General features: G+C 38.0%; 16 protein-coding genes across 38 annotated transcripts; 13 read left to right on the top strand and 3 right to left on the bottom strand.

Moving 5' to 3' along the window:
• Window positions 1-8,714: 8,714 nt before the first annotated feature.
• LOC129438832 (odorant receptor 131-2-like) lies at window positions 8,715-10,026 on the top strand. Its single transcript, XM_055197739.2, has one exon. It carries the CDS (start codon window positions 8,715-8,717, stop codon window positions 9,690-9,692), a length of 978 nt encoding a protein of 325 aa, XP_055053714.2. The 3' UTR covers window positions 9,693-10,026.
• A 14,681-nt stretch (window positions 10,027-24,707) lies between these two features.
• On the top strand, window positions 24,708-26,316 carry LOC129437339 (odorant receptor 131-2-like). Its single transcript, XM_073863345.1, has one exon. It carries the CDS (start codon window positions 25,336-25,338, stop codon window positions 26,314-26,316), a length of 981 nt encoding a protein of 326 aa, XP_073719446.1. The 5' UTR covers window positions 24,708-25,335.
• A 12,605-nt stretch (window positions 26,317-38,921) lies between these two features.
• Window positions 38,922-40,957, top strand: LOC129437337 (odorant receptor 131-2-like). Its single transcript, XM_055195477.2, has one exon. The coding sequence runs from the start codon at window positions 39,745-39,747 to the stop codon at window positions 40,723-40,725; it is 981 nt and encodes a 326-aa protein (XP_055051452.2). The 5' UTR covers window positions 38,922-39,744; the 3' UTR covers window positions 40,726-40,957.
• Window positions 40,958-52,367: 11,410 nt separating this feature from the next.
• LOC129437336 (odorant receptor 131-2-like) lies at window positions 52,368-54,138 on the top strand. The gene has a single exon (XM_055195476.2). The coding sequence runs from the start codon at window positions 52,855-52,857 to the stop codon at window positions 53,830-53,832; it is 978 nt and encodes a 325-aa protein (XP_055051451.2). The 5' UTR covers window positions 52,368-52,854; the 3' UTR covers window positions 53,833-54,138.
• A 2,776-nt stretch (window positions 54,139-56,914) lies between these two features.
• On the top strand, window positions 56,915-64,202 carry LOC129438830 (transmembrane protease serine 5). The gene is given in 12 exon segments (XM_073863344.1): window positions 56,915-57,106; window positions 57,656-57,794; window positions 57,942-58,040; window positions 58,148-58,261; window positions 61,804-61,939; window positions 62,391-62,504; window positions 62,591-62,628; window positions 62,719-62,881; window positions 63,180-63,364; window positions 63,487-63,585; window positions 63,705-63,847; window positions 63,956-64,202. Coding segments are annotated over 12 exon segments (1,572 nt in total). The 5' UTR covers window positions 56,915-56,929; the 3' UTR covers window positions 64,121-64,202.
• A 2,204-nt stretch (window positions 64,203-66,406) lies between these two features.
• Window positions 66,407-69,138, top strand: LOC129438827 (E3 ubiquitin-protein ligase TRIM39-like; the record flags this gene model as incomplete). Its single annotated transcript, XM_073862771.1, has 6 exons — window positions 66,407-66,952; window positions 67,056-67,151; window positions 67,441-67,674; window positions 67,752-67,893; window positions 68,198-68,224; window positions 68,372-69,138. Coding segments are annotated over 6 exons (1,593 nt in total), but the record flags the coding sequence as incomplete, so codon positions are not given.
• Window positions 69,139-69,905: 767 nt separating this feature from the next.
• Window positions 69,906-72,878, top strand: LOC141361453 (zinc finger BED domain-containing protein 4-like). Its single transcript, XM_073862770.1, has 2 exons — window positions 69,906-71,372; window positions 71,779-72,878. Exons 1-2 carry the CDS (start codon window positions 70,078-70,080, stop codon window positions 72,317-72,319), a joined length of 1,836 nt encoding a protein of 611 aa, XP_073718871.1. The 5' UTR covers window positions 69,906-70,077; the 3' UTR covers window positions 72,320-72,878.
• A 9,456-nt stretch (window positions 72,879-82,334) lies between these two features.
• Window positions 82,335-86,690, top strand: pih1d2 (PIH1 domain containing 2). The gene is made up of 5 exons (XM_055196263.2): window positions 82,335-82,720; window positions 83,098-83,221; window positions 83,374-83,616; window positions 84,205-84,470; window positions 86,469-86,690. Exons 1-5 carry the CDS (start codon window positions 82,544-82,546, stop codon window positions 86,601-86,603), a joined length of 945 nt encoding a protein of 314 aa, XP_055052238.2. The 5' UTR covers window positions 82,335-82,543; the 3' UTR covers window positions 86,604-86,690.
• A 370-nt stretch (window positions 86,691-87,060) lies between these two features.
• Window positions 87,061-95,759, bottom strand: dixdc1a (DIX domain containing 1a). 3 transcript variants are annotated; one of them, XM_073862725.1, is made up of 15 exons: window positions 95,045-95,758; window positions 93,302-93,420; window positions 93,077-93,231; window positions 91,482-91,571; window positions 90,661-90,714; window positions 90,492-90,542; window positions 90,261-90,365; window positions 90,129-90,182; window positions 89,909-90,001; window positions 89,336-89,407; window positions 89,095-89,184; window positions 88,945-89,011; window positions 88,748-88,856; window positions 88,557-88,665; window positions 87,061-87,699 (listed from the first exon to the last, which is right to left on the bottom strand). In XM_073862725.1, exons 1-15 carry the CDS (start codon window positions 95,065-95,067, stop codon window positions 87,616-87,618), a joined length of 1,275 nt encoding a protein of 424 aa, XP_073718826.1. In that variant the 5' UTR covers window positions 95,068-95,758; the 3' UTR covers window positions 87,061-87,615. The 3 variants fall into 3 exon arrangements, with proteins under 3 accessions (XP_073718826.1, XP_073718825.1, XP_073718827.1); XM_073862724.1 differs by having other exon boundaries at window positions 89,095-89,256; window positions 95,045-95,757; XM_073862726.1 differs by lacking the exon at window positions 89,336-89,407 and having other exon boundaries at window positions 95,045-95,759.
• Window positions 95,760-98,906: 3,147 nt separating this feature from the next.
• Window positions 98,907-100,843, top strand: cryaba (crystallin, alpha B, a). Its single transcript, XM_055195475.2, has 3 exons — window positions 98,907-99,473; window positions 99,579-99,701; window positions 99,933-100,843. Exons 1-3 carry the CDS (start codon window positions 99,282-99,284, stop codon window positions 100,116-100,118), a joined length of 501 nt encoding a protein of 166 aa, XP_055051450.2. The 5' UTR covers window positions 98,907-99,281; the 3' UTR covers window positions 100,119-100,843.
• Window positions 100,844-101,894: 1,051 nt separating this feature from the next.
• On the top strand, window positions 101,895-112,932 carry arcn1b (archain 1b). The gene is made up of 10 exons (XM_055196262.2): window positions 101,895-102,087; window positions 102,795-103,058; window positions 103,153-103,332; window positions 105,662-105,864; window positions 105,954-106,118; window positions 108,709-108,874; window positions 109,203-109,350; window positions 111,946-112,054; window positions 112,126-112,330; window positions 112,459-112,932. The coding sequence occupies exons 1-10, from the start codon at window positions 102,085-102,087 to the stop codon at window positions 112,546-112,548; spliced, it is 1,533 nt and encodes a 510-aa protein (XP_055052237.1). The 5' UTR covers window positions 101,895-102,084; the 3' UTR covers window positions 112,549-112,932.
• Window positions 112,933-120,613: 7,681 nt separating this feature from the next.
• phldb1b (pleckstrin homology-like domain, family B, member 1b) lies at window positions 120,614-197,684 on the top strand. 16 transcript variants are annotated; one of them, XM_055196241.2, is made up of 26 exons: window positions 120,614-120,741; window positions 131,941-132,042; window positions 133,016-133,139; window positions 134,061-134,231; window positions 145,718-145,843; window positions 150,362-151,827; window positions 172,682-172,945; window positions 173,030-173,173; window positions 173,488-173,625; window positions 175,084-175,143; window positions 179,024-179,152; window positions 180,854-181,009; window positions 181,089-181,199; window positions 181,275-181,364; window positions 183,130-183,255; window positions 183,828-183,986; window positions 184,974-185,120; window positions 185,583-185,699; window positions 185,892-185,994; window positions 188,512-188,797; window positions 190,944-191,034; window positions 191,137-191,283; window positions 193,437-193,656; window positions 194,153-194,238; window positions 194,443-194,472; window positions 196,384-197,684. In XM_055196241.2, exons 1-26 carry the CDS (start codon window positions 120,664-120,666, stop codon window positions 196,522-196,524), a joined length of 4,812 nt encoding a protein of 1,603 aa, XP_055052216.2. In that variant the 5' UTR covers window positions 120,614-120,663; the 3' UTR covers window positions 196,525-197,684. The 16 variants fall into 16 exon arrangements, with proteins under 16 accessions (XP_055052216.2, XP_055052217.2, XP_073719367.1 ...); XM_055196242.2 differs by lacking the exons at window positions 120,614-120,741; window positions 131,941-132,042; window positions 133,016-133,139 and having other exon boundaries at window positions 134,057-134,231; window positions 150,368-151,827; XM_055196253.2 differs by lacking the exons at window positions 120,614-120,741; window positions 131,941-132,042; window positions 133,016-133,139; window positions 134,061-134,231 and adding an exon at window positions 137,204-137,698.
• Window positions 197,685-200,848: 3,164 nt separating this feature from the next.
• On the bottom strand, window positions 200,849-229,727 carry LOC129437880 (alpha-2-macroglobulin-like protein 1). The gene is made up of 36 exons (XM_073863532.1): window positions 229,569-229,727; window positions 228,947-229,130; window positions 228,457-228,613; window positions 228,275-228,327; window positions 227,451-227,471; window positions 227,171-227,339; window positions 226,998-227,082; window positions 226,790-226,913; window positions 225,123-225,228; window positions 224,932-225,041; window positions 224,438-224,605; window positions 221,908-222,132; window positions 221,670-221,733; window positions 221,433-221,578; window positions 221,204-221,353; window positions 220,889-221,098; window positions 220,713-220,800; window positions 220,499-220,637; window positions 220,193-220,414; window positions 219,895-220,025; window positions 218,995-219,116; window positions 218,807-218,858; window positions 216,911-216,994; window positions 216,588-216,764; window positions 215,867-215,948; window positions 215,582-215,738; window positions 215,235-215,309; window positions 213,718-213,880; window positions 211,419-211,615; window positions 210,860-211,075; window positions 210,654-210,775; window positions 209,445-209,535; window positions 209,284-209,352; window positions 209,053-209,158; window positions 201,276-201,319; window positions 200,849-201,134 (listed from the first exon to the last, which is right to left on the bottom strand). Exons 1-35 carry the CDS (start codon window positions 229,637-229,639, stop codon window positions 201,279-201,281), a joined length of 4,377 nt encoding a protein of 1,458 aa, XP_073719633.1. The 5' UTR covers window positions 229,640-229,727; the 3' UTR covers window positions 200,849-201,134; window positions 201,276-201,278.
• An 8,338-nt stretch (window positions 229,728-238,065) lies between these two features.
• atf5b (activating transcription factor 5b) lies at window positions 238,066-242,848 on the top strand. 2 transcript variants are annotated; one of them, XM_055196238.2, is made up of 4 exons: window positions 238,066-238,532; window positions 239,453-239,757; window positions 239,958-241,083; window positions 241,508-242,848. In XM_055196238.2, exons 2-4 carry the CDS (start codon window positions 239,748-239,750, stop codon window positions 241,692-241,694), a joined length of 1,323 nt encoding a protein of 440 aa, XP_055052213.1. In that variant the 5' UTR covers window positions 238,066-238,532; window positions 239,453-239,747; the 3' UTR covers window positions 241,695-242,848. The 2 variants fall into 2 exon arrangements, with proteins under 2 accessions (XP_055052213.1, XP_055052214.1); XM_055196239.2 differs by having other exon boundaries at window positions 238,067-238,532; window positions 239,453-239,681.
• Window positions 242,849-245,917: 3,069 nt separating this feature from the next.
• Window positions 245,918-256,089, bottom strand: LOC129437877 (uncharacterized). 2 transcript variants are annotated; one of them, XM_055196233.2, is made up of 11 exons: window positions 255,492-256,089; window positions 255,012-255,127; window positions 254,910-254,934; window positions 254,779-254,825; window positions 254,061-254,677; window positions 252,974-253,079; window positions 252,743-252,889; window positions 252,397-252,457; window positions 251,589-251,752; window positions 248,913-249,003; window positions 245,918-248,786 (listed from the first exon to the last, which is right to left on the bottom strand). In XM_055196233.2, exons 1-10 carry the CDS (start codon window positions 255,700-255,702, stop codon window positions 248,914-248,916), a joined length of 1,584 nt encoding a protein of 527 aa, XP_055052208.2. In that variant the 5' UTR covers window positions 255,703-256,089; the 3' UTR covers window positions 245,918-248,786; window position 248,913. The 2 variants fall into 2 exon arrangements, with proteins under 2 accessions (XP_055052208.2, XP_055052207.2); XM_055196232.2 differs by having other exon boundaries at window positions 248,920-249,003; window positions 255,492-256,088.
• A 392-nt stretch (window positions 256,090-256,481) lies between these two features.
• Window positions 256,482-284,670, top strand: LOC129437878 (POU domain class 2-associating factor 1). 4 transcript variants are annotated; one of them, XM_055196235.2, is made up of 6 exons: window positions 256,482-256,606; window positions 257,457-257,546; window positions 276,194-276,312; window positions 282,713-282,755; window positions 283,823-284,097; window positions 284,183-284,669. In XM_055196235.2, the coding sequence occupies exons 3-6, from the start codon at window positions 276,292-276,294 to the stop codon at window positions 284,495-284,497; spliced, it is 654 nt and encodes a 217-aa protein (XP_055052210.2). In that variant the 5' UTR covers window positions 256,482-256,606; window positions 257,457-257,546; window positions 276,194-276,291; the 3' UTR covers window positions 284,498-284,669. The 4 variants fall into 4 exon arrangements, with proteins under 4 accessions (XP_055052210.2, XP_055052211.2, XP_055052209.2 ...); XM_055196236.2 differs by lacking the exons at window positions 256,482-256,606; window positions 257,457-257,546 and adding an exon at window positions 271,012-271,119; XM_055196234.2 differs by lacking the exons at window positions 256,482-256,606; window positions 257,457-257,546 and adding an exon at window positions 272,692-272,960.
• Window positions 284,671-288,358: the final 3,688 nt, after the last annotated feature.

Genomic DNA, 288,358 nt, shown 5'->3' with positions numbered 1-288,358 from the left:
AATGAAGATTTCAACATTAAATATATCACATGTTGAGGGTCGGGACAAAAGACGTACAGTCCCAGTAATGTGATCTACGGTGACCTTTATAAAGTGATGCCATGTGTTTCTGTATGATACAAACCATGCATTTTTTCATGTAGGTGAAACCCATGTTTAGAAGCATATGCTAAGGTCATGGTCACGGATTGCGTGCAAAGAAAGACTTAAATAACTGCCGTATAGGAAGGACTTGAGTTAGTCTTCAAGTTTGGTCCTTGGTTGGTGATGAAAGGACTGACTCTGCTTTTATTTGTCTGGTTTATAAGTCTATCTTTTGAAAATGAAAACTACTGCTTTAGTATTTTATTCTTAAAGGAGACATTTCACAAGACATTTTAAATATAGTTAAATAAATATTTGGTGTCCCCAGAGTACATATGTGAAGTTTTAGCTCAAAATACCATATAGGTAATTTATTGTGGCATGTTAAAATAGGCACTTTATGGGTCTGAGCAAAAATGCACCGTTTTTGTGTGTATCCCTTTAAATCCAAATGAGCTGCTCAGGTGGGCGGAGTCTCAAGCACTCACGCTGTAGACAAGACAGAGCATCAACAGGGAGATTCTCTCACGAAAGAAGTTAGTAAGCGATGTTCAGCATTATATATTTGAACAAGTTTAGAAAGTCAATCATCTGTTTTATGCATACTAAATACATGTTTTTAAGCAGATGGGGAACATTGTGAAATAAAAATAAAGACTTTTAGGTCTCATGCTACCAGTGTTTTAAACAGGCACAATGATTTTTAGCATGTTACAATAAAATACACTTCCATAAAAACAAACCAAAGCACACAAACACATTTAAATGATCTGTAATAAAACAACACGTTTAATGCTTAAACTTTAGAGAAACAGATCAAATGACATTGAACACATTCTTGGGACTCCTCGTATTCATTTGAAACTTCAGAGAAACATTAAACAACATATTTATGCTTATTGAGTATTAAAGTGAATATGCGTTGTTCCCTCACTCGTGCAGTGCATTAATCATTGTATTCATTCATATTCAGAGAAACATATTAAACAACATACTTGTATTGATGAAAGTGAACTCGCTCTGGCCCTGTCCCATATGGCGCACTTCATGTGGACTTTCGGTCTCGTGGCCTTAAATTGCGCGTTCTCGCTTAGTCTACGAGTCCGTAGGGTGTCCCATCTGTCATTTTTACGCTTTGAAGTGTGCTCATCAGCGCCTCCTTTGCCCCGTTGATGCGGTCTTCAGCGAAGCCCGCACTGCAGCAGGCTTCGCGCACTTTGCCAACCCAGAAGTCCTTGCGAAAGGGCAATCAGACCAATCAGACGACGGAAGCGAGGAGTTCACACTGACGGGCAACTTCTCTACCTATTTCCGGTGTGATGCTCGAGTCTGTCCCAAAATACGACTCTGGTGCACCCACGTGGACTCGCATCAAGGGTCCCTAAAGTCTGGACTACGTGATATCATCAAAGTGTGGACTCTGAGGAGGACCACAAGTCCGGAGTGTGCCATTTGGGACAGGGCGTCTCTCTCTCTCTCACTCACTCGCTCTCTCTCACTCACTCGCACTCTTTCACTAACTCTCTCTCTCTCTCTCTCGTACTAAGGTAACGTTAATCCTCATCTTCAACCTTTGGAAAACCATTTAAACTACAAGTTTTTCCATTGTGTAAAGATTGACTAAAAGAGCTCATATACTTGTGTGGAAGCTTTTGTTTCATATTTTAAATGTTTTGCCGCTTTTAGTGTATTTTGCTAACAATTGTATCATTTTGACCATGAGTGCCATTGTTTAGGCATGTGTGTTAACTGTTTTGAAAATGTGGAAACTGAGGTTGTGGAGACCATACTTTACTCCTGACAAACCCAGTCAACTGCCCTGTTTATGTGGTGCTGAGGTTTCTTTAGGAGCAATTCTCTGCTGGCTTAACTCTTTCCACTCTTAAGGTTTAGGTTGCAGCAGTCTCTGCCTACCATACTCCTTTGAAAGGATGTCATGTTCCCAACTAAGTTTGTGGAGACCATATGATTACTCCAGAGTTCCCTCAAGAAGCTTGGGCCCTAAGTAGAAAAACTTCACCTCATGGTGTTCAGCTCACCTGACAGACCCAGTCAACTGCCCTGTTTATGTGGTGCTGTGGTTTCTGGAGGAGCATTTCTCTGCTGGGTTAACTCTTTCCACTCTTAAGGTTTAGGTGGCAGCAGTCTCTGCCTACCATTCTCCTTGGAAGGATGTCATGCTACCAACTGAGGTTGTGGAGACCATATGATTACTCCACCTTTAAGGTATAGGTGGCAGCAGTTTCTGGACTTGCTGAGGGCAGGCTACATACCAGGCCACTTGAATGTGGCAGTAGAGACTTCATCTAGATGTGGTGAACCACATCTGGAACAGATTTGGATGTGCAGAGGTAGATATGTTTGCATCCCAGGACACCACACATTGCACACAGTGGTTTTCCATGGTGCAGACGTTGATCCCTCCACAGGGAAACTTTATTCCCTTTATAACACTCTGGGGTCGACTGCGGCGCGGGCGCCGCAAGCTCTTTATTTTTCAAACTACCTAACTACCTTAGCGCTGCCATCTTAGAGTCATCCGCATTCAGGATGAGCGCTTACGCAGCATACAGTGGTTTCTCTGCTGCTGCTCTGTCCCCCGCCCTCCGAATTTGTCATACGTCACTAAGAAAAGTGCGTACACTACGCTAATACTCTCTCCTGAGTCTAAGATGGCTGCGCTACCGGAAGCTAGTTCATTACGTTAATATTGATATTTCTACAACAACACCGCACGGATTACCCTCAGAAGACCTTTGTTTATCATCCTGGAGCCGTTTGGATTTAATTTGTGAAGGATGGACGCACTTTTTTTGGACTTGAAGGTCGTGGACTATTGCTGGTCCCCGTAACATTACATTTAATCAACAGAAAGATCTAAAATATTTTCTAAAATATCCGAAAATGTGTTTGTCTGAAAAACGATGGACATATGCAACTTGGACAGCTTGGGGGTGAGTAAATAATGGGTTTAATATCGTTTTTGGCCGAACTATCCCTTTAACCATGGTTTTGCAACAGTTAAAACAAAAAAACATGGTTACTGAAGTAAAACCATGGTAACCACAAAATAACCATGGTTTTGACAACCATGGTTTTCAAAAACCATAGTTAAACCATGGTTAGTGTAGTAAAACCATGGTTTTGCTGATAGTAATCAATACACCAAAAAAACCATGGTTACTACACTTTTACCACAATAAAACCACGGTTAATTTTCGTAAGGGTATGATTACTATGGTTTTTAAAGGTATACTTGTGAAATTAATAGAAAATATTTCTATATATATACACACATTATATACATAATTTTTTGTTATAAATTCCCAAGTAAACCTTATCATGGTTTTACTACAGAGAAAGTTACATTTCTGTTGAACACAAGGCTCATTATGTGGCTCATTATGCAACTCTTTTGTTCCTCAACTGTCAATCACTGATTATTCAGGAGCTATCCCACCTCCACGCATACAGCCTTTCCCAGGATAAAGTGTCTTAGAAATTGTAAATCAATATATTGCTTTATGTGAATGTGTAGGCCGAAAGATTTTCACATCATTTTGAAGAAAAATCTCTAGACTACTAGATCCTGTTTTGAAAAGTCTTGGAAAAACATGTTTAGAATGAGTTTTGTGGACTTATATCAGTTACTTAAAAATGTAGCTTTTTCAAAAACCACGCATAAACATTTTTCTCTCAAAAATACAAACATGTACATACATGTTGATCATATAATATTGTAGCCCAGTTTGTGCTGAACGCAGTGTTATGAGAATTTTGCCATTTATATGTTTTTAAGCAACTGAAAAAGCACAAATGTCATTGAATGTCAAAACTTCCCCAGGGCCCTAAAAACCCCTTAGACCCTAGAGGGTTAAGTGGAAAATGTTCACCTCTTGGTGCTCAGCTCATCTGACAGACCCAGTTAACTGCCCTGTTGATGTAGTGCTGAGGTTTCTGCAGAAGCGTTTCTCTGATGGGTTTACTCCTTCCACCATTAAGGTTTATATGGCAGCAGTTTCTGCCTACCGTACTCCTGTGGAAGGCTCATCAGTTGGTAGACATCCATAAGTGGAATACAATGCAGTTCAGGACCACGAACAGTTCACAATGCTGTCTGATTTTAGCCACATAATGTGAACAGTCAAACAAAAAAATCAGATCGAGCAACAAAAAAAATTAAGCATTGCAGGGCTATGTATGGCATGCCCCCCTGGGGAGTGTGGGATTTCTTCACCGTTTACGAGTTCCCCCACCTCTCAGTGCCCTCCAGTGTTAACTGTGAATACTCTGTCTCTCGTAGTATGGAGCACAGTGAATCAACCTTGATAGGTTGGTTACATTGGTAAAATGTTTGACACCATTGGTGAACATTCCAAACATATTTCAATGGGTGTTATGCACAATAAAGTTCAGCTACAGGAAGTGAACTTGCTTTTGCTCAAAGGCTACAAAATATGTAAATGCTGTCCTGGCGTCATTGCATCTTCAGGGCACTTGCATACTAATTTATATTGACAATTGGCTAATATTAGGGGTGTCTCCTGCTCGTGTCATGTCAGTTTTCACAGAAGTAAACAAGATGAAGCTATGTCAATCACACAACAAGTGGGTTACGTGTAGATGTCTTCGTTCCATAAGAATATGGAAAGATGTCAGGTTTCTGTCTAAATGCCTGAAGTTTGGTGCGGTCTGTCGCTGCATGACACTAATGACAGATGCATCTCTTTCAGGCTGGGGATTGGTTATGGAAGGCCAAAGGGGCAAAATGTCCCATCAGCTAAACGCCAGTGAAAGTGTGCTTCTCTAGCACAGAGGACCTCTTATGTCAGTATGGATTTCAATGACAATGCAGGCTTCTATCTGAAAGATAACTTCAGTCTTGTGACTGAGTTCAGGCAGGAAAAGTGGCCTTGTGGCTGTGCTCAGGGAGATGAGCGGATTCAGGTGCGGACTCTGTGACTAACTCCGGAGCGGACTTTGTGATGAACTCTGGAGCGGACTCGTGATGAACTCTTTATTGGACTCATTGATAAACTTGTGTGGAAAGGATTATAGCTGGAATAAGGAGTTGTTCTGTGGTTGGGATGACTTCGGTGCTGATGACTGCTGGTGACAGGAGGACTGGAGTGGACTGGAATTTGTGTTGTGATAGGCTTTGGACACTGTGAAGGGCAAGGCACACAGCCACAACACAGTGTCCATTTATTGCCCGAGGCAATAAAATACCTTAAACCCCATTCACACAACACTTTGGTCCCAGAAAATTTCATTAAATTTTATGGACAGGTGTTCTCTTTCTATCTCTTCTTATTGGGCCGACCCACAGAGCTTGTGGCCAGTTAAGAAAATACAGTGGTGGCTTTATCAGGGTCAGCAAGGGCTACTACTGGCATGGCTGGCTCCGCGGAGGTGTCCGACCCTGTATCCCACAACGTCCTTCTTCCATACTTCCCACTGAGGCTAACTGGTGGGACAGGACCTTGAGGAGTGGGGGTGTGCGGAGCAGCATCCTCCTTGGTCACAATGACCAGGATGCGATCTTCCAGGAACATTTGGGCTGGGAATCTGGCCTTGCTGAGGCCTAAACCAGTTCATAACATACCGGACCATGTCCATAAAGCCCAAGGGCCTCAGCAGCTCCACTTCCCTAGCCTTGAGGGGCTCATTGAGGCAGCCATTGAAGATAACTTTCAACTCTGCCTCATTAAACCCTGCTTGATGCGCTGCCCCTAGAAACTCTAATGCGAATGACTACATGTCTGCATCTTCTGCCAGAGGCCAAAAGGAAGGTGGGCAGCAGTAGGCAGTCCAGGACATGTCTATTACTGCCTGCTGGGTTCTTGCTGGCTGGTTAGTTCTGTCAGGATTGGTAGGACAGAACCAAGGCACAGACAACAGATGAACGCAAAGTACTTTTATTAAATGAAGCCAGGAAAACCAAAACCGGGGCAAACAACAAATATTTTCAAACAAACAGAAGACAGACTAGACTAAACTAAAACTAAAATTGACTTTAAACTTTGAAGACTTTATAATTCACTTGATTTAACAAAACTTGACATTAAACTGGGACAAAAAATAGGTACCTATTAATTTATCCTACAAGCCTATTTTTTGTTCTTTAGTACATTTATATGAAAAATGCTAAAATGTAATTGTGTTTTGGTAACACTTGTAATACATTTGAACCCATCTTTGTATGAAAGATGAGTACAAGTTTACTTCAAGTGGTATAAATTTTTGTTATACGAGATGTTAAATGTATTTCAGTTCATATTCATGACATCTCAAAATAACACCAGTAAGGACACCTATGTTTTAAGATGATATGTTTTAAGATGCATATATATTTATTGAATACTGGGATTATATGAGACTGACTGACTATAGACAAACAAACATTTAACATTTAAGGGTGAGAGAGAGAGAGAGAGAGAGAGAGAGAGAGAGTCTGCATAAAACCAACATTTCACCTCATTAAAAAGGCTCATCTTAAATGCAGCTATATTCTATGATATAGAACCGTTTTGGATATGTGTGTGGTCTGATGCAAAGCAAATCTGAATGCGTGTGAAAGTCTTGGGGTTTTGATGGAAAACAGAGTCCAGTTTGCAGCATTTTCATGCTGGCAAGTATAGAGGTAAGTATAGCGTGAGTTATGCACGGCGAATATCACAGACAATCACAGGTTCCTGATTCAGCGGGGTTCTTCTAGGTGAGTATAGCGTTTAGCTAGAGGGCGGCAAGTATCACTGATAATCCCAGGTTTTCAGGTTCAGCATGAGGGTTTCTTCTAGGTGAGTGTAGCGTTTAGCTAGAGAGCGGTAAGGATCGCTGATAATCACAGGTTTCGGGTTCAGCGTGAGGGTTTCTTCTAGGTGAGTATAGCGTTTAGCTAGAGGGTGGTAAGTATCACTGATAATCATGGGTTTCTGGTTTAGCATGAGGGTTTCTTCTAGGTGAATATAGCGCTTAGCTAGAGGACAGTACGTATCACTGACAATAGTAAAGACTTTGAGTCATACGTCACCTCCAACTCAACGTTTCAGGTAGTCGAGGGGACTCGGGGCCAGCATCCAATGGCAGGTGGGGGGAAACAGATGGAACTAGTGGTTTCCTCGATGGCTAGACTCTGAGATGAGGTGTCCAACCTGCGTTCGTCTTCGTGGCGTACACGTCCTCTCCCCTTCCTCGTAAAGGCTGGTGGAGACTCAAACCGTGGGAGGTGGGCCACCCCGTTCACACAGCCACCATATGTAAATATGTAAACATGGGTCGCACTTTTGACGTAGGTGCAAGCTCTGGCGCATACACTGTGACGTTGCCTGCTTAAACATCCGTTTGTCTCACTTTACATGCAACCGTGCAACCGAAGATTTTCAAGATCTCCACTCTGGCTGGAGTTTTTAGAAACAATCGGTTTCAGAGGCGAGTTCTCAGTTTTTAAAAATAACCATGTACGTGTAAACAGAGCCTAATAAACTTTGGTCTATGTTTGAACAGCATTTGGTGTCAGCGTCTTTCATGGCCCCTGATATATATCAGAACTCTCTGCTGCTCAGCTCAGACCTCCAGACTATGAAACATATTCCTAGACCTGATTAGACATTACATTCTAACACCAAGGTTAGACCATCTCATTTCAGTTCTTTTCGCGGACTTCTGAGGCTGCTACCTTGAAAGACAAGAGTGCTTGCCTTTTAAGGTGCATGCTTAGAGGATGCTCTGCGGCTCTTGAATTAGGACATTTTGACTCTTAGGGGATTACTTTAATGTTCCACTTTTTCTTGTTTATTGTTTTCAACATGATTTAATTGTTTTATAGTAAAGACTATTTTGCAAAAATCTGCAGTTCTAATCAGGAAACAGGGGGGGGGAGGGCTAAGAATGATGGCGTTGAGGTTGTGCGTCAGTTTGAGCTGTAGTTCAGTAATGGCAGCGGAGAAAGATGTGAGAAAAGCTATTCGGTCCGTTGTTTCAAAACTGCCAAATAAACAGAAGTTAAACCCGGGGCAAGTACAATGTTTGCTAAGTTTTGATCATTCGGACTTGTTGTTTCCGGCCGGTTTCGGCGCATGATATATGTCATGAACACACGTTAGTGATTGCCTATGGCAGATCCTGAGTGACTCTGGGCAGATCCAATAGTTTTAAACTTCAACAGAGGACCCTCCTTAACCAAAGTAACGCTTTGCAATGAAGCGTGGCCAGACTCTCTGTACAAATGAAATGAATGAACGAGAGTCTGGTTGGACCAGGCTAGGTCAAAACTGCTCAAAGATGCAAAATCAGCCAAGAGCCCAGGGGGTTAATTCTAAATACAACACTACTTACGTAACCATTTTGCCAATGAATGCCTAACTAATATTGTGGTTGAACTCCACTGTCAGAATCACCATCACCACAATCAGTCATCTTTTCTAACACCTGTCATGTGAATCCATAATGATGATGTCAGCTTTGTGATCCAACTACATGATCCAAATGTGTATAGAGCCTCTGTTAATGTAATAAGGTCCACCCCATCAGAAGCTCTATAAAAACTGCACAAACCGCTGAGACCTGACAGTTTGTGAACATCAAACCAATCCAGCCAGGCAGTTTTTTTGTGGGATCATTTGACTGTCATGGTGAACTTAACAGAGAGCAACAATCTGAGCAACACTTCTTTGTTGTCTAATTTAAAACCATTTAATGAAAAGGCGTTGGTGGTGCAGGTTCTGGTGGGAATACTTCTCTATGTAAATGGACTGATGATCTTCACTTTCCTGAAGAAAAACATCTTCTTTGAAGAAACACGTTACATTTTGTTTGCTCAGACGCTTTTTGTTGATTCTTCTAATATGCTGTTAACTTGTTTAACTATGACAGGAATTATTAATCAATATGCAGTCCACATTATTCCATGTTGTATTTTCTGTACAGTTATGTCTGTGCTCAATATTTGTACTCCTGTGACTCTTGTAGCGATGTGTTTGGAGCGCTATGTGGCTATATGTATGCCTTTAAGACACTCCAGCATTTCAACACCCAAAAACACTTTTATTGGGCTTCTTGTGATATGGGCTGTCAGTTTTATTTTACCACTGTTTGTACTTATAGTGTTTCTTGTTTATGCCTCACCTGTTGGCCTGCGCTCATATGTTATCTGTAGCCTGGAGGTCATGTTAATAGTAAAGTGGCTGGCAGACACGAGGGCTGCAAGTCTACAGATATTATTTATCATAATGTTTTGTATTGTCATCTCCACCTACATTAAAATTGTGGCTGCAGCCCGATCAGCCACATCTGAAAACAAAAAGTCATCTAAGGGTCTCAGAACTGTAATTCTCCATGGTATTCAGCTGTTTCTATGTATGCTGCAGTTTATAGTGCCTTATATAGAAATGCCTTTATGGAAAGTAAATTTAGTGGTGTTTGTTAATGTAAAATACTCAAATTACATTCTGTTTATTATCTCACCTCGTTGTCTGAGTCCATTAATTTATGGATTAAGAGACAAAAAGTTTTGTAATGCTCTGAAACATTACGCCTTTTGTGGCTTTGCCGTGGTTAATCGGCACAAAATACCGCATGTTAAAACAATCCCATTAGAGGTGTATTAACAAATGGTCAATACAGTATGTCATGTACTGCTTATAAAATATCATGAATGCTTAACAGTGATGTCAAATAAAACATTGTACTTTATTTCAAGTACTTGCAGTGCATACACACTTTGCTTTGTAGCAAAAATATTTATTGTTAATCCATGATCTTCTTTTTTTTAAAAAAACAATTTAACTTCACTTTTTTAGTGATATAGTTATATAAGTTTTTTTATGAGTGGAAATAATTCATCTTTCCAGTACAGTAACATTAAATCAAATGTCATTAAGTGTCAAGTCTTATTACTTTGTAAATGTACTATGACTTTGTTTATTAAACAATAACTTTACTCTGTGGTGTAATTTACATAGTTTTAAAACCCGAAAACTTTAGTGTTTGGGGGGCTTTCAGAAATAAACACATTTATTTTGTAAATGCATTAATATGATGTCAATAAGAGATACATTTATTGTTTCGTATGTGTGTGTGTGTGTGTGTGTGTGTGTGTGTGTGTGTGTGTGTGTGTGTGTGTGTGTGTGTGTGTGTGTGTGTGTGTGTGTGTGTGTGTGTGTATGAACAAACAGAACTTTATCCTAATCTCATCTTACATAATTTTCCTTAAAAATGAAGGATGAACTACAAACACTAAATGTTTTGTTATTCTTTTCTCATTCATTTACAAAAAAATACATCATAAATTATTTTGTAGACCAGATTATTCTCATATCTACATTTTTTTTACAGCACTGAAATGGTACAGTGCCACAAAAAACATGTGAACTTTAGCCAGCAAAAGCTAACCTGGAATAAAAAAAAACATTTCTTAGGCCTTGTCCACCCCGACACAGGTATTTCTATAAAAGTTACTTTTTTATGCGGTTCAGCCTTTCGTCCACACGGAAACATAGTATAACGTCACTCAAAAAAGTCACTTTTGGAAAACCCCTGCCAGGTTGAGTATTTTAAGAAACTCTGGTTGCGGTGTTGTTGTGTAGACAGTAAAAACAGGGTTCCCTTTCAATACGGTTCACTTCGCATTGCGTCAGTTGCTGACGCTATGGGGGAAACTCCTGTTTACTCTGTGATTGAAGCCTATTGGTTTACGTCTGTAAAATGGCGCTTGAGCCCAGGTTAGAGTGCCATGAGCTCACTTTCCTTCTCCTTCAGTGCGAACCTCTCGCAGCACCACAGCGGATTCAACGACCGGCATATTCCCCTGTCGCTATCCCGGTGAGATTCCCACAAGCTTTTTCTATGTAAAAGAGCAGAAGCGTTGAGATAATGTCGCTTCGGCACTGTCTCTAGACTCTAGACTACTAGATTCTGTTTAGAAAAGTCTTGTTAAAACATGTTTAGTGTGGGTTTTGTGGACTTATATCAGTGACTTAAAAATTTACCTTTTTTAAAAACCATGCATAAACATTTTTCTCTCAAAAATACAAGCATGTACATACATGTAGCTCATATAATATTTTAGCCCAGTTTGTGCTGAACGCAGTGTTATGAGACACTTGCGATTAATATGTTTAAAGCAACTGAAAAATTACCAAATGTAAGAGCATGTCAGAACCTCTGACAGAGTCCCAAAAAGGTCGGACCCCAGAGGGTTAAACACACATCAAATAATACTTTCATAAATGTCATTTATGAGAAATTCTAAGATAAACAAAGCATCCCTATAGTGTTTATAGCCAGGTTTAATAATGAGAAATCTTATTTAGCTGTATAATCCAGTCACGAAAAGGTTAACTTTCATTTTGTATCTTTGATGGACTTGTGAGTGAGCCAATGGGTGAATTATATGAGGCACTGAGCTGACCAATCAGTTGCCAGCTAGGCTCCGTTACGGTTACGCCTCTAGTTTTGCGTCACTATACGTTTTTTTTTGGCGCTTGCACTTGAGCATATGAGGTTGCGTTATCTGCTTGAGTGTAAATGAAAGCTGTGCCTGAATCCACTGTTGTCACAGAGCAAAAGGCAGTGAATTCTGTTAAAATGGTCAGGTTTTGGTAAAGAGTTGGAAACATCGTGCGGAGATCCTTTGCATGGGGTAATACAGATCCAGACGTTCCTCCAGAGATTCATTGATTCCCAGTCCGTGTGGCTGGGTGGCGAGCCAACCGTGTTTGAGAACGAATCAAGTTGCTTTGGACAAACTGCCCGGATCATCCTCTTCATCTTCGTTGTGGTAGGACAAACACTAACTCAAACTGAAAAAAAGGGCCCCAACGGTGAAACTGAATTCTTGTCAACCAAGGCAAGTCGAACTGAGGACAAACTGAGCTCAAAGAAACTGAAAAGAGAGGGTTTTGTTTGTTTATGTTTGCACTTTATTATTTTAGTTTGTTATTTTTCATAAATGTGTTTTTTTATTGTATGTATGTTCCACCTGTGAATTTAAAACAGGTTGTCTAAACTGTCATTCTGGTGTGGTATTTTTTTCATAATTGACATTCAATTATCAGGCTCTTAACAATTTAGCATCTTCTGATTCTGGTGCAACTACGACTACTTTAGACTATTAGACCTATGTACATTATTTCTACTACCTCGTAAGAAAGGGTTACATTCTTGGTGAGCCAGCCAGGAGCCAGAGACATTGCATATCAATATTGAAAGAATACACTAAATGGATTTCATACAGAAGTCAGGTGATCATTAGTGGGGTAACCCAGGTAACAGATCAGGATGATCAAGTCGTTGACTTCCTTAAGGAGTATGGTTCCATCGAAGGAGTTCTTCTCGTTGATGATTGTAAATCAGATTTTTACCAAAACCTGATCGTTGAGTTTTCAAGCGGATCATCTTTAGTGGACTTAGAGCCACTTTTTCCATACACACACACAGTGCAGGGGGATCCATGTGCTAAATATGTTGTAAAGGCATTAAGCAGTTTGTACACTACACAGATTGGCAGTAATGCCATAAAAACTTAAGGGGCTTAGCCCGGCTAAGTGGCAAAGACTATGGGGAGGTGTGGAAAGAGATGATGTCTCAGATTGGTGAAGATATTGAAGCTATGAAACCCATAGATTTAGAAGTCTCCCCTTCACATGTTGAGACCCCAGTTGTGACCCTTTAACCCCCTACCCCTAAAGATCAACAGCCCCTAGTCTCACTTTTGAATCCGCCACGGGCAGGAAATTGCTTAGATGCCACTGATTCAGTCCTGTTCACTAATGGAGGGAAAGCTCTGTCCCTTTCAGTGAGTGACATAAACCCAGCAGAGATACAGAAGGTGGTGGTTGAGCATATTGTAAGGAGTGAAGGTGTTAGCCCACACTTACAATCTCCAGTCAGGCTTTGTTTCTTTTCTGGAAAGATTCCTAGACCCAGTAACGAAGTTGATTACGACACTTGGCGCTCACATATTGAACTTCTGTTAAGTGATCCTAGCATGTCCCATCTTCAGATCTCAAGAATAATTCTCGAATGTCTACTTTCGCCTGCAACAGATGTGGTTAAAGGGCTGTGGCCTGGGTCTCCCCCCATCGCTTACCTGCAGCTCTTGGACTCAGCCTTTGGTACTGTTGAGGATGGGGAAGAACTCTTTGCCCAGTTTATGAACACCCTTCAAGACCCGGGTGAGAAACCCTCCACTTATCTTCTTCGATTGCAATTAGCATTGAACCTAGCTGTCAGAAGGGGTGTGGCTGCACCAGCCGATGTAGATAAACTCCTACTCAAACAGTTCTGTAGAGGATGCTGGGACAATTCTTTACTTTCTTGCCTGCAACTTGAGCAGAAGAAAAGCAACCCCCCTTCATTTGCTGACCTCTTGCTGTTACTAAGGAAAGAAGAAGATACACAGTTAGCAAAAGCTAGTCGTATGAAAAAACACATAGGCACCACCAGGCAACGTGGCCAGCTTCAGTTCCAAAGTGTGTGGGCCTGCGCAGAGTCAAAAGAGAAGTCAGAGGTCAGTCTCAGTGTTATTGAGGACCTTGGGAAGCAAGTAGCCAGTTTACAAAGCCAAAAGCCAATTAACCTATTTGATGGCACAGAAAAAGACAAAGGGGTCTGATAACATGGGTGCAGCAGGGAAAAGTCCAGGCAAAGTACAAAAACCAGACCGTGCTAACACAGACATGATAAAACAGGCCAAGAAAAAGCAGACTAACAGACCCAGGCCTTGGTACTGCTTTAACTGTGGGGAGGATGGGCACATTGCCCCAGTTGGCACAGACAGGGCAAATTCTGCTTTAGTAGCTAAAAAGAAAAAACAGTTAGAGGAGAAGCAGCACAAGTGGGATGCACAAAACAGTCTCAGCTTGCCTTTAAACAACTAGCAGTTCCTGTTGGGGGACAAACAGGGACTGAAGAGAGTCAACAACGTCCCTCAGATGTATACGGTAAAGACAAGGCTAAATTATGTACTAATCTAAAGGGTAAGAACCACCCTTTAAACTCCCTAAGGGGTTGGTTGGTGCCAAGAGTACCGCTAAAGTTAACATAAAAGGTAAAGAAGTCAGCTGCCTACTTGATACCGGTTCACAAGTAACAACAGTTCCCCGGTCATTTTATGAACAGCACTTTCCAGAGCAGGAGATTAAACCACTACATGATCTATTGGAGGTGGAAGGAGCGAATGGACAGTCCGTACCCTACTTGGGTTACATAGAAATGACAGTAACTTTTCCAAAAGAGTTTATTGGAGCGTCAATGGATATAAATACACTTGTTTTGGTTGTTCCTGACCTTCAAGCCACTTCACAGTCTCTTGTGCGTATAGGCACCAATATGCTGGATGTACTGTATGACATGTATTTTGAAGCTGGACTGACATGTCATCAACCAATCTCACGTGGCTATAGAGCAGTTCTTAAATGTCTTGAGCTTAGACAAAAACAGACAAACAACAGTCAACCCAGTGTAGTAACACTGCAAGGCAGAAATTCTAAAATCATTCCAGCTGGTGAAACTGTAGTAGTTGAGGGAGTTGCTGTAGCTTATTGCTTGCCGAATGAGAAGTTTGTAGTCATTGAGCAGCCATCATTACCCTACTTACCGGGTGGCTTGCTGGTAACAGCTAGCTTAGTCGACATTCCCCAGCAGCGGCCCTATAAGCTACCAGTGGTCATCAGTAATGAGACTAACCATGATATAGTCATTCCTGCTAAATGTGTGATTGCAGAGATAAGTACTTACCAGAGCATCTTGTTACGGGAGCACAGTGTAGTTAAACAATCGGAACCCCTCTCACAGTCACCAGAGGCACAGACGAAAAACAAGCACGACTTAAACTTCAATTTCGGTGAGTCCCCAATTCCATCTGAATGGAGAGAACGCATCACCCAGCAACTCAACAACATGCCCGAGGTGTTTGCACAACATGACTTTGATTTTGGCAGAAAAGATTAGGTGGCACACAACATAAAACTCTCAGATGAAACTCCTTTTAAACAGCGTGCAAGACCAATACACCCACAAGATATCGAAGCTGTTCGCAAACACATTCGGGAGCTTCTTAATGCAGGGGTCATCCGAGAGTCAGAGTCACCGTTTTCCTCACCAATAGTAGTGGTTAGGAAGAAGAATGGCCAATTCCGGTTGTGCATAGACTACAGGCGTCTGAATCTCCAGATAATAAAAGATGCATACTCTCTCCCAAAGCTGGAAGACACATTCTCAGTGCTCAGTTGTTCCCAGTGGTTCTCCGTCCTTGATTTAAAGTCTGGTTATTACCAGATTGAAGTTGAGGAAGCTGACAAACCCAAGACAGCATTCGTGTGTCCGCTTGGCTTCTGGGAATTTAACCGAATGCCTCAGGGGGTGACTAATGCACCAAGCACTTTCCAAAGATTAATGGAAAAGTGCAAGGGGGACATGCATTTAAAAGATATTCTAGTCTTTATTGATGACTTGATTGTGTTTTCAAAAACTCTAGAAGAGCATGAAGCAAGGCTGATGAAGGTGCTCACATGCCTTAGAGAGTTTGGGTTGAAATTATCACCTGAAAAGTGTGTCTTCTTCCAGACGTCAGTCCGTTATCTTGGGCATGTAGTTTCCAGGAATGGAGTCGAGACTGGTCCGGAGAAGATTGCTGCTCTTAAGACTTGGCCAGTCCCGAAAAACCTGCAACAGCTGAGATCTTTTCTTGGGTTTTCTGGGTACTACAGGAGGTTTGTTAAGGGCTACTCTAACATCGTTAAGCCCCTCCACATTCTAACCTCTGGTTTCCCACCTTCTCATAGGAAATTAAAGTCAGATGAGAGAGCGGGTCAGTCCCGCAACCCAAAAGAGGTCTTTGGAAGTCGCTGGACACGTGCATGCCAGCAGGCATTTGACCTGGTGATTGAGAGCCTTACCTCCGCCCCTGTGTTAGGTTTTGCTGATCCCCAGAAGCCTTATGTACTCCACACCGATGCAAGCACCACTGGACTCGGTGCTGTTTTGTATCAGGAACAGAAGGGTCAATGTCGAGTCAAAGGCTATGCGAGCAGAGGGTGGTCAAGGAGTGAGAGTTGCTATCCAGCACACAAGTTGGAATTTTTAGCACTCAAGTGGTTGGTGACAGAAAAGTTCAGTGATTATCTTTACGGCAACCACTTTACTGTTGTTACTGACAGCAATCCGTTTACATACTTATTGACCTCAGCAAAACTTGAACTTGGAAACCCCTTTGTCACTGTTGTTAAATCATTCTTTCAGGGGTTAACCACAGCTGTGGCTGACATTTTAAGTGAGGGGGAAAATTCGTATCCTTCTGTCCTGTACTCTGAGATACAAACAGTTTAACCATTGCCATGTCCAGGGACGTACATGAGTTCAAAGGGGGAGAGTGTAGCCAGGTTTAATAATGAGAAATCTTATTTAGCTGTATAATCCAGTCACGAAAGGGTTAACTTTCATTTTTTTATCTTTGATGGACTTGTGAGTGAGCCAATGGGTGAATTATATGAGGCACTGAGCTGACCAATCAGTTGCCAGCTAGGCTCTATTACAGTTACACCTCTAGTTTTGCGTCACTAATTTTAGAAGTTTTTTTGGCGCTTGCACTTGAGCATATGAAGTTGCGTTATCTGCTTGAGTGTAAACAAAAGCTGTGCCTGAATCCACTGTTGTCACGGAGCTAAAGGCAGTGAATTCCGTTAAAATGGTCAGGTTTTGGTAAAGAGTTGGAAACATCGTGCAGAGATCCTTTGCATGGGGTAATACAGATCCAGACGTCCATCCAGAGATTCATTGATTCCCAGTCCGCGTGGCGAGCCAACCGTGTTTGAGAACAAATCAAGTTGCTTTGAACAAACTGCCCAGATCATCCTCTTTATCTTCGTTGTTGTAGGACAAACACTAACTCAAACTGAAAAAGGGGCCCCAACGGTGAAACTGAATTCTTGTTAACCAAGGCAAGTCGAACCGAGGACAAACTAAGCTCAAAGAAACTGAAAAGAGAGGGTTTTGTTTGTTTATGTTTGCACTTTATTATTTTAGTTTGTTATTTTTCATAAATTTGTTTTTTTATTGTATGTATGTTCCACCTGTGAATTTAATACAGGATGTCTTAACTGTCATTCTGGTGTGGTATTTTTTTCATAATTGACATTCAATTCTCAGGCTCTTAACAATTTAGCATCTTCTGATTCTGGTCCAACTACGACTACTTTAGATTATTAAACCTATGTACATTATTTCTACTAAGAAAGGGTAAGATTCCTCATAAGAAAGGGTTACAGTTACAAGAAAGTGGTACATTACAGATACAAACATGCAATACGAGTATATAAATTTACAATTTGAACCGCTTATTGTGGTCTTTAGCTGTAATCTTAGACACAGACACATTTCTGTGTCAGCCTACTTCATCTCTGGTTATTTGTTACTTGAGGTCTCAAGTTTCTCTGATGGAATGCTTGAAGCTTGTTTTATGTTTAGTTTTGTCGTCAACAAAAACAGCCAGAGAGGAGTCGCAAGTAGATAAGGTCTTCTGATGAAGCATTATGAGCCCCCCTGTGGGTGGCCTGGTGTTAAACTCAATCTAAGGTCACAATGAGAAACCGTTAACAAACCAGACGAAACGACCTCCATCTGAGGTCCGGCCAGACAGGGTCGGACTGGGAACAAAATTCGGCCCTGGCAATTTTCTCCTGGACCGGCCCAGCACTGAACTGACAACCCCCCCCCCCCCCCACACACACACACACATATACAGTGCCCTCCATAAGTATGAGGATACAGTAAAGACAAAATTTCTCTGTTTGCTATGGAGACCAGAAATTGGTAAGATGAATATCAAAAGTACAGAATGTCACATTTTATTAACTTGTGTGCGTTGTCCCCAAACGCAAGAAATGGATCAAAATACTACACATTCTCTACTTCTCTGTGTGAAGAATTAATGCATAAGGACACAGTTCATCACCTAACACTTCTGAGCCAATGGTCTCAATATGCCCACATTAAATAGAAGTATTAAAATACAAATGTGTTGTTTCATTGAGTTGGTATTTGTGTATGTTAATACAGGTAAAAAAATAAATGTGACATTCTGTACTTTTGTCTCATATTCATCTTTTAATGTTTACACATTTCTTGACTCCACAGCAAACAGAGAAATTTTGCCTGTATTGTCCCAATACTTATGAAAGGCACGTATACAATATTATACAGTAGTATATATGTGTAAAACTGCAACATACACAAACAATACAGTATAGATTAAATAATACTTTAGACAAACACAGAATTGACAAGCATTTCTATGAAATTAACTCTAGTCTCAATGTTGATGTATATACAGCTTATTATGTGAAATATCAGACAAGTTAAACTGAGTTTTGCATTCACTATGCATATTAAACTTAACTTAATTTAAGATGGTCGTCTAAGCCGGGACATTGACAGTGAACAGTTGTGAAATACAAACTAATTTGACAAAACTCATGTTTTCTCATGCATCTATCTATCTGTGGTGTGTGTGTTGCGACTCTTGCGAGAAGCACTTACATTATGCAGCCAATTAGATGTCAATCATCGATGGATTGTCTCAATTCTGTGCTTGTTGTGTATACAGTATTATTTCTGGTGTTTGCGTGCGTTTAACCGTGTAGTGTAACGGAAAATATAACTCGAGTAAGTAAAAGTACCCGCTTTAATGTACTCTTAAGAGTAAATGTTACGAAGCAAAACGTGTTCCAACCTCCTTACCATCTCTGGGCGCTGGGGTGACATCTCCAGCAACGTTTTCAGAGGTGTCGCTAGTTCTACTTCCACTAGCAGCAGCAAACATATTGTCAATTTTAAAATATTTTGCAGCATTGGCCTGTAGGGCTTTTTGCTTTTTCTCACGGATCTTCTCCGCTCCTCCTTTCCTCTTTTTGATGCCTCTGTTGTCCATAATGATTTAAGTGCAACGTGCAAGCCAAGGCTAAATGATGCGATTTCACTCATCACTCACTGTTATTTTTTTCGCCATAAACAGCGGCTGCTTGGACAAATCCACTTGAGGGGTTGGGCAGGGGGGGTGATCGTAACACACTGAACCTGTCATGAGGAGGCCAAAAAATATTGACCTTGTCACCCCTCTCCCCAAGTCAAATGGATGCAACTGCATTATACATGATGCCGGGGCGCAAATAAATAACTTAAATATTTTGGCATAAAAAAATTCTCGAAGGGCGGAGGCTACCGCACCGGCCCACCGGGCTTTTGCCCGGTAATACAGATTGCCAGTCCGAGCCTGCGGCCAGATGTTACCTCTAAGAGATGTGGCTCTGCAGCACTCTGTTCCGCATACTCTAAAACAAGGGGCGGGAGTTTAAAGTGCCTTAAACTCTTATGACTGCTTTTCCACAAGTTAAATAGGTGTATGAATTCCATAAAGCATGTTTGAAAAGTTGCTTGCTCGAAATAGCTTGTAGGAAAAGATGTTACCCATCTCTAGTAGCCTCTGTTTCAGTGCAATTCAGATTGTTCCATTTTGAGGTGGTTATTACATATTTATGAACAGCTGCTCCTTTGGCCACGCCCCACTACTAACATCATGTGCGCATGCTCAGTGATATTGTGAGCCGTACAGACCATACTGTTTTATTATCTTTATATATTATTATTAACAGTTTATGTTGCCAACAGACAAATCAAGCAGAAAAGTATCACTAATAAGTACATTCCAAGAGAAGAAACTCATGACACACAATTATTTCAGAGTAAATTGTGATGTAGCAGTTTCAACAATACAAATGTTATAAAACATTTTTAAACGCATTATTCTCGCAAATTACTTTATTAAAATAACTTTCGAAACCACGCTGCAAACTATCTAGCCCGCAAAAAGTGTCTATATAGCCTAATGTTACTGTCTACAAACAATATTATTAACATCACTATACATTTAAAAGGTATAATTTATGGGATTAGAATCAATGTATGATCTCTGTTTTGAGGTTCAGATGCTCTAGCATCATAAATGTAGTATTTTGTGACAGAAGATGACAACATGCAAAATATAACATGACTTCTTACCTTTTGTGTTGATATAACGATCGCAAATCGAATCCAGTCTGTTTCAGATGTGTGAATGATCCATGAAAGTCTAATAAAATACATCCAATGACCATTTTTGTCCACAAATGCGTATAATCTGTGAAATAGAGATATATAGATATATAACATTTTACGTTTAAATAAACAGGCGTTAAAACATTGTTTTGAAAAGTAGGCGGGAGTATAATCCATAATATCCAAACAGCGCTGTTATTTCGCGCGAGCCATGATAACAGTATAGGGGATATCAGCAAAGTGACTACTCTGTGCTCTTCAAACGGAATGTGACGAAAAGGCTAGTTACAATCTGAGACTCAAGGCAGAGGACATTCAGAAACCTGTATCTCACTCAAAACAGCATGGATGGATTTTTTTCCAAGTTTGTATGTGTGTGGAAGCATCAGAGACAGAAAATAACACCTCAAAACCCAGAAAAAGTGAGTTTTTCATAATATGGGCACTTTAATGCAGTGGAATGCAATGGAAGAGACTTGCTGTGCTATTAAGCTGGATCTTAGTGACTCAGCTTTGTCAGCAGATCCAAATATTGCATGCCAATAATTTGACTCTTTTCAACAATCTCTCAAGCATAGGACAGACTGATGGCTGTCTTGGTCGTTAAACTGGAAAGACACATGACCCCCGTGGCCATGAGGGGATGCCCCCCTCTAAAGCAAGCGTGTGGCTCATGAAGATTAGGAGAGCGAACGTGCCACTCATGGAGATCAACAGAGAGAGTGTGCCCCTTGCAGAGATCAGGAGAATGAGAGTGCACCTCATAGAGATCAGTAGAACGAGCATGGAGCCCCATCACAGAGTTCAGGCAGGCCAGTGGGTCCGATGTGGAGTTGGGGAGAGAGAGATGGCTTTAGGCTGAATTCGGGGAGATGAGCGGATTCAGGAGCAGACTCTGTGACTAACTCTAGAGTTGACTCTGTTTATCAACCTCATTTATCAGAGGTGCATAGAACAGGTTCTATATTTTACCCTATAAATGAAATTTAGTTTGTGTGTTAGTCCAAACAAATGAGTATTTATCAAACATACACACGTTCTTCTTACACACATCAGTAAGTAATCCTTGATGATAAATCCCACGTGTTCTTAAGCACCATGCTTGTGCGCGTTCATGATCATTTGCATTCCGAAACGGCTCCAATGAACCTTATATGGTGACACCTCCCTTTATAAGTCATGTGGTTGTGATTTTCCCTCACCACAATAATGGTAAAGAGAGTGAAAGAAAGAGTGAAAATAAGGAACTTTACAGACAAAGAAATCGAGGTACTAGTGGATGAGGTTGAATCAAAATAACACATACTGTTTGGTTCAATTAGTGCACGAGGAATGACTAACAAAAGAAAACAAATCTGCATGGGAACATGTTAGTGCAGTTAATTCTGTTAGGTATGAGAAGACACTTCCAGAAATTAAAAAGTGGTTTGACATTAAATCACAGCATACCGATGTGAAATCAGTGCAACTGGAGGAGGACAGACAATGACAGAACATTCCCCCTTGGACAGCATATAACCAACATTATTGACGCACTCTTTGAAAAAGCGATTCCGGCGGAATGTATGATTTGCCAAGTCTTCCAGTAACACAAGATAAGTCACTGCACTGTCAAGCATTTGTCTTTGTGTTATTTCTTGGACTACTGCATCTTTGAACCTGCATTCAGTATGAATAAAATACTCAAGTACTGTTAGAATGTGATACTTTAGGACTTTAGGAAATGGAATTATTGACTTTTATCTTGTAATGGATTCATTTTTGCAGTAAGGTATCTGTGCGTTTACCTAAGTAGGAATTCTCAATTTACTCAACAAGAAATTCTGTGGACCCAGCCGACCGCTTGATCGCTTGACAGGTAGATGTGTGAAGTTGAATCAAGCAGTCATCCAGTCTCACGCGGCTGCGTACCAGGCCTGTGGGGAGGCAGCCTCAGCCCTGCATGTCATGGCCCTGCTGCAGGTTCACCAAGCGAGGCTTTAAGGGATCTGCACAAGCGAGGTCACAACTTGCCTGCCTTCTCAGACTGGCCACTGACTTGGTGCTGATGGCGACCAAAGTTACCACCCAGGCAGTCGGTCGTGCGATGTCCTCCATGGTGGTCCAAGAGCGCCATCTCTGGCTGTGTCTGGACAACATGACAGAAGCCGACAAGAATAAATTCCTGAACGCTCCCTTATCCCAGACCGGCCTCTTCACCAAGTCCATGAAGAGCTTCACCCAACAGTTCTCCAGGGCCCAGAAGCAGACTGAGGCGACTGCTTAGATCCTGCTGCGGAGGAAGAGAGCTGCCCCTGGTCCATCAACGCCGGCTCCTCAGTCTGCCCCTCACCAAGGGCGTTCTGCTGTGGCCGCCTCAGTCCCCCATCCTCTGACCTCATCTCTGCAGTGCAGGGGAACCAGACGACATCAACCCACCCCACCTGCTCAGCCCGCCGCTTGTGAAGGTAAACGGAAGTCCAAGCGGCCCTGAGACAAGCAACCTGGAGATGGAGGGGATCACTCTTCTGGAGGTGGTGACAGCACCACTCCCTCAACCAGAGGTGGGCCGGGTGGAGAATCTTTCATTTTGTTTCTGTCCCGGCAGCTTTTCAGCCGACACCCACAAACATACAAAAAAGTGCATTCCCCTTTCTTCTCCAGCTCTCCAATTTAACGTAAGAGCCATGACCAGAGTCCGCTGAATGGAGGCATGGTCAAACAAGGTCAGAGCAAGCGCCCTCTTTTTAAAGTTTCTGCTTATATGACCGCTCACACTTCAACATTTGATTGACAAGACAGCTGACTCGGTGGTTGCCTAGCAATATAAGAAGCCGCGTTGCAATGCTCTTTTCTTAAAAAAGGCAGTGCGCCGTGCCTTGCGTTTCCAACGTTTAAAGCGCTTTTGGTGTAATTAGCCCCTTAGTTCGCACTCCGTCTATTCCTCTTTGGGACCTGTTCATGGTGCTGAAAGCCCTGCAGGTTGCCCCTTTCGAGCCTCTGCAGTCTGTGAGTCTGAAGTTTCTCACAATGAAAAGTCTGACCCTGCTTGCTTTGGCTTTGGTTAAGAGGGTAGGGGACCTTCATGCATTTTCGGTCGACGAGTTGTGCCTTCAGTTTGGACCTGCTGTCTCAAGTGTAACATTGAGACCCAGGCCAGGCTATGTGCCCAAAGTTCCCACCACTCCTTTCAGAGATCAGGTGGTGAGCTTGCAAGCGTTGCCCCCAGAGGAGGCAGACCCAACCATGACTTTGTTATGTCCCTTACAGGTACTGTGGTTGTATGTCGACAGAACTCATGACCTCAGACCAGCTCTTTGTCTGTTAAGGTGGTCAGCAGAGAGGGAAAGCTGTCACCAAGCAGAGGATGTCTAATTTGATTGTAGACACTATTGCACTTGCTTATAAACTGCAGGGCACCCCTTGCCCCTTTAATTTGGGATTGCACTTTAACAGAAGTATTGCCTCATCTTGGGCTCTTGCTCGTGGTTCCTCGCTGACAAACATCTGCAAAGCTGCTGGTTGGGCGACACCTAACACGTTCACTAGGTTCTATAGTGTTTGTGTTCTTGCAGCTCCGTACTGGGGTTACACCGTAGTACTAGTATGGAAGGCCATACGGTCAAAAAGTCAAATGTTTTTTTGACCGTCCTCTACTGCCCTGGCAGCAGATGTTGCGGTGCATCAGCTGTCAGCCTCTCACTAGCTGCATCCCTGTGATCCTATGTGTTAGGCTCAGGCCTCCGCATTGCGTCCCCTACGCAGGGTTCTCTTGTGAGTTTATCCATGGGGTTAATCCTACCAACCCACATTTCCCTACAGCAAAGCCCACTCAATGTCTTATTACTGTCTATTTTTGTAAACCATTGGTTGTTCATATCATATACCACCCATACCCCACAGGGGGATGGCTTCTGCAGCGTTCCTTCCCCGCTCTGTCAGGACGCTTTCCAGTTGCTGGTTGACTATCATGGGTTCAGGAACAAGTAGTGACCAGCCTTCTGCGTTAGAACCTTAGTGGATTCGGAGGGTTTTACTCAGACACTGGAAGGATCAGCTTCAGTGGAGCTTTGGTAGGGATCCCAATTCGTCGGTCACAATGTGACATCGTAGTGACCGACTGAAAGGGAACGTCTCGCTTACATATGTAACCATCGTTCCCTGAAGGATTTGGTATTCCTCATCTGCTGCTTATATACGCACCTGGCTGGGCGGCGCCAGCATTATGCAAAAACCTGCATGCCAAGTTCATTGGCGTTTTAGTAGTTCTCGAAGTACATTGGTATACTCTCTAGCGAGTTCCTAATTCGTCAGTCACAACGTGACGTCTCTGTTTCCTTCCTTCATGAAACTAGGGTTACATACCTAACCGAGAGATTTTTCTGACACCTATTTTATTTTTATTGTATTCATAATTTTCTATTTTCTTGATGTTCTACATCTTTTAAAGAATATAATTGGCAGTATACATTTTTTTCTAAGTACTATTGTTACATATTAAGGGCTTTTCAGAAAACATGTTTCAGTGTTATAATTTGGATACACAACCACAATATAAATGTTGACAACCCAGTGTTTAAAAACTGCAGTGTTTACCTCAAAGTTTTTCGATTCAACTTCGTAAATTTGCATACCTTCACACACCCTGCTCATGCAGACGTTCTCTCTATGTCCCTTTACGCCATGCAAACCAAGCAAGAATGAAACACAAACAGCAAATATTTTACGCCCATCCTGAACTTAACATGGCAAAAGAGCTAAAAAACAAAGACAGAAAAGAAATAGCCAAAAGCAGAGTGTATGTGTTTTGGATAGTGCTATGAAGGGAGTGTGGGATGTTATGCTTTCAAAGCTAGATTACTATTGCTAGCCTCTCAAAAATTACCTTTAACAACATTCTTGCCGTTTTCAGATCTAAATAAATAAACACACTTTTTAAATTTTAAACATTAAAACTGTTGAATCTCTTCACTTATGGCTGTCCATTAGCATCCATAGTGATAAACCTAAAAAAACTTCCTGTACTGAATTCAAACGTGTAGAGCAACTGGGAAAAACAAGGCTCCACCTATCACAATGTCTATATAAAAAACAGCACAGACAACAGAGGGCTTTTAATTTTTGCACATCAAACTTTCCAGTTAATAAGTTTAGCATTTCATATTGTTTTCACCTAATTTAATGACCATGCTGAACTTAACTGAAAGCAACAATCTGACCAACACTTTGTTGTATCATTTAAAACCATTAAATGAAAAGCCTTTGCTGGTGCAAGTTTTGGTTGGATTACTTCTCTATGTAAATGGACTGATGATCTTCACATTCCTGAAGAAAGAAGCCTTCTTGGAAGAAACACGCTACATTTTATTTGCTCAGACGCTTTTTGTTGACTCTTTTACTATGTTGTTAACTTATTTAACCTTGATGGGATATTTTTATCAATATCCAGTTCACATTATTCCATGTTGTATCATCTGTACAGTTATATCTGTGTTTAATTTTTGTACTCCTGTGACTCTTGTAACGATGTGTTTGGAGCGCTATGTGGCTATATGTATGCCTTTAAGACACTCCAGCATTTCAACACCCAAAAACACTTTAATTGTGCTTCTTGTGATATGGGCTGTCAGTTTTGTTTTACCGCTGTTTGTACTTATAGTGTTTCTGGTCTATGATTCATCTGTTGGCCTGCAATCATATGTTGTCTGTAGCCTGGAGGTCATGTTACAGTTAAATTGGCTGGCAGACACGATGGCTGCAGGTCAACAGATATTATTTATTATAATGTTTTGTACTGTTGTCTCAGCTTACATTAAAATTCTGACTGCTGCCCGATCAGCCACATCTGAAAACAAAAAGTCATCTAAGGGTCTCAGAACTGTAATTCTCCATGGTATTCAGCTGTTTCTATGTATGCTGCAGTTTATAACTCCTTATATAGAAATGCCTTTATGGAAACTAGATGTTATGGTGTTTTGGAATGTAAGATACGCAGATTATATTCTGTTTGTGATCTCACCTTGTTGTCTGAGTCCATTAATTTATGGATTAAGAGACAAAAAGTTTTGTAATGCTCTGAAACATTATGCCTTTTGTGGCTTTGCTGTGGTTAATCGGCACAAAATACGGAATGTTAAAACAATCCCATTAGAGGTGAATTAATAAAGGATGGATTTATAATGTACTGCTTACGTAAAATAACATGAATGCTTAAAACTGATGTTAAATAAAACCAATGTACTTTATTTTAAGTACTTTAAGGACTTGGATTTAACTTGCAGCGCATAAACACTTGCTTTGTATAGCAAAAATATTTAATGTTTATCCATGATCTTGTATTTCTTTAAAAAAATGTAACTTTGCTTTTTTAGTGAAATAGTTATGCAAGTTTTGTTTATGGGGAAAAAAATAATTATCTAACAAGTACAGTAACATAAAATCAAATGTACTCAAGAGTCAAGTGTAATGTCATCAAGCGAACACAAACAGGTCTGATTGTATACTGATACAAAAACATTAATGTGCAACTGTAATGCTATGACATTACTTTCTTAGACAGCACAACAACAGTGTAAGTCTTACTGCTTTGTAAATGTACTATGACTTTCATTTCATCAAAAAATAACTTTTATAGACAGCCCATGTGTCCTTTAAGCTCACTTTCAACTTTGACGTCAAATTATGAAAACATATTTTATTTTGCTCTTTATTTTAAGCAATCCAGTGATTAAGCGTCCCTGACATTTATGTTGTATGCCAATCACATTTGTTAATGTTGGGTTAGACCCATTCATGTGCATGTGGTCTCAGTAGATCTCACACAAATGGCACTTTTTCGTTGCATAGTATCCCACGGTTTGGGTCGGTTGGTTCAGCTTACTTTCCACTGGGTACAGTATGTATTACCTGATATATTTTTAGTACCACCTTGGTTGGGGTTCTGTGCGAGCTGAGCTGATACTAAAACACAGGGGCGTAGCACAAAGTCTCAGGCCCTATTCATAGGCAGTTCTGATGGGCCCCCCATTTTTCTATTTTAGTTTCCTAATCACTACATAAACAAATTGTATGATAACCAAACAATACTTGATTCAGTCATATTTTATTTTGCTATATTTTTACATTACTTAGAACATTTATTTTTATTATGCTTTATTACTTAGATAAATTAAATTTTAAATATGCCATTTTAGTTTTGTACATTAACAAAAAGCTCCATTCATAATAAACGCCAAACAAAACTTTACTGTCACTAGTCATTTTTATCTACAGAAAAAAGGCAAAATGAAACAAATGCTATTGCTTACATTATATAGCTTCCTCAAATGTAAAGCTTATACTGAAGTTTATTCCCCAGTAAATGCCCATTGGCGTTTATAATATAATGTTGACATGATATGTAGGCTACCAAGCTACCTATGACACTGATTAGCCTATTATTGCTAATTTTAGATATTATATAGCCTATTCATTTAAAAATAAACATGTTTCAAATTAGGCTTTAATATTTGAGTTTTGTATGCAAACAGCATTAGTACACTGTTTATTTTAGCCTTTCACCTCAAATTGCATGAAGTCTATAACCAAATTATCATCTGAAAGTGTATGTTCTGCTTTTTCAATGGGTTGTCTCAGATTATTTTAGCAATAACAATCACGTAGGGGTGTGCCATATCATACTGTTCACAATAATACCGGTATAATTTTTTACATGATAAAAAACGTCATATCATGATATCCATGATATAGTGACGTGATGACGTATGGTGCATTTACGTTCCCTAACGCGCACAGCAACAACACCTGAGAGCAAGAGCAGCATGTCAACAACGCGAGGACAACCAAGCTGTAAAGGTACACGAGGAGGAGATACTAGCAGGCAGCAGCGAGTGATGTATGTCAGGAACTTGCCCACCCCGTGAAAAGCTCTTTTCCCTCTCTGGGCCTGAGAGATTAGCTATGGACAAGTATCTGGAGGAAGCTCTAGATCAGGGATGTCAAACATACGGCCCGCGGGCTGCATACGGCCCACAAAGGTGTCCAATCCGGCCCGCATGATGATTTATACAGTTGTATTAAATATGAAATACATATTTTAAAAACCCTTTCAGGCGGGCGTCTAGTTCGTTTTTAATATGAGAGACTTGCGGAAAGCAGCAAAACGCGGAACATAGACTAACCACGGTGCCCAAAAATCTTGCTGTTTTATTGTTACTGCTCCGCTAAAGATCCACTGATTCCAGTAATCCACTTTGTGCTTTCCCGCCCGCTCCGCAGCATCTCTGACTGTGTCCACTCTCTGCCTGAAGAGCAAAGACGACAGTTTCCGAAGTTCGTTGCATTAACAGGTAGATTCATTACATTAAATCAGTTGTTAAAGGGGGGGGTTAATGGTATTTCAAGCATTCTGACTTATTAACACAGTTATAGAGTTGTTTCCTCATGCTAAGTGTAGGCAAAGTGTCAAAAATGCAGTTGGGCGTGTTTCAGAGTATTTCTGTGCCGAATGCACTTCGCCAGGGTTCGTACAAGTTTCGGCTAATTTTTTTCGATTACGGTTCTAACTGACGTTTCAGGGGTTTTCGATACGTATCACTTCTTTATATGGGCTTCCGCCGGAAAACTTCCCCCGGAAAACCCCGCCCAGCCGTCAGTCAGCGGGAGACGCTAGAGCTTGCTAACAGCTTATCACGCCACTCAGCCTTGTTTAATTTCAAAAGTCAACAATGAAGTGTGTTTTTGGATGTAAGGAGAAGACATCCAGCCTTATGGAAACAATGGATATAGTTTATTATCCGGATTAGCAGCGGAGTTTTGCGTGTGTGTTTGATGCGGTGGATTTTCAGAACCGGGTCATGACGAGTTACACGTGGTAAGTAAGACTTCTGTCTTATGTTGGAAATAGGCGCGTGTATATTATATAAATGACACGAACATGTAGTGAATCATAAGTTAAAACAGTGTTGTATAGTGTTGTATGACTCGTACTCGCTCCTCCCGTGTTATAACTCCTCCTTCTTCATTTTTTCGTACGTTATCAGAAAGATTCGTTAAAGCTAATCTTTCTTTTATAAATCTGATTAAACTAAAGACTCTTCAGAGATATAAAGGATGTCATACTACTCCATAGGTACTCCAGATTAATATCAGAAATGCAGAAACAGCGTGTGTTACGTGAGCTTTAAACAACAGAATTAGTAATTTGGAAGTTTGTTTATGTATTTCTTCCGGTAATGATTTGCTGTCGGTGTTCTAAAAGTGCTAACAACTTAGCAAGCAAACAATAACAAATTAGCCTCATTCTTAGTATCAATGTTACAATACTTGTCTAATCGATTTAATCTTCCCGATCAGATCTAAGTTAATATAAACACAAAATTTGCTGTTGTTGGCACACTTTGTAGACAAAAACACCAATGCCTTGACGAAATAAAGACAGAAAACGGAAAGGGAGGCTGCTAAAGGCAGTTCAACATTGCAAACATGGATTCAAAGCTCCATCAAGCCAGCAGGTAAATCATATTGAATATTTAGCAGATTGTCACACTTTAATTCTTGTTATTATATTTCCCATTATAATCACATTCTAGTAATATAATATTATATTATTTATACATATAATATTATATTATTTATACATCATATTTATAATACTTTATTAAAACCATAATAATAGTACCATCCCCCTTAGTGGCCTTTTTGGTTTGGGCCACTGCCCCATCTAGCATTTTAATTTTCTAAATGACTGTTCTCATTACAAATATTTTCCAAAGAAAAGTGAATGGTTTATAAATAATTTTGGCATTAATGAATAATGCAAAAGAAGTTAAATTAAGGCTTTTCAACCTAAAGCCAGTGGGTTTTGTACAGATGTAAATTTGTGTGTATAGTATGTACAGTATGAGTGTGACCTTATGAAATGTAGTTTTTACAGAGCTGTGTTTCTCTAGTTTTCTTGCTGAACAAACTAATTAAGTGGATTGTTTAGTTAATATTAACACAATTATCAGCAGGGGCGTCATGCACCATTTTTTTTAAGGGGGCACAGTGTGCAAAGCTCACAGAAATTTGTGCATACACATACATCAAACGAATTATATTATAGAGCTTTCAGTCTTTTCCATGGCACTTACATTTCTAACATTCTAAACGCCCCTGCCATAGTGCAAAAACCTCCAAAATAAAAGTGTTGACTAACTTTCATATCAAATACTATTCAATCGGATTAATGACATATTGGCATCATATTTACATCTGAAACGGCATGTGTCCTATTTACGTTTTGTTTAATGACTTTAATTCTGTCATTAATGCATTTTTCACAACAACTGGCAAAAATTCTTCGTACAAGAAGGCCATTCTCAAATAACGAATGTATAACCACATATGTGTACAAACTCCACCAACCTGTACAAAATCATACTACGATTGCACGGATGTAACTTACACTTACTGACAACAATACGGAAGCAATGCAAATGAAAAACAACAACAATAGAAATCATGGTTATTTAAAATGCTTTTCAAATAATTCTTAACTAAGTACAACTCCAGCAACACATAAACTAAAACAAGATAATATCAAAACAAAACATACTATGACATCCCTTAACACAATAAAGACTTTTAATGATGTGATAGAGCACACATATCCAACTAAAACACTAAATCAAACTCTTAGTATAACATAGCTAAATGCAAAAACAAGTCTTACCTTTTGCGTCGTGCAGTTTTTATTCCACAAGTGGACATTCAAAAATGCGCGCAACAATTCTCAGTGGAAGAGAACATGTTTATTTATCCACAGAGCAAATCATATTACTTCTGGAATATGCAATATGCAAAGCGCGAGTGTGGGGGAGAACCATGAGTTTGTTTAAATGTTAAAACAAAAAAAGGAATTACTTGCGAAAATACAGATTATAAAAGCAGCGGTCATCATGAGACCTCCTGCAGCGCGAAACCCACTATAGATTGTGTTCGACAGGCTGATGACGTCAAAGTACCGCGAGGGTGAGTCGAGGAATCATCTGAAGAGTTTGATTTCAAACCGCTTTTGCGGCACGTTGATGTCATCCGCTTGTCGGTTCCAGTGTTATAGCATGAAGTCGAACACACGTGTAAATGATCCTTATTAGTGATGTACCAATGTTTAGATATGTTCTACTCAAAATATTTAAAATTATCTTGAATGAGCATCATTATAGCCTGTTGATTTCTGGAGTTTTGTCTAAATGCTAGGGTATGGCAACTGCCATACTCTGCCATACGCAAACGCCGCCCCTGCTACTAATATAAGGTCGAGACGGTCACATTTTAAACCATACAATTTCTACACAGAGGAGGTTAACAACACATTACCGTACTGGGGATTTGGAAATGTTGTGAGCGTGCCTTACACGTTTTAATTCCCAAATGCAGCCAGCAGCAACAGCTAAGCTCGTGGGCGCGCGCAGACGCTGACGTCTGCGGCTGCGCCGACTGCAGCACCTGCCGCCAGAATAAAGTAATGTACACGATCAAAACACTATCAAAACTCTGAAAAGTGACACGGATGCAGCACAAAATTGACAATTTGGGCATTTTAAACAGATTAAAAGATTAATGGACGCTTTTTTATTTTTGAGGTTGCTTGCAAAATCCATTTGGCTCAAAAATCCAAGGGGGCAGCTGCCCCCTCAGTTTCAATGGGCATGACGCCTCTGATTATCAGCATACTAAGGTTTAAAAAAATTATCCGGCCCTCACATCATGGCGTTATTTACCATCCGGCCCTCAGCCCAAAATGAGTTTGACACCCCTGCTCTAGATAATGGATTCATCCATCCTTCCATGTCTCTGGCAAGAGCTGGTTTCTTCTTTGTTAAAAAGCAGGATGGTAGTCTCAGGCCTTGTATTTACATGCACAGTAGGGTCTTGAGGGATCTAGCTGTGTGCATTGTGAACGGCTTCCCATGCATGTGTTGCGTTCTCGTCTCCCACTCTTTGAGAAGGGTGCTCATGCTCGCGCCCCTCACAGCTCTGGTCCCGCCTCTGCTGAGGCAGAGCTGCGACTGCACTCGTGGGGGTCACAAATGGAACTCAGTGAGGAGATGGAGACTGTTTCTCTCCCTTTCTCTGTGGCTTTAATTCCCCCCTCTGGTGTGGTAGGAGCAACCCCCCCCCCCGAAGGTAGCTTGACGCTTTCTCTGTCATCTGAAGAGGTAGATGTCCTAAGCGTTGATGTGGGAGACATCGGAGATTTGGATGACGCACCTACGGTCTCCCCCGTGTACGATGAGCTGGTTGAGGCGGTGACGCTTGCGGTGGCTCAGCTTGGCACATCTACTCAATCATCTCGGGGGCGAAGGATCACGGGTATGGTTCGATTCCACAAGTAGAACAGACCCTGGCCAGTTACCTGTCCCCACCCTCCGCTTCCTCTCTGAAGGAACCCTCACTGCCAAATAATCCATCCCGCATCACGTCCGTGCTGGTTGGTAAAGCCTTTACCTCGGCAAGTCAGGCAGGTGCTTGTCTGAATCATTGCAGGCATCCCAGTCTGAATCATTGAATCAGCTGACAAAAGATGAGGATCGGAACACAGACGCGGTCAGTTTGCTGCAACGGCAAAGGAGGTTTCTCTGTATGGGTGACTTGCGAGGCGGCGAAGTCGGTCGATCGTGTGATGGCTGCATTGATGGCAGTTGAGAGGCATCTCTGGCTAAATTTATTAGATATTAAGTCAGCCGACAAGGTGTTCCTCATGGAGGCCCCGGTCGCTCCCTCGGGTCTCTTCGGCAACGCTGTAAATTCCGTGGTCAAGAGATTCCAGGAAACACAGAGACAGGCTGCGGTTTTCAGACAATATCTCCCTTGTCGAGATTGCCATCTTGCAGCTACTCATACAGAGACCGGCAGAGACAGAGTGTAGCATCTCGTGCTCCCCCTCAGAGCACACGAGGGACCGGACAATGCTCTCAATCACGGAGAGCTGAACTGAGGTCTGATTTGCGAAACGCCATACTGGCAAGGAAGGCTTTGGCGAAGAAGCGGTCCTATATTAGATGTAGTGGGGGCTCCCCCTGCCGGGGTGGAGTGGTATGCACCTCAGTCTACGGTGCCCGTTGTGATGGCGTCAGCTTTACTGCACGTAGCGTGGCAGGGCGGTCTTCATTTACAAAGTACATAAAGCACACCAGAGACCAGTCTCTAGCGCAGGGGTGGGCAACTCCTGGTCCTGAGGGCCAGTGTCCCTGCAGAGTTTAGCTACAACCCCAAAAAAACAAAACTGAAAAATCTAATTTAATTATTCATGACAGTTTTGAAATGACATTCAGGTGTGTTAGATTAAGGTTAAGGCTAAACTCTGCAGGACTGTGGCCCTCGATGCGCACCCCTGCTCTAGCGGCTGGTTCCTTTGGTAAATTACATTGCGGTGTGGAGAAAGCTGCTAAATGTATCAAAATGGGTCATACACACAATCGAACACGGTTATGCCATTCAGTTTCAATGTCACCCACCTCGATTTTCCAGCATGCGGCCCACAGCGGTGGAACCCGACCAGGCTCTATTTTTAGAACAAAAAGTAAACTCACTCTTGTGCAAGGGGGCTGCAGAGGTTATTCCTCCACACAAGAAAGACACTGGATTTTACAGCCACTATTTTATTGTCCCAAAGAAGGATGGCAGGTTACGTCCCATTCTGGATCTCAGAGAATTCAATTAAAAATGTTGACACTAAAACACATCGCCACACAAATAAGGTCGGGTGACTGGTTTTTCACCATAGACCTCAAAGATGCATATTTCCACATCTCCATCCTTCCTTAACACAGGAAAATTCTGAGGTTTGCGCATCAGGGCACAGCATACCAGTATCAGGTTCTTCCATTTGGCCTGGCGTTTTCACCCCGCACATTCACGAAATGTGTGGATGCGGCTTTGATTCCCCTACGCATAAAAGGTATTCGCATATTAAATTACATAGACGACTGGCTCGTTCTAGCGGACTCAGAACAGAGGGCAGTTCAGCATCGGGATTTTGTTTTCGCTCATATGAGAGCCCACACAGCAGGAGACTCCTATGCGGATCCGCGTTCAAGTCGCCCAACCCGTGTGACTGTCACATTCGTTTTAGAGCCGCACAGAGGATCAGCTCCGCCTCCGGCAGCGGCTTAAATTCTACTGTCAAACAGCGGATCCTGAACGGACCCATGTCGGATCTTCGGGCGCGCCTTTACTTAACGGATAAACGATGCACACCTGTCAATCAAGACTTTCTTTGCTGGGACACAGTTCAGCTGAACCCTCTTTTGAGTAAGTATTGATTTATTGATATAATTGTGGCAGTAAACATTGTTTTTTAATCATCCTGTATAATAATGATTGGAATGACTTTGATACTGTATTAGGAAAACTTTAGCATGTTCACTCATGGATAATGGTTTAGCATTAGCTGTGCATTATTAAGTTTACATGTTGGCAATTTTGGTGTAGTGTATCTGCCATCTTCTTTATAATGAAAATTAATCTTTGGCAATTTAATCATTGTTTGACTCTGTTCAGACTCACGGTCACACTGCAAGATGCCATGTGACCTAATCAGTGACTAAATGAATGCAGGTGTCTGTCAGAGCGACTGTGTGGTTAGGTAAATTAGGTTTTGACCACAAAAATATTTTTTTGAACCAAAAACAGAATACGCTATAACCTATAACTGTCCATAAATGTAAATGGCAATTTTATATTTCCATTGAGTAGTAATTACTTTTGTACATTAAATTGATATCTTTTAGTGATACTTTTCTGTTAGGCCTATTTACAATATTGTTATGTTAAAAATACAAGGCAATACAGATTTAAGGTTTATATTGCTGCAGTAGCCAGGCCTAGTGATAATTTTGGTTTTATCCTTTAGTTAAGTTTATCCTATTTTATCATACAGTAAGAACAGAAGGGATTTTGAATTTGAAAGTGAGATAAACGGGTCCAAAACGGACCCGGTCCTGATAGCAATAAGCTCCGGGGCGGATCCGTAACGGAGTCAGAGTCTTGAGTCAGACTTTTAATGAGTCAATTGCGGGTCCGCGGCGGATATATGAATCAATTTGCGATACGGATGCGGAGCAGATGCAACGCGAGGCCACGGCGGGTCCGCGATCCGCCTTCATTGCGGATCCGTCACTGCGCACAAGTGGACGCCGACACAGGTCCATTTCGCGGGTCTGTTCCGAAAGCCGCGATACCTCCGCGGCTGATCCGCCACGGAGTCCTTTTGCTGTGTGGGAGATCTGGGCTTGTGTCTGAATACCAAAAAGAGTGTGCTTTCTCCTGCACAGAGAACCACTTATTTGGGTGTGATCTGAAATGGCATGACGATGCGAGCGCAGCTTTCACCTGCATGCATCAATGCCATCATACCTGACGCGAAAGGGCTCAAGCTGGGCAAGCTGCGTATGGTGAAGCAGTTCCAGAGACTGCTAGGTCTTATGGCAGCCGCATCCAGTGTTATCCCTGCTGGCCTGTTGAATATGAAATCTCTACAGTGGTGGCTAAAGACCAAGGGTTGTCATGCAAAGCTGTTTTTTGGCCCAAGGTCCTGTGCATCTCTCACAAATTGGGGTGCGATTATGGAAGGCCGTCAGAGTAAAAATTGCTGGAAACCGCATCATCAGCTATGGCATATAAATTGCCTGGAAATTATGGCAGTATGGTTTGGACTCAGGCATTTCCTTTCAGACCTGAGGGGCCATCATGTTCTTGTCCGGACAGTCAACACATCTGTGGTCTCTTACATAAATCACCAAGGAGGTCTACGGTCGCTGAATCTTTACAAATTGGCGTGACAAATTCTCCTTTGGTCGCAGGACAAACTGTGCTCGCTAAGGGAGGTCTATATACAAGGCCACCTGAATGTGGCAAATGCCCTATCGAGACAACAGACACCCCTGGCGGAGTGGAAGTCTGTACGCTCTGTACATGGACCAAATGTGAAGCTTCAGGACCTCAGACTAGCTCTTTGTCTGTTACGGAGTATACCAGAGGGTAAAGTTGTCTCCAAGCAGAGGATGTAACACTGGATAGTGAACATCATTGCTTTAGCTTATCAGTAGCAGGGCATGCCATGTCTGCTCAAGCTAAGTGTGCACTCTACTAGAAGTATAGCGTCCTCTTGGGCATTGGTTGGCGGCACCTTGCTGACAGACATTTGTAGAGCTGCAGGCTGGACGACACCTAACAGGTTTAGTAGATTCTATTTAGTTCATGTCGAGCTGTTTTTTTCAGGTGTTCTCACCTTAAATCTGACAGCTATTTTGTTTGTATTTTTGTTTCATAGTTTTCTATTTCCTTGATGTTCTACATCTTTTAAAGAATATAATTGGCAGTATACCTTGTTTTCTAAGTAGGCCTACTAATATAACATATTATACAACAGTTCTTTCTGGTTCTCGAATCTGATTGGCTAAGAGCTATGCGATATTGTGCTGATATCGGCACTGTAACCGCTTCACCTTTCGTATCATTCCGCCACCTAGTGAATGGAGGTCCTAAGCAGGCTCATCTCTGAATGGAAAAACACAGACGCGCTGTTTTGAATCACTCTCCGGTTGTCTCATTAGTTGGCTCATAAATCAGTCTGTGAATCCCCAATCGGAAGTTATTATTCCGTCAAAGATCAGCGCTCTTGGATTTTATGTTATAGTTAATGGGAGAAATGTCTTGTCACATCTTGTGGACGATTAACACTTGGAAAGAGGAATATAAACACTCGTTTTTTTTCTGGAGCTATATTTCTTATCAGAACGCGAAAACACCGTGGAACTGCAGGTAAGCACCACACCTTTTAAATGTGGACATTGATCATTTACTTTATCGTGACGTGAATATTAAAACATGTTATGAGATATCGCCACTGGTATAACGTTATTTATAAGCAGCATGCAAAATCATCTCTCTGACACTTATAAAAAAACGTTTTATATAGTACAGACAAGAACCAAGTTTAATAATAATAATCGAGTGCTCGTATCACGCTAAGAATAAATGAGAAAGCAATAGTAACGTTATACAAGTATAGTTTTATTAACTTTTACCTCGCGCCAAAACAATAACAACACAAAAGACACTAAATATGAATAAAAAAACAAGTAATAGTTTGATCATGACACCAAATACTGCTGATTTGATCTCATTTTGACAATCATAAACAAATAAGGCCAACATGAGAGCCAGGGTATCTCTGTCAGAGATGTAGCCCAGAGAGGGCGGTGGTCAGCGGGGCGAGTGAACACTGACGTCCGCTCATGCTTTGGTTCTCATTCGTACCGAATCTCACCAAGCAAACGTTCAAACAGGTGCTATCTTTACTAATCGACTGTAGATTTAAATATAATACATATACATTCTCGACTGAACTAATCTTTAAACTACACTTTGTGACCAAGAAACGGTAATATAAAGTAACGGCTTTTCCGTCCATTGAGTTGTTATGAGCTTCAAAGCAGCCGAAAGTTTTACCTGTCATTCTGGCCGCCCTCAAATCCGTGGCGGAAGAAGTAGTTCTCAAACAAAGAGGCTTTTAAAATAACTCTGTTGTTGTTTTCTAGTTTTCGTTTTTCAAACGTGTGATGTCGAACTGTTGTATAAAAGCAATATCGCTCTCGGAGTCGTGTGATATACTGTAGCTCTATATCATCACGGCTGTGATTGACTCCGGCACTCGGCCTACGGCCTCGTGCCTCTGGCCTAATCACAGCCGTGATGATATAGAGCTATATCACACTCCTACTCGAGCGATATTGCTTAATTAAGGCCTTTGCAGAAAACATGTTTCAGTGTTATAATTTGGATACACAACCACAATATAAATGTTGGCAACCCAGTAATTATTTAAAAAAGGACAGTGTTTACTTCAATTTTTGGAGTTACAAGTTTTCGATTCAACTGCGTAGATTTGCATACCTCCACACACCCTGCTCGTGCAGACATTCCATTACGTCATGCAGACCAAGCGAGAATGAAACGCAAACAGCAAATATTTTACATCCATCATGAACTTAACATGGCAAAAGAGCTAAAAAAGAAAGAGAGTCTTAAAAACAGAAAAGCGTCTGGTTTAAGAAATAGCCAAAAGCAGAGTTTATGTGTTTTGGATAGCGCTATGAACAGGGACGGATTATGGCGATGATGTGCCCTGGGCACAGATGTCTCAAAGGCCCCCTTTACCAATTTTTTGGGCAACAGCGTTGCACATCTATGCACAGGGTTTAAGTGTTGGTTCGCCTCTGCCTGTATGCCCCATCATACAGGATTAACAATGGCACTAATACGCGGGGAAAGAATATTCTGTACTTTCACACCACAAATTGGTTTATTTATATCTCACCCAGTATCTGTCAACATACTGTACAACATACTCCAAAAAGACGAGCGGAGCTTTTCACTCAAAGTTGAATATTTTTGAACTCTCGACGTTCAGCGCTGAGCGCGAATAAAACCCTGAGCGCCGGTTTTCAGCGGGGAAAAAACACGCTAGCTGCTTGCTTATTTGAAAAACGCAGAGTTTCCATTGGAATCAATTGAAAACATGCGCCGGCCGCAGGCGTTAAAGCTTTGGTGTGTCCAGCCCCTAGCTTAGAACAAAAAAGTTATTTTAAAAAAAAGTTGGTTTAAATTTACCTTAGCTGAGGGGTATCTTTCTCGATTTCCTCAGAGAAAACGCTTCCACCACATCATCAAAATCCAGTTCCCTAACAAGATCACATTCAATGGCCATTAAAGACGTCCTTGACACATTTTGCTTCTTAGTTCGTTTTTTACTCTTGCCATTAGAGAAAATGAACGTTCTCCTTTACAGTTGCTGACTGGCAGGGTGAGGAAAAGCTGTCCTTTTGTGCTTTCTTTTCATTGACCCACTTGGTTGTGGTTTTAAACTCATTTTTGTTTTGGTTTTTGAGCAACCGTCTTCTACGTGTGACTTTTATATTACACAATGCTTTTCGCCTCTAGATGTCCCTTTCAACAGCGCAGCAATACATTAAAATTATTTATTTGATTTATTTACTAGTTAATACTTAAAAATTCACATTATTCCTCAATATTTAACAAAATTTTACTGAAAATAAAATTAAAATATTTACTTGAAAAGAATAGACACAGTAAATTTGACAGGGCCCCCTGCTGGCCCAGTGCCCTGGGCAAGTGCCCAGTAGGCCCGTGCGTTAATCCATGCCTGGCTATGAAGGGAGTTTGGGATGTTATGCTTTCAAAGCTAGATTACTATTGGTAACCTCTCAAAAATGACCTTTAACAACATTCTTGCTGTTTTCAGATCTAAATACATAAACACACTTTTAAAATATTAAACATTAAAACTGTTGAATCTCTTTACTTACGGCTGTCATTAGCATCCATAGTTATAAACCTAAAAAAAGTGTAGGAAGTGTACTGGATTCAAACGTGTAGAGCAACTGTGAAAAAAACAAGGCCCCACCTATCACAAGGTCTATATAAAAAAAACAGCACAGACAACTGAGGGCTTTTCATTTTTTGGACATCAAACTTTCCAGTTAATAAGTTTAGCATTTCATATTGTTTTCACCTAATTTAATGACCATGCTGAACTTAACAGAAAGCAACAATCTGAGCAACACTTTGTTGTATCATTTAAAACCATTAAATGAAAAGCCTTTGCTGGTGCAAGTTTTGGTTGGATTACTTCTCTATGTAAATGGACTGATGATCTTCACATTCCTGAAGAAAGAAGCCTTCTTGGAAGAAACACGCTACATTTTATTTGCTCAGACGCTTTTTGTTGACTCTTTTACTATGTTGTTAACTTATTTAACCTTGATGGGATATTTTTATCAATATCCAGTTCACATTATTCCATGTTGTATCATCTGTACAGTTATATCTGTGTTTAATATTTGTACTCCTGTGACTCTTGTAGCGATGTGTTTGGAGCGCTATGTTGCTATTTGTTTGCCTTTAAGACACTCCAGCATTTCAACACCCAAAAACACCTATATTGTGCTTCTTGTGATATGGGCTGTCAGTTTTGTTTTACCGCTGTTTACACTTATAGTGTTTCTTGTCTATGCTTCTCCTGTTGTCCTGCAATCATATGTTGTCTGTAGCCTGGAGGTCATGTTACAGGTAAATTGGCTGGCAGACACGACGGCTGCAAGTCTGCAGATATTATTTATCATAATGTTTTGTACTGTCATCTCCACCTACATTAAAATTATGATTGCTGCCCGATCAGCCACATCTGAAAACAAAAAGTCATCTAAGAGTCTCAGAACTGTAATTCTCCATGGTATTCAGCTGTTTCTATGTATGCTGCAGTTTATAACTCCTTATATAGAAATGCCTTTATGGAAAGTAGATTTTATGGTGTCAGTGAATGTAAGATACGCAGATTACATTCTGTTTGTTATCTCACCTTGTTGTCTGAGTCCATTAATTTATGGATTAAGGGACAAAAAGTTTTGTAATGCTCTGAAACATTATGCCTTTTGTGGCTTTGCCGTGGTTAATCGGCACAAAATACGGCACGTTAAAACAATCCCATTAGAGGTGAATTAATAAAGGATGAATTTGTAATCTACTGCGTACGTAAAATAACATGAATGCTTAAAACTGATGTTAAATAAAAACAATGTAATTTATTTCAAGTACTTTAAGGACTTGGACCTAACTTGCAGTGCATAAACACTTTGCTTTGCATAGCAAAAATATTTAATGTTTAACCATGATCTTGTATTTCTTTAAAACAATGTAACTTTGCTTTTTTAGTGAAATAGTTATATAATGGGGGGGGGGAAAATAATTATCTAACAAGTACAGTAACATTAATCAAATGTAATCAAGAGTCAAGTGTAATGTCATCAAGCGAACACAAACAGGTCTGATTGTATACTGATACATAAACATTAATGTGCAACTGTAATGCTATGACATTACCTTCTTAGACAGCACAACAACAGTGTAAGTCTTACTGCTTTGTAAATGTACTATGACTTTCATTTCATCAAAAAATAACTTTTATAGACAGTCTGTAGTGTATTTTATGCAATTTTGGCCCGACGTGCAAGCTAAGTGTACCCATTAAGCCCATCCTTTAAGCTCCCTTTCGACTTTGACGTCAAATTATGAAAACATATTTTATTTTGCTTATTATTTTAAGCAATCTTGTGATTAAACGTCCCTGACATTTATATTGTATGCCAATCACATTTATTAATGTTGGGTTAGACCCATTCATGTGTATGTAGTCTCAGTAAACCTAAAGCGGCGCTTTTTCATTGCATAGTACCCCACGGTTTGGGTCGTTTCAGCTTACTTTTGGGGGCTTTTCCACTGGGTACAGTATGCATTACCTGATATATTTTTAGTACCACCTCGGTTGGGGTTTCGAGCAAGCTGAGCTGATACCAAAACACAGAATAGCACAAGGTCTCAGGCCCTATGCATAGGCAGTTCTGATGGGCCCCCCATTTTTCCATTTTAGTTTTCTAATCACTAAATGAACAAATTGTAAGATAACCAAACAAGACTAGATTCAGTCATATTTATTTTACTGAATGAACAAGACATTACATTTTTACATTACTTAGAACATTTATTTTTATTATGCTTTTATTACTTTAAGGGATGAACTAAATTTTAAATATTATAGTATATTTTAGTTTTGTACATTAACAAAAAACTCCATTCATAAAAAAGACAAACAAAACTTCACTGTCACTAGTCATTTTTATGTATAGAAAAAAAGGCAAAATGAAACAAATTGCTATTGCTTACATGATATACCTTCCTCAAATGTATAGCTTATACTGAAGTTTATTCCCCAGTAAATGCCCACTGGCGTTTATAATATAATGTTGACATGATATGTAGGCTACTACCAAGCTACCTATGACACTGATTAGCCTATTATTGCTAATTTTAGATATTATATAGCCTATTAATTTTATAACGGAGTTTTGTATGCAAACAGCATTAGTATACAGTTTATTTTAGCCTTTCACCTCAAATTGCATGTAGTCTATAACCAAATTATCATCTGAAAGTGTATGTTTTGCTTTTTCAATGGGTTGTCTCAGTTTGTTTTAGCAATAACAATCGCGGGGATATTCAAACAGTTTAGCACTATAGATTTTGTGTTCTAGTTTGTGCTCACCAATCGTTTCCGCTCGTTTCCTTCTCCTGCCTTTCCTTTCTTTTTTGGTGGAAAGGGTGAAGGGTTTTCACAATTTTCTTACAAAATTAAATTGAATGCCTCACAATTTAATTAAACAAGATCAGATCAATAGCCTTTAAAACATGGCAGAAGGGAATAAACAAATCAGCCTTAACTTCCCTTTCCTAATTTCTCCTGTCCGTCTCTAATGCGCGTTCACACCACACAAAAAGGCCAGCTCCTGTGTTGAGTACCACAAGCATATAGACACAATTAATGCTTAGAGGGGTCATTGAGCTCTTTGCTTTGTTGCTACAATACTAAGGACTGGAGTTTGTGTTGTGATTATCAATAATCGCTGTTGTCAGCACCATGTCTATGCGTTGTGATGCCTTCATGAACGTGTGTCAGAGATGCACAGAACACAGAAGAAAAGAAAATGTGGGAAAAAAGTCGATCTTTTGTATTTTTTTTTTTTTGAGCACCAAATGAATTCTTGTCACTTCATGAAATGAAGATTGAACTGCTGTAGTCACACAGACTATTTTAACAATGTCTTTATGGCTTTTCTGAGCCTTGAACTTGGTATTTGCATTGCTGTCAATCAGGGGTCAGAAAGTTCTGATTTGATAAAAAATATCTTAGTTTGTTTTATAAATACAAACAAAGGTCTTATCAGCTCCATCTTGGCTCCTGGCTCCATCAACTACACCAAGGCCCATCTTCCTTCTAGCTCCGCCAGGCTCCCTCTCTCGAAATATCGGATCAGCCTAAAGGATGAGTGCGTGCCAGGCCGGCTGGGCACTCTTTGACCGGTTTACTTCACTCTTTCGTACTGGCCTGGGTCAAAGAATGTCAAACCTGATGCGCTGTCCCCCCAGTTCTATCCCTCGCAGAGGGAGCTTTCAGCTGATACCATCCTACCCAAAGGGGTGGTGGTTGGGGATCTTACCTAGGGGATGGAGCGGCGGGTAGTGGAGGCTGGACGAGAGGTGCAAGTGCCTGAGGAGTGTTCATATCGATTGTGCTGCACTCTAAAGTCCTTCAGTGGGGTCATTTGTCCAAGTTTAATGCCACTGTCTAGCCACCTTGCTGGAAGGATTATTATCATTATCATTGACCTCTGTGATCAATAAAGTTTTGTCTTCTTTGCATCCCCGCATCTGAGTCCGTTCATGCAGCCATGACAGGTTACACTTGTGTAGTTTCCAATTCTCATTATTAACTGGCTGGTTATTGCCATTAATATTACTAAGATATTGACTGTTTATTGGTGCTTAAAAAGCACATAGAAATGTCTGATTCTGAAAAAACGTATTCTACATCCGTAATCCTACCCAATTCCTACCAATACTTAAACTTAGTAAATTAGTTGTAAAGTGTTAATAAACAATAATTAGACTATATTCTGGCAAAAGGTTAATAGTTAATAGTTAGTTAATAAGTTAATAGTTAGTTAATGGTGAGAATTAAACATTGAAAAGTGTGACCAGAGTAATTTATGTACTTTTATATAATTTATTCAAAACTGTTTTAAGCCTATCTTTGTAGCAATTACTAAATAGCTTTCGTGCCAACTGTCTTGACCTTTTGGGAAAAGCCAAGTCTCGTCCTGGAGTAGGGGGGCCTGGGTGAGAATAGGAACCATCCCCTGTTCAGTGACCTTAGGTTTAAATATCCAGGCCACAATCACCATGGGGCAGCAACACCATCAAGTATGCGCCTTTGTAGACTCGAGGGCCACCAGGAGTTTTATGGACTTTAAGATGGCCCAAAGTCTTGCAATTCAACCTATGACTCTCCAAGAACCCCATAACATTACTGCAGTTGACAGCAGCCTGCTGGAATCGGGTCGGTCAGTCAGTGCACTCCACCCTTTTCAGTTATAACTGGGGAACCACCAAGAATTTATTCAGTTTTTCTTAATTCATACTCCTAACTCCCTATAATCCTTGGCTTCCCAGGGTTGACTGTTCAAGTCATGGATTTTCCCAGGATCAAACCAGTCATTAGCAAGTCCCCTCATGGCCCTCCGGAGCCATCCCGAGTTCCCCGGGAATACATGGACCTCCTCAAAGTCTTCAGTAAGGTCCAAGCTGCCACACTGCCCCCTCACAGATCATACAACTGTGCCAAAGCTTATGTCAGGAACTTTCCCACCCCATGGAAAGCTCTTTTCCCTCTCTGGCCCTGACAGATTAGCTATGGACAAGTATCTGAAGGAAGCTCTAGATAATGGATTCATTCATCCTTTCTCATCACTGACAGGAGCTGGTTTCTTCTTTGTTGAAAAGAAGGATGGTAGTCTCAGGCCTTGTATTGATTATCAAGGCTAAAATAACATCACAATTAGGAATCATTACCCCCTCCCACTTATGACCACAGCCTTTGAAATCCTGCAGGGGGCCCCCATCTTTACCAAACTGGACCTTCGAAATGCATACCATCTTGTCAGGATTTGGGAAGGGGACGAATGGAAGACTGCATTTAATACCCCGACAGGCCACTACGAGTACCAGATAATCCCATTCAGGCTGGTTAATGCTCCTGCTGTCTTTCAGGGCTTTATTAATGATGTTCTTGTAGATATTGTGTTTGTTTACTTGGATGATATTTTGATATTCTCCCGCAATCCTCAAGAACACATTCAGCATGTCAGACAGGTCCTGGCCCAGCTGTTGAAGAAAAAGCTCTTTGTTAAGCTGGAGAAAAGCAACTTCCATGTCCCAGCTGTCTCATTTCTCAGCTTTCATGTGTCCACGGGCAACCTCCAGATGGATCCTAGTATGTCAAGATACATCAGATATGTCAGCATTAATAAGAATAGGAATTTTCCCTCAACCCAACACAGCCTTGCTTCACCTCAGATCGGGAATGGTTTGGAAGTTGAGCGAGCGTACTGGATGGAACCTTTCATTTCATGGTGGAAGGATATGACCATCTTCAGAAGCTTAGGGGGACATCCAATCCTATGCCATAGGATGAAGAGGTCTTTCCTGCTAACCAAGTCAAAGGCCTTGGTCAGATCAATGAGGCTGATGAAGAGTAGTTGTCTCTGCTACAGACATTTCTCCCACAGCTGTCTTAGTGAGAAGATACCAATCGCTGATCTCTGGGATTTAAAACCAAACCGCACCTCTGGGTAAACACGTTCAGCCAGCAGTTGGAGTCTGCTTAAATAACACAATAGTTGCAGTCACTGCAGTCTTCTTTGTTCTTTAAAAATGTGAGAATGTTAGCATCTTGCATGTCCTACAGAACTGTTCCAGCCTAACAATGACGTAAGAGTTCAAAGAGGAGATTGAGGAAGGAACTCTTCTTTCCAGCCGTGACGACCTCTGGGGGAATTCCATCACAGCCTGGAGCTTTGCTGCATGCTAAAGTGTTAATAGTCTTGCTGAACTCGTCAACAGTGGGCAGAGACCAACCTGAGAAACCCAGCCATCAAGATCCCGGTCTCTGCCTCAGTAACGTTATCTAACAGAGTGCATAGCACTACGTTTGGCCCCAGCTTGGCTGCAACTGTCTGCCTTCGGGGTTCCACTCCTGATTTGAAGGGTTTACTCCTACACACTTGACCGTTGGATCAATTCAGAATCTCCGCCACCCCTCTGGTGGTGCAGTGTGAACACAATCCCTCATGTGGTTCAGCCCTCCAGCTGAGACGGTTTACCTGGGTGTGGCATGCAGAGCCAGCACGTGAAATATTTGGGAGATGGATGAGGACCAGTGTTGCTTAATGATCTGGCTAATGGCTAAACTAAACTCTTTTTTGATTTCCTTGAAACGAGGGGAGACAGTGATCACGGATCACTGCTATGTGAAGGGAGGTTTGGCAGCCAATGTGTAGTTAAGATTGTATACATTATATAGTACACATTTACACAGTAATGTTAGCTCAGTGTAGTTTATGATACACTTTAGCTATGATTTGAACTAAGGTAATCTACTTGTTGTTTATTTTGCTTGCTATTCGGAAATAAACGCGAAGTTACGTTCATTCCACGAAAGCCTTTTGTTTTTGTTGTTACTGCTGAAACCGTCAATACACTATTAAACAATCATATTATAATAATCAGCTACAGCTGTCACGGCCTGTCAAGAACCACAAAAGTCAAGGATCCCGATGCAGAGGGTTTTTTAATGAATATCAGTATCAGTGGGTATGTGAAGAAAATAAACAAACAACAATGTCTTCATGTAATAATGTGTGTGTGTATGTGTAAATGCAAAAGTCACAAAGTGGGAAACACTAAGGACATCCACTTGAAATCCACTTGCTGAAATCCTTGCAGGGCACAGAGAAGGAATCCTGGTGGGAGAGAGAGAGAGAGGCGGTCAGATCTTCAGCAGAGTCCGTGCTGGACAGCGCACTGCAGCGGTCCGAGAAGAGCGCAGAATTACGCGCCCGAAGCGCACTGCGGCTGGACAGCGCAAGAGTTGTAGCAGCGCTCGGAGATACCACAGACAGAGAGTCCTTAGCTGGATATAGTTGACACTCCAATAGGGAAAGACTGACGGCAGGACAGGGAAATCTAAGAGGCAAGGCAGCAGAGAGCTCGGTGAATAATACGATACGAAATAAACAGATACAGACAAGACTAGAACTAGACTGGCTAGCGGGCAGGCACATACAAAGACGAACTTGCAATGAACAAAGGAAACGAGGGGAATTTAAATCAAACCGGATTGGGCAATAATGAGAATCAGGTGCGGGTCGCAGGTGAGAGAAGTCAGAGGTAATGAGATCACCAGGTGGAAGACGCACGTGTGGAGCTGTCAAAACAAAAACACAAAACATAGTGAAACAAAGACAAAGCAGCCAATCAGACCGAAATCATAACAGGACTCCCCCCCCACGACCGCCACCGGGCGGTCCATGAGGAGGCTCACCCCGTCGCCGGCGGAGATCCTCTATCAGCCCAGGGTCCAGAATGTCCCGGGCCGGTACCCAACACCTCTCCTCCGGACCATATCCTTCCCAGTCTACGAGATATTGAAATCCCCTACCCCGGCGACGCACATCCAGTAAAGATTTAACTGAATACACAGGGGCACCATCTATAAGCTGAGGGGTGGGAGGGGTGGGGGCAGAGGGAACAGGATTAAGGTGGGAAAAATACACAGGCTTCAGTTTAGACACATGAAAAACTGGGTGAACCCGACCGAGTGCTGGGGGCAATCTGAGCCTGACCGTCACGGGATTAATAACCTTAACAATGCTGTATGGCCCAAGGAATCGTGGAGCCAGCTTGCGAGAAGGCTCACGGAGAGGTAAATCCTTGGACGAAAGCCATACTTTCTGCCCACAGATAAAGCGGGGCGCGGTTCTACGGTGACGATCGGCCGCGGCTTTGGTTCGTCTGGCAACCTGACGTAATGTAAATCTAGCTTTTCTCCAGGTGCGTTTGCAACGTCGGACAAAAGCAAGAGCAGACGGAACCACCGCATCAGGTTCTTGTGACGGGAATAAAGGGGGCTGAAACCCCATGGACGCCTCAAATGGGGACATGTTAAGGGAAGAAACAGGAAGAGAATTATGGGCGTATTCAACCCAGGGTAACTGTTGGCACCAGGAGCTCGGATATTGTGATGTCAGACAGCGGAGAGCTCTACCTAAATCTTGGTTAGCCCGTTCGCATTGCCCGTTGGTCTGAGGATGATACCCTGAAGACAAACTAGCTGTGGAACCTATTTGTCTACAAAATTCCTGCCAGAAACGAGAAATAAACTGAGGACCCCTATCAGAAACAACGTCTGTGGGCGGACCATGTGGGCGAAGGACGTGTTCGATCATTGCCTGGGCAGTTTCCTTGGCGGTGGGTAATTTGGGCAAAGGGACAAAATGAACCGCCTTGGAGAAGCGGTCCACAATGGTCAAAACAACAGTGTTTCCCTTAGAACTAGGCAAATTGGTTACAAAATCAATGGCGATATGTGACCAAGGACGAGAGGGGATGGGTAACGGTTTAAGCAGACCAATAGGGGCTTGATGAGAGGCCTTATTGCGGGCACAAACCTGACAGGCTAACACAAACTGTCTGACATCGGGACCCATAGAGGGCCACCAAAAACGCTGACGTATGGTAGCCAACGTTCTCTGAACCCCCGGATGGCAAACTAACTTGGACTCGTGACCCCACCGGATGACCTCGGAGCGAAGCGCATTCGGTACCCACAATCGACCCGCTGGGCACCCCTCTGGCACTTCCCCCTCCCGGCCGGCCCGTCTCACCCGTTGTTCTATTCCCCAGCGCAGGGCACCCACCACCCGCCCCTCAGGGAGGATGGTTTCGTCCCCATCATAACCGGGATTTTCGAACAAACGGGAGAGAGCGTCGGGCTTGGTATTCTTAGAACCGGGCCGGTACGAGAGGGTGAAGTTAAATCTGTCAAAGAAGAGTGCCCAACGAGCCTGACGAGAAGATAACCTCCTGGCTGAACGGATGTATTCGAGATTTTTATGATCCGTCCAGACCAGGAAGGGCTCCGAGGTCCCCTCCAACCAGTGACGCCACTCACCCAAAGCTAGTCTGACCGCCAGCAGCTCCCGATTACCTATGTCATAATTTCGCTCTGCTGGGTTTAACCGATGGGAGAAAAAGGCACAGGGATGCACCTTGCCATCCTTAGCAGACCGCTGAGACAAAACGGCGCCTACCCCGACATCCGAAGCATCCACCTCCACAATAAATTGAGCAGCCGGATCTGGAATAGAGAGAACAGGAGCAGAGATAAACCGGGACCTTAAATTATCAAAGGCCTCCTGAGCACTAGAATTCCAGACAAACCTCTCCTTAGTGGAAGTGAGAGCAGTAAGAGGCTGAGCAACCTGACCATAATTTCTGATAAATCGCCGGTAAAAATTGGCGAAGCCCAGAAATCTTAATAAATCCTTCCGGGACTCGGGGACTGGCCATTCGGCAACCGCTTTGATCTTGGCTGGGTCGGGACGGATCTCACCTGGGGCAACAACAAAACCCAAGAACGAAACTGACTTACGATGGAATTCGCACTTCTCCGCCTTAACAAACAACTTATTCTCTAACAACCGGCGTAAGACTCGGCGGACATGCTGAGTGTGTTCCTGCATAGAGGGGGAAAAGATGAGAATATCATCTATGTACACAAAGACAAATTTGTTAATCATGTCTCTCAGCACATCATTCACCAGAGTTTGGAAGACTGAGGGAGCGTTACAAAGCCCGAAAGGCAGAACGCAATACTCAAAGTGTCCAGTAGGGGTATTAAATGCTGTCTTCCACTCATCTCCCTCTCTTATACGCACCAGATGATAGGCATTGCGTAAATCTAGTTTAGTAAAGACCTGCGCTCCCTGCAAAAGCTCAAACGCAGTAGACATTAAAGGAAGGGGGTACCTATTCTTAACAGTAATGTCATTTAATCCCCGATAGTCAATACAAGGACGCGGGGAGCCGTCCTTCTTTTCAACAAAGAAAAACCCCGCCCCTGCGGGCGAGGTGGAGGGACGGATGAGACCGGCACGCAGAGCATCATTAATATACTGGTCCATAGCCTCTCTCTCAGGACTCGACAACGAATAAAGTCTACCTTTAGGCGGAGAAGTGCCAGGGAGGAGATCAATAGCGCAATCATATGGCCGGTGAGGAGGAAGGGAGGTGGCCCGGGCTTTACTGAACACCTGAGCGATATCCGTATACTCCGCCGGGACCCCGGTCAAATCGACTGCCGGAACCTGAGGGAGAGAAAGAACAGAACCAGAAACAGCAGAACCAAGACATGACACATGACAAGACTGAGACCAAGACAAGATAACACTATGCTGCCAATCAACGTGAGGGTTGTGTTGCACTAACCATCCATGCCCTAAAACGATAGGAGATAGAGATGCATGAAGGATATGCAACACAATCTCCTCACGATGATTACCAGACACAGAGAGACTCACAGGAGAAGTGCAGTGTGTAATCCGCGCCATCTGCTGCCCCTTTAGGGACCAGACATCCAAAGGGGATTGGAGAGGGACAACCGGGATACCCCAGGCGCGAACCAGCGCTTCATCAATGAAGTTGCCCTCCGCGGCAGAATCGAGAAGGGCAGTGGACGGATGATCACGCCCAGCGAAGGACACAATGACGGGGAGTTGGGTACTGGAAACAGGGGAGAGTTTTGAAGAAGTGCCCACCAGGACTCCCGTACTCACTGATGGGCAGCGGCTTTTAACGGGCAGACCCTAGCAAAATGCCCGGACTTCCCGCAATACAAGCACAGGGCCTTCTGTATACGCCTCTCTCTCTCTCTCTGAGACAGGCGCAAACGCCCCAGCTGCATGGGTTCTGGCTCGACTGACGGCAGAGGTGAGGAAGAGGAAGTGGTGTTCTCCTCCGTAAACACTCGCTGACGAATGGAGCGTCGCTGATCGCGAAGCAGTCTCCTGGCCTCGATCCGGAGAGCCAGATCTATGATGGCATCTAGTGACGGGGGAAGGTCTTGAAGAGCGATCTCGTCCTGAATATCATTGGACAACCCCTCTACAAACTGGGCTCGAAGGGCCGCCTCATTCCAGTGGCAGGCAGCCGCTAAGGTCTTGAACTCTATGGCATAATCTGTAACTGTGAGTCTGCCCTGAACAAGATGTGCCAAACGAGCTGCAGCGGCGTCCCCACGCACCGACCGGTCAAAGAGTTTCTCCATCTCCTCCTTAAACTCGTCAAAAGACCGACAGCAAGGGTCATTAGCATTCCACACGGCCGTAGCCCACTCGCGCGCCTTGCCAACAAGAAGGGTAATCACAAACGCAACCCGAGTGCGTTCAGAGGCATAGCGGCGGGGCTGGAGGGCAAAAACTAGCGAGCATTGTGAGAGGAAAGCCCGGCAGGAGGCGGGATCGCCATTATATGGAGGTGGGGGTGAAACGTGAGGTTCCGTCTGCGACGACTGACTAGGCTGGGTGGCATGATGACTGACCTGGTCAAGTCGAGCGGAAAGGTCATTCAGACGAGCAGATAAGCCCTCAACCTCTTGAGAAGTAGTGGTGAGACGAGTCGAGTGTTGTCCTAGCCATGAACCCTGCTGGGCGAGCGCCGTCCGAAGAGAATCAACCTCCGCGGGATCCATTGTGGCAAGTTCGTCCTGTCACGGCCTGTCAAGAACCACAAAAGTCAAGGATCCCGATGCAGAGGGTTTTTTAATGAATATCAGTATCAGTGGGTATGTGAAGAAAATAAACAAACAACAATGTCTTCATGTAATAATGTGTGTGTGTATGTGTAAATGCAAAAGTCACAAAGTGGGAAACACTAAGGACATCCACTTGAAATCCACTTGCTGAAATCCTTGCAGGGCACAGAGAAGGAATCCTGGTGGGAGAGAGAGAGAGAGGCGGTCAGATCTTCAGCAGAGTCCGTGCTGGACAGCGCACTGCAGCGGTCCGAGAAGAGCGCAGAATTACGCGCCCGAAGCGCACTGCGGCTGGACAGCGCAAGAGTTGTAGCAGCGCTCGGAGATACCACAGACAGAGAGTCCTTAGCTGGATAATAGTTGACACTCCAATAGGGAAAGACTGACGGCAGGACAGGGAAATCTAAGAGGCAAGGCAGCAGCGAGCTCGGTGAATAATACGATACGAAATAAACAGATACAGACAAGACTAGAACTAGACTGGCTAGCGGGCAGGCACATACAAAGACGAACTTGCAATGAACAAAGGAAACGAGGGGAATTTAAATCAAACCGGATTGGGCAATAATGAGAATCAGATGCGGGTCGCAGGTGAGAGAAGTCAGAGGTAATGAGATCACCAGGTGGAAGACGCGCACGTGTGGAGCTGTCAAAACAAAAACACAAAACATAGTGAAACAAAGACAAAGCAGCCAATCAGACCGAAATCATAACAACAGCATCTTTCAAACATGGTAAAGAGCGTCACATTTCCGGCTGACGAGGTATTCAGGTCAATCACAACGTACATAAATCATACGAACACATTGTATTATACCAAATACACAAAAAAACCTTATTTTTAGCAATGAAATTGGTGCCCTTTAGTTTACGTTAACTTTTTCTGCGTTATCATTTTACCGTTTCTTGTGCTCCACTTTGTGGCCGTTTAAGCACAAACTGCTCTAAAGTGTGGTCGACTGTGAGTGAGTTTTATTTATGAAAGCAAACTTTTTTTTGGCCTAGGAACATTGGGGCTGGTTTTGTTATTCAATCCTACATATTTCATTATGCCATGCAGACCAAGCGAGAATGGAAGGCAAATATTACATCCCTTCTGAATGAAACAAGGCACAAAGACAATTTTAAATATGACTATGATAGAAAAAGTCAGGTTTTAAAAAAAGCTAAAAGCAGAGTTTGTGTGTTTTGGAAGAGGCGTTGTTTTGGAGAGCACTATGAAGGTAGGGTGGGACAACCCATTCCAAGGTCTATATAAAACACAGCACAAACAACTGAGGGATTTGTAGTTTTGTGCATATCAAACCTTCTCGGTTAATACGTTTAGCATTTCATACTGTTTGTTTTTCATTTCACTGTATTTAATTGCTATGCTGAACTTAACAGAAAGCAACAATCTAAGCAACACTTCTTTGTTGTCTAATTTAAAACCTTTAAATGAAAAGCCTTTGCTGGTGCAGGTTCTGGTGGGAATACTTCTTTATGTAAATGGACTGATGATCTTCACATTCCTGAAGAAAGAGGTCTTCTTGGAAGAAACACGTTACATCTTATTTGCTCAGACACTTTTTGTTGACTCTACTAATATGCTGTTAACTTGTTTAACTTTGACCGGAAGTGTTAATCAATATCCAGTCCACATTATTCCATGTTGTATCTTCTGTACAGTTATGTCTGTGCTCACCGTTTGTACTCCTGTGACTCTTGTAGCGATGTGTTTGGAGCGCTATGTTGCTATATGTATGCCTTTAAGACACTCCAGCATTTCAACACCCAAAAACACTTTAATTGTACTTCTTGTGATATGGGCTGTCAGTTTTGTTTTACCACTGTTTGTACTTATAGTGTTTCTTGTTTTTGCCTCGCCTGTTGTCCTGCAATCATATGTTGTCTGTAGCCTGGAGGTCCTGTTACGAGTAAACTGGCTGGCAGACACGAGGGCTGCAAGTCTACAGATAATATTTATCATAATGTTTTGTACTGTCATCTCCACCTACATTAAAATTATGACTGCAGCCCGATCAGCCACATCTGAAAACAAAAAGTCATCTAAGAGTCTCAGAACTGTAATTCTTCATGGTATTCAGCTGTTTCTATGTATGCTGCAGTTTATAATGCCTTATATAGAAACGCCTTTATGGAAAGTAGATGTAGTGCTGTTTTTTAATGTAAAATACTCAAATTACATTCTGTTTATTATCTCACCTCGTTGTCTGAGTCCATTAATTTATGGATTAAGAGACAAAAAGTTTTGTAATGCTCTGAAACATTACGCCTTTTGCGGCATTGCCATGGACTGTAATCGGCATAAAAATAGGTTAGATAAGACAACCCCTTTAGGGGTTTAGTTAATATTTTTGTATACAAATAGTCATGCCATGTATTGTTTCAATAAAATACATACTATTCATGTGTAACACTGATTTCATATCAGATCATTAGCTGTAAGCACAATAAACATAATTTTGTCTTGTAGTTAATATACAGTAGGCCTACAATATGCCTTGCATTTATAAAAAAAAGGCCTGTATAAAATATTTTTAGTAAAAATGTGTCAATGTAACCTAAAAGTTATGTAATAAAAACAAGTAAATGCTTCCTAGTCCTTGTGTTTATGTAGTCTTATTTTGAAGATATTAATGGACTTTTAATTTTTATTTTTGGTTTTGTTGTTCCTGGCTTTACTGTTCCTCTTTATACTGTGTCTTTATAGCAACAGATTAGCCATCATAACTTGTTTCTGGTGTAGTTCAGTCATAAATTCCGAAAAATTAAATCCGAATGCTGCTGAGGTTGCATTCTTAGGCTGTATACATTATTATTTCAGAATATTAACAATTATAAAGTTGACTATTATTCTTAGTTAATCATTAATTGTTGTAATATTCTTATGAATTGGTAATGTAATGACTTAAATAAATCAGGCTTGATGACATCTGCAGCCTGCATACAGTATGCGACCTCCGTGGCTGCAGCTTTTGGACTGAGAAACGGATATTGTGTGGTTTTTGTGTAATGTAATGCTTGTGTAGCTGGGAAGGAGAGGGCAGCACTTAGACGTTTTAACACCATATATTGTAGAATTAAAACACTTTATACCCAAATGTCAAAAAAGTTACTCAAATCAATGAACAGCGCTAATAAAGCCCGATTCTTACAGATCATTAACAAAAAATTTTTGTTTAGGGTTTAGTTACTCTTTAAGGTACTATAATACCTTTAAAGTACTAATATGTACTTTTTTGTGCCAATATGTATTTCTTATACTAATATGAACTATTTAGGTATAAAGATGTACTTTTTGACAGCTGGGGTACATATTTTGACAATTAAAAAAAATCATAGTGCATATAAAGCTATATCATAATAGCTAACATAAACAGGCTCAAAACAACAACTGAAACTAATGACGTATAAATAAGATCATGTTTGAACATGTTACCAGTTTATAATATAATAATGTCTTCAGGTTATATGATCAGATATGCAGTGAAATGTTTACCTGCTGCAAATTGTATCTTGTGTATGTTACAATAAACAAATTTAACTCAAATTAGATATAAACGATTATGGCCTTGGTTCAGTGTCTGTCTGTGCTTTATAAATAGGACTGACAATAAAGCATGTATGTGTTTAGTGTTTTTAATAGTGCTAATTAAAGAATTAAGGAAACCAAATTAACTCCAAAGTAAGACCCTAGAGGAAAGATGTGTTAACTTAGTAGCACAGCAATTTGTAACAGCAAGAATAAATCTGTGTTATCTATTATTATGGTACTTTTGACTCATCACCAGAGGTCACTGTCTCCTATCTAATGTAAATGTCTCTATTACAAATCAAGCAGCAACTCTAACCTGTTTAAAAGAATGGGTTTGAAAAAGTTATAATTTCCAGGAAAAACAGCAGTCTGGTTATCTGAACCAAGCTTAAAGTATCTGTTCTCCTTTCAATCTTATTGCTGTCTTGTAGAAACATTTAAGAAATTAAATTGATTTTTTTTTCATTATAAAATCATCATTTATCATTGTATGTATATTTTTTAATTATTATATATCAGAATATTATTTAAAAAAAAATATGTAAAATGTTGTACTTTGTAAAGTAAATTACAGCACAAAAATCTTTTTTACCTTCTGAATCACTGAATTAGTAATATGGCCCAGTCTCACGGAGATGCGTATAAATAGCACGAAGTGTGAAAATTGTGCAATACATGCGCCAAATTGGCGTGCATATGATATGCCAGTCCTTTCCATTCACTTAAACGGCTCATCTTTTTTGTCGTTTTATTTATTGTTTTCTAAATTTTGTTGAAATTTTTTACCATTTTCGCTTGGGTTTAGGGTTAGAACAACTTTTTGTTATATAAAAATGACATCCTAACCCAAACCCTAATTCTAACCCCAACTCCAAGCGACCATGGCTAAATATAAACAAAAACATGGAGAAACCTGCACTGAAAAAAAATGATTCATTCAATTTACTCATTTTTTTAAGGTAAGTGGTTGCAATCAATTTATTTAAGCTACATTTAAACAAAAGTTTTTTGTTTTTCTTTGGCCTTTCAAATTTTTTTTGTTTGTTTGAATGTAGCTTAAATAAATTGATTGCAACATTTTTTTTAGTGTGTATATTAAATAACCTCCTTAAGCAAATCTAAATCAAGACCTTAAAACAAGCCTACAGTTTACACAAGGTGAGGTGGACAATCTGAAGGAAGAGAATGCAATGCTATCTGAATGTACTAATAGATTGCAATCTGACGTCTATAACGTTTGCGACAGTATGCTCACCATCACTGACAAAATGGAGTACCTGGAGTGTATTGTGGTTTTGTGTTGTTTTGTATTATGATTTTTGTATTATTGTAATTAATTTTTGGGGAAGGCGTTTACAAGCTTTTTGCTTCGGCCCACTCCCTTTGAGCAGAATGGCTACTGCTCAAATAAATAAATAAATAAATAAAAACCTAAACCCAAGTGAACATGTTTTTTTCACACTTCGTGCTATTTATACGCATCGTCATGAGACTGGGTGGATATGGTTTGTACTCATAAAAAAAATCATGACATTTGCAATTTGAGTGTTGTTATGACCATGATATCTTCTCTAAAGAACAGAAGTTTATTTCATAGAGACTATGTATTAGACACAGTTGGTATTGGTAGTTTTGATTGATTTTTAGGGGTTATCTGCCCCCATTCACCCTGGAAACTACATCACTGCAACAATGGCATGGCAGAAATATTCACCTATAAATTTGAATTCATAGTATGTTCATGATTCAAATGATTGTGTCCTCATACTTTTCAACATATTGTAATTACAGCCTTTTTTCTCACAAGCTGTGAATTGTCAGTTAATAAACTCAATATCGAGGAGAAGACTCAGCTGGCACAGGTTGTGCAAAGCAGCCTGTATCAGTGACAGTGAATATTTGTGGAGATGCTTGGCTTTTCAAAGAGCTCACGCTGTCAGGAACGACACCACGACCCCCTCGATTAAACAACAGGTTTATTCTTTGCTCTGCTGCTGAACTTGTTGTCTCTTTGCTGGGTTAAAATCTTGAGTTACAATCAGCTCAATGGTTTGGTGTTAAACAGCTGCTGGTCTGTAATGGAGGTGAGTGGATGAGAGAGAGTTTAAACAGATGCTCACAGGATATCACTGGATAGTGGGGTAAACATGGTGAGTCACAGTGTCGTCTTATTTAAAAGCATTAGATAATATTTTTTGACAAGTTGTTTTTATATTTTAAATGATTGAGACTTTTGAATCTCTGCTTTCAATTTTCACTTGCTATGTACATTTTCAGCTCTGTAGAGTAAAGCTAAAGGTACCAGCATAAAGACTTTTAAACAACTTACTTATGCAAGTCAATTGAACCTACAATACTTTTTAAAGTTTTGACTTGTAATAAGTTGACATAACTTAGAAAAACAAATTTGTTAACTTACTTTAAGTTGAAGTACCATAAAAATACATGTTGATATGATATAATTTTTACAGTGCAGTAATGTCGTGATTACTTTGTCAAACTTAGTTTATTGCGATAAAAAGAAAAAAAAACTTTATACACTGTAAAACAATCACTAATAATGAGAAAGTATTTTTTCATGGCTGATTGTGATTGGTTGTGATATTGGGATTTGATGGTGTCACTGTTTACAGAATCTCAGTAGAGATGTTTTATCAGTGATTGAGAATCCAGTAGTGGTCAGACAATCTCTCCATACACAACAACTACAGGTGAACGAATCAGCTCAAAATAATCTCACCTGGATCACAGAATTTCAGACTCTTCACCCAGGCAAGTCTTTGTTACTGACATACACCTAAATCTAATCTTAAATAATATAGCCAAGAGGAGATTTTTTTAAATATAACTTGACAATTAAATATGTTATTCTTAAACAATTATTCTTATTAATAATTGGATCACTTTTGTTTCATTCAGTGTCTGGTAAAGTGTTGACCCAGAAGCTGTTGCGAGTATTGGCAGCTGTGTGTGTACTCTGTCTGCTGGGTGGGGTTGTGGTTGGTGTTTGGTTTATAGGTAAAACATTAAGCATCTTAAAACTACAGTAGTTGTCTTTACACACACAGTGCAGAAATGTTGAGATGTGAAATATGTTTCAGTGAATGTTTGATGTCTTTGTCTAGTGAAAGTTCTCCTAAGACCAAACTCAGATCAGAGCCCTGCAAGTTTAGGAGACAACAAAGATACCTCCTTCTGTAACGTAACAGAAGAAATCTATGTGACAGACCCCAGGAAAGGTATCTGTCTCTTGTGTTGTATGTTACTTTTTAATCAAGATTCAGATAAAAGACCCAGCAGGTAAACATAGTGGACATTCAGCTGAACACAATGGCCAGTCAAACATGCCAACTGAGAGTTGAAACAAACAATACAATTATAATGTTGTTACCATTACAATTATATAAACATTAATTTGCTTGTCTATCCACATTAACCCGGTTTTTAGTCTCTTAATGTTGGAAATATGTCTCTTAGATAAATCAAGATTAAATGCACCATGCGGAGTGCTCTTTACATGGGAAATAAAAACAGCACGCGCTTCCCTCTTTAGCTGAACTAAAGGCGTCTTGGTTGTTTCTCTGAACTGAGACCTGTGTTATTTTCACACAAAAAAATGTAATTGCTTAGAAGCAGTGGTGTAGTCTAGATTTTTGTAGTGAGTATACTCTGATTTTTCCCCTCTCACCCTTATGCTAACTCGTCCCAGCGCAACGCACCACCACACTCACAGATGCATACAGTATGGATCTTCATGTAACAGAGCATTCTGAAAGTGTACTCATAAACACATAAACTGAATGTGTTATCAACATGTCAGTTTATTATAAGAAAAAAAAGAGTTTAACAGCCAATGGGTTTACAGCTGGGGAAACTGGACTGATTTTTAGACTGGTTTAGTGTTAATCAACATCTAACTCGGGGCCAAAACTTACTCAACTGTTAATTAAAATTAAATAAACTGTTTACAATCTTCAATCCGTGGCTAACACATGCATTGAAGAAGAAAAATATCCACTCTTTCAATAGCTATTATCTGACAACTATTGATAACATTACCATGTGTAATTTAATGGTGTAAATGTTTTTAATTAATACACATTTAAGATGACAATGAATTAACTCTAATACAGCAAATTCTAATAATTAAATTTGCATAGTCATTGATATAAAAAGCTTATTTTTTGCATATAATACAAGCATTGTCTAAAAATGAAAATAGGCTTTTACTTAATTATTATTACAAGACCATCATGTAGCCTAGACACCAAAACCAAGTGAAGAAAATTATCTCTTTAATTTGCAAGTCTGAACTGAACATCAACGCAGACATGAATTTCCTCACAGAAGTTTAAGATCATATATCATAGAAGTTTAAGATATATACGATCATATCTTGAACGTAGATATATAAATGAACACAGAGAAGGGAAGTTTAACACTGTGAAGCACAAGCAAACATGCTGAAAGAGGCTTAAAACCATCAGGACATAAACGGGCTTATTTTATTGCATTTGAAACCTTACCTCGAGATAAAGTATTAAACTGGACTGATGATTTAAATGTTGTTTACTCACATGTGTGTTGTTAACTCTCCGGATAACTCTCGTTCACTTCTCCACGGACTGTTTGTTTACAGTGTCACGTGAGCAGCTACACTGCAGGTTCGACTTCATTTGGCGCTAAGCAGACCTCTTGGTGATGTCAAAGTACTGCGAGAGCGATTCAAAGCAGATTTCTCCATGTTATAACTGTAATCGCTCTCCCACTACTTTGTTGTCACTCGCCTGTGGGTTCTTGTGGCGCCACAGCAGTCTGCTCCCCAGTCACTCAAGCGCCGCTATAGTAGTAATTTGATTTCATACGCCGATCGGATCGCGGAGTTCGTCAGGAAGTCATCAAATATATAGCTTATGTATATCCATTTAAACCCGCTAAAGTAGCAAGTGTAGCATGCTAATGGTTAGTGCTTCACATCTAAATTATGACTAAAAGTTTGAAATGTCACAAAACCATGCTGTTACGCATCCTCACGCTATTTTTAGTGGGTATACGGAAATCCTTGACAATTTCTAGTGGGTATACGGCGTAGTCCTGCGTATCACGTAGACTACACCACTGCTTAGAAGTTATGAAAACAGCATTTAAACATGACATATTAGGATATAGCCTCACAGAATCTCATCTGACAGCAATAACAGCATGTTTTTAAAGGTATTGCGGAGGATTTTCTTTTTCCGGGTGGATCATCAAGATTGGTCCTCCTAGTTGTCAATCAGGAGTGTTGCGCAATTGCATTTTTTTAAAAAGTGGAGAAGGCGGTTATTTTCTAAAATTCAAGAAAATCCTCCGCTACACCTTTAAGGTGCCAAGAAACTTACACAGACAGGAATAGCTTATTAAAAATGTTAGTTTTACCTTAGCTTGGAAAAACTCTAGATTATATGGCCATTTAAGATACTGAAGATGTCCGAGTACTCTTAGGCCTAGTCCACACGTGCACAGGTATTTTATTAACTGAAAAAAATCTCTGAGTCCACACGAAAACAAACACATGAAGCCCTGTCAAGAGCCAAACCAACAGATGGCGATATTTCCCTAACTGTAAACCCATGTTGGCCAATCAGAAGTCATTGCAGAGTTTCCCCTGACCAGGTAACAGGCAAAAAACTCCCGTTTGACCCATAGACATTAGCCTAGATACGTAGACGCCTCATGACGTGCTGGAATGTAATCCAGTGTCGCCGCCATATTGGTTGGGTCTCCTCACTCTACGCTAGCATCAGAGTCAACGGAGAGTGACCAACTATGCCTGTATTTTGTGCAGTAGGCCTATACGGTTATAATAACAGGCGCAGTACTAATACCAGATTGCAAGGAATTACCTTTCACAAGTAAGATTAAACAATAATTTTGGTTATTTTACCATTTATAATATTATGTCAAGTGGAACCAAACCATGTGAAAATCCGGTAAAAATTTGGGGAGTTATGATTATTGTAGTTGAAAATACACCTTTCTCAGTAGAAATAAATGCAGGGGGCGCATTAGGGACCCATCCAAGATTGTGGCGGCGCTGATATGTCAGCTCCAATAGGCAGCGTCAGTCTATGAGGCGTCTACATTTATAATGTCTACGGTTTCACCGGCCAGACAACAACGCTGCAACTGGAGTTTCTAAAAATCTTCATCCTGGCAGGAGTTTTTATAAAAGTTCGGCTTCAGTGACCTGATACAGCGTTTGCGTGTGGATGAATGTTCAAACCGCATTAAAAAGGTAATGATGGTAAAATGAAGCCTCAAAAGAAGCATCAACTTCTCCAGTTTCTAACTAATATTTAAAGCTTCGAGTGTTGAAAACATGTCACATCTTTAAATCGAGGCTGCATCTGGTACACCCATTTTTGCACGACACAATCCCCGAACCCTCGGTTCAAATGTAACATGACTAGAAAAAGGTGCAGCTTTGAAAATACCATTGTAGGTGTGGACAGGGCCTTAACCTTTTATCTGCATGACTGCATAGAATGTTTTTGCTGTCTCACAACAGTGATGAAATGTATTAGCATAATTTATTAGTTAAAAATGTATTTGTTATTTATTATTAAAAACACTTCATGTCACCGTATTCAGTGCCATTTTATTAAATAAAATACAAATTATATGAAAAATGTACACAGTAAATTTGCCAGGGCCCCTTGCTGGCCATATAGGCCCATGCATTAATCTGTTCCTGTGTGCAATGGGTTATGTTGAAGGATTTTGACTGAACTGGGTTCAGTGTTTTACAGGATCAGTGGTGAAAACTCTCTTCTGGAGATTCAGCTGGAGAAACTACAGACGTGGCTGCCCGTGTGTTTCGAGAGGTGGAACTCATCTCTGGGAACTCTTGTATGTCGACAGCTGGGATATCTGAGGTGAACATGATGACAACTGAATCACACACACACACTTACAGATCTCAACACCTTTTACTTCACCACCAGCTGGGACTGTTTTCTGTAGGTCAGATATTCACAGAGTGACCGCTGTGTTGAAATGTAGTAATGTGAACTTATTGAAAATATGATGACATTTTGAGAAAATAAAAGAACGGTTCAGCCGAAAATGAAAATTCTGTCATCGTTTAATCACCCTCGTGTCACTCCAAACCTGTAAATATCTGATTATTTCAGTAAACTCAACAAGAGATAATTTCCACAACATCTTACATGCGCTTTTTGATGAAAAAAAATGAAAGTGAAGTTTCTAGCATGAGCATTCTTGAAAATTATTTTATATTCTAAAAATGTATTCTAATAATAATAATAATAATAATAATTTTGTGAGCAGCAAGTTTTGTCTGAGCTTTTTAACCTCTCTTTACAGATTATCAAAGCACAAAGGTGTTAATTTGACTGATGTTGGGCCAAACTACACAGATGGATTTGTCCAAATTACCTCTGAACACCAAAACAACTTGGAGAGATTATGGCGTTTCAGGTTCTTATTTTGTTTACAAATTGAAATACGTCATTTCTAAATGAACACAAGTTTAGTTAAACTGTTTTTATTTACTATATGTGTAGCTGTAGTACAGGAAAGGTTATAGCTCTGAAATGTTTTGGTGAGTAATACAAATAAATATTACTTAACTATTATGAGTTTTAAATAAATAATCCATGCTGTTCGTCTATACTGAGGTCTGTTTTTAAAGAGTGTGGCACAAGAGCAAAATTACCAAGAATTATTGGAGGAGAGAAAGCCACTTTAGGCAGATGGCCGTGGCAGGTGAGTCTTTACTACAGTAACCGTCACACCTGTGGAGGATCCATCATCACTAACCAGTGGATAGTTACAGCTGCTCACTGTGTCCACAAGTAAGATTTTACATTTACAATAACTCAAGACTCACATATATATGTGAATCTCATCAAACCTGAATACAGGTATATCAGTGTCATATTATGTTTTTCGCAATGCAAAAAAAAAAAAGTGTTGGAATATATAGCGGTTATAAAGTTGAAGGTACAGGCCTAAACAGATTATAACGCAACCTAATACCAGTACACAATACCACAGGCAATCCATCTGCAGTTTCCAGCATGCATTGGGCTGTGTAGGAAAAAACAGATTAAAGTTGGTCCACATATCATCTAATTTGCTTTCTTATTAAAGTTACAGGCTACCTCAGGTGTCCAGTTGGGTGGTTTATGCAGGTATTGTTACCCGCAATTCAGCTAAACTGGCTCAATATCAAAGCTTTTCTGTGGAGAGGATCATCCACAACAAGAATTATAACCACAGGACTCATGACAATGATATCGCTTTGGTCAAGTTAACAACTCCTTTGAATTTCTCAGGTGACTGAAATTAGTTTTACAGTATGTGATATGGTTTATACATTGTATGTAAGAGAATAGGAAGTGTTATAGTCCTTTAAAAAAACTAAAATACATCTTTGCACCTTTCTTCAAACCACCAGACACCATTAGACCAGTGTGTTTACCACAGTATAACCAAGATCTACCTGGAGGAACCCAATGCTGGATCTCTGGTTGGGGATATACACAGCCCGATGATGGTATTGTTATACAACAAATGTAATATATCTTATTTATATTTGTAATGTGATTTAAAACGCTAAAAGATGAAAAACTAAAGTGTACATAAATGTAAATTGTTTCCATTTCTTTTATTCAGTTCACATACCAGAGGTTCTCAAAGAGGCACCTGTACCTTTAATCAGCACAAAGAAATGTAACAGCTCTTGCATGTACAACGGTGAGATCACCGCTCGAATGATCTGTGCAGGATACACAGAAGGGAAAGTGGATGCGTGTCAGGTGAGCTCATACTACTAACTCAAGTGAAATTATATCAAATAAATATATTTTATTAACAGCAAATACATTTTTAAGGTTAAAATTGAGAAGATCATTTGTTTGTTTTAGGGGGACAGTGGAGGTCCTCTGGTTTGTCAGGATGAGAACATCTGGAGGCTTGTTGGTGTTGTTAGTTGGGGAACAGGCTGTGCTGAGCCAAACCAGCCTGGTGTTTACACTAAAGTGTCGGAGTATTTAGAGTGGATTTATGAGATTATAGAGGTTGGTAGATGAAGACTTCATTAAAGAGCTTTTTAAAGTCAAACTGCTGTTACATCATTAATGTTGAAGTCTCAAGTTGTGCTTTTACATTCTGTTCCAGAGCTACTAAATCTCCAGACCTTTTTTTGCCGAATATCCTGAATATTTTTAAGATATGGTATTATATTTTATTTAGTAAAACATCACATTAAACGTAAATATTACATTTAGATTTGTATTTGTGTTTTGTATGTTTATGTTGAGAGAATGTTTTGATTTTTACCTTGGTAAAAAATAAATTTTTGACATTTGTGAAAATATTGTGTTTATTACTTAATCTAAAACAGATATTGTGGAGAAAGTTAGATTATAAAAAGAAACTTAGTATGTACACATTGGAACATGAACAAGATTGGACACCCCTGATGTAGGCCATACGGGGTTAACACTCCACAACAAGGGGTGCTGTGTTCCCCGCCAGGTGTCAATTTTGCCCACATCTAATGGCCAACACGTGCAAGTTTTTTAGAAGCATGTTAAGAGCCCCTCAAGACAAGACACATTGAGCTTTAAAATAATAATAGGCCCAAAATACTGTTGTAGATTTATTAACAGTATCAATATAGTTTTTACTATTTTACTACTAAAACTCTCTAAAAATCTCTCATATCAGATTACTTATCCATGTCTGCTCTTTTGTACCAATACACACATTAACTTTGATCAACATTACACATACATCAATTAAGAAAGACAAGAAGAAAGATCTAAACATCAGTTCACCTGCTCTCTGCAATCAAACTTATCAAGTATTACTGTATCAAAAACAAATTTTATTTTATTTAAGCTGTAATAATCATGTTTGAAGTTAAAATCATTAAAATCAATGAAACAACTTTTTATAAATATTTATAAAATATCTTAGTGGGCCCATCCATTTGCTAGATGCCTTTAATTCAGCACATATAAACTTTCCTGTGTTCTTCATGAGGATATGATGGGAGGAGCTATGACATCACTGTGAGGTGAATCCTGGAGTGAAAGTGAAACTGTGCTGATCAACAACGTTGAGTTGTTTAACTTTTTAAACAAAACTATATTCGGTTCTGATATTCAGTCTATATGAGCTGATACTGATGCTTAATTATTGGTAAGTGACTAAAATACAAAAGAGATTTTAGGTTTGTGATGTTATTAGTCTGATTTAACATAGTAGATGTATATGACTGTAACCAACTGGACAAAACCAGATTTCAGAAATGTAAAGGTTCAAATATAACTTTCTGCAATAAAATAAGGTCAGAATTGTATTATTTAGTGTTTCACTTGATTGTAACAAAAATATAACGTTTTGATGGTGCTGTTATTTCGTCACCTCACTGAAAGACTAAACAGGAAGTTTCTGCAGCTAAACTTAAAGAAACACTATGGGGCGTATCCTAGTCCCGGACTAAAATGCATGTTTAAGCTTCCTTAATTTAAAAACAATTTGCACTGACATATTGTAAAATATATCAGTGGCATTGTTTTGTCTCAAGATACACACCAGTGTTGTTTTTGAAAGGTGTGTTTGTAAAAACAACTTAAATGCTCTAAACACTGTCCAGGAAACTACCCATTAGTTACATAAAACATAAGAAATATTTCATAAAATGTAACATTGTTTTAAATATCTTGGGTAAACATTTTGTGCTGTGAAACATTCTGTAGCTTTGTTGAACAGATCCAGTACTTTAAACTTGTGTACTTTGGACTCAAACTACATGTTTGGCTGCCAACACAATGCAAATGTTTCATTTTTGAGTTTAGATGTTATATTACTGGTTATTGTTTATTGTTGTTGTTTTAATTTACTTTAAAGTACAGACAAATAAGTTTAGTTTTTAGACTGAACATAATGAGTAACTTTGTACTAAATAGATTCAAAGAGCAAGAGAGCAATGGCAGAATCTTCATCAACCTCACCGCACAGACAGACCAGAAGAAACAGTATGGATAGATCTTCAATAGGTCAGTAACTAAAATAAACAATAATAATAATAACAGTGTATGAATAACAATGTTTATGTATGTGAATGGTATAGCAAAGCCAAATACATGGGTTTAATTCCCAGTAAATATGTATTAAAATGTATATGATTTTGAAAGCACTGTTTGTTGCCTTGAACAAAAGCATTTGTGTAAATGACATTGATCAAGGTCATTTAATCTTTCTTGGATAAAAAAGTGAATTGCTGATGTGAGGCTTTTTTTTACATTGCATGTACATTTTAAATGTAGCTCATTATCTTTATTTGTTTTTCATTTTCAGGTCTGTAATCCTCCAGTGGTGCCCTGTCAGACGAGCTGCAGTGTTCAATCTGTCTGGATGTGTTTACTGATCCAGTCAGCACTCCATGTGGACACAACTTCTGTAAATCCTGTTTAAAACAGTGCTGGGACACGAGTCAAGATTATCACTGTCCCCTCTGTAAAGAAACATTCAGTAAAAGACCCGATCTCAAGATCAACACAACACTGAGAGAGATTGTGCAGCTCTTTAAAGAAAGGTCTGGTCAGAAGAAATCTGAGGTTTTGTGTGACATGTGTGATGATAAAAAGCTAAAAGCCTTGAAGTCCTGCCTTGTGTGTCAGATCTCTTACTGTGAAACTCATCTGGAGCCTCATCAGAGAATCCCTAATTTAAAGAAACACAAACTGATTGATCCTGTAGAGAATCCTGAGGACTTTATATGCCAGAAACATGAGAAACCTCTGGAGTTGTATTGTAGAGATGATCAGACATGTGTGTGTATGTTGTGTGCTGTGACAGAGCACAAGACTCACAACACTGTTGCTGTAGAGGAAGAGAGTGGAGAGAGGAAGGTAAGAGCTTCTAACAATGTAAATGATCATATTTCATTCACACAACAATATCTGTCAGAAGATCTGATCTGTGTTCAGTGATGAAGTGTTGATGTATCTTTAGCCTCAACTGATGAAGATACAGACAGACGTGAAGCAGAAGATTCAGGAAAGAATGAACAAAATTCAGGATATCAAACACTCAGCAGAACTTAGAAAAGTGAGTATTTATTCAATTATGTGAAATTAAAAAATAAAAGTGGCATGCTTTGCCCAAAAAATCTCATGTAAAAATGTGATGACAAATATTTGAATTCATATTTAAATCTTAAACATTTGCTTGCAAACTTTAATATATTTTTTATCATTGCATAATTCATGATATTTTTTCGTTTTTAATTTATAAAATAATTTTTCAGAGGTAATGAAAGATGTTAAATATTTTATGTATCATGATGTTTTGAAGCTGAAGTAAATGTAAGAACTGCATCTGTTTATTGTTTTATTAGAATTACTCAGAGAAAGAGAAATCAGAGAGTGTTGAGCTCTTCAGTGCTCTGATCAGATCTATTGAGAGATGTCAGACTGAATGGCTGGAGATGATGGAGCAGAAGCAGAAAGCAGCAGAGAAACATGATGAAGATCTCATTAAAGATCTGGAGCAGGAGATCAGTGAGCTGAAGTGGAGAGACATTGAGCTGGAGAAGCTCTTACACACTGAAGATCATCTTCATCTCCTGCAGGTCAGTGCTCCTCTCTTTGCTCCCATCACTCCTCAATACTCCTCATGCTGAGATGTTTCTCTTCTCTCCTGATGTAGATTTACCCATCAGTGTGTAGCCCTGTAAACATCAAAAACTGTCCTGAGGTCAGTAATACTGAGATACAGCTGAGTGTGGAACCTCTAGTGAAAGCTCTGACGAAACTACAGAAGACTTTAGATGAGAAACTCAGTGAAACTGGTGAGTAAATATTTAATATCATATAAATATCATATACAGATAGATTTTCATTGTTAAATATGTTATGTAAAATAATTAATGTTTTGGTAATGTACTTGTAATGAAAATACAATAATATTTATAATCAACATTATGTTGTGCATTATGTGTGACAAAATGCATTACTGTAATAAAATGTTTTAATTAAAATAATTGATTCAGTAAACAGTTACAAATACATATTCTTGTATCATCCTACAGTCTATTTTTACTATATTGCCATACACAGTTTGTCTCATTATTTAGATGTCATTTTTCTCTACAGTGTTGAAGAGAGTGCAGCAATATGCAGGTGTGATCTGTGATCTTGCAGTGTCACACAGTAATATTGTCAATTCATATAATATATAAATTCAGTGTACAACGTATTTTCTTTTTATATTAAAAACATCAAAACACTTCTGAAGTTGTGATTCATAATCAATTTTCTCTCTATAAGTGGATTTGACTCTGGATCCTGACACAGCTATTCCAACACTCACCCTGCCTGCTAATGGACAAATAGTGAGATATGGAGACATTAAACATGAACTCCCAGACAACCCAGAGAGATTTGACACTTGTGCATGTGTTCTGGCAAAAGAGGGATTCTCATCAGGAAGATTTTATTTTGAGGTGCAGGTAAAGGAAAAGACTGATTGGGATCTTGGAGTGGCCAGAGAATCTATTAACAGAAAGGGGAAAATCATAATGTGTCCTGAGGATGGATACTGGACAGTCATTCTAAGAAATGAGAATCAGTATAAGGCTGCTGAGGTTTCTCCTCTCTCTCTCTCTCTGAGAGTAAAGCCTGAGGTTGTGGGGGTGTTTGTGGATTATGAGGAGGGTTTGGTCTCCTTCTATGATGTGAAGTCCAGGTCTCATATTTACTCTTTCACTGGTCAATCTTTCACTGAGAAACTCTATCCTTACTTTAGCCCCGATAATACAAAAAAAGGTAAAAATGCAGCACCACTCATCATCTCACAAGTTAAACTGCTAAAGTGAGACACTTAATCTGAATCATCTTTATCATTATGTGTATATTTTTATTAATAAAAATCATAATATTTTAAAGGGGACATTTCAACAGGACTTTTTTTAAGATGTAAATAAATCTTTGGTGTCCCCAGAGTACATTGAATTTTAAAATGTGATGTTTTTGGGTGTGTCCTTTTAAATGCAAATAAGCTGATGAAATGAAAACATTGATTGCCATAATGGTGGTTTGCTGAAATTGAAACTCGTTTGTGCTGTCAATTATTTTCTCTCTCTCTCTGCACTAAATGTCAGTGCTGTGGTTGGATAGTGCAGATTAAGGGGCGGCATTAAAGATCCCCTTTCAAAATCACAAGGCAGCCAGATTTTAATTACTTATTTTTTCACATGCTTGCAGAGAATGGTTTACCAAAACTAAGTTACTTGGTTGATCTTTATCACATTTTCACTTATTGGTTTGCATTAGAGTTAATTACAACACCTTAATAAAAGTCTTAATTTCTGGATCACTGACATGCCCTGTAAACCTATTGCTTAAAATAAATACAAAAATGTTTGCAATCTAAGTGTTGTCATCATGACCATGACATACAATAAATGTTTTCTTTAAAGTTAATTTCATGTAATGTAACTCTAAATGTATAGATTCGGGAGGAGCTTAAACATTCAGGTCTGTCACTCATCATTATGGATGTATAAGGCAGCCTACAGGCCAGAGTCGTATAATAAGAGAGTTACGAAACGCTTTGATCTCGCCGCCGCGGGGTCACGTGATTCATGTAACGTTCTACAGTTCCAAACTGTCAATCTGTTTGCATAGGTTTTCAGCTATTTTAGGTAAATATTAGCTTGTAATGTGAATTGATTACTATACTTACTATGTTTATAACGTTTTTTTACTAGGGAGTGATGGAAATACAGTAAATCAGTTAATAAAAACAGTTAATGGTGACCCAAAGATAACTGTGGTTATCTATACCAACTACAGCAACTAGGGATGGCCCGATACCGATACTGGTATCGGGGATCGGGTCGATACTGTCCTGATATACTCGTACTCGTAGTCGTAAAAATTCGCCGATACCACGCACCGATACCACGTACATTTTGCTAAACGAAATTTGCCGCCGCGAGTGCTTTGTCAGTTAAGAGGGGAACTGAGGAATAATGTCGGCGGTTTGGGCTCATTTCAAGATAAGGGATGATGACAGCAGCAAGGCAGACTGTAAGTTATGTTCAGCTAAGGTATCGAGAGGAGGAAAAGAAAGTACATCGTTTAACACCAGCAATCTCATTAAACATCTGAAGACGCATCATAGCGCTGAATACGCACAGTTTAGTAAAGCTAAAGCAACTCAGCAGCCAACATTAACACAGGTTTTACAGAAGCGCGAGAAAATGTCCAGAGATAATCCACGGGCACTAAAAATAACAGAGGGAATTGCATACTTTATTGCACTTGATGACCAACCATTGTCGGTTGTTGAAAATACAGGATTTCGACATCTACTTGGCATACTGGAGCCGCGATACGAAATTCCCAGTCGCCATTACATTACAGACGCTATGCTACCTAAAGTGTTTAATGATGTGAAAAAGCACGTCAGTGGCCTTTTGCGGGATGTTTCCGCTTTTAGCTTTACAACAGATATTTGGTCAAGCAGTGTCTGTCCTACGTCTCTTCTCAGTTTAACTGTACAATGGCTTGATGACGACTTTACTCTTCTCCAAGCCACCTTACAAGCAAAGCCATTTCGGGGATCGCACACCAGCCAAGCCATAGCAAATGCGTTAAATGGGATGCTTCAGACCTGGTGCATTCCGAAAACCTCTGTCCACGTTGTGCTACCAGACAACGCAAAAAATATGATTAAGGGAATGAATGATGCTGGACTCCCCAGCCTACCTTGCGCCGCTCACACTCTCCAGCTGGTGGTCCACGAGGGCCTTTTGTCACAGAAAAGTGTTGCTGATGCGTTGGCTATCGGACGCAAAATCGTGGGCCATTTTAAACATTCTCCTCTAGCCTACTCCCGCCTCGAAGACATTCAATTAGAGATCGGTCAGCCTGCAAAACGACTACAGCAGGACGTACAGACCCGCTGGAATAGTACGTTTTACATGATCCAGTCTCTGATTGAGCAGAAACGGGCTCTGGGAATTTTTGTGTCCGAATATGAACTCCCTGATAATCTCACGGCTCACCAGTGGGCACTGCTGGAGAAGATGATGACTGTTCTGGGTCCGTTTGAGGAGTTAACACGAAAAGTTAGCTCTTCTGATGCTATGGCAGCAGATGTGATTCCTGCTGTCACTGTACTGCAGAGATTTCTGTCTAGAGAGACCGACGATGACCATGGCATCAAAACTATGAAAGGGACCTTAGCTGCAGCTGTCAAAAGGCGATTTTCTGATGTGGAAGAACAACCTATCTACAGCATCGCTACTCTACTCGACCCCAGGTAGGTGTGTGTGTGTGTGTGTGCGTGTGCGTGTGTGTGTGTGTGTGTGTGTGCGTGTGTGTGTGTGTGTGTGTATGCGCGTGTGTGTCTGTGTATGCGTGTGTGTCTGTGTATGCGTGTGTGTCTGTGTATGCGTGTGTGTGTCTGTGTATGCATGTGTGTGTCTGTGTATGAGTGTGTGTGTCTGTGTATGAGTGTGTGTGTGTGTCTGTGTGTTAGGCTGGTTAGCGAGTTGAAAACTAAAAGTCGCCTATGTCTTGCTGAAAAGTAAATTTTAGTACTTCATTTTCATGTAATACATTTTTTGATTAGGCTGTTATTTTTTTAATATCCAAAGTGGTATCATGTATGTAGGCAAACATACCTATTGTCAGAGAGCCTCATTTTTTTTCTCCCTCTGTTATAGGTATAAAAACCGCTTTTTCTCAAACACTGACACTGCTGCAAATGCCAAGGAGATGCTGATGCGTGAGCTGTTGAGTTCGTCTGGAGAAGAGGAGGATCATGACCTGCACGAACCTCCTGCCAGAAAACCACGCAGGGACCAGGCAAGCAGCAGCCTGGACAGTATATTTGATGAAATAGCAGATGAGCAAGCACTGGTCTTGCTAAACAGAGCTCAAGTAGGTTCTACTGCACAATTAGAGACATACCTAGGGGAGACCACAATTTCCAGAGAAGACAAACCACTACAATACTGGGCAGTTAACAAAATGCGGTTTCCTACTCTGGCCAAAATGGCATCCAGATACTTCTCAGCACCATGCAGTAGTGTTGATAGTGAAAGGCTGTTCAGCTCTGTGTCACATATTGTGAATGAAAGCAGAAACAGAATCAGCAGATCATGCAGAGATGATTTTGTTCATCAAAAAGAACCTGCCTCTCATTCTCCCAAAAAGTACTTAAAGCTAGTTCAGATCACATTGCTGACTGAAATGTTTGTTTAATTGAAACATGGGAACTGTTACTGTGCCAAAAAGTTTAATTGATGTTTAATTGAAATATGCAGTAGTTTAATTGAGACTGCAATAGCTACATTAATGTTTGTTTAATTGAAATATGTAAATGTTTAATTGAGACTACGCAACAGTTACATTGAAATTTTGTTAAATTGAAAGCTGGAGATGGTGGCAATTAGTTTCATTGCTAAATATTTGAGTTGACGTTGTTGACTGTACAATATGTTTTATTGATATTTTGTCAGTTGTGAAGACTGAAGATTTGTGAAGAGTGCCAGTGTTGAGGCATTTTGTTTACACAGAAATATAATTTATTTTTGAAATCGCCTATATTTATTATTTTACTCATTATTACTTATTTTTAGACTTGTTAAAACAAGCAGAGAAGTAAATAAAACAGCCTTCTAATCTGTGTTCTAAAATGGTGTTCTGCCTTCTTTTTTTGAGCCTAGCTACTTTTGCGGTAGATATATCGGTATCGGTACTCGGTATCGGCAAGTACACAAATGTAAATACTCGTACTCGTATCGGTTTAAAAAAAAATGGTATCGGGCCATCCCTAACAGCAACACAGTTTATCTTTTATTTTTGTAGTAAAAATATGGCTATATAAATGGCTATCAATCTGCTAAAAACATAATTCCTACACTTTTACTACATTAAAATCACAAAAAAGATCGCCAACGCGGTTATTTGTAACAGTGAAACATAACAGAAACACACTAAATTCACATTTAATTGTATTTATAGTACACATTAAATGTTAATATAATTATACATGATTTTCGAGGATACATCACTCGTATTAGCCTACTTACCAAACACAATGAAACACATAGCAGCATTGTGAAGCAGTGTGACCTTCTTATAAAGGGATAGTTTGGCCAAAAACAATATTAAACCCATGATTACTCAGCTGTCCGAGTTGCATATGTCCATCGTTTTTCAGACAAACACATTTTCGGATATTTTAGAAAATATTTTAGATCTTTCAGTTGATTAAATGTAATGTTACGGGGTCCACCAATAGTCCACGACCTTCAAGTCCAAAAAAGTGCGTCCATCCTTCACTAATTAAATCCAAACGGCTCCAGGATGATAAACAACGGTCTTCTGAGGGTAATCTGTGCGGAAAGGTGCTGTCTCTTGCTTACGGACACAGCTAGCTCAGTTTATAATATAGTCATGTTTTGACCTTACATCGCCATCTATACGGACTACCGGCACATCCGGGAACTTGACTGTAAATTTCGTCACCGCCCCTTTTCGGGGGATAAAAAAGGAGCGCTTCCATTGGCTTCCATTCAAAATAGCGGAACAAAGCAACGTTTTTACACAGCCGGCAGGCGTAAATAACTTATGAAATCACTCAGATTAAACATGTTGAGTATTTATCTGTCCATCCTGCCTGCCATAGAGCGCGAAAGGTACATTAACACATTTAATTTGGTCAATATAAAACCATGTCCCTTTCATTCTCACAGCGTCAAATTTTGTGTAACAACGCCATCCAGTGATTGCTGGAAATATCGCTAAGCCAGTTAGTTGTATGGCTGGACGGGAAAGTGCACTCATTACTCTAAATATAAAGACATAATAAATAAATACGAAGTAACTTTCAAATACGAAGTAAAATCATTCACTTGCTTCCCTGTTGACTCGATGAGGTACGAGTAAATGTCCGGGTAAGACACCTCTTGCCAATAGGGAGCGTTGTTACACAAATTTTATGCTGGGAGAATGAAAGATACATATATGGGAGGCCGTTTGAGACGAAACACAGCGAGACGCTCGCGATGCACAATGAAACACTCGCGATACACAGTGAGACGCTTGCAATACACAATGAAACACTCGCGATACACAGTGAGACGCTCGCTATGCACAGTGAGACGCTCGCGATACACAGTGAGACGCTCGCGATGCACATTGAGACGCTCGCGATGCACATTGAGACGCTCGCGATGCACAATGAAACGCTCGCGATGCACATTGAGACGCTCGCGATGCACAGTGAGACGCTCGCGATGCACATTGAGACGCTCGCGATGCACATTGAGACGCTCGCGATGCACAGTGAGACGCTCGCGATGCACAGTGAAACACTGTGAAGTAAATGAAGTTTACGCGAGCTTTCCTAGTCAAGATAATTGCGCGTGCACGCTATTCTTGAGCAGCCCTAGAGGTCGAGCGTGGATCAAGTCGATCAAAGTTAAAGAGAAAGAGCGGTTTGTGTTAAAAATGTATGAATAATTCAGTTCCGACTGAAAATGATAATAGCCTACTGCTGCAATAAACAAACCCATAAAATGGCTGGAAAGTCCTTATGGATTAAATCCTTTCATGCAGCAAAAAAATTAAAATCTATTGTCATATTTTAAAACGATCACATTAAAGCTTGAAACAACGTCAGAAATGATAACCTATTCCTGGTGGTTAGTGCTCTCAAGAGCGCATTAAGCGATCCGGGTTCAATCCCCGTCGATACTCATGTGGCTCTATTTTGCTTCTACTTTTCTGTATTCTTTATATACTGTACTATTTAAACAACACAGATTTTAACTTTTAAAAGACAATCTGAGGTTATTAGAATGCCAAATTTTAAACCTATACAACCTATAAATAGGTCTACTGTCTTTACTTATTTTTATTATTAGTAATATACTAAGTAACCTATATAATAAATATTTAGCAGATGAATGATTTTAATACATTTAACTTTAAATGTATCTTAAATTAAAAGTTTTTTATTGGGGGGTACATTTCAAAAGCAGCAACTTGAGTGGACAAAAAAGTAATAGGTGAAAATAAAACACAAATATATTGTTCATAATAAGAGTAGTTGATTTAAGCATTTAAAGGCAGGGTAGGCAGGAATTATCTAAAAAACTTTTTTACAAGTTTGTCTAAACTGTCTTTATATACAAATGCATAATTAAAATGTAAGTACTCTGAAAAAGGGGGTATAAAACTCGAGTGTCTGTAGACCTCTCACGACTGTGTTAAACACAGTTAATTATTTCCATCCGGGACGAAACATATGATTAGCTTGCTCACATATCACTCTCTCTCGCGACCATGGCTCCACCCGTTATAATCGTATGCTATAAGTGTTTCATCTCATGATGTTAGCTGCCAAAGAAGTTGACTGGCAGTGAGGAGAGCAGTGTCATCTATCAGCAGCACAGCTTTACTCCTGCAGACAGAGGCGCGGGAAGATATTTTCGGTAGGGGGTGCGGGGGGGGGGTTATAGAATATAGTTATAGAATTCTAAGTTTGTTCACAAGCTCTGTATTCTGCAGACCACTCTACCTATGTCTTCTTTTAAAAAAAATCACTCGCCCCTCCCATCCATAAAGTAGCCTACAGCTTAGCTGACGGGGCATACAAACTATATAGCCTATTGCAACATAGTAGAGAGATTCTCTGCCCAGGACGTTATTTTCCGCTACTATCCTTGGGCCGGGCCGATATAAGCATATTTTTAATCATTACTTTATTAGCCCAATTGGGGAGAAAGCTATGCCATAATCAGAAATATTATATATATATACTATATTCAGGCCAAAGTAACAAATGTCTCCAAAAAGTTACACAAATTACAAATTACAAAATGATTTGTAAAAGTTACAAAATGCAACGCGAGTCAGGTGCGGAGTCTCCTCTGGCACGCATCACGCACCGGTCATGCTGTGCGGTATGGTGGAGCTTAAGTCCAACATGGAGTTTGAAGATGTAAAGAAAAAGAAAAACAGGGGAATTAACTTTGAGCAAGTTTGGAGGAAAGTCGGAGGTATGGAACCAGTTTATGTACACATATGCATTCTCACTGGTCCCAGTAGTACGCCTTTTTTGTTGTCCTTTGGTTAAGTTTTTAATATCTCTAAACTCTAACATAATAACTTTATTGACATTACTTGAGTTAAGGCGATTAGTGGACCTTTCAATTCACGGGTTTCATTTAATTCTATTTTTACACGTAAATGTAATATTTGTGTCTTTAAGTTTTGTTTCACTTTGCCATGCGTCCTGCGGTGTAAAAATAAGACATTTTTCGACTTTAAAATTCCAAAATCATGTCCTAAATTGTCGGAATATATTCCAAATGTATTCATTTGAATTTATAGACATTTTACATTAAAATCGATGCATGGGAATAATTTATATAATTTTTTTGAAATACCTTTTAAATTTCGCATGTTCCTTATTGTACATATATAATTTAGTTCCTTTTACGTCGTTTTAATAATTTAATTCAACCGTTTATACTTTCATTCAATAAAGCACATGTTCTGTAACATTTACAAGTGCGTTAAACACCGCAAAACAATTTGGCTATAGAACTAGAAAATCGTTTACTGAACCTAGCTTAGCTTGGACGCATTTTTCCATCGGAATATGTTTAAATATCAAAATGGGCCAACATATTTTGATTAAAATATATTCTAAAACCATGCTAAATTATTTTAAGAGTAGTAGACCTTCTCATATAGGCCAACCACACTCCACAGTTCATTCTTGTTCGTTTTATATGTGTTTCATTGTTGCATGCACTTTTTACGCATGCAAACTAAAATGTTATTTATATAGTGCGACCATTGTAAATCAATGCGAATCATTGTAAAAATGTATTAGCAATACATGCCTTAATAACTAGTCCTCGGGAATTTTGCTTTGTGTGATTGAAAAAAAAATTATCTGTTGAGACATTGCGAAGCTGATAGATAAACTCATTCGGCGTTCAGTATGTGGCTGTGAGTGTGCGTGCTTGTGTGTTATGCTTATGCCTATTACAGCGTATCGGCTGAATGCAATCACGTCATCAAGACAGAATCTGATAGAATCTGGCTAATACACACTTAAATAAATTTAATCATTTTAAAATTACTAAAATTATCCCTCTCTTCATCACACACCCAAAACATGGCATACAAAATGTCAAATCAAGAGATATTTATAAGATATAATTTTACTGTCATCGCAGTTTTAAATCTCTGCCACCAGGGGGTGCTGCTGCAGCACCCCCAGCACCCCCACTTCCCGCGCCCTTGCCTGCAGATCAACTGCTGGCCTAGAAAAAAATCAAGAGGTCACTGAGAGAATGGTGGGTGGACAGCATCTGAATTCACGCCATCTACTGTAGTACAAGGAATGATTGTGTAAAATGATATATGTTACACATATTCTTGACCAATCATTACATGTTACACAAAACATTTTTGATGGCAAATTATGTGTGCGTTATAGAGCCACCAGTCATCATGTTAAACCCTTGGGGGCAGTTTCCTGGACAGGGATTAGACTAGTCCTAGACTAAAATAAATGTAAGAGCTGTCCAAACTGAAAACAACTTGCACTGACATATCTTAAAATACATCAATGCCCTTTGTTAAGCATCAAAAAGCACACAAGTGAGGTTTTTAGTAAGGCATGTTTGTTAAAACTAGTTATATTTCCTAATTAAACTAAGGTCTAGTCCTGGTTTAAGCTAATCTCTGTCCGGGAAACCACCCCTTGGAGTAAGAGATTTTAAACCATTAGTTTATTCTCACACTGGTAACTTGCTGTAGTTATGCAGCTGTTTGCCAGTAACTTACTGTAGATTTAAATGTATGTTATTTGCTGGCAACAATTTGTTCAAAGTTAAATGAACATTAAACATTAACAAGTCTTTACCTTTACTGAATAAAACTATAAAATAACAGCCTCATGTAAAGCATTCTGGGAAGCAGAAATCCTCATCAACCTTTTTCTGTTGTTTCCTTCAGATTTTGGTTCCCAGAATGCTTTGCATGAGGCTATTATTTTAGTTTTATTCTGTAAAGATAAAGACTTGTTAATGTTTAAAGTTCATTTAACTTTGAACAAACTGTTGCCAGTAAATAACATCAATTTAAATCAATTTAACAGCTGTCAGTAATATTGTAATTTATACAGATTTTTTTAACAGTGTAGTGTTAGGTGTTGATAGATAAACAGAGTTTCATGAATGGTTTCAGGGTGAGGATCAGTTGAAGAGAGGCCTGACATTTTAAGTCTGAAGCCCTACTTGTGTGGTGAACAATAATTGTCTGCAGGACTCTGACAATCTTCTCTGGGACCACAGGCAAAAACATCTAACAAAATGCCAAGAGCATACCATCAAATAATTATACTTTATGTTAGACATGCAGACACCATAAAGACTTTTAAACATTTAAAGAAAAATGTAACACCAAAGATTCAAATACTGTAGATCTTTAATATAATGTGCATTTTTATGCACACCAAGCATAAAAAAAACTGACTTGTGTGTGTTGTATATTTAAATTTAATCTCCTTTCTGTATGACAGACAATGTGTTTTTTACATACAACATCTTTGGTCACTACATTAACAATATAATTGTTCAAATTGTACTGATGTGGCTATTATCCTTATATTGGGGTATTTAAGATGATAATTTATATTTAACATTTGATAGTTATTAAACACATGTCTATATTATATTAATTATTATTGTAACAGAATTTATTAAATTTAGTATATAAGTTGATTTTCTTTAATTGTTTGACTGATAGTGGTTAATAAAGTCAAATAAAATGTCAAAGAGTCAGCTGTAATATCATGACATTCACAGTTTAGTGTTAGTGGAAATTAAGCAACAACAGCCTGCCCCGGACCAGGCTAGTTTCCAAGCAGAAGTTTCCATAGTAACCGGGGTTGAAGTAGTTTAAGTTTGTACTGTAACTGCTGTAGAATTAAATTGATATTATGCAGTGGCGAACCGTGGGTACTTCAGCTGGGCCTTCAAAATATGCAATGAAGTGCAAATGCCTCTCCATCCATAATACTAGGCTATTCGTATTTTCGTTAAATCATACAGTGAACGTGTAAAAATTCTGAGCACGCAAAGTTAAATTACAGAATGGGCATTGTTTGCCTTTAAATGCAGTTTTAAAGTTTAAAATTACTTTAATCTAACTGATAAACACAAATACAGATTCTGCTGCTCTGTAATGACAGGGGCTCTGTAAATTTGCATTTAACAAGCTTAAATTATGTTCTTTAATTTATATTTTATTTTTGGAAATATATATTTAGCTGTCGGATACCTTGTTAATCTTTTTCATAAAGGGAAATATAGCACCCTGCGTTCTCAGTGCACTTCCTTGTGGCTTATAACTGTTGTTATAAGATATCCAGGGCTCGCAAAATCGCTAGCCCGAGCCCCCAGGTCCCGGGCTATTGCGAATTCTTGTCGGGCTACCAAAATGTATCTCCGCCCTGCCCATCGGGTATAGCGAGGTAAAAAATATTTTTCGCGTTCTCTCAGATTTAGTTAGGACATTATATTGTATGTAATTCGGCGTTGTCTGTCAGTCATTACTATCCTCACGTAACAAGTGAAACTGTCAGGAAGTAAAAGTATAATTAAACCCATTATTTTTCTCGTGTTCACGTCATATGCACAGGCTCCTCTGCACGCGCTTCTCCCAGCTGTGCTCTTCACGAGTACGCGCTTAAGTAATTTCGTTTTTACCTCAGCCCTATCAAGCTAGCCACAACGTCAATCACGTTTTCCGCCATTTACCTCAACCACTCTCACCGCAGAGATTCGGGCCATTAGACTGTATTAATATTAACGGTCTATGATCTTCGTCTTTGGTGTTTTACGGCAGCTCGCATCCAGTTTGTTGCATGATTAGGACTTCATGAAGGCTTACAATGTTTTGTTTTTTGCCCGCCCACTTGAAATCAAAACGTGATTGGTCGATTTGCCTGTCACTCTCCACACCAAAACACATAGAGACAGAGCGCAGCGCGTCACAACCTGAAAACCACGCCCACCGGGGGGGAAAGCAATCCAACAGTCTCCATTGACTTTGTATTGCAAAAGGCCGCCTCCTTGTCATTTCTGGCTTATAACAAAAAACTGAATAATGCCTAAAAGCTGCTTTGGGACAATATGTACAGCTAACAAGCCAAAGAACACAGAAATAAGTTTTATAAGCTGTCGAGCCGTAAAACCCAGTCTTTAAGGAGAATAAAGTGGATCGCCGATTACGTTTCCCCCTGTTGGACGCAGTTTTGCTAGTGGGAGTGCTGTGGGGGGTTGCCTGCTTCCATTTCTGTGTCTAGACGCTCGTTTTTTGAAGTCGACAGCTTATAAAAAATTATTTATTTATTTTTTTGGGTTGTTAGATGTACACCTTGTCACACAGCAGCTTTTAGGTATTATTCTGTTTTTAAGTTTAATCTGTAAATAGGTTTTTGTAAGCTGTCGACCCCAAAGGCGAGCGTTTAAAGACACAAAAATGGATACAGGCAACTTTTCATAGTACTTCTATTAGTAGAACTGCGTCCACTAGGGGGAAACGTAGTCGGCGATCCACTTTATTCTCCTTAAAGGCTGGGTTTTACGGCTCGACAGCTTATAAAAACTTATTTCTGGGTTCTTTGGCTTGTTAGCTGTACATATTGTCACACAGCAGCTTTTAGGCATTATTCAGTTTTTTGTTATAAGCCAGAAATGACAAGGAGGCGGCTTCTCGCAATACAAACTCAATGGAGACGGTTGGATTGATTTCCCCCCCGGTGGGCGTGGTTTTCAAATTTGCATAACGGCGCTCTGTCTCTATAGCTTGGCCTTCCCTGGGATTCATGAAGTCCTAACCAATGAATGAGCCAGCTAACCGGGCCTTAATAGAGACGGACGATTCTGATTGGATTAGATGTTTTCATGACATGAACCTGACAGTAAGCTTAACGTTAGAACATAGATGAGAGAAAATATATTACATGTATTGTATTGAATTGAATTAAATAGAAATTAAAAAATGTAAAAACATATTTTTATTGAATATTATTTATTTGTATTATTATAATAAAAAATCTTTTTATACATTTTTTTAGGCCTTCTCTGAAGGCGTAGAAGGCCCTGAAGGTTCCCCACTGATATTATGATATAATGACTCCAGGACAATAATGCATTCTTCAGACCCGTGCCCTCCCGCACGAGTAACTACACTCGTAATTGAACGAACTGTCCGTGCATGGTGCTCTAGTTCAGTAAAGTAGGGGATGGCAGGGTCGGTTTGTAAACATTCTATGCACCGAAGAACACTCGAAAGAAAATTAATAATTTCGTCAGAGTTGGCAATAACACACGAGTGATCACATATGAAAAAGCCTATTGTAAAGAATAACAACAAATACCTCATTTTTAAAACAAGTTTGGAAGGAGAAATACACGCGAAGAATATTTGAGCTCTAACTTCCGGTTGCAATGAAACGACTTCCGGACACACTGAAAATGTTTATACTCTCTCACACACGAGAATGAATGTGCACAGGTACAACTACGTGGGCAATTACATAGTAGGCTATATGCAAAGAGTTTCTATTTAACCACATTTTTTTCATATGCACAGTTTCACTGTGTATCGCAAGCGTCTCAATGTGCATCGCGAGCGTCTCACTGTGTATCGCGAGCGTTTCATTGTGCATCGCGAGCGTCTCAATGTGCATCGCGAGCGTCTCAATGTGCATCGCGAGCGTCTCACTGTGTATCGCGAGCGTCTCACTGTGCATAGCGAGCGTCTCACTGTGTATCGCGAGTGTTTCATTGTGTATCGCGAGCGTCTCGCTGTGTTTCGTCTCAAACGGCCTCCCATAGATACATGTTTTTATATTGACCAAATTAAATATGTTAATTTATCTTTCGCGCTCTATGGCAGGCAGGGTGGACAGATAATTGCTCAACATGTTTAATCTGAGTGATTTCATAAGTTATTTACGCCTGCCGGCTGTGTAAAAACGTTGCTTTGTTCCGCTATTTTGAATGGAAGCCAATGGAACGTCTAGTGCGATTTCCCCCAAAAGTGGGCGTGAACCTGTTCAGAGACATTCTATGACGTTGCGCCGGTTGTGCGTATCGGAGAAAAGGGGACATTACAAATGTTGCACTAGTTTCTATGGTAACGTTTAAGTTTGCCGAGAAGCTGAGGGTTTGGATTGCTTAACTTGATGTTTCGAAATCGTCAGCTGTAGTTTACTTAAACATTAATACTTCATCAATCACATGCTAAAAATCCGTCGTACGTTTTCGTTCTGAATCTGATTAACGTTAGTTGAAACACAGCGTCTACACTTTTGCAGAAAGGATACCAACTTTTGTTAAATCGGGTTTTCGGCAGTTGCTCTAGGTTTAAACACATTTAAGCATTAAAATGGCAGGCTATGATAATGCAGCTGTACAGCAGCTGAATAAGTTTTGGTCGATGTTAGATGATATGTCTGAGAATAATCTAGAAGAGTACAAGAACTTCATTGAGCGACAGCTGCGAGAAGGAGCGGAGTTCTACTCACCACCCGAGCCTCACGCCTGCATCCGCACTGCTGTACTGGTACTGTAAACCAATTCTATTTCATAATATTATCACATATTTTTACAAATTTTCTCTCTATTTTTATTTTATTTTTTTCTATTATACTCATTACCGATACAGGTAGTTTTCCACATAAAAAATGATACGTTTATTTTGTAATTAATTGTAATTACAATGTTCTATTAAAATATACTTCATTAATGTCTCATTACGCTTGATAATATATAAATATGCTATGGTAATACGTTTTTGAATTGTCAGTAAAAGGTTTAAAATTGATGCCTTTAAACATAGAATACTAACTAGAATACTTTAGTCAGGTGTGGTAAAGCTTTTGAATACTGTATATGAAAGTATTATGATCTGAAGCATTACTATGGTGTGTTCCATCTTAGGGACCAAAGAAAGGGGTGTTATATATAAACATCTGCAGTTGGAAACGAGTGCCAGCCCCAACTTCTCACAATAATCCAGTTCCCGTGTGCGGAGGAAGATTGGAAAGCATCACTGAGCAGAAAGGTACAAGCTCTCACCTGCTAAATCTTTGCTTCCAAAGAAAGAGGAGACATAAATCTTATCTTGACTCTTAACTAACCTCCTTGATTTATATAAAAGTTTATTCTCAAACAGCATTATGATGAGTATATTTGGTCTCCTCCTGTCTGTTTCAGAGTGCAGTGTGGTGGACGTGGCCTTCAACCCAGAGGTTCTGCAGATGATAGAGAAAGACAGACAAGAGAGAGAGAATATACACCTGCTTGTTCTGAACTTCATCCAACAGCAGCACAATCTGAATCTGTCCCAGAGTTACAAACTCACCAAAGACAAAATCAAGGGCAGCATTCAGGATATGAAGAACCGTTTAATGACACCAAAGCAGGTCAAATCTACCAGTGGGCCACAATCTGAACCAGGTGAGATGCACCTTTTGTGATGTGGGAGCTTGAAGCTTGTTGTCACACTTTGTACTCTGAGAAAATAAATAAATATTTCTCAGTGTAGTTCTAGTGTCATTTTTGTGTAGGTGCATAAGTCCCATGTACAAAAAAGCATTTCCATCAATGTTAGGGTTATGACAAACATATTGAAATTTGGTGACACAATATACCCCAACAGGTGCCAGTGTTGCAACAGTATATTGGTAGTGTTTCTGTAGCTCAACTGATAAAGGAATGCTTTAGTGGCGCAAAAAGTTGGGGATTGATTACCACATGCTGATAAAATGTATAGCTTGAATGCATTGTAAGTCACTTTGGATAAAAGCGTCTGTCGAATGCATGAATGTAAATATTTTCGCTTTAGTCACACTGTAAAATTGCAATGCATGTTACATTTGAAGAAAGTTTGAGGTTTGTTTCAGACATATTATCCTTTAGTTTTCATACTGTAGATCTTGTTAAGAGTAATTTAGTCAGTTGGAACCTTATCATCTTATTTAGGTAGTTATACTGTGCAAATAATTACAGTGCATCTCTTAAGTAATTCTGCATCTCTTTTCACAGCACCATCACTCCTTCAGCAGATCTCCTCACTGCGATTGGCTGAGAACAAGGTTGACTCCTCCATCCAGCTGAGCACAGTGGAGGACAAGAAACCAGCCAAACCAGGTCTTATTGAGGTGATCTCCAGTATAGAGTCAGTTCAGCGTGAGCCCCAGCATCATCTCACAGTGTGTACTGATGACAGCGGCTCAGGGAGGAGCCTACAGCTGAACGTCAAGCTTCCTGGTGTGCGATCCGTCTCACAGTGCCAACTCAGCATCTCTCAGGTCAGTGGAGAGTAATCCATAAATGTTATATGACTTCTAGCTGCTCTATTTACTTAGTTTGGGTTGAGGTATACAACAGTTTCATCAAATAAACTCATCTGACTCACATTAAAAAATTAAACAAAAATACTAAATATTTTTTGCTGTGTAGAATTTAAAGGTCCACTGGGGAGATTTTAGCGGCATCTAGCGGTGAGATTGTCAATTACAACCAACTGCTCAGTCCACAGCTCACACCTTCCTTTTAAAACACAATCTCCAGTAGCCATTTGTACATTTAGGGCTACTGTTGAAACATATGGCAACTTCCATGTAAGGAGTCACACGGTGTATGTAGATAAAAACAGCTCATTCTACGGTAATTTAAACAATACAGTTCATTATGTAAGCTCTTTATACACCACTGATAATATAGTTATGTATATTATATTGCATATCTGTCAAAAGATCCTTTTAAAAATTACACAATGCACCTTTAACCCACAAATCATGTGATCTATTTTTATATTATACAACAGTTCTTTCTGGTTCTCGAATCTGATTGGCTAAGACCTGTGCGATATTGTGCTGATATCGGCACTGTAACCGCTTCACCTTTCGTATCATTCCACCACCTAGTGAATGGAGGTCCTAAGCAGGCTCATCTCTGAATGGAAAAACACAGACGCCCTGTTTTGAATCACTCTCCGTGTGTCTCATTAGTTTACTAGCTCATAAATCAGTCTGTGAATCCCCAATCAGAAGTTATTCCGTCAAAGATCAGCGCTCTTGGATGTTACGTTACAGTTAATGGGAGAAATGTTTTGTCACATCGTGTGGACGATTAACACTTGGAAAGAGGAATATAAACACTCGTTTTTTTTCTGGAGCTATATTTCTTATCAGAACGCGAAAACACCGTGAAACTGCAGGTAAGCACCGCAGCTTTTAAATGTGGACATTGATCATTTACTTTATCGTGACCTGACTATTAAAACATGTTATGAGATATGGCCACTGGTATATTGATAAGCAGCATGCAAAAACATCTCTCTGACACTTATAAAACACCGTTTTATATAGTACTGACCAGAACAAAGTTTAATAATAATAATCGAGTGCTCGTATCACGTTAAGAATAAATGAGAAAGCAATAGTAACGTTATACAAGTAGTTTTATTAACTTTTACCTCGCGCCAAAACAAAAACAACACAAAAGACACTAAATATGAATTAAAAAACAAGTAATAGTTTGATCATGACACCAAATACTGCTGATTTGATCTCATTTTGACGATCATAAACAAACAAGGCCAACATGAGAGCCAGGGGATCCCTTTCAGAGATGTAGCCCAGAGAGGGCGGTGGTCAGCGGGGCGAGTGAACACTGATGTCCGCTCATGCTTTGGTTCTCATTCGTACCGAATCTCACTAAGCAAACGTTCAAACAGGCGCTATCTTTACTAATCGACTGCAGATTTAAATATAATACATATACATTCTCGACTGAACTAATCTTAAAACTACACTTTGTGACCAAGAAACGGTAATATAAAGTAAAGGGTTTTCCGTCCATTGAGTTGTTATGAGCTTCAAAGCAGCCGAAAGTTTTACCTGTCATTCTGGCCGCCCTCAAATCCGTGGCGGAAGAAGTAGTTCTCAAACAAAGAGGCTTTTAAAATAACTCCGTTGTTGTTTTCTAGTTTTCGTTTTTCAAACGTGTGCCGTCGAACTGTTGTATAAAAGCAATATCGCTCTCGGAGTCGTGTGATATAGCTCTATATCATCACGGCTGTGATTGCCTCCGGCACTCGGCCTGCGGCCTCGTGCCTCTGGCCTAATCACAGCCGTGATGATATAGAGCTATATCACACTCCTACTCGAGCGATATTGCTTAAGTAGTTTTTTGGTGCCTATACAATTCTACAAAATTCATCAGTGATCTGCAGTGGAAAGTAAGATAAACAGGTTCAAAACAACTGATGTTAGATTCATGTTATGTATTTGTTTATTATTTAGGATGATATTCTCCTGGAGGTGGAGGACATTTATTATCTGCACCTTCCATTACCTGATTCAGTCAAGGAGGAGACTTGCACTGCAACATTTAATAAGAAGAAACAGACTCTAACTGTTACAGTAACTGTGTTATAAAACATATCACTCTTATATAGAAACTGAGAAACTAACTTACACCTGCCAGTAAAAGTTATGACTGTCAAAAAATTACAAATATCTGTATTGTGTATGTACACTCTAAGAAAGGATGTGTTAATTTTAACACATTGTTTTGTGTTAAACTATTTAACACATTATGTGTTATTTTAACACATTGTGTGTCATTTCGTGTAGAATGTGAGCTTAAATAAATGAAATGGACAACACAAGATGTGTTAAAACAACACAAAGTGTGTTATTCCAAAAATAACACAGAGATGTGTTAAGTTAAGGACAACACACTAGATGTGTTGTCCTTAACTAGACACAAGATGTGTTAATTTAACACATTTATTTTAAGAGTGTAGTCGCATAATAAAAGCTGTTGTATTTTACACAGACCAGGTTTCCTCATTGGGGCCAGTGTATTTAAAACAAATTGTGACCAGCAGACTTGTACACAGAATGTGTTTAATAAAAGGTGGACGGGTCAGCTGCATGTGTTTACAACACGCCAAACACTATGAACACACATGCAGACTTGATAGGAAAGTACAATCGTTCATTTTTAAAAAGGAATATTTTTAGGTTGATATTTTACAAATCTGTACAAATAAAGTGGTCCCTGCTTTTACTACTTATTATTTTCAAAAGATAATCATTACATTCTCTTAAAAGATCATTTAAACAGGACTGTACATGCACAACATGTGTGACGATATGTTTGTCATAGTTTGGCAACTAATGTGTGTATCATTTGTCATGGCACAAGATGAATATTCTTTTAAACACAAACAATACACTTAGAAATAATTTGTATCAATACTTTGCTGTACACAGTTTTTTTAATAATTTCTTTCATTCTTCAAAATGTATACACATACTCTATTATACAAACACGTGCCTGCTGTAATGATGTAGTGAACTGATACAGTGAGTTTCACAGTTAGGAAAGAGCGAAGGCTTGTTGTAGGGATGAGGTATATGTGAGGCCAAACATACATTTTGTCTATCTGCTCTCTCCATGATCCTCCTCCACCCATGCAACAATCTTCCCTTCCCAGCCTGGTACAACAGCATCATCTAGAAACACCTAGAAGAACAAAGACAAAAGAAACTGAAAATCATTGATTATTACTTATGAATCTCATGAAGCCTGACAAGAAACTTATATAAAACTGTAACAATTGTGACATTATTTTTAGGACAGGGTGTTTTACCCCCTACTGATGTTTCATTTATATGCAGAAACGATTGAATCCTAATGTACCAAAAGTCATACATTCTTTCTAAAATATATAGGCCTACTTCATTTTCTTTATGAAATGTGACCCTGCCTGTGAAAAGTCATATAAAGTCAATGGTCCCTTTCAGTTTTTCTAGATTTACTATTTATAGGTACTGTATGTGTTTAAGTAAAATAATAATTTTGTTTTATTCTGCATTATTCTACAATTATTATTACTTTATGTCACTCCTGAGGTTTGCTTTTGTTGAAATTCAACAGACACTGGACTGAATGGTCAGAATTCATCTAGAAATTAAGAGTTTCGTTGCAAAACGATATAAATCCATTTTTTAACATTTTTTTCAAAAAATGTTTATTATTATGTTATCATTTTATTATTTTTTTTTATTTTTCTAATTAGCTGGATTTTTTAAGTTATTAAGGTTTAAATCAAACAAACCAACTGCAGTTGCATTGAAATTAATTGGAATGCACAACCAAAAAACAAGATTTCTGAACAATTAAAAAAACGGTGGTTATCTCGTTTTGCAATGAAACTCTTCAAATGATGATTATAGTCAAAACTAGACTGGGCTCTTTTTTGCGGCTATATATATATATATATATATATATATATATATATATATATATATATATATATATATATATATATATATATATATATATATATATATATATATATATTCGTTTATTCTTCTCACCTCCTCTTTGACGGTTCCAAACTCTGGATCCAGAGATTTAAAGTGATATCTGAAATTGCCATGTCTGTCCACAGCCTGCTTAAAGTCCTGTAGCGTGACCTCTCCTAACCTAATAAAGAGCAGTTTATATTAAGACGATAACACATATCATATTCTGTAACTGAACTATATCACTTTATTCTTGCAGTCACCTCTTAGGGATGTTGACTAAGAAGGGTGTGAGAGACCGATCGGTGTAGTAGAGTACTTTGGTCGATGCTGCTGCACTGATAACAGGGCTACTTTGGGAATGGGACATCTCTAGAACAGATTACCACATGAACAATAACTCATTAGTATGAGTTTCAAGGTACTGTATATAGCATTAAATGTTGAAGAGGTGACCCACTAGAGCTTGACGGCCATGATTCTCGGTCTGTGTAGTTGGCCTTTCGTCCAGGTGACCTTGTTGAACACTGTGGTGAAATGACAGAGGGTTTTAATGCATAATACTCGCTACAGATGGGATTTACTGTAGTATAGTGATGCTCAGTCTTGCCTTTCTCTCCTGTCTTTTCTTGGACTCTATGGTGTGGAGACGGTCCACTAGACTGGCCACGCCCTGCTCCAATGTGTCCAGAGTGTGATGCTGTGGGTCATGACCACTAAAATTATCCCTTAGACTGCGCAGAGCATCTCTCACTAACTGCAGCTCATCCGCCTGACACATACGTGCAGTAACATTAACCCAATCTGAAGAACAAATGCGGAGCAAATGCTCGAGTAACATTAAAACTTACCATTCTGTGCTGGAAAGATGCTGAAGATGTATCCATTATATGGCTGTAGCCGTTATTCTCACAAGCTGACAACTGTTTAAGCACAAAATATTACAAACCAATAGTGAACATCTGACATTAAATAACACTGTTATTCAAACCTGTTTGACTTTTAACAATAACAAGAACATTTTTTTACAAAATTATATTTACAATACAATTTTTCTAAAAAATTATATTACAGGTAAAAGTCACATGGGTTAAAAGCGACGTGAGAGTACAGTAGGCTATATATTAGTATTGTAATTCTGGGCTAAACTACAAGGAAACTTTTTTACAGTATGCATGTATTGTGTATGTGCATTCTGTGGAAAGCTGAATGCATAAGAAGTCTAAATTGTTGTTTACATAGTAAATGAATCTAAAAAAAGCTAAATCTTGTTGTGCTCTGGCTCCCTCTAGAGGAATTAACAAGAGTATTACACCAACAAACTACAAAAATAAGCCATAAAAACATTATTTTTTAATAAACATGTTTTTTTTAACTGTGGTATATTGTCATAAAGGATTATGCAGTTTAAATTATTCAATTACCCTGTTGTAGCTGTTTTCACTGATCCTGCACAGAGCATCATCCAGCTTTATTTGCTGCTGTTGCAGAAGTCTGTCTTTCTGACTGAGTTCCTTCTATAAGGACAAATGCACGCAATATAGACAATGCAGAAACGTATATATGCCTAATGTAAACATTAAACAGGATTAATCACTAGACAGTGTTTAAGCAAAATAAAATAATTAGGATGAATTTGCTTACTTTGTATTCACTTAGCAATCTGTTTCGATCAGACAACTTCCTTTCTAAGTCCTCCTAGACACAAAATAAAATAACATCTATTAGGCCTTTGACACATAAGGAATGAGTGCAAATTCTGAAATTGACACTCACGTTCTGTCCCTCCAGTTCCTCTCTGGACATGCTGGATCTGAGCAGCTCCTGTTTCAGCTGCAGAACTGTGTCCTCCTGCGCAGACATTCTCTGCTGCATGGCATCCTGGGTAGACAGATGGACAGTCAGACAGTAGCCGTGATTAAACCAAATGGCAAAAATTCTGGTGTACGCTGCACGGTTGCCTACAAAATGCAAATGCAAATGAAATGACATTTAAGAAGGTCTCACCTTAATAGCCTGAAGATTTCGCACCTCCTGCTTGTACCTTAAAAGTTCTCTCTGAAAGAAATACCCAGTTATTTATCTTATCTTATTTATTTCCATATAATGTAAGCTATCAATCCTATACTCCATATATCTACTGCTATTTGTCAGCTATTCTTCTTCACCAAGTTACCTTCAGATCTAAAGACTCTTCCATACTCTGGTCCAGCCGACTGCGAATTAAAATCTAAAAAAGAAAATGTTACTAAAGTAACATAAAAACTGCAGCCTTTGGATGCACTGTCATGACAATGGTTTAAAAATGCATACGAAAAAATAGTATAAACCAATACTTTAAGTCATATCCTAACGCAAACAGCAAATCTAACCCCCAAACCGAAGTGACAATTGATTAAAAATAGGAAAAACAGTTGAGTAACCAATACGTAAAACTGTACAGAAAAGAAAGTCGTGGCAGGGGCACGTAAAATGATGGAAATATGTGACAATGGCACGTTCAAGTTCAAAACGGTGCACAATGTTTTGCTACGGTTTCCGGGTTGGACGACATGTTTCCTGGAAATGGTGTGCACAGATGTGCAACAGGGCTCTCTTGTTTGGTGGGTGTGTCAGAACTGCAGTCCAATCAGCAAAAAACTGGTAAATAAACAAAGCGGTACTAAAGAGACAGCTCGCATGATGGGTTCAAGTGCGAGCTGTTCTCTTTCATTCTGGACGACAAGAGCAGTGACTGTAACATCAAGCATATTTTACAGTATTAAACACACATTTATAACGATTTCATCAGGCTCCAGAAACATTTAAAAAATAACACAAACCATTGCCTCTCAGCTACCGTCGTTGCAACTCTTGCGTCATCACAACAGAGTGTTCAATGCATCACCGTTTCTGTTTAATGAACATTATGAATGTTTTGTCGGGGCTTAACGCAAGCCCAGGTTGGAGTACCGGTATACAGAAGCAAATTTTGTATTATGCAGAATAATGGATTACCAGCTGCTGCTCCGAGTTGACACCACTGTCCCCAAAACTCAAAGTAGATGTTTGTTGGTCCTCAGGTAGCGACCCATGCAGCAACAAGGCCTGAACACAGAGACAGTATGTGACAGTAAGCATTAAGTTTCAAAAGCACAGTGTGAATGAGGCAAGACTCCTCACTGTGAACATATGGTGTTGAACTAACAGTCATCCAAGCAGCTATCATGTGATCAATCCTGGAGGCTGTTTAATGGGTACAGCTCTTCTCTTCAAGCTGCATTGCCTTGTTCATTTCCTACTGTAGTCCTCTATTACTGTTAATATTATTCATCTGTGTCCCATCCGTTCTAACTTTAGAATACATATTCCTCTTATGACGATGGCAGCCGATAAATAAAATCACTGATTATCTGTGAAATGATCTCATTATATGTTTTGCTAAACTTCTGATGATTAGAAAGACTTTGCATTCTATTTTGGTATTTGTTCTGTATGTCTGGAGGTAATACTCTCACAAAAAGGTGCAAAACCTGGGGCAGTACTCTTATAAGAAGTACATTTGTCCCTAAAAAGTGCATATTAGTACCAACATATACTGTACCTCTACTTAACGGTACATATTCGAATATTTTTAACAGCTACCATCAGGGTTCCCAAGTTTTCACAGTAAATCCTGCCCAATTGCTACTCAAACCTAGCCCAAAACTACCCCAATCATGTCTCGATGGGGGTCTCTGGTAAAAAAAAACGCAATTCAGATGGAAATTGGCAGGGTACCATCTGCTAAAATTTGCATTCCCTGGGTGAAATTTCACATTATTGGGGTCACTTCAATTCACAGACATTAAAAACAACCTACAGCAACAGTGTTAAAATAGCCCAATTCTGCAGGAAAATCACTGACTTGGCAACCCTGCGCAGATCATGCAGGGGTCCATTTCTGGAGACCCGCCCCTGCCCGTACCGCAAAGTTCAGCACCAGATCCGACCCGTCACCTGTGATAATATCAAATTTAAATCCGCACCCGCCCAGACCTGTTAATATTATATAGTTTACCGATCCGTGTCCTCAATAAATCACACACGCTAAAAACATTCCAATTAAAGTGTTTAATTTTTTATCTCGCGCTTCTCTCAACATCACAATTGTATCATAAATTGGCTAATGATACAGGCTAAAGTGCGTTTTGTTTTGTGCCATTCAAGTAGCCTACCAACGGCACCTAAATAGGATATGCCCTGGGTACCATCCCAGTGACAGCTTTTGTACTTTTATTCTGAGTAATAAACAGTTTAAACCCTATGGGGCAGTTTCCCGGACAGGGATTAGACTAGTCCTAGACTAAACTAAATGTAAGAGCTGTCCAAACTGAAAACAACTTGCACTGACATATCTTAAAATACATCAGTGCTCTTTGTTTTGCCTTAAAATGCTCACAAGTAAGGTTTTTAGTAAGGCATGTTTGTTAAAACTAGTTATATTTCCTAATTAAACTAAGGCCTAGTCCTGGTTTAAACTAATCCCTGTTCGGGAAACCACCCCTATAAGACCATTCTAAAAAATTAAACATTTTAATATTATATTTTATATAATTTTATAATCAGCTCACCTGAAGCCTCGTGACCATTTTCCTGGTCTCCTGCATTTCCTTCTCCAGCTGTTCCTGCTGGGCACATAGCTGTTCCTCCCATGTGCTGCTCTCCTCCTTCACAGCATGCTCTGGGCCAGGAGTCCACTCGGTGACTGAGGATTTCACTGCATCCTCTGCAATGCAAATAGATACATGAAATACAAAAATCAAGTAGGGAAACATGTGTTTAAGCATAAGTCTTACCCAAAAAGCTTTGTGGTTGCTCTGTGTGGTTTCCCAGCAGTTCTCCTGATGCTTCAGGTTTGGCATAAACTCCGATATACTCCTTCTTGGGTGAGTGTGTCGGACTAGACGAACTGAGACTATAGAGAGGTTAAAAAATATATCAGTTAGGTTACTTTTGAAGTAGAGATTAATTTTTCCACCAATACTGATAGCTGATTATTCAGGCTGATATCTTATTATTATTATATTAACTTTAATTAAATGCTAAATATAAAATTTTCTGAATGTGACCATTAATATTGCACATTAAACTAGTGATACATTTTCTATACTCAAATTCATTGCATTTTTCCTGTTCTCTTTTGATTGACAGGATATATTTGCCATGACCGATACCAATTATTGGCCGATATATCGATGCTTCTTTACTTTAAAGTAATGGTCCTAATTTCAGGTTACAGCCTGGATGACAATAACAAGTATATCATATTTTTTATAGGTAGGGAAATTCCTCAAGCTACTAAAGACACTGGGACAATTTTCTTCGTGGTTTTCAATTTCAGACTACACTAACAAAGCATCAAAGCATTCCTAAGCCACGTGTAATTCATCTGTTTTCAGCAGAAGTGAAATGAGACTTTTTAACACCTTCTTCATCACCCCAGGGCAGGCTGTTCCTTTTTAGGTATATTGAAAGTGAGACCATTCCAGCAAAGAAGAAAATACAGAATAAAATATGTCAAACAGAATAACAGAGAGATACAACAACTGATTAGCACGTCAATCTAGTCTCATTTGCATACATTGAAAATGACATTTTGATAAGGACTATTAAACAGGATTACATCTAGTTAATTAAACTTTTGAAATGGCAACGTGAAGAGATGTTTACACAAGCATGAAATTACAGCAGAATGCTCCTCAGAGAGGGGTCGTATTACTGTATGTGCTGATTTTTAATACACAGAGGTACATGTAGATCAATAGCAAACCACGCCGGATAATATATAAACCATCGCTCTCTTCTTCCACATAATTCATTTACGACGCTGACTTTACTAACCCAATATAGGCAGGTTTGTTATTTACACAGCTATATAGCTGTAACCCATTATGTGTTAATGGACAGTGTAAAAATATTGCAGGTTTGCATTGACTGCAGAGTGAGTCTTAAGTGAATATGCAAATTAATAATACGACCTGAATTTAAAATCATGTCTGCTGTTTTGTAGCATCAAATTCTATACGGTCCAAACACAATATGTAGCATACTTTATCACAGATACCTAATGTATATATGACATGAAAACAAACATTCCCGGAGCTATTTACTGAACTCGTGTGACCTTCTTAATGATCTGTGACAAAGCTCGACACTTATGTGAACCAATACACAAATCTAAAATCATACATCTGTGATATTGCGTGCAGATGGCATTGACCACATTGAAACTCATTTGATTTCTGGTTGCCAGGCAATTTCACAATGGCAAGCAACACCCATACATCAATCTCTTATGAAGACAATTGAAACACAGATACTGAGTGGGAGACTATGATGTCTTACTTTAAATATCTCAGTATACGGCTATAATATTGATGTACAGCAACACACAATGTTAGTAGAAACTAAAAGACAATGGGTGTCACCGTGGCTTTGTCTGTTTCCTAGGAAAATCTGGAATTTGAGGAATGATGAGGACACAGGAAAAGTAAAAGAGGGGTGTGGAGAATCAGGGTATAGGGGAATTTCATTCATACCATTTCATTTGCTTGGCTCCCATGATGCTATTTGCCTTTCTAACCTCCCATGCTGATCCAGCCCAACCCGTGGGGTTTGAGGAAACAGTGTGTCATCAGCATAGCATAGCAGACAGCACAGTCCAAAGGGTGTGCACATCAGTGTCCAGCAGCAAACAAAACCCAGCATCCACGGAGCTGGCGGTGTAGTCTGTTGATGATGGAGAACAGTTCCCTGCCCATGCAGATGTCTCAGTTCATGTAAGCCCAGATTGCTTGTTTGGCAGGTCTTCAGCTTCACCGCCTGCGCCGTAAACCCAGATTAAATGCCCATTCGAGTATTTCCACAGATCTGATGTTCAAAACTGCAGACAGAATGTGTTACTAAGATAAGATGTATGAGATAATCCTGTTTTCAGTTCTGAGCGTTTCAGCCGTCTCCTGTCCCCTTGAATCTTCACGGTCTCTCTCGGTGAGCCTTCTGCAACTTGTATGATTCCTGTTTTTCATTCTCACAGTTTTTCTGAGGGTGTTTTCTATGCGTTTCTCTTCATTTCTCGTCTTCCCCTCCCTTGTTCCTTTTTCAGGAGTCAGACGTGGTTCGGCTCTGCTATGTTTACCCTCCCCTCCTCCATCTTCACCCCTCCCTCTCACACAAACCGGTGGGCTCCTGGGTGGAGGAGGGGAAGGGTGTGGGCAGGCTGAAAAAGTGGGCGTCTTTAGTAAATCATGCTGGTAGGTTGTGTCTCACTTCAAACAACAGCTCCTGTACAGCATAATTCACAAAACATTGTTTGTAAGCAGTGTGGTATGTGAATTACATTTTTATTCTGTCATATTATGTTGAAATGAAACAGTACGCAGCTGTGTGGGTGTAAAGGAGAGGGTTTATAATATAATTTTACATTAACATCTGTTTTCATATCTATAGTCTCTTTACATTTATTTTGTGTATATTATAAATGTGTCTTATGTTTTAAACACAAGATTGGGTTGCCTAAAGCCACTCGTCCCTCTGAAATGGGAAGTTAGTAGTTCTTGTTGATTTGTTTGTTTGTACCTTAGTGTCAATAGTCTTGAATGGCTAAATTCCCGTCCTGTGTAGAGTACACTGTTCATATTGGCAGTGAAATTAGGAAAATATATTACTAAAAGAGATTAGGGAAGCTATTGTTCTTGTAAACATGGTTACAAAAATATGCTACATTTGTAATGTGTGGTAAATACACTTACACAGATATAGACATATACATACTACACAGAGTCATTTTATTTATATGATACTATAATTTTTTTTTATAAAAAATTGTCTTCTACCAGGTAGTCCTGGCCAAAATGGCAGCACACAAAGTTTCACACAAAAAAATTCAAGACAAACAATACAGAAAAGTCCTGTCCAGCACTCAGAACTACAATTCTTAATAGTAAAATATATAAGTAAAACAAGAACATGATTCTTTCAAATAAGACTCTAAAAGGTTTCTAAAAATATGTAAAGATGGGAGCATGTCTAGCATCAAAATACTCTGCATTTCATTCCATAATCTAAGCGCATAAAAAGAAAAAGCAGTTTTGCCAATGATCTAGGCACAGTAAAAAGTAATTTAAAGGACGATCTACACAGTAAAAAAATTACAGTATTACTTGCAGCTGGTTGCCAGTAACTAACTGTAGATTTAAATTAATTTTATTTACAGGCAACATTTTGTTTAAAGTTAAATAAACATTTACAAGTCTTTGTCTTTACAGAGTAAAACTAAAATAACAGCATCAAGCAAAGCTTTCTGGGAAACAAAATCTGAAGCAAAAAACAGAAAAAGGTTGATGATGATTTCTGGTTCCCAGAATGCTTTGCATGAGGCTGTTATTGTATAGTTTTATTCTGTAAAGATATTAATCTTATATTAATATTTAATATTATATTATTTACATCTACAGTAAGTTACTGGCAACCAGCTGCCAGTAACATTGTAATTTCTACTTCTAATTTCTGTAGTTTTATAATTACAAGAACAGTAAGATAAGAGACTATAGATATAAAAAAGGCAGATACCTATTAGAGCTGTGGCAATAAACTGCTATGCATTTTTCATCTCTGGTACAAGGAGGGCCAGCCAACCAAATCATGCAAAGTATACGTTTAGGAGCATTTCTCACAAATCGTATTAAAATTATAATGAAAATAAATTAAAAGCAATTTTATCTAAAAACAATACGTTTTGTCAACTTACATTTTTCACTTAAAGTATTTTTCACTTAAACATACACTGTAAAAAATTAATAATTGGTTTTAAAAAGTCAGTTCAATTGGTAACGCCTAAATAATTTAAGTTTATTCAACTTACATTTGTCAAAAACAAAGTTGAAATATTTTTTTTTTGGGTGTTACTAGTTTTTTTTTAAAAGTTGATCCAACTTTTTACAGTCTATGTTTAAGTTTAACAACAGCAGAAGACCCCACCGGGTACCACTTATCTCCACTACAAATAGGAAAAAAAGGCTGCAATTTGCACGAGCTCCCAAAATTGCAGTTGAAGACTGGACAAATGTTGTCTGGTCTGTTGAGACATTCAGATGGTAGAATCAGAATTTGGCGTGAACAGAATGAGAACATGGATCCATCATGCCTTGTTACCACTGTGCAGGCTTGTGGTGGTGGTGTAATGGTGTGGGGAATATTTTCTTGGCACACTTTAAGCCCCTTAGTGCCAATTGGGCATCGTTTAAATGCCACGGCCTACCTGAGCATTGTTTTTGACCATGTCCATCCCTTTAAGACCATCCTCTGATGGCTACTTCCAGCAGGATAATGCACCATGTCACAAAGCTCGAATCATTTCAAATTGGTTTCTTGAACATGACAATGAGTTCACTGTACTAAAATGCCCCCCACAGTCACCAGATCTCAACCCAATAGAGCATATTTGGGATGTGGTGGAATGGGAGCTTTGTGCCCTGGATGTGTATCCCAAAAAATCTCCAATCAAACGTAAAATGCTATCCTATCAATATGGATCAACATTTCTAAAGAATGCATTCAGCACCTTATTGAATCAATGCCATGTAGAATTAAGGCAGTTCTGAAGGCGAAAGGTGGTCAAACACAGTATTAGTATGGTGTTCCTAATAATCCTTTAAGTGAGTGTATAATGCACATGTGTTCTTAGTGCTTTCAGTAAGGCTCTGCAGATTGGAATTTAAATATACACTCTTTAACATCATGACATCGTGTTTACAGTTATTTGACCTTTGTAGGTTGTTATTCATTGACCAAATATAGTAAAGTTTTGCTTTCATTATGTGTTCATTATATAGTGTTATGTCTGTTGCTTTGAATGAGGTGTTTGTTGTTGTTCTGTTTTGTATTATGTTATGAAATTTGTCTGTATTGGTATCTCCTAAAAGTTAAATAAAACATCTCAAGGGTTGTGTCCTATTTATTTTTTTACTATTTTAAGCAATAAAAGCAAAAATATACCTAGGCTATTTACCATAATTGAAGTAATTGCAATAAACAGCAGTACCGAACAAACCAATTGATTAAACAAATTTCCAAAAAGCTACATGAGAACTTTTTATCTTCTTGGCATCCTGGATGACCTTACTCAAATATTCCTTATGGTTGTCCAACACAGATACAGTCATTCACATTGGAAGCGCTCCTACACCATTTTTAATTATTGGTCTATAAACACACGTTAGATGAAATGTTTTATTCAGCTCAGATTTTAAGACACTGTATTAAGTTTAAGAAAAACAGGTCTTAAGATACCTGCATTTTGCTGTTCTCAATGTTTATGAATGCTTCAATTCGAAAAGCCCCTGGGACTTTTACTTTGCACTGTACTGCATACTGGATAATATTATCTGATATGGGAACAGATTGTATCTGGATGTGCCCTGTTCAGGACATAGGGGCAAAATCCCTCCTGGCACAACTTGTTGGGGATGTGGCCAGTTGACATGGAGGCTCAAAATCCATTCTAATTCAGCCAAATATTTTTCCAGGCTTGTGAGCAGAGAGGCATTAAAAACCATTCACGCCCCGGCATTTGTGACTGTACAATAAATCGTTTTTTGTTTCATTGAGCCAAAAGGGAAGAGAGCAACAAAAACTTTGACCTCATGACCAAAGAAGGATCAATGGGTGGCTGGGTTGGTAGCTGACACAAGGGTTATGGTTGAGCCATAAATACAGGGACACCAGCAGAACGTGCAGCAGATCCTCTGTGAACTTCAACCGCTACATTTCGATACAATGGATGTTACTATCCAGCATCCCTGGTACCGTCGGCCCTGGCTCCCCGGCTTTTATCCTTATAGAATGTATGACCAATTTTTTGGAGAGCACCTACACGACAATGATCTTCTAGCACCCTTGTACGCCATGTTTAACTATCGTCCTTTTTTCTGGCGTTTTCCAAGTTTTTGGGACAGTGGGATGTCAGAGGTGAGTTAAATATAACCACTACCTAAACTCCTGAGATCTATACAATATTTCGTATAGAATGCATTAAGGACTGTGGATTCAGTGTTTGTATATTTTCGTACTCAGGTGAGACTGGATAGAGATCGCTTTGTAATCAACCTGGACATGAAGCATTTCTCTCCAGAGGAGCTGACAGTGAGGGTTAATGGTGACTGTGTTGAGATTCGTGGGAAACATGATGAGCATCAGGTAACAAACTTCATCTGCTTACCTTACTCACTTTTTTAAATGGTTCTTCTGTTATATCCAGTCTATGAATACCCACCCATTTTTTCCCCTATAAAATCATCCTAAATGATGTAAAGAACGTTCTGTGTAAATATAACCACAGACCTGATAAAAAGACAGATCTTATAGGTCTTGTAATGTGTTATGATTAATCTACATCAGGTAAAGTATTTAACTTTCACTCTTTATCAGGATGACCATGGATACGTGGCACGGGAGTTTTACAGAAAGTATAAGATCCCGGCAGATATAGATCAAGGGACCTTTACCTCCTCTCTGTCCTCTGATGGCGTTCTGACCGTCTGTGCCCATCGACACCAGCTGGATATCCCTGAGGGCAACATTCCCATCGGTTGCGGAGAGAAGCCACAAGTGTAAAAGTAACTTCCTCACCACTGAAAAAATCTTCAATATAACAGGCATAAGATGATATGGTTTATTGTAACACAGATTAACACAGATATATACATGTCTGTCCATGTTAAAGTGAACAATACAATATCAAGCAAAAACAGTATGTGCTTTAAGCCTCTAAATGAACTTGGTTTGGTTTGGTTATTTATAACCTACAGTGCACAGTTATATGTAATTATGTGGTTTGACTTGCATGACTAGATGGCTGTCATATTGGCTACATTTAGAAGTTAAAACAGGATTTTGTGCAGGGCTGACCTTTGTATTTGAAGTTATTAATAAATACCCAGTACATTACTGTATATATACAGTAAAACATGGCTTAGTTTATGTTGTGCATATTAATGTAAAGTATGCGATAAAGTACACCACTTTTTTGGATACTGGGGCCAAAACCAATGAATAATAGTCGGTTGTATCTGTTTGGCTTTACTGGACATTAATAAAGAGCTTTATCAAATGTATTATTGAAAATGCCAAGCAAAGCTGTTTAGTAAACTATACATTCTGTGAGACAATAAGACAAATGTGGTCTAGTCACAAGATGCCCCGATATCATTTGGAAAAGCATCTTTTTGCAGGGCTATAAGTTTGGATTGCAGAGGGTGGGGTTTAGTGATTGACTTTCCCAATTTGCTTTATTTTATTGTTAAAATATCTAAAAATATATTGATGTTTTGCTTGTTCAATCAGTTACTTGATATGAACGCTCCTAAAATTGGTTTCCCTAGCAGACTATTTCATTTTATGCATTTGACACTTTTATACAAAGCAACTTACAGTACATTACAAAGTACACCTTTTATATATTAATATGTGTTTATTACGCGCGCACACACTCATGCACACACACACACACACACACACACACACACACACACACACACACACACACACACACACACACACACACACACACACACACACATTCTGATTTCCATGTTTTGTGGGGACATTCCATAGACGTAATGCATTTTATACTGTACAAACTGTATATTCTATTCCCCTTACCTACCCCATTCCCTAACCCCAACCATCACATAAACCCTTCTCCTACTTCACATTTGCAAAAAACATCATTTTGTTTGATTTATAAGCTTGTTTCCTCATGGGGACATAAAAATGTCCCCACAAGGTCACAAAAACACTGGTATTCCTGTCTTTGTGGGGACAATTGGTCCCCACAACGTGATAATTACCAGGTACACACACACACGCACGCACGCACGCACGCGCGCGCGCGCGCGCGCACGCACACACACACACACACACACACACTTTTAAGGCTTATTTGGTAATAACATTTCATAGACACAATGGTCCAGCAAGCTATGATAGTAATGGTAGCCTAATTACAAAACTCAATCTTTATAGCCTATAAGCCGTCCAAATAATGAGATCCTCAAGTTAGTAAATATGACCTTTTTGGGCCCTACATTGCATGTAGCTACATTAAAAAAATTTATCAGCCATTTTCTGTATCTATAACATCTGTGATTTTATAAAATTCGTATGCCATCTTATAAAACGATAAATTCGCAGAGAATATATCAATATGTGTATTCGATATCTTGCTGCGCACAAGGTTCGGGCTATGACATCAAAAAACCGCGAGAGCGACTCGAATTCTGTGATTTCTACTTGCTCTCGCGGTAGTTTGATGTCATTCCTCAATTATTTGTTCAATTCATAGTGCAGTTGCTGACTTTGACCGCTAGACGTCGCCGTCAGCATCAGCGCTCATCGTCAACTGACACACAGCAACTTTTCCGGTTGGACTCAGTGGAGACGTGGCTCTGTTTCCTTATTACGAGTCAAGCTAGCTGTTAAACAGACCATACGTCTTTACTTAGACATCTTCAGTTTAAAACAACTCGACAGTGTCCGGCACTGAGGCCGTAGAGGGATCGTCGTGTGAAAGGGAGCAGAAATGGTACGACGGTTTATTTTGTGTGTTTAGCAAGAGTCTGCTAGCAGCTAGCGCTATAGTTCATCACTCAACTGAGGTTAAACTTCCTAAAGTCTTTCCATATCCATTGTCACTTTGATTAACAGTCTTTTTTATCGTCGTTGTTTTTAATTAATTACAAAACACCGTGGCTAGATTTTAACAAATGACACTGCTATACTGCTAACTTAATGTTAGCAAGCTAATGTAAGTGTCAGTAGGATTAATTACAGTTAACGTTACAGTAATTAATAAAATTAATAATTGTCAGTTCCTGTATAACAAACTGTAATATGCCAACTATTAACCATGGCCCTTTTAGTTTAAATATGAATGGTCTATAAAAATAATAACTTGAAGCTAAGTAGTAACATTTTGTTAGACAACTGTTGACGTGTGCATACTAAGCAAATAACGAAAATAATAAAAATATGCATATGCATTGGAAATCTACTTTATCTACTTTTTACATATACTTACTTATTAATTTAATATTTTCTAATATAAATAAAAATATAAATATAATTGGAAAATATAAATAAAAAATATACAGAAAAAGTCTGTTTCTAGTCTTGGATCCTCAGATTCTTTTATTAATATCCTAATTAGTTTAATCATTATTTTTGCATTACACCAATGAAAATAAGCTTAAATTTGTGATTTCTTTATTCATATAAATCACATCTTTGCAGGTGCTCTTGGCAGCGGCGGTGTGCACTAAGGCTGGTAAAGCCGTAGTGTCACGACAGTTTGTAGAGATGACTCGAACCCGTGTTGAGGGCCTGCTGGCTGCCTTTCCCAAACTCATGAACACTGGGAAACAGCACACTTTTGTGGAAACCGAAAGTGTGCGCTACGTTTACCAGCCCTTAGAAAAACTTTATATGGTTCTCATAACTACTAAAAACAGCAACATTCTGGAGGATTTGGAGACCCTGAGACTTTTTTCCAGAGTGGTAAAGCTTTATTATTTTTTTTGTTTGTAAAGTTTATATTATTTTTTCACTTTTTTGCTGTATCTTGAATAAGTATTGGTCTGTCTGGTTTTAGATCCCTGAATATTGCCGTGTGCTGGAGGAGTCGGAGGTCTCAGAGCACTGTTTTGATCTCATATTTGCATTTGATGAAATCGTAGCCCTGGGCTACAGGGAGAATGTTAATCTGGCACAGATTCGCACTTTTACGGAGATGGACTCGCACGAGGAGCGGGTTTTCCGGGCGGTTAGAGAGGTAAGAGTTTTACAAAACATCCAATACAATATTGCTCTTATAACTGTAGATGTAAAACTGTATTTACTAGAGGTCGACCGATATGCTTTTTCTCTGGCCGATGCCGATTTTTTAGAAATCAGGGCAGCCGATGGCCAATATGTTTGGCCGATTTTCTATATGTACATAATAATCAAAATGTTCTCATCATTATTAGCAGATATTTTAAATGCAAAAATGTCACTATTTAAGTCAAAGTATTTAAAAATATATGACTGGTCTTTCTGAAGAGTTTTACAACCTCCTCTGCAGCATGCATTTATCAGACACAGATATTACACTCAGACACTCTGCTGTCATCATCTTTGATCAGTTTTTTACCATGGCTTTAATTGCTTTGTAGGATAAAATCCTTATTTGGTAGACCTGATAAATTATTTATTCATCATAAAGTTAACGTAGTAAATGTCTATGGTTTTTAGTTGAGAATTGTTATTTAGGGCAAATCTTTCTAAACACATTTACATTCTCATTTCTGAGACGCTATAAGTGACTGATTGTGCTGACAGTGACGTCTTGTGAGTTTAGTGTTGGGACAGATCTGTTGTTTCAACCGTTCATTCAAACGAATCCGTTCAAAGGAGTCAGTTTGCGAATCGGACGCGCTGTGTTGTAATCCAGGCTGAGCAGCGCAAAACTGTAAACAAAGTGTTACTGTAACAACACGAAAAACATTTCCTTTGTGGATATGATTTGGTCTTCCGACCTTTCGCCATCGAGTCAGTTTTGCTTTGAGTAATAAAAGCAGGGAGACAGAAAGTGTGCGCGTGCGGCTCTTCTCTCTGTCACGCAAACAAAACTCATCATCACTCATTAATCACATGAAATGAGCCTAATCTTTGCACGGACAGTGCACCGCGAGACATAAGCCCGTCGCGCTGTTGTATTGGCTGCTTAATTCGCACAATCCCGCCATCATTTAGTAAAGCTGTTTGTGAACAAGGCATGGCTGCACACACACGAGACGGGAGCGATCTGCTTGCAGCAAGAGGCAGCGTCACGGGTTCTACAACAGCGCTTAGGTGCCCGCAAATGCGCCTGCCTATTAATCGGCCTAATTTTGCAGCAAAATCGGCCAAAGCCGTTTTTTTTAAATATGCCAAAAATCGGCCAATTAATCGGCCGGCCGATAAATCAGTCGACCTCTAGTATTTATTTAGTTCTGTACATGGTAATGACATATCATGAGCCTCAAGCATGATTGATACACCTTGTGTATGCAAAAGACCATCGAAAACAAGCCAATCTCAACATAGTCTCAACCTCAGATGTCACGCCCACAGAATGTTGGCTAAACGTCTGATGTTTATCGTACACTTTCCTGGAAACCCGAAGTTGTCTTATGATTTGTTGAAATAAACCGGATTTCCAGGAGGCGCGGGTGTCGCAATGTTTCGGTCCCTGGAAATCAAAGCTCTGACGTTCCATTGAGGAAGAGAATTCGTGGATAATAATGACCAGTTATCATGATCAGCTAAACATTGGATTTCCAAAAATATGCAAAGTTTGCGGCATAGACCCTCTAAAAGACGTCTAAAAGAGTTTTGCTTGAGGCAGTTAGTGGAGTCAAAAGGTTTGGTTTTCCTGAATTGCTTGTAGGTGTTAAAAAGTGGAGAGATATGCTTTAAACAGATGTTTAACAGGAGCGTCTCATTGGTGTGACTGTTAATGAAGTGCACGACGTTGTTCTATGGTGAGTAATGTTGTTTATTTAGATGTGTGGAGTCTGAAACATGACGCTAGATGAAACAAACTGTGATTGGCTGTTTGACATGTCGGTCAAACAGCCTTGTGGGCGGGCTTTGTCCAGAAAAAGCAACGAAAAACACCAGACCTTCAGTTACACTTTGCAGGTCCATACTGAAAAAAACACAATCTTATCACTCAGAAATGTCCATTTAACAATCTCCAAACAATTAATTTTTCATCAAAATCTGTATCTTCATCTGATACAGGCTCAAACATAAGATCTGTTTACACACACAGAGCTACTCAGATGAGCTGCTCTGAGAAACAGCCAATCAGAGCAGAGCTCAACATTATTATTCATGACCCTTTCAAATAAGTTTTTAATAGACCATTTCATTCTGTGGACAAATCATAGGGTTGTAGTTGGACATGTAAAACCATCTCTGGATCATTTTTTGCATTTAACAAAGTCACATACCTTCTATGTAGGTATCAGAGAACAATGTAACATATCGTATCAATGCATTCTTTGGCACCTTTAAAGTTTAAATCGAAGAAACTTTGGTTCTTACGGATTTCTTTCTTTCATCTACTTCTAAAGACTAAAGAAGGAGAAGCTCGGGCTGAGATGAAACGGAGGGCCAAAGAGCTGCAGCGAGCAAGACAAGATGCTGAACGAATGGGGAAAAAATCTCCGGGCTTTGGAGGTTTTGGAAATTCAAGCATGAGCAGTGTCACGTCTTCTTCCATCATCACAGACATGATAGAACCGGAAAAACCAAAAGTGGCTCCTGCTCCAGTCAGGTAGGAGCTTAAACTTAAACCATGTAAGCCACAGCAGAACATCTGAGCTTACATGAGCTGAAGTTAAATCAGTTATGTTTTTTCTGTAGGCCGAGTGGTTCGAATAAAGCACTGAAGCTGGGTGTCAAAGGAAAAGAAGTGGATTACTTTGTAGACAAACTGAAATCAGAAGGAGAAAATATTCTTACATCCAGTGCAGGAAGGAAAGCATCAGATGCATCTAAAGTCCTTCAGCCTCCAGTGAACACAGAGAGGTATCGCTTATTGTTTTTAAATCATCTGTCATGTGATGTCTTGCTCCCTGTTACATTACTTGGTGTACTTGCATTTCTCAAATCATGCTAAAATATTCAGTTTAGGGGAACTTAAGATATTTATTGTCCCTGCTGGAAAGCTGTCAGCTTGTAATATCATAGGTGTGACATTTTTGATATTTTCACACATGTCCTGCTTTTCTTTTTCTCAATAATTTATAATTTATATAAATATTTTAAATCATGAAGGTTATGAACAATATGAGGGTAAGTAAATGATAACAGATTGTCATTTGTGGGTAAACTATCACCCACTATTTAACAGGAATATCATAACGTTGTTTGTACAGACCTGCTAAACTTTGGAGAATACAGTATTTAACATTAATAATGTTATTAATGACCATGTTTTGCAAATTTTGTTAAACATGATTTTATTCACATTTATAATTATTTTTAAAGCAGATCATCGCAGGATGTAAAAAAGTGAGTGCATGTGCAGCATGTGTTAAATTATGGCCATGTTTACATTAGAGCATTTGCGTTTTAAAACGGCATTTTAAAATGAAAACGATCCTCGTTTATACTGGCATTTTAAAAAGAATCTTCATCCACACTATTACAACACCATAAACCCATGAAACATGACCAATCACGTAACTGGGCATGCGCATAAAAGTGTAAAATAACTTATTACTCTAATAATAGCTTACCTTTGCACGTTTACGCAGCCTAGGGGTGTACGATATTGACAAAAATTCATACATGGGTCCTTTGCTGGCAACTATAACAGACACTATTTTTGAACCTATAAAAATGTGTTTGGGAAAGTCTTATACTGTTCTATTTCCCCCCTACAACATATTAATATGATTAATAGGTTAATTTTGATTAAAAGGTCTTTATTATTTAAAAAGAAAGCATTCAAGTGAACAGTACTAAACAGTAGCGAACTTGAAGCAAAAATAAATTTTAGCAAATGCAAACTTCAATCAAACAAAGTAAGAACTGAAGTATTGCTTTAGACTACCAGAAATGCTTATTGCATTAATTTTTAAAAGTGTGCGAGGTCCGTGCACGTCCTCCGCTAGCAACGCACAAATAGCTAAAAGCCAAGCGCCTAAACGAGCATTATAATAATGACGTTGAGTTTATTGTTTTTATTAATTTATATTCACAAAACTTATCAACAAAACATCGATTTAAATTAAGAGACAAATTAACTGAAACGAAATTCATTTTAAAGTAGCAAACAAAACTTACATTAAACTGGAAAATAATGTCTGACCCATTACAATTCTCCCTTCATATTGGCCTTTGCAACGCCTATATGGCATTTAAAATTACAGTCTATCTTTCGTAAGCTAACTAAATTTAAACAAAACATAAACACTTATACTGTTCTAGCTCCCCCTACAACATATTAATATGATTAATAGGTTAATTTTAATTTTATAACTAAACAGAAAGGTCTTTATGATTTAAAAAGAAAGCATTCAAGTGAACAGTAAACAGTAGCGAACTTGAAGCAAAAATAATTGTACGCAAATGCAAACTTCAATCAAACATAGTAAGAAGTGAAGTATTGCTTTAGCCTACCAGAAATGCTTATTGCATTAATTTTTAAAAGTGTGCGAGGTCCGTGCACGTCCTCCGCTAGCAACACACAAATAGCTAAAAGCCAAGCGCCTAAACAAGCATTATATTAATGACGTTGAGTTTATTGTTTTTATTAATTTATATTCACAAAACTTATCAACAAAACATCGATTAAAATTAAGAGACAAATTAACTGAAACGAAATTCATTTTAAAGAAGCAAACAAAACTTACATTAAACTGGAAAATAATGTCTGACCCATTACAATTCTCCCTTCATATTGGCCTTTGCAACGCCTATATGGCGCTTAAATTACAGTCTATCTTTCGTAAGTTAACTAAATTTAAACAAAACATAAACACATTAAACCCAACAATACTCAAACATTAATATAAAACAGACATCTAAAAGGATACATGTTAAAACAATCCGATATAGTGTTTATAATAGCTGGTTGGTAGATGTTTACTATTTTTGGCAAAACCTCCGTTGCAAACCAATATTTACATGAATAAAATAATTTTTACTTTGAAAATGATGTGCTGTCACGTTAACATCAGCTGTTCGTTTACATAAGACTCCGTCTACGTTCATTTACACTCAGAGCAACGTCTGAGTTCTCAAACTAAAACAGGGTCTTCAGCGTTTGCGAACGAATCCGTTTATGAGGGTCGAAAACGGTGATGTAGTGTAGATGAAAGGCGTAAACGTAGCAAAAGTAACGCGTTTTAAAGCATAAACGCATTAATGTAAACATAGCCTATATGTTAAAAACCTGTGTTCTGTCCATTCGGCTGATGGTACTCAAAAAAAAAAAAAAAAGGTTAGCATGGTCCATGTTTAGTTTTACTCTTTTTGAGCAATGGTTACATTTTTTAAATTTAAAATATATCTACATTTATTTCCTAAGGAAATAGAAATATGAAATATGTTTTACTTTAGCCCATGTCTAAAAATAATGATGATTTGTCTGTGTTCATTGGGATATAAGTGTACATCTCAGGGTGGAGGAAAAGATATCACTCACTTGTGGCCGGGATGGTGGACTGCAGACCATGGAAGTTCTGGGAATTATGACTCTGAAAGTCACAGATGAGAAAAACGGACGCATTTCTATACTGATCAACAACAATGATAAAAAGGGAGCCCAGCTACAGGTGTGTAAGAAATGCCCATGTATTTAAAATGAGTTTGTTTTATCCAATAGCTGCTTGGATCTGTAGTCTTTAGTTATAAGTAGCTATAAGATGTATTCTGTGCCCCACAGAGTGTAAATATTTTCATAAATAATGCCACTTTACATTTGCATTATTTATGCATTTTGCAGACACTTTTATCCAAAGCAACTTACAGTGCATTCAGGTTATGCATTTTATCAGTATGTGTGTTCCTGGGATTGAACCTATATGACTTTTCCTGTTGCTAATGCAATGTGCTACCAGTTGAGCTACAGTATCTAATATTGATTCATTTTTTGTCATGCAGACTCACCCACATGTTGATAAGAAGCTGTTCACTACAGAGTCTTTGATTGGGCTTAAAAACCAGGATAAGTCCTTTCCTCTCAACACCGATTTGGGAGTTATCAAGTGGAGGTTACAAACCACAGAGGAGTCTCTGATCCCTTTAACAAGTACGTTTTATTTAGCTTATATTCAACATATCTGTGGATTTTAACATGAGACCACAAAACTTTATCGTTGTAAGGGTACATTTTTTTTAAAGAGAGATTTATACATTATCCGAAAGCTAAATGCATAAGCTTTCCATTGATGTATGGTTTTTTAGAATAGGACAATTTGGCAGAGATTCAGCGATATGGAATTCTGGAATTAGGGTGCAAAAAAGTTTTGTAAGGTTTGTTTTACAGGGTTTCCGCGGGGTTGTAAAAGGTAGTAAAAGGTAGTAAATTAAATTATGCCAAATTAAGGCCAGTAAAAAGTAGTAAAAAGTAGTAAGCGTCATCTGACGAGGTAGTAAATTTTCGATTGGCTTTTGTAATGTTATGATGCCTGGAAATTAGTTCAAATCACCCGCATATCTGGGCAAATAATCAAAGATCTTTCGTCTCTGGGATGTGATCAAAGCCTGGAGTGGAGCCGAATCACGTTCCTCTATCCGCTGTAAGCGTTCTGTAATCACTACGGACCGGATCCACTCCGGGTTTTCTGACTGTATCACGTTAAGCTGAGGTAAAAGTTTATTTTAGCTAGCATGGTCAAACTTATAATGCAGAAAGGCTCCGATGTTTTGAAGATCGATAAAGGTGTAAAAGACGATTGACTTGGCTTAGCGAAATGATGAAGATTGGCAAGCCTTTCAGTTCGTGGGCTAAGAAAACCAAACAGGTAATTGCGTGTCTTTACACAGTATGACTAACGTAAAGGGTCCTGTGTTTTGGGGGTAAATGATTTCTCACGTTACTGATCATCCGCGGCACGCTTTTTAATGCTATGCTGATATAGCAAGTGGCTGGTACAACGGGTTTGTTTAACTCGTGGGTAAACTTCATGTGGATCCTCAAGAACCAAGAGGCAGATGACATCCAAATCCTGTGAGAGCGATTGAGGAATCATAAGAGGAGACTGCTTCCGAAATGCTCTCGCGGGACTTTGATGTCATCCACCTTTCGGTTCTTGCAGTTGCATTTGCGTGTGGTCACAAAACGTAACATTTGTACATAAGCATAGCAGTTTAAAAACAAGTGATTTTAAGCCATTCAAACACAATCAACAGTGCGTCCGCTGTTTCTGTGTCGCAGGAGGGCTCACGCTAGCCGCGCATTCGTTTCTCATTGAGCTTGTGTTGTAACGTACGTATTTTTGCCGCTTTATTGGCCGTAAATAACACATATGCCTCAAAAATCCCGTCTTTGCAAACATCCTCATATAAACACGACCATTTAGGTCTTAGGAGAAAGTAAACAGCAGAAACATTGCGCATAAACTAGCACATCAGCGCTGCCTCTATTGTAACATAATATTTTGTTGATAAATGTAACTTACAGTCATTCAATTAACAACTGTCACTATGGTTACAGACATCCTGTGTGAATTCTACACGAGTTTGACTCGAGTTACTCGTTCAGGGTTTATATTCATACATAACCTTACTGTATTAGAGCTGTGACTGTAAGCTGTTGTGTGAACAGAACAGACCCTGGATTATTTGTTTATGTGTACTGAATAATATGATATGAAAAAGTTGCATTTGCTCACATTAGTAAATGCATTATATAACATAAACAAACAATGAAAAATATAGAGTATATAATCATTAATTAATTCTTGTTTATGTCATTACAGTAATTGACGGTGGTTCATGGTGCATTCATTAATGTTAACAGTTTCAACTTTGATTAAAAAATTATTAGTAAATGCTAAAATAAATACATTTACAATTAATAAATAATTAATAAAAGATTCAGTAAAGGTGGTGATAGTCATGTTTTCTTTTTATACAGTATAGTGAGTTATTTAGCTGTTTCGCCTTAATCTGAAATGCCCTGCAAACTACAGCTACCTATATGCCACATGAGACTTCAATATGGAATTTATGGCAAAAAAATCTCTCCTTAAAATGCTATTGGTCTCTCCTACATAAAGTGTTAGGTAAAGGAATATGACTTGGCCTGAAAAATATTTAAGTCAGAAGAATTTTTTTCACTTTAATACTTTTTTGTATGTTATATATGTCAAAATCTGTGTAAATAATAGAAAGGTCGCTGATTAACACTTGCAATTCAGTGTCGTGATGGTTTTAAAAAATATTCTGAAGGTAGTAAAAAAGGTAGTAAAAAGTAGTAAATTTAACTTAAGGATTCCTGTATAAACCCTGGTTTTAGCGCTCTCTACTGGTTGACCACTGTAGTAACATTTTGTGCTGAATAGGGAAACTGTAAGATTTTTTACATTAAAAAAAAATTCAACAGGAATTCCCTAAAGAGTGGGTAGCAATGAGAAGTTTGTAGGTGAGTTTCTGGCTAATTGTGTTCGCTATTTTGCTGCATGCACTCACAAAAATAAAGTTTTGATAGATTTATAAAATAGGAAATTTACAAAATATGGAACACGATATTTACATAATATACTAATGATATTTGGCATAAAAGAAGAATAGATTATTTTGACCCATACAATGTATTTTTGTACCCGTGCGACTTATGACTTGATTTTGTGGTACAGGTTCACATGTGGTTAACAGAAAATAATGTCTGTTGCTTCCACAGTTAACTGCTGGCCTTCAGAAAACGGAAGTGCCTGTGATGTCAATATCGAGTATGAACTGCAGGACGAGGCCCTTGAACTCAACGATGTCGTCGTTGCTATTCCAGTGCCGTATGTGCAAATCATTCACACAAATAGTTGAGTTTACCTTAAACTGATTAATTGATATTGTGATTATGCAGGTCAGGAGTGGGTGCTCCTGTGGTCGGTGATCTGGATGGTCAGTATAACCATGACAGCCGGAAAAACATGCTGGAGTGGTCTCTTCCCGTTATTGATGAGAAGAACAAGACTGGAAGCCTGGAGTTCAGTATAGCAGGCAGACCCAGTGACTTCTTCCCAATCAATGTTTCATTTGTCTCCAAGCGAAACTTTTGTGACATTCAGGTAAGTTATTCCAGTCGTTTTGTGATATACTGTTGTCTACATGAAAATTTCTATGACGATGACAAACACGCTGCAGTAAATAGTCATTGTGGGATAGTTTTTAATCCATATTTCTTCTGTGTCTGCAGGTGGCCAAGGTTACACACGTAGAAGGAGGCCATCCAGTCAAGTTCTCAACTGAGACATCGTTTGTTGTGGACAAATATGAGATCCTGTAAATGTTTACAGAAGGAAGAAACTTGTTTAAACCAGCCAGCGTAATGATTCAGAGACCAAGCTGTACATTAACAGAACTCTCAAAACATCTTCTGAAATGTGATGCAGTGTTTCTTTATTAATGTTTGACTGAGAAAGGTAAATAATCTGTTTATATCAACTGGATATTCAGCTGTTCAATACTATGTGAACCTATCGGCAAAGACGAAGGAGATTAAAACACAGCCTTGCACCCGTAGACATCAAGGTAAGATCGGATTTGCATACCACAGCAGGTGTACAATGAGACGGAGGGTGTTTAAAGCCGCCTCCACCGATCAGAATAAGAGCTCAATACTTGTACACATCTTGTTGCATGATTAAACTTTATATTTATAGTTTTGTGACCCAGTTGACATGTTTATTTTCAGACTTTATGGTGGCTCACTGGTCATTTGGTTTTGGATACAAACTTTTTGCAGCACCAAATGAATGTGTAGGTGACTATTAAATCAGCCGTGTTTGTGCAATGCTTTACACAGAAACTGACATGGCATTAAACCTGCAGTGCAAATTCATAACTGAATCTTTTACGTTGCCATTTCTGCTGTTTAGCTAATTATTATTGTTATTATTGTTATTATTAATATATCATTCTATATATCAACAAGCAGAAGCAGCGCTATTTGCCTTGTAGTGTTTTGCCTTTTGTTATTTATGTATTCATTCGTTTGAAAATATAAACAAAGATCGTTTCTCTGTTTTTGTAAGTAATGTTACAAATAATGTTTAAACATTTTATTGCTGTATATTTTCTTTTCCTCACTTGCATTATTTGGATAAATAGACAAATATATTCTCTTTGGCTTCCTGGATGTTATTAGGAACAAATTTATTTTTATGTTGTATTTTCATAAAGTAAAAACATTTATATGTGCACACTCACATTATATTAAATATGATGGAATGCTAAAGGGAAGCGAACAACATTACATTTTGCTGAAAAAAAACTTAGAGACCTTTAATTAATAAAATAAATGTACATAAAAACAGTTATTTCATCAGCTGTGCTGCCCATGAATTGCAATAGGTGTGTGTAGATTTGGCCAGCTGTTTATTAGTGCTTACAGCCAAGGCAAAAAATACTGCTGTGATATTGCTTATACATGGGTTAGGGGTTTGTTTAAATACTTAAAAAGGCTGGGGGTTTTTTTGTAGGTAGTCTGGGTTTCCATCCAAACGTGATGCGAATCTTTTCAAAATTCGCAAAAAAAGAAATGCGAAGTAGGTGCGTTTCCATCAAGTTGTTTGAGCGAATGACAGTGGTATTGGTAACCTAGTAACCAACCGTAAACAAAACAATGTACGCGTGGAAATGGAGACAGAACTGCATGTAGTCACAATGGGGCAATTTATTAACGTTTTTGCCGTGCAGCTTGTAATTGCTGAACTGAATGCTATGCATAGATGAAGGAATGCAGACTTTTTATGAAGGCACTAGCAGCAAGGACATTGCGACGATGTCAAACCCCATATATGGTAAAGACAACTCCAGCGGAAACAGCTGGACGGTCAGTCCCGTATGTTTAATGGACGCAACGTAAGAATTAATTTGGCAAATATATTTGCATCTCCCATTTTTCGCATTTTTTTTTTTGCATAAATCAAAAACCACCTCAAGCGAGCCTAAAAACTTTTTTACGAATGAAGGGCTTTTTAATCGAAATTTGGTGTTTCTGTCAGTCGTTTTCGATGCGATACTTCAAAATCCGCATTAAATCATGGCAATGGAAACATCATTTTATATTTAAAGAATTTAAATGGTTTAAATAGTCAGTAATAAATTCACCATAAAATAACATTTTGCAATGTTTGTAGCCACCGTTTTTTGACTACTAGTATTTTTCTTTCCTACTATGGAAGTCAATGGTGCTTCTGCTTCCTGGTTGATCTTCCTGTGTGTTCAGCAAAACAAAGAAATTAATTCAGGTATTAAATGTGTTCTCAGGTTGTCACACCACAGAAAAATGTACTATCAACCACTCAGCCAAATTTGAATGATGAAATAAAGTAAATAAAATAAGTTATCAAAATTTTGTTAAAACAGGCAGGATTTTCTCCTCTCAAATTGGTGGGGGGGTCACCTGTCACCACTGAAACCACGCCCAATTGCGGGAAAGATGGGCAGCATCCGAAAGCAAAGGCAGCTCACTTTTTGCCTTGCTGCCTCATGAGTTTGGTGGCATAAAGCAGAAACGCATTCGGACAGACTTCATAGGCAGCTTAATGAAATTCTGTTTTGAAATATAAACAGAGAGAGCACCTTTGTAATAACTAAGCACATTTTTGAAAACTGCAATACTAATACAAATACATTTATAATGTGTTCACAAACAATTCTCTGAAATGACTTTTCACAAACTTTAAGGGTGATAAAATAATAACAGAATTTCAAAATAAAAGCCAAAGATACATAAAAAATGTACCAAAAAAAATATTAAAAGAAATGAAAGTTCTGTCGGTAAAAAGCAGCACAGAATTCAGTCTATAAATGCATATAATCTGATATATAAAAATAATCTGATCTCTTCTTGTTCCATCTACATGTTACTTAATGCTGATTCACCTTGTTTTAAATAAACAAGTAACCACATTGAACACCTTAGCAACCCAAAAGCACTCAAAACATTTGAACAACTCCATTACAGTGACATGGGCATCACCCAAAACCCAAAGTTTAAACTAAAATGCACCACTTCTATAGAAAATGTAAAAATGTGCTTCTTGTCAGTCTATTGTGTTTCTGTAGGAATGGTATTAGCCTTTAGTGCTGTAACTGATGCTTGTGTTAGTTAAACAGAGATAATTCCTGCCAAACATTAACACCCGCAGGCTCCAGCAATGACAGGCACCTTGTGAAGTCATGCAAGTATCATTCTCAACTAAATCCTTTGCTGAATATTTTATTAAACAATTCATTAAAATTCCTTTCTAGTACAGTTTGTAAAACAACAACATTTGTATCTGGCAGCTTGGTATGATGTTGTCTGTAATCCGTGAGGAGTGTTTAAACAGATTTAACTGCTGATGTGTGAACTTGATAAAGACTGAAGGGTGTAGGCTCCCCAATTGGGGACTGTATCTCCGCTCACCCTATTTCCTCTCCGATCGCTCGCATTGGAGAAATGAGGTGAAGTCTATTAGGGTGGAGTGATCCTGATGGAGGAGAAAGATAAAGAGTTTTCTTTACATATTACAAGTGTTTGATTTAAAGAGACAAGAGACCGTTGGAGTAGGTGACCATATGGCTCCCTAGAGTAAAGGGGTGGGGTGAGTTAGCCTTATTTGGGGTTAAGAAATAAGGGGAGGGGTGTTAATGACCCTCTCCCTGTCATAAAAGTGGGCGGGTTTTTCTTATGGATGAATGAACAAATAGATAAGTACTGAGCCAGGCTTTGTTAAGGGTCACATGAAAGAGTTTTTACAGGCCAGAGAGCGTAGCATGGGCTGAAAACGTGCTCACACGGGCTTTTGGTAAACGGCTAATATTCCTGAAAAAAATTACTTTATTTACGAAGGATTGAGAGTTAATGATTTGTGAGTTTGCTTGAAGTCACAATGTGTGAAGTTTGGTGAAATTTGGCCATTCGTTCAGGCTAAAGAGGAATACAACGTAGTGAACGTTCTGGATCCCATCTGAACACAAGAAGATCCACCAGCCTGCATGCCGATATGATGCTTAAGAAAGTCAGATTTCAGGCAAGTTCATTTTAACTTCTGAAACCGAGCTGTGTACACTAACTGCACACACTAGTCACATTATGATTTACTATGTGGAGGATGTGGAGTTGACATTATTTGGGATTATGCACTTGTTTTGTTTAAAAAACGGACAAACCCAAATGTTCTTAATTTTTTAGTTTCTGGGGTTATTTGTGTTAGAATTTCACTATTTGTTTTTTTTTTTTGGGGGGGGGGCAGTTTTAAAAAGCATGTTGAAGTTGGGTTTCTGGTATAGTGTCACTAAAGAAAAATAGAGAAATAAATGTTTTTTACTGTAATAAAGTCTTAACATTTGTTTTCTGGATGCTAAGCGTATACCATAAAAGCCAGAATCTCATTTATTGGTTTTAGGGCTTTGATGTGCTGACTAAATAAAGCCATTCATAAAAGCTTTCTCGTAGTAAAAGTGAGAGTTAATTTCATCCACACCTGTCGTAGCTCTTCCAGCTGACCCAATGTATCCCAGTAGTGCTGACAGGACTTTAACATCACCTGTGAGACACACAGAAGGAAATGAAATGCATTCTGTATGACCATGAGGAATTTAGAAAGACAAAACAAATACCAGTCTTTGTGTTGTAGGAACTCATTGTCTTTGTGTAAGCCTTTTCACGCTCATGTGTTATGTTAGGAAAGAGTACATTTAGGTTTTAGCTTAAAAAAAGTGTATTATTTTCATAGTCGTTTCAAGATGATCTGCGTAAGAAATAATATGTACTGTAAAAAAATCAGCATGAAATTAAAACAACTTGGTTTTGCAAGTCAATTCAACCAACTATTACGTTTTGACGTACAAAAGTTGACTTCACTTTAAAAAACTAGTTAAAATTGTTTAACTTAATTTGTTAAGTTAAAGTAACAAAAATATATGTTGATTTGACAAAAATGCTGCATTTTTTACAGTGTGGCTTTGATTATAAAAAGTAAAGTTTACCTGACCAGTTTTATGTTGTTCTAGCTCAGTGGTTTTCAAACTGGGGGCAGCGAGATGGTGCCAGGGGGGCCCCAGTTTTATGACATTTTATAAAATACATTCATTTCTCATGAATTCTGTGTAATTAAACCTAAAAAATAATAAGCCAACTAACCAACAGCACTACTAGGTATAATTTTATATGTTTTGTTTAATTAAAATATTACATTTTAAAACTGTTTTTGTCATAAATTTTCTTTAGGGGGGCACTGTACACAAGGGGGGCCGCACGCTGAAAAAGTTTGGGAACCACTGTTCTAGCTGACCAGTGATCAGCCACTAGAGGGCGTTGTTGTCGCATTAATCACAGGATTGTATTTATTTATGCTATTTGAATATCTTTTGGGGAAATCTATCTTTTGAAAAGTTACCTCACCTGAGGCAACGTTTGTTTTAGTCAGTCTTGACTAATTAATCACTACCAGTAGTATGAAATGAATTGCACTTTTTTGAAGTATGTTGTTTATGATCAACTTAAACAAAGCTCAGATCCCTCAGCTAATTCATTTTCTCGCATTGCCATGGAGTTCTTGTGAAGTTTTTTTTTTTAGTTGTTTATACCAAACATAACCAGAGGGAACTTGCTGAATTTTTGAATTGTGAAGATATCTTTGTAGTTCACTTTGTAACTTTTTTTATCTAGCTTTTATGTCTCTGGGTATTTAATATTTTCATCTCCTATTTGCATACATGGTGATTTGTATTCTTATCTCTCTATTCATATAATTGACATGGAAACAGGCCACAAAGTTGCTAATTTTTTTACAACTAACTTGCAACTCTAACTTTTATATGTTGTTCATAGCTTCCACTTAAGCTCATTGTTGGCTCTCCTGCTTGTAAGTGTCTTTGTATATTAAACTGTCTGCTGAATGAATAAATGAAAAACGTTTATGGGTGTTAGTTAAGCTCATAGAGACAATGCTGATAGATGCTGCACTTTATTTTTCTCACTTCTTCCCACTTTGGATGTGATGCTGCAGGTTACAAAGAACATAAGTCGTTTTTTTAAGAAGAGAGGACCCTCCATAAACTTCTGTATAAGAACTATTTTATAGTTTCTATTTAAATTGACAAATGAACAAAGCTAATAAAACTTCTGTTCTTAAGCATGAAACATCAATCTCATTTTGGCTGGCTTAGAGCCAGCAGACCACTCCAGAAGCACTCCACACGCCCCTCCTATCAAGAGAGGGCATGAATTATTCTGAGAGCTAAAACACAATGCTAGAAGAAAACACATTTGTAACTTTAACAGACCGGTGACAAATACTTAACATTCAGTAATCAACTGGAATTTACTTAAATAAGTGTGGATATTTCTGTCCTACTGAAGAGAAACGTCTACCTATAGTCTTTTTCTGGGATTGACACACAAACAATGACAATAGCAGGACTGACCTGAGGTCTTCAGTGCACTGGCAGCTTCCCAAGAGACCCTCAAACAGAGGAACAGCACTGAGGTGGCAAATACCTCTTGGCCAAAAGTGAGTTTTTCCACATATTCTGAAATAGGCTTACTACTGCAAGCAGGGGTCTCTGCAAGTTTACTGAACAAGTGAGAATTTCTTTGACTGGAAGAATGAGAGCCTTGTGTCAGACTAGGAGTGGTTGACAGCACGGGAAGGCAAAAATAGTGAGGGGTAAGAGGCAGTTTTGTGTCCGTTGGTTGGGTTTGAATGTTGTGCAAGGCAGAACCTCAAAATTATTGGAGTGACAGCACATATTGTAGGATATCTTCAAGTTGGAAGCCATCCAACTTCATAATGTCTTGTTTCTGAGGAGGCGTCTTATATCAGGCGAATAGAAGCATTTACAGGTAGGATCTGCTGTATTGCTTGGACAGATATTTGTGTGACTGGTTTTTAAATGTGAATTAACCTACAGTTTTATAATAGCATTTAATGTACCGCATATTTCGATGTAGTTCACGTAAAATTGGTTTGTGAAATTTGTCAATAAAATGGGTGGAGATTTTGAATGGAACATGCAACATGAAAGCTACAGTTTCAAGGTATTATAAATATTACATTTAAATAATAAAATATAAAAACTGATTAAAACTAATAAAGCAAAAATTTAATGTTAATTTTCCATATGTTACTCGAAAATTTTTACTTTTTTAGCTATAATAAAAAAAATTATCAAAAATGTACAGATCGGTTTTCTATAGGGTTTAGATTATTCCAGGACTAGGCTTTAGTTATTTTAGGACATTTAAGTTGTTTTTACAAACATATACAAAAATCAATACTGATGGGCATTTTGATACAAATAATGACACTGACATATGTTAAGATTTGTGAGTGTAAAATGTTTTTAAATTAAGACAAACCAACATGATCTATGGACAGTCGTGTTATAGTCACGAAAAATTTGATTAATTTATTTGTGTCCATTGGCACAAAATTCAGTTTTTTTCCTGCCTGGAGCACAAATGTCTTTTTCATGTCATTTTATGTTTTCTATTTTTTCCCTATTTTTAAATCATTGGTTATAGATTTGAGGTTTGGGTTAGGATGTACTTTTATGTATTGGTTTTTACATGTTTTCTTTTAAAACTATTCTCAACTGGAGTTGGGGTTTGAGTTAGGATGTCTAAAAATGTAACAGAAAGTGAATCTAACCCCAACCCCAAGCGACAATGTTAAGAAAATAGGAAAAAACTATGAGAAAACAATACATAAAATGAATGAAACGAAAAAGAAAGTCGTGCCACGGACACAAAACCATAGAAATTCTTGTGATGGTCACGATAAAACGTTTGTGCTAAAGGCACGAAAAAAAGCTGAACCCTGCGCCATGGACAAAAATAAATTAATCAAATTTTTCATGACTATAACATGACTTTCCATGAGGTTCAAAAATGCACTTTAGTTTGGAATAGGATAAACCCTGCCCGGGAAACCACCCCAAAGAAAAAAAATACTAACATATAAATACTTTAATTAATACAATTTAAATCATATAAAATTGTTTTATACTATAGTAATTAAAAAGAGAAAGAGTTTGCATACCCAGAACCAGCAATGCTCAGTTTAAAAAAAAAACTTTGCATTCTATAGCTGCTCGAAAAATGTGAGATTATCAATGATTTGCTTAGTAGATATGAGGCGAGTTCCTGAAAGTTTCTCTTATTTGCCTTCCAGATATTTTGGTTGAACGCAGACGGCTGAAATAATCTATGTCCTTGTTTCTATCAGAGCTGAAGACACAACATAAACCCAGCATTGTGAGAAACTTTTAGCTTTAGGGAAACATTACAACTAGTGAGAAAACAAGGAGGTACCCTACTGATTTACCGTTTCACAGAGAAAGAAATATAGAGAGACACCCACTCAGTGTAGGTGCCACGTTAGTAGCTTCCCCTCTCTCACTACTGATGTCCCACCCCAATACAGAGCACTCCATTGAGCACAGTGAATGGGGACTTTTCCATGATCACTTTGGAAGGTCACTGGTGAGTAAAAAATGCTCCACTGCGTTTTGGTTATGATAATCAAGCCTCTGTTTTCCAGGTCAATGTGTTCACAAAGAAATGAGAATTTCAGGCCCTGCCAATGAATGTGTTTAACATTGCTGGAATTTATTTACATTGAAGTGAAATATACAAGCACATTAAGTTAATAGCAGGCATTATTGTGGAAAATGCAATGCACAGACGCTATCACTTTTTTGGTGTGTAACCTTTACAGACATGATGAACTCTTAATACCTACATTAAAATAATACATTGAATGTTATGCCTTGTTTAAGAGAGTTGCACTGTTGTTGTATACTTTATTGTAATTGATATCAGAAGGTTGTATTCGATTCACAATTAATAAAGAAAATATGTGATTAAGATTATATCATCGCGTCAGCTTTGCAAAAGGTTGTGGGTTAAATCCCGGGGAACACATACACAATGTGTATAGCCTACCTTGTAATTTGCTTCGAATTAAAGCATCTGCAACATGCATAAACATAAATATCATAAAACTAATGTTTGGTATTGAAGCGTTTCATAGACGAGAAAGATGCGTGTGGCCTCCAAGGGAGCAGCAACATCTGCATTTTATGCAGCGTCTCCAGCTTTTCCCTGCTGATATTTCCCACCTCCCACTTTCTCTTTGTCTAAAAGATCCTCCAGACACTTTAACACGTTTTCCGTGCATCATTACTCACTATTAACACCCCTGAATGTAATTTAGATCCGAAGCTTTGTGATTTAAAAGCACGCTAATGGAGCTAAGGTCATCTTGCTGCTGGACAAATGTGTTTGTTATCAGATCTGCGTTCTGTCAGAGTCTGCATGGCTCCAGCAGTGGTCAATAGGTGGAGACAGGAGTAGTTTGGCTAATTCGGGAAAGCAATGATGTCATCCATTATTGCGTAAAAGACCAAAATAGTGACTTTCCTCATGAAGATAACGTTCTCGGACTGAAGCAGTGCGAGACAAAAGAATAGATGGTCCACCAAAAGCTACGGAGGAAGGAGATTGTTTAGGATTTTCCATTAAGCGAGGAGATTTCCAAAGCCGTTTCCTTTACTCTGTGTACACCTCCTCCTGTTTTCTAGCTCAAAGCCCTCCTTCATAATTTACTCCCTGGGAAGAACTTTACCTCACTTCTGCTCATACACACCCGCGACTGGCTCTCATAGACTTTAGGGATACATTTTTACTGATGTCTGGAGATGTGTGAAGGGCAGGGACCTTTATGGGATGGTGAGGGGTGAGTCTGGGACACTTGCGTTTGTGGCAGCGACTAATTGTATCACAACTGCTTTTAATAGCACAAGGGGGTGTTGGCATTTTTCTTTCTATTTTTTCTTTTTTGCCTTAAGGCTTTGAGTTCCTGTATGTAAGCCACTTTCCTTATGAGGGGAACATTTTTGCTTTGATCTCTTTTTTTAGTGTGGAATAGAGGAGTTTCTCCCCAAATTTGGCATCCATGAACACTTGCAGTGCCTGGCATACACCTGAGTGAGAATCTGACATCATCATAAAGTCCTGCGAATGTCTTTCTGATCTAATTTGACTGGATTTGGTGGGATCAGATTTTACAAAAAGACACTGGAGTCTTTAAGAAACTGGTTTCTATTTTGAGGATATTGGCATTGTGTGATGGATACAGCCAATAGTAGCTTGTGGCTTCACCGTTGAATCTTCATCGTCATCTTTGCAAAGGTAAAGCAATCAAATACACACTATGGTCCACCACTTTCCAATAAGCCAGCATACAAATTTAGCTCTTTAATGAATAACATGTATGCATTCATGAGATGCTTTCATCCAAAGTGACTTGTTGCAGTGCATAACACCTATTTATTTTTAATAATGCATGTGCATTCCCTGAGAATCGAACCCATGACTTTGTCGCACTAGCATGTGTCAGGGCTTTTCTAGTCACAGTCTGCTTGCGTGTCTATACATTTGTAGCGTGGGTCCTGTGGTCCTCCTCAGTAGAGGAGTCGGCCCCCTTCTGCACTCCTCTGACTGCAAGGATTAAACACGTTGAAAAGACTTCTTTGTGCCGGCTGCATTGGAATTCCCGTTAAGCTCAGTGTCTCAAGGAAACAAACGGCCAAAGTCAACGGAACGTTTGAGCAAGTGCCTGTTGGAATAATGTGTTCACCGTTAACCCCTGCCCTGCGTAGCCCCCTTAACATGCAAAGAGCAGAGAAATAATGACTCAATAGTGTCCTCTGAGCCAGGAAGGTATTAGTCAGGGTTTCTTTGCACGGATGCATTATTTAACTCAAACGGCAACATGCTTCGATTGCCTTTGCATTCGTTTAAAAGGTTGTGTGCTGGGTTATAAGGCAAACCCTTTGATAGATCAGAGAGATACATGGATGCTTTACCTCACATGAACCCAGTGGCGGCCGGTGACTCTTTTTTTTGTGGGAGCTTGATGTGAAGTTCGTCACAACATGTAGTGGTTCCTTATTTCAAAATATGTGTTTTCTGCGTGTCGAGTGATCCTATGTACATCATGCGTCTTGTCAAAATAAGTGCCTGCTGCAGACGCGTCTAAAGGGTTTATGATAAAAGAGATGCTTGCGTTTGCCAGATACTCACATAATCTCATGCATAATCAAAGTTTAGTGTTAAGGGAGTGTCTTGCGTGTATTTTGTGAACGTGAGCGTCTCTTTTATCATAAACGGTTTTGACGCGTGTGCAGCAGGCACTTATTTTGACAAAACACGTGATGCACGAGGTTCACATGATGCAACAAACACATATTTTGAAAACTCAAGCAACACACGACACTCCGAACACATATTTTGAATTTGCGCCCCTCGGATGGACAGTCACATGGACAGACAACCCTCTAAACTTGTTATGACAAAGTAAGTGACATTGTTGATGCATTTACAGGCTGGCGAAATAATATTATACAGTTCACTTGGCAAGACTTTTGAATAGTTTGTTATTTGTAAGCATGGGGACACATCTCTGTTCGTGAGTAGAAATGGAGAGTCATGTGTCATTCTCAGACTCATCTTACAGGAAACACTATCTACAGGAAGTCTGCATATAGACTCAACAATCTCCATGGTTCTCCTCTCCTGCCTCCTGTTTGTTTGTCCTGTTTCCTCTTTATTGTTTAGGGAAAGTCTTCCAGTGTGATCTTCCCATTGCACGCTCGTGCATGTAGATACTGACATCGCCGATGTTGTTATGGTTAGATGTGCATTTATGTCAGTATGTAGTGAATGTTTGGACAAAATGTGAACCCGTCTGTGAAATCCAGCCTAAAGTCTTATAAGGAGCATCAAAGTTTGATTTCACTCAATCTTTGACATGACCTTATGTCTACTCAGTCAATATTAAATATATCAAGGTTATTTTGACAGAATGTTCTGTACATAATGTAGGATGATTTGTTTGTAGAAAACAAAAAACACCATACCAGCAAGACCAGCATATGTTGTGTTTTAGTGCTGGTTTGCTAGTGAACACCAGCTAAACCAGCACCAAACCAGCATTAGCACCAGCATCCCATATGTATGCTGGTGACCATAATTCCCATGCTGGTCCATGCTGGTTTGATGCTGTTTTTCTAAGCAGGTTTTGGATAAAAGCATAATGCATAACTGTAAATCATTAGATGGTTAGAGCTAGATCATCTTGGACCAGGAATAAACCCTTATCCAGCTGGTTAGATTCAGGTTTTTACAAAACACAGCTATACCAGTTTGGATTTTTACCACGGCCGGCCACCTGTACTCCCGAGTAACCCTATCGTCTCTGGCTGGTTGTCAACAATTCAGCTCTGTTTTGCTCTTGGAAGGTTGTATGAGCATGCACACTGAAGCCTTTGATGTGTTCTGGTGACCTTTGTCCAGTGTGTCTTCACCATGCAGGTGGTCTTCCAGTTATTAGCTTGTAACCCAGCTCTTGTCTTCCTCATGAGTGATGAGGAGATCCGAAGATTCCAAAAATTCCAAAGATTCCACACAGCACTGAAAAACATCACAGAGTCTTGAAAGAAAGATACGTGTGCTAATGTTAAATAAGTTCAGATTAGATTTTTGCGGGTATGGTTTGGAGAACATGGAGAATAATTTTTTTTAGTAGGTGTGGTTTGCTCTCTTAAATGTGAACCCTGTTTGTGAAATCCAGGCTGAAGGCTCAATTTTAAAAATTTTAGATAAGGAGGAAAGTTTGATTTCAATTGTTAATTACTCTATGATTTCAATCTTTGACATAACCTTACTCAGCCAATATTAAAGATATCAAGGTTATATTTTTACAGAATGTTCTTTACATGTAGGATGATTTTATGTACAGTAAATCACAAAAAATACTTTTCACATATTCACAAATAGCAATGTTCAGTTGAAGAAATGTCTGTTTTTTAAAATTCCGAACTCAACTTTACATCATTTTCCAATTTGACATGGGATAATTGCAGCCTAAACATTTCTATTTCTGGTCATATTTATAGTCAATTTTCACATTCCTCCAGTTTTAGTTACATTTTTGTGGTTGGTGCTAAAATTAAAGCTATTAAGTCAGCCACTCACCATCACTGTGTTTGACTTTAGCCGTAATTATACACTCACAGAAATCTGCCTCTTAATTTCCTGCCTAGATACGCTGTGTGTGTGTTTGTATGAATGCGATACACGTCGCTTGCCGTGGGGAAAGATTTTGCACACGTGTGTTTTCTTTGAAGATCTCTGATATGACACAAAGGCCTTGGGGAATGTGATCCCAGATGTCGTGCAAACCGAGTTTGATGACGGCAAATACAGCGTGCCATTTCATTATTGTTCCCTAATTCACTTTATGAAACTGGTAACATATGGCTACACTATAAAAAAGCAGCATGAAGTTAAAACAACTTGGTTTTGCAAGTCAAATCAGCCTACTATTTTTAGTTTAGAAAAACAAGTTAAAATTGTTAGACATAAACATTTTTCCATGTTTTAGTGCTATTATTGGGTCCCCAGTGTTTGTACCTAGAAATTGTGAAAAAGATCAACCCAGTAACTTTTTTTGCAAGCATGTGAAAAAATAGGTCATTGAAATTTGGCTCCCCTTGTGATGTCAGAAGGGGATCTTTTTATAATAATACAACCCCTTAATCTGCTCTATCCAACCACAACACTGCGATTTAGTACAGAGAGAAATAGAATTGAGTTTCAATTTCAACAAACCACCATCATGGCGATCAGTGTCTGCATTTCATCGGCTCATTTGCATTTAAAGGTGCAGTGTGTAATTTTTAGAAGGATCCCTTGAAAGAAATGCAAAATAATATACAAAACTATATTATCAGTGGTGTATAAAGACCTTTTAAAATGAACCGTTATGTTTTTATTACCTTAGAATGAGACGTTTTTATCTACATACACAGAGGTTCCCCTTACATGGAAGTCGCCATTTTGTGCCGCCATGTTTCTACAGAAGCCCTTAACGAACAAACCTTTTTACTAAGTTGTCTCTGTCGATGACATGTTTGTCCGGTGGTGACTATTGTAGATTCTTTATGTATTTCAAAAGCAAGGGTTGGGCAGTGGACTGAGCCGTTGGTTGCAATTTGCAAACTCATCACTAGATGCCACTAAAATTTACACACTACACCTTTAAAAGGTCACACTCAAAAACCCATTTTTGCACACACATACAAAGTGGCAATTTTAACATGTTATAATAAATGATCTATATGATGTTTTGAGCTAAAACTTTACATATGTACCGAAGATTTATTTTACATCTTAAATAAGTCTTGTGAAATGTCCCCTTTAACTTTATTTGTTAAGTAAACAATATATGTTGATTTGACACAAATGTTGTGTTTCATTTTTTACAGTGTTTTAGAAACCTTTATTTTGGGTATAAATCCAACCTCTACTACTTCACTACATTTTTTAAAAATGTTTCAATGAGAAGATTAAATGATCTTTTGGGTCCAATGTATTTTACTGCAGACTCCATAGACAACTATTCATGTAGTCATGAGGACTAGTATTCCTACATCAGCATATTCCTACGACTATACGTGACTTCATTGCATTAGTGTCCATTTATTTCCTCTCTAACCAATCAATGATGGTGGTGGACAAAATTAAGATCTAGTAGAACACAGAAGTGATGTATGTGTGTTATGAAGAGAAGATATGAAGAGCGTTGTGCTCACCACCAGGTGGAAGTCTCCGAGCAAGCAGCTGGCAGAAGAAGATAAGCAGCTCGTGGAAAAGTGCTCATCATCTCCCCCTGTGTGTTTAAACCTGATTGAAAACCCACCGATGAATAATCCACAGAGCTTGAAGGCAGGAACTACAGAGCTGTTATTAGCCTTCAGCAGGAAGAGATGCTCACCACATTTCCTTTCTCTCTTATAAACCAATTATGATTTTTGTTTCCTTCAGCATTTCCCGAGCACACAGAAGATCTGTCTGAAAGAAAATCCTTTAAATGAGCTCCGGCAATGTGCATTAGAGAGTAAATCACATCAAGAAGGTTTAATGCGCGGTTAAACATCTACATTCCAACAGTACCACCACGTTTCATTCAGTGGTTTATCAGCCAGCAAATGATCCATGGCCTGCTTCCAGACAACAAGGCTCTCCAGAGATGTTCCTGGAAACACATTTTTGGACGTTATGTTAAACATAACAATACATTTTACCATTTTACTATTTAACCTGATAAGGATCACTGTGCCGTACACGGCACACCCCCTACCTTGCACGTGAGGCTGCATGAACGTCCTTGTAACTTTGAAGCATTAAATCTTCGAAACATACGGTCATGCGGCATATCGTTTGAAAGCTTAGATTCTCAGGATTCCATTAAGCGCAAACACAAAGCATAATATGATTTATAGCAGTCATAAAACTGTAATCTAGTTGTTAGTTACCTGAACCATAGATTTAGGATAAACTTACCTTCAAAATCTTCCCTTTATCCGCTTATGTGAAATTGTCCAAAACAAATTGTTCATAAATCCCCAAAAGACAAAGGAAATGTAATATCCAAGTCTTTAAATCCAAAACGATTTGTTCGCCTCACAATCTTGACGTTTCTGACCGAATTACTTATAAATACTGTAAACAATTAGTTCACTACTGGACATTCGTTCGACTCTCACTTTCATTCTCGATTTATAATGAAATATTCTGGAATTTCAGCCGTTTCATAAGAGGCTACAGGTGACAGGCAACAGGCTCTGTTGATGTGCGGGAAAAACAAACGGTACTGTTTTCTTGACGCAGTGTTTTTTGGGAAGCTGAACAAGATTAAATTTCCCTCACACTCCTTTGGTTGATTTTGCGATCTAAAAACAAAACCACAAATCTTTCTCAAGCAAGTCCCGTGTGCAGCGCTGCCAACAACGTCCATGACCCGTAAAAAGCACATCATCGGTTGCATGCCCTTGCTCTCTGGTTAATGTGTGAATAAAGGGAAGATTTTGAAGGTAAGTAAATATCCTAAATCGGTGCCGCCCGGTCCAGGTAACTAACAAGTAGATTACAGTTTTATGACTGCTATAAATCATATGAAGCTTTGTGTGTGCGCTTAATGGAATCCCGAAAGTCTAAGCTTTCAAACGATGTGCCGCATGACCGTATATTTTGAAGATTAATGCTTCAAAGTTACAATGACGTTTATGCAGCCTCACTTGCAAGGGAGGGGTGTACCGTGTACACGTATAGCACAGTGTTCCTTATCAGGTTAAAGCTTTGATTGTGTTTACAGTGCGCAATATGACATGTGTTCATGTTTCACATGTAAAAAAACGCAGTCTTTTTCACACAATTTACTTATCTGTATAGCGCTGTTTTCACTGTCCTCAAAATTGGCTGATGTCTTCCTTGTTCTATGAAGTCCCTCTTTCAGAAATACATAATGAGTTCTGATTGTGTAGTTTGTTTGGTGCGTTTTGATTCGATGGCAGCTTAGCTTGCCGTTAGCTTAGCTGGCGACTGACGTATTCCTGTGGGCGGAGTTTAGTCAAAAACTGTTTTAGTGACGTCATTAAAGCAGGAAGTAGAGGGCTGTAGTCCAAACCAGCCGTTCGCTGTAGGCGTTGAAAGACGAATTATGTTAAAGAAAATATATCGCCTGGCATGGACTTTGAGCTTTATTATTTTACAGGTATTATTGATGCTATTATAGCAACATTACACACTAACTAGGGTTTAAAAAATGGGATCAGGAAGAAAGTGACCTTTAAATTAATTTATATAAACAAAACAATCCGAAATTCTGTTTTTTTTTTGCTGCAAACACTCGAGATGTCCATGCATATGATTTGCTAGTTAACGCAGTCATATGTGGGCTAGGGTTTGGAGATGGTAAGCAGCTTTTTGTCCAGATCTACATGCCTTTAACCAACCGCATCTCTCCATCTTTTTCCACTGAGCATCTCCCACTTGCTAGGGAAAGTCCATGCGAACAACACCAGCCTTTGTGCTTCTGTCAGAAAACTATGCTGTCCTACACATTGTTGGGCCTGGGAGCAGAATCAGACTACGAATCAAACTCAAAGATACTAACAGAGAGAGATGATTCAATGCTGCTTAGCAGACTGGGCTTTGATGAGCAAAGAGGCATGTGGCAATAACAGAGTTTTGGAGTCTGATCAAACCAAAGCTCAATCTGTCTGATCTTCTGTCTGTCTGCTTTCATTCTTTGTATGTATTCCAGATGACATCCATCTAGTTCCATTATTACCCAATAGCGCTTGTGTTGTCTTTGCTTAAACTTGTTAAACTTCCTCTCTCGTCGCTGTAAATCCGTGCCTTTCTTCTTTTCTTGTCTTTTTTATGAAGCTGCATCCTTTTTGACCAACATCTGTTATCAGCGCCATAGCCAACAGGCAGGAATGTAGAGTTTAGCTCAGAGCTGCGTGTACAGACAGGTCCACGCTGCTCTGAACAGAAGCAGGTATCCTTTCTGCTCTAAATAAAGACGTGAAGGGGCTCGAGAAAAGACGGGATATAACAGAGTTACGTTTCATCAGGGACATTGATGTACTAAATCAGAGATAGCACCTTTTTCAGTGTTTTAAAAAAATGGAGGCGTTGTGTTTGTTGGACAACTGGCAAAAGGTAAAATTTTGTATATTACTTTCTAATCTAAAATATTCAGATGATTGTTTCAATCAAAAAAAATCATTCATGTTGGATGCATGCTTTCTCTGCCAGCTGGGCAGAAAATATTTTAAGACTAGGATTTGATGTACAAACAACTGCTTTGGAGGCTTTTGGCTTCATTTGGTTCTTCATTGTTTAGCTAACAGAATTTTATAAAAGCACATGTCTGGTTAGATTGATGACATTTGATACAGTGCCTGATATTTGCAAGCTATTTAGATTCTCCCTACCTCCAAAAAAGTGTCTTTGTATCTTACTACAAAAGTGCTATCATGTCTCATCGAGTAATTATGTTAGATTATGCTCTTTGAGTTTATGCTCATTTGATCACAAGCCAGTTTGTGTAAAGCCAAGTATTGATATTATAAAAATTCTGCTTAAACTACAGGTACAGTGACTAAACAGAGGAAAGATGTTTTGTGTGTGTATTGTATGCATGTGTGTGTGTTAACAGGCTGAAAATAGCTTGACTTAGGGAATCCGAGGGGTTAAATCTATGTTATCTGTTTGCAAATGCCATTTCTGTGAGTACTCTATTCATTGGGTCAGTGAGTCACCTGTGGATTCAGCCGGGGAATGCCACATGTCTCCCACTCACACTATTGTGTGTATATGCTTGGCTGGCTTAGTTGTTATCTACAGGACACCGGTCAAAGACAATATAAACACGTATGTGTGAATCAAACCATTAGCTTAATCTTAAGGCTTTCTAAATTCTAAAAATCCTCTATGCATGCATGTGGTATGTTGCAATTTCTATATGCTAAGCACACATTCTTATATAATTTCCTCTTCTTTCTAAGGGCAATTTTCATGTATGCTTGATAGGCATGTGTGGTTTTATACTTGTCAGCTATCATATCCTTATGTCCTAAATTTATACAGTCTCAAGAAAGTATAGTATATTAATATGAGGACAATAAGATGAGCAAAAAGTACCATGTATTGTATAAACATAGTACAAAACATTGTAAAAAAAAAGTGCTATATACATTTCAATTGAATTAAAGTTTGTAAAAGTCTGCAATGCACAGTAACACAAAAAACTTAAAAGTTAAGCCAAACTTAAACATGTATAGATGTCATTTATCAGATAAAATATCAAGCCAAAATAGAAAGATAGCACAAATACACATTTCAAACCAAAAAATGTTTAGAAAAGTTTGATTAGCCTACATCTTAAAGGATTAGTCCATTTTCTTAAAAAAAATCCAGATAATTTACTCACCACCATGTCCTCCAAAATGTAGATGTCTTTTTTTTTGGTTCAGTCGAGAAGAAATTATGTTTTTTGAGGAAAACATTCCAGGATTTTTCTCATTTTAATGGACTTTAATATACCCCAACACTTAACACTTAACAGTTTTTTTCAATTAAGTTTCAAAGGACTCTAAACCATCCTAAACGATGCATATGGGTCTTATCTAGCAAAACGATTGTTGATTAAGTTGTATTTGGACATTGGGCAATATTAAAGGTGCAGTGTGTAAATTTTAGCGGCATCTAGTGGTGAGGTTGCGAATTGCAACCAATGTTTCAATTGCAATTGAAACACATAGAGAGGCTACGGTAGCCGCCACCGGACAAACATGTCATCGTCGGAGACAACTTAGTAAAAAGGTTTGTCTGTTAAGGGCTGTAGAAACATGGCGGCACAAAATGGCGACTTCCATGTAAGGGGACCCTCTGTGTATGTAGATAAAAACGCCTCATTCTAAGTTAATAAACACATAACAGTTAATTATGTAAGGTCTTTATACACCCCTGATAATATAGTTTTATATATTATTTTGCATTAAAAATTACACACTGCACCTTTAAGAAGTATTTGGACACTGGACAGTCTTAAATGTGCAACATGTTTAGAGTTATAAAGGTCCACTATAAATGACTTTTAATTCTGACAAAAGGTCATTATTCAATATCTGTTTGCAGATAAATAAATTGGACATTTTTAAGGCCACTGTATATTACTGAAACCTTATACATCTTAAACATGTGAACATACTCACACTTTGTTACGTTGAATGGTTTTCTTAAATCTGTGTTTGTCTCTTACAGGACCCTCATGTCCCAGAGCGAGTAAGTGACAACACATTGGTCATGGATAATTTAAACCAAAATCTTACTGGTGGGCACATCAAGTCTCATCAGGTGCTGCAGGTGAGATTAAACAAACTTGAACATGACACAGAATATAAGAGAAAAACTTAAACCTTTAATTCATTCAACTAAGCTGTTTTTCTTATTCGTGCGATTTACAGTTTGTATGACAGTAAGAAGATAAAGGTATAAGTGAAATTTTTGTACAACAGCAGTAAATCCAGTAAAGAAGCTTTCGTCTGGCAGACGAGGTTTGAGTGATTGTGAAATGGGGTGATAGACAAACTGTGAAACATGTCTTGAGGGCATCATTACCATCATCACCTCTTGCTCCAAAATGCCTGCCACATCTATGTGGACTTCTCCCTGTTGCACATAGATGGCATGTTGAAGCTTTTAAAACACAACGATCATCTCTCCCTCAAATCCTGTAAGATTTGCCTTAACCGATTAAACCAATTGCATCCTGCTAATCTCGTTTAAGCGGTCAGTAATATCCTAAACCCGACCATATAGTCTACCACAGCCCCGAGGAGGTAATAATGCCTTTAGTATATGTTTGGAAAGGTGGCCTGCTTTGCAATTATCTAAAGGATGTATGTAAAAAATAGAATAAAATGTCTACACAAAAAAATTATATCTAGTGCACATCCATAATATTACTATGATTGTGCCTTGAGCAAAAAATGCACAATCAGAATAAGCTAATGGATTTCTGCTAGAAAAGATGATGTCATCGCATGATAGTGGAATTAGAGGGTACAGTCTCCCCCTCCCAGTCATTACACTGTTGCCATGACAACCTCCCCCTCGCTGAGCTTTTAAGATGAGAAAAGACATTACTCTCACTAGGACATAATAGATTTGTAAGATGAACACTTAACCACTTGCTCAATTGTCTGCCAAAGGAACCTGTAGCGTACTAAAATGAGATGTTAAATCGTATCAGTTTGAGTTGGTATACATTCATAATGTATTTCAACTGCAGTTTTAAGCACCAAACTTGACACTGACACTACTTTGGTTTCTTAAGAGCACACCACTGGATTTGATTGAGACTGGAAAAGGGCTTAAGGTCCAGGCAGAGCGCCCCCATTTGGTCAGTCTAGGAAGTGGCCGTCTGAGCATAGCCATCACCCTGTTGCCCTTGCCTGATGGCAAGACTATTCATAAATTATGCATGGTTTTCAAAGATTAATGGTTTTCCATGAATATATTATGCAAAAATTGTGTAAATATAGTACAAAGCTGTGAAAATATGACATGATGCTGTTTGGAAAGAAACATACATCTTTAAAATACAAATACAGTAAATGCTTATTGTTTAAACCATTGGTGTTACCTCAGTGTTGCGCTTGTAAAGCTAATTACCGACCCTTGACCTACAGCAGCAGGGGGACATTAAAAGCAAACTCTCCTAATTAATAAAGCCCCCTCCCCATAATCCATCAACGTACTTACTTTCTATTAAACGGACCACAGTGTCTCCTTTTTCAATGTCCATCAGAGACACATTTAATTTTCTTGAGAAATGTCCTTGAAGGACGGTTTGATATTTGGATAAACTTTTCTTATTCACCAGCTGAATTTGATGTCATTCTGTTTTAGGTCTTTTATGAATTATATTGGTTTTATACACTCATATATTTGCTTGCATAAGTGCTTTGAAGTCCTTTCATTGCTCTGCGTTTTATCTTGTGCCTGATAACAGATGAGTATAGACAGGGAAAGATAAGGGAGCTAAGGAATGTGCTGCTTCTCACTGACAAAAAGCAGGTTGACATTAGTGAATTAGCTTCGTATTATAGGTATGCCACTAAACCAAAACTGAAAGATAATACCTGCTAATATTTTGTAAAGTGAGATTATGAGTGTAGTGTATGGATGTAAAAACTATATGTGGAAAATATAATCTCTCCCTTTCCAAAGTGCATTGGCAATGTGCACCTAGCGTGACAACGCTGGTTTTAATGACTTATTTTACTAGAGTGATTTTACAACGTGAAACTTCAACTGGGATGTTGTGTTTAGCAAATGTACTTTTTTAACTTAACATCCTGTGGGGGTTGTTTGTCTAGGCAAGACGACTCTGGGTCACGGAGCCATGGACATCAGCATCCAGGGTCCGGGGATCGCAGCTCAACATTGCTTTATAGAGAACAAGTCAGGGGTCATAACCCTACACCCCTGTGGTAACCAGTGTAGCATAGATGGACTTCCAGTAACAAAGCCTGTTCGCCTGTCTCAAGGTACAGTACCTTATCTCACTACAACGTAATATTAACCGAGCACTGTCCTTGGTGTTGTTTCTATTGTGGTTTTTGTTGATTCAAAATAGTAAATTGTTAAAGGGCAGCTAACCTAGGTGTTTTCATCTATATAAAAATAGTCTTTGGTATCCCCAGAATGTGTTTGTAAAGTTTCAGCTCAAAATACACCAAAGATTTTTCATTATACAATGTTGAACATGGCCATTTGTGGCTGTAATGAAAAACGTGCTGTTTCTTTAAAGGGGCAATGAATCTGTCGATTTTACTGTTTTATACTGTTGTCTGATGTCTATTTTGTAACATGGTTCTGATGCTGTCTGGAGAAATAGTTTGTTTGAAGGGGCGGGCCGCATTGAAGACCTGGACGTAAACGCCCACTGCTATGATTGGACAGCTTTATTACCCATCATTACGTGTGGGGAAATGTTTTAAAAACATTAATGTGTAAAAAAAGCAGCCGAACACAAATATGTTTGAGCCACAAAAAGATTCTGGGTGCTAAAGATGATACACATAAATGGCAATACGTATAGTAAAGTAGAAACAAAACTTTAAACTCGACGTGACTAAACTACCGTACACAACACAGTAAGCGAGCATCAGAATCTAAATTGCAGCTGGTAAGTCCTTCCTTATCACTAACTTTGTATATTTCTAGGGATGCACGATATATCGGCCGACATATCGTTATCGGCCGATAACTGCTTATTTTTAATATTATCGGTTATCGGTCTGATAGCAAAATTAGGCCGATAAATGAAAGCCGATAAATTATGGATTATTTTGGTTTGTTGAACCACTTCACTTGCTCATTGCTGGCCATGTGGAGTTTTGATTGGTGCTTTCTGTGACATAGCACGAAGATGACACGTGTTGCGGGCTTAAGAAGAGTATGCTACTCTAGCGCAAAGACAAGATGTCCGTGATCTGTGAGTTTTTCATTGTGAAATTAATATGAACATTTATCGCCCTATATATATATATTGGTTATCGCCCCCCAAATCTAAAGAGTTATCAGTTATCGGTATCGGCCAAAATTTCCATATCGGTGCATCCCTATATATTTCTATCGTTATATTAAAGTTGTATTGTTAAGTGTTGTACCTTTATTAATCGTTTTATGTTTTTAGTAAATTAAAACAGTCAAATATACGTGTTTAGACACGGATGTTACAACAGGACATAGCAAGCAATCTCTTACTAAGCAATAGTAAAACGTAGTAACTTAAATAAAGTAAAATGTTTTACTTACTGTTGTGTCATTCATGCAAGATGCAATATTAGTGGTGCTTTAAATCACAGTCTCTCTGCAAATCCAGCATCGACTTGTGGCTTCTTTACAAATGAAACAAACTTTAACCACGCATTCCTAATGGTATGTTCCGAGTCTCCATTATCCAGCGTCTGTGTTCTTCCCATAGACAGTTCTTCCACAACCGAACACTCCGTTTCAATGGGTACTCATAACAGATCACCGCGTTAAAATAAAAGTCTCTGTATTTAAAAGTTATTTTGGTTACATTTGGCAATCTTTAAAGACATGTTTACTAATTGTTGAGACACTGGATGGTTTGCTTTACCCCTGGCCCACACTTGTGTCAAGCGAAGCTGTGGGCGGGGCTACAAAAGTGGTAATTGTATTTGGGTTTGGGGAGGTGTTTCAATTCTACTCTGACATCATATTTTGGCACATTCCTGAATCGACCATTTTCCTGGCTTGGTGCCAAAAACTCTTATATTTCAGGAGCACGGATGTTTTCAGTTTTGAAACTTGCAGGATGTTCATTTAAGTATGATGACCTCTTATATAACAAATTATCAAGTTAAAATTGATTGTTTGATTCACCGCTCCTTTAAATGCAAAGAAAGCTTCTATTCCCCTCCCCATATGCAAAGTTTAGGGTAGGGCGCTTACACATGTGTTTTGGACTACATTAAAACGTGTCTCTGGCAGAAGGTTGATCTGCGCGCTCATAAGGCGGAGTGTGTGAGCGGTTATGGGTGGGGCATAATCAATATGACATCACATTGATAGGGGATCCTTAACAGCCTGTTTTGTGTGACTGTTTTAGTTCAAAAAAGATTACACAAAGAAGAATAGATGGATTTGTATAATACCAGGATGTCTCTGCACACACACTGGCAACTCATTTTCTGATAGAAACACATTTAAAAGTGAATTTTTTAGGTTAAGGGGGCTTCAAGACTCTATCATTTTCATCAAATCATTTGAATCAAATACATATTTATATGGCAAGTGGGTTATTTCATATCCTGTATTATAAGCAGAATCAACCACACCAAATTTGGTTCTTACACTAAAAACGCTGGGTTATTTGAACCATGGTTGAAAGCCATGGGTTAATTTATCTTCCAGCAGTTGGGTTTGTCCCAACCACCATGGGTTGAAAATAACCCAGCATTTTTTTTAAATGCATACAGTATAACCATTTAGCTATGTCTACAAAAGTGAATCAATGTACCTAAACCAAAAAGAAAGTATGCGTCTCCTTGCTGTCTTTTGTCTGAAGGAACAATTTGACTAAACAGGTTGGGGGGAGGGGTGTATTGGGGCAATCTTCATTGTTTGAGCTTTCTAGTCATTTACATTACATTTACATTTACGCATTTGGCAGACGCTTTTATCCAAAGCTACTTACACAGTGCATTACAAGGTAGGCTATACATTTAGCCAACGTGTGTTCCTTGGGTTTAAACCCATGACCTTTTACCCTGCTTACGCAATGCTCTACCACTGAGCTATACAGGAGTCATTTGAAATGGTTAAATAATTTGCTTAAAAGTTTCCTTTTAATTATCAGAATTAACATTGTGTGATCCGTCTTTTATTATTATTATTATCATTATTTAGCATGTTTACAATCATAAAAACGCAACAACCTGTGGCAAAAAACCTCACCATGTAACAGTTGAAACAGAACCCCCTCTTGCCCCCCTTACACCGCGCCGAGATTGGAGGCTGTGACTCAGGGGTGAGCGATTACACCTCCTCCCTCCCTCACTCATCCCTTATCTGAGAGGGAAATGAGTCTTACCGCTGACTGAGAGACAGCTGTTCAACTTTACCATCACTAACGCGTACAGGGGTTCAATCTTATTACAACAGAAGAGTTTGGATACCATACAGCACCTCTGGATGATCTCATTCACAGTGGACGGGATAGCAAACATTTCTATGACTGGAGATCGCTTGCAGCTCGTTACCTACAGTGGACACCTATTGTATGTTTTAGGAAATAAGATAAAGTATGGGGAATAACTGACGGATACTTCAAGAACAAAGGATTTACCAGGACAAAGCATATCTGTCGGCGTTGGCTTCAGCCGTAATATCCCGAATATAAAACACGTGCTCGCGCATTTAAAGGGACAGATACAATGTTACCTACGGATGAGACGAGGAAGTTGACCGTTTGGATTTAGAAGTAAGTGCAAGAGGTCCGATTCAATTCAGTGTGTGTTTGTTTTTAACAATAAGATAAGAAGTTAATGTTAAAAAGTAAAAATTATTTTCTGTCACTGTATTATCTAATAGCCTATTGCATGCGTGCGCGTTCCGCGTTGTAGAAAACGTCACGCGCCTTTCAAATGTAAAATATTCAAATATAAAATTTGTGTACGCTGCAGATATTCAAAACAGACCTATAAAACCAACATGCAGACTGCTCAGACGATGTCCAGCCCTGTTATGGAAAGTTAGTTGAGTACGACTAGTACTGTGTTAATATAGTATTATATTAAATTATGTTGTTATACTTGGTATCGACGAACATGAATAAAAAAATAGCATTACACACATCTATAGATGCACAGAGAAAAGAGGGTCAGGTGCACAACTGCATATAATAAACACAAAAAAGGACACTAACATATAATATAATATAATGCTATCATAGTAACTTATGTATATACAGAAGGAGAATAACTTATAATATGGTTCACATCTTGCAGAGAGACTTTCTCTTCCATGTTGGCAGGGCTGTGGGTGTGTGTATAATGTTACACTTCTATTCCTGGTCAATGTGACCCAAGAGTGCTGCTAATCCAGTTTCTATGCAGCCCTTCCTCGTTCTCCACACACTGTTTGCTCAGTCTGGCTGTCCACACAGTGCTTTTATTTGTCCGGATTGTATACTGAGAACCTTTGTAGATGCTGAAGATATATGTCTTTTTCTACTTATTCTAGTTTAAGTACCCTGTCACCATGTTTATACTTAACCTGCACTTAACAGTTTGTGTGGGGTCACAGCTAGTGAACTGTATTTAGAAACATCAGCACAAGAGACCGGTGAACATCCCAGAGTGGAGACATGAGTTAACAGTGGATGTCGGCTACCTTGTCATCTCACTCAATTAGTCATTTTTGGTTAATCATTAAGTTAAATAAGTTGTTTGTTTGTTTTATTTATTCTTAACACCATTACAGCTTCTATGGCTGGCTATATTCATGGCGAAACTGGTTAACACAACTTGATCCACACATCTTAAAGGAAAACACCACTTTTTTCATTATTTTACTATGTTCTTACCTCAACTAAGACGAATGAATACATACCTATCTTTTTTCAATGTGTGCACTTAATCTTTGTACAGCGTGTCGTGAATGTGTTAGCATTTAGCCTAGCCCCATTCATTCCTTAGGATCCAAACAGGGATGAATTTAGAAGCCATCAAACACTTCCATGTTTTCCTTATTAAAGACTGTGAGTAGTTACACGAGTAAGTATGGTGGCACAAAATAAAACGTGGCGATTTTTAAGTTGTTAAAAAATGAGAACTATATTGTATGGTAGAAGTTTGCAGCACTTTGAGCTTGGCGCACAGTAACATCATCACTCCTGACTACTCCCCTTCTCGCTCAAACTTCCGCCAACATTACTGGGCCCGAGGTTGAATAGCTGCAAAATAAGTGTTCCTCCCCCATACAATACAGTTATCATTTTTATCCGCTTAAAAAATTGCCACGTTTTATTTTGTGCCACCATACTTACTCGTGTAACTACTCATGTAACAGTCTTTAAGTAGGGAAAACATGAAAGTGTTTGGTGGCTTCTAAATTCATCCCTGTTTGGATCCTAAGGAATGAATGGGGTTAGGCTAAATGCTAACACCTTCATGACGTGCTGTACAAAGATTAAAAGTGCACGCATTGAATAAAGATAGTTATGTATTAATTTGTCTAAGTTGAGGTGAGAACATAGTTAAATATTGAAAAATTCCTTTAATCCATTCACACATTGGGGGAGGGGCAATTTGGCATCTCCAGTTCACCTAACCTGCATGCTTTTGCCCTGTGGGAGGAAACCAGAGTACCCGGAATAAACCCACACTGACACAGGGAGTACAAGCAAACTCCATGCAGAAAGGCCACCTGACTTTCGACCAGGGACTTTCTTGTTGTGAGGCTACCCACTGTGCCGCCCCTAAAATAATTTGCAACACAGTTTATGCAATGATGTTTTGCATGTATGTCTATGAAGATTTATCATACTGGTCTTGACACAAGTGTTAGTAAATAAATGACATTTGAGTTTTTTTTTAAACTGCATCATTTATGGCTGTGAGAGGCAGGGTTGTTGGTATGTGTGGAATTGGGTTAGAATGAAAAACTGCCTTGCTTTAGTCTTTGCCCTTTCCGAGCGCAGTAAAACCTGATACCACGGCAACCTTTGCAAATTCCTTTTGGCATCTCTTTGTCTTGACATCTTCTGTCTCCTGTTCACTTCCCTGAGTTTTAGCTGGAATCCTTCTGGATCCATGACTCACCATACTCGATGTACTGCCAACTATACTGAGATCTTAACAATGTAGTCATTTACTGCAGTGGGTTTGGCACAAATACACTGCTCTTCTTTTTACTACAAGTGTATGAGGCAGATATGCACTGCACTTTATGTGTGTTTTCGATAATAATGGAGTGAATAATTTGTTGGGATGCAGAGCTATCTGTACACAGGCCTTTGGCAGTGTTGCCACGGAGTATCACTGTGGTTTGATCTTTAGAAAGATCTTTCTAAAAGGTCTTTCTGGTTTTTGGTGCATGTGTTAGAAAATTAGGAAATTCTTAATTTGAAGGAATATTAAATGCTCTCTCATTTGGAATGAAAGCATCTGCTAAATGAAAAAAAATGTAAATGTATTATTACTAGGGATGCAATTAAATCAGTTATTATAATAAAGCAATAAGCCCCTAGACGCAGTGGGTTACCAGTGCATTTTATACGCGACGCGAAGTGGAGTGCCAAAAACCCCCCTTAGCTGTTATAAACTGCACTGTAACACCACTGCTTCGCGGGGCTTATTGCTTTTATAAAACGATTCATTTCTTTAACAGTTTATAAAAAAATTCAGCTAATCACTGAGATAATTCCATTTTTGTGAAAAACTTTTCTAAGAGATCAGAGCCTTAATCAAAACTTACACAGTGTTTTGGGTATTGAGTGAATGCGTCAGTTGGGTATTTATGTTGGGTAAGATAATAGTGGAAATATGAATTTGAGGTAGAAATTTTCTCTTTATTGACGAGATGACTCAACAATATTAATTGACATTTATCTGGATATCGCCATTAATTGTGCAATTGCAGACAAATTAAAAATATGATTAAAGACTGTAGTGTTTATTTTCAGAAATTAGTATGCACCAACAGTGGTGCAGTGATACTTATGTAATGCGGTCTGAACTGTGGGGTTAGCGGGGGGTTAGAACGCGTTATAACCAATTAGAATGAAGAACCAGAACATGTAATTTTAATGTAATATCTTATTTAATTTTCTTAGCATCCTTCATTTGTTATTCTTTGCCCTTCAGATTCACCTAGTATTTGGCACTGGTACACAAGCACTTTCCTCAATGAGTTTGGCTTCTTAAAGTGCAGTTATGGCAGTTTTAGTGAAATTGTTAATCGGTGGGAGAATCAATTTCACTGATTAATGTTGGTGAGACGGTTGTGTATGTGTAACAGGCACTTTCAAGACTCACGTGCCTCTCTCCGCTATTTGTCACTTACTGATGCTGCCTGTCTTCTTGCAAATGGCCTCATGAATTTGATTACACAATGGCTGTTAGTCATGGTTTGCTGTGGATGTCATCTTTGACAAGGGGAGCTAATTTAGCGGCTTTGCCGACACCATTCTACAAATGTGTCCGACTAATTTCAGAACATAATAAGAGTCATTATTTTGTTATTTCTTTTTGGTACATTATTTGCAGGTACTCCAAAGATGTGGCTACTGCAGTGTGACATCTTCGGGGGTATAGCTTTAGACATGGCATGCGCATGTGCTTAGGGTTAAAGGACCTGAGTGAAGGCAGCATGGTCACACATTCATACCTGCTGTGAGGAGTCTGAAATATTATATTGTAACATCTTGACTGCCACCAAAAATATCCGTTTAACGTATCCATAATGTCTGGCATGGAGTGGCTGTCTATAAACAAAAGCAGGGAAAACACCATACACATTTTACTCGTCATTTTCTGAACTGCTTAGAACTTAGTAACCTTCCCTGCATATTAATAATTGTTTTTTCCTCTCCAATTATCCATACTTGGTTGAAATAATCTACGTGTCTTTACATTAGAAGATGACTGTGTTGCTTATATCAGAGATCATTCATAAAAAGCCTTGATCTGAAATGCATGATAGCAGGAGCACAGATAGATAGCTACCTTAGCAGGCGTGATTTTTGGATGATATATTTTCCCTTGTGTCTCGTAGTGTTGTCTGCGGTGCTAGATTACCTTCCACTTCGCTCCATAAATCTGCTTTCAAGCGCTTCACTTAGCATTATGGGTAAATCCATCAACCTCCGCAGCTCTGTTGTCACCAAACTGAGGAATTCGAATGGCTTTACAGTGAATTTAGGTGACATGGTGTCGATTTGTCAAATTTTCCAAACAATATTTAATATTATATTTTATATCCATGTATCGCATTAACTTAATAGTAATATCAATGTTTTTAGCAAACTATGGGATTTCTCATATCTTATTTCACAGTTTTGACATACAGTGCTAATAGGCTATCAATCATTTTCTGTAAGCAACTATTATGCACTGGCATTCCTGCCAAAAATGAACAACGATATTAAATTTGATATCATGCAGCTATACTTTTTACTGTTAAACGATCCACTGAAAGTAACCTCACAACAGAACCCATTAATTTTCTGTCCATCTAAGATTTTTATTACGTAATAGCTAGAATGCAACTGTACTGTGCAACTGATATTATCATGATATAAGGCGTATTTGGTATGTCACTTTGTATTATACCAAATACACAAAATAACATTGATTTTAGCAATGAAATAGGTGCACTTTAAACGTACATTGAATCATATTTTCTGTGGATTAGGAGCACAATGCTTGTGTGACAATGGCAAAAGACAGTTGTGCCCCTTTGTTATTTGTAATGATTTATACTCTGTAAAATCTGAAACCCTCAAGTATGATTTCAACACTGCACAAAAAGAAACATTTAGAAATTGGGAAACAACATCTGGTTGATGTGGTTTACACCACAGGACTCAATATATTGTTATTTGAACTAAAACTATTTGTTATTAAGTATGTAAACAGCTCAATGTGTGATGTGTTTTTAATCATATCTGCTAGTATGTGTATCTGTTTCTGTTTAACACATGTGCTTTGTGTATCATTTCATTGTTTTGATTTTCCCTTGTCTGTTTTCATTTGGTTGACTTTGAATGTGCCAGCGCAGCATGTTAAGACTCGATCAATCCTTTAGACTAATCTTTTGATAATAGCAACCACCAGTTAGCGATCCCTTTTCAATCCTTCTATTCACTATCAAAATTAAAGAATACATGCTTTATGTAAGTATACCAGTTAAGTTTACTTCAGCCGTCCCTCAGCTTTTTTGTGTGCGCTAATCGTACCTTGTCCTGTCACAACCTGAGGGGTAATCAAATGTTCTGCCTCCTCCTGTCTGGAACAAAAGGGCATATGGCACTCTGTATTCATCACACATCTGCTCGGCCTGGAAAAGTTTCCATGAGACCTTTACCTACCTTGAATAAATACTGTGTGATCGCTCATATTAGCTCAGGCCTCTTTATACAGTGCAAGTCCATTTAGGTATGATTTAGAGTAAAGTTGATGGGGATTTTCAATAATGCCACACTTCACTGATATGATGTATCTATATGTGACCCCTTCGAAGTTTAAAGCCAACAACCCATTTAACCTTTATATTATTTACCTTTCAGTGTTTTCAGAGTGTGGCAGGATATTTAAACTGGACTTTTAGACAAATTATAGACAAATCCATCAAAATTAAGAGGGTGTGGTGAACTCCCAGAGGATCTTTTTGTGTCAACTTAGTCTTAGATGTTAAATGTGCTTATGAGAAATAAAAATAGAATCAAGTGAGACAATTGTTAAAATGCATTAAAGGGATAGTTCACTTTAAAATAATAATTATGTCATCATTTACTCATCCTCATGTTGTTCTAAACCTGTATGAATGTCTTTTTTCTGATGAACACAAAGGAAGATATTTTGAGAAATCATGGTAAACACACAGCATATAGTGTCCATTGACTTCCATAGTAGAAAAAAATATGATGGAAGTATTGTGATAAATGATGAAGAAAATATTTTTGATAAATGACGGAAAGCACACAGTTGACGGTACCCATTGAATTCCATCATATTTTTTATTCCTACTATGGAAGTCAATGGACACTATATGCTGTGTGTGCATCATTTCTCAAAATATCTTCTTTTGTGGTCATCAAAAAAATAAATGTATACAGGTTTAAAACAACATGAGGATGAGTAAATGATGACAGAATTTTTATTTTTAAGTAAACTATCCCTTTAAACGTATAATTCACACAAAAGTGAAGTTTTTCCTAAGCTGTATGAGTTTCTTTGTTTTGATGAACATATAGGAAGATATTTTGAGAAATGTTTGTATCAAACCATTCATGAGCCCCATTCACTTCCTTAGTATTCTTGTTTCCTACTATGGAAGTGAATGGGGCTCACAATCGTTTTCGTTACAAACATTCATTAAAATATTTTACTTCTTGTTCATCAGAACAAATCAATTTAAACAGGTTTGTAACAACATGAGAATAAAAAATGTATGACAGAATTTTCATTTTTGGGTGAACTATCCCTTTAACTATCAACTTGGTCTTAGATGTTTATGAGAAATTATAATTAAATGAGTCGATTGTTAAAATGGATTCAGCATAGTTCACCCAAAAATGAAAATTCTGTCATCGCTTACTCATGTTGTTCTTACTTTGTATAAGTTTGTTTCTTCTGTTAAAAAACAAACGAAGATACAGTTGACGTACCCATTAACTTCCATAGTAGGGAAAATACCATAGTGGGTATTGTCAACTGTGTGCTTACCATTAACACAAAATCTCTTATTTTTTCATTTTGGGTGAACTATCCCTTTAAGAGTTTGAGGTTGTACAATTAATGTAGATTTTATAGGTGAAATAATCTGTATTTTGGGGAAAATTGATGAGAAATTAGTTCATATTGAAATATTCAATAATATCGACTTTTTTATTGCAGATTTTGGGAATCTAAGCTCGGTTTGTGGTGTTTAATGGAGTCATTTGTTAGATTTTGGGTTCTTTTTCTCAAAAGAAATATCTGAGCAGACTGAATATTTCCATTTAAGCTGAAAAATATAGATATTAAAGAGTTTCATCTGTGATCTTTTTTATAGGCTCAGCTAGTAAGAAAAGTCACTGAAAACAAATTATCACAAATATCTAAAAGCATAATTGCACTGTTAGAAAAAATATATACCTCAGCTGTCCTAATATGTGTGATTATGTACAGATGTAAACATTTGGTATTAATGTATAACTCTGAGGTACTAATATGAACTCTCTAGGTCCAAAGCAGTACTTTGGTCAAAATTCCCCATCTGTTACTTGGGCCCTTTAAAAAGGTCCTAATATGTAACATTAGGTACAGATATGCACCATTAATTACAGATATGCATACATTTGATGTCAATGTGTAGCCTACCTCTTAGGTAATAATTTGAACTCTTGGTCTAAACCATCCCAGTGACAGCTGATGTACATATTTTGACTTTTTTTTCTAACAGTGTAGAAAGTAAACATCAGCCCATTTTTGATTACATGTTAAATTTGACTACACAGCTGGCTGGCCTGTCAGTTTTTCCTCTCACTCAGCAAGCCTGAGTCTGAGCCGACACCACAGTGTGAGATGTTCCTGTTTGTTCATGTAAAACGGGGGCAAACATTCCTTTCCCCTTCACTGTACCTCTCACTCTGCAGTATGAACCCAAAGTCCCACGCACTATCATTTACTCTGCTCTCGACACATAATGAAATATTTGTGTTTTATGTGAATCCTTTCATATTTAATCAAATGTTCTCTGCTTCAGTAACACTGCTTTTGATTTGGTTTGCATGTAGGCTGTATGCTGTGTTTTGGCCAGTCCGCCTTCTTCCGCTTCAATCACCCCGAGGAGGCGTTTCGAATGAAAAGCATGATGCCCGAAGGAGGACAGACGGGCAGTTTAAAAAACCAGGCCCTCACAGGTAATGCAATATCCTACAGAAGAAACACACCACGACTGTGGCATGAATTATCTAACGCTTACCTCAGCACACAGAAGTGCTTACAATGACGGTGTTGTGTTTAGACAGCATTAATGTGGAAAACATGATCTTGGGAATGCTTAGTGTATTTTGGTGTTGTGATTTGAAAGCCAGAACACAAATAGAAAACTTGACATCACTTACTGGTTTCTTACCTCATTGTTTATGAATAATTTCTCTTGCTATTAAAAAATTACCTTGTACAGCCTTTTTCATGAGTACAGTACATTTTGGTTAAAGCGATACTCCAGCCGTATATTAAAATTACCTCATGATTTACTCACCCTTAAGCAACCCGAGATACACATGTCCATCATCTTTCAGACAAGCACATTTGGAGTTATTTTAGTAAATGTCCTTGCTTTTCCAAGCTTATAACAGTAGAAAACAGGGATCAGGAAACAACTTCTTACATTGATGCCCAAAAAGTGCATTCATCCTTCACAGATGTAATCCACACGGCTCTGAGGGGTTAAAGGGACACTCCACTTTTTTTGAAAAGAGGCTCATTTTTCAGCTCCCCTAGGGTTCAACATTTGATTCTTACCGTTTTGGAATCCATTCAGCTGATCTCCGTGTCTGGCACTAGCACTTTTAGCATAGCTTAGCACAATCCATTGAATCTGATTAGACCATTAGCATCGCGCTAACAAATGACCAAAAGTTATGATATTTTTCCTATTTAAAACTTGACCCTTCTGTAGTTACATCGTGTACTAAGACCGACGGAAAATTAAAAGTTGCGATTTTCTAGGCAGATATGGGTAGGACTATACTCTTAAACTGGCGTAATAATCAAGGACTGATGTAACATGGCTGCAGCAGGCGTAGTGATTTTATGCACTGACCGAAAATAGTCTCCTTGGTTACTTTTAATAGCAGGGGACTATTTTCGGTCAGTGCGTAATATCACTACGCCTGCTTAGTAAATGATGTAACTATAGAAGAGTCAAGCTTTAAATGGGAAAAATGTCGAAACTCTTTGGTTATTCTTCAGCGCGATGCCAATGGTCCAATCAGACTCAATGGATTATGCTAAGCTATGCTAAAAGTGCTAGCGCCAGACTCGGAGATCAGCTGAATGAATTCCAAAACGGTAAGAATCAAATGTTTAACCCCAGGGGACCTGGAAAATGAGCATATTTTCAAAAAAAGTGGAATGTCCCTTTAAGAAAGGACTTTTGCGGGTAATCTGTGTGATTTTGTAAGAAAGAAATCCATATTTTAAATGTTATTATGCGTGAAAGATGGTGTTTTATGGAAAGCTAGTTATTATAGTTTATAAAGTTTTAAATATTATATTTTTTTTACAAAATCACATTGATTAAAGACTTTTATTAACCCATTGGAGCCGTGTGGATTACATCTGTGAAGGTTATTATGCAATTTATCGGGGTTTAAAGTCAGAAATTGTTCCCTGATTTCTGTTTACTACCATTATAAAGCTTAAGCGAACATGGACATTTTTTAAAATAACTCCAGATGTTTTCATCTGAAATATGACTTATTAACTTTTAAGTCAACATCATAGTTTTGGCATAATCTGTTAAAATCAGATATTCAAATGGGATTACTGTTTTTATTACCTTGAACTGCACTTAGACATACATTTTGTGACCCTGTCTGTTAAATCCAGGCTGAAGTCTTATGATTTAATGATGAGATTAGGAGCATCAAAGTTTGATTTCAGTCATTGATTTCACATTGCTTTCAATTTTTGACATGAGCTTACTCAATCAATATTAAATATATATCAAAGGTTATATTTTCACAGAATGTTCTTTAAATTATGCATGTTTTGTAATCTACTTTTAAATATGATCATAACATGTTTAAAGACAACAAAGAGCTTTTTTAATAAAATGTGGTTCAAACCAATGCAAATCAACATTTTAAAGTGAATTTCGTATCTCCTTTAAAAATAAGTCATTCAGTCAGATTTGGTCCTAGTGGGTGTTGCCACATAGCTGAATGGTATGGTTTGTTTCAGTAACAGAAGAGGCTATTTTACAGGTGCAGCTGGGCTTTACTGCCTTTCCGTTTTTAAACGTTAGCAACACAAGCCTGCCTGGATCCATGCGCCATGCAAATTTTATGAGAAGTTCATTCCTCTGGGTCTCTCGACTGAGCGCTACACATCGTTCACTGTCACAGCAGCCAATGTATATTTAAAATGTATATTGGGTTGTTTTCCTGACTTTCCTGTTGTGTGGTAGAAACAGACAATTTTAGCACATAAACACAGCTGTTGCAGTGGGTTGGTAATATATTCCTACACGTTTTGGAGTTTCCTCTTGTTAAGGTTTCCAGTGCCTTTTTTTCTATTTAGAATTTAATTGTTTTATTTTCCTATGGTCTAAAATCTGTAAGTCAGCGTATTTAGAGAAAGTTTTTAAAGGATGACTTGGAAGTTGACTTTCTTTGTTGTGTAATTTATTAAAGCGCTTGGCTGTAGTTCGGCTGTCCGTGTGCTTTTGGCATCTATTATTTGTTTACAGACAGAACTTATAGAGGTAAAGAACCCTCTTCCACCCCACTCCCCTCTCCACACGTTTTCCGTGCCAAAGCTATTTCCTCGTCCATCTCATTTCCAGTCCAGACAGCTTTGTTGGCCCCGCTCTGCTTATTTAAAGTTAGGGGATATCTTTTACAATATCTATATTTATCACATTGCCACTCTGGTCTTCAATCCCCTTCCTTACCCTTTCCCTGATATTCCTTTAATATCCGGCTGACTTGTTCCCACTCAGTTGGTTCACTGGAGATTTTTTATGATATTTTAGTGTTGCCTATAACCGATATGTTTGTCTATATCTCTTTCTCTCTGTCTCTGTCTCTCTCTCTCTTTCTATCTATCTTTCTCTCTCATCTATTTGTGTTTTTGGAATAATGGTCATTTATTAAATATTCTGATACAACATATTAGAATCAGCAAAAATATTTTGCCACGTGAGGTTTAACCCCACACTGGCGTCAGTAGAATAGGAACACTGTCGCTTTAAGAAGCAGTCCCGCCCCCCGTGCAGCCAGCAGTCAGTCACATCAGCACCGTGGACAGGGGAGGGAGGGGGACTCAGCGACGGTGTAGCTGCTCCAGGCGAACCAAACCCGGTTGCTGTATCACCACGACAGCGTTTTTCACTGCTGCCGGGTACCGTGCGGCCGGTACAGCCGGCCCAGCTCCAGAACCGGAATGCAGGAACCGTATATTTAATTCAGTACTCGGCTATGGGTTAAACGTCAAGCAAAACAGCTTCGCGTTTCCTCAGGCGCGTTCTCATCTGTAAGTACTGTAATTATACAGACTCTGCATGTGTGTCAAGTCGTTATACGGACATATGTACAGTAGCATACGCCTTGTAAATAGTGTTTCTGCACGCGACAGGCATTAATGGGCACATTCGTGTAAATTATCTTTATCATCGGTCGTTTTGATGTGATACTTGAAATCGTTTCTTTTTGCCAGCGAATGAAAAATCAACAGGATTTAAATGTTAAATGCCAGAGGCATCGACAGCTGCTTTGACTTATCTCATGACTTTAAAATAAATAAAACACGCCACGAAATGGAATTATGTCGTGTATTATTTGTGGAAAGCTTTAACAGAGCGTTTTGTAATCTTGATAGTCAGATTTTGATCTGTTAAGCACAGACAAGCAAACACTGACGTCTTCAAGTTTTAAATGCTGATAAATAGGTTTTTTGACTGAGCCTCAGTCATAATAAATAAATAAACAAACAAACAAACAAACAAATGTTTAACTGTTCATTAAACATTAAAGTAATTTATATTGAATACAAAACAGTACAGTGATACAAATGTTTACCTCTACGGTTTCATTTAATTAAATGTTTGTTTTGTGCCCCGATTGATACATTTATATTTATGCATTTGCCACTTTTATCCAGAGCTACTTTAAGTACATTCAAGGTATACATGTTTTTATTCAGTAGGTGTGTTCCTTGAAAATCGAACCCATGCACTACCAACTGAGCTACAGGAACACACAAATCATAAATTATTGAGATACTGGTATTTAAGATATTGGTTTGTACCTTTGATTTTAAGATCCATCACCACCACCCCCATTTTTAAGGGGATGACCGGTCGCCTTAGAGACAGATTGTATTACCAGAGCTGTCTGTGATTTAGCTATCCAGGAACATTTTATTTGATGTTGATCCTGTCAAGCTGTTGGACTTTCTACTTGAATTTCCATTTGGTAACCACTACTAAGGTATTCATCATATATGACTTCACTTTCTGAGACTGTTGAGACTAATGGATTAAATGCATCTCTGCAGTGCCAAAAAAGCATTAAAAGCTCAGGTGTATAAATAATTGGGCTTAGGTGAAGAAGCCAAATGCATCCACTTATTCATAAGTGCTTTTCTTGTGTTATGTATTTAGGTTGACTCTTGTGCCTTGTTTTAAAACTTATTTGTTGATTTTTTAGATTCAGAGAACCTGGTCAATGGGAACCACCCGCCAGGGGGGCCTGAATCTCACCTGGTTTCCAACAAGAGAGTGCGTCCAGAGCACAGCGCCATTGTCAGTTCTATTGAAAAGGACCTTCAGGACATTATGGACTCATTAGTCATGGATGACCCTCAACCGTCTTCCTCTGATTCAAAGAAGCCTTCTGGACCGCCCATCACCCAGTCTCCACTTTCCCCCATGTTAAATGGTGGTGGACGATTCCTCCTCTCTCCTCCAACGAGCCCTGGTGCTATGTCTGTGGGCTCCAGTTATGAGAATACCTCCCCCCCTTTCTCTCCTCTCTCATCCCCATCGCCTGCCAGTAGTGGGAGCTACACAAGTCCCTCACCTAGTGGTTGTCAGGACCAGACTCACATGCTTCCTCCTGTGCCAGTTAGGTCCTCCAGTTACAATTACACCAGCCAGCCACCCATACCTCAGCCACGGACCATACTGTCCAGCTATTCCAGTGGGCCAAAAGTTCCAGAGAGTCCACGACTCCAGAGAAAGGCTCTTTTGGAAGCACCGCCAAGCCCAAAGCCAGCCCGCAGGAGCCTGAACCAAGACAACTCAGTAGCTAAGACCCCAGACAGCCCCATACAGACTCACATTCTGCCTTCAGTCTCTATCTCTACTGCACAGATTGATGCCCCATCTGTCAGTCGGTTGCCAGTTCCAGGTAGCCCCAGATTAACCCCCAAATTCTCCGTTGCAACCCCCTCATTCTCACCCTGTAGCCCCAGAACTAAAGCTGCTATTGTCCTTCAGGATCGGCCCTCAAGTCCTTTCCGAGAGCAGCCTCAACCAGACCCCTCCTCAACATCCAGCCCCTGTCACCAGCTCTCCCCACCCTCACGATCCTTCCAACCCCCTTTGGACCCCATTGTCCATATCATTCAGGGTGGACCTCCACACGCACGCTCACTGCAGCCTCCAGAAAGTCCGCGGCTGGCCCGGCGGAACCTTGAAGGGAGCAGCATGAGAGAACTCCCCCCTCTCAGCCCTTCCTTAGCTCGCAGGGGGGTTCCTGTGCTCCCAGGAGCTCTGCCAGGAACCATGCGAACTCCAGAGTGCCCATCTCCGAGAATGGTCCCGGAGAGCCCCAGACTTAGGCGGAAAGCGGGCTCTCCTACAGAGGAGCAGTTCAGCCCTCGTGTGGTGCGTGCCCGCAGCCCCTCTCCCACCTCGGGGATGATGGGGGAGGTTGGAGGGCGAAAGGCTAGTTATGGGAACTCGCTTTCCTCTGCCATCAGCCTGGGTTCTCTGCCTGGGTCATCGCCTCGATCCAGTCCCAGAAGCCAGAGAAAGATGTCAGCGGGACTGAGGGGCATGAGAGAGCGCAAAAACAGCATCTCAGAGATCAGCGACAACGAGGATGACCTTCTGGAGTATCACCGGCGCCAAAGAGAAGAGCGACTCAGAGAGCAGGAAATGGAAAGGCTGGTGAGTGAAAAACTCATACATTAGTCACAGGAAACTCTCTCTGTTTCATGTTATGGTTGACACATCAAAGTATGAAGAATTCTTCCAAGAAATCCTCCCTGTCTCTGTTTGTGCATGTCATGTAGGATCCCGTCTCTACATGTCTACTTTCTACAGTTAATAATTGTCCAAAAGAGTTTCACAGTAGATGGAAAACTGGCGAACCTATTTGTGAATTTAATCATAACACACCTTACACTTTAGCTGTCTTGATTTCCCTTTGGTGGAAATAGAGAACATTGGGAGGAAATGTGAGAACAGATGTAAGTCTAACAGACTGACTAATTCGCTGTCGTGCTGAGGCGAAGGGTTTTGATTTTACCATGGCAACCCCATTGTTTGTTGTCTCTTTTACTGAGACGTAGGAGGGAACAGTAGACATCTTGGTCCAGTTCGTGGCCCAGAATGAAGAGACAGAGACAAAGGCCCCTGTGAAGTTTTATATGTGTTTGAATTTGAAATAGCACTTCCCTTGTAATTACCTATTGTGGCTGTTTATTGGCCTCACAAAAGGGGGTGATGTAATTGAGAATACAGAGTTGTGCTCTAATGCTTCCAAAAAGAAAACACATCACAGATGAGATATCTCTTTAATATCAATATCAATCACTCAATTTTTTCCTAGACATCATTTATGTGATTGAATGGAGAGCAAATGGAAACTTTTGCTTAATGCTTTTGTCTCTCAAATGTTTCCCTAGAAAAAAGACCCAGAAATTTCACAAATGTGTCTATTATAGTTTTAGAAAAGAACTGATCAATGTCAGTTTCTATTTCTTCTAAGCAATATTTGGAGAAACATCATAGACTAAGTTATTAAACACAACTGAGAACTCCATCAAATCTTGTGAGCTATGAAATAGCAACATCTGCACAATAATTTATTTACTGTTAAACTAATACGCTAATATCCAAAATAACATGCCAGTGATCTCTTCAAATGTTCTTTCTTAAATGGGGAGTGTGTACACCAAAGCGTTAAAAGCGTCTGAAAACGCCAGGCAGACGCCAACTGTGGGCACTTGCCAGCATGATACGAGCTTGATACGTCTGTTTATTTCATCAATCGTTTTATGATGCTCCGGTTGGTTGTTGTGGTATTTGTCCCGCCCCTCCTCCACTGTAATTGGATGGCTGAGTGAAAAGTGACATTGACAAGCTGAGCATTGAACATTTTTCAACTCTGGGTGCTCGGAAAAATGCTAAGTGCCGACGCTGAGCATGGGGAAAAACTGCCAGCTTCTGGCGTTTTTGAGGTTGTGGCGCTTCGATTGGAAACAATTGGAAACAAGGTTTGGAAGGAGCACAATCAGATAATTAACCAATTCAGGCACAGATGCATCTCATTAGGTAATCAGTCTAAACACTACATATACATGCATCCTACCTCAGTCCTGAGATCGTTTTCCGACAACCCTCCAACTCCCCACTCTAATGTGTTTTTATCCTAATTATGGATGGGGGGAGTTCTCCGGACATTCGGGCAATACCCCGGATTCAGAGTTCGAGCTTCACTCCGGATCCAGAGCCCTCCTCCAGGACAGCACGCCAAAATATGCTTAATTTCGCAATCAGATAAGTTGTAAGGGCGAACTCGTAAAGCCGCCGGCCACAGGAAAAACGCCTTGGGGTACACGCCCCCTAATGCTTGTACAGAACTTATTTAGACAAACAAGAAATGGCCTTAGATTCAGACCTTGTTACGAGAGACAAAAACATTTGCAAAATGCTGAGGGTAAATAGCAAAGAGGATACCCCTGTAAGATAAGATTGCACACCCCAGAGACTGTTCAGACAGTCTGTTGAATTTGGTTAGCAACTGCATGACTGTCAGGCTTTACATCACTCGGTTTGCCTTTGCATAGTTATTTTGACTTGGTCTGTTAGGTTCCTGTGGTCCATTACCAAACAGCACTCATCTATACAGTATTTCAACAAACGCATTAGACGTTTATGCATCTGATGTACAGATCAGTCATGTTTTGCTCATTTATTTGCTCTGTGGGTCATACAGAGTGGAATCTGGAAGACGCCTAGCATGACAAGCAGAAATTTGCTCCAGGGATTGTAGTGGGTGTTCATCTTCCTTTTGGCAGATGACTGTCGTATGTAGGAGAGGTCAGGACAGCGGGTCACGTCGTCTGTGGCACGTACCATGCCGCATTACAGAACACATGACTGCTGTAGTAATGGAGAATGAGACGATTGCTGCGACGACTTCATCTCTCCACCGCTTTCCCCTCTAATGAGCCCCTGTTGAGTGAGACAGCACTGTACTTTTGCCAAGGGTTTCTGTTAAACCTTATATTAATTTTGATGGGGCCAAGTCTGAGAGGGCAGCTATAAGTTTTGAACTGAAGTTGATGTTAAGAACAAAGTGCAGAAATGTAATAAACTATAATTTATATAATGTGTGCTATAATTTATATAGTAATGGGTGTATTATGTGTACACACTGCACGTTTTAGTCCATGTGTGAATTTGTTAATGGATTCGCACTTACATGTACATACGATTTAGGAAACAATTGCAAACAAAATGCCAGTTATTGTGTTAAAACCATATCATTAGTGTCTGTAAATCTTTTTTATTTCACATACACATGTGCAGTTGACCAATTAAAAGTCAGTCCGGTCTGCATTTTATAATTTATCATCCCTAAACTGCCACAAGGCTCCAGCGGCACACATGCTTTCTTTAGATACAGCCTTGGCACACACACTTGGCATATGGCATTAGTCACTAGAAAACCGTCCGTCAGCTGGAGTGCCATATTAAATGCCAGCCTTGCTGATGATGACCTTGTTTTTTCTAACTGAGAGCTTCCATGATGACATCACATTTCCATTACTCCGTAAAACTGACATTTGCTGCGGAGTAAAGTGGAAAAGTTAGTGAGGAGGTTTTGCTGAGAAGCATATTTTAGCCAGAACCAAAAAATTGTATTTTCTTTTTAAAATAAAATAATTGAGTGACACACATTATGTCTTACAGTCTCAAAGGATGCTCTAGACTTATTGTGCCTGCAAGGACATCTCATGCTTTGACATTAGTGATATTTCTTTGGCTTCTAGCAATTTTAGTTGTAGTGAAGTAATAGAGGAAGTTGAATAGATACTGTTATTCATAAAGACATCATTTATTGTTAGCATAACTAACAATAAGAACAAGATATAGGGGAAGCTTACAATTCAGTCAAAGTGTAATATAGAGGGCAGGGCAGGGCATTTTGCCACCAAAATTTGAGTGTGCCACTGAATTTTACATCCAGTCGCACATGTGTGACCAGTAAATTTGACCAAATTTGACCTTTTTTTTGTGATGTGACACTGAATTAGAAACAGCACATTGTACTTTCTGCGTCTATCATTAAAGTATTTATTAGTAATACAGTGTAAATTAGTAGAAATGTGAATATTTGGTTAGCATGTTGATTTACGGTGTGTGCCCCTAATTTTTCTGGTTGCACCCTTAAAATTTCCAGTTGGGGGCCACTGTGCTCCTAGTGAAAAAAGTTAGTCTGGAGCCCTGGAGGGTTTCAGCAGCACCCACATAAACAAATGGCTTTTATAACAACAAAGTCTTTTTACAGTAGTTTATTTCTGATAACAAGGGAAATAAACTACAAGTAAATTACCTCTGTTCATACACTCACCTAAAGGATTATTAGGAACACCATACTAATACTGTGTTTGACCCCCTTTCGCCTTCAGAACTGCCTTAATTCTACATGGCATTGATTCAACAAGGTGCTTAAAGCATTCTTTAGAAATTTTGGTCCATATTGATAGGATAGCATGTTGCAGTTGATGAGGATTTGTGGGATGCACATCCAGGGCACGAAGCTCCCGTTCCACCACATCCCAAAGATGCTCTATTGGGTTGAGATCTGATGACTGTGGGGGCCATTTTAGTACAGTGAACGCATTGTCATGTTCAAGAAACCAATTTGAAATGATTCAAGCTTTGTGACATGGTGCATTGTCCTGCTGGAAGTAGCCATCAGAGGATGGGTACATGGTGATCATAAAGGGATGGACATGGTCAGAAACAATGCTCAGGTAGGCAGTGGCATTTAAACGATGCCTAATTGGCACCAAGTGGCCTAAAGTGTGCCAAGAAAACATCCCCCACATGATTACACCACCACCAGCCTGCACAGTGGTAACAAGGCATGATGGATCCATGTTCTCATTCTGTTTACACCAAATTCTGACTCTACCATCTGAATGTCTCAACCGAAATCGAGACTCAGGGAACATTTTTTCAATCTTCAACTGTCCAATTTTGGTGAGCTTGTGCAAATTGTAACCTCTTTTTCCTATTTGTAGTGGAGATGAGTGGTACCCGGTGGGGTCTTCTGCTGTTGTAGCCCATCTGCCTCAAGGTTGTGCGTGTTGTGGCTTCACAAATGCTTTGCTGCATACCTCGGTTGTAACGAGTGGTTATTTCAGTCAAAGTTGCTCTTTTATCAGCTTGAATCAGTCGCCCCATTCTCCTCTGACCTCTAGCATCAACAAGGCACTTTTCCCCCACAGGACTGCCACATACTGGATGTTTTTCCCCTTTCACACTATTCTTTGTAAACCCTTAAAAGGTTGTACATGAAAATCCCAGTAACTGAACAGATTGTGAAATACTCAGACAGATGTACATGTATATCGGTTATCGGCCCGCAAATATAAAGAGTTATCGGTATCGCCCAAAATTTCCATATCGGTGCATCCCTATAGCAAACCAAATCATTTTATTTTCTACAAGGTATGTTTTAGAAGTCAGCTTAGCCACAAGCCAGAGGATAAATAAATACAGACCGGAAGTTTATGTCGGTTCAGGCTCGTAACCACTAAAACCATCTATATAGTGTGGAGGCTATTTTATGAACCTGTCACATTTAATGCAGAGGATTTTAATGTAAGATGAAAGTGACTATTTGGGGGTCAAAGAGATGGTAGGTCACGTTAAACTTGGGAAAACTTCAAAGTAGGAATATGTCGATGAAGACATAAGCATCTTTACTTTGGTGGGTGGTCAAACAAAAAGAGTGGACATGTGACATGAGTGACAAATAGTGTTTCACTGTTCTCATGGATTAACGCATCAAATATAGCAATCTTCACTGGACAGTTTGCAAATATGTGTAAGGGGCAGAGACGAAGGGCAACATTAACAAAAAACACCAAGCCACAAATCGCCTTAACTCCTTCACCGTCAGCGTTGTTGTTTTTTTGTTGCCAGCCAGCGCCAGCATTTTTTATGATTTTCACCAAAGTTTAATGTTCTTCTTTAAATATATATAAACATTAGGGCTGGGCAAAAATTTATTTGATTAATCGTTTTTTAAACGTAGTCGATTCAAAATCGATTCTCAAAGAGCAGAATAGATTTTTTTCATATTTATTTCCACAAACATTGAATGTAAGATTAACGTTAATCTAATTATTAGTCTTCTTCACTAGATGTCACCCTCTTTTTTGCTTAAAATGGCGGTTTCAGGTGACTCGACAACATTGATGCCACCTTCACATAAAAAGTCAGAGGTATGGAAGCATTTTAGATTTCGCAAGCAAGATGACCACGATACTGTTGTGGCTTTTAATTTCTTTTTATTAATTACCCACTTGTAAACCTCTGTTCACTGTTCTTATTAATAAATATAGTATTTGTATTAAATCTATATTCATTTTGCTGAATCGGGAATCGAGCATAAAAACCGACCAGAGAACCGGAACCGAAAAGTGAATCGAAATCGAATCGATAGATTGTGAATCGAAATCGAATCGATCTGGAACATCTGAATCGATACTCAGCCCTAATAAACATACAATATATCAAATAAAAGAACAATCCCTCTGCTTCCAAAAACAAAAAAACTGTTTTATCCTATCTTCATCACCAAATATATAGTATGGGTAGGTTTTTTCAAATATATGGGTAGGTTTCTTCAAAAATACCAAATTTTGAGCAAAAAGCTGAGATAATTTCAGTTTTACAGTTATTGGGGGAAAATAGTTAATATCGCAGATGTTTTTTCTAACAATGAAATTGAGTAGAGATCAGATGTGCTGCTTCTTTGATTACAATCCCTATAGTAATCTCATGTTTGGGATTAGATCTGAATTACATCTCAAACTTTCCTGAGATTTGCCAAGATGATTTTATTGTGAATATTAAAATATATTAAAAAAAATGCCAAGATGATTTAATACGAATATTTACATTTTTCATCATGGCCAAAATATCACCCAAGACCAAAGTTTTATTAGTGTTATATCTCATTAAAGGGATAGTTCACCCAAAAAACCATGTACTCACCCTCATGCTGTTCTAAACCTGTATGCATAAAATAAAATAAGATATTTTAATAAATGATGGAAAGCACACAGGTTATGGTAACCATTTGCATCGATAGTAGGAAAAAAATACTGTGGAAGTCAATAGGTAGCATCAACTGTGTGCCCCTTTGTGTTTAAAAAAAATAAAGTAACTCATAAGAGGCAGTAAAAATGACAGAATTGTCTTTTTTTCTCTGTGAACTATCCATTTAATTTTAAGAGAATCATCAGTAACAAGTTGATTTTTAAATGAAGCGTAACCTTGACAGATCTTTCCTGAGCTATGACAGAGTAACCACTGAACAATAAAACTGTCCATGGGGGAAAGTCATGTATTGTTCTTACATGTTACTACTGTTTGACCCAGTAAAGAGCAATTAAAATCTTTCTGAAGATAAAAGCACTATTCCGATGATCCCTCTGGAACATTTGTTGATTTAATATGTTAACTTTATGTGTACTTGCAGTTCAGTGCAAGTCAGTTAGACGGATTAATGCCGAGGTTCTGCTCAGAGCGAGGGAGAGGAAGTATTTGGGCAAAGGAGACAGTTAAATGACTTTCTGTGGCAGTGGTTATCTGGGTCAGTGCAGACTTTACTCATTTTGACTCTGCCTCTTGTAATCAAGGCAGGGAGGAACAATATTGAGTGCTTTGTTTCCTGTTGATGCACGGCAATAACCTATTTAATTATCCGTCCATACCTCCATCCATATATTATGTTACATTACTTTATTATTGGTGACTGTAGTCATTAATTCACGAACAAAAATTTTATCAATACATTATGATACTTAAATATTGGGAGCTTAGATAGTATGCGTCCTGAGGAGTGCCCACTTGCCAATGACCAGAAATGTAATGGTGAGGCTGTCCATGTATTCTGCAGTATGGATGCATTTGTACAGGTAACAGACAGAGTGTAATATTGACCTTTATTGATCTGTTGCTGCACTGTGCTTGTGTCATGTTCGTTGGTCGGGAATCAAAAGGCACTTAGGCCATGTTTACATTAGAGCATTTGCGTTTTAAAACGGCATTTTAATATGAAAACGATCCTCGTTTATACTGGCATTTTAAAAAGAATCTTCATCCACACTATACACCACCATAAACGCATGAATCATGAACAATCATGTAACTGGGCATGCGCATAAAAGTGTAAAATAACTTATTACTCTAATAATAGCTTACCTTTGCGCGTTTACGCAGCCTAGGGGGTGTGCGATATTGACAAAAAGTCATACATGGGTCCTTTGCTGGCAACTATAACAGACATTATTTTTGAACCTATAAAAATGTGTTTGGGAAAGTCTTATATTGTTCTATCTCCCCCCTACAACATATTAATATGATTAATAGGTTAATTTTGATTTTATAACTAAACAGAAAGGTCTTTATGATTTAAAAAGAAAGCATTCAAGTGAACAGTACTAAACGGTAGCGAACTTTAATCAAACATAGTAAGAGATGAAGTATTGCTTTAGCCTATCAGAAATGCTTATTGCATTAATTTTTAAAAGTGTGCGAGGTCCGTGCACGTCCTCCGCTAGCAACACAGAATAAGGTTAGCTAAAAGTGCAAGCGCCTAAACGAGCATTATATATTAATGACGTTGGGTTTATTGTTTTTATTAATTTAAATTCACAAAACTTATCAACAAAACATCGATTAAAATTAAAAGACAAATTATCTGAAACGAAATTCATTTTAAAGTAGCAAACAAAACTTACATTAAACTGGAAAATAATGTCTGACCCATTACAATTCTCCCTTCATATTGGCCTTTGCAACGCCTATATGGCGCTTAAATTACAGTCTATCTTTCGTAAGCTAACTAAATTTGTACAAAACATAAACACTTCTACTGTTATATCTCCCCCCTACAACATATTAATATGATTAATAGGTTAATTTTGATTTTATAACCTATCAGAAAGGTCTTTATGATTTTAAAAGAAAGCATTCAAGTGAACAGTACTAAATAGTAGCAAACTTAAAGCAAAAATAAATTTCAGCAAATGCAAACTTCAATCAAACATAGTAAGAGGTGAAGTGTTGCTTAAGCCTACCCGAAATACTTATTGCATTAATTTTTAAAAGTGTGCGAGGTCTGTGCACGTCCTATACGGTAGCAACACACAAATAAAAGCGCAAGCGCCTAAACAAGCATTATATTAATGACGTTGAGTTTATTGTTTTTATTAATTTATATTCACAAAACTTATCAACAAAACATCGATTAAAATTAAGAGACAATTTATCTGAAACGAAAATCATTTTAAAGTAGCAAACAAAACTTACATTAAACTGAAAAATAATGTCTGACCCATTACAATTCTCCCTTCATATTGGCCTTTGCAACGCCCTATATTGCGTTTAAAATTACAGTCTATCTTTCGTAAGCTAACTAAATTTAAACAAAACATAAACACATTAAACCCAACAATACTTAAACATTAATATAAAACAGACATTGTCGTTATCTATAAGGATGCATGTTAAAACAATCCGATATAGCGTTTATAATAGCTGGTTGGTAGATGTAGCCTACTATTTTTGGCAAAACCTCCGTTGCAAACCTCCATTTACCTGAATAAAAATATTTTTTTCTTTGAAAATGATGCGCTGTCACGTTAACATCAGCTGTTCGTTTACATAAGACTCCGTCTACGTTCATTTACACTCAGAGCAACGTCTGAGTTCTCAAACTAAAACAGGGTCTTCAGCGTTTGCAAACGAATCCGTTTATGAGGGTCGAAAACGGTGATGTAGTGTAGATGAAAGGCGTAAACGTAGCAAAAGTAACGCGTTTAAAGGATAAACGCATTAATGTAAACATAGCCTTAGAGAGAGAGGGTCTGTTTTTTGTCTGCTCTAAGAGGATAATGCATCCCTGATATGAATGGTTTGCTTTTATTCCGTGCAATACTCGGTTGTAATATGCAGATTCATTCTTTGCTACAAAGCAGAATAAAAAGCAGACCTGTCTGTGTGCTGTGAGATTTGAATTGGTTTATCAGATAAATTGGTTTAAGTAGCATAGAGGGTTTGTCTGGAGTGTAATGAAATCATTATCAAAACAGGCCTATATTATTATTGAATTAATAAATTGCAGCTAACAGATCCAGGTGCATATAGTCTCTGCTCAAGATGTGATGTGAAGGCTTGATTGATATTTAAAGTGCCCATATTATGCTATTAGAAAGGTTAATATGTACTTATGAGAGTCCCCAACAACAGGTTTACATGCATGCAAGGACAAAAACACTTAAAATACACAGCATTTAATTTTTCCTTATTTCCCAACGACTCCCAATGATTCACCTTTCCAAACCCCTCCTTTGCGTGATGCTACTCCATTTTGATTGGTCACAGTTACACATTACTCTGTGTTTACAGTGGAAAGGGACTACAGTGCATGCTGCTTGCATCTTTTTCATTCTTTATAATAATGATACTGTTCCACTAGGATTGTGCCGATAGATAATAGTATCGTGAATTTACGATCATCAGACATATGGCCGATAGTGGGCTTTCATGGCGATAGTTGGCAATAGTTATTTTTTTCATTATAGTTTTACAGTAACATGCGCATTGCATGCTTTTTCTCGCATGAAAGTGGGCCTTCACTTTGCGCGAGAGAGCTAGTAACGTGCACGGATTCTTTCTCGCATGCACCTCGACTTGTAATGCGCACGTCTTGGACTCTTGTTGAGACTTGAACGCACGTGGCATGGACTGCTTCTCGCACGTGAACTTGTAATGACATTACTGAGACTCTTCCTTGCACATTTTTATAGTTTCGTCCCTGTTGTTGTGTGTTTTATTATTTTAGAGTTGAAGTTTTATTGTCTCTAAAAATTTCTTTTTTTTCACCCTGCAAGAATGTTTTATTGTACATTTAAGTTTTATTGTTATATTTTGTAAAGCACTTTGTGATTTCATCTGTGAAAGGTGCTATATAAATAAACTTTACTCATTTACTTGCTTACATGAGTTTGTAATACACGCGGCTCCAGCAGATGTTGTTAGAAACGCAGGGGTTGAAAACCAGGAGGTATGTTGTTCCCGCTCCCTGGCATGCAGCAAATTTTACGCAGGATTAATGGCATCAGTTTTAAGAAGGTTGCAGTCGTGATAGTGTTGCCCTTAGAGTAAATCAGCTTCTTTTTGTCCACCAATCAAGTAGCATTGTTTCCTGCAGAAAATTTGTAGTTAAGGTGGTAGGGTTGGCAACACATACTAGATTATTAATGAATTAAATGTTTTAACCGATACCTCCTACGAAAATAGCTGCATGATGAAGTGAAACTAAAGGGTTAATAAACACAAACTGAAGCAGATGTTGTAGAACGTATTGCGAATGATGATAGATAGCGTGAAGATTTTAAAAACTGATTATTTCCCACTATTAATAACATTATCTTAAAGAAAAGTAACTACTGTAGCATGTAAATAATGCACATAAAAAACGTGATCAAGAGCGCTCAACAATTATATCGAATCAACAGGCACGTGAAACCTAGCTAGCAGGTTGCTCAAACTACAAAATCACCAGCTAACTTACTTTAAATTTGCAAGAACTATAGACTAATACAATAACAGGCTTAAATAAACCCAAAACATAAGTCCACTTACAGTTCTCACGGATACGCTTTTTTATCAACTGGCTATCCTCCAGACAGTTGACGGACGGACCATTTCGGCGTGAAGCGCGTCCGCACTACTTTTTTTTGGGTTTCCCAGCTTAGGCGGGCCACCCGAACTGCAAAGTGCTTCGGGAAACCCTGAAGTGGCTTGTCATAAATTAGTAAAAAATACAAATAGGGCATATCGCCCAACACTATTCCACACTGCTATATAAATAAAGCCTCGAAGGAAAAAGTTGCTTACCATTTACATTAGCAAACCGGGTCCAACACCGCTTGGTAGTAAATACCCAAACAATAACATTATATGCGTTAGCCGAACAGACAGAGAACTGTAAAGCACAAAAGTTTCAAACCAACGTATTGCTCTATCTTTCATCGTGACTCCAATAAGAGCGCCAGGCGTTATGTATTATTAATCAACACATTTGTAGACAATATTAGGCCGATAGCAGATTAGCAAAACTATAACAATAGTTTGCCAGTTATCTTGAGTGCACAGAACACAACATACAAAACTACATATTCAACACGCTCAACTAGGGATGGGCGATATGACCTAAAATCCATATTGCGTTATACATTGCAGCCTCTTGCGATAGCGATATGTATTGCGATATAATAATTTCAATAGACTCATTTCAGAACCGGTTACATAGACCCTTAGAAAAGCCAAACTGCTAAAAAAGTAAGTAAAAGTAAACCGTTATGGCCAGATTAGTCTTGTTACCTCTCTTAGCTGGAACTTTTGCCTGACACACTCTACAGCAGGGGTGTCCAGACTTTTTTTTGTGGTGATCTACTCTTAAAATGATAAAGCCGACAAGATCTATATGCTAAAAAACACAGTTAATTATTTTTATAACACTAAACACTGACGCTTTCATCCATGTTTATTCGGCTGCAGCTCGTGGCTCTAAAGTTCGCGGGTAGATTGTGTCATCAACACGCATTATCGCGATAGTGCAATAGATTTAAAATCTCTATCGTATGCCAATTTTGTATCGTTTATATTGCATATCGTTTATATTGCCCATCCCTACGCTCAACAGAACCTAAAAGCAACAATTATTTATCGTACTTATGGCGCTTTTCCATTGCATAGTACCCCACGGTTTAGTTTAGTTTGGGTCGGGTCAGCTCACCTCACTTTGGCGTGGTTAGCTTTTCCATTGAGTTTAGTATCACTTCGCAGTGGGAGGGATTATAGGCGTGTCGTTATATTTGCGCTGTATACGGCTGTGACATCATACAAGTGAGAGCGTCGTTGTACTTTCCCATACATTTATTTATTTATTTATCAGTCCGCCACATAATTAAAATTGGGCACCACAAATAGATGTTTGCACATCGCGTTTATAACTACCTCTGTCTCACATGACAGTTTCTGTTCAAACACCCGTGGCGTCAGTCGACGGTGCTCCGCTGAGCCTCAATGAAGTTGCATTAAAACATAAATAATACTGACGTGCACGTCGCGAATGTGCCGCCACAAACTGCAAGTCTGGAAAAAACTTTTATGTGTTCTTGATTCACAACCTGTGGATGTTTTTCATCGCTAAAAGGGTGTTTGGAAACTTATAGCAGAGCACAGATGACAACATGTTTGCTCGAGACAGCGCAAGCTAGCAGTAAGCTAAAGCTAATATTTTACATAATAGGATGACGCCGATGACGATACTCTCAGACCAATCAGTGATCTACAGTGTTTACGCGTCACGTTTGGTATCAGCTCGGGTCGCTTGGAACCCCAACCGAGGTGGTACGAAAAAAAGTATCGGGTACTACGAAGTGATCCCAATGGAAAAGCTCCCAAAAGTAAGCTGACCCGACCCAAACTAAACCAAACCGTGGGGTACTATGCAATGGAAAAGCGCCATTAGAGGTTGTGATTCGGAGGAGCAATCTGGTCCAAATAAACTAGTCACTGACACATCCTTCATGGTTAACCTGGCTTACAGATTAGAGAAGCAGTCATCGGTAACTGTTATGGTAGATTCATTTTAAAGAGTAGCAATGATCCGATTCACTATTTTTTTCATGTCCTTTGGTGTATAAGTGTGTATTAGTACATGTTAACGATATGCAAAAGATACATACCCCAAAGTAAACGATTATGCAAGTTATCTCCAACATAAATCTCTTTTCTTGGACTACAACAAACACACCAACACACCAAATTTTGCAGAGAGAGAAGACGTGAAAAACGATCATGTTAAGCTTTGTTTTTGTTGAAGAAAATGTTAATGTAAATACTAAAACTGCTGATATGAAGCAGTCACCTCATCCATCTTTTATTGAGTTAGACACAACAACAGTGGAAATCATGGAGTAATTTTTTCGTTCATCTGGGGCCCGAGGGAGGAACAGATCTCAGAGTATATGCTTTATTAACAGCTTCTTGTGTCAGAACTGAGATCCAAGTCTACAGTTGTGTTTGCGATTTTTTTTTGGGACTATTTGACATTTCCTCACAGTTATGTTTAGAATAGCAAATACTATTTGATGGTTTTATGGAGGTATTCAGGACTACTATGCAATTTCCATTTAAACTCTGGGTGGCTTATTTTGACAGAAGCAGGGTTCCTATGTTTCACATTTATCTTGACATTTTTTTGGATTCCAGAAGTGTAAACTGTTTCTTCTCAAACTCCTATGCTAGGTTTGAGGTTATCATGCTGGTGTGCAACTTGAACAGATGCTCCCGTCGGTTTGGTTTATGGTGGTGTGCCGTTTTTCAAATATATTCAGTAAAGAACGCAGTCATTTATGCAGTTTTAAATACCCCATAATTCAACAACTGAAGTGTCAGGATGTTTACTGCAGAGCTGAATGTTACTGTGCTTGGTGTAGTCTGTAGTCTGAGCTTGTTGGGATGTTTTGCTGTTTTTAAACCTGTGGGAATTCTTCATGCACGTTTTGTAAATGAGAAAACAGAAAGTGTAGTGTCTCATTTTTTATGGCCTATTTCTGCTTAATGATAATATACAGGACCAGCTGTATTGTAAGTATGTGAGTGGGTAATTTAGATGATGATTACCCCAAATGTGATAACGCTATTTAAACACTGGCAGTACTTTGGGAACATAATATCACACTTTAAAATCACTTAAATATTTATTGAGATCCACAATGGTGCTGATTTAGGATGGCAGCCTGGTTTAAAGTATTCAAACAATTTGTCACAGCCAGCAGTAAGAGTGGCACCGTGACCAGGCCACACAATAATAAGGTCAAGAATAGCAGGAGTGTGGCTCCGTAATAGCAGGGGGTCGAGATCCTCCGGAAGAAGGGCTGAAAGCGTGTCACTTCAAACTGTGGCATGCATGAGCTGGGGTCAGAAGGCGTGGCCTGCGCATCCTGTGCTCTGATTGGTTGATGAGAGTTTAAGCTCTTAGTTTATTCTTCCAGTGTTGCTGTTAACCCCCTTGGTTCAATCTTACACATACATGAGACATTTACATTTTGGCTGCAATCACACCATAGTTGGTTGTTGCCCAGATTAGATTTTATTTTTCACCTGTGTGTGACATAAATTTTCTCCTTGATTATGTTTTTAATCTGATATTTTGCAGTGTGACCAATTTTTAAACCGTAAACTTGATTTTACACATATTAAAGGTGCATTGTTCAAATTTTAGCGCCATCCAGAGGTGAGGTTGCGAATTGCAACCAACGGCTCAGTCCACTGCTCACCCCTCGCTTTTGAAACGCATAGAGAAGCTATGGTAGCCGCCACCGGGAAAACATGTAATTGACGGAGACAACTTAGTAAAAAAGTTTGTCCGTTAAGGGCTTTTGTAGAAACATGGCGGCACAAAATGGCGACTTCCACGTAAGGGGACCCTCGGTGTATGTAGATAAAAACGTCTCATTCTAAGGTAATAAAAACATAGCGGTTCATTATAAAAAGGTCTTTATACTCCCTGATAATATAGTTTTGTATATTATTTTGCATTTCTGTCAAGGGGTCCTTCTAAAAATTACACACTGCACCTTTAAACTTTGCAATTTTTCAGTTATTTTGGCTGTAACAATGGAAACCCTGCTTCACAGTTACAAAAGCCAATGGCCATTTATTTTGTGTGGTTTGAACTGAAGCAACTTAATTTATCATACCACTCCTGTCAAATTGTATTCCTAATTTTAAATGTTATTGTCAGATAATCAAAGTTTTGAAGATTTCAGTCCACATTTAAGTTCTTGCAATAAGGAGCAGAACAAATATGGCCGCTGAGTAAACTGACTTGCCTTAAAGGGCGAGTGTGAATGTAAAATATGCTTGCTTTGCAAACAGAACCAACTTTGTTCATTGCGGTCATGTGGAAGGTATGAAGTGCTAAACGGTTTTACAGTCATATTGTGCCTACTGGATCAGTGGAAACCCTCTGCTTCTTTCCATCTGGGGTTCAGCATGTACTGTATGTAGGCTAGTTGCTGACTAAACTGTAATTTTTAAATTAACAATATTTCCATCTGAGCGAGGCTTTGCAGCTATGGATGTTTCGGTGGGGACACAATTGACTGAAATGTTTCATATGACCTTAAAGGGACACTCCACTTTTTTACACACTGTCCGAAAATGGTCCCCTTGGTCACTTTCAATAGCAGGGGACTATTTTTGGGCAGTGCATAATATCATTGCGCCTCCTGCAGCCATGTTACGGCAGCAAAGTCCTTGATTATTACGCCAGAATGAGATTGTAGTTCCTAGCCATATCTGCCTAGAAAATTGCAACTTTAAATTTTCCGTCTGTCTTAATACACGATGTAACTACAGAATAGTCAAGTTTTAAATAGGAAAAACATTCAAACTCTTTGGTTATTTTTTAGCGCGATGCTAATGGTCTAATCAGATTCAATGGATTGTGCTAAGCTATGCTAAAAGGGCTAGCGACAGATCCGGAGATGTGCTAAATGGATCCTAAAATGGTAAAAATCAAATGTTTAACTCTAGGGGAGCTGGAAAATTAGCATATTTTCAAAAAAGTGGAGTGTCCCTTTAAAGAAGGTAAAAGTATAAATGTTTTACATTGGTTTAAAAAAAAGACATGCTCCCTGTGGGAATGTTATTGCAAAGCTATAATTAATTCATTAATTGTATTTTTATTGTTTGTTTTTGGTGAACTGGAGCAGACAGTGATCAAACAAAATATAGTGTCCAGTACTGTTATTTAAAGTATCCCTGATGACCCCTCATGAAGATGGTTGATAAAAAAAACTGAATCAGCAAAGCTATAGTCTAGGCCAAACTTTTTATTTTTCAACACATTCAAATTTGGTATAATCTATCCCAGGATCCAATAACATATTTTTAAATGTAAATATGACGGAAAACACTTTTTTCTTTTTTATAATTGAGTAGCTATTATTTTCCTTTTCATTTAATTAATGAAATGTAAGTTTAATTGCAGTATCAAGCGACTTTGCACCACCCACATTATTCCCACTGTGCGACCCACAGTTTGAAAACCCCTTATCTATGCAAAGACTGGCTATTTTATTAAATCTAGAATATTTTTGGTCACTACATAATTTTCTGTTCTTCTGTTTGTTTTATTTGTGATGGCATAATATTATATCATCATACAAACAGTAATAAGAAAGAACGAGCAGCACTTTTGACTGGTACTTCCTACACTTTCCTACAGTTTATGTTGAGTATATAGCCACACACCCACCCGATCTGTGTTGTTTACTAGGCAGTGACCCATCTTTGAGTGGGTCAGAATGAATGTGGTTTAAGCTACTGACTGATCCTCCCTTATGTGTCAAAGCCTGATAGATAAACAAGCAACTATTCGGCCACATAAAAAAACCTGCCAAATCATGAATCATGTCTCATTTAGGAGCCCCAGCAGAGAAATGAACAGTGACACAAATGTAGTGATATTACTTGATGTACGTATGTTCACCAATGAGAGTGAGAGAGACCGTGTGTGTGTGTGTGTGTGTGTGTGTGTGTGTGTGTGTGTGTGTGTTGGAGGCGGAGGAACTTGAGAGTCTATTTGTTCATCTGTCTTGGCATATGTGTGTATGTGTGACTTTTGGAGAGCTTCTCCATGAGGATACATCTAAGAGCATCACAAGACAGTGTTAAATTAACACATCAGAATGAGGGTGAGTGATATCTGTGGATTTTAATTCTATTCTTTATCTAAATGAGTTTGTAAAGCATAACAACTATGTAATATATAAAAAAAATATGATGTATTTGATAACTATGTGCTTAAGTTTAAAGGTTTCAACATGTAAGAATGGCACTGTGTTGTCGTGTATTGAGTCTTTGTGCATGCATACGGTGTAATATTGCACTTTTTATGTAAAATTGAGTTGTATTCCTGCATGTTTTGGATTGGGCCAACTTTACAGCACAATTAAACAGTGTATTGCTTTAGAAGTGTTCAGGTAGCCCCATTTTGATTTGAAACACACAGTTATAAACTTCAACTATAAACTAGATCAGAGGCTCAGTAAGGCCTAAAGAAACCAGATCAAATGATTAACACTTCTCCATGGTTCATTACAGCCCCCATGTTCCCCAGAGCACTTTTAAAACTCTGGGTGTTCCCAATCAGTTTCCTTCGCTCACGGGACCTGTTAATGACAGCTTTAGAAGACCCTTTAAACTCATAAATAAGTTTTGAACATTGGGTCTGCTTGGTACTGGCCTAAACAATTGCTTTTGAAGTGAAAACAAGAAAACGTAATGGTGTTTAAGTGTAAAACATTGCATGGCTTTTGACCTTAAGTCCCTAAATTGGGTGATGTCGCCCTTGGCTCTTGAGTGACTATAATTAGCTGTTACAGTATACAGCAATTACTGGGAAAAATTGTAGCAGACAAGACACTTTGTGTGATATCACCCGTCAGTATTAGAAGGGTCCGAGGAATGAAAACACGGGGGCTTTTTGCAATTTAAACGTGTAATTGTCTCGATGAAAAGGAGCACTTTCAGGTAAAGACATGTTTCTGATTCATGTCAAAGTGAGTTTGGATCGTGAGTGTGGGGATGGTAATGATCCTATATTATGGTATTTTCGTGGTACTGATAGAATGGTACATAGGTAACATAGTTTTTTATGGTAACGTGTCCTTAAAATGTTTATTTTTGATACCTTTTAATAGTGACATTTACAGCAAAGTACCTTTCTGACTGAAGTAATTTGATGTTTGTTGCTAAACGTCCATGGGAACAGTTTGAGCAGATTCTCCTCTGTGTAAACGCTGTGATCTGGATTGAGAAGGCTGATGATTACAGGTTGAGCTAATTGAGGGTTTGGAGAACACTCATGCCAGTACTCCAAAAACCACACTGAAGTTCAGACTCATCGAGTCTCTAGAGAGCATCAAAGAGAGAACACTCGACCTGTTTGGATGCTGGTGTGATGGTTTTTGTTTGTATCTTTGTTTTTTGGTGTGGATTTTATCTCATGCAAGTATTTTACAACCTAGAGAAGAGTTTCCTAATCGGGGAAGATGTGGTGGAGCTACGGAGAAGGAAACGGCAAATAAAATAAAAAATTAAATGTATAAGGCAGCCAGCTGTTGAATCTACCTGTATTAAAATATATGCAAATGTATATTGCCTTTGGCAGATGCTTTTATCCAGAGCGGCTTATTGCATTACAAGGTACACATATGTTCCCTATGGATTGAACCCATGACCTTTTGGCTGCTAATGCAATGCTCTACCAATTGAGCTATAAAAGGAACACCTAAATTAATATCAGTAGTTTAGTTTAGTTTATAGTTTAGTTTAGTTTAGTTTAGTTTAGTTTAGTTTAGTTTAGTTAAGCTAAGCTAAGCTAAGCTAAGCTAAGCTAAGCTAAGTTAAGTGTTTAGTTTAGTGTTTAGTTTAGTGTTTAGTTTAGTTTTTCGTTTAGTTTTTCGTTTAGTTTTTCGTTTAGTTTTTCGTTTAGTTTAGTTTAGTTTAGTTTAGTTTAGTTATTCGTTTAGTTTAGTTTAGTTTAGATTAGATTAGATTAGATTAGATTAGATTAGATTAGATTAGATTAGATTAGATTAGATTAGATTAGATTAGATTAGATTAGATTAGTTATTCGTTTAGTTATTTGTTTAGTTTAGTTTAGTTTAGTTTAGTTTAGTTTAGTTATTAGTTCAGATTAGATTAGATTAGATTAGTTTAGATTAGATTAGATTAGATTAGATTAGATTAGATTAGATTAGGTTAGGTTAGGTTAGGTTAGGTTAGGTTAGGTTAGGTTTAGTCTAGTTTAGTCTAGTTTAGTCTAGTTTAGTTTAGTTTAGTTTAGTTTAGTTATTTGTTTAGTTTAGTTATTCGTTTAGTTAAGTTATTCGTTTAGATTAGATTAGATTAGATTAGATTAGTTTAGTTATTAGTTTAGTTATTAGTTTAGTTTAGTTTAGTTTAGTTTAGTTTAGTTTAGTTTAGTTTAGTTTAGTTTAGTTTAGTTTAGTTTAGTTTAGATTAGATTAGATTAGATTAGTTTAGTTTAGTTATTCGTTTAGTTATTCATTTGGTTATTCGTTCAAATTCAGTGTCACATCACAACAAATTTTTTAATTTAATTTACTGGTCGCACATGTGCGAATGGATGTAAAATTCAGTGGCACACTCTCAAATTTTGGTGGCAAAATCTGGAGCCCTGTAGTTATTAGTTTAGTTTAGTTATTAGTTTAGTTTAGGTATTAGTTTGGTTTTGGTTTAGTTTTATTGGTTACACTTTATAATAAGTGTCCATGAATCATAATAGGGCGGTTTCCCAGACAGAGATTAGACTAGTCTAAGTCTTAGAATAAAGTAAATGTAAAAGCTGTCCAAACTGAAAACAACTTGCACTGATATATCTTAAAATACATCAGTGCCCTTTGTTTAAAAATGCACACAAGTAATGTTTTAGGCATGTTTGTTAAAACAAGTTATATCTCCTTATTAAACTAAGGTCTAGTCTTGGCTTAAGATAATCCCTGTCCGGGAAATCAACCCAATAAACTAAAACCTAAATTAATTCTTACTTAAATGTGAATAAATAATGCGTTAAAGTATGTACTAATCATAAACTAATGAAGAGTCATCATTAAGTACAACATGACATGTTTGTTAGTTAGTAAGTGTATTAGTTAACAATAAATGTATGTGTTGAGTCATGAAATAGGTTGTACTTAATGATGACTCTTCATTAGTTTATGATTAGTACATGCTTTAACACATCATTAATTCATCTTTATTATCATTAATTCAGTCATGCATCAAACCTGACAACAATTTATACAACATATGTGAATCTTGATACCACAAAGCAACACTATCGGCACAAAACCCCCACTAAACATTACTCAAACATTATCATAATCATATATCAAAAAATAAATTTGATGTAAAAAATCACAAATTGTTTTGTTCCTTTTTCTTAGCATTGGGCGCACTTTATTACTCAACCCTAAAAGATCCAGCGATTCAACAAGAGTCGGTGCCTCGGTCTGGGTTGAATGGCATGTGTGGTCAAAGGTCACACAGAGAATGTGTGAGTCCAGTGCTTAAGGGGACAGCTGTTACCACATTCAGACCCCCCAGGCAACACGAGTTGTGTTGTCACACGCTTGTTTCAGCGATCTGTGTAGCCGGCACTTCTGACGCCCGATCTGACAAGCGATGTGTGTGTGCTGAAAGCCGGGTCCTCTCAGTTAAGGACAGGGTTGTGATAAGAGTCGCCCCAGGCAGTGGCGCTTCTGTTTATTTCCTGTCCTCTCTCATCAGATTGGCATCAGCGGGACGCTTTGGCACAGAGGAAACTAAATAACAAGAGGGACCACTCATCTAATGGCTCATCTTTGTTGCCTTTTAGGAACGTCAGCGATTGGAGACCATCTTAAACCTCTGCGCAGAGTATAACAAGGGCGACGGGCCGACGGGCGATCTGAGCAGGATGGGCGTCTCTGGGCTCGGCTCGAGGGAGGGACTTGATGTCAGGCGTCCCTCTACGGACAGTGTGAGCAGCGCTTCCTTAAAGTTGCCACAGAGACAGCGCGAGAACCAAAAAGAGAACCTAAAGGAGAACGGCAGCAGCACTGAGAACCCGGCAGCTCTGCTTAACGGACAGAATGGACAGGTTAGACTAATTGTCCTTTTTTTTAAGTAGAGATGTGCAAAACAAATAGCTGGTAATAAGGAAACTGTGCATGATGTGTGTTAGGCAGAAGACCCGGGATCAGGGAGTATCAGCCGTCTGGAATTGGGGTACCTGGAGGAAGAGCGGGTTCGAGCGCTGGCAAAGGTAGATGAACTAAAAGCTCGAATCACAGAACTGGAGCAGCAACTTCAGGAGTCCAAACAGGAGGTGAGCAACTCAATTTGCATAGAAGTCTGTGAAAAAACAGTTATTTATTGTAAATACACACCTTCCTGTGCTATTTCGGTGCATTTAGCTCATAGCTAACATAATTCGCACACCAACACTTTTATTCACACTGTGCTGAAGCAGAAATGTTATTTCTGAAGGGCTAAATACACTAAAGGATATACAGGAAGTGCTTCTCTAATTACAGTTGATATGAGCTGGAAGGATCAGGAAGTGATGCGTAAATGAACAGAAAATGTATGTTTGCCTGGCCTGTGTGAGAATTGCTCTATCTGACATGTTGATCTGGACAGGCGGAGATGGAGAGAGCTCTTCTGCAAGGAGAGAGACAGGCTGAGCTGGAGCAGATCGAGGCCGAGAACGAGATTGTCAACCAGCTGCAATGCAAACTTACTGAACTGGAGACCACCATCCAGAGAGAGAAAGACAAGGTATATACACACAAATGTTTATATTCATTCAAGAATATAATATATACTGTTCATTAAATGGACTATTATGCCTAAAACCTCATCTTATATTATGTGTGTTAAAGTAAATTTGATTTACAAGTCATATTCTGAATCATAAATAGTGGTTGACCGATACCAATTCTTCTTTAACCGATACTTATACAAGCGTTGCATTTTGATCATTTATTGGTATTTTTCCTCTGCCAGAAATGCACTGAGGTCAAGTGTTAGCTTTCCGACCAGCTTGCATGTCGTGCAGCTGCGTATTTTCAAAAAAGGAGAAAACTTTTTTATTTTCAATACACTGTTTTAATAAATAATGATTGAATGCAATTTAAAGTCTTATGGGAGATGTCAATCATTTATTCCACTTTGTAGAAAATACAGAGATATTCATTGTGTATATAGCCATTCATCCCCAAATTACCCAAATTATCGCCAAGCCATAGTTGCCAGTATGATACAGATATACAGTATAGTCACAAATATACATTTATATTATGTAATAAAATTTTATGTTAGCTGATAAACGTTGAAATGCTTCATCTCAAAATGACCAAATATCTGCCAACCTGCTATTAAAGGTGGGGTGCCTGATTTAAAAAAAATGAACTTTGAGAAAAGAGTGGCACCGACTACCAAAACACATTGTAGCCAATCAGCAATAAGGGGCGTGTCTACTAGGCATGGGCCTTTAGCAAAAATACCATGGTTTCACGGTGTTGCGGTATTGCCATTGCAACACTAAATTGTGTTATTTTTAAATGCCAGGTAAAAATAAATCCTTTAAATTATAATATGCTTTCAAAAAATATAATATTTTCGGTATGTATATTAAATGTAAACATCAAATCAATCGCATGACTTAATGATATAATTAATTTTGTATAAACACAGCTCATACCTTGGAGACGGTATCACAGAACATTTTAGTGGTTTTGAAACCTTGACTGTTTAAAACCTCGGTATACCTTGAAACCGGTAACCGGCCCATGCCTAGTGTCTACTAACTGACAATGTTGCCTAGGTTGCATATGTGTGGGGCGGGTCTATCAAAAGAAGGTCCAGATTCTATAGGGATAGGGGGGCGTGTTTGTTTAGGTGATTCAAATGTTAACATTGGCTTTCAGAGATCATGCACCCTGTCTTTAATATATTATTGTCATTAATCTTTGAAAAATCCTACATCGGTCAATCACTACTTATCAATATATAAGATCTATTACTAGACATAGACTATTGAAATGACAAGGACAGATCATTGAGCACACAGAATGTAACTGGCCCATATTCACTTTCATTTTGTATTGAGTTGTACACATTGAGATGTGTTTCCATAAATACCAAATGGATTGTCCAATCCCTACCCGGACTGTTGTATACTGTTTTATACTGTTGGACTGAACAGCATTTTCTGGTCTCTGACATTCCTTAAAGGCAAGCCATTCTGCAGGATGGCCATTCAAGGCCCATTCTGGTGTCTGTTGGCATCCCAAGGTAAACATAAGATAGCCAAAACCAAACTAGCTACCAAAACGCTTTCCATCACATCCGGTCATTCTACAATAGAGGATCTGAAGATGATAGTTAAATTTAAACTAATTAAGTTTTGGCAGATAATCAAAAGAGGATCTGTTATTCAAGCATTTATTCATGAGGTGTTTTCCTTTGTCCTTTACTTTGGTGGTTCTCATCAGGTCCTCTACAGAGCTTGGCAACACTAACAAGTCTTCATTAACCTCTAATCTTCTCACAGCTTCTCTCTGTACTCACAAACTCTGTGTTTTTCTGGCCTTCTCCCTCGGGTTCAAAACTGTTTAGCTTAGCACAAACTCAGGCTTCGGGATTAGTGCACCGGCTTTCAGGGAACAATGGCTCCGGTGGTGCGAGACTCACTTTGCCATTGGGTCGCTTTTAGGAAGCTTTTTCCTGCACGCTGTTTTGGAATTCCAGTTAATTTCTATCATCAAGTTCTGGGTTTCTGTGTTTATTTTACTTTCATTTTTTGTCTTAATCTTTAAGAATTTGAGTAAATGCTTAAAAGGGAGCAGTTCACCCAAAAATGAAAGTTTATTATCAGATGCCATTATGCCTCTTTGTATCTTCGTGTGTATAGCCAATCTATATATTTTAACTGTTTTCTTACACGCAGTACCGAAAATACACAGAAAAACGTACCACACATGCATTTATTTTCTGATATGCACACATTTCTCCCAATGAATGTTGATCTGTATTTAAAACCCCAGTGTCAAAGAGCTGAAAGTTAACTTGTTGCGAAGTCACCCGCATCCTCACTAGGACACGCCCCTTAAGGCATTGTTTCTGCAATTTGTTCACAACATTTTATGGGACGACTTTACAGAGGAAAACAATATTGGATAAAAAATGATTGAATAGGGGAAGCACTGGCTCATGTGGATGTGTCCTAAAGCCCTAAAACAGCTTTGTGTGAGCAACCAAGGCTCGACAGTAAAAAGTGTTGATGCATGAACGATGCTCGGGCCAGTTGACAAAACTGTCACTTTCCCGGACAAGCCAGTGCTGCATCGTCACAAAAGTGAATCATTTGCATGTGTTTTAGGTCATGTCAATTTAAATATTTTAGCACAAGATGCAAAACCGATTTCAATGTAGTAATCTGATCGGACCAGTAGAAAAAAAATCGTTGAACCCTGGCAACAGAGAGAAAGAGAGGACAATCATCAGGAAATATTGCAACACTGTAGGGGATACTTTGCTGCCTTAACATTTTTTGTTGAGTCAACTCAGATTTGCAAGTAGTTTCAACTGACTATTATTTATCTTGACTAGAGATGAGTTGTTATAACTACAGGTGAGTTGTTACAGCTTATAAAATTGAGTTGACTTTTCTCAACTGTATTTTGTAGGCTGTGACAACTCATCTCTGTTGACATGGCTTGTGGGTCTAAGTTGATTTAACAGGTAAATTTAGGGCAGCAAAGTCTTTTTTTTACAGTGTGACTTTTCAATATTGAATATTAATCTTGTTTGGTTTCTCACACAAAACTAATGTATGATTTTAGAAGACTAGGAATATAGTATAGTACATGAATCTTGTGAACCACACATTTTTGATTCTTGTGCATCCTGCTTCAGTATAATTAAATTAAGGAAGCAATTTTAATTTTGGGTGAACTTCATAGTCCTAAACTTTGTTAATAGCATAAAAAAATACAGTTCCAAAACATGTCTAATATGATTTGATCTTCATTAATGGATAACTAAAAATGCTTTGTCAGACTAAATTTTTTTTACATTACACAGGCATGATGTATTTTTTTGTAGGCCAACCCAAAAGTTAGCACGACTCTTGGATTATCGCCCGCATATGTGTAAATAAACAGCATATACCGAGGGCTTTTGGCTAAAAAGCAAACTACACCACAGTCTCTCGACCCCATCACCAAAAAAGCTTCGCACAGGGTTTTACAAACTTTATTAAAAAGATTTAAAAACATAATTTCTGATAAAGAAATACTCTGAGGATGAATGTTTTTTGGGATTTGTTTTTGAGATCTTAACGTGTTATGTCGTTTAAAGTCTGTAGTCCCATGTATCAACTTGTAAGCAACCACCCTTTTAAAGACACGTTAAAGCTTTAAAAAAAAATCACCAGTGCGGTGTAGGAGTGGGCGATAAACCAGTAGACATGATTAACTGGTAGAAATTTGTCAACCGGTAGAGATTTTGGACTATCGTCTCTATCGAGGTTACGCGCCCACGTCACGCTCCTGTGCACGTGGTCGCGAAAACATATGTACATGTACTATTTAAGCACCTCAGTTTTAAAACAAGTTATTTTAAGCCATTGAAACACAAACAACAGATCTATATGCGTGTGCTCTTTCTGTGTGTAAGGAGCGCGCAAGTCGTGCAACCGCTGCTCTTTCTCTCTGTGAGGAGCGCGCAAGTCGCGCAACCGCTGCTCATTACACTCGTGAGCATTTTTCCCGCGTATTGGCCTTAAATACACATATGAGTCAGAATTCCCGTCTTTGCAAGTATCCTCATAAACACGACCAGTTAGGTCTTAAGAGAAAGTAAACAACTAAAAGAGAAAGCGCATGTGTAACAGTGTATTGGATCCGGACCTTGGTCTTAAAGGGGAAGTTACCTATTTTGCTCCTGTCTGTCACTCGTGTTAATCAAACAGCATTGAGAGAAAATCTCTCACTGTTCTTGATTAAACCACTTTTCTACCAAATAAAACATTTAAATACATACATAAAGAAATGATAATAAATAATTATTATTGACTGTTTATCTTCAGAGGGCTTGAGTTTTGTTTTTTTATCATCTTTTTATGCTTAAATGAGGTTTTTGTGAGAATTATGAACGTTTCTATGGTATTAAAGATTTTAACCTTATAAAAACAAAAAACTGTACCGTGATGCATATCGTTATCATGATATAAAATGAATCCTATCGTGATAGAAGATTTTGGTCATATCGCCCACCCCTAGTGGGGTGATTACAGTCTTTATGTCGTAGAATAAGACATGAAAATATCATAGGCATTTAACTAAAACCCCATATAAAAAACCCATTCGGGATGATGGAACCAGAGCTAAAATGCTAACCCGCTTCCAGGTTTTGCCTACAATACAATACATCATCCCTGCAACACCCTATAAACAAAATTGATTCATACACAGTCAAGTTTTGGGCTTTTTTAACAGAATCCAGTTCTCACTATTGTGCTTTTAAACATTTTTTGTTAAAAAAGCACACATTTTACAAGATAATAAATGTGCTTGTTTTAGCAAATTACAGAACTTAATACAAAAATGCAATGTATTCTTACATGCATCAAAATGTTCAAACATTGTCTCTGAAAAATCTGCAAACTTTTTTTATGATATATTTGGTGCATTTAGTGATGCCACTGCAAATCTTTGTTTTTTATGTTTAAAGAAAGAATTCCAGCTTCAAACCAGCCACACCAAAACATTCCCTACTCTTTGATGTGAAAATAAAGCACATACCAGCCAAAAATCATATAGCTGAAGCCTTTGCCCAAGAAATGCCCGAGAACAGAAGTCTGTTCGGCCAGATAAACAGTCCAGTTTAATATATTTTAGTCTTTTTAAGCAGGGTTCCCACTGAAATATCAGCAAATTGCAGTTTCATTTTATATCATTTGTAGAATTCGTATTCACAATCTGGACTGGAAAATCATGGAAAAGTTATAGAAATCCAATTGGTTAAAAGGTATGGGAACCCTGTGCAAGGCCTAATGATCATCCTTTCTGTCTCCACCCACTCTAACATCAGACGCTTCTGCATGGCGTGGTTTTGAGCTGTGTGTTTTCTTTCTCTCCTCTCCCCCCCGGATGGTGTGTTTTGTTTTTAGGAAAAGGCTAATGTTGACGCGGAGCGGGAAGCCCTGGAGAGGCTTCAGGATGGGTACAATGAGTTGACCAGCCAGCTGCATAACTGCCCTGAATCTCTGAGAGAACAGTTACAGGACCAACTCAAGAGGGTCAGTCACCACCAGGAACATCAGCACACGACCTGTACCCACCCACAGCCCTGATCTACTGCAGATACACTTTCCCCACTACGATATTAAAGTCCCACTAGTCGATATGGCGATCCCAGCAGAAACTTTAGTGAGAGTAGCTTTGTTTCAAAACTTAGTAAATTGTCTATTGTCTATATCATAACCATAATGGAAACTCATAGTGTAAGTGACCAATGACCAAAGCTCTACATAGTCAGCAACTCGTACACACTTTCATTTGAGACGAAATAAACATATAAAAGGATGCTCTTAATAAGTATGATAAACATATTTAGAATTTAGGTTTAGTTGGCTTCATTGCAACTCACTAGGTTTTGAAACAAAGTTTTCATTATATTGTTTTTACACGTGCATATCTGATGATATAACTCACAAGTGTGTATTTCTGCTGGGATCCATGTCTATTCATTTTTTTGCATGTGTTTTTTATATAGTTTTGGATTTATTATTGCAGTCTGTTTTGCTGTTTGTTTCTTGAAGTGACAATAACATTTAACACAAACTAATCTATTAATGCAAACACTAACATAGCGCCACTCAATCTTGTGTTGTTTCCACATCCCTCACTTCTCTCTGTATATATGCGGATGTCTTCTTGAAGCAGATCATATATTATGTGGTTCATTGCGGTAAAAGATGCAATACTATTGCAATATGGATTTATTGCAACTATATTGCATCTTTTTCACAATACCAAGAAGTTTCGTTTTACAGTTTGAAAAGAAATAGATTTATTTCTTTGTTTACTTTGATACGCGTAGATAAAGCGATGTAAACAGGCACAGCTCGGGATGATTTGCCCTCTTTACAGTCAGAAACATCCTGAGGGAAGTGAATATTGTGTGTGCTCTGAACCTTCAAGCTCCTTAGTGTCACAAACGCTTTGAGCTGACGAAAGGTTAAGTCGGTATCCTTGAGATCTAGACAAAAACAACGACGAGACTTCCCTGCATCCTAAACAGAGTCGGCAAGGGCATGTCTCATTCCAAAACAAAATATATACAGTACTGTGCAAACGTCTTAGGCCACCATCACCAGCTTTGTTGTTTTAGCAAAGTTCTAATGTCAATCCATATTTATTTGTCTTTTTTTAAGATATACAAACAAAAAATACAGGAAATATGTAAACAAAATTAAAAACAAAATCATTTTCAGAACTAAATGGTCTTCTTCAGGCATCCGTCAGTGTTTAGTGTGACCCTTTTTTTTAGGAGACTGAAGTCCTGAAGTCATTCGATTAGAATTAGAAATTAGGATTTTATTTTATTTAGGTTTAAGTGTATTGCTCAAGTAGAAGGGGAGTTGATACTTGACACTTCAGCTTATACTTTTATACTGTTTTTAATACTACATACACATTTCTTGTATTTTCTGGTTGTATTCTAATAAAGAGACAGACTGATAAATAATTATATATGATCACTATACAATTACAAAAACAATACATCTAATGAAAGCATGGTGGCATAAGACTTTTGCACAGTACTGTAAATAGTAATAAACTAGTTAGTTATAAACTCTTGAGGGATGTATTGAAGAGTGTATAATCTTATGGGGCCGTTTTTAAGTTTTTTTAAGCTCGGATGCTACTGAGCATGCTCATTGCAGTCACTGATTGGATGCGCTGGCTCTTTTTTGACCTTGTGTGCATGTTTTTAGGAAGCAGAGACTCTTGAAGTTGCGACCAAGCAGTTTGAGGATCTGGAGTTCCAGCAGTTAGAGAAGGAGAGCAGTCTGGAGGAGGAACGTGAGACCATCAGTCAGCAGCTGCTGCAGGACAGAGCTCAGTACCACAGCAGCGTCACCAAACGAAAGGTATAGAAACACATTCACAGCAACTCGCATATAACTTAAATTGTATTTGTAATGCGAATGTCCAAACTGTTGTTTCCAGGAAAAGGTCGCTGCTCTTGAAAGCCAAGCCAGTCAGCTGGGTATGCAGGCCGCCCAGGAGTGCGAGAGACTGGTTAAAGACAGAAGCCTCACCATTCAGCTGCTTCAGAAGGTACATCTTTGTAGGTTTCTGTCAGGATAAAACTATCCAGAAGCTTTTCTCCACCTGACTTGATTTGTGTTTTAGGAAAAGGAGAGACTTGCCAATCTGGAGAGAAGATACCAGAGTTTAACAGGAGGGAAGACTTTCCCAAAGAGCTCCAGCACTATAAAAGAGGTGAGCAGAATTATTATGCTTGCCATATTAGATGTTGTTGACAGCATATGTTTTGGATGCTGGATCGATGTTGTTAGCCAGATGTTTCTAGTAGCTTATCCTGTGACATAGAGGGTATGCATTGACGTCACTTTTCCACGTGAACACGCCGGAGCACGCCCTGTTGAGTGGCAAACATTTAACAAAATGGCTGGTTTTCATAGCAGCTGCGGCGAAAAACGCCAGTAAAACTGACTATTATCAGCTTAAATTGAATTTAGTTGGACTTGATAGCAGAGGTGGACAATACTTAGTTACATTAATTACATTTTCCAAGCATTTGTGCTTTATTAGGATGTTTGTCTTGGGTAAAAATGTACTTCACTACATTCTTAAGCATATAATCATACTGTGTATTGTTTAATATTGCATATTAAAAATTATTTAATACCCAATTACATTAAAATTGTGTATTTTTACTTGAGTAAAAGTATGTTAATGTACTTAAATATTAAATGTAAAACAAAAACTTGTATTTATTTAATGTAATAGAGTAAAGATTATGATAATATGCTTTGGGATGTATGTTCTCCAAAGAAAAACACGGATAAAATACAAATACTTGAAAAATACTTTTAAGTAGAAAGTAAAACGTCTGCTTGATAGTGACCCTAGCAGCTTATCAACCCACCTGTGGTCTGTGGACGTTGGCATGAACGATCCATTTATTTCTCCTTTAGGTTTTTTTTTGTCAGTCTGTAAAACGATAGCTCCGAATTCTTGTTAAATCTGTTATTACAGTCTATCGCACAACAGCTTTTTCCCAATTAGACGTGTTTTAGCTTATTTCACACTGTACACAAATTCTGCTGCTCTGTCTTTTGCCACTCAGTGGGCGTAACCGCAGTCACTTTCGTCGAAGGTGACGTCCTGTGCATACCCTCTATTGGGTTCACCAAACAGGAAATGAAATCTTTTAGACTCAGGATATTGTTTGACTTATAAACTCCAGGATGTGCTTCACATAAGTGAGACTGATCTATTAGATGATGACCACACCCGTTCCTTTCCTTATCACCCTTCCCAGTTTTACTCATATATCCCATTATGCCGTTAATGCATGCAGCCTCTTAGCATCTAGCATCACGAACACTCAAATAAAGGTGTCTAAACGCTCTACAGACTCTAAAAAGTTAAGAAATAAGTGATTTGTTAAGAACATGTGACTAAAATGGTTCTTCTATGGTTTCTTTGCAAAGAAGTCATCACAGAGCCTCAATCAATCCGGGTGCAAAAAAATAATTTGGGTTAAAATATTATTTTAATATTGAAGGCTTCCAAACGGCAAACAACCCATGTTCAGATATTTCGAAAGAGGTTTATCATCTGTGTGCTTGAATAAGTCACAAAGCAGCAATCATTTTTGTGGTATGAACCAAATATTTGTTTCTAGTTTCTGCATTAAAGTGGCGGTTTCCCAGACAGGGTTTAGATTAGGACTAGGCCTTAGTTATATTAGGATATTTATATTAGTGTGCATATTGAGGCAAAACAATGGCACTGATATATTTTAAGCTATTTTCAGTTAGGAAAGCTCAAACGTGCATGTTAGTCTTGACTTTCAGCCCTGTCCGGGAAACTGCCCAAAAAGAGTTAGATTGATGCATAAGACTGTAGGTTGCACAAGGCATCTCCTTCCCTGTAGGTGTATACGTAAACTTTTATCAGTTTTGCATGCGCGTTAACTGACAGCTGAACTTTTGTCTGCGTGAATGGGTCGACTCAGGAATACTTGAAGCTGTCGGATGTTTATAAGATGTATGGGGGTGATTTCCAAGACAGCCAGCTCGCCAGCACTTCATCGCACGGCCTCTCGCTTACCCTTGACCCGGCTGTATCTGCCCCTCGTGAGGTATCACAGCTGCTCTCCTTTCTGTTCTCATTTCAAGCCTTACATCATTCCTGCCTGCTTTTGTGTTGTAGATGCATGTTACAAGTATTACAGACATCTGTTATTATTATAGTCATACTATATTGGAATCTAAATGGTAAATGTTTATGTAAAGACTGGGAAGTAGGAACATGTTGGCTCATGAATATTAATTAGTTGATGTATTCTGATTTGCTAAAAAGCAGGGCAGTAAATTATTTAATTTTATTGCTAAATAATTTAGTGTTCATTCCAATTAACAAGACTTTGCTTGGTTGGTTTACAAGGCCGGCTGCAGTTTTTCTTTGCAATGCAGCAAAGCAAAGCTTTTAAATACCACACATTTTCTTTAAAGGTTGCTACACCCCTGCGTATAGATACAATTGCAAAACAATAGTTTACTAAATGCTGTTACTACTAACTTGAAAATTAGTCAAAATGCAAAGCTAACCTGCTTTAAAGATGCTAAACTCTCAGTTTGTCTCCTCTTTACTGCTCTGCTGCTTCCTGTATTTCCCTTCTGCGTGTGTCTGCCTGTCACTTCCGGCTGTAAGGAATATGTGACTGTGGGTCAATTAAACCAGATGTATGGGATGCCGAAGGTGGAGTCTTCCCCTACCTCTCCTGCCCAAATACTACAGTCTTCTCTCACAGACTCCGCCTTCTCCTGCCTCCCCTCCCCTCATGGCTCCTCCCTCTGTCTCTCGTTCGAGGTGTGTCTCTTTAAATTCTCCACATTTTCTTTCTTAAAATGGCCCATTCAAGATTTTCATTTAGATTAACACATCACAGTACATATTCTGCAATTTAATAGATTTCTGTTGAGACCTTCAGATGATAGAGTAAGAATTTGGCGTAAACAGAATGAGAACATGGATCCATCATGCCTTGTTACCACTGTGCAGGCTGGTGGTGGTGGTGTAATGGTGTGGGGGATGTTTTCTTGGCACACTTTAGGCCCCTTAGTGCCAACTGGGCATTGTTTAAATGCCATGTCTTACCTTGGCATTGTTTCTGACCATGTCCATCCCTTTATGACCACCATGTACCCATCCTGTGATGGCTACTTCCAGCAGGATAATGCACCATGTCACAAAGCTTGAATCATTTCAAATTGGTTTCTTGAACATGACAATGAGTTCACTGTACTAAAATGGCCCCCACAGTCACTAGATCTCAACCCAATAGAGCATCTTTGGGTTTTGGTAGAACGGGAGCTTCGTGTCCTGGATGTGCATCCCACAAATCTCCATAAACTGCAAGATGCTACCCTATCAATATGGGCCAACATTTCTAAAAAATGCTTTCAGCACCTTGTTGAATCAATGCCATGTAGAATTAAGGCAGTTCTGAAGGCGAAAGGGGGTCAAACACAGTATTAGTATGGTGTTCCTAATAATCCTTTAGGTGAGTGTAGGTATAGGTGTATCTGCCTATAAAAGATGCATAATCAAATCATTTTTAGCAAAACATTTTAAACATCATGGGTAGAAGAAAAGCCTGTATACAATAAATTAAGGTGGGTTTCAATGTCAGCCACTCCCCCTTTTTTGGTGTTAGACGCAAAGCTGCCATTCTGTCATTAAGCAAATCTATCAGCTGCTCATTAACACTCTTTTCTTTTCTCTCGAATACTCTTTCTTTCTCTCATTCCACCTCTCTCTTCTCTCTGTGCTTGCGGATGTGCTTCGTGTGTTAAGCGTCAGTCGTGTGAGTGGGGCAGACCTCACGTGCCCGCTCTCGATTTAGAGCTCTGGTACCAGGAGGTCATGGCGGCTGGACATGCAAACCAGCTCTGCCCTCCTCCCCTCCCGGCTAAAGCTTTCTCAGCACGCAAGCCCTTGCAGGTAACAGCCAGAACCACAGCTTTCCTTCAACCTCTTCTGCTCTTTCATAGTTTCATACACCATCTTTATAGACCTCTTTTATCTCGAAGCATCCAAGATTGTTGTGTGGGTTTCGTCTGAGCATGAGGTTTATTTTGTATGTTTTGACGACTGTGCAAAACAAGGTTACTGCAGTGCTACTACTGTTTTTCCATCTGAATTTTTATTAAATAGTTAACCCAAAATAGAGTTTGTGCCGTTTCAAACTTGAATGACTTTATTTCTTGTGTGAAAAAAGGGAAAGTTTAGCAAAAAATCCAAGGTATTAATTTCTTTGGTGGTGTACCATTCACTAACTTCCATAGTGTTATTTTGTCCCACAATGGAAGTGAATGGTGCCCCATTTGCTTTTCATTTTTTAGTTTCTAAACTATTTTGAGGTTGTTATGATCATAATGTTAATGGTTTGTTGATGTCCTACAGGTGTACCGCTCACGATTAGATAGCGACTCCAGCCAATCATCATTGAGGCCTAAAGTCAGCGCCGGTCTGTCCCCCACATACACTACAGCGACGCTCGGACGCAACACTCCTGCCAGGGTAAATATAGCATTCGCTCTCTGTTCACCTCCTGCCAGGGAAAACAAAATACTGCGTTACACCCCTGCCGGGGTAAATAGTGCATTCAGTCCACAGTTATCAGAATCTCCTGCATCATTTAATGTTGTAATTTATTCCCCTCCTTGTTGTTTAATGTGCTGGTGGAAATAATTGCCTGCGTTGTTTACCCAGAGCGCTCTGATGGTAGCCAACAGCACCGGGAGTCTCCCACGCAACCTGGCAGCCACCCTTCAGGACATCGAGACCAAGAGGCAGCTGGCCCTTCAGCAGAAAGGTAACACGAAACAGCAGCTTGACAGATCACAACCTGAGCCAGCTATAGTTTCAACGTATACGGCTGATGTGACCACGCCAGCAAACTTTAATGGAAGGTTTATCCAAAAAGCTTGTTTCTGTTACCCTCATGGCTTTCCAAACCTGCATGCTGATAATTTTCTGTGTAACACAAAAGAAATGAGTCTTCGCGTGGACCATCAGCAAACAGTTTTGTGTTTAAAAGACGTTTAATGGCTGCCCAGATGTCTAGGCTAAAACAAGGCTAAATTTAAAGGCTAAATTTAAAGGAGTAGTTAACCCAAAAATTACTTGACCATAGTAATTTTTATTCCTACTATTAAAAGTCAATGGGCCATATTTTTTGGGTGAACTACGCCTTTTATCAATCCGTCCAGAAAAACACGATTATGCGATCGCATGATTCAGTGCATAATCAGCCGAAGTCCGCATATTTATGCGGGAGTCACATTTTTAAAGACGCCACACTTTCGCCGCATAAATTGCAGATTTCTGCTCGCAAAATATCCAGGGCTTGCATGATTTCATAATCCTTGCGTTTTTGTAGCAAAAAAATATATATATTAGCGGAAAGTTGAAAAATCTTGCATTTACTTCACATGTCCCCTGGTGTCATGGGAAGGTTAGGAAGTGACGTAATTACTAGTGATGTAGTACTCGAGTCCAAGACCGACTCGGACCACAGTGGTAAGGAGTCCTCGAGACCAACGCATTTTTTATGTTCATATAAAAAAACCACACAACACAGAACAACAATAATAATAAAATGCAATGTTGACGGGCATTATTTGAAAATGGCATCCCAGTCTTGACTCGGACTCGACTGTATTTGAAAACCAAAGGACTCGGTCTCGACCCTTCAAAGACTCGTTCTTGACTCGTACTCGACTGTATTTGAAAACCAAAGGACTCGGTCTCGACCCTTCAAAGACTCGGTCTTGACTCGGACTCGACTGTATTTGAAAACCAAAGGACTCGGTCTCGACCCTTCAAAGACTCGTTCTTGACTCGTACTCGACTGTATTTGAAAACCAAAGGACTCAATCTCGACCCTTCAAAGACTCGTTCTTGACTCGGACTCGACTGTATTTGAAAACCAAAGGACTCGGTCTCGACCCTTCAAAGACTCGTTCTTGACTCGTACTCGACTGTATTTGAAAACCAAAGGACTCGGTCTCGACCCTTCAAAGACTCGTTCTTGACTCGTACTCGACTGTATTTGAAAACCAAAGGACTCGGTCTCGACCCCTCAAAGACTCGTTCTTGACTCGGACTCAACTGTGTTTGAAAACCAATGGACTCCGTCTCGACCCTTCAAAGACTCAGTCTTGACTCGGACTCGACTGTATTTGAAAACCAATGGACTCAGTCTCGACCCTTCAAAGACTCAGTCTTGACTCGGACTCGACTGTATTTGAAAACCAATGGACTCGGTCTCGACCCTTCAAAGACTCGGTCTTGACTCGGACTCGACTGTATTTGAAAACCAATGGACTCAGTCTCGACCCTTCAAAGACTCGGTCTTGACTCGGACTCGACTGTATTTAAAAACCAATGGACTCGGTTTCGACCCTTCAAGACTTGGTCTTGACTCGGACTCGACTGTATTTAAAAAACCAATGGACTCTGTCTCGACCCTTCAAAGATTCGGTCTTGACTCGGACTCGACTGTATTTGAAAACCAATGGACTCGGTCTCAACCCTTCAAAGACTTGGTCTTGACTCAGACTTGACTCTATTTGAAAACCAATGGACTCTGTCTCGACCCTTTAAAGACTCGTTCTTGACTTGGACTCGACATAGCCAGTCTCGTCCTCATCACTAGTAATTACGCGATGTGAACATCAATGAAAAGCTGCAAGAGCTGCAGAGTTTTTGCAAGTTTTCACAATTTTAGCAAGTTCTTGCAATTTCATTGCATAAAATTGCATAAATATCCTGCATATTCCATCACATTTTTTTAAGAAAATGTGCCGCAAAATCAAGAATTTTTTCCCGCAACAATCACAAAAAATGAAAATAAATAAATAACACACACAAAAAAAACTTGAAATCATTGTTGACTTTGCTTACGTGATGGAATATTATGCATCTTCACAAGTTATTGTGGCAAAAACTACATGTATTGAAATTCATGTTTATTTTGGCTAGAAGTGGGTTCCTCATAGCTGGATGAAATCAGGTCTATAGTTAACCTAGACAGTGATGCAACTATGAACAATACAGAGATTTTTGTTTATATTATACAAAAATCCTTAGGAAGATTCTTGGACATTTGCATATGTTTGTATGTTTATGTGTATGTGCGAGGCATGGTAGACACATTCAGCCATCCTCACCGGATGTGCCATCAACCTCATTAGGGTTTAAGGCACTGTGTAGTCAGCATAGTGAAAAATAAATATAAAGAGTTATTTTAAATGTATTGACTTTGGCCTGTGTTGGGGCAGTTACATGTCTTGGTTAAGTGCTAATCCCCATGTTGTCTTTTTATCAGGCCATCAAGTTATCGAGGAGCAGAGGAGGCGTTTGGCCGAGCTGAAGCAGAAGGCTGCAGTGGAGGCACAGTGCCAGTGGGAGGCGCTCCATGGCTCTCAAACGCAGCTTAACCACCCCTATTCCTCCAGCCCCTCTCCTGTCGTGCACCACTCCATACTGCACCACACGTCGCCCTCTGCTGGGGAACAACCCTACGACACCCTCAGCCTGGAGAGCTCGGACAGCATGGACACCAGCATCTCCACGGGAAACAACTCTGCCTGCTCCCCCGACAACATGTCCAGGTTCGGCATTCCTGAATGCTTTTCGGAACGCTTAGGCAATGGCTCTGTGACAGGAATTCTGTGGCTTTTCTCTACATGCTTGTTTCAAGCTAAATTATCAACCATCTGCTTATTCACACTCACTGTGGGCTTTTAACCCCCCCCCCCACACACACACACACACACACTTGCTTCCTTTGAAAACAAATGAACGACACGCAGGCCTGCGGCATTAGCTTAAGTCGATACTGGGATTTAAATGCACAAATAAGGAAAACGATGGCTTCCAAAGATGTGAAAGGCATCTTTCATAAACACATGCCTGAGGTTTAACTTTGCATATCCGCCCTTCCTTTTAAAATCTGACTCCCACTTTATTTAAATTTGTGCACATCACGTTCACACCACAAAAGTCATTGGTTAATCGCAGTGGTCAATTATTTTTGAATAATGATGACTTTTATTCTTAGCAATGCTGTATAATTTACCACTAAATTTTTCCTACATAACCACAGTTCTCATTTTTTCGTGGTCTCAAGAAGTCGGCTAATAAAATAATTTAAACTCAAATCAATATTTCATGTCAGTTTATTTATTTAGTAAATGGATTATTTATGTATTAGGCAGAAAAATGTACGGTGTGCCGGTCATGATCACAAAATCAACCCCCCCAGGGCGACAAGGACCCCGGCGCGAAGTTTACGTAATCCACATCCACGATTTCATCAGAATCAAGCTTTAGCTCAGCCTCCTTATAGAAATGAAAAATCTGTCATTACTCACACTCATGTCTTTCCCATTCCTTCTGCTGTTAGTTCGTATTCAGTTTTTCCATAAAATGACTAGATAATGAAAAATCATCCGTGTGTCATTGATCAAGCTCACAAGTTATAAATCTGACCAAATCATGAATGAATCACTCAGTCACTTAAATTTCGATTTGTTCTTTACACAATATTTGGTATATGGCATGTAAATTATATGAAGCTGTTTCTATATAAAAGTAAAGAATATTCTGTTTAAATATAATGTTGATATCTTTCATATTAACCGAGATAGGCCATGTCAAAGATTGAAATCGATGTGAAACTATAAATGAAACTTTTACATTGAGACAAATTAGCACTTTTGTATTTTAAAAAAATGCATTTTTTATTTTCCTGTTGTGCTCCATGAAAAAACAACACCGCATGGATATACGGATTTGGAACGGAGTGAGGTTGAGTAATTGGAAATTTTTTGGTTTAACCGTTGCTTCAGGTTACAATCTTCTCATGGAAGCAGTGTGAAAATGCATGTAACGTACAATGAAGTACATTGTTTTGGTAAAGTAGCGTAGCTTGACCTGGGCATAGCAGCATTGTAAACAGCCTTCAGCTGTTTCTCTCTCTGGAGAGAGTTTGTTTACTTGAAATGTTCTCGTACAGTTTGTTTTCTCTCCTGTTACAGTTCAAACTACAGCTAATCCGTGATTCGTCTCTAGATCCATCCATAATGCATTTTCCTTTTCATATGTTTATAGTTCACATGTGCCTCATTTGCATGTGTTATTGCAAAATTTCATGCTTGTATTTGGAACCCAGCTGTATTTTAACATGACGAAATATTTCGTAATCCAGCAGTCTCTGATCTCCGGTACGTCATTCATCCCTCGACTGAGTCACTAACCACCCGCAATCCACTTAAACCGAGCGCTAATCGCGCTTCGCTGTATTTAAATTAAATCTCTAGCTGTATTTTTAGCGCAAACACGACACTTTTCCATGTAAATTGGCCTCTTTATATATTGTGCCTTTATTTGCAAAACTCAGCCCCGGTCGCGTTTAACGTTGCGGTATTGCTGTCTGCGGAAAGTAAATTTTATTTAAAAGAGATGCTTGAGTACGTTGTCTATTGAACATGGCAGCAGATATTCATTTAATATTTCCAGACCCGTGGTGCAGTCAAGCACACTTAAAAAACCCAATGCACGTGTCTGGATCACAGCAGAGAAGAAATAAATTATGCCGGATTTAAATTTTCCACATCCTAGGCCTGCAAATTGAGGAATTGCGGGGTGCAAACTGTGTCCGGCTCTCTGCCCTAAAGCCAGAATGGTTACTTGATTTCTTTACCGAATAATTGTGTGTAATATATATAGTTAAAGATATTTCGATCTGTTTCACAGTGCAAGCGGTATGGACGCACTGAAGATTGAAGAGATGGAGAAAATGCTGAAGGAGGCACATCTGGAGAAAGCTCGACTCATAGAGTCCAGGGTGAGTCCGACATAATAAAATGATGATATTAAAATAAAAATGTCTCCATCTATCTTGAACCCAATCTTGTTTTAACAATCACACCTCTCTTTGGTCCCGCAGGAGCGTGAGACTCAGGCCCGTAAGCTGATGCTGGAGGAGGAGAGGAGACGGAGAGAGGAGGCGGAGAAGAGACTGGAGGATGAGACGGTACACAGGCAGCAGCTGATAGAGAAGGAGGTGAAGATGAGGGCCAAAAACTTCTCTCAGGTGAGGAGTCGGATCTCTTTACTGAAACTTCATTGTGTTACTGTTGTTGATGAGTAGTTGGTCTGTGTTTATACCGATGTGTTGGTGCGATTAAATGTTTGAGATCAGGGTATGAGCTAAAGGTCCTGTGACACATTTTGTTTAGATAATCAAGTACTAGGCTTTAGATATATTAAGAAATTTTAGTAGTTTTTACAAAAAAGTCTTACAAAAAATTAAATTGGTGTGCATCTTAAGACAAAACAATGGTACTGATATATGTTAAGATATGTCAGTACAAAGTGTTTTGAAGTAAAGCTGCTTAAATAAATTGTAGGCTACTGTTATAAGTTAAGGAGCGGTTTTCCGGACAGGGTTTAGATTAATTCAGGACTAGGCCTTAGTTATTTTAGGACATTTAAGTAGTTTTTACAAACAAACCTTGGGAAAACTATACTGGTGTGCATCTTGAGACAATACAATGGATAAATGTTCAAATATGTCAGTGCAAGGTGTTTTGAAATGAAAGCAGCTTAAACATAAATTTTAGTCTGTGACTAGGATAAACCCTGTCCTGGAAACCGCCCGTATAAGTTATAAGGTTATCCCCTGGTTTCACAGATAAGGCTTAAGGCTATTCTTCGACTAAAACACATATTTGAGCTGTCTCAACTAAATATCTGGCACATACAGATCTTAAAATATGCCAGTGCCATTGATTTGTCTTAAGATACACACCAGTAACGTATTTTTAAAAAAAAAGTTAAACATCTTCATTTAACTAAGGCTTAGTCCTGGCTTTAGCTAAGCCTTGTCTGTGAAACCGAGCCTAGAAGTTTAATATAAAGTTCTTTAAAAAAGTTTGAATTTAGCAGTTAAGTAAAAGTTAATATTGACAACAAGCCCTATTTGGATGAGATAAGTTTTACGGGGTAGATGGCGTAATGTAATTTTACCACAGGACGTCTGTAATATTAATGGTCAATTCGGACGGGATTAGAAATCTCAGTAAAACATTTAGAAGTGGGAGGGGTAACTGGATTGCGCAGCGCGTCACCTCTCGTTGTCACGTGCACGTTACCTTGCATCCTGATATCACATGTGCAAACAACATGATGACACAGTCGAGGAAAACGCAAAACACTGTGTTTAATTTCAGTTTGGGGAGAACGTCAGTTTCAGAAACAGTTCTGTGCCTCTGAGAAGTAAATTTGACTTTTTTTATTTTTTGTTATTCAGGAACTGACTTGCCACTGACTTGTTTTTCCGCTTAGATTGCAAGTAAATGCTTCTTTAAGAGCTTTTATATTTATATAAGGCTTTTATACCTTTTATATTATTTATATTATATAATTTCTCTCCAGACCTTTTTACAGAATGTAAAAGTCGCCGTAATGATTAGTGACATGGAGCATTCGGACTGCAACATGGGCAGCTAGTACAGTATTTCAATTTTTCTCGGTCAACAAAAATGGTTCCAAGGAATATTGTGGGTCATGAATGACCTATTTAGGGAATTTGTATAATTTTCCACACACAGTGTGTTGTCTGTTTATGTCAAATATTTTGAAATTGTCAGATAAAGTAAAAAGTCGCACAACATGATAGGCCTAGAGTAAAATATGAAATATATCAGATGTTAAACAACAGATAAACAGAGAAATTCACTACACACTTTATTAAAGGTTTTGTCTGTTGACCAAAAATGTGCTATGTATATTGCAACATATACATTTGCATTATGAGTTTGTTTTATTAGAAATAAAATGTAAAAAGTTAATAAAAAAATAATCTATAAATTTACCTTTTTAAAATATTTTAAATTTTTTGTTTCTATATTCACATTTAGGCATTTATCCAAAGTGAGTAAAATCTAAAGTGACAAGTAAGAAAAGCAATTGTTTTAGGAAGCTGATAATATAAGAAGTGCTATACAGAGTTACTATAGCTTGACAAAATCTCAACGGGTCTTATTTTTGTCACTTTCAGCATTTTTGTCTCTCCGAGCAGAGTGATACAAACATTTCAGCAGAATATCAGCACTTTTAAAACAACACTTATCCAATCCAAACACCGTAACTAACATGTGTACCGTATAATGAAAATACAATGTTTTTTTCCTTGCTAAATTAATCTCATGGGGCTTCATCAACAAATCTCTCTGTGTTTTCCAGGCGCGCCCCATGACACGATACCTGCCCATTCGTAAAGAAGAGTTTGATCTCCGATCCCACATCGAGTCCTCGGGTCACAGCGTGGACACGTGCTACCACGTGATCCTCACCGAGAAGATGTGCAAGGGCTATCTCATCAAGATGGGAGGAAAGATCAAATCCTGGAGGAAGCGATGGTTCGTCTTTGATCGCCTCAAAAGGACTTTCTCATACTACGCCGGTACGTGCGCCTTCCGACGTCCTCCTTACTGTGCACTATGCAAATGTAGCTCGGCGAACGCGACGTTACGCTTCTGTCCCCCTGAGGTCGGGGAAAGAAATGAGGGTAGAACAAAGAATGAATTGCGGGTAAATCCAGCAGTGGGGGGATACGGATAATTAGTAATTCTTAAGCTCGCAGCGGCTCCCGTGATTTCCGATAGCCTCGGGTGAGCCGGGGGCATACAAATAACCAGAAGCCCGTCCGCGTGCTATCTGATGGTGATGAAATCTGCCGCAATGCTGAGGAAATCGTGCTCATCACCCAGCCGCGGCGCTCGGAAAGCGTGCGCTCGCTCTCTTTACTTCTGCATGGAAAGTGAAGGGGTTGCACCACAGCAACAAGGTCACACCGGCGCTCACCGTATCATTATTCTCGAGGGGAGTCGGGGGTTTGTTTGTTTTCTCAATTGTCACTTTACTCCGCGTCACCTCTGTCACTTCTGTCATGTTCACAGATAAACATGAAAGCAAATTGAAGGGCGTCATCTACTTCCAGGCCATCGAAGAGGTTTACTATGATCATCTACGTAGTGCCACAAAGGTATGACCCCTTATTAAATCAATAAGGCCCTTGTGTGGAGGAAAGCCAGCACAATCTCATACTGTTTTTCTGTTCTGTACTCCTGCTGCAACATTTCATTTGATCTTTTCGTTGTTTGCTTATTTCTTTGTTTTCTCCGTCTCATATGCTGTAACTCTGCCGTCAATTTTCCCTCACCCCGCTGTTTTTCATTCTTTGACACAGAAAGGATTTTTCAATCTGAATTTGACAAACGTATGTATCGCTTCTGCACATCTCCCTGCATGTGCTTTACTTCCTTTGGTTTGATGCCTTGCGACAAAACAATTATTTTCTCTTAGTGCTTTTCTTTTCTTTTTAAAATAATGAAACATTCTTACAACAGTAACTTTACTTGCTAGCAACGTTGTATATAATAATAATAATAAGGCTTGTTTTCGGAGAATAAATGTGACCCTGTCTGTGAAATCCAGATTTATCATTTATTTATGAGATTAGCAGCATCAAAGTCTTTGACATGGCCTTACTCAGTCAATATTAAAGACATCAAACGTTTATTATTTTCACAGAATGTATATTATCTAGGATGAGATTATGTAGAAAAAAGCCAATCACAATGACTTTAGCTGGGTTTTCACAGGCAGTGTCACATATTTATAATATTCATTAAAAAGTATTTTACAAACTTAATTATTTTTTATTATAACCTTTATTTGACCAGGAAATAGCAAATTGAGATTAAACATCACTTTTACAAAAGCGTCCTGGCCAAGATGTGGGTTTAACAATAACAAAACATTTAAAATACAAACTTATTAAAACAATGTAACCTAATCAATCGATGATTAAATGCAAGTAGACAAGCAATTACATCCAGTTGTAATTGCTTAGTAAACATTTACTAAGCAGATGTCTTTACTAAGACATTTACTTAGTAAATGTTGTTAGATTTATGCTTTGAACAAGAAAGAAAACTATTTCCAAGTAGGGTAAGAATCAAACTGGGGGCAAGATGGGGCCTAAGTTTTATGTTTTAATTTAATGAAATGCATTAATTTATCATATCTTCTGTGTTATTAAACATAAGACTATTGAGTAACAGCACTACATTGTGTTGTTTTTATCAAAAATCATAAATCATAAATTTTTTTCTGTGTCTTTAAATAAATTCTCTGAAGTCTTATTATCAAATGCAATTTTGCTTGTCATAGTGAATTTGATCTTGTTTTAAGGATGTTTAAATATATTTACGGGAAAACACAAAAAAGACAAAAGCACTGAGAGAAAATTATTTTTTGGCCTGTAATTTGTGGATTTTTCACACATTTGCCCTCATGTTCCCCTTTTTAGCAAATATTATTGTATTATTTTTTTTTTTTTTGCACTTTTACTGGAGAAATGATTTAGGTCTATGATTTTTTATTTTAATTTTTTTTCGACAATCAATGTACACAAAAAAAATTATTCATTCAATTTACAAAATTTTTTTTAAGGTAAGTGGTTGCAATCAATTTATTTAAGCTACATTTATAAAAGTTTTTTATTTTATTTTTGCTATTTTTTAAGCTTAAATAAATTGATTGCAAATACTTACCTTGAAAATTGAGTAAATTGAATTAATCATTTTTTTCAGTGTATATGTAAAACACAACTTGTGTGTATTTCCCTTATATGTTTCTCAGAGTTACCCCCACCCTCGTGTTTGTGTATGTCTGGGTGTGTGTGCCAAAAAATACTTAATGTGCGTATAACAACTGATGTCAGTCTGGTATTATATACCGTAAAATCTTTGTTGGTTATTGATGACCAAAATTAACAAAAAAAATTGTAGGTTATTACCTAGAGAGCCCGTGGGATGCTCATGCAGAATTGTTTCCCGTTTGCATGTATTAGCCTGGGTGTTGTATTTAATAGTCTGTAATAATGAGTGTTTATGTGAAATGCGATAATTGGTTGACTCACCAAATCACATAACAAGCACCTTGTTAGTGCCTCATTACACCGTGTTAACATTAACAGTGATTTATTTATTAATTCAATTAATTTATTTAATTAAAGTTTGGCTACTGTATGTGGGTTCTTCCACAGATTCCTAACATTAATTCATTAGCACCCCTAACAAATGCAGATGAATGCCTCACTCATGGGATTTCTTTTCGCATGCAGAGCCCCAACCCCTCCCTGACGTTCTGCGTGAAGACACACGACAGACTTTACTACATGGTGGCCCCCTCGGCGGAGGCCATGAGAATATGGATGGACGTGATCGTCACGGGAGCCGAGGGCTACACGCAGTTCATGAACTGAGATGCAGACGTCAAAACTCAAACTGTTCGGCAGGGAGACTTCAAACGATCCGGACCTGTTATTCCCAACGAGAGGAAAAACTTTTATTTTGTTACTCCCTTTTTCTTCTTTTATCATTGTCTGAAGATGTTATATACTCACTCGCTTGCACAGACACACATCCGCTGGAGGTTTTCTCTCGGCTGCCTGGATGCGAAAAACGGAGCTGAAAGATGAAAAGGCCGAGAACCGAACCTGCAGGTGGCGGCTCAGTTGATGTCGATGAAAATGCCTTTTTGCCATCAGAGATATTTTTTGTGTTGCAGTTTGGATACACATAAATGTGACTTTTATCTGTAATGTTAACTCGTACGATTTGTCTTTCCACACACTTCATGGGGAAAATGCCAAATGACATCAAGCCATGAAATCACGACGTTATGAAAATAAATTGACTGATATGTAATGAACAGATATGGACTGCAAGACGTTTTTACATTTCTAACATATATTAAGTGTTACATTCATATGAGACGATTTCGAGATTCGAAAATCCGGTATTGATTTAATTCACCAAAGCTCACCAACCAGCTCAGGAGTCTATATTTATTATAGAAAAATAATCACCGACTCCTGTTTTATTCTCTCCCAATGTGTCTTTGTGTTCCCACTGAATTTTTCACATAAGGAGCCACACGCGCACACCCACGCGCGCACGACTCGTACGCACGACTTACAACAGTACAGTCTATTTGCCAAGTCCTGATAACTTGATCTGGAGGCAGCCATCTCCTTTCACTGCCAGCCTACGATAGCTTTGAATTATCGCCACACAAAAGGAAACCACATCAAAATCATGCAGTGCCTTGATATTGACCCGTATTTGTCACTCTTGGTGTGTTACACTAGCAAAAAACAAACAAACAGCTGGATACCGTCTTATTCCATGTGAGATATATACATGTGTGTATTTTATATACACTAGAACTACAGATGTGTATTGTAATTAAAAAAATGAATGATTGGGGTGATACATATTTTAAGGGGCGGTCCAGATGTTTAAGTATTAAAGGTTTTACAGTTCAGCTATGAGTCTGCCTTACCTTGTATTAGGATGAGGGAAATAAAATAAATGTTTATTTATAGTTGCTGTTTATTAATTAAAAAAGACCAACATGCTCTGCCTTTTTCAACAGCCAAACTGTATGCTGAGACAGAAATGTAAACACATCAGTATAAATGCTCACTAGTTGGGGCAGTACCCTTTTAAAAGGTTCATTAAAGGGACAATCCACTTTTTTTGAAGGTGTGCTCGTTTTCCAGCTTCCCTAGAGTTGAACATTTGATTTTGACTGTTTTGGAGTCCATTCGGCTGATCTCCGGGTCTGGCGCTGGCACTTTTGGCATGGCTTGGCATAGTCCATTGAGTCGGATTGGACCATTGGCATTGCGCTAGAGGTGGCCAAAGAGTGTCAGTGGTTTTCCTATTTCGGGCTTGAGTCTTCTGGAGTTACATCGTGTACACCAGGGCTATTCAATTGGCGGCCCGCGGGCCAAACCCGGCCCCCAAGGTAATTTGATCCGGCCCTTTATTTAGTCTGTAAAAAAGACATCTCTAAAATAAATTTAGTAAGTTAGACAACGGGCCGTACAGTTACGAGTTGATGCGACTGCGTCTGTTTCATGCAGCATGAGCTGCAGCAGGGGTAGTGATATTACGCACTGCCCGAAAATAGTCCCCTGCTGTTGAAAGTAACCAAGGGGACTATTTTCAGGCAGTGCATAATATCACTACGCCTGCTGCAGCCATGTTACGGCAGCAAAGTCCGTGATTATTACGCCAAAATGAGAGTATAGTTCCTAGCCATATCTGCCTGGAAAATTGCAACTTTTAATTTTCTGTCGGTCTTGGTGCACGATGTAACTACAGAGGAGTCGGGTTTTGAATGGAAGATATATCGAGACTCTTTGGTTATTTTTTGGTGCGATGCTGGTGGTCTAGTCGGATTCAGTGGATTGTGTTGAGCTGTGCTGGGGGTGCTGGCGTCACACCCGGAGATCAGCTGAATGGATTCCAAAACGGTAAAAATGAAACTCTGGGGAAGCTGGAAAATGAGCGTATTTTCAAGGAAAGTGGAGTGTCCCTTTAAGGTACAGATATGTATATATTTGGCCTACCTTTGAGGTACTATTATGAATGCTTTAGTTACAAAGGTGAACCTTTTGAAAGGGTATTGCCCCGTGACAGTGTTTGACCATCTTTTTTTGGACTGTGCAGAGGAATAATGTCTTTGTTTCCCGTGTAAAATGTATATGATGTCACACGAAAGCAGTGTTGTATAATGTTGAACAGAAATACAGTCAGTTTTCTTTATTTAAAGTGTTTAGTGTCGTAAATGTGCCGTAAAAACTCTCACCCCGTGTTCACACACAAACCAGTGCAGGGGTCACAACCGAACTCAGACTTCAGATGTAAAGGGCAAGTAGCCCTCACTGCTATAATTAACAGTGCAACACAGACACAGATCTTGCATCATGACTATAGCATTGTTGTCATGACACCAGACGAGAGGAAGAGCTGTGCACTAAATTAAATAGCCACTGCTAAAAGACAGAATTGAGATAAAGTTCAAGTTGGCACTATGTTTAAATAAAGTCTTGAAACATCTTAAACTTTCATATGCTTGTAATGAGGAAGTGTGTGACGAAGTTTTATGGGATGCATGATATAAAAGTGATGCTTAAATATGCAAATGATGGTGTTTGAAAGCTGAACCGACTAGCTTAAAGAGATATTAGGTCAAGTTTTGGTTTTAGTTTAAACGTACAATCTTCAGTATAGTAATTTCAACCCTTTAAAATTGCTTTTTAAATGATTGTTATTTTTAAATATGCAGTTGAACAGCTATTTGCAGCACGCTCCCCTAAAACACATTTACATACCTTGTTTTGGAGAAGTGGAAAAAGTTAGCGTATCAGTTTAGTCTTAAAGCAATATGTAGGCAATACGCATTTAACTGGAATATACTGTGCTGTACTTAAGGCTCTGTGAAGCGTGTTGCAGGATGATGCAATTTTTCGGGATCGTTTCCTGAAATTATTTGGTAATTCTTGGAACGCCATGAAACCGACACCTTTTCAGTGGGCAGCAGTAGGAGAATATTCTCAATTAGCGGGCTAACGTAATATCGCTGAAGTCAACAGGCATTTTAAAAGTTGAATTCTTGCTTCTAAGATGGGAATATCAAACGTCTGGAAACTGTTTGGCTTTGTGCCGATTTTGACTGTGCTACTTTTAAAGACCCAAGGGGGAAGAACAGTATACAGGTATTCGCTGTTACAGGATAGCAAGGAAAATAGCTTTAATGTGTTGGCGACAAAATCTCATTTAAAACTTATGTCGCTAACTAGACCCGCTGAACGGATTTAAACCAATTTATCAGCTCTACTACAGAATACTGTTTTGGATGCAAGATTACTTGGGGTTACGGAAACCGTATACATTACAGAGATATTGTGTAGGATATGTTGTACAGCAACACTGTATGTAGTTAACCCTTTGATTTCCTGTGAACCATTTTAACCATTTAGGACAGTCCTCTGAATTGTTCATTCAGTTGTCAATGTATCATCAATTTAACATTGCTGATGACAGTGATGGACGCTGAGATATTGACCATAACATTTCCATTCTGGATGCTTATCCAAAGTGATACACTGCATTACAAGGGATACAATTTTTATCAGTATACTGAAAAAAATTTATTCATTCAATTTACAAATTTTTTTTAAGTGGTCGCAATCAATTTATTTAAGGTACGTTTAAACAACAAAAATTAGAAAAACAAAACAAAACAAAAAACTTTTTTAAATGTAGCTTAAATAAATTGATCACAACCACTTACCTTAAAAAAATTGAGTAAATTGAATGAATCATTTTTTTTTAATGTATGTGTTCTCCGAGAGTCAAACCCATGACCTTTACTGTACTGTAGAACAATTACTTTAATGTTACTTTAACTTAAAAAATTAAGTTCAAGTTATGTCAACTTATCACAAGTCAATACTTGGAAAAAGTAGGTTGACCGCACTTACATGATTAAGTAGTTTAAACTTTTTTTTTTTACAATAAATCACAGAGCTATACAAAAGCACCATAACCATCTAATCCAAAATACATCAATTTAAGGGAATAATAAGAAAATGTAGTTCTGATGTAAAAAATGTCCCTTTGATTTATAATTCATTACATTTGAAGCAAATGTACCACTTCAAGGCAAAGCTTAAAGTCCAAGCGATTTTATACATTATTATTATAATAAAGGCAGAAATAACAGGACATGTGTTTAGATGCAGAAACTATTTCATGATTTAATAGCAAATGAAGAACTTTCATCCTTTCAAATGGATCATTACAATTCTGGCTTTGATTAACATTCATGGATCATCTACATTACAGAGTATCACGTTTCTCATCAATATATTTAGATTTGTTTTACGTTAAGAAAGTCATAGAAGAACGAATAAAGTGTCAGTGTTAAATCCATGTTTGTGATTGCGCGTCTGATGAAACGAACGGTCACACTGCTGAATCACACCTCTCGATATCCAGCGAGGGCACTTTGAAGTCTCTAAAAATGATAATTTTTTGTGAATTATCCATCATCTGCAGCTAAACATGAGCCTTAAATATGTGTCAAACTGAAAAACATTTTTTTCTGTGAATGGTTTTTAAATTGGTGTTTAAAACTGACAACAATTGCTGCACTTACTGTCTATTTACATGGAGAGGTGTATGTAGTCATAGATCCTTCACCTAAAAAGAGAAAACAATAGTTTTTATGTATTACATGGCAAGATTAAATGCAGGCTTATAAAGTACAATTATGCTACAGTTATATCATTGTCAGTAGGATTTACAAAAAACAGGATTTCTTAAGCATTATAAATGGAAATTGCATAAACAGCTTTGCATTATTTTTTACATTTTATCATCATTTTATTCTCTATTTTAATCGCCACTCTATCCTTTCATGTCACATTTAATAATGCCTTTTTATATATATTATCCTAAATTACATTAACCTGAATAAAACTCAACAAATAGCAGCAGGAAAGGCAAATAATATCCTTTGAAAACCATCATATAACCTTGGGTTGTATCATAATTTTTTTCAAATACCAAGTTCGTAACCACATCCTAAATATTGGGGGGGGGTTACCAAAACATTCAGGGCTATACCCATGTATATAAAAAAAAATCAAACATTGGGTGGGACAGTTGGGCTATTTCTATTTTTCTGGGGAGGTGGAAGTCCCTCTCAATAGTCCCTTTCACACATACAGTCTTTACTGGTAATTTACTGGTAAATTGCAGTTAACATCACATGTCATGTGTGAACAGAACCTTTCCGGTAAATCAGTGCTCCCAATTTACCAGGTTGTAAGATTACCAGTAATTTACCGGTAATCGCTTTATGTGTGAACGAAAAATATAGGATTACCGGCATTTAGAACGGACGACGTCAGCGCTGACAGATCGGGCCAATCAGAACGTTTTTAAACAGATGACGCGTTTACCCCGCACTGTTTACGTTCGTTTCCACACCCATGCTGCTTAAAAGTCGATCACAACTGAAGTTAACATCCACATTTCTTCAAAGTTGTTTAAAACAGCTTACCATATATTTGCCAAATTGCCGACGTCCTTACTACACGCTCGGTGAAGCTAAGGTTCCGTTTGACGTCGCCTACGCAATGTTGTTTGGTCACGAGCAGATGTGAAAACAACAAAATACGGACCGACGAAATTAAGTCATAACCCGCCATTGTGTACAAATACGACACGGAGCTCACGGCTGCGCGCCACAGGTAAACTTCCGCTTTCTCTCCGAGTTTACCGGTATTTTGATACTGATGTGTGAATGATGTCTTACTGGTAAAAAGACGGATGGTCACTGCATGTGTGAACAGCACATTTTTGTATTTACTGGTAAATGCATTCTGGTAAATTCATGGTAATTTACCAGAATTCTTGTGTGAAATGTTTATTGTGGTTACTGCCCTGATACAACCTAATTTCCAGGCAACTCAATAACTTTTAATTATTTGAAGAGTTTGGTTCCAAAACGCAATAAAACCCTTTTTTTTAATTAGTTACGGTTAATTAGTTAGTTATCAGTATTTTATCAGATCAGTATTAAAAAGAAAATTCTTCATTTTATGCAAAATCCAATATCCGCTGTGTTATTCTATCATCTTTTCTCCCTTTTTTCAAAACGCGATAAACGCCACTCCTCCTTCTCTGCAGAATGCAATAAATCCGCTTCACAAATCACAGCGCACCTTTCTATGCATTGTAAGTGACAATGGTGGTGCGTTGAGTACACGGAATCCTAGTTTTCCTCATCTACTTTGTACTTTGTGATCAACACAATCAAAAACAAAATAATACTTTAATAGCATTGATAAACGTGTGGTGGTTTTCTGTGATGGGAAAGAAACGTACACCATCAACATCTAATAATTTACGCGAGAGGCACTCGGACAAAGAAAAAATGTCGGCTGTTGCTTGTTCTCGTGACAGCTTCTGTCATGCTAACACATTGACCCTAGGGGATCTTATGAAAAACTTTTCATTATTTTTCTCGGAAGTCAACGAAAATCGAGAAGGACCAAAACATTTTACAGCTGATCGCTCTTAAAAAGTTCAGCGACGTCCCAAGGATGACTGTCACGGTAGGAAAATCCATTGTTTTCCTCCGTGTCATGTTTGTATGTGTGTGTTGTTCACTTACCCTGCCATGTGCTCGTTAGAGCAATCCCTGTCACCTGTGTGTTGATTGTCTCGCTCCAGCTGTTCATCATTACATCATCTCCATATATACTCACCTGACTTTCTGTTCCCTGCCAGATTCTATTGTTTGCTCAGTCTCCGTGTTGCTTGGTTGTTCCCTGTGCTTTGGATTACGTGTTTCAGTTTGGATGTGTATTGTCGTCGTCGTCTTCGTGTGGATGTTCCGTGTCAGTCTGGATTTCACCACTGCTCACCACTCCACCAACGTCGCACTCAAAACACCAACTTCCACCGTAGTCATCGTCACCATTGCCAGCACCAACACCGGACTGGATTACTTCCGCATTTGACATTGAATACTCTCTCTTTGTTTATATTTAATAAACATTGTTTCATTTTACATCTGCGTTTGCTTCCGTCTCTTACAAGTCATTACAGAAGAATCTGGCCAACATGGAAGCAGCAGGTGGTCAACCAATCTCCGCGTTGGAGGAGTTTCTCCAGCGATCGATGGCTCGTATGGATCATCAGGATAAGACCATCGAAGATATGCGGAAGGCCGTCCAGGTAATGGTGGCGAAGGTTTCCGAGCTCTCTCAGCGATCTCTGAACATCACGCCTCCCACTGCGCCACCCATGCCGCCCGCACCATCTTCACCTCCAGGGGGTAGTTTCATCCCGGAACCGAGACTTCCGATCCCGGAGAAATACGCCGGTGAGCCCAACTATTGCCGTACTTTTCTCTCTCACTGTTCTTTACATTTCGCCCAACAGCCCCGGACATTCTTCCTCGAGGAAACCAAGGTAGCGTTTACGCTCTCACTTCTCTCGGGCAAGGCTGCCCTCTGGGGGACGGCGGTATGGGAAAACAAGGACAGCTGTTGTTCCTCGTTCGCCTCGCTTTCTGAAGAGATGAGAAGGGTTTTCGACCGCTCCGTCGCCGGGAGGGAGGCCGCCCGTCTCCTCACGGATCTCCAGCAGGGGGAGCGGTCGGTCTCAGACTATGCTATCGAGTTCCGTACCCTGGCGGCGGAGTGCAGGTGGAACGAGGAGGCGCAGTGGGATCAGTTTCTGCATGGGTTGGCGGATCGGATCCAGCGAGAGATCGTTACGGCGGAGTTACCCACCTCTCTTAATGGGCTGGTGGATTTGGCGATCCGGGTTGACGCACGCCTGTCCATTTCAGTCAGAAGAAGGACTCACGCCACGTCCCAGTTGAGAGGGGAAGATGCAGGTCCATCCAGTGAAGTGTCCGCCGGCGGTCTCTCAGATCCGGAGCCCATGCAGGTGGGTCGAGCTCGGTTACCCCGGGAGGAGAGAATGCGGCGGAGATCCCTGGGACTTTGCAGGTACTGTGGCGAGCTGGGTCACCAATGTCCGCGGTGCCCGGTTAAAGGACCACACCCGATAGCCAGGCAGAGGCTACTTTCGGGCGGGATCTCCGCACAGAGGACCTCTATGACATCTACCTTCCTCCCGGTGAGACTACGGTGGTCCACGAAGTCACACACTGGGCACGCACTTCTGGATTCGGGGGCGGAGGGCAATTTCATCGATAGCTCTCTGGCACGTAAGCTTCAGCTACAGTTCATTCCACTCACCCACCAGATTGAGCCCTTCGCCCTCAATGGACATCCATTACCCACTATCAAGCACACCACTGTACCCATTACACTCATCACATCTGGGAATCACACTGAGACAATTTCATTTTTTATTACTGACACTGCTCTCGCCCCCATAGTTCTTGGACATCCTTGGCTTCATCTCCATAATCCCAGGATCGACTGGAAATTGGGTTCCGTTATCAGCTGGAGCGAGGAGTGTCATAAGTCCTGTCTTGTCTCTGCTTGTGTTTCTGTGTCTGAGTCTGTGTTTCAGGGGAAAGCAGTGGATTTGTCTACCGTGCCCGCGGAGTACCACGACCTGAAGGAGGTGTTCAGTAAGTCGCGGGCTGATTCTCTTCCTCCTCATCGTCCCTATGACTGTGCGATAGACTTATTGCCAGGTACGTTTCCGCCTAAGGGCAAGTTATACTCTCTGTCCGTTCCGGAGATGGAGGCCATGGAGAAATATATTTCTGATTCTCTGGCAACGGGGTTCATTCGCCCTTCCTCATCTCCAGCGGGGGCGGGGTTCTTTTTTGTGGGTAAGAAGGACGGATCCTTGCGGCCTTGTATTGACTACCGAGGGTTGAACAACATCACGGTAAAGAATACCTATCCTTTGCCGTTGATGTCTTCAGCCTTCGAGAGGTTGCAGGGAGCGTCCGTCTTCACTAAATTGGACTTACGTAATGCATATCATTTGGTTCGCATCAGGAAAGGGGATGAATGGAAGACTGCGTTTAACACCCCTCGTGGCCATTTTGAGTACTGCGTGATGCCTTTCGGGCTAACGAACTCGCCGGCAGTCTTCCAAGCACTCGTTAATGACGTGTTGCGAGACATGGTAGATCAGTTCATATATGTTTACCTGGATGACATATTGATTTTTTCTTCGTCTCTCCAGGAACATTTGCAACACGTACGACGAGTGCTTCTGCGGTTGCTAGAGAATGGGCTTTTTGTCAAGGCGGAGAAATGCGTTTTTCATGCACAGTCTGTTTCTTTTTTAGGACACATCATTTCGACTGAGGGTGTTCGCATGGATCCTGAGAAAGTTAAGGCTGTGGTAGATTGGCCATCCCCAGAGTCTCGCAAGGCCCTGCAGAGATTTCTGGGGTTCGCCAATTTTTACCGGCGTTTTATTCGCAATTTCAGCCAACTAGCCGCACCTCTGACTGCTTTGACCTCCCCTGGTTTGACGTTCAGGTGGTCAGACGCAGCTGAGGCTGCGTTTGCCATACTGAAAAGCTGCTTTGTTTCAGCTCCCATTCTCGTTACCCCTGATCGTTCACGTCAATTCATAGTGGAGGTCGACGCGTCAGAGGTGGGGGTAGGAGCAGTGTTATCCCAGCGCGCATCCTCAGACGGAAAGGTTCATCCTTGCGCGTATTATTCCCATCGTTTATCTCCTGCGGAAGTTAACTATGACATTGGCAATCGAGAGTTGTTGGCGGTCAAGCTAGCACTGGAAGAATGGCGTCACTGGCTTGAAGGGTCGGGTGTACCTTTCATTGTATGGACGGACCATAAGAATCTCGAATACATTAGAACTGCCAAAAGACTTAACTCCAGGCAGGCTCGGTGGGCATTGTTTTTCGGTCGTTTCGATTTTACACTTTCTTACCGGCCGGGTTCCAAAAACATCAAACCCGATGCTTTATCCCATCTTTTTGAGCGTTCCGATCGTACTGCTACTCCCGAGCCCATTTTACCGGAGAAAATCATTATCTCCGCGCTCAGATGGGAGGTCGAATCGAAGGTTTTGACAGCCTTAGAAGGGGTAACGCCCCCGGCTCGCTGCCCACCGAACCGTTTATTTGTGCCGGAAGGGTTACGGTCAGACGTCCTCCAGTGGGGTCATGGTTCCAGTGTTGCTTGTCACCCAGGGGTTAGTAGAACTAGGTTTCTAGTCAAGCAACGATTTTGGTGGCCTGGTATGGCTCGTGACGTCCACGACTTCGTCTTGGCTTGTTCGGTTTGTGCCGTTGGTAAGACTTCCAATCGTCCTCCAGATGGGTTACTTTTACCGCTGTCTGTCCCTTCGAGACCCTGGTCCCACATTTCGCTAGATTTTATTACCGCCCTCCCACCCTCTAAGGGTAATACGGTGATTTTGACCGTAGTGGACCGGTTCTCGAAGGCGACCCATTTCATTCCCTTGCCCAAATTACCATCAGCCAAGGAAACAGCGGTAGCTGTCATTGACCACGTCTTCCGAATACATGGCCTCCCGACAGACGTGGTCTCTGACAGGGGTCCCCAGTTTGTGTCCAAATTTTGGCGAGAGTTCTGCAAATTGCTAGGGGCGACTGTTAGTCTTTCGTCCGGGTTTCATCCCCAGAGCAACGGTCAAACCGAGCGAGCCAATCAGGACGTCGAAAGGGTGTTGCGATGTCTGGTTTCCAAGAATCCTTCGTCCTGGTGTCAGCAACTCTCAATTGTGGAGTACGCACACAATTCTCTGCCGGTGTCATCTACGGGCATGTCTCCATTCAAGTGTAGTTTAGGGTACCAACCACCTAATTTTGTCAGTACTGAATCCGAGGTGTCGGTTCCCTCCGCAAACGCACTAGTCCAGAGGTGCCACCGCACCTGGACCAGAGCTCGCAGAGCTCTGCTCCAGGCAAGGTCACGCACCAAGGCCAAGGCCGATCGCCACCGGTCGAAGCCTCCCCGATACGTCGTCGGTCAAAGAGTGTGGCTTTCAACCCAGAATATTCCGATGCGTTCCGTCTCGAATAAACTTGCTCCCAAATTTATTGGCCCGTTTTCTGTTACCAAAATCATTAATCCGGTAACAGTGCGTCTTAGCCTTCCTCCTGCGTACAGGAGGGTTCACCCCGTCTTTCACGTTTCCAAAATTAAACCGGTGATTTTTTCCCGTCTTAATCCGCCTGCCCCGGTTCCCCCTCCGCCTCGTATCGTTAATGGGGAGACCACATATTCGGTTAACCGTATTCTGGACTCCAGACGGAGGGGACGCGGATTTCAGTACTTGGTGGATTGGGAAGGTTACGGTCCGGAGGAGAGAAGGTGGGTTCCTGCTCGGGACATACTGGATCACCGCCTTATTGATGAATTCAATCAGCAGGTAAAGCAGGCTGGGAACGCCGAGGGGCGTTCCTAGGGGAGGGGGTACTGTCACGGTAGGAAAATCCATTGTTTTCCTCCGTGTCATGTTTGTATGTGTGTGTTGTTCACTTACCCTGCCATGTGCTCGTTAGAGCAATCCCTGTCACCTGTGTGTTGATTGTCTCGCTCCAGCTGTTCATCATTACATCATCTCCATATATACTCACCTGACTTTCTGTTCCCTGCCAGATTCTATTGTTTGCTCAGTCTCCGTGTTGCTTGGTTGTTCCCTGTGCTTTGGATTACGTGTTTCAGTTTGGATGTGTATTGTCGTCGTCGTCTTCGTGTGGATGTTCCGTGTCAGTCTGGATTTCACCACTGCTCACCACTCCACCAACGTCGCACTCAAAACACCAACTTCCACCGTAGTCATCGTCACCATTGCCAGCAACAACACCGGACTGGATTACTTCCGCATTTGACATTGAATACTCTCTCTTTGTTTATATTTAATAAACATTGTTTCATTTTACATCTGCGTTTGCTTCCGTCTCTTACAAGTCATTACAATGACAGCAGCAATGACAGTGTTCTTAATATGACAAAGAAAGTGTGGATTAATGCCATTAATGTTATTTTTTTAATCAGTGTATACCATAGTCAACTAAATGAATATAACATGGCAAAGATGAATGCACATGTATATATTGATTCAATAGATTTATAGCATTTTGAAAAAAACCGTCATGGATTTATTGCATTTTGCAGAAAAAAAATCAGTTTTTGTAATAAATTTTTGAAAATCAAATGATGGATTTGAATTTTTAATGTCATTATAACCTAAATATGCTATGTGAAAGTTTGTAACAGAAAAAAAAAATGTTTTTCATCTTGTCACTTTCTTGATATAGAAAACACGTTTTTACCAAAATTAGTCAAAATTGATTTATTGCGTTTTGGAACCAAACTCTTCATTTGTGTTTATTTAACATTTAATATGATGTGGAAAATAGCTAAATCACACAAAATTCAGAGCTTTAAAGAGCACACATTGATGTACTAACAAACACGTACTTGTCTTGTAGTAATCGTAGACAGTCACCACGGCTGGTTTCAGGTTCTTCACGATGACATCCTGCTGAAGCTTCAGGTTAAAGAATTTTTCCTCCGACTTTTTCATCTTCAGGGAAAAAAAAAATCATTACACCTGATGTCGTTCACAGTAATGCTATTTACCTGCCAAAAATCCATCTAAAAAGCTCAAAATCCCTCAAGGTACCTCAATTTACATATACACTGACTTACCCCATCCAAATAGATGATGACACGTCCCTCATTCTGCTCCACAAGTTTGACTGTGGGGTCCTGCTGAAGCTACGGAGACAGAGGAACCAATAAGAACGTATCAAACGCTGGGCGCACTGCTTAAGATCAAAGGAAGAACGAAGCCCTAAAGTGTCACTCACATCTTGTACAGACTTGGAATCCAGCACAAATCCAGACAGCAGCTTCACAATAATGTTCACCATGTTGGTCCCATCTCGTGGACCGTTATACCTGTCACACACATCCGACAACAATCACAAATACAGTTTAGTGTGCGTTATTGACAAATAATTGTCTTATAGGCCCATAATATTCTGAATGCTTTTAAAGTAAAAGTCCCAGGTCATGTAATAAGGTCCTTAGGAGTAGGCTATACAAAAAATGCGTTGGGTCAAAAAGGGCCAAACCAAGCCATTTAGTTAAATTAAATGTTTGTAATTGAACCAACAATAGGTTAAAACAACAAAGAAAGCTAAATTAGGTTTGACCCAACGTTGAGTTGAAAATAAACCAAATTTTATTTGTGGGTTACTAATTTTATGAGTGTATATCTTTCTTTTTGGGGGTAAATATTATACCCTAAGGACCTATATTGTGTACCTTCAATTAATTACTTTTAATGAATGTAAATGTAATATTATTGTAATTACATGTAAATCCTTAATATACATTTCCATAAGAGATTTTGGTGACACTTTATTTTACGGCATCACTGTTACAGTGTAATTATACATTTAAGTACTAAGTAATAATCATTAACAACATGTATTTACTATAGGGTTGGGGTTAGGATTAGGGTTTGGTTGTTAGTTGCATGTAATTATGCAAAATTACTGTTATTACTATAATAATTACATGTAGCATGTATAAGATACCGTAAAATAAAGTGTTACCGAGATTTTACATGGGTCTACATGACATATTTTTTGTATGTAATAGCTACACTTTAGGCTATACTTTTCCTGCATAGTTTTTTAAATAATTACTCATTTTAGTGTGTATTATTTGTAAAAGTAATTTTCACACAAAAAAATTAAATAAAATTAATTTTTTTAATAAATAAATAAATAAGTGGGACCCTATTTATAAAAAAGCTAAAGTCTCATAATCTAATGATGAGATTAGGTGCATAAAAATTTGATTTTAAATTTATTTAAATTTGTTGACATGGCCTTACTCAGTCCATATCAAGGTTATATTCTTTATATTATGTAGGATGATTTTATTTAAATGACAGTAAATCACAAAAATGACTTTTTCACAGACCGGGTCACAAATACGTAAATAGCACACATGCTAAAATCATCACGCCTCTTAATGAAGCTAACTTGAAGTTAACTTCTGCTCACCTGACAGTTAAATCCAATGTAAGGGCTAAAAGAGGGCTCAAGTTGCAAACCGCTGTAGCGTTTGCTGTGATGCTGAAGGACTCAGAGTCTGTAGGAGGGGGAACGTTGTAGTGCAAGGCAAACTGAAAGCACATAGAATGATGTCAAGTATTATTAATGGATGTAACGCAAACAAAGCCAAACAAAGGTGACGGCTGCTTACTAACCTGCACAAACGCGCAACCACTGCCTCGTGCAGCGAGCGTGAATGTGCCATTAGGTGGCTGCAGCTGTTTCTCCTGGTAAACTAGTCGGTTTTGCTGGTTTACACTGAAGTTGTATTTCTGTCTTGTTGGAGAGGTCACATTGACAACAATTGTTCCCAATGGACTGAAGGTGACAGTGCTGTACTTAGCGAGTGCCTGGAGTGCCACCACAGTGTCCTGTTAATAGAGAGAGAGTGAGAACAGCATACTTAAGAGTAAATATCAGAATTGTTGTATTTTTATAATATAACTTTATATACACTCTAGAACGGATGTGTTAAAAACAACACATTGTTGATTCCACCCATCTCTGTGTAATTAATTCACAAAACATTTTGTGTTACTTTTAAAACAACTTGTGTTTTATTTTAACACAAAATGACACATAATGTGTTAAAAGCTTATCACAGAAAGAGTGTATATATATTTAATAATTTTGCTATATAGAATCTTAATCGGAGCCGATCAAGTAAACACAATGAATAAACACATGATGTGCCTTCGAATATCATTACTCTACCTGAGAAGATGAGTAACCTCCATAAGCGTTTTGCTTCTTGGCCAGCCATTGAACTATGGTAGCAGCGTAGTTCACGTCAAAGGTTGATCCAACTATGGGTCCAGAGACGATTGCCAGCAATACGTAGGAACTCATCTCTACCTCTAAAGAACCTGCTATTTCTCCATTACTTGACTGAGTCCAAAACCGTCCAGCTCCTGAAATGACAATGTGAGGGGCAGTGTTGGGGAAAGTTACTTTTAAAAGTAATGCATTACAATATTAAGTTACTCCCCAAAAAAGTAACTAATTGCGTTACTTGGTTACTTTTCATGAAAAGTAATACTTGTGTTACTTTTAAGTTACTTTTGCGTTACTTTTTCTTACTTGGCTGAGGCTTTATTCTCTTTCAGGCCGTGCGGGTGTTTTTACGACTGATACGCTCTGCATTCAGAAAATGCATATTTCCATCACAAAAATGTCAAGCTCTGCTCTGCCACATCCGTTTCTGACTCAAACTGTTCCCGCTCAGGTGGGCACGCATAGAGTTTGAGTAATTCTACATCACTACATTCAGTTGAATTCAGTACATTATTATTTTTAAATCAAATTACCGTACTTTCCGGACTATAAGCCGCACCGAAGAAAAGGCAGCATCATCATTTAAAATGCGTCATTAAGACCAAATAACATATATAAGTCACAGTGGACTATATGTCGCGTTTATTTAGAAAATTATTTCACAAAATTCAAGCTGAAGAACAAACATTTAATCTGGAAAGGCGAGTTATTCAACTAAACAATAGCAGACAGAACAGCAGGCTGAATAGATGTCTGTACGTTAAAGTAATATTATTAGTTATTTAAACGATAAACCATAGCATACAGAACTTACCTGGAAGGTTGTAGGGCTGGGACGATTAATCGTGCAAATGCGCATTTTCTCAATGAATGAATTTGAATGAATTACGGTGAAATGACGCCACATTCAAAAGCCAGGGGTCGCTCTTGTGCAGAAACTCCAATTGTGCCACAGAAGAAGTAGCCACTAGAAACGCTATTCCAGGAAATGTCTAGGGATATTTATATCGCTGTTCTTCAGATTGTTTCAGGTATTTTCATGATAATAAAGAATATTTGAATGATTTTGTTTAAGGTGTGTTGATTTTTTAAATGCACTTTATAAACGACTCTGACTCATAATAATTTTAGATTGATAAGGACTTCCTATTTACCAAACACTGTAGTACACACATGAACTGTGCACGAAACACAGAATCGGAGCCTTGCGATTCAGAATCGATTTTAGACAGGTCTTTTTAATGGGACACGCGATTAATCGTCACAGCCCTAGAAGGTTGAATAGTCTAAATTAACCGAACAGACCAACTAGCGTGAAGTTTGCATACTCGTCATTCCACATTACAGAATCCATTGAATTACATAAATACAGAAGACTCTCGCGACTGTAGACGGTAATGTTGTCTCTTGCCTCATAAATGTCAAAATTAATTCATATTGACTTAAAAAGGCGCACCTGACTATAAGACGCAGCACCAGCCAAGTTATGAAAAAAAACGGGTTATAGAACTCGCAATATTAACAGTAACTCAAATATTAATGTGTACGCTTAAAAATGCGTTACTTTACAGGTTACTTAAGAAAAGTAATATTATTACGTAATGCAGGTTACTTGTAATGTATTACCACCAACACTGGTCAGGAGTTTATAAATCTGAGCATTTTTTAAGCAAATAATATATATTTTCATAAAAAAACAGCTTTGGGTGAAAAAGGGAGGAACCCAAACCCATTGGGCTCTGATTTAACCTATGCTAGGTTGTTTTAACTCAGTATTGGTTGAAATTAAAGTTGTAGTCAAAAGTTGTCAGTGGGACGGTACCCTTTAAAAAGGTCCTAATATGTATCATTTAGCTACAGATATGTAGGCCTACCTTTGAGGTGCCAGTATGTACCTCTTAGGTACCATTGTTTCTAACAACACAAAATGTCTTATGTTTTCCCTTGTATTTATTTGAACACAAATTCACCACAAAATGACATAATGTGTTAAAAAAACCAAAAAAATTAATAAATGAACACATTCTACTACCCAATGACAACTTTTGTACCTTCATTTCTAAGAGTAGTACGACATTAAATACCTAATAATGCTCCTAAAAGCATAAAATTATCTAACTTAAGGAGGAGTTTTTTTTTATCATTTCCATGTTTTTTAACAAATAGAGAAATATTTTAATGTATTATTATCTTTAATGTATTAAAGTTTCACGTAATTAATTAAGAGTTGAACAAAAACCTTCTCTCTTCGCATGAGTGTCCAAGTTGGTAAGGAGTGTCTGTCTCATCTCTTGGTCTCCAGCCAGAGTGAATGTGTAAGCGGCCAGGGCGTTGAAGTAAGTGTTGTTAAGATTGCTGGAAGCTTCCTTCAGACATTGGAGTCCATTTGCCACCATGGGATCCTTAAAACAGCATGCAAAACATTTTATAAATAGACCCAATCAGTTTTATTTGTTAGCTGTATTGTTTATACATAGTTAGGCCTGTTTCACACTACATCACTACATACGTCAACAGTGTGTAAAGCCAGGTGCATGGCATGCCTAAAGCTTGATTATGTCCACAAAAAAAAAACAGAACCAAACCCCCAAAATGTATTTATAAACCAATTAAAATTTGATTTATTGTATACAGGGTTCCCACACCTTAGTTAACTTAAATTTCAAGGACCTTTCAAGGACTTTCCAGGTCCAACACCCTCAAATTCAAGGACTAAATATGGGGATACATTTCAAGTGAGAGATGACATATTACGATACACTGTTACAGTTCCCTTTCGAGGGAACTCGTGCTGCGTCACTGCGGTGACACTTTGGGGATGCCTCCAAGGGTAAGTGCGTCTGAATTTGTATATTAAATTCAACCAATGGTGAGGCTTAACGACAAAGACAGGGTGACGCGGGAGCCAGGAAGTATATCTCTATCTGAAATATTGCCAAAGACGGCGTTACAGGGACGGAGGAAGTATGGCAAGGGAGACGCAGCGTCTCGTTCCCTTCTCAGGGAACAACAGGTACATACGTAACCCGAGACGTTTTCATGTGTCAAACACAACTATGCAAAAAAGCATTTTGCATTCAGAAGATATAAGCATTTAAAGTGAACAGTTTAGCACGTGTGCTTAAAAAGTTTAGAATTTTTATGATATTATCCTACACTACACAGGGAATAATATGGATTTTTTTTTTTCAGAAAACTTCATGCATACAATAGATTCTAGTACTTTCAATGACCTGTATCTATGTATGTATATTTTCAAAAACTTCCCAGCCCCTTGAATTTTCCCCCAGATTCACACATTTTCAAGGACCTGTGGGAACCCTGTGTATAGAAAGCTACATGTGGAACTAGCATCAAGCCCGACAGGCTTTGTTTTTTTCTGTAAACTATCGATGAGTAAGAGTTAACTTCATTATTATATTGCCCAACATGGTACTGACAAACATGTTTATCGATCATGTTTTCGTTTACACTCCACAAAAAAATGGGTTGAATCTGTGCTTAAAGCTACAGTACGCCCTGCTATTAACACACAGAAGGTGCACAGATAGCAGACGACTCCGGGCCGGATCCGCACCAAAGCTGCTGACTGGGGGGCAGATCCGGTCCGGAGGTGTCTGCTGTGGATATGACTATAGTATGAATACGGTTACCGTCAACAGTTAATGTGCTACTGTAATAGTGTGCATGTTTGCAATGTGACACAGGCCTTGGATTTTGATTCATCAAGTTCGTCATGAATGTCTCAACACTTACAGATTTATCTACGCCTAATTCTAGCAGAGCTGCAACGATGTATGCGGTGAGAGTGACATCATCACTGACACCACCCTATGAGAGCAGAAGAAGAGGAGAGAGACATTACAAACAGATCTGTTAGGGGAAGAAAGATACATTTTTAAAATACGCTGGGATATGAGTTTCCTGTTGTATTTAAAAATTAAGCGCTTGAGCCAGCTACAGTATAGTCAATGGCTATATGTCCATAATATATGATTATCACACAGTTTACGCCAGCACCCTGCACACAGTACTTTATCTGAGCTGTCAACATCAACACATGAAATAAAAAAATAAAAAACGCATGTTTTTTTAGTTCTCACCTTCAAATCATTGTGGTAGAGAACCCCTACTGTTTTATAGCACCCGCTCTCCTGCTGCTGCTGACCCAACCAATTCTTTGCCTGATCGATGTTTGTCTGATCTATGAACACATACTTCTTCGACCCCCCGAAAATCTTCATCACGTATGCAGTTAGCCTGAGGAGACACGAATTGAAATTGCTGTCAGAAACCTTCATCTGTACTGTCATTTGCTACCTATAGCAGCATATGTTTTATATATGCGCTTTATACAATCCAGTAGCTTTACAGTTTTTCAGACTGACCAGGTGTGCCCAGAAGGATCATTGTTTCCGAAAGCGCTGTAAGATCCATCGTAATGCTTGTATGTCAGCTCTGTCTGGTAGCCTGCAAGAAGGAAATAAGTCGTTTAATGAAAGTTTATGTTTTTTTGGGCTTTTTTACAGGTTATAGTATTTAAACTTCAATACTGTAGTTTAACAGGGTTAGGGGTTTGTTCAAATTTTACCCTGTAAGTATAAGCAATAGTAATATTTAAAGGCGGGGTGCGTGATTTTTGCAACAACAACAAAAAATTTGGGAAAAGGGAGTCATTGCGTGGGTTGCGTATGTGTGGGGCGGATTTAGCAAATGAAGGTCCAGATCTGATTGGGGTAGGGGCGTGTTTGTTGATGTGATTTCAAATGTCAACATTGGCTTTCAGAGATCATGCACCCCGCCTTTAATTTTTTTTTTTAGTTTTTTTAAATAATTAAAATAGTAACATTATATGATGACATCAGAGAAAATACTAACTCTGTTTAGCCCTCCAGAAAGTACAGTTTTGCTAAATTGGATGTTGAATTTATTCTGAAAGGTACTTCATTTATTATTGCAATGAGTATGCCGAGCACACTACGACTGCACAGTAATTACAAACTAAAGGTCATTGAAATGGTTTTGACCCCTCTTGTGTTGCATACCATACAATAATATTCTACACCAAACCCACAACTACAAATTTAACAGATTATATTTTATCCTGACCAGTATTCAGATAGGTTTTGGCTCGTGCCAGTATCTCAGGAGTGAGCTGGCTGGTGCTCTCCAAATACTGAAGGATGTAAACATTGGGGGCAAAGTTGATCATGTTCTGCTCTCCGCAGCCATATGGCATGGCCAACAGATCAGCGATGTTTTTCAAAGCGCTGCCCATCAGATCACCTATAAAAGTCAATGAAAGGGAGGATATTTATTAATAGTTTTTTGTATACTAAAAACTTAAACCAAATGTGTGGGTAAATGTGGATAAACCTAGCCATGGGTTAAAAGAACAGTTTAATGTATTTCCTAGTATATTTTTAACTCACCCAGTACAGTTACAAAGCTTTTGGCAGAGTCCTTGACTACAACCTCAGGAAGATTCAGAGGGACAGTTGTGTTCATTTGATTGCCTAATTGAAAAATAATTAAAAGTCAATGGTATGCCTCTCTTGCTTTGCATTCACAGTTGGGACGCTTGGTTGACTTTCAGACCAGCATAAAGAAATGTTTCTCTGTCTCTGTACAATATCATCACTGCACACACAATACACAATTACAGATGGTTTAAACACAAAAATATGCAGCTTATATTTTAGTATACGTGACCCTGGACCACAAACCAGTCATAAGTCGCATGGATATATTTGAAGAGTTTGGTAAACAGCATTTTTTTATTAGTTACCACCAAAATCAGTATTGTATCAGGTCAGTATTAAAAAGTAAATTCTTAATTCTAGGCAAAATCCGATATCCTCCGTGTTATTCTGTCATCTTTTGTCCATTCTTTCTCAAAACGCGATAAACGCCAGTCCTCCTTCTCTGCAGAATGCAATAAATCCGCTCAACAAATCACAGCACACCACTCCACGCATTGTAAGCAACAATGGTGGTGCTTTGAATACACACGAAATCCTAGTTCTCCTCATCTACTTTGTACTTCGTGATCAACAAATAAACAAAAACAAAATAACACTTTTGATGGCATTTATAAATCTGTGGTGGTTTTCTGTGGCGGGAAAGAAACGTAACCATCAAAATCAAATAATTTACGCGAGACTCAGACGAAGGAAAATGCCAGCTGTTGCTTGTTCTCCCGACAGCATTAAGCTTCTGGCATGCTAACACACTGACCCCAGATGATCTTATGAAAAACTTTCCATTATTTTACTGGAAGTCAACAAAAATCGAGCAGAACCAAAACATTTTACAGCTGATCGCTGTGAAAAATGTTAAGTGACGACGTCCAAAGGATGACAGCAGCAATGACAGTGTTCTTAATATGACAAAGTAAGTATTTTCATTAATGCCATTAATTTTTATTTTTTTGATCAGTGTATACCACTAGTCAACTAAATGAATATAACATGGCAAAGATGAATGCACATTTATATATTGATTTAATAGATTTATAGCATTTTGAAAAAAAACTTTCATGGATTTATTGGATTTTGCTGTAAAACTAATGTTTTTATAATAAATCTTTGAAAATCAAATTATGGATTTGATTTTTTTTTAATGTTTTTTTAACCTAAAGATGCTATGCAAAAGTTTGTAACAGATAATAGTGGTTTTCATTGTCACTTTCTTTGTACAGAAAACAAGTTTTTACCTAAATTAGTCAAAATGGATTTATTGAATTTTGGAACCAAACTCTTAATTTGTAGCAATAGCCAAGAATACATCTTATGGATCAAAATTATAGATTTTTTAAATTCCAAAAATCATAAGGATATTAAGTAAAGATCATATTAAAGATATTTTATGTAATCTACTGTAAATATTTTTACAAATAATTTATCATTCATTAGTAATATGTATTGCTTAAGGAATCCATTTGGACAACTTTAAATGTGATTTTCTCAATATCTTGATGCACCCTCAGATTCTAGATTTTCAAATAATTGTATCTTGGCCAATATATTAATATTACTTTGACCCTTATAAATGTAAAAAACTTTACCCCAAAAAAATTACCCTTATGACTGGTTTTGTGGTCTATGGTCATATTTATTGTTATCATCCATATTTGTGCTTTTCTTTGGAGGTAGAGGATTGATTCTGATGAATGTCTTTATGTTTGTTTTTTACAAACTGAAAGATGCATTGAATTATTCTTGTGGTAAATGATGGCATGCCAGACATGCTGTCGATAGAGCTTAAACTGTATTGAACCTGTAGCAACAACTAATATTGATTTAAAGTGACAGAACAATGCCACTAACCTGTTAAACAGATGAGTTCGCTGTGAGTGATTGTCTGTTTAATTCCCTCCGCCTGACAAACAAATGAAAAGCTTCAGTTACATTGTGACAAACAAATGAGCAAAATTGATAACCTTTTGTTCTGAATGAAAAATAACTGGAGTGTATTTTATAAAGACTATACTCCAAATGGTTTTCGAAAGGCTCACCTCGACGAGTAATGACTGTATTACAGTGTCAATACGCTTTCCTTCTGGCACTGTCACAACCTCATTACCACAAAGTTCCTGAGTCTGAATGGTCTCAGCTTTCACCGTAACACTCACCTTGCCTGTAATATAACATATGTGCACACCATACACAAGTCAATGTTTGCTCAGCTTGCCAGTATAACTTGGGTAAAACCTTTGGTATGCAGATAATCCGGAAAACAGCAGAATGCTACAAAACGCACAGATTAGACCGGAACAGTTGATACACAATATTGGCAGTGAGTCTGTTAAATTGGATGTGCACAAAAATCGGATTTGGACTAATGGTGTGAACAAGGTCTAAAAGACAATGTATACTGGTGACCAACAATGCTTTTAATAAGGTATACAACAAAAACTTCATATTAGTTTGGTCAACCAAAATATATATTATAATACACTCACCTAAAGATAAGGATTATTAGGAACACCATACTAATACTGTGTTTGATTCGCTTTCAGAACTGCCTTAATTCTACGTGACTGCCGCATACTGGATGTTTTTCCCTTTTTATAAAATTCTTTGTAAAGCCTAGAAATGGTTGCGCGTGAAAATCCCAGTAACTGAGATTGTGAAATACTCAGACCGGCCCGTCTGGCACCAACAACTATGCCACACTCAAAATTGCCTAAATCACCTTTCTTTCCCATTCTGACATTCAGTTTGGAGTTCAGGAGATTGTCTTGACCAGGACCACACCCCTAAATGCATTAAAGCAACTGCCATATGATTGGTTGATTAGAAAATTGCAGAGAAATTGAACAAGTGTTTCTAATAATCCTTTAGGTGAGTGTATATGTATATATAAGCTTACATTTCTGCTGTTTTTGCTTATGTCATATACGTATTTAGCTTGCCCACTACATTGGCTTTAAGACTCCATTGAAAGGTTTTGCTCTCTTCTGAACAAACACATTGAGTGTAAACGCAGCCGTTACAAGGCAGAGCTGAGAACTGCGTTGAATTTGCCAGTGTGACCTTCACCATATAACAAGACAAAGAGATCTTTACGGTGGCAGCTTACAGAAAACAGCTTGGCTTGCAAGAGACGCTTGCAAAATTGCTGCACGACAAACAAGTTAATATATGCAATACTGAAATATCGAAAGTCACATGCATATTATTGCAGTAGGAATATTAGGGCGCCTCACCATAATACATTTGGAGAGGTAGTTGAACACTGAGGCTTTGAGGATGAGCTCTTCTCCACGAATGACAGAGTAGGGAAGCGTGAGGCTGACGAAGAACGGCTGGAAGGCAGTGATATTAGTGCTGGGAGCCACTCCGAAACCAACAGAGGATGTACAGAAAGCACCCGTTGCCCATGTTGTGATGGTGTCAGGGACAGTCTTTTTAAGATTTACAGATCCAGTTCTCCTAATAAATAAAAATTGAAGAATTATTGCATAGAGGATGATTGTTTATTTGTATTATATTACAAGTGACTGTAGGTATACACACCCGACAGACACAAGATCCCATATCCACGTTTCCGGAAAGTCCTTGCGGACCGTATCCTGTACAGGACTGCTACTACCTGGAGCCTCCTTTGCAATTGCTGCAACACCTTCAACATCTGCAACTGGAGCTGGGATTGCATCTATTGTAACAGTTTAAGTTGATTATAGATTTAAGGAAAGTACTAAATACTATAAACAAAAATGTAATTACTTACCCACAGCTTCTATCACTGGCACCCTCTCATAATAACAATAAATGGGCTCTTTTACATCAGAGTTGGTAAGAATTTTAACTCCAATTCCCTAGTAAAAAGCAAGCATTAACATATTAGCATGTCCAGTTATTAAATGGATAGCGATGAACTAAAACTAAAAAGAAACTTTATCTTACTTTAAAGGCACTGTAGGCATCATTTTTAAATTGGTAATAATTAGGTTTATAGAAGCGTGAGCGTCTTTCCCTCCTTAGGGGCATAATGGGGTCAACGGGCTCCACGGGCTGAATGTCAGGATTCCCATTACTTATACAGTTGTATACATCATAGTCATATACTTGATATGGGTAATCTGTTAACAATGGGACTGGTAACATTCCAAAAACCTGTAGATTAGTAAGACATTAAGTGGATGAATCGGCATTTCAAAATAATAGTACATTTATTGACAATGAAGCTAAACATATTCCAACTCTTATAATGTGACCTACATAGGCTGCATTAAGCTCAGCTTCTGGTCTCAAGAGCAGCACGCTCTGATCAATAGATCTCACTGAACACAAGGAACCAGGTTGGGCTTTCAGGTTAAGAGTTGTTGTCTGTTTAGGCAGCGCCGTGGAAGATGAGAAACTTAAGGAGACCTTGTTGGAGCACAGACAAATAAATATTAAAGAGGGCCATCATAAAGGAGTATTGGGATTTGATTGGGTATTTTCTGACCTTGTTTGGCAAGCACTGATCAATGGGGAAGTCAAAACTGTCTGCTACTGTTTCTCCGGTGGGGAGAATTGTGTACACCAGCACCTGGGCGAATGGTGAAAGGGCTTTTGTCTTTTTTATTGTGAATGCCAGTTTACCATTGTTTTCTGTAATGAAGGAAGATTTGGGAACACTGTTCGTTGAAAGCGAATGAGACTCAATAATCATTGCAACTTTCTATAATTTGAGATTTCCTACCTTTTCCATATTGCACTTTGCGAGAGATACGGCCATTTTGAACCATGCTGCCTTTGGAGTAAACCTGAGGGTGGAAAATAATCATGTGGCATTGGCATTGCTGTTCTTACATTTTCATTCGAAGTGACATTCTGTTCATTTAAAGGTACAATAGTACATTGAGTGCATTGATTGTTGAGCAATTAAACAAATTGCCAATTATCAAGAACTGAGAAAGACGGCAAAAAAAGAAACATACCATGTAAAAGAAATCCAGAGTTTTTTGACCCTTTTTTAGTGCACTGCCCTGTATGGTGAAATTGGCCTCCACATTTGCATCGCTTGTGCAGCTCAACATTTGCGGAGACGTAATCAGCATCAGAAAACTTTTGCTTTTGGAGTAAAATGGCCTTAACCAGAGATAGCCTTTGTTATAGTATTTTGGTGCAGGCCAGTACTGGTCTTGATCATCCTTGTGGCGAGCCTACAAAAGAAAAGAAAGACAAAGTAAGAATGGAAGAAACCAATTAAGTAAGAAAGGATGAATGGAAACAATTAAGAATGGATGTAAAAAAGAAAGAAAGAAAGGATGGATGGATGGAAGCAATTAAGTAAGAAAAGATGGATGGATCAAAGCAATTAAGTAAGAAAGTAAGAAAGAAAGCAAATAATTAAGAAGAGATGGATGGATGGAAGCAATTAAGTAAGAAAATATAGATGAAAGCAATTAAATAAGAAAGAAAGGATGGATGGATGGATAGAAGCAATAAAGAATAAAGAAAAAAAGAAAAGATGAAAGGAATTAATTAAGAAAAGATAAATGGATGGATGGAAGCAATTAAGAAAAAAGAAAGAAAGGATAAAAACAGTTAATTAAGAAAAGATGGATGGATGGATGGAAGCAATTAAGCAAAAAAAGATGGATGGATCAAAGCAATTAAGTAAGAAAGTAAGAAAGAAAGCAAATAATTAAGAAGAGATGGATGGATGGAAGCAATTAAGTAAGAAAATATAGATGAAAGCAATTAAATAAGAAAGAAAGGATGGATGGATGGATGGATGGATGGATGGATGGATGGATAGAAGCAATAAAGAAAAAAGGAAAAAAGAAAAGATGAAAGGAATTAATTAAGAAACGATAAATGGATGGATGGAAGCAATTAAGAAAAAAAAAGGAAAGGATAAAAACAGTTAATTAAGAAAAGATGGATGGATGGATGGATGGAAGCAATTAAATAAGAAAAGATGGATGGAAGCAATTAAATAAGAAATAAAGGATGGATAGATGGATGGATAGAAGCAAGAAAGAAAAAAGAAAAAAGAAAGAAAGAAAGGATGAAAGGAATTAATTAAGAAAAGATGAATGGGAGCAATTTTGTAAGACAGGAAGAGAGAGAGAAAGAATGAAAGCAATTAATTAAGAAAATATGAATGGATGAATGGATTTATGCAAATTAAGTAAGAAAAGATGGATGGAAACAATTAAATAAGGAAGGAAGGATGGGTTGATGTATGAATGGATAGAAGCAATTAAATAAGAAAGAAAGGATGGATGGATAGATGGATAGAAGTAATAAAAAAAGAAAGGATGAAAGCAATTAATTAAGAAAAGATGGACGGAAGCAATTACATAAGAAAGAAAGAAAGAAAGAAAGAAAGAAAGAAATTAAGGAAAGAAGGATGGATGGATGGATTTAAGCAAGTAAGAAAAGATGGATGGAAACAATTAAGTAAGGAAGGAAGGATGGATTGATGATGGATGGATGGATAGAAGCAATAGAGAAAGAAAGAAAGAAAGAAAGAAAGAAAGAAAGAAAGAAAGAAAGAAAGAAAGAAAGAAAGAAAGAAAGAAAGAAAGGATAGAAGCAATTACGTAAGAAAGAAAGAAAGAAAGAAAGAAAGGATGGATGGATGGATTTAAGCAAATTAAGTAAGAAAATATGGATGGATGGAAGCAATTAAGTAAGAAAGAAAGGATGGATGGATGGATAGGAGCAATTAAGAAAAAAGAAAGAAAGAACGAAAGGAAGCAATTATGTAAGAAAGAAAGAAAGAAAGAAAGAAAGAATTAAAGCAATTAATTAAGAAAAATGGATGGATGGATGGATGGATGGATGTAAGCAATTAAGTAAGAAAGAAAGAAAGGATGGAAGCAATTAAGAAAGAAAGAAAGAAAGAAAGAAAGAAAGAAAGAAAGAAAGAAAGAAAGAAAGAAAGATATATATATATATATATATATATATATATATATATATATATATATATATATATATATATCTTAGTATATATAGAGTATATATATAGAGTATAAATAATGTTTAGTAGAGTAATATTGCTTAAAGGAATATTCCATTTTCTTAAAAGAAAAATCCAGATAATTTACTCACCACCATGTCATCCAAAATGTTGATGTCTTTCTTTGTTTAGTCGAGAAGAAATTATGTTTTTTTAAGAAAACATTGCAGGATTTTCTCATTTTAATGGACTTTAATGGACACCAACACTTAACACTTTACTCAACACATAACAGTTTTTTTCAACAGAGTTTCAAAGGTCTATAAACAATCCCAAACGAGGCATAAGGGTCTTATCTAGCAAAACGATTGTCATTTTTGACAATAAAAATAACAAATATACACTTTTAAAGCACAACTTCTCGTCTACAAAGAAAGACATCAACATTTTGGATGACATGGTGGTGAGTAAATTATCTGGATTTTTCTTTTAAGAAAATGGAATATTCCTTTAAATTTGATTGTAATATTGATTCAAATATAAAGAGCACCAACCTGTATAGAGACTTGTGCATTATTCCATTCTGTAGTTTGGAAGGAGAATGGAGCTGAACCATCGATGCCTGTTACAAGTGTCACATTCACTATAGTTTCACCATATTGCAGAATAAGATAGACGGTTTGATCTTTCATCGGTTGAGAATGCATATCAGAGACCAAAACCTTAAAAAAGCCCACGTGAAGAAAGACATCAAGATTAAGATTACTTAGTAAAGATTATCCAGCCTGCTCTCACAGGACTTGGTATGTGTTTTACAGATTAGTATGATGAATTGTACAAAAATGTATGATCATCACCACCTCATAAAATACGTACGAACTACCATGAGATTGTGAAGTAAGAACAGTTTATTAATTTCGAGTCTAAATGTGTTATTGCTTTTGAGTTGAAGTCTGCATCTTGTGATTTTAGTATTGAGTACTTAGATCTTGGACTAAAACTAGGCCAAAATCTGCAATTCAGTATAATGTCAATGTCAGACAATTACCTTTCCCTCAAATGGAATTCCAGGCCTGTATATCTGTGGTGAATCAACAAAGGAAACCGTGATAACGTCACTGGTAAATGAAATTGAAGCAGTGTTCTCCACAGTTATCCCTGGAAGATCATAAGATCATGATTTAGTACTTATTTTAGCACAACTGAGATAAAAACTGCGGTTCTGTACTATATTCTCACCTGTTCCATCCTCCTCAACTTTATAATTCACTAGAAATTCTCCTCCTTGACTCATGCCTAAATCACTCACAGTTACTACTTGAGACGCACAACCAGTCCTGTCAGTCTAAATAAAACAAAAACATAAACATGGAGTGAGTAACAAAATTTGGAGTTGTAGAGTATATCTTACATGGTCTATTTTACTAAATATATCTACATGGTTTAATTTTTAAATAACGTCTGCTATTAAACATTAGCATGTCTTCAGAAACAATTATAAAATATATTTAACACATATTTATAATTTAACATTTAGATTTAAAATATTGTAGTTATCTCACTCTAAACTGGTTGTTTTTTTACCCATAATGAGTAAATATTGGACAGAACACATGATGGGTTAAAAATAACCCAATGTTGGGTTTCTGTTATGCAACCATGGATTATAATAACCCAGCTGTTGGATTAAAACAGCCCAGCATTGGGTCAATTTTAACCCAGCGTGTGGGGTGTGTTCTGTCCAATATTTACCCATGATGGGTCAAAAATAACCCAGCCATTTTTAGAAGGCTGGGACATTTTATTGATATTTTGTGCATTTTAATTCATTATAAAAGCAAAATTCCTTGTTGTATTTACATTTTTAAGTTTAATCAACTTACATTTACTTATTTACTTTAATAAACTCAGTACAACTTTCTTGACTAGTAAGAATAGTAGCTTAAGTTATTTTAACTTCTCACAAGTCAAAAAAGTTAAAATTATTTGTAATTTCAAGTTGATTTACTTTAAAAGTTTGGTGCAACAAGGAATTTTTACAGTCTAACTTACAATACATCATCTACTAAATCATAACAATGGTTACAAAAACAATAAAATTACCTTTTTTTAAATAACGTTTAAAGGCGGAGTGCACAATGTTTGAAAGCAAGTGTTGATATTTGAAATCACCTAAACAAACGCGCCCCTACCCCAAAAGAATCTGGACTTTCTTTTGATAGACCCGCCCCACACATACCAACCCAGGAAACAATGCTTTCTTTTACTGTCTATGCAACCATGTCTTTTAGAAGACACGCCCCCTTACTGCTAATTGGCTATAAGTGTGTACTCCGCCTTTAAGTGTATGAAGATTCATTACACACAATAAAATTCACATTGTTACTAAAAAGTAAAAGTTGGATCAACTTAAAAAGTTACTTCCATTGGAAAATTTGATAAACTTACATTTTCTCACTTTAATCATTTATATCCAATTGGAAATGCCTGTTTATAAACATTCTACAGGAATTATTTAGTAGACCCTACAAAGGTGCTGTAACTACGCAAACACTGAAACCGAGAAAAATGCCCTTAATGTTTTTTACACCAGCCAGTTAAACATGTAACTGCAATTTTGGCACACACGTTTCTCTGAAATGGGACAAAATCGAACCAGGAGACTTTGTCACAAGACACAACAGATCTCACAAAGCCCATTTCAACCCTTAACTCAATTTTGACCAAATGCGTAGTTACTGCGCTTTGGCTTTGTAGGGCAGTATACATAATATAGCATAAAAGGTATAATGCATTGGCTTCATAAAAAGTGTTACTGATCCTTGATTTCTTATGCAACAGATTTATTCAAACAGAAACTAGAAGGGTTATTATAATGTTTGTCGGATTATTAGCTGCTAACAAACCGTTAAAGTGTAGTTCTTGCATTTCCCGGGCGTTTCAGGCAAAGGTCCACGAAACCAGTAATAATATGATCTTCCACACACTTCAACAGTCACAGACCCCTGCACAGGCTTCCCATATGTGTATCTGCAGACAGTAAAATAAGGTTAATTTACATGCTGATTTTTTTTTGGGGGGGGGGTCCTGTTCACGATTTATTCGATAGCTTACTTGGCGCAAACTTGCAGTGTAAACTCCGTGTCCACGAAGGTTACAACATCTGGAAAATTTGTGGTGACTTCAAACTTTGGCAGAACTACAAGAAACAATGTCAAACAAAATAAATATTTGAAATTTACAGTGACAAGTTAGGAAAAGAAAAAGTGAAGTTTTCTAATTCTTACCATATTCATCCAATTCAAAGCTTTGTGTTGTTTGTTGGTTCTTCTCATCCCAAGCATTAATGGTGTAGGAACCCCGCATGGCATTCGCTGATGTGGAGTGGAACAGGTCTAAGATGCCACTCTTAGTTGTCTGATTCAACCACTGATTAATGCGATTAAAGTTCGGATCCTATAAAGAGTAGTGGCACATAATTATCAAACTCGCAGTGAGATCCATAATTCATTTACAGTAGCTAATGTAAAAAACATGAAGAGGTGCTTGAAGGAATTTTTACTGTACCTGGAGCTCTATTGTTTGAAACTGCAAAAGATAAAGAAAACACTTTGAGTATGATCAAGAGTACAATTATATACTAAAAGCACAGTTCAACATTAACTTCATATCATTAAATCATTCCTCAGGGGGCGTGTACACCAAAGCATTTAAACACGGCTGAAAATGCCAGGCGGATGCCAACTGTGGGTGCTTGGCAGCATTTTTTCAACTGGACGCTTTGGTTGTTATGATACTTCTGTTTTGTTTATAAATCATTTTACAATGATTAGGTTGTTGTGGTATTAGTCCCGCCTCTCCTCTTCTGTGATTGGACGGCCGAGTGAAAAGTATGATTGACGAGCTAATCACCCAGGGGTGGTTTCCCGGACAAGGATTAGCTTAAACCAGGACTATGCCTCAGTTTAATTATGAAATATAACTAGTTTAAACAAACACACCTTAAAAACATTACTTGTGTGCATTTTGAGGCAAAAAAAAGGTCACTGATGTATTTTAAAATATGTCAGTGCAAGTTGTTTTCAGTTTGGACAGCTCTTACATTTATTTTAGTCTAGGACTAGTCTAATCCCTGTCCGGGAAACCACCCCAAAAGTTTAACATTTTTCAACTCTGGGCGCCGATAAAATGCTGAGCGCCGGCACTCATTGCGGAAAAAATCTACTAGCTTCTGCTGTTTTTGAAAAGTGTAAAGCTTCTTACAAAACTTACATCGACTGCAGGTGCCAACGCATTGGTGTACATGTCTCCTTAGGCTACTGCTGACCATAACAGTGTTATAGGACATTTTACTGACTAAAGTGTCACAAATAAAATCAATTGAATTTTACCCTCTGATTGTAAGTCAAGAAAGCGGGATCCAAAGATACGATGCGAAATTTCACTGTGGATGACAAAATAACAAAGATATAATATCAACATGCAAGCAGTACCTTGAGAGTATGGTCATTTGAACAAGTTTAGAATTGATGAATATGCATTTTAATAGTAATTGTTAAGGACGAAGAAATACCGGTTTCCCCTGGCTTGTAAATTGGCTTGTCTGTTTGGATGAGAATGAGCTTCAGTGAAGGTTTTATGAGAATCTGAGTTTTTTTGGTGAAGGACGTTTGAGCTCCCTCGATTTGAACAAAGACTGTTGCCACAGTGTCCGTAAGGACGACGGGAACCTGGAAGATGCAAAGCAGGGACATGAAAACACATTCAACTCAAGTTCTTCTCCTTCCCGTGTTTCATGAATGCACCATGCTTCATGCTTGGTGTGTTTGATAAATAATGATGCCTTAGTGTATTTAAGGACTACAAACATGACTTTGGGAGTATAACAAAGCATGGACTCAAAAAAGACAAAAAGACAAATTTAGTTAAACATACTATACTCAATACAGCTGAATAGAAGTTTTGCATGCAAATCTATCAATGAGTTCTTTGACTTCAATTTTGTAATAAGCGGATTATTATGTAACGGAAACGGGAATGACCAGTAAATCCAGAATACTGACCGTGAATTTCACACATTTGACGTAAGCCTTTTTAATGGAACTCTCTTGAAGGATGGTCAAATCTCCACTATCAGTGCTCAAGGTTACCAGTAAAGAAAGGGTTGTATTGGGCTCAATGATATGTGCACAGAGAGTCTCTGTAGTAGCGCTCACTGCCTGGGAAGTGACTGCCACCAGGTATGTACTGAATGAAGACAAAACAAAAAAAAACATTGCTTAATATGCATAAAGAAAGAAAGAAAGTCTGTTTTTGAAAGATTTCTGACATGCATAAATATGATTATATAACTCTTCTATATAGTTCAATGTTATTGATTATTGCAGTCCACACAATTTCAAAAGGAGCATAACTCCAATCTGTGTGTCTGCGGGATATTACACTGTAAAAAGTAAACGTTGGATCAACTTCAACTGGTAAGGCCTAAAAATTAATAATAATAAGTTTTTGCAAACTAAATTTTTTCACTTTAGGTGAAAATTTAAGTTGAAAATGTTTAAATATTTTAGGTTTTACCAACTGAAGATGATCCAGTGTATTACACTAAACTAACTGTTAATCCTGGACTTTTAGTATTCGTCATATCATCTGTAATTGTAAAGGATTATGGATAAATGTTCTTACGGATCAGTCGCTCCACTGTTGAAATTATACTGCAGCAGCAGCAGCGTCAGCAGCACTCCGAACACCGTCATCTTGAAAAGTGAGTCTGTCAGTCGCACACAGAATTGCTCACAGAGCTGCGCATTTTATACACCTCAGACTACTCCCTGTCCTACTACCCCACCCAAGGCATAGAAAGTTGAGCAACTAGTAAGAGGAGTTGATGAAGTAGAACCGGCATAATCATTCCTACTAGTTACATAAACAATATTGAGTCACAAGATGAAGTCATTGAGCAACTAGTAAGAGGAGTTGATGATACACTCATAGAACAAATGTGTTAAAAACAGCACATTAGTGTTGATTCCGGGACAACAAACTAAATGCGTTGTCCCAGAATCCACCCATCTCTGTTTTATTAATGAAACAACACATTTTGTGTTTACTTTATGTATTTGTTTTATTTTAACACAAAATCAACACAAAATGACACATAATATGTTAAAAGCATAACACAACAAGATTTAAAAAAACAACAACATCGCATTGCTAAAGTTTGAAGTTTGTTACCTGATAACCACATACTGTAACCACAAACATAAAGATTTGAAAAATGTGGTTCATAGCTTGAGGTACAGTATGTTCCTTGTTGTCAGTCTAACTAATCTAATCTCACGTGACTTCATATTTTACAAGTTGGCTAATCCGTATTAATTCGTACCAATTGACTCATACAAAAGAGTATGATTTTCATAAAAAACACAACATTTCCCCACAACATCAAAGGCTAAAGCAAATTGTACGAAATGTACGAGTGGAATAATATGAATTACTGTAGCCATCTCATAAAATACAATTGTTATGAGATTGTGTTGCAAAAATGCCATCTGGGGGTAAATCAACATTTTAAATCGTTTTGTATTGATTGTGTAAACAAACACAGGATATAAGTAGCATAGATAATAGTTTACAGGAATTGTTAATTGCTCATTAAAGATTGTCAAACAATACATGAATGCAGTGATGGATTTACTTTTGATTTTTGCAAGCACTTGCTAGATAGTAAACATTTGAAGTGGATCAAAACTTTTCATAAAAGTTTAACAATACCCATTCCTTACAACATTAATCCAATTTTAAATAACGTGCATAAAAATAGCATGCTGTTTAAAAAGGCATGCAATACATATGCCAAAGCACAATTTTGCGTGCATATGATACGGCAGTCCTTCCAGTTTACTTAATACGATACAATCTTTTGTGTCATATTATGTACTGATTTCTCTTTAATTTTCTATTTTTTAACCATGTTTGCTTGGGGTTGGGGTTATGATATCATTTAATGTATAGATTTCTCTGTTTTTGTCTATTTTAACCCCTTCAGCATTTACCCTCCTTTTAAAAAATAGGAGATACAATTCACGAAGCCTTTGCTCATTTGAAAGCAGACACTTGGAAGTTTATTGTACAGACAGAATGTTTTGTGTGCCACAGGTGTTACCATGTTCTGTTTCAATGATAAAGATAATGCCTTTAAAACTATAATATGTGAATTTATTTAGAGAAACAGCTAAATGCTATAACATTTGTTTATTCACATCTTCTAAGCATTCTTTTAGTGTATTGTTATGTTGTTTAAACTGCCCCATTTAGTAAGAATGACAAGGGAGACACACACACACCTCTTCGGACTGGTTATGGCATCTAATTATCACACTTTTGTTATTATTATAATTACTTATAATTACATACAACCATCGATTTAGTGGGGTTTTTTCTTTGAATAAATGTCTTTGACTTTTTGTCAAATGCCTTTCTTACAAAAATAAACATTTGAATGAGCTTTACCATTCCTAAACCTATTTTTAAATTTCAGGTGCACGTTAGCTTAGCTAGCATACTATCTTAGCACACTGTCAAAACAGGAAAAATGGTGGGATTAAAACCATGTTTTGCTACAAACTCACTTGATAACAGAAGTCGAGTTTTTTGAATAACCATATGTGAGCTTTTGTGACTGCGGATTCCAAAAAGAATCAACGATATAACTTTTTATTGTATTCTACAGTGCTAAAGGCTATGTTGATAAGTGTTGCATTATAATATACTGTATTTGTTATTAAAATACCCGACATGACTGGAAGAACACATATACACCATACACTCACCTAAAGGATTATTAGGGACACCATACTAATACTGTATTTGACCCCCTTTTGCCTTCAGAACTGCCTTAATTCTTCATGGCATTGATTCAACAAGGTGCTGAAAGCATTCTTTAGAAATGTTGGCTCATATTGATAGGATAGCATCTTGCAATTGATGGAGATTTGTGGGATGCACATCCAGGGCACGAAGCTCCCGTTCCACCACATCCCAAAGATGCTCTATTGGGTTGAGATCTGATGACTGTGGGGGCCATTTTAGTATAGTGAACTCATAGTCATGTTCAAGAAACCAATTTGAAATGATTCGAGCTTTGTGACATGGTGCATTATCCTGCTGGAAGTAGCCATCAGGATGGGTACATGGTGGTCATAAAGGGATGGACATGATCAGAAACAATGCTCAGGTAGGTTGTGGCATTTAAATGATGCCCAACTGGCACTAAGGGACCTAAAGTGTGCCAAGAAAACATCCCCCACACCATTACACCTCCACCAGCAGCCTGCACAGTGGTAACAAGGCATGATGGATCCATGTTTCATTCTGTTTACGCCAAATTCTGACTCTACCATCTGAATGTCTCAACAGAAATCGAGACTAATCAGACCAGGCAACATTTTTTCAGTCTTCAACTGTCCAATTTTGGTGAGCTCGTGCAAATTGTATCCTCTTTTTCCTATTTGTAGTGGAGATGAGTGGTACCCGGTGGGGTCCATTCGCCTCAAGGTTGTGCGTGTTGTGGCTTCACAAATGCTTTGCTGCATACCTCGGTTGTAACGAGTGGTTATTTCAGTCAAAATTGCTCTTCTATCAGCTCGAATCAGTCGGCCCATTCTCCTCTGACCTCTAGCATCAACAAGGCATTTTCCCCCACAGGACTGCTGCATACTGGATGTTTTTCCCTTTTCACACCATGATTTGTAAACCCTAGAAAAGGTTTGCGTTGAAATCCCAGTAACTGAGCCAATTGTGAAATACTCAGACCACCCATCTGGCACCAACAACCATGCCACACTCAAAATTGCTTAAATCACCTTTCTTTCCCATTCGGACATTCAGTTTGGAGTTCAGGAGATTGTCTTGACCAAGACCACACCCCTAAATGCATTAAAGCAACTGGCATGTGATTGGTTGGTTAGATAATTGCATTAATGAGAAATTGAACAGGTGTTCCTAATAATCCTTTAGGTGAGTGTATACAATCCTAATCAAGTTGATTGTCTTCATGTTTTATGCGTCAAAACAACGTTTTTAGAAGCAGAGTTTCTATGCCCTTATAAAAGGCATGATGAAACGGATCCAAACTTTTGTTTGTGTGTCAATTTTGGACTGTCTCTGGACAAGGGCGCCCTCAGGCTTCATATATGAATGAAACAGACTGTTATTGTCAGTTTAGCAACCTCAGTGGCTCATATCGCCACGTTTGGAATGAAAAGGGATTAAATATTTATCCTCTTTATAGATATTTGAAGTAAACATATAAAATCAATCAAAATTTCTCCAAATATTCACGCCTTTGAGCCCTGAGGGATGTTGTTTTGTGAAGTGCTTTCAAGACGACCATGCATGAGATTTTTCACAATGGCTGCGTCCAAAATCTCTGAAATTTCAAGGCAAGAAGGCATCAAGGCATGCCGAATCCAAAGTTTGGTTTACTTCCTGTCGCTTGAGATATGTTCTTTATCTATTTTAACCAATTCTATGAAGAGAACTTGATTGATCAAGTTCGAAAAAATTGCATCAAGGAAAGGGTCTGGATCACATATTTAGTGTAAATAAAGTTATATTTTCACTGTTCACACATTTTGATTATATTTCTAGCAAAACATTAGTATCGCGTTTTTTAAATATGTGATTAGTTATTATCACAAAGGTGCTCTCTGTTTATATTTCAAACAGAATTCCATTAAGCTGCATATGAAGGATGTCCGAATGTGTTTCCTGGAGCTGCCTTCATATAAGAGGTTGGGGTTAGAATTGGGGTTTGGGTCATTTATTGAAATGAAACATTATTTATTATGAAACTTTATAAATACAACGAGTGTGGTAGCTACATAAAAACATGGCAAATGTGACCATGCAAAACTATCGCAGTTATGTTCAAATTGTATTCTACACCTGACAGACCTAATTAGAACTAACTAATAAGTTAAGGCTCTGGGTTGGGCAAGCTGAACTGAATAATGTAACTTTCACCACAACCAGTCAGACATCATTTGGAAAAGTGGTTAGGTTCTGAGTAACCAAGCCAAAATTGCAGCACTTTTGTCAATTCAACACATATGTTTATGTTACCTTAACTAAAAAAAAATAGTTAAATAAAACAGTTAAACAATTTCAACTTGAATTTATAAATTATGTCAATGTTTTTAAGCCAAAACTTAAAATAGTAGGTTGAATTGACTTGCAAAACCCATTTTTAATTTAACTTGCAATTATTTTACAGTGAACCAATACACTGAATCTACACTAACTTGTAACTTAAAATGTTCTTTAGGCACAACAATCAGTCTTGCATATAAAGAATAAAATAAAAATATACCCATGTTTAGATGCACAACTAGGTGAAATATTATGTCTATGGTAAGATTACATCATCTACATAATGTACTTTTTTCTTAATCACACAAGGTGAGGCTTAACATGACATAACGAACGTCACTTGTGCCATTACAAAAGGAACTGCATGAAACTTCTAATGCCACTACATTTCATGGGTTAATGGCTTTCAAACCCGAAAGTTGTTTGAAAGGAGATGATGGTGACTTAACTATAAGCACATAACAAATGTAGTATTTTTTAAAAAGCAAATTTATGTATAATTGTGCCAGAAACCGTTTATTGTGCCATAGAGGGTGTGGATTACACCATAACTGATAACAAAACATGGGCTGGTGCATATGCTATTGTCTCAGAGAATTAAAATACTGCACCCATAGATTTATTTTACATTTTGGTATAGTAACCATCCATTTAAGTGGTAGGTGTATCTCTTCATAGATCCTGCTAAACAAGGTGCAATTTTAACGCCAACATACAAATATGAATAATTTCAGTATCAGGAAGTAAATTTCCCAGTTCCTGACCCAAAGAAGGAACTGGAGCGCTACAAAGTCAGGTTAACTGCACTAAAGGCTCCACTAAACACATGAAATTCATTGTGCAAATGCACCGAACACAATGTTCAGCAGACTCCCCAGTCTTTAGGATCTCTTAATGTCTTATTGTTAACCTTACACGAGCAATACAAATGTTGTTGTGTCACGCCTCATTAATTAAGAACATGCCTTGTGTTTAAACTAGTTACACTAATTATCATTCTATTCATTAATTTATTTACTCGTAAGAGATTTTGTTTACCTATTTTAGTTTATCACCTTGAAAACAAGGTGCAGGGAAGAATTCAAACCAAACTGGAATTAATGACATAACAGGAAAAGTCAAATACCTGACACACATTTTAATGCATGAAAAGTTATAAAAAGCATGAACTCATATAAATGAAAATGAGTATGTTGAAAGTAAATGCATGAGAATGTTTCTTTAATTTATGTATTTAGGGCATTTATTAAAACCTATGAAAATAATTTAAATGGCTCTCTGACAGTGTAAATAAGAGGACTGATGACGTATATATGCCAGAAGCAAAGCATTTTTCTTCTAGAACATTGTGTTCATGATGTGCAGCTTACCGTTTGAAGTTGTATAATATTTGAAGGAAACGCTCTCTGTGGTCTGTGAAACAAATGTTCAAATTTTAAGTGCAAATAATATTTGTTCAATATCCATTTTTCAGTATTGATTTAATGAAAATGTCTGTTTATTCAAGCTAAAGAGCACACAGTGACGGGTGCGGTATTTGGTCATTTCATGATTCAGTAAATAATGCACATGGGAAAATAAGCACTGAACCACAGTACAGTATAAATCTCTTAACCTGTCGAGTGTAATCAGTTAAAACCGACAACAAAGAGCTGTAAAGTTGACCTCACCTTTATACCTTTTACGTGCCTGAACACGTCTAGAAAATGGTACCAATCATTGTGCATTGAGCATCATTTATTTCAAACACAAAATTAAGTCACATTCCTTCCTCAATAATAATAACAACAACTAGCAATTAGATGTGTTAATTGGAATATCCTCATTCTTTTAGGCCAAACCTTGTATTTAGGGAGAAGACAAAATTACCTTATTACCACGTTATTACGAATATTACAATAATACAATATTAACGTTTTACTGCATGCAACAATGTTATTTACACAGAATGCACATGCACACGGTTTCTGAAAACTACAGTGAAACTCTTTTTCTCTACGAGCTGACAAAATATTGTATACAAAAAGTATAAGAATGATATTGTCTGCTGTATGAAGTTAATGAGTATAAATAATATGTGATATATGAATAATAAATGCCACCATCCAGAGAGTGAGCAGCGTTTACACCAGAATACTTGGATTTACAGCATTTATGGAACAAGCTGCCAAAACACACATATAAAAAATAAATAGATAAATAAATAAATAAAGAGAAGTAAATAATCAAAAATGGAGACTTCACTTCTGTTCTGTTCTCCCACAACAGCCACAATGGGCAGACAAAAAACTTCAAACTTCATGTTTGTAAAATGGCTCCTTCCAGTGGTAATTGAGAAAGTGCAACATGATTATAAAGGTCAATGCACTGTACAAATGTACAATAATAAAGCTATCTGTGTCAACAGTCAGTTGAGTGTTTTTTTTATATATATGCATTTATATTTTTCTATTTCTAAACAGGCAAACTAATATTTTGTCCACATTAAATAACATAGCTAATTATTTGACAGGACATGATTTAATAAAAATAAATATAATATGAAGAGTGTTTGTCTGTGTGATTTACTCTGAATGCTTTAATTTTGAACCACCATATTTTTAATCAAACACCTAAACACTGCACTTCGTTCGAGAAACGGACCACCATCACACAGTGGATTTATGCAACTCTAAGGTCTCAGAAACATCACAAACTGATTACTCAGCCTTGATTTATTTTCTTATTTAAACACCATTTGAAATAGAGAAAAATTATCATAATTTCCCACTAATTACAGTTGTAAGAGTAAAATGGCACCTTAGCAACAGAAATCTTACAACCCACGTGTGCATTTCTAATGTTACCCCAGATAGAACATAAAACATTAATGGGGGCAGGATTCTTTGCAAGCTGGTGATGAAATTATGGTGTAACCTTTATCAATGTACCAGACTCTTCATGGCAGCGAAGCAAGGATGGATATCACAAAACAGCTATTCTTACTGCAAATGTTGTAATAATGACAAATCACAAAGAATAAAATGAGAAAAGGGGGGAAGTCTATAAAAAAAATAAAACATAAAATTGTTTTCTCTGTAATCGTTCTGAAAGGCATTAATCTACAGTGCTGTGTCATTCGGAAATGGGAATTCTGAGATTGACCTCATTCTTTATTAACAATCAAATTATTATTTACTACGTTATTTTATAATAAACATGTGGGCCTAAATGTACATTTAGTAAAATAATTTTTTTAACGGCTTAATTGATTTGAAATCATATGCATTTTCAGAGTGCTCATCATACATTTTAATGTCTTGTGTGCTTATGTATTGATCTTTCAGTGCAATGAATGCAAATGTCATGCAATTAAATATCCATAAATCTAGTAAAAGGATTAAAGAGGGGCACGTTTCATATTAGTGCAATGCTCACTTTGATAGCAAACAGGACACCTCAGTCACATGAGTTTAACTTTGGGAAAAAGTGTATTTAAAATCCAGGCATGAGCATGTTTAAAGCAAACAAATGAGTAATCTCATGTGATGTTCCTGTACTAAATATGATGTCAGATGATGACCCAATAGTCAAAATCTATGCTTTGAAAATGTTTAATTCCTTACCATTTAAAGTAGATCTACATTTAGCTTAGACACATATATATCACAATAAATGTGTCATAAATAAAAGTAGGTTTCGTATAAATTGCATTATTTTTATGCTTCAAACACTTCTTGCAAACTGTAACATTTTTTAAAATAAGAAATTTTGAAAAGTGCAACACACGTTCTGTTCAAAGCAAGCTAATGAGTGTTTTTAGATCAAAGTCTTATTTCACGGGGCTGACTTGAAATTTTTTCTTATTTTAAAACAATGGTCGAGCCCAGCCTTAAATATGGATCCTCATTATACATGTCCAAAGCATAAACGGATCAGGACAAATGTGGCAACAAAGATTCAACTCGGGCAACACTCCAGCAGGTCTGATGCAACAGGGCTGCAACGCGAGTTACATCTCTGTAGTGTAATACATTGTGTCCTTCCTCGTCGCATGTTGTTAAATAGTTCGTTAAAGGGTTCTCGGTGGCTAGATCGTATACACAGAGTTCGGTATTAACAAACTGGACCCACTTTAATAATCACGAGAATTAACTTAACCTCTAATTTGATCGAGATCAATAATGCTTAAGCGCGTTTAGAGTCAATTGTCATAGAAATAAGGCGTAAAAGCAGATGTAAGGACTTTGGACGGAACTTGTGCCGTTAGTTTGGACCGTTCTAAAGGGCGAGGCGGCGGATGAATACCAGCTGATGTGACGCGGTCAGTGTTTGCGTTGACGCGATACTCTTCTGTTCTCCAAAACTTTTTGAACGATTTATCGTGTAAGCGATCAGCGTCGACATCAAATGAAGAAGAGTGAGACAATGCTCTTTTAAATTGAAACCCGTGAGCTTCTCCACTGCGGTTTACAGCGCTCGCGACAGCTTCTCACACCATCACCTCAGCACGATGGAGTAAGTGTCAACTTTCATTCAGACTTTCATATGAGACACACAACTTCCTGCGTTGCTGTTATTTCTCACTTTAACTACTTTTTGAGTTTTTAAAGTTCAAGAGTGGCTTTTGTACGTCCATTGAGATCCGTTTAAATTGATAAGTGATCATTCCCACAAGGGAAAAATACTCTAGTAAATGGTAGTATTTACTATAGTAAAGTGTAGTAAAATTCATAGATACTATAGTGTTAACCTTATCATTTTAAATATTAAAGTGTACTACAGTGTATACTATTCCCTATATGTAGTAAACCATGTACTACAGTTTACTATAGTAAATACTAAAGTATACTACCGTATTTGTTCACGTGGGTGTCTTATTATTATATAGAGTTTCTTAATACAGGTGTTGATAAGTTTTATATGGATATTTTAATATTTTCTGTTTAAAGTTAACTTTATAGATTGTTTTTATAGATTATGTGCACATTCAGGCATTTTAATCTTTTGTTAAATAATAATAACAGCGTGACAATATGTTATTTTATAAGTTTTGAGATATGTCTATAGACCTGTATTTTGACATATATCTATAACATGCAATATTGCAAGCACGTGGCTTAGCCTGTGTTTCACATATGGCACTGGACCTGTCTGGTGGCATCATATTACATGACATTTAATAAGCACCAGCAAAAGGTCAAATTCATTATCTGTTTACATACATGTTTTTTTTTTCTTGTTTTAAAGGCATGTTGCACATATTTTCAATCCTAATTCAGGTTTAAAGAATGACTTTTTTATGTCTAGTATTGTCTATGATGTTGTTTTCTGGTAAACTAAATCTGTATGCATCATCTGCTACAAAAGTTGAACTTGTATTTTTTATTGAAATTAATTGACACTGAATTTACATATTTTGATATTTTTTTGTTCAGGTTTCAGTTTTTCGCATCTTTTTCCTGTATGAGGCAGTTCTTCGATTCTCATGCTTTGTACGCAATTCAGCATTTCAACAAAAACAGAGAAAATTGTGGCGGCATATATTATACTGTGGAAGACTCTCCTCATTTGCACAGTCGGCTAAAGCGCTCCCTCTTTCCTACTGGCTAACGAAGGCCAATCACAAGTGAAGGGAGGAGCCTGAACAGACGTAGGACTAAATTGGTAAGCAGTACGACACTTTTATTTTGTCCGATTGTCGGTGGGAACCGCACTGCAGCGTATGTGTTAATGGCGTACAGTAAGTAAAACAAATATTTTGGTTCTCCACGTTGTTTCGTCTTTTCATTTTTTTAATGCATGTCATCTTTTAGGTATAGAAATGCGTTTTTTTGATTAATCTTCGATTTACGCATCCATCCATGTATTGAGAGCATGCTTATGTTCAAGAAGTCCATCTCTCTGTTTATTAAATGCACTCATTCAAATGTTTTCCAACAGATTGGATGACAAAAACTTTTGACGCTTACCCACACTCAACTTCCACGGAATCCTCTCCTGGTTCCTCTATCCCACCTTCACCTCTGGAGCATGATGTCCAAATGCCTTCCGACCTGGAGGTCATGACCACTCTTCTCAAAGAAGAACTGGCTCAGCTGGAGGATTATTACCTGTATGAATCGACACCTATGAAATTGGAGAAATGGCAAAAATGTGACAAAAACTTACAACCTGTGCCCACCCAGTCGTATTATCAGTTACCCTGCCCTTCCTATGGTGTGAACCAATCTGAAACGAATCCCAGGCTGGTTACCCTGGCAACTGGAGAGCTGGACCTGCGAGGCTTCTGTGGCGGCTCCATGAGTAGACCAAAAATGTCTCGACCCGGCCCGTACAGCTACATTCGGACACACTGCAATAGCCAAAGAATAACGGCGAATGGATGTAAAGACGTTGAGGTGTTTGAGAAAGAAACGTGGACTTTCAAAGGGACTCATTCAGGTTATGCGGAGCTGGCCTTTGACCCGTGCTCTGTCGACAAACCTTTTGCAAAGAACCACACCAACGCGAAGAAGGTCCGAGAATGTGCCATACTGTTGAAGGAAGAAGAGAAAAGTTGCTTCAGCGAAGATGTGTTTTACAGAGCAGAGATGATGAGAAGTTACGATATCGGTGGGCCACTGGACGCCCACCACAGGAGAGAGGGCCAGAGCCATGGAATGAAGATGCTTGGCCACGAAGGGATTGCGATGCCTATTTTGCAGTGTGCTGAGAACGAAAGCTGTCCGCCATATAAACAATCAGAAGTAGCAGAGTGTTATTTTCATCAGATTTCTGCCAATTTAGAGCCATATCACGGCTACATGAATGAAATCGATCAGCCAATCAGAACTGATATCCAAAACAATGACTACTTGCACCATGAATGCCTTGGAGATCAAAGCTTTGAATGTCTGTCCGGAGACAGCGTTGGCTCCTCTTTGGAGTTGCCTATTCAGAAACCGATACAAAGGTCAAGAGAAAGTCAGTGTGTGTTTAAACCTGATATCAAAGTAAGTCCATTTGAGCGAAACCATGGAGAACGCAAGCAGAAGAAAAGGGATCAGAACAAGTCAGCTGCACACAGGTATTGTAGCTTCTTCTTTTCTCTTTTTTATAGCTGTGTTATGGCCTTGGGAAAATTGCTTGTGATAAATTTACAGACACATAGCTGTCCACTAAGAACATTAAAGCATGGCTTTGTGTGCTTTATATAAGCTGCAAATTACATTTTGGGTCACATTGCACAGAAATGAGTTAGAAAGCTTGTTTAATTTTGGTTTTATATACTGTAAAAAAATGTTATGTATAATCAACTTGGATAATCATTTTTACTTGCATTTTTTATTTTAAATAGTGAAGAGTTGCTGTAACTTAAAATTGTTGAATTAGCTTAACTTATTTAAACTTTATTTATTTGAAAAGTTACAGTTTTTTTTTTTTTTGAGTGTACAAGTAAAAAACCTCAATAATGTTATTTAATTCCACAAATGTTGCCATGAAAACAACAGGTACCGTCAGCGTAAAAGGGCGGAACAGGACTGTTTGGAGGAGGAGCTTCATGGTTTGGAGGGGCGGAACAGAGAACTTCGGGACAAAGCAGAATCTGTAGAGAGAGAGATTCAGTATGTAAAAGATCTCCTGATTGAAGTCTACAAGGCTCGTAGTCAGCGCTTAAAAGACGATTCCAGTGCCTAAACTGTCTCATACCAGCATTTTTCAACAGTAACTGCAAACCTACAGCGGTCTGACAGCATGTTTTTATGCTCAAAATGGTTAGTTAACCTCAAAAAAAGAGCTCATGTATTCAAACGGTTTCGTTTTTTCAAAGCAAATGCCCAGCATGGTTTCATAAAACTGAAAAAACAACAACATGTAACGTTTCTTAAAGCACTGTGATGATAGCCTTGAATACGTTATCTTGATCTGTATTTAACATTAAAATCACAGCGATCTATTCGGTGGAAAGCTGTCCATCAAGATTGAACTGAATTTCAGAGTGTGTGCTACCTTTATTAAAAAGATATTTTGTACAGGCTTTCTCCAATCTTTATTTATCCTGGAGTCAACATCACAACAAAACAGTTTGTGCCAATGTTGTGACCACGTGATAAACATTCTTACTACTATTTCTTATTGTAATAATGCAAAGCATTGCAGTGTAAATTGTCACTTTACACTTTTCTTTCATTTCAGTTGACATGTATTTCTCTTTTATTTGTGAAATAGCTCATGTAATTAGAATACAGGTCAAATATTGCTTTTGCAATTATTCAGTTGCTTTATATATATATATATAAAATATATTATAAACTAAGGTTTATAACATTTTATGACTGATTTGTTTTGCCTCAGGTATGGAATGCATGTCTAAAAAGCATGTTGGGTTACAATATACTGCATGACCCAAAATATGAAACGAATGCTTTTGTGGATTGACAATATGTAGATTTTTATTTTGTCCTTTGGCCATTTGTTTTACACTCATTAACACAGCGCTTTAAAAATATGTGGTTTGTTATTTTCTTAATTGAAGAATTATGTTATCAGTATGGGATATGGATTGTTTTTTATGCAGGTTTGCGGAAAACAATCACTGTTATTTGCTTGCGTAAGGACTTTAAAATTCAAAAGAATTTTAATAATTTCACATAATTGAAGCGGTGCACATAAGTACAGTATACTGTGCCTCTAAAACCAGAAAAGTGTAGCAAATCCAAATGCATATATTTCTGCAGGTTCCAATGTGTTTCAGAATCTACCAACATTTGGTTAATAAATGCAAATTATATTGTGCAGTAATTCTTATTTTTTGGTCGATTCATATGTCAATAAATTATTCTTAAATATTTTATGAATATTGTGTATAATTGTGCAAGTGTACATTTGCTGATAATTATTTATAGTTTCAGTATTTCTTCCAGTCATTTAAAGGCAAAATTCTGTTCATTATATATTTTAATGACACATAATATTATATTGGTAAATGCAAAACAGTGTGCTATGTATTAGTAGTGAAAGCTTTTTAAAATACAGTTTAATCCATTTTAAAATAATCCACCTGCTATTTGAAATTAAGAAAGCATGTTTATCTGCATGCATGTAGTATATTTTTTGTGTTAATCCTATAAACCAGTTTTAAATAAGGCATAATTTGTCTTGCTCAAGCTTTCAGATGATATACCTCAACGTATTAAATGTAATACTAAATTATTTTGGTTTGGTTTAAAAAAATTAGGCTGGATGCAGGAAATAGGGATTTTTTTATTTTTTTATTCAATGGCAGTAATGTTTTTAAAGCTATATATTCGTCATTACTGGTATATTCTGGCATTATAAACATCGGTGTTCATGTAACGTGATGTAATGAGTGATGTGACCTCATGGTGGCATCAGAGGAACACGAAAAGAGAGATGATAATCGTCCTGTTCCGTGTCATTAATGATGTCACCTTTGAGGGTTTATGTCACAATGCTCTAAAAAGGTTGCAATAACAACACCACCATATGTGTTATTTTAGACACATCTCTTTGTTATTATTGTAACAACAAATTTTGGGTTACGTTTAACACAACTTGCGTTAATAATTAACACCTGAAAACACTGCAAAAAAGATATTTATCTGACTGCTTTTGGTCTTGTTGTCCAATACAGTTATCTAAACAAAAAAATAATTGCACAATTGTATGTCTTGCTTTTAAAAAAAATGAACAAAATTTTGTGATGTTTTGCTTAAAATAAGAAAGAGTTCCGGATGTGTTAAAAACAACACATTAGTGTCCACACATCTCTGTGTTATTATTGAAACAACGCATTTTGTGTTACTTTTAACACAACTTGTGTTTTATTTAACACAAAATCATAGAATTACACATAATGTGTTAAAAGCTTAACACAAAAAGATGTTTAAAAAAATTAACACATCCTTTCTAAGAGTGTTGTTTGCCAGTGTGGTAATAAAAATATTTAATTCAAAAGAATAAACAAGATTCCTATTCGCAAATAGTTTTTCTCTTTTTAGCAAAACCTGACATATTTAAAATTGCTCTTAAATTCAGATGTAAATGCTTGTGTAAATGGGACAATATTTTGTTTAGATAATTGCAGGGGTGCAACTCTGGTCTGACAGGTGTGGGGAGCAAAACTGAGTTTTGGGTTATATTCACTATTCAGTTACAAATTTAAAATACAATGTTTTATTAAAAACTGAAAGAAACAACAATTTTTATTACATTTTTTTAAATATAAAAATTCATAGGTTTTGTAAAGGTTTTAAATAATACACAGTGTAATAAAACAAAGTGTATAAAGAGCAATAAACAAACGAACCTCCATACATTCATATTTATAAGTATGAGACGGAGGTATAAGGCAGACAAATATTAAGATATTCATCACACTACAGTTTTATAAAAACTTAATAGTGAAATGGTGGCCTAAGTCTTTAAATTAAAAGAACTATACAATATTCATTACATAAAAAATTTACAAATCAGTTTTGCACACATCACGAGCTGTGACACCAAAAACAAAAAAGCTTTTCAAACTCTCACATTATGTGTCAAATAATTTCTATGAAAGAAACCTAAAAATGAGCTAAAACAGTGTTGCATGCTTCTTAATAGATTTATTTATTGATAGAGTTTAATAATATTTGCCATTTAAATACTAAAGTACATCTGGCTGTATGCAAAACAAAAACTGTGCTGAATCAAAACTAAAGGGAGAACTGTTTTTCAATGAGTGTGTTTGTGTGATTAAAAACTTTTATAGCAGATGTAACCACAATTCAAAATTCAAATAAAGTTTCTGTCATGTGAAATAGCTTCAGGTAAGGGTACAAAAGAAGGAAAGATAAAGACAAGCAAGCTGGAATCATTTCAAACATCTTTGTTCTAGTTCAGGACAGATATTTTGATTGACACCCTGTTTCATCTTACAGACCAAATAGTCATTGAGCAACCATATGCATATTCATGTGATCTTTATTATTAATAAAAGTCAATCAGTACTATTAGTAAAAAAAGGAAATATTTAAAACAGGTTTTAAAACAAACCCAAGTATCAAGAAACACAAAGGCTATCTATGCTTTGTTACAGGTGTCATCTACACCCACTCTCTAAAAAGAACATACTAAATATTGAAATTATTCTGGTTGCTTTTAATACTTTTTCTGTCATGGAAAGATGTAGATTTTGTTTTGTTCAGTATGGGTATACGAGTAACCCTTGGTTGGCAATCACTTATCCTAAAGCTTTAAGCTATAGTTTAGTATCTGAGCAAAACTACCAAACAATATTTTTAAATGTAATATTTTTCCCTCACTCACATGAGCCGAATGTAGCCCATGCATTCTTCATTACCAATTGAAGTGCACCATTCACCAGCACTGACGTGATATAAACCAAGCTTCCCTTTGTGGAATGTCTTGACGTATATGTGGACCAATGCGTATCACACCTGCACTCTATGTGCCATTCAGCCTTTTATTAGTCAGCGTGTGATATAATCGCAAAGGTTTTTAAAACACCCTGGGGAACGCGGAGTTAACAAGGATGTGCGTGAGAAGCTTAGAGACGTTAACTTGCTGCCCTAAGGGCATAGGCACATCTCAGTCAATACCTGTGCTTGACTATTTACCTTTCAGCTGAAGGTTGCTTAAAGGAATAGAAGAATCCCAGCCTTTCAAAGAGACTAAGTTAAAAGTGAACACACGTGTACACGAGGGGATTGCAACGGTTGGTTAAATATGCATGTATAGACCCACATACACTTCACATATTTTCAACAGTGCGCTGCTCAAGGCAACATAAAAACACCTATCCTGCTTGACTCCTGTATCATTGATTGTCACTTCACTTTAATGTAAAAATCGAATGCCTGCAAACCTTCACACAAAAGAACACAAGACAGCATGACTTGAATATGAAAGCTTTATTATTTTCTTCCCAGCAAGTGTCCTTTACAATAGCAAGACATTTCTCTCTTTTGAACAGGGTCAGGATGAGCACAACAATGCAACATAATAATTACCCCGGTATCTCATCTGTACAAACCTGCCCTGTAATGCCTCTGGCACAAACCTGCGTACTGTACTGTACGAGATGACTGATGGCAAAAACTCATAATTTAAGTTTATGAGAACTCCAGAGTAATGGAAAAATAACTCCCAATACCAATAATACAAAAATCTGCTTTATATATATATGCATGATGATTCATAACCACACACGGCCATAGTCGAGAACACCTTGTATTGTTTAAATAAATGAAATTAAAAACATTGTGCCCATACAATTTTCAGTGACATTTTGTGACCTTATACAATGTGTTCATGTACCACAATTTTCGTCACAGTTTTTTGTCAATGATGGTCTAAAGGAAAGTTAATACACTTAAAAATGTATGTCGAATATAGATAAAACCCAAATCTCTATAAAACAGGTAAATGCTTTAATTCTAAATGAAACAATATTAAAGATGTAATATTCTGGTGACGCATCAAAGATATAGGTGTTCATAAGCTAACTAATAAGAGTAAGTAAACTTCATTAACACCAACAATACACTTTATCATCCTACCTTATACATTGTAACATTAACATCAACAATATAATATGTACTACATGATTAATGCAAAACAATATATACCCTATTACGTCGTTTTACTAAAAATGAACATGCATATATGAATTGTTGTAAACAAAAGCATCTACTAAATGTATAAAGATTACCACTTACAACTATTACTGCTATCCTGCTATAAATGTCTAATTTGTTTTTAACTGCTTATCCATGTACACAGATCCTATTTGATAAGTTCAGACAATCTGCGTTTCACCAAAAACTGTGTTTCGTTCTGTGTATGCCTGCATAATCTTAACAGATTTATATTCCTATCCATTAATATACAGCCAACACACCCAACATACTATGAATTCTTTTAACTGCTTATTCATGCAAACACATCCCATTTGAAAAACAAAACAAATAATCTTTCATGTTTCACCCTGCATAATCTAATATTACTATATATCATTTAATAATATACACCCAACACCAACAAAAAATATCACAGTAGATGACTATAACTCAAAAAACAAAAAAAAAACAAAAAAACACAATATGTTGGTGGAAAACCTTATAGGCTATTCATTACACACAAACAGGTTTGTGCCTGAGATGAAGTGAGTAAGCAAATTAAATCAGGGCTACAATTATGACGTCAAAGTGAATGCTTGGTAAAACAAAATACAGCACACATTAAACCACAGTAACCAGATACCAATATTTGTAATAGCAATACAAATGTTTTAAAATCTTTTACCCCAAACACTAGCTAACTTGAATTCAAAGAGTTACAAATCAATGCTTTTAGGGTTTTTTTAAGAACATATTACATACACAAGACATGGACATATACAAATCCATATCTAAATATTCCACTTTCAACTTTGCAAAGAGGATAATAACCAAAACCATTTATGTACGTGTACATACGTTAGTGGCCAAAAGTGATGTTGAGCTTTGAACGATCGATCTTCTCTGTTTATTCAAATATTTTAATAAAGATGCATAAAAAATGTTATGCATGTTACATTGGTGTGTTTAGAGAATAATCTGAAGCTAACCTTTGAGAATTTAAAAAAGCAATCACACACAACACATGATCAAAGTATATAGCCGAGGACAATGACTACAAAATATTACCACTAAAGAGAATTAACAAATGTGACCATGGACCACAAAGCCATTCATAAGGGCCAATTTTTTAAGATTTATACATCATCTGAAAGTTAAATAAATAAGCTTTCCATTAAAGTATGGTTTGTTAGGATACAACTATTTGAAAATCAAAAAAATCTGAGGGTGCAAAACAAAATAATCAAAATATTGAAAAAAAATCCAGTTGTGTCTTAAGAAAAATAAAGTTTTTGTACATTTACGATAGGAAATTCACAAAACATCATACTGATTTTTGGAATAAAAGAAAAATCTATCATTTTAACTCATACAATGTATTGTTGCCTATTGCTACAAATTTATGGCCATGTGACTTAAGACTTGATTTTGTGGTCCAGGGTAACAACGATTAATAACAGATAAAAATTGTAGCCAATGTATTCTTAAGTACCTATAAGCTTTTAGTTTTCTAAGGTTTTTTGTATTTCAAATAAAATCCAGATTACTTAATTTAATTTTAAAATTAAATAATTTTGTCAATTTAATGTCTATTTTGTACAAAACACCTCATATTTTGATGGTTTAATTTAACCTGACAGGCCACTAAAAGCGAATACTGTACAAATCCCCCCAAGACATCACTTTTGAGCACTACTGCAAATGGTTAAAAACATCAAAACTACTTACTCATAGAGCAAGTAAAAACTACTGTGGGGCTAAACAGACTCACAGTATAAACCTCATTATTGATATCTTTTAAGACGTTTTGCTACTCAAACGTAACAAACAGTGGAAGTTTCATAGAAACCAGCTAATAGGCAACCATTGTGTTTGTGCGGTGAACAAAACACACAGTTGCACAATACATAGCCTAACCATGCCATAAAATATATTACTCATCTTTCTTATTAAAAAAAAATAAAAAAGATTACCGCAACATTACTATGCACGTACAAATTTCATTTTTGTGGCAGGTTAAAGCTTGTATTAACTCAAAAACATTTACCGTCAGTTAAAAGCACTGCCTTGCTTGGCAGACAATCGACTCTTCCTGCTAAAAGCAGCTGCACCTGTATCCAAACCATTAAGGCATGTTGCTAATGGTCTGGTAAACAAATTAAACAGCAATTAATTTTAACATTTTAATGTTGCATGACAAGATCGGTTCATCCGTTTAAAACAATTTCAAGCACTCAAACTACAAAGTAAATCAGTCATCATACTGACACACCTCATACCTTGAATTCATGTGACTGACACAGGGTTGGTTCACATGACTTTGAATCAGCAGCTCTTTTGATCTTATTGAGACGAACTTGATCCTAAAAAAATAAAGGGTAGAAAATGTACAAAAAAATAACATTTTATTACCCACGTGTGTTTAAAAGCACTTTGAACATTTAGTTTCAATGGGACTAGAGCAAACGTTGGATTTTGTGTTATATTTGGTTAGCCAAAATTTGTAAATATTGAATTCCTAATTGTGTCATGTATATTTGGACAGGAAAAATAAGCTTGTAGCTTGTTGACTAAAGTAAAAATCTGTGTTTGATTCAAGACAACCTCATTGCAATTTTTTTACATTTTACGAGGCTGTTAATTCATACGACTTCGATCACATTTGTATGTTGTTGTTGTCGTATGATCTACTTTTGCCTGTGACGTTGGGTTTAGATGCGTGCTATTATAAATGATGTTTTTTTCTAATAATCAAACATTTTTATATGATTCACTTCTTACAAATTCATACGAATAAGTACGTTCTGCTTTTGCCCGTGTGATATTGGGTTTATACATGAGCTAATATGAATGTTTTGTTTCTAATAATGTGCTAAAGTTTTGTACGATTCACTTTGTACAAATTAATACAAATTAGGCACCTCGCACACAACAAAAATTTATGAGGTTGCTTATTCATCCGACTTCGATCTCATTTGTATGCTGTTGTCGGTTCTGCTTTTGCCACTGTGATATTAGGTTTATACGTGAGCTAATATGAATGTTTTGTTTCTAACAATCATGGTTATACGATTCACTTCGTACAAATTCATACGAATTAGGCACCAAGCTAAACAAAAAAATTTATGAGGTTGCTAATTCGCACGACTTCAATCACATTTGTATGTTGTTGTACTTTCTGTTTTTTCCCCTGTGATATTGGGTTTATATGTGAGCTAATATGAATGTTTTGTTTCTAATAATCATGTTTTGTATGATTCACTTTGTACAAATTTATACGAATTAGTACAATTCACTTCTTACAAATTCATACGAATTAGGCACCTCACAAAACAAAAAATGTATGAGGTTGCTAATTCATATTAATGTTTTGTTTCTAATAATCATGTTTTGTACGATTCACTTCGTACAAATTAATACAAATTAGGCACCTCGCAAACAACAAAAATTTATGAGGTTGCTAATTCATACGACTTCAATCTCATTTGTATGTTGTTGTACGTTTTGCTTTCACCCCTGTGATATTGGGTTTATACGTGAGCTGATATAAATGTTTTGTTTTGAATAGTCTAATAATCAAGTTTTGTACGAATTCACTTCGTACAAATTCATACGAATTAGGAAACTTCGTAAAAAAAAGTATGAGGTTGCTAATTCGTATTAATATTGATGTTTTGTTTCTAATTAACATGTTTTGTACAATTAACTTCGTACAAATTCATATGAATAAGTACGATTCACTTCGTACAAATTCATACAAATTAGGCACCTCACAAAACAACAACAAAAAATTACGAGGTTGCTAATTCATACGACTTCGATCTCATTTGTATGTTGTTGTACGTTCTGCTTTCCCCCCTGTGATATTGGGTTTATACGTGAGCTGATATAAATGTTTTGTTTTTAATAATCATGTTTTTTTTACTTCGTACAAATTCATACGAATAAGTACGATTCGCTTCGTACAAATTCATACGAATTAGGCACCTCGTAAAAAAAAGTATGAGGTTGCTAATTCGTATTAATATTGATGTTTTGTTTCTAATAATCATGTTTCGTACGATTCACTTCGTACAAATTCATACGAATTAGGCACCTCATAAAACAAAAACAAAAAAGTATGAGGTTCCTAATTCGTATTAATATTGATGTTTTGTTTCTGATAATCATGTTTTGTATGATTCACTTCTTACAAATTCATACGAATTAGGCACCTCGAAAAACATCAATTTATGAGGTAGCTTATTCGTAGGACTTCGATCATATTTGTATGTTGTCATATGATCTTATTTTGCCCCTGTGACGTTGGGTTTAGACACGGGCTATTATTAATGTTTTTTCTAATAATCATACATTTTTATATGATTAACTTTTATAAATTCCTACTAATTAGGCACCTCGTAAGATAACATCAATTTATGAGGTTGCTAATGCGTACGAATTCAATCACATTTGTATGTTGTTGTAACGTTCTGCTTTTGCCCCTGTGACATTGCGTTTATACGTGAACTATTAGTAATGTTTTATTTCTAATAATCATATGTTTAGTACGACTCACTTTGTACAAATTCATATGAATTAGGCACCTCGTAAAACAAACATCAATTTATGAGGTTGCTAATGTGATTCTAATCACATTTGTATGTTGTTGTACCATCTACTTTTGCCTCTGTGACATTGGGTTTAAACACAGGCTATTATTACTGTTTTTTTTCTAATTCCTCATGTTATGTAAGACCAAATGGTAAATGTTGAAGAATAGCAATGATGCTCTTTTCCCCATACGAAGAAAACGATTGGGGACTAAAGCTGTCAATCATTAACATTCTGCCTAAAATCATTTGTGTTCCACGAAAAAAAAAGTCAGTAAAATGGGCGCTGAATAAAATGAGTGTGAGCAAATAACCAAATCTTATATTCTCTCAAGCTAATAATGTTTCATTCTCACCAAAGCGTGCAAGTAGTACTCCATTTGCAGGAGACACTCGAGTGTTTCCATCATCTGTTCTTGGCGAAGCGTTTGTAGCCTGACCTGACCTGCAGACTCGCACAGTTTCAGTTCTCGTACCGTGCTGTTAAGTGCTACTGCTGCACACTGCAGCGCGCTAAGTCCTAAAAAGAAAATATCAGGCACAATTTAGTGATTTAGTCTCTTTCCTTTTAGCTGGGTAAAAATATACTAGCAAATATGTCCTAGACACTTACTTTGACATAAGTAAATGAAATGTAAGTTTCATAAAAAAGATGTGCACTTTATTTTATAAGATAGTCTTGTATCAGATTTTTTAAACCATTTATTGAATATACCATACAAACTATTGTAGTAGGGCAGCAAGATCTACCAAATAATAGCAAATACAGCATATAGCAAATGTGAATATCGCAATATCGCATAACTGATTAATTATAAGGTTCATGCACATAGCAGAGAGACTGGTGAGAGATGAGAGTGCCCCGGAGAGGATATGAAACAAGGGTTATATAGTTGTACTTTAATAAATAAATAAATAAAATAAATAAATAAAATTTAATTTGATGTTACAGCCTTAAAGCATTATCATATCACAAATCGTACAACGCACAATGATACATCATTGTCATGTGCACTAAATGGAAATGACTAATGAAATACATGGTTTTGTTGCCAATTGGAGAAAACTTTGCAAACAATCAAACTGCTTTATTGGAAATGAATTAAGCAATGATTGGTTGCGCAATGCATTGGAAATATAAGCTTAAGAAAAAAGTGAATATACCGTTTGCATCTCTTTCCTCCAAATTTATATAGATACCGTTTCTCATGAAACCTTTCAGGACCTGTCAAAAAAAGAGATTTAGAAATAAATTATTTATTTGTGTATTAAAAATTAAGTTACTTAAAGCTGCAATCATTATGCCTCTCTACAGCTATCAAACTAACATTATTTTCAAAATTATAAATCATAAATGTACCATCTTGAATTGTGGCAAGAAAGTTTTGAACCCTAATTTTTTAATGTACTTAGTAACTGATTTTTGTTTTATTTAATTTATCAACCAAAAAATTTAAAGAAATCTACAAATAGTGTTTGCCAATATTATTGCAACACATAACAACTTTACCTCCAGGACTCTAACGTATCCATTCTCGGCACTGAGATGAAGACAGGTTTTCCCATAATTGTCTTTTTCATTAATACTCGCGCCAAGTGACACTAAATCAGACACAATGAAGTGTTGATTTCTCTGTGCTGCGAGATGAATGGGGGTCTAGGAGGGGAAAATAACACCCCAAGTTAAGCACATTTGTTAATACAAAGTAAATAAGTGTGTGTTTGTGAAAATGCGCATCACCTTTCCCTCCAAATCTCTCATATCCAGTTTCTTCAGAGCTGCCATTCGTCTGGCAATAACATATACGAGGGCTCTTTTTCCCTCCACAACCGCTCTGTGTAACAAGCTGAAAAATGGGAAAAATTATTGTAGGAATAAGTCCTGTGACATCCAACTGGTTTTACATTACCTTTTACATCATCTTTTTATATTTAACTGTAAACTACAGTGTTCAATGCTTGAAGTTCTTTCACAGAAAAGGTAAACCCATCATCTTTCAATGCAGTGGTTTCCCTGGGGGTGCAAATTGGTGACGGGGCCCCAGTTTTATAGTGTTTTATCAAATACATTAATTTATTATACATCTGTGTAATGAAACCTGAGAAAAAATAAGGCTACTAAACAACAGCACTACATTGATTAATTTAATGTGTTTTGTTTAATTCAAATTCTAAGTATTTTATGTCTAGTATTTTGCTGGGAACGGATGCACCCTACACAGGGATGGGAGGGGTTCACGTGCCCAAAAGTTTGAGAACCACGGTTTTAATGTGACAACAGTTCTGCTGCCACTGGTTTAGGCTTACAGTAAATCTGTCGGGCTTGTATGTATGTGTATATAAATAACCGTCTATTCAGATATTTTTTTAGAGGACTCGCTTGAAGACCATAGCCTCGCCTGGAAGATTCACCATGTCATCAATCTTTGTTGGTGCTGAAATGCCTAAATTTCAACTGGGTTCCCGTGTGAGCCATTAATCTCTTTTCTTCTGCCCTGCTTGAGGACTTAATAATGAGCTTTGTCATAAAGTCGGGAGGGAGAAACGAATGCGGCTGCTTATTCGATGCGACAATGATGATGGCAGACCCTATTTCTTTCTTTCTATATTTCATAAAACTTTCAAATAAAAGTCGCACTCCGAAAACGCTCCCTTGCTTCACACTAGAAGATGATTTTTTTAGAAACTGTGCGCCATTTCGTTCATTTTTATAAATTACATCCATCTTTGAAGGATTACCCATTAACATCTGCATGAAGAAACCATCTGCAATGGTTTGAACTCTTGAACGAGTTCCTGATAAAATCTAACAATGTACGACAACTTACATTCTCCCATTTTCATCCACAGCAAGAAGCTCTCGATCAGATATTTCCTTCAACAGATTCTCCTCTCTTTCCATTTGTGTCCAGAAAAAGGTCATAATGCTCCACTCCTCCTGCGGAGAACTGGGCAATGGTGGAAAGTTCATCTTTTTAGGGGTAACCTCCTGACCGCCTGGGCTGCGACTGACACAGAATGATTTTTCGGGGGAAGGAACCTGGTGTTCGTGCGAATTGGCAAGAGGGGAGGTCAAGCCACATTGATCACTATACCTATTGTCATCTGCCTCGTAATTGCCATATTCTTCTTGGTTTTCAAAGAAAACATGGGTACACTGGTTGTAAGCAGGAGAAGGGGAATAGCTGGATGTAGAATGAACAGGCGAGCTCTCTGGAGGTACACAGTGGCTTGGAGACAATGGCAAATCACTGTCTTGGTCAAACATGGTCATGAAACCCTGCTCAGATGAATCTTCACCCCATAACTTCTCTTTATACTCCGAGTAGTATAAACTTGAAAGCCTTTTGTTTGACGACTTGTATGATTGACAGGCCTTTAGATCCTCTTCCAACACTTCGACTATAATCGCAAGCTCCTCCAAACTCTTTGTTTGCATTTTTTTCTATAAAAAGAATTAAATATGTGTGAGTTCACACATCCTTAACCTAGAAAAGCTACCAAAAATTTAAGTTAATTATACACCGTTGTAAACACACCACTTACCAGGTGATTCTTGCGATTTACACTGGTGTTCACTCGTTTCCGATCACCTTTAAAGCAAAGACATTAGTGTACTAACTGTACTTACAATGAACATAAATATTAAGCTATTATTACAAAGTGCTTAGCCTTACCTTTGGAGCCCTTTGACAGTTTCCCCTATAGAGAATAAGTCAGATAATGATTAGCATGTTTCAGTATATCCATAATTATGAGACAAAAACAAAACATCATACCTGATCTTTGGGGTCAACACCCTGGGCTATTCGTATTTCTCGGAGCATGTCACGCACTGGCATTTTCACTCTGACACCAAGGTATTTTCTTTCTGAAATTAGCTTTTTCTTTCGTCCTAAGGGAACGTAGGCCTGTTACTGAACCAGGTGCTAGCTAATATTTTATATAAAACGTATACTAAACATTTAAGCATGTAATTTGTTAAATAATTTTCATTTTGTAATGTTATGATACAATTCTAACATGTTTTAATAGCATACAAACAGCGCTGCGCAGAGCAATCAGTTTATGACATCAAAGTACCGCGAGAGCGTATCGAAAACAACCGCTCTCGCGGTACTTTGTTGTCACATGTCCATCAGGCTGGGCAGCGCCGCATTTTGTCAAACAAACCTAAAGAATTATTAAACTCATATTTATTTTGTGAAACTTTATAATATTATAACTATGGCACTTATGGGACACTAATTTGTACCAACCTGTTTTAATAGGCGCTTCAGCTGTGCAGGCGTTTTGATCGTCACAATCATGTTGCAGGTCTGGAGGGCTATGTGCTGATACGGGTAGATTAGGTCCACTTTCATAAGCAGGAGCTCCGGGCAACGGTGAACTGTCGCACGAATAGTTACGCGATTCTTTCACGTATTGCTTTATTTCACGTGTGTTGGCCCCTACCCGACTGCTCACCATGTTGTTGTCTGATCTTTAACTTGGCAAAGAGGCGACGCGCGCGTTTAGACTCGTATGATAACAAGCACTTAACTTATTGGCCCGATGAATAGCTGACAGTCTTCTACTGCTTATTTAAAAGGTGTGTCAATATCACTGTGTGCTGAGTGATTTGCATTACCTGCCTTGAGAAGGCGGGACACTTCGCCAAAGTCCCTGTGAGGGAAGTCCTCGCACTCTGCGGCCATTTTTGCAACACCTACGCGCAGCAATTTTAGACATATTTCCTGTCTACCTGAATACGGGAAGACTGGTATCTTTAAAAACGCTGGTTATGAACACAACAAAACAACATGACCACAAGTTAATCCTAAAATTAACTTCTCTAAAAGGTTTGTTTCATACACGTTCAAATTGTATTGTGAAACACCTTTTTTCCAGGTTGTGTAGCTACTGCGCATGCGCACAGAGTATAGAGAACGTTTAATGGAAGGCGGGACTTTTACGTTGATAGACAGCTGCGGAATTTTATTAATTTGTAAAAATCTTTGACATATTCGTAATTCCAGAGCTCACTTTAAAAAAAAAAAGAAAAAACGTGTGGAAGAATCGTGCACGTGTAGCAAAGCAGTTCAATCTCCTGTTTTACTTTTTAATTAAGCGAAAACGTGTTTTGTTTTACTTTTTTGTTTAAACTGCTAAAATAAAATAAAAAACTGCAACAACAAAACATACAACATAATTGTATGTGATCGTTATTATTGTTAATTTCATTAAATTGTGACTTTGAAAACCATCATGCCAATGCCCACTGCGCTGCATTTTAACGTCACTAAACTGAGACCACACTGACATCTATCGTCGACAGACAGATATTAAATTTTTTCATTAATTTTCGATCAACATCTACGCACAACTGTATTCTGTAAGTGGCCATATATTTCACAAGTTGTTTTTGGTTTGAAACTTTAAAACTCAACATTTTATCATATACAACGACAACTAATATAAGTACCAGGTATACGTGTGTCCCCGTGAAATTACATTACGTTGTTTACTCATAACAGTCCCTGCTAATATCTTAATCCGGGTTTATTTTAGAGCACATTTGGTTAGAACAATTTACCATGGCAACCATAGTTCCCGCCAAAATACAATAGTCTGCTTCTGTTACTGTAACTTCATGTTGCCCAGCTAACGATTTTTGGTTTTCCAAAACGTAGTTTCTCGTTCTCAAAGCGTTTCCCTAACGTTAGTTTTAGGTTTCCATAACGTTATCTCAAATCCAAGGTTTGTTTTTGGTTAGCCAGGAAAGTTTTCTTTACAGAAATAGCACATTATTTTAGGTTAGTTTAACGTTCTTATAACGTTAAAATAACGTTAGGGGAACGTTCTGTGTTTGCTGAGTGGCCCTTTTTAGTAGAAGTTAAATGGTTAGTCTAAAATATTCTTCCTGAAACAGCTTACTGGCTACTGTATTGTTGTTAAATGCACATTTTCTTGCCATATAGTTAATTTATACAATTACCATTTTGAATTGAATCAGATACGATTACAAGAATTTTAACTGAAAGAAATATGATTACTAGAAAGTAAAATTTTCTCTTATGGCATTTAATAACAATTCAGTTTCTTATATGTCATTACAACATTTCCGCTATTTAAGTCTATTTTAAATAAGTGTATTTATGTAAAATGAGTAAATTAGATCATACTATCAATACAGTCATACTAGTGCAGTTTTAACACATGTCGCACCGCTTTTTATTCACTAGGTGGCAGTACTGCACTACTGGCGGGTCTCATTCTTACCATAATGATATCTACGATTTAATAACTCACACAAGGAACAAGATCAAGATGAGGTAGGAGTGTATTTTTATAAAAAAAAAAAAAACTTTCAGTTTTTGCAGAAAAAAACTATGACAATGAAAGTATTGTGCATCTGAATGCAGCTGATATTTATACACACATGTAAAAAAAAAATGTGTATTTGAATAATTGAATTTAATCTCCTGTTGGCAAACATCAAACACCAGATAAAATGATAAAAAAATAGAATCTATTGTATTAATAGGCTTAATTAATAAGGGTACTAACTTGGAGATACATCTTAATTCATAATTAAACAACTTAAAATTTAATTAAGACTTTTCATTTAATTACAACAAATGAATGTATCATATAGAATAGATTGTGTGCTGCTAACTCATTCCCTCTCAATTAAACCAGTTAGTCTAATTTTGTATCATTTCTGTGGCACACTCCTATATATCAAGTTACATGCTGTTGTACTAATGATGCGGGCCAGGTAGTAATTTTCTCCACCAATTACTTTTAAAGCAATGTTGCCACTTTACTGGTCTAAAAAGGTATCCCAGAAAGATGGTTGAATTGAGTGGAGTATCAATGAACAGTAATTGGAATGAGACACACCTTTCTGTCTGCATATATGGATTTAGAACAGTGACGTTATAGTCATGATTAATCTCACATTTAAATCTAGTGAGAAAATGTTGTATATTGTTAGAGTACTCATTGCCTTCAACTTTGATAAATTGATATGAGTAACACAAGTCCAAGCTTGCAGCTCAGTGACTACACTCTTTTTTGATAAAGCCTTTACTATAACTTGACCTTAATTTTACCTTAGTGCAGAGACCATGCATGATGGCAAACTGTCATTTAGGGATATGTAAACCCATTCAACCTTATGTTATCACTGTTATTTAATGTTTCTACAGAAATGAATCAAATCATGAATCTATTCACTGTGGTAAATATTATTAGATTTTTAAACTGGTATATGCATTTTGTTTTGTTTATATTATTAAATGTATTTGAAATATCTGTATCATATTATCCATTAAACAGCAATGCAGTTCACTTCCCCTCCAATAGGAATGAGTATATCTGCTTATTAGTGGTTGTAAGATAAAATGGAGAAATTGTATCTAAAAAACGAATATATGAGTAAACGTTCCGGGACAATAATTTGGAAGTTCCTTGGAAGGACTGGACCGCACCTTTTATTGAAAGCTGTTGTTTAACTAAGATAAGCTTTAAAAAATCCCTGGCAAGATACCATTTGCTGTTGTTTATTCACAAAAGAGGAAGTATGTTACAGTATGGGGCCATTAATTAAACCTACTCTACCAAGTTCACGCAGTATGGGTTAATACTTTATCACGGTATGTTATGTAGATTTCAAGGATTTACAGACACAAATTCCTGTTTTAGATTTTGGGTTTAGTTGTGGTTAAAAGTGTATACATTTCCCCCTTTACACTTGAGCTCTTGTGAACTGTAAATGTGCAGACTGATGAAAGAAAACGAGCAAATAGTCTTAGTAATACTGGTGCAAAGATGATCACATGACCAAATCTGCCTCTAAAACAGGTGCAAAGATTGTCATGATACCTAAACAAATGCTTCATGTGGTAACATCTAAATTATCTAAATATTACATCTTTTTACTGAATAAACCTGACTGGATTATGTTACACCAATGAAGTATATATACTATAAACATCTACTTAACATTAAACCCAGTAAGTTATTAATGTACTAACTGTATGCAGCTGCATTAGTCAGCTGATAGGAACAAGTTTCCAAGTTTCCACTTCATTACCTTCCTAATAATATTCTCATATTTATGTTAAATTATTATACATTTTTCATGAAACTGAATTCTGAGAATACTAATCTATGACTATATCACAAAAAAATTATGCATTATTGTAGTTAACATGATGTTATATGCACAAGAAGGAAGCATGGATGGAAATTTTATTCCACAGGTTTGTTAATCATTTGATATAGGAATCAAAGAGGTTGCTGACAAAACAAAACCCAACCTCCTAAATGAATCAGGTCAAATTTAGAACTGTTTAAAACATCACTATTTAATACACATTAATATACTGTACCTGCAAGTACAGGGCCCTCCCATTTGCACCATTATGGCAATGCCATAGTGCACCCCTCCACAATGGGCTCAACTATTATCAAAACAGCTTAACTACGGTATCATCTGTTTATTATTAATAAACCAATCCAGAACATATCTCCAACCAATAAACTTTACATAGCAAATCACGGTTTGTTTGATTATTGATTTGCATCACTGTAATGTTTATACACCCTAAAAAAAAGCTGGATTAATTTCAACTCAAAACTGGGTCAAAAGAGGAAAAATCCAACCGTTGGGTTAAATCAACCTTAGAAAAGGTCCATAACTGACCTAACAGTGCGTTGAAACAAACCAGCATTTTGAGCTAAAATAAAGGTTAATTTATAACCCAACAGTCGGGTTTGTCCTTTTTGACCCAACCATGGGTGGAAAATAGGCCATCATTTTTTCCATAGTCCACTTCACACTTTTTACTTACTCTAAGTAACTTTGCCACAACATGTCAACTACATTTCTATTATTTATATTATGGGTCTGTTGAATGCTTTATTCTCCTTTAAAATTATTTGAAAATAATGCACACTACGCTTCATGCATCATTACCACCGTGGGTGTGCATTATTTTTTAATAATTCAACGCCCATCGTCAATTATTCCTTACGTTAACCTCACACCTGACATGTCAAATGTCTTAAAAAGAGGTATCAGAGCAATGTTTGTGGTAACTGTGGTATAAGCAGAATAATTGACTCCGGTCCTATAAAATTATTTGAAAATAATGCACACTACGCTTCGCATCCTGCCTCATTACCACGGTGGGTGTGCACTATTTTTTAATAATTCAACGCCCATCGTCAATTATTCCTTACGTTAACCTCACACCTGACATGTCAAATGTCTTAAAAAGAGGTATCAGAGCAATGTTTGTGGTAACTGTGGTATAAGCAGAATAATTGACTCCGGTCCTATAAAATTATTTAAAAATAATGCACACTACGCTTCGCATCCTGCCTCATTATCACCTTGGGTGTGCATTATTTTCTAATAATTATTTTCGGCCCGTCATCAATTATTCCTTACGTAAACACCTGACATGTCAAATGTCTTAAAAAGAGGCATCAGAGCAATGTTTGTGGTAACTGTGGTATAAGCAGAATAATTGACTCTGGTCCTTTAAAATTATTTGAAAATAATGCACACTACGCTTCGCGTCGTGCCTCATTATCACCGTGGGTGTGCATTATTTTTGAATAATTCAACATCTCGTCGTCAATTATTCGTTACATAAACCTCACACCTGACATGTCAAATGTCTTAAAAAGAGGTATCAGAGCAATGTTTGTGGTAACTGGTATAAGCAGATTAATTGACTCCGGTCCTTTAAAATTATTTGAAAATAATGCACACTACGCTTCGCGTCTTGCCTCAGCACCACCGTGGGTGTGCATTATTTTTGAATAATTCAACCGCCCGTCGTCAATTATTCCTTACGTAAACCTCACACCTGACCTGTCAAATGTCTTAAAAAGAGGTATCAGAGCAATGTTTGTGGTAACTGTGGTATAAGCAGAATAATTGACTCTGGTCCTTTAAAATTATTTGAAAATAATGCACACTACGCTTCGCGTCGTGCCTCATTATCACCGTGGGTGTGCATTATTTTTGAATAATTCAACATCTCGTCGTCAATTATTCGTTACATAAACCTCACACCTGACATGTCAAATGTCTTAAAAAGAGGTATCAGAGCAATGTTTGTGGTAACTGGTATAAGCAGATTAATTGACTCCGGTCCTTTAAAATTATTTGAAAATAATGCACACTACGCTTCGCATCGTGCCTCATTACCACCGTGGGTGTGCATTATTTTTGAATAATTCAACATCTTGTCATCAATTATTCATTACGTAAACCTCACACCTGACATGTCAAATGTCTTAAAAAGAGGTATCAGAGCAATGTTTGTGGTAACTGTGGTATAAGCAGAATAATTGACTCTGGTCCTATAAAATTATTTGAAAATAATGCACACTACGCTTCGCATCGTGCCTCATTACCACCTTGGGTGTGCATTATTTTCTAATAATTATTTCTCGGCCCATCGTCAATTATTCCATACGTAAACCTCACACCTGACCTGTCAAATGTCTTAAAAAGAGGCATCAGAGCAATGTTTGTGGTAACTGTCGTATAAGCAGAATAATTGACTCCGGTCCTTTAAATTATTTGAAAATTATGCACACTACGCTTCGCGTTGTGCCGCATTACCACCTTTGGTGTGCATTATTTTCTTATAATTCAGTGGCCCGTCATCAATTATTCCTTAATTTGCAGACACTTTTATTCAAAGCTATTTGCATTTAAAAAAAATGATAGGTTCATTTAAACCCAGTGTTGGGTATTGGGACAAACCCAGCCCATTGGGTTGTAATTTACCCTATGCTAGGTTGTTTCAACCAAAAATGCTGATTGGCTTTAACCCATTGTTGGGTCTAATGTAAAAATGTATTGGGTTAATTTAATCCAACTGTCTGGGTTGTCCCTGTTTTACCCAACGATGGGTTAGATAGAAAACATAATTTTACATCAGTGTACAGTGCAATTAAAAGTATTCTTTTCACTGTAAAAAATGCTGCAAATCAACATATATTTTTATGCTACTAACTTTTTATTAGGGCTGGGCATAGATTCATTTAGATTAATCTCATACAAAATGAAAGTTTGCATAATATACGAGTTTGTGATGTGTGTAAATATTATGTATATTTAAACACGCACACGCACGCGCGCGCGCGCACACACACACACACACACACACACACACACACACACACACACACACACACACACACACACACACACACACACACATATATATATACATTTAAGAAATGTTTTATTTAAATATCGTTTTTTTATTTATATATTATTTAGAATATATAAACATAAAAATAAATATATATACACATGTAAATGTTTCTTAAATAGATACATGTGTGTGTGTGTGTGTGTGTGTGTGTGTGTGTGTGTGTGTGTGTGTGTGTGTGTGTGTGTGTGTGTGTGTGTGTGTGTGTACCTGGTAATTATCACGTTGTGGGGACCAATTGTCCCCACAAAGATAGGAATACCAGTATTTTGATGTCCCCATGAGGAAATAAGCTTATAAATCAAACAGAATGATGTATCTTGAAAATGTGAAGTAGAAGAAGGGTTTCTGTGATGGTTGGGGTTAGGGAATGGGGTGGGTAAGGGGAATAGAAAATACAGTTTGTATGGTATAAAATGCATTACCTCTATGGAATGTCCCCACAAAACATGGAAACCAGAATGTGTGTGTGTGTGTGTGTGTGTGTGTGTGTGTGTGTGTGTGTGTGTGTGTGTGTGTGTGTGTGTGTGTGTGTGTGTGTGTGTGTGTGTGTGTGTATATATACATATTAATTACACACAGCACAAACTCATATGTTATGCAAAAATTACTTTTATTTTGTATGAGATTTATCTAGATGAATCTATGCCCAGCTATACTTTTTATGCTAATACTTTAATGACTTGCAGTTGACAAGAAGTTGCAAAGTTTCTCGAGTTAGTCAAATGTCTTAAGTGGTCTATCAAAATAAACTGTTAAGCTTTGACCTATACAGTATCTACTGTCTGTATGCAAAGATTGATGGTTGGATGTAATAATGTAAAATTCATTTCATTTGTCCCTGTCCATCCATGGCTGTCCTGTTGCATAAAACAAAATCATGAACAACAACAGTGGTAAAATACATACAACCACATCAAAATAACATGCATCTGTTATTTTAAACTCATCTAATAAAATGACTAGATTTTGTAAGGTTACCCAGCAAGGTAAAAATAATTCACCGTTAAGACAGTAAACAATGAAAAAAAGTTAATTAATGATTATTTAAATATACGTAAAATAATAATATTATAATCATCATATAATTGAATATATTGCGGTTTCCTATTAATTCTAATAAAATATGCCTTTTAAAGTAATTAGGATTTATTTTTATAGCAATATTTGAATGCCACAAAGTTTACCACATAGTTTATTGTATATTATGTCTAAAGTGCATGTAGCAAACATCAGACAAGTTTTGTTTGATGATAGCTAGAGGTGTTGTAACTTGACATGTTCTAACCAAATGTGGTTGAGAAACCTGCCTATCCGCGGTGAGTGGCGTGTTGTTTACTGCACCTCTTTATAGGTGCCACCTTATTGCTGTACACCAGCTCGCTATTCTTTATTTGTCATAGTAAAGTGCTTTTGAACCACGAAGACATGATAGTTATCATAGCTTCATGCAACATTTTCACTGTTGCACAACAGTGTTGCAAATCGTTCTCGTGTAAAGCCCTTATCATTTGATTCATTCGAGACAACAGGAATTTAGTTTGGGGGCTGCCTCGGGCCCTGCACTCTACTCCAGTTCTCATGTTTTTTGTTCAGTCTCCCTCTCTCTCTCTCCTAACACGACTCCCCCCATAATGCCAGCAAATATACAGTGTGGCTACAGATTAATCTTTTGACCTTTTGTTTTGTCATAAAGGACTCCTTCCCATTGTCGCATTATGCATTAAGTCCCAAAAGGGTTTTTCGCTGCGCTTTTGTTACTTTATTCTATTTATGTGTTATGGCTTTCACTGCGGCCCGAGCATGTGTAACTGCATGTCCCTTTGTTTTGCAATACTAACAACAAGCCATACGAGACGGTTCATCAATGGTTTTCTTTCCCCTTCACGACAGGTCGTGCCCATACTTGAGTTCAGTTGAGTTCAGTAAATATAAGACACATTTGTCAGTCCCCGGGGATTATCTTCGGGTCCCCTTACCGCTTCCAGCGGGGGGGGGGGAGGAGGGAGACGCACGCATGCCGTCTTGTTTCTTCACTTTTATACGACGAATTTGTTGATAGAGCAGCGCGCTGCTGGCACAGGTTTGTTTGTTTGGCAGGCCTTTGCCTGCTCTGGCACTCGGATAGGTGCCGGGTACAAGCAGGGTGGAACTTTGCATGGCATACTTTACCTTAAAAGAAAAATTATATTAACACAAAAGTTGGCTGATGTTACAAGTGTATTTTTTTTTAAATTGTTTGTCTAAAAAGATTAGTCTGATAAAGTAGGACCTTTATCAACTGCAAATCTTTTGTGTCACAGAAAGGTTTTTAATGGATCCATAAAGCCTGACAGGGATCCTTGGAGTAACTTTAATGTCCTTTTAGTGTATATACGAGAGCTTTTTTGCTCAAGGACACCAAAAACTAATTTGAATGAGAGCAAAATTTTGCTGCTGCGGTACTTTAGATTGATATGGGTGTGAACCAAAGATTGATAAGCTGATGGGTAATATTTCAATGTATTAAAGGGTTGTAAACCCCAAAATGAAGCATGTTTGTCTTTTGGACATCTCTATTAAAGGAATAGTCAATTTTCTTAAAAGAAAAATCCAGATAATTTACTCACCACCATGTCATCCAAAAGGTTGATGTCTTTCTGTGTTCAGTCCAGGTGAAATGTTGTTTTTGAGGAAAACATTGCAGGATTTTTATAATTTTTATGGACTTTAATGGACACCAACAATTAACACTTAACTCAACACGTAGCAGTTTTTTTCAGCGGAGTGTCAAAGGACTCTGAACGGTCCCAGACGAGGCATAACAATAAAAATGAAAAGTATGCACTTTTAAACTACGACTTCTCGTATTCCTCCGGTCCTGAAAGCGTCAGCGTGACCTCACGCAATACGTCATGACGTCAAGAGGTCACAGAGGACGAATGCGAAACTACGCCCCAGTGTTTACAAGTGTGTTGAAAGAGGACCGTTCCGACGTTGTTGTATGTTGAATGATACTAATTAATGTCCTTGTGTCTGTTTATTGTTTATAATGGTCCGCAAATGTGCGTTTTATATATGTAACACGTGACGTCACTACGTCACTACGCATTTACGTTAGGTCGCGCTGGACCGGACCTAGACGAAAAGTTGTGGTTTAAAAGTGCATATTTTTTATTTTTCTTGTCAAAAATGAAAATCGTTTTGCTAAATAAGACACTTATGCCTCGTTTGGGATTGTTTATAGTCCTTTGAAACTCAGTTGAAAAAAACTGTTACGTGTTGAGTTAAGTGTAAAGTGTTGGTGTCCATTAAAGTCCATTAAAATGAGAAAAATCCTGCAATGTTTTCCTCAAAAAACATAATTTCTTGTCGACTGAACAAAGAAAGACATCAACATTTTGGATGACATGGTGGTGAGTAAATTATCTGGATTTTTCTTTTAAGAAAATGGACTATTCCTTTAAATATAGATATGGTTTTCTCCTGAATTTGTCCTACTGCCAATAGATCGCCCATATGAAGTCCCTTTAAAGCAGACGTCCATCTCCCTCAACCCCAGAGGCCGTATTGTGGTATTTGACCTTAGGACAACAGCTACAGCCGTAACCCTTGTCTGTATGAGAATCAGTACGACACAGAATTTACTCCCATCTGCCCCTTTTCTTGGTACAGCTTCACAGAGATGCTCCAGGTGAAAGATAGGAGAGGATAAGACTCTTTTCATCTTTATCTTTACGTTTAACACTTCGTTACTGAACCTGAACTTGTCAAATAACCGAACTTGTAAATTAGGATGTTTGTCTTGCCTGAAGCAAAGTCGGCCGTCTTTAATCTCTTCTGTGAGCACAAAAAGCCATTTTCAAATGATTATAGTGTCTGCTTAGTATTTTGCTAATGTAACAGTAATAAGTATAGCTAAGTGGTAGTACCCTGCTTTAGCAGCACAAAAGGTCATGGGTTTGAACTCACATGCTGATAAAATGTATACCTTGTAAAGCACTGTAAGCTGTTTTCAAAAAACGAGATAATGATATTAACCAAATGCTCTCGGCATGTGTATGTTCATCAGATCTTATTTCTGCTTAATCTCGGCCTCAGGTTATTTAGAAATACTGGCTTGCTAACTGTCACATAATTTTTTTAGCAAAAAAAGTCCTCAGTGGAAAACGAATGGGAAACGACCGTGGATCACAAACTTGTGTCCCATGTGTGTACTTGGACCTGAATACAACCTGTATGTGGTAGCCACAAGCATAACAGCGCCCCCTAATCAGGCTTGTGCACAATTCAGAATTGAACTGAAAATGACTCCTGAATTCCAATTCAATTCTTGAATTTGAATTGATGTCAAAACAGGATCTAGAATTGCAATTCGAATTTGAATGAAAGGAAGCAGAATTGCAATTCAATAGAAATTCAAAGAAATTCATATACAGTAAGTGAAGTGTTAAAAATTAAGCTTTCAGTATATGTCAGATATGATTGCATTACTATTCTATAAATAATATTAGCTTGAACTACTTGTACAGATTACATTGACAGGAAATGTTTTCCCCAACAATTAATGTTTAAAACTCTTATCACATAACAAATAATTAAGTTAGATTTTTTTGTAATTGTAATTTTGTGGAACACGATGGGACATGACTTCAGAATGCTTTACTTTAACCAAGTATTTAAAATGGTTGCCAAACAATTTTCCAAAGTAACTTTCCTTAAAGGGACACTTTACCCATTTGCATAAAGGTTTGTATAGTTAGAACCCCAGTCATGTTTTTGAATGGTCGTGCATCATTTCCTCAGTTGCCGCTGAGACAGGAGAAATACAGATTTCAGTGTACCACTTCCTTCTTACATTAATGTAAAAATCATCATTTTGCATCATTGAAAGAAGGAAGTCCAATATCTTTGTTGAGGGGGTGAGACCCCCTTTCTCGGTCAAATAGGCACCAAATTCTAAATATGTTACATTTCAACTATAAATATGACACACTCTCAATAAAGATGAATGTTTCTACAGGTGAAATGCTCCTTTAAGCCCGGAATACACTGCAGGATATTTGCACTCCTATAAGATCATTATCTTATCACACTGTGCGAAACTCGGGAATGACATGCGCGTAGACTGTGCGATGATGACACTGAAGCTTTGACGGTTGCTTCACACGTTAGCACAACGTCACCAGCATGCGCTCGTGGTAAACAAATACCAGTACGCAGATCGTAGCAGCAAACACACTGTGCGTTGATCATGCTGAATTTCTGACACTGTCATAAAACTATCGTATGCTATCTTTGGACGCAACACCAGGAAAACGGCCATCTTTGAACCTCTCTCACTGTATGACAGGGGTCGGCAAGTAACTTTGGCCGCGGGCCAATATTTTTTTTAGCCAGTAGATGGCGGGCCAACTGCTGTTGGCACACTTACGTCTTATTTTGAATTAGCCTAGTATAGGCTATCTGGGCTGCGTTCAGCCCCAACAAAACATTGCACAACGTTTATTAAACAGAAACGGTGATGCGTTGAACGCCCTGTTGTGATGACGTAAGAGTTGCAACTACGGTAGCTGAGAGGCCATTCTTTGTGTTCTTTTTTAAATGTTTCTGAAGCCAGATGAAATCGTTATAAATGTGTGTTTAATACTGTAAAAGACCCTCAATGTTACAATCACTGACCTTGCCGTCCAGAATGAAAGACAACATTCCAACTTGAACCCATTGAGCAAGCTGTCTCTTTACTACCGCGTGGTTTTATACATCTTGCCGCTGATTGGGCCGACATTTCTGACACACCCACCAAACAAGAGAAAACGCTTTTAAAACCTGTTGCATTCCGTTGCACACCGTTTCCAGGAAACATGTCGTTCAACCCGGAAACCGTAGCAAAACGTTGTGCACCGGTGTGAGATTGAACGTGCCCCTGATCTTTTGTCAAGAAACATTGTCTTTATTTCTTATTTAAAATACGAAAGACGGCATTAAAAATGGCTAAAAACATGGTTATGGGTCTGTGTATCATTCGTTCAATCGTTTTTTAAATTAAAAACAAAAATGAAAAAATTAACCACCACGGGTTTTCTGATTGTGTGCTCAGATAAAAAATTAATTATTGGATTAGACAATTTTTTTATTTAACACCTTTATAGGCATAATATATAAATGAAATCATTTTAAACAGATCAAGTACTATTAGTGGTAACATATTACAGGCATTTATGCTCTCATGAAAGACTCTTATAGTCCGACTTTTGAACTGTATTCCTTTTTTTATTAATATTTATCCGGGACACACACATACACACCTAAGGTTTAAGGAGGTCTCCGCTTTTTGTCCAGCTCCGACAAGGTTCTATTCAGTAAACCACTTAAAATACACTCTGTGTTCACCCGCTTTATTTCCCGACCTGACGGGTCCGCAAAACTTAACGTTAGATCTCATTCCCAGAATCTCACATTCAATGTCTCTAACGAAAAAAGAGAGATGAAGTATCCTATAACAATTATAAATGTTATACAAAAATTGTGTTCGTGCCAATATAAATATTATTTTAACATTGTATTGTTAGCAGAGAAAAAATGTCACAATATAAATAATAAATTAAATAGGACAAAGCCTCTCACTCAAATTTCTAACCAACATAAACCGAAACCATTGATTGCAGAGTTGCTGTTCAAACAAATTGCTGAAAATCCTCCTTTGACAATTTTATTTTTAAAAGGAGGTAAAGATCAAAAAACTATGCGTTAGGAAAATTAATAATGGCTTTATTTTAATAGACATGTAAAACCATATTTTGGCGAATTACTTTCATTTTTTAACGAATTTACCTGCCCATTTAGTCTTAATAATTAACTGTAAACGAACTTGACTTGCTGTTCTCGAAGGCAGGTCGAACCTAAGGTCGGGCTCGAGCCCCAAGTTCAAGTTACAGAACAGAACAGTAGATTCCTTTAAAATCTACGTTAAAAGTGTAATAGTTAAAATATTACTGCAGTAAAAGAGTTTATTTTATCATATTTTGTAGTGGTTTCTAAAAGCCTGCAATTACTTTTCAGTAATTTGCGATGTCACGGAGTTTAACGTCTTCACGCGTGACGCATTGACATGATTTATGAGGTAAATTTGCAAATGATTCATGAAGTCATACCTCTGCAATTATTTGATTGATTGTGTTTTAGAAGTATGTTCAAAATCTAATGACAGTTATGATCGCGGATGCGCTGGAAGAGAAAGAGCGGCCGGTTAAGATTAAACTAGCTATTATACGCATTTTTTTCAGGACATTCTTGCGAGCCGGTGGCAACTTGTCCACGACGCAAATATTTTTTTATCAGGTAATACATATTATTTGTCAGTGTGTTATACGCGAATAAATAATAATGAAAAAAGTTCAAAAGTCGGACTGTAAGCGAATGAGACTTACCGGAAAGGTTTCTATTCAAACCCTTATTAAAACCCTTATTAAAATGTAATCTGTTAGTACCTGATCGGTTTACATTTATTTTATTGGTATATGTCTGCTAAGGTGTTCAATTAAAATTAGTCCGAACCCGTTTTCATTCATTTTTGTTATTTTTGATCTGGGCGCACATTCAGAAAACGAGTCGTTTGATTTTAGTTCAGGAAATAAATAATAGAAAAACAAGTCGTTTTTGTTTATTTTGTTTTTTGGTTTTGATTTGAAAAAACGAATGAAGGAATGATACACGGGGCCATTTTTGTAAACTGTTATTTTAAAATAAAAAAGTCTGATTAAAAAAAATTAAAAAACGGATTTCAAATTAATCCGGCGGGCCAGAAAATATTACTATCGGGCCACTTTTGGCCCGCGGGCCGCCTGTTGCCGACCCCTGCTTTAAAGCAACACTATAGAGTTTTTGCTCTTTGCTCCCCCTACAGGTTGGAAGCGGAATTGTCCATTACCACTGTCGTAAATAATTTAGCCTACTGCAGCATAGCTGGCTCTCATTGGATTGTAGGTCTGCCATAAAGCAAGTTTTTGTAGTTTTCACTCGAACTACAGGACCGCGACCCGAAGGTTGGAAACTTCTTTAGTGCGGTTTTGGCCGATAGATGGCTGCAAAGCCAATGTGAAAGTGCCATTCACCCAGTTTTGAGTGGATAAACCTTATTTTAAGGTAAAAAAGAACTCTTTGGTTTTGCATCTGAACTCTACATGGCAGTTTCCAGGACAGGGCTTGACCCAGATTAAAATGCATACTTTGAGGTGCCTTTATTTAAAAACACCTTATCTCTTAACATAAATCAGTGCCATTGTTTTGTCTCAAGATGCACACCAGTATCGTTTTTTGTAATAAGGTTTGTTTGTAAAAACGACATAAATGTCCTAATATAACTAAGGCCTAGTCCTGAATTAATCTAAACCCTGTCCGGGAAACTGCCCCTTTATGTATTTATTGGGGATGGTTGTAAAGTGATGGACAACAAATAATTTTTTGGGGCTTGTGCTTTAGTGTTATCAGTTTTTCTCACAAAAAAATGATGACTCAAAAATGTAACTAAAATAACTCAGTTTTTTATACCACTGAGACTTCTTTGCATTGGGCCCGGCCTATAGTTTGCATTAGAGAATGCTATCATGCATTTACTGTTCAACACAGTGTTGTTACTCCTTACGACTCATTTAGGTCTGTCTTCTCGTGCAAGGATGAGGTAAGTATTTTTAACTTTCTGCTTTATTCATCTATTTTTCTAAATTGTCACTTTTTCCAGAGATGTGTTTAGTTGTTTGTGAGTTGAAAGCTTGCATCAGGAAATTCCCAACATGACAGCTTTAGTATCTATGGACCAAATGCTGTGCAGATTTCTGTGCAATATTTCAAAGATCACAGTTGATGTATGCGTTAGATGCATTTCATGAGGCTATATTCATTAAAACAAGGTTTCCTGTTATTGTTGCTGATATGCGTGATTGTTTGTGCAATGATAGCAGACCTGAGAAACGGAACATCATGGGTTTCATAGTTTAAGTGGTCAATGAACCTCAAAGCGTCTGCAGATGTTTCCTTTAAACACTAATAAATTGACTAGCGTGGCAGTTTCAGATGGGTTAGATGAATTCTCGGTAGCCTAATTTTGGACTCAGATTTGAACAACTGTGCCCACAAACAGAATGAAATTCATTAAAGTAATAAAAACAGCACATTGTTAAAGCAAAAAGAAGGAAGTTTTGTTGTAGCTGTGATATTTAGAAGTACAGTATTTGTGTAGCTTAATTGGTAGAGCATTGCATAAGCAACATGAAGGTCAAGGGTTTGATCCTGTATACTGATAAATGTACAGTCTAAATCAGTGGTTCTCGAACTTTTTTGGCTTGAGGCCCCCCTGTGTATGGTGCATCCTTTCGTGGCCCCCCAAAGTAAATGTATGACATAAATCATTCTAAAATGTAAAATCTGAATTAAACAAAGCATATTAAATGTTACAATGTAGTGGTGTTGCTTAGTAGCCTTATTTGTTAAGGTTTAATTATACAATTTATAATAAATTATAAAATGTTTTTTATAAAATGTCATCAAACTGGGGCCCCCCTGGCACCATCTCAGGGCCCCCCAGGGGGCCACGGCCCCCAGTTTGAGAACCACTGGTCTAAATGCACTGAAAGTCACTTTGGATAAAAACATCTGCCAAATGCATTAAATATATTCTTATGAATTTAAAAATGTCTTAATTGGTGTTTACAGAAAATTATAAAAGATGACATTTGCAAGACATGTTTGTTGCACTGCTACACTCTAAACAATTTGCTGTAATTTTGCAGCTGGTTGCCAGTAACTTACTGTAGAAGATAAAGTCAAAAAATGTTTCATGTTCATTTAACTTTGAACAAAATGTTGCCAGTAAATAACATAAATGTAAAATCTACAGTAAGTTACTGGCAGCTAGTTGCCAGTAATACCCATTAATACTGTAATTTCTACAGACATTTTTTACAGTGTATGGATTAAAATAGAGATGTTGTCATAAATATCAACAAATATAACTATTAACAATAATGATAATCTTTTAATGTCACTCCTATAGTAATTTATTAATTCTTAATATTGTTATTTCTAAATATAGCATTTAAATAAGTGATCTTCAATTTACATGATAGATATTTTGTGTATCTTTTAAAAAAAGAAACAGATTGTAATACAATGACGCATCTGTGTCACTATGTCTCGCAATAAGATAAAGAGTAAAGGGGTTTAAGGTTTGAGGTTTTAAGATCCTCTCTGATTATTTAATGTGATAGATATGGTATTGACATGCAGTGTGTAGTTTACATAAGAATGTATTGATGGTATTCTGGAAGTTTTAAAATACTTTAAGTGAACTTGTGGTTTCACTCCACGGTGACATCACTTGACACTGCAGTGTCTTGTATAAGGCAGCCCACTTAGGCGACCACTTGAAAATTATAAGATGATCTCAGGAAGTGTATAGAGAAGGCATTTGAATAGATGTAACGGTATAGACATTTGCGTATCCAAGAGTGCAGATGGGAAAATGTAAGTACAATTTTTAAATATATATATATATAACATTTATATTAGCTTATGCATTTTGGTACAGTACTGTTCACGAACGTAAAAAATGCCGCGAAACCCTGATTGATAAATCGTTGCAGTTTGGCATAGTATCCATTCTGAAAAGTGTCCCTGCCTGTGAAAACCCAGCTAAAATAAATTTTTGTGATTTACTGTAAAAAAATTATATCATACTGTATCAACATATATTTTTATGTTACTTTAACTTAACAAATTAAGTAAAACAATTTCAACTGGTTTTATAAGATATGCCAACTTATCGCAAGTCAAAACCTAAAACAGTAGGTTGAATTGACTTCCTAACCAAGTTGACAACATAAAATCATCCTACATAATGTAAAGAACATTTTGTGAAAATATAGCATTGATATCTTTAATATTGACTGCACTATAAAAAAAAATTTGCTGCCTTAAAAATTTTTGTTAAATCAACTCAGATTTACAAGTCGTGTCAACAAAGATGAGTTGTCACAACTTATAAAATATAGTTGATAAAAGTCAACTTAATTTTATAAGTTAAAACAACTCACCTGTAGTTATAACAAGTCAAGATAAATAATAGTAAGTTGAAATGACTTGTAAATCCGAGTTGATTCAACAAAAAATTTTAAGGCAGCAAAGTATTTTTTACAGTGTAAGTAGGCCATGCCAAAGGTTAAAATTCATGTGAAATCAATGATTAAAATCTAACTTTGATATTCTCATAACCACACTGTACAAAAATGTCACAAAAGGTTTAAACAACTTGGTTATACAAGTCAGTTTATCCAACTTTTTTAAGTTTCTACTTGTGAGAAGTTAAAATAACTTTAGAAAAGGAGGCTAAATTGTTTAACTTTATTTGTTAAGTTAAAGTAACAAATAAATATATGTTGATATGATATAATTTTTACAATGTAGATCTGTCTGGTTTCACAGTCAAGATCACGCATGTGGCATCATTGGTCAACTGTTCAGTGGAATTCAGGAAGATTTTTTAATGTTTTTTTATCTGGCATAACATTAAATTAAAAATGATACCATAAGAGCCAATTGGAAAATTTGAATTGTTTTATTACAATGCAAGTTGGCAGTCGGTCTAGTAGAGTACTGTTGTAAGTCACTTTGGATGAAGTTATCTGCTAAATGCCGTAATGTGATGTAAATATAAAATACATTTACACAGGGGCCTGTTATTTTGCTGTTTGAAGATGGACATTTCTCATTGTGTGTTTGACAACATAATATCGCACATGAATACAATTACTAAAATCATTTTATGGATCCCTCCGCTTTCAATTGAACAGTATAGGTAAATGTAAATAGCAGTTAAATTCATGGCAGTCCTGTTAGTATAATAGTGATGGAGCTTTTGGGGAAATGCGTTCCATTACAGTAAGCAGCCGTACTTTGGAGCAGCTAAAGCTTAATATGCAAAACTGCTCAATTGCCCTCCTCCTGATAAAAAAAACTTCACAGCTGCACAAGTTCCTCTTTTTAAACTTTTTAAATCCTGCTGTGCTTGTATTGTACAACCGTAATGGACTCTTTATATTTGTGCTGGTGGTTTACGGAGCAAAATGTTATTTCTGTTTTTTTATAGTGTGTGCGTGTCTGTTATAAATGTATAAATCCCAAACCACATCTTCAGTGTCTTGCGCAAAGGCTATGCAGGATGACAATCAAGTGTGTTGATAAAAGCAAAAGCCATGGCGGTTATGGTTACTGTAGAGATTGAAAGTTTGGCAATGTGTGTCAAGAATCTGTGATTAATAGTGCAGAACAAGTCCATTATTTGATGATTAAACATTGAGGACTTTACCCTTAAGACGTAACAGTTGTTCTAGCGAGATACTTTTACTCAGAACGGGGTGTGGAGTGTGAGAGAGGCTTTTATGCAAACACGACTAGCAAACAGTGAAATCGCTATCAGTGCATTGAAGCTTGCGTGACTCACGCAATGATTTATTTTCGAGTCAAATTGTGACTCACTTTTTTAATTGATCAAATTATGGGGATTCATTCATGGAATGAGCGTGTGTTTTCGGTGGCTACTGAGAAAGTGCCGGCCTACTCTGGGATTACTTTCGCAATAAACTTGGACTTCTTTTGTCTCCGCTTTTTCAAATAAGGTTTACGGAGATGTTTGGCAATCTTACATCACCAAACAATCACACCTTCTTAAGTACACAGTGCTCGCTGCTGGAGGTTTCTTTTAGTATTCAATGATGGCCAGCAGCTGTGCTTGTATGACAGCACACGATTTGTCTTGCAATGTATCAGCTCCAATAAATACGTTTTTGTCTTTTTTATGTCCAAATCAAAAAATGACTTCATTTGCACTGGAAAGATGTTATTATGGTGTTTTTACATTGTAAAGTACAAAGTAGGTTGAATTAACTTGCATAATTAAGTTGTTTAAACTTCATGCTTGCTGGTTGCTGTAACATATTACCATATAATCAAATATTTCGTGTAATAAAATACAGCAAAATGCCAAAAATCCATTATGTAATGTCTGAATCATCATAATTTTGAAGAGAATTTCTAGCAACCCCGACTGTCAGTTTTTTCACCGTAACAGATGTTTAGATGAATGAATCAAATTCTTCATCCAGTCGCCAGTGGGGTTACTTCCTAAAAAATGTTCCCAGCGCAAAACAAATGTGATACCATTTTTCACTTTCCTGACATGGAGAGACAAGTGAAGGAATTTGCTCAGGGGTTCCTCATGTCATTTGTGGAGGGCAATTGAGCAACAGATCTCATAACGTCAGCTATACGGCCCGTGACATATCATGTGCAAGGTTGTCAAATGAAGTGTTGAGTGTAAAATCACTTTTCAATGTGGTTATAGTGCCTGACATGCTTACTGTAATCTAAACATGAGATATGCCGAATTCGAATAGGCTAATTTCAGTGTCCTTCAGGCTTAATATTGCCACGATCTTCGCCATTGGCTACAGTTTCAAGTAAGCTCTTATAGTAGCTTTATGTTTCAGATTAATCAACACAAAAGGTGAAAAGGGTCCAAATAAAAGTGATGTGCTGTGTATGACTGAAACTTTCAACACCTTACCACACCTTGTTTCACTTGGCACGAGCGAGAAATTCTTACATGTCTCCAAGTGTCTTTAATGTGCAAAGAAGCAACATTTCGGTACCGTTGTCACGAGACGTTCTCACATCTATCATGTTTTCTTTTTTTTTGACAGCCTCGTCAGATGCGTCTGCATCCAAGCCGTACCAGGGGGTGAGAGTCAAAGACCCCGTCAAGGAGCTGCTGCGCAGAAAAAGAGGAAACGCTCCCAAAATGACCCCCCTCACCGCCGCAGTATGAACCGTACACACACACGTGCACACGCACTCAATAAGACGCTCACGCTCTTTATTATTAACGCTGCCCCCCCTCATAACATTTTCTTATTCATTGTGTATTCAAGTCTTAGCTTGCGTTTTGTTCTTTATCTAATCCGTCCCGTGCACAATGGGGATATCCAAATGTGAGGCTGAAAAGGAGGTTATGAAAGAAAAGAGCGAATGAATTAGAAGACCTTGGGCTCTACAGAGTCAGCGCTTAGCAATTGTTTGTGAGCAGATATTTGGTTAGTGTCACTTATTTGCCATTGTCGTGTGAAAATAAAGGGCGGAGGCTTGGACAAAAAGGGGTTTTCTTGATTGTCTGCAAACTTTGTATTTCTTTGCTACTGGTGGCTCCCAGTGCTGTACATCTTTATCTTTTCACTACTATTGTGTCACTTCAGGTCATGGCCTCTAATAATTAACAGTAATAATTATTTACTTTAAAGGGATACTCCATCATTTTGTCATATTAAACTATGTTATTACCTTAACTAAGAAGAATTGATACATACCTCTATCATTATCGCTCATAATGATAGGGAGAGGGGTCGCAGATTTTTAAGGCGTGACTTTTTACTGCGCCGAGTCGAAATACTCCCAAAAGTGCTATTTCGCTATACATTATAGTTACCCTTTTTAATCCGCTTAGAAAAGTGCCACGTTTTATTTTGTGCCACCATACTTGGTCGTATAACTACTCGCAGTGTTGTGCCTGAACAAGTTCATTGAATGAAAGTTCATGAACTCGTTCATATTTTGGGCGAACGTGAACTGAACGTACTGTATTACTGCCTGATGAACGTTAATGTGAAGCCGTTCATTCTGGTGTTTGGTGAACGGCACGCTCTCTCAGTTTAACGTCGTTCAATAGGGTGCCAGATTTCTATAGTCTTCCAGGCGAAAACCCGCCTAAAAACACACTTTAAACAGACCTTAAATGTGTAGCGGAAAAAACACCCAATCTGGCAACACCGCCACCAGGGTTTCATCGCTGCATGCGTCATCAAAACAAAACGCAGCATGGAGGTGACAGCATGTAGGCGACCAAACATTAAATAACATCATATTTGTCCCAAATTGTTAACAATTAACAGGCTGCTAACGCATATTTTGGATCTTAAAAATTGACTTTGGCTAAGCTCACGCTATTTCATGTGCACATGTGGTGTGCGATATGCGAGTTGTCCAGCACGTGACGCCGCGCAGCACTTTTCCACCGGTGTGCGACCCCCTTGAAGCACCCGGCTAACCTTTCAAGGTATGTGCAACCAAATACAAAAATGTAAAGATAGTCAATGCTAATGTAAACCCTGGTTGAATAAGGATTTAAAGTTGGATATGAAGATGAAATCTGACGCATTTAGCTTCAGTAAACTGATAAAATAATTGCTGTATGTGGTTCTATATGGCAATCATTTAGAAAAATAATATGGGAGAAAAGAACTATAAATTAGTTCATTTTTGGAACTGTGAACTGGTTCAAAATTTTTAAGTTTGAACTATAAACTGAACTAGTTCATTTTAAAATTTGTGAACTGAACTTTGAACTAGTTCATGTAGAAAGTGAACTTTCCCAACACTGACTACTCGTTTTAAATATGGAAAACGTTGATGTGTTTGGTCTAACTTCATCTCTTCTTGGTACCATTGAATGAACTGGGCTAAGCTAAGTGCTATCAAAGTGTCGCCCCACCCACGCCACAGCGATTAAGTGCATGCACTAAGATGATAGAGGTATGTATCAACTCTTCTTAGTTAAGGTAATAACATATATGACAAAACAATGGATTATCCCGTTAATAATAATAATAATAATAATAGAGGATCAATCAATCAATGTCTACTTAGATGTCTAGGTGTTGACAAATAAGCATTTTTAAGATCATTTAAAGAAGATTTCTTATAAAATGTATGAAATGAAATTTGTTTATGCTGGTTTCATACATATTTCTGTTGCATTTCTGACACAGAAGAGTAAAAAATGAAAAGATTAAAGCAAATTAAATACTTTCCTCCCACTTCGGCCCTCAACCACCTGGGCTTTTAGTAAACGTGAAAACATATCACACACAATAATTACAGGAGTCATCTATGTTTAACAGGTTTCTTGTCACATAAAATGGCACCCGGCTTGTTGATGATACCACCCTGACTTTACTTTGCAAGTATTTCACAAAACAATAGTTTAGTACCAGCATGTACCTAAATTACATCATTTTCCAAATAAAGAGAAATATCTGAACGCCTTCCTTCATGCACACACGCACGTGTGCTGTGTTGCATAACAAAAAATTGAAAGATGTCAGCAAGAAGGGAAACGTGTGTGGATCTGTCTGTCTTTATTTAAAAATAAATGTCTTCATTGCATAATTTTTTTTAAGAGTTTTTGCTCTTTGCTCCCCCTACAGGTTAGAAGCGTAATTGTCCGTTACCACTGTCGTAAATACTGAAGCATAGCTGGCTCTGATTGGATTGTAAGTCTGCCGTAAAGCAAGTTTTTGTAGTTTTCACTCGAACTACAGGACCGCGATCCGACGGTTGGAAACTTCTTTAGTGCGGTTTTGGCCGATAGAGGGCTGCAAAGCGAATGTGAAAGTGCCATTCACCCTGTTTCAAGGATGAACGACTGAAACTTTTTTGGAAACGTTATTTTAAGGTAAAAAAACTCTTGGTGTTGCTTTAAGGATTATGGCAAGCCCTTCTATGGAGCCCCTAAGAGAACATAGAGCACAAATTAAATAAAGTTAAGTTTTGCGTGTGCACGTGAAACTATCGCGTGCTCACGTGAAACTATCGCGTGCATTCAATTTTTTTAACGGAAGTGGTTGCAATCAATTTATTTAAGCTACATTTAAACAAAAACAAATTAGTAAAATAAAAGTTAAAAAAACTTTGGTTTAAATGTAGCTTATATAAATCGATTGCAACCACTTACCTTAAAAAAATTGAGTAAATTGAATGAATAAATTTTTTCAGTGTGCCCTCGTGAAACTATCGCATGCTCACGTGAAACTATCGCGTGCGCACGTGAAACTTTCGCTTTTACGTGCGCACGCAATAGTTTCACGTGCGTGCGCGATAGTTCTCCGTGAGAACGCGAAACTAAATGTAAAAAATATTTCTGCACATGAAGGTTTCGCGTGAGCACATGAAAGTTTCGCGTGAGCACATTAAAATTTCACGTGAGCACATGAAAGTTTCACGTGAGCACATGAAAGTTTCACGTGAGCACATGAAACTAAACTTTAGATTTTTTTACTCCAATGCTAGGGGCTCGGTACCATTTTTGCCTCACAAAAAATCGAAATAGATTTTAATTTAGAAATGAAAATTTTGTTCATTAATAAAAATGCGAATACAAGGCATGAATACATTTTAAAATAGACCCGAGGTCAAAACTCATTGATCTTCAGTAGTCTGGCATTACTAGGCATTACTGAGTGCAGAAAGACAGGATTTCAGACAACCAAACTTCAAGGGGGATTTTGGCCTTATATAATCCAGGTGTTTTTCTGTGGCAGTTAAACTATTCCCCCATACAGCCAGAGGGCTGGGCATAGGGCCTATGCAAATCAGTTTGTGGACCTGCCAAGAGGCTTGCCTACCAACCCTCTAATTACACTTGACAACACATAAAAACATAAACATACACTAAAGTAGCATTTTCCGCACATTAAAAAAACGTGGCTAAAATAATCACTCAAATTAGTAGGGGGACAATCTCGCTGTTAAATACATTTTGCCTCTAGCAAATTGTGCATGGGCTATAAAGTACCCCCAGTAGATATTGTAAAGCCTCTAAATGCAGCTCTCTTGTAATGCTTGATGTCTGTTTACAAAAACTCTCAAAGCTATTCACCAGAAGTACTAATGGTACATGAGTTTGTGATTGCTTTCCAAGTAGCATTACATATGATGTGAATAACTCCAACAAGAGCTGGATCTTCTCTTATCTGCATCTGTTACTCTAGGAATAACTAGGTTATCCATAAGCCAGCCCCTCCATGTGGTCTCTGCCGTTTCATTCAACACCTCTTTATTTTTGGGAGGCACGTTTATAAGCGGTTCTGTCATTGTTGTGCTGGGGGCCACAGTGGGAAACGCCTCGATCCAATCTACCAGGTGTGGGTCCTTGTCTATTTAAGTGAAATTTAAGTGGAGCCACTTGTCCTGACATGTTAATCATTTTGCAAAAGAAGCATATTAATATTTCTTGACCTGTTGACTACTAAATCTTTAGATTGCATTTATTGACTGACCAAGAATCTACTTCTACTATATATGTACACACTCTATGGCCTCTATAATCTCAATTTACACACGGGGGTCTCAACTATTTGTGCTGCATCTGCAACAGCAATCTGAGGACATTGGTTTGTGTTTTGAGGGATGGCTGGATTGTGGACGGATTTATTGGAATTGCAAAACATCTTTGCAAACCTTGGCAATGTTGAGGAATATGCTCCCTATAAACTTTTGCAGGTGCTCAACCAAAAGGTGAATACAAGTTTAAATGTAGTAAAATCAGCACCCTGCTCCAAAGAAAGTATAATAGGTTCCACCCAACAAATGTATTGACTCGAAACATCAAGGTTGAAGCGTTGCGACTTATTAAACTTTCTTTAGGAGCAAAACTAGCAATGTTAAGTAGTAACCTAGTAAAAGATGCTGCTTCAAAGGTTAATGTCTTCATGTGAATTGCAGGGTTAGGGTTAGGGTTTAGTTATGTTTAGTTAATTTTACTTTAATGGCAATGAAAAGGTTATTAGTCAATAATTGAAATTCACAAATTGTCACATTGGAATTACAGTATGAGGTTCCTTCTGATATTTTTGTAAAATTGAGTTATTTATATATTTTTAAACTTGTTTACATTATGTGATGTTTTTTTCAAGGTGTGTAAATGTTAGGACTTTTTTAACCCTATACCTCGGATCTTTAGTGACCTGGGGCATCATTTACAACCCTCCCCCTCGTTCATTAGATCTCCAGCTTTTAAGTGTTCCGAAATTTAGATCTTATCAACAATTCAACTAGATAGATATCGAAAAAAATGTAAAATAATATCTGCTTTATAATTAATTTAAGGTAAAAAGTGTATAGAGTCACTATAAAGACTCGAGGTATGTAATTGTGTAAGTTAAAATAATAAACTAATGTTAAACAAATTATTTTTACATGCTTTTTTCTTTTGTTATGATGATTAAAATTATAGGCAACACAGTGGTTCAGTCGTCTCACAGCAAAAGGGGTTCTTGCTTGTGCCTTGCTAAGCCAGGGAGCATTTCTATTTATTGTTTCCCAGACAGCACCCTGTAAAAAGTGAAAGTTGGTTCAACTTAAAAAGTTACTTCAATTGTTAACACCAAAAAAAATTTAAGTAAAATTTTAAGTTGAATAAACTTACATTTTTGGGTGTTACCAATTGAAGTATTTTTTGACCCAACATTTCACTTTTACAATGCAGAGTGTACATTTTTGTATTGCCAAGATTAAATATTGATTCTTCATCGTTTAAATATCAGGAGACCTAGAGCTGAGTTCAAGGCATAGACTGTAAAAAAAGATGGACGACGCCTGATCGCTCTTTTCCATTGGTGAAAAGTGAAGCCCCAGTGTCCCGATACGGCGCTGACATCTTGGGTCTTGAGTCTGCGCAGTAGCGATTTCGGGACCAGTTCTGCGCAGTAGTTAGGAGGAAGTAAAGCCGTGAAAGCAAGGCCCTCGCTCTCGCAGAATGCGCATATCACAGCTGTCAATCATGCCGTGACACCACCGTTTTTATAGCATTAAATAACTAACTTAAAACAAACTTATTAAAAAAAAAACACTTGAATTTACATCAGCATGATAAAAACTACAGTAAATGACAGAAACCAGCTTCGGAAAAAAGAAGCTGAATTGAAGTGTAATTGAAGTGTAATTAAATTGTTTAGTTGTTCTCAAGTCCCGTTGAATAACATGGGGAGGCGGGGTTTATGATCTATACTGGGACCAGTCACTGGGGGGCGATCAAGACATTTTGGCATCACTTTTCAGGACTTTGATAACTTTTCAAAGTCGTGTTATAGTCACAAAAATTTAATTAATTTATTTGTGTCCATGGCACATAATTCAGCTTTTTTGTGTCTTGTGCACAAATGTCTTTTTTTGTCACTCACACGAATTTCTATAAATAGATTTTTGTGTCCGTAGCACGACTTTCTTTTTCAGTCACCACTCACATTCATTATGTATAATTATAAACATTATTCCCTACATGAGGGTCAGTAAATAATGACAAATTTGATATCTATTTACTAACATAAACATGAATTATACAGTAAGATATAGGAATAAGGATCTTCTGTACTTGTATGGTTTCTTTTCAGATGATGATTTCCAACAACACTTTTCCCTCATACACACATGCTGGTAAGCAACATCCCAATGTTTTGTTTCTTTAATAGTTCACCAAAAAATGAAAATTACCTCATAATTTACTTATCTTGATCCTAATCCAGATGTATATGACTCTTACTAGCTTTGTAATGGCATTTAAAGGTACCCATTTTTTGAAGCCCCGCATCCATCATTATAAAAGGAATCCATAAGATGCATTGGGTTAATATATCGCCTGAAGTGATTTTGATGTTTCTCGTAACAAATAGTAACAATTATCATCTTAAAAGGACACCACTTTTTAAAAAATATGTTCGTTTTCCAGCTCCCCTAGAGTTAAACATTTACCGTTTTGGAATTCATTCAACTGATCTCCGGGTCTAGCGGTACCACTTTTAGCATAGCTAAGCATAATCCATTGAATCGGATTACACCATTACCATCACGCTCATTTAAAAAAAGCTAATTTTCCAGCTCCCCTAGAGTTAAACATTTGATTTGTACCGTTTTGGAATCCATTCAGCTGATCTCCGGGTCTGGCGCTAGCACTTTTAGCATAGCTTAGCATAATCTATTGAATCTGATTAGACCATTAGCATCACGATAAAAAATAACCAAAGAGTTTTGATATTTTTTTATTTAAAACTTGACTCTTCTGTAGTTACATCGTGTATTAAGACCGACGGAAAATTAAAAATTGTGATTTTCTAGGCATATATGGCTAGGAACTATACTCTCGTTCTGGCGTAATAATCAAGGACTTTGCTGCCGTAACATGGCTACAGCAGGCGTAGTGATATTACGCACTGTCAAAAATAGTCCCCCGCTATAGAAAGCTACCAAGGGGACTAATACGTATTGTTTAGCTTTAGAAGACAATATATAAATGTACTTGAGATTAATGGATTCCTTTTATTGATAGGCTTCCAAAAATAAGGTACTATCCAATGCCATTACAAAGCTAGGAAGAGCCAGAAGAACTCTAAATGTTTTCGGCTGAAGAAAGGAAGTCAAATGGTATTAAGGTGAGTCAATTATGAGGTAATTTCCTTCAAATGTCAGTCAATGTCACTAACACAATTTTTTTTCATTTCTAAAAGGGACTTCAAGTTTCACAGAAGTCAATCAGACCAGCCTCAACGAGTCATTTGTGGACGTCAGTGGACTCTGCACAGGATGGATCGCCCAGACCACAAGCACAGCTGCTCTTCAGCCTCTAGGTCACTGGTCTCCGCCTGACTGTCTACAGCATGACCCCTCCCTTCCCTCCCACAGCACTGATATGTACGTTCAGCCTATCTGTCCCAGTTACACTGTTGTGGGCCCTTCCTCCATGCTGACTTTAGCACACACGCCTCTCTTCACCAACCTTGGGGTATGCTAGAAACCAAGCCTACAGCCTATAGATGTTCACCAGCACTTATCTGCTTTCACTAACCCTTTATCTGGTTCTCTGTTAGACTATGAGCAGCTCCAATTCAACTCTGCCTCAGGTGGACGTCCCAGACCTGACGTACATTCCATGGGCCCAGTCTTTATCCTCAATTGCCGGCTCCGTCGTGCAGGCGCCTTCAATGCCAGCGGCTCTTTCTGCCCCCCAGCTCTTCCCTGTGCCTCTGACTTTGCCTATACTCCCACCAGAGCCAGAGCCTCAGCAGGTTAAGTCTCCCCAGGCTCCCGAGGGCTCTATAGCCCTTGAGAAACTATTGGAAGATCATGAGGGTCAAAAAGAAACCTACATCTGCAACCCCTCACTTTTTTCTGAAGATATTTAGGATATTTGTGACCCTGTCTGTGAAATTTAGATTTATGTTTTGTAATCTAATTATGAGAAGTTGGATTAATTTCAGATTAGCATTTGTGCATTTTTGTGAAGCTTCTGTTAAAGGATTGGTTCATTTTCTTAGAAAGAGGTCCAGGTGGTTTGCTCACCACCATGTCGTCCGGAGTGTTGATGTCTTTCTTTGTTCAGTCGAGAAGAAATTATGTTTTTTTTTTTTTTGATGAAAGCATTCCAGGATTTTTTTCATTTTGATGGACTTTGATGGACCCCAACACTTAACACTTAACTCAACACTTGACAGTTTTTTTCGGCGGAGTTTCAAGGGACTCTTGATGATCCCGGACGGGGCATGGGGGTCTTGTCTAGCGAAACAGTTGTCTTTTTTGACAAGAAAAATAAAAAATATGCACTTTTGAACCGCAGCTTCTCGTCTGTCTCCGGTCCTGTGGTGCGCCAGCGCGACCTCACGTAATACATCATCACGTCAAGAGGTCACGGATGCTGTTTGCGAAACTACGCCTCAGTGTTTACAAGTGTTGAGAAAGAGGACTGTTCCGACGTTGTTGTATTTCAAATGATACAAATTAATGTCTTTGTGTCACTTTATTGTTTAAAATGGTCCACAAATGCACTCAAAAAAATTGTTTGTTCATTCAACATAATTGAATTAAGGAAAACTTTTCCACGAAATTAAGTTTGGCTTGTACAACAAGAATACAAATAGTTAATTTAAACAAATAATCTTTTATTGAACCAACTTAATAAATATATTTTCATTGGTCATAAAAATATCTTGTTCAATAAACTTAATTCAGTTAAGGAAAACTTTTCCACGTAATTAATTCTGGTCTGTTCAACAAAGACAAAACAAGTTCAATCAAGCAAAAAAGTCTAGTTAAACCAATTGTCAGTTTCTATAATAATAATTAGCATAAGCGCACATTAGCATGCTAATGACACATTGGATGAACATGTGATTGATCTTCAGGCATTAACACAGTTAAAGAAGTATGTAAGTCACATCCACAACCTAACCACAAGCGCCACTCTTCTGCACGATGGTAACTAAATTGATTACCTAAATTAAAAAAATTTTCTATTGAACATCATAAAAATAGGTTGAGACAAAAAAAAATGAAAAATTGTGTTGTATTAACTTGTTTCATTTAAGTTAATTAGACAAGGTGCAAAAAAATTTTTTTGAGTGTGTGCGTTTCATATATGTAACACGTGACCTTTCTAAGTCACTACGCAATTACGTGAGGTCGCGTCGGCGCGTCGCATGACCGGAGATGGATGAGAGGTTGTGGTTTAAAGGTGCGTATTTTTTGTTTTTCTTGTCAAGGGTGACGGTGGTTTCGCTGGATGGGACCCTTGTGCCTCATTTGGGATCGATTGGAGTCCTTTGAAGCTCTGTTGAAGGGGGCTGTTGGGTGTTGAGTTGAGTGTGGAGTGTTGGGGTCCATTGGAGTCCATTGGGATGGGAAAAATCCTGCAATGTTTTACTTTAAAAAAATTCTTCTCGACTGAGCAAAGAGGGACATCGGCATTTTGGATGACATGGTGGTGAGTAAATTGTCTGGATTTTTGGGAAAATGGACTAATCCTTTAAGATCATTATAGGGTGAAATATATCTGCATATGGTATATCAACATTTGAGCACCTGTTGTAGGGGATCAGGGGAAAATATGTTGGCAGATATCAATGGTGTCGTTTAGCTGCAAACAAAATAATCTTTAGGATTTATACAGTCTATTAAAGCAAAAACAGCCTGCTTTATCTGTTCAGGGCACTGAACATGGTGTGAAAAGTAATGCAGAATTAAGGCTAACATGTTAAACTAAACTCTCAAGGTAGTTAATGATTGTTTTTCTTCCTTGTTTACGGCCCATGAATCCGTCAGTTAGAAAGCCATCAGTTTTTAGAAGAAATCCCCTATGGATGTTATCATTTATCTGTGTCCTTTACCTGCAGGCTCAGTTGTCTGTCAGGTTATCACATCCCCTAATGAGATGTTTGAACAAGGGTCTGCTTCATGCTTGCTTTACTGTAAAATCTGCTTATTTACAGCTTCTTTACATGTGACCTTTACTCTATGACAATAAAATAAAACACTGGGCATCTTGAAATGCTTTCATGTGTGTATTTTTTTGTGCTCCTTGTACACTGTAAAAAAATTACGTACATGTTTTCACTTTGTTGAAAATGTATAAATATTTTAGGTGTTAACAATTGAAGTAATAACTTAAAAACTTAAATTGAGAAAATTTAAAGTGCACCTATTTTATTGCTAAAAACAATATTATTTTGTGTATTTGGTATCATACAATGTGTTTGCGTGGTTTATGGTTAAAAAACACATTATTTATTTTCCACATACCGTACATTTTTATAGCTCCAGATATACTGCTTTCCTCAAACGCATTGATTTTGTACAAAGCTCATCGATCTGAAATCGTGCAGTGCTAACAGGAGTTAACTTACAGTCCAAAGCGGGAGGAATTATGATAATGTGGGTCTTGTCTACATCACCAACCCAGGAAGTAAACTATTGCCTAAAATCTGTGTGTTAATTGTAGTCCAAGAAAAGAGATTTACGTTGGAAACGATAAATCGCATCATCATTTACTTTAGGGTTTGTACCTTTTGCATATCATTAACATGTACTAATACACACCAAAGAAAATGTAAAATCGTGAATTGGACCATAGGTGCTCTTTAGGTTTATAAATCTTTTTACAATTAAAATTTTATTAATGAATTAATTTATTAAGAAGAGTTTTTTTTTTTTGTACTTTTATATTGTATTAAAAAGTTGCACTTTTTTTTGTAATTTTCGGGATTAAAGGTCGTTCACCAAGCTCAATTTACTAAGTAAGGTCCAATATCTTTCAACACTAAGTAAAAAATGTAACACTAAGTAAAAAATTTAAGTTAAAAATGTTTAAATATTTTAGGCGTTACTATTTGAAGTAATTTTTTAAGTTGATCCAACTTTTACTTTTCATATATTGTTTTACTATACATACTCCATTTAAAGGGAGTATACTCCACTCAGCCACATGTTGTTCTAGACCTGTATCGTTTTCTTTATTTTGTTGAACACAAAAGAAGATATTTGGATAAATGATGATACACATTTAATGGTACTGACTTCCACAGTATTTGTGTTTCCTACAGATTTTTTTGTTTTTGGGTGAACTACACCTTTAAGACCAAAACATGCCCCAGCTGTTTATACTGAATGCACTTTCATTAGAAGCAACAATGTCATGCACTTCAACACTGAACACACAAAGCTCTATCATGATAACGATCAACAAACATACTCATACTTAAAAGATCTCTTAATACAACAGACGAAAGAGACGACAACAGCAGTCAGCAAACACTAAAATTGTTTTTTACTACTATTATTCATGTAATTTTACATACTACATAATGCGAACTTTTAAACTCTTGCTTAAAGCTGCATTGTGTAACATTTAGAAGGTACTCTTGACGTAAATTCAATATAATATATAATCAGTGGTGTATAAAAACCTTACAAAATGAGCTGTATTGTTTTTATTACCTTAGAATGAGTCGTTTTTATCCCCTTTACATGGAAGTCATAATTTTGTACCATCATGTTTTTACAGTAGCCCTAAACTGACAAACTGTTCTACTGTACAGAACGCGTTTTGTTACTATGTTGTTTCAGATGACGAGATGTTTGTTCTGTGGCGGCTACCGTAGATTCTCTATGCGTTTCGAAAGGGAGGGACTGATCCGTTGGTTGCAATTCACAATCTAACCACTAGAGGCTGCTTAAAAAAACGTACACAGTGCACCTTTAATGTAAAATTGTTT

The sequence above is a fragment of the Misgurnus anguillicaudatus genome, chromosome 24 (assembly GCF_027580225.2).
Source record: "Misgurnus anguillicaudatus chromosome 24, ASM2758022v2, whole genome shotgun sequence".
NCBI lineage: Eukaryota > Metazoa > Chordata > Actinopteri > Cypriniformes > Cobitidae > Misgurnus > Misgurnus anguillicaudatus.
The sequence above is the reverse complement of the archived record's forward strand: the minus strand, read 5'-3'. Positions and strand labels throughout refer to the sequence as shown.

What these genes read in the sequence shown, in the direction of transcription:
- LOC141361453 (XM_073862770.1), top strand. Translation starts at nt 70,078, where the DNA reads ATGTCGGCGGTTTGGGCTCATTTCAAGATAAGGGATGATGACAGCAGC. An exon ending in GCTACTCTACTCGACCCCAG is followed by an intron (nt 71,373 to 71,778) that starts GTAGGTGTGTGT and finishes CCTCTGTTATAG; the next exon opens with GTATAAAAACCGCTTTTTCT.
- LOC129437336 (XM_055195476.2), top strand. Translation starts at nt 52,855, where the DNA reads ATGCTGAACTTAACAGAAAGCAACAATCTAAGCAACACTTCTTTGTTG.
- phldb1b (XM_055196241.2), top strand. Translation starts at nt 120,664, where the DNA reads ATGTCCCACCCCAATACAGAGCACTCCATTGAGCACAGTGAATGGGGA. An exon ending in ATCACTTTGGAAGGTCACTG is followed by an intron (nt 120,742 to 131,940) that starts GTGAGTAAAAAA and finishes TGTCTCTTACAG; the next exon opens with GACCCTCATGTCCCAGAGCG. An exon ending in GACTTTCTCATACTACGCCG is followed by an intron (nt 193,657 to 194,152) that starts GTACGTGCGCCT and finishes TCATGTTCACAG; the next exon opens with ATAAACATGAAAGCAAATTG.
- LOC129437339 (XM_073863345.1), top strand. Translation starts at nt 25,336, where the DNA reads ATGACCATGCTGAACTTAACTGAAAGCAACAATCTGACCAACACTTTG.
- LOC129437337 (XM_055195477.2), top strand. Translation starts at nt 39,745, where the DNA reads ATGACCATGCTGAACTTAACAGAAAGCAACAATCTGAGCAACACTTTG.
- LOC129437880 (XM_073863532.1), bottom strand. Translation starts at nt 229,639, where the DNA reads ATGACGGTGTTCGGAGTGCTGCTGACGCTGCTGCTGCTGCAGTATAAT. An exon ending in GAGGTTACTCATCTTCTCAG is followed by an intron (nt 211,076 to 211,418) that starts GTAGAGTAATGA and finishes CTCTATTAACAG; the next exon opens with GACACTGTGGTGGCACTCCA. An exon ending in TCATCATCTATTTGGATGGG is followed by an intron (nt 209,159 to 209,283) that starts GTAAGTCAGTGT and finishes TTTTCCCTGAAG; the next exon opens with ATGAAAAAGTCGGAGGAAAA.
- arcn1b (XM_055196262.2), top strand. An exon ending in TTTTCCGGGCGGTTAGAGAG is followed by an intron (nt 103,333 to 105,661) that starts GTAAGAGTTTTA and finishes CTACTTCTAAAG; the next exon opens with ACTAAAGAAGGAGAAGCTCG. An exon ending in GTGGCTCCTGCTCCAGTCAG is followed by an intron (nt 105,865 to 105,953) that starts GTAGGAGCTTAA and finishes TTTTTTCTGTAG; the next exon opens with GCCGAGTGGTTCGAATAAAG.
- LOC129437878 (XM_055196234.2), top strand. An exon ending in TGACCCCCCTCACCGCCGCA is followed by an intron (nt 276,313 to 282,712) that starts GTATGAACCGTA and finishes GTTTCTTTTCAG; the next exon opens with ATGATGATTTCCAACAACAC. An exon ending in TCCCTCATACACACATGCTG is followed by an intron (nt 282,756 to 283,822) that starts GTAAGCAACATC and finishes CATTTCTAAAAG; the next exon opens with GGACTTCAAGTTTCACAGAA.
- pih1d2 (XM_055196263.2), top strand. Translation starts at nt 82,544, where the DNA reads ATGGCAGGCTATGATAATGCAGCTGTACAGCAGCTGAATAAGTTTTGG. An exon ending in TGGGCCACAATCTGAACCAG is followed by an intron (nt 83,617 to 84,204) that starts GTGAGATGCACC and finishes CTCTTTTCACAG; the next exon opens with CACCATCACTCCTTCAGCAG. An exon ending in GCCAACTCAGCATCTCTCAG is followed by an intron (nt 84,471 to 86,468) that starts GTCAGTGGAGAG and finishes TTTATTATTTAG; the next exon opens with GATGATATTCTCCTGGAGGT.
- LOC129437877 (XM_055196232.2), bottom strand. Translation starts at nt 255,702, where the DNA reads ATGGTGAGCAGTCGGGTAGGGGCCAACACACGTGAAATAAAGCAATAC. An exon ending in ACTGTCAAAGGGCTCCAAAG is followed by an intron (nt 254,826 to 254,909) that starts GTAAGGCTAAGC and finishes TTTGCTTTAAAG; the next exon opens with GTGATCGGAAACGAGTGAAC. An exon ending in TAAATCGCAAGAATCACCTG is followed by an intron (nt 254,678 to 254,778) that starts GTAAGTGGTGTG and finishes TTCTTTTTATAG; the next exon opens with AAAAAAATGCAAACAAAGAG.
- cryaba (XM_055195475.2), top strand. Translation starts at nt 99,282, where the DNA reads ATGGATGTTACTATCCAGCATCCCTGGTACCGTCGGCCCTGGCTCCCC. An exon ending in GGGACAGTGGGATGTCAGAG is followed by an intron (nt 99,474 to 99,578) that starts GTGAGTTAAATA and finishes TTTCGTACTCAG; the next exon opens with GTGAGACTGGATAGAGATCG. An exon ending in GGAAACATGATGAGCATCAG is followed by an intron (nt 99,702 to 99,932) that starts GTAACAAACTTC and finishes ACTCTTTATCAG; the next exon opens with GATGACCATGGATACGTGGC.
- atf5b (XM_055196238.2), top strand. An exon ending in AACAAGTCAGCTGCACACAG is followed by an intron (nt 241,084 to 241,507) that starts GTATTGTAGCTT and finishes TGAAAACAACAG; the next exon opens with GTACCGTCAGCGTAAAAGGG.
- LOC129438832 (XM_055197739.2), top strand. Translation starts at nt 8,715, where the DNA reads ATGGTGAACTTAACAGAGAGCAACAATCTGAGCAACACTTCTTTGTTG.
- dixdc1a (XM_073862724.1), bottom strand. Translation starts at nt 95,067, where the DNA reads ATGGGAGCCAAGCAAATGAAATG. An exon ending in GCAACCACAAAGCTTTTTGG is followed by an intron (nt 93,232 to 93,301) that starts GTAAGACTTATG and finishes TTTGCATTGCAG; the next exon opens with AGGATGCAGTGAAATCCTCA. An exon ending in TTGGAACCGTCAAAGAGGAG is followed by an intron (nt 87,700 to 88,556) that starts GTGAGAAGAATA and finishes TTGTTCTTCTAG; the next exon opens with GTGTTTCTAGATGATGCTGT.